Source organism: Pogona vitticeps, chromosome 3, assembly GCF_051106095.1.
Source record: "Pogona vitticeps strain Pit_001003342236 chromosome 3, PviZW2.1, whole genome shotgun sequence".
In the NCBI taxonomy this organism is placed as follows: domain Eukaryota; kingdom Metazoa; phylum Chordata; class Lepidosauria; order Squamata; family Agamidae; genus Pogona; species Pogona vitticeps.
Genome location: NC_135785.1, coordinates 203,447,117 through 203,735,474, shown reverse-complemented (window position 1 = coordinate 203,735,474; position 288,358 = coordinate 203,447,117). Strand labels below are relative to the sequence as shown.

General features: G+C 41.0%; 6 protein-coding genes and 3 long non-coding RNA genes across 16 annotated transcripts; 6 read left to right on the top strand and 3 right to left on the bottom strand.

The window, feature by feature from the left end:
* Positions 1–3,928: 3,928 nt before the first annotated feature.
* Positions 3,929–9,141, bottom strand: LOC144587739 (uncharacterized). Its single transcript, XR_013542873.1, has 2 exons — positions 5,223–9,141; positions 3,929–4,211 (listed from the first exon to the last, which is right to left on the bottom strand). It is a non-coding gene; the product is annotated as an uncharacterized LOC144587739 (long non-coding RNA).
* Positions 9,142–17,904: 8,763 nt separating this feature from the next.
* SLC5A3 (solute carrier family 5 member 3) lies at positions 17,905–36,322 on the top strand. Of its 3 annotated transcripts, XR_012085118.2 has the most exons (3): positions 17,905–18,047; positions 25,955–30,035; positions 30,377–36,322. XR_012085118.2 is itself a non-coding variant. In XM_020796279.3 (2 exons), exon 2 carries the CDS (start codon positions 26,253–26,255, stop codon positions 28,410–28,412), a length of 2,160 nt encoding a protein of 719 aa, XP_020651938.3. In that variant the 5' UTR covers positions 17,905–18,047; positions 25,955–26,252; the 3' UTR covers positions 28,413–36,322. The 3 variants fall into 3 exon arrangements, 2 of the variants coding, with proteins under 2 accessions (XP_020651938.3, XP_072850209.2); XM_020796279.3 differs by having other exon boundaries at positions 25,955–36,322; XM_072994108.2 differs by lacking the exon at positions 17,905–18,047 and adding an exon at positions 24,820–24,974 and having other exon boundaries at positions 25,955–36,322.
* MRPS6 (mitochondrial ribosomal protein S6) lies at positions 17,910–59,378 on the top strand. Of its 3 annotated transcripts, none has more exons than XM_020796280.3 (3): positions 17,910–18,047; positions 50,255–50,394; positions 59,186–59,378. In XM_020796280.3, the coding sequence occupies exons 1-3, from the start codon at positions 18,003–18,005 to the stop codon at positions 59,373–59,375; spliced, it is 375 nt and encodes a 124-aa protein (XP_020651939.3). In that variant the 5' UTR covers positions 17,910–18,002; the 3' UTR covers positions 59,376–59,378. The 3 variants fall into 3 exon arrangements, with proteins under 3 accessions (XP_020651939.3, XP_020651940.3, XP_078245026.1); XM_020796281.3 differs by lacking the exon at positions 17,910–18,047 and adding an exon at positions 38,922–38,945; XM_078388900.1 differs by lacking the exon at positions 17,910–18,047 and adding an exon at positions 38,962–47,370.
* Positions 59,379–104,639: 45,261 nt separating this feature from the next.
* Positions 104,640–179,169, top strand: LOC140705415 (uncharacterized). Of its 2 annotated transcripts, none has more exons than XR_012084797.2 (3): positions 104,640–110,869; positions 172,712–172,875; positions 175,583–179,169. It is a non-coding gene; the product is annotated as an uncharacterized LOC140705415 (long non-coding RNA). The 2 variants fall into 2 exon arrangements; XR_012084796.2 differs by lacking the exon at positions 104,640–110,869 and adding an exon at positions 156,852–162,128.
* Positions 179,170–195,135: 15,966 nt separating this feature from the next.
* Positions 195,136–200,090, top strand: KCNE2 (potassium voltage-gated channel subfamily E regulatory subunit 2). Its single transcript, XM_078388899.1, has one exon. The coding sequence runs from the start codon at positions 197,583–197,585 to the stop codon at positions 197,991–197,993; it is 411 nt and encodes a 136-aa protein (XP_078245025.1). The 5' UTR covers positions 195,136–197,582; the 3' UTR covers positions 197,994–200,090.
* Positions 200,091–202,652: 2,562 nt separating this feature from the next.
* SMIM11 (small integral membrane protein 11) lies at positions 202,653–223,891 on the top strand. 3 transcript variants are annotated; one of them, XM_072994109.2, is made up of 5 exons: positions 202,712–203,253; positions 211,585–211,639; positions 217,802–217,907; positions 221,246–221,423; positions 223,699–223,891. In XM_072994109.2, exons 3-4 carry the CDS (start codon positions 217,887–217,889, stop codon positions 221,408–221,410), a joined length of 186 nt encoding a protein of 61 aa, XP_072850210.1. In that variant the 5' UTR covers positions 202,712–203,253; positions 211,585–211,639; positions 217,802–217,886; the 3' UTR covers positions 221,411–221,423; positions 223,699–223,891. The 3 variants fall into 3 exon arrangements, with proteins under 3 accessions (XP_020651936.1, XP_072850210.1, XP_020651932.1); XM_020796277.3 differs by lacking the exons at positions 202,712–203,253; positions 211,585–211,639 and adding an exon at positions 202,653–202,700; XM_020796273.3 differs by lacking the exon at positions 211,585–211,639.
* A 6,025-nt stretch (positions 223,892–229,916) lies between these two features.
* On the bottom strand, positions 229,917–257,104 carry C3H21orf140 (chromosome 3 C21orf140 homolog). Its single transcript, XM_078388898.1, has 2 exons — positions 239,034–257,104; positions 229,917–236,338 (listed from the first exon to the last, which is right to left on the bottom strand). The coding sequence occupies exon 2, from the start codon at positions 230,818–230,820 to the stop codon at positions 230,065–230,067; it is 756 nt and encodes a 251-aa protein (XP_078245024.1). The 5' UTR covers positions 230,821–236,338; positions 239,034–257,104; the 3' UTR covers positions 229,917–230,064.
* Positions 257,105–265,097: 7,993 nt separating this feature from the next.
* On the bottom strand, positions 265,098–267,406 carry KCNE1 (potassium voltage-gated channel subfamily E regulatory subunit 1). Its single transcript, XM_020789370.3, has one exon. The coding sequence runs from the start codon at positions 267,359–267,361 to the stop codon at positions 266,987–266,989; it is 375 nt and encodes a 124-aa protein (XP_020645029.2). The 5' UTR covers positions 267,362–267,406; the 3' UTR covers positions 265,098–266,986.
* Positions 267,407–277,798: 10,392 nt separating this feature from the next.
* Positions 277,799–280,496, top strand: LOC110076852 (uncharacterized). The gene is made up of 2 exons (XR_002300177.3): positions 277,799–277,882; positions 280,357–280,496. It is a non-coding gene; the product is annotated as an uncharacterized LOC110076852 (long non-coding RNA).
* The last annotated feature ends 7,862 nt before the right edge of the window (positions 280,497–288,358 follow it).

The following is a 288,358-nucleotide window of genomic DNA, read 5'->3' as shown; positions in this document are numbered from 1 at the left end:
CGCCAACCTAGCGGTTCGAAAGCATGCAAACGCAAGTAGATAAATAGGGACCACCTCGGTGGGAAGGTAAACAGCGTTCCGTGTCTAAATCACACTGGCCACGTGACCACGGAAAGATTGTCTTCGGACAAACACTGGCTCTATGGCTTGAAGAGCGGGATGAGCGCCGCCCCCTAGAGTCGGACACGGCTGGACAAAAATTGTCAAGGGGAACCTTTACCTTTACCTTTACAACTGCATATCTTTGAGGTTCAAATAGGACAATTTTTTGCCATATGACTATTTTGTTTTCTACTGCACAGTAAAACAATCCTTGGTCTACAGGACTCTATAGAAGGGAAGTTTACCCTTCTCAGAGTTTTCTCCACCCCTTACTGTACTCCATATTGTTCCCTCCCACATAATCTAGGAATCAACCCAGTGTGGAGTAGTGAGTAGAGTTACAGATTAGGACTCTGGAGATCTAAGTTCAAAACCCTGCTTAGCTATGGAAACTCATGGGCTGTATGTGTGTGGCATTGGTAAAACTACTCTTTAAGGATCTCACCTGTTTTGAAAGCTCTTTTAGGGTCAGTTCTGACATCACAGCACATAGCCCACACATGCACAGTAGAGAGCCATTGCATTGGCTGGTGATAGTGTCAGCATCATCGGCAGCATCGGCAGCAGCCCCCATATTTCTGAACTGGCAGCAAAATGAGGCAGCTCCCCATTGGGCCCCATGACCAACAATGTGCCCAGCTGTGCCTTATATAAGTATTCCAGAATGAATACTAATAATCAGTGGCTGGCAACTCATCATATAGCAATCATCACTATCCTCTTGAAGACTGCAATCTACTCTTGAATAGGGAATGCACCTTTCACTTGTATCCAAAGTCACAATATATCTCTTGTGCATAGTACTACATTAGAAGTTAAGTTTTATTGATCCTTCAAGCAAGTGAGTTTTTCTTCTAAGTTGTCATTTATTTATTTATTTATTTATTTATTTATTTATTTATTTATTTATTTATTTATTTATTTATTTATTTATTTATTTATTTATTTATTTATTTCCCGCCTGTCTGGTCTTATGACCACTCTGATTCCCAATTAAAAAAAGAACACGGTATAACTTCTGGTAGTGTTGGGCAAAAATAACACTTATTTAAAAGCTAATAAAGTAATGTGTTTCTCCCAAAATAAGACAGGGTCTTATATTATTTTTTGCTCCAAAAAACACATTAGGCTTTATTTTCAGGGGATTTTTTTATGTACAACAATCTACATTCATTCAAATACAGTCATGTCATCTTCTTCTGGTTGCTGCATAATGGTGAAGGGCGGGGTTTCACTCAACTGGGGCTTATTTTGGGGTAGGGCTTATACAGTATTGTGAGCATCCTGAAAAATCATACTAGGGCTTATTTTCAGGTTAGGTCTTATTTTCGTGGAAACAGGATATATGCTGCACATTTGCTGCATAATTTACTGAATAACCCCTAGGCATATGGACAGGATTTTATCACAGAAACTCTGTGCAAACAGATGTATCTGTCCTCATAGACAAATATTTTAGCTGATATTGCAATATCAATAGTCACCATGTAATGTCAGCAATGTATTTTCTTGATATAGTAGAAATCCTAGGAGGGTTGTAGTTAAATATTTTAAAAATTTTCCCACAGGCAATCGAACTTGTTCTTGAGATCAGAATGGGCATCAGAATCAGGATGCAACCACACTGGGAAATACACCAGGATTTGCTCTAGAACCACAATGGTTGAACTTGAAATATTTTTCATTTATCACACAATGGGAAGGTCAATGCAAAGCAGCATGTCCTTTTCTGCTTTCAAGCTGGATTTTTCCCTCTGCAACTGGGGCTTCTACTTTTTCAACATGGAACAATTAAAATTGTGTTTTTCCTGTGAGATCATTTGTTTTGTTTTATGAAAGGATGGGAGGCATGATTCTGGGTGGTGTTCTGGTGATATTCTAAGCTGTGGGGGATGTTTTGGGACAATGGAAACACCCACCCCAGCAACCTGTCTCCCTAGTGCCTCCTCAATTTTGCATTGATATATTAGTTTAGCACTATACCACCTCCTCAGAGACAAAAAAAGGATACATTATGAAGGATACATTATGAAAAAAGGATTCATTATGAAGTATAAACAACTCTGGTGAACTCCAGACTACTAGGTTTCCACAGCATGTGTGTATGTGTGTGTATGTTATGGAGAATTTTGAGAAATGGTCCCTTTCCCCCTAATTCTGTGCAACCCTTTAAACAGTGTGACTGGCTTGAGAGCAAACCATAAAATAAGAGTAAGGGATATGCAGGAGGACATTATCAAAGGGGAACTGTGGGTGTGGATCGAAGCATATCAAATTGACTAAAACAATCTGAGAGCTCAATGGGATCACCTAAGATGAATACAAGCATGAAAGAGACTGTGAATCAAACAGCAGCAAAATTGAATCACTACAATTCAGCTAGCCAGTAAAGCTGCAGCCTGGAAGTCTCTGTGTTAGGTAAGAATTACATCCTCCTCCCTCAAGCCATTTCCCCAAAATAATTTATTTTATTTTATTTTATTTAACTTATATGCCGTCCACACTACCCAAAGGTCTCTGGGTGGCTTACAACAATTAAAATACAATAAAAAGATAAGACAATTAAAATACAATTAAAATATATGCTCTAAAAATTGCCATCAGGACCCACAGTTGATATTATTTCAATTAAAAACCTTCTGGAACAGGAAGGTTTTGACCTAGCGCCGAAATGTCATCCACGGCGCCGCCAGACGAATCTCAGTCAGGAGGGCGTTCCATAGTCTGGGGGCAGCTGCAGAAAAGGCCCTTTGTCTACAAGCCGTCCCTCTTACCTCCTTGAGGGACGGCTCTTTCAAAAGGGCCCCTGGCTAGATCTTAACTTCTGGGTAGGTTCATAGGGAAGGATGCCGTCCTTCAGGTATCCAGGGCCCAAGTCGTTTAGGGCTTTATATGTCAAAACAAGCACTTTGAATTGGGCCCGGGCAGCAACTGGTAGCCAATGTAATTTAAGCAGAATCGGCTTGATACGTCCCCTAGCAGCCCCACCACTCACCAGCTGCGCAACTTGATTCTGGACCAGTTGCAGTCACCAGGCCATCTTCAAAGGCAGCCCCACGTAGAGCACATTGCAATAATCTATGCAAGATGTTACCAGTGCATGTATAACTGTCATGAGACTCCGCTCGTCCAGGTAGGGCCGTAGCTGGCATACTTTCTGCAGCTGAAGTAAGGCAACCTTGGCCACCGAGTCCACCTGGGCTTCCAGAGTTAGACTGGGGTCAAGGAGCACCCCCAGGCTGCGGACCCTGTCCCTTAGGGGGAGTGTAACTCCGTTCAGGGCAGGGAAATGGCCCTCCAGCCTGTCCAGCGAAGCACCCACTAACAGCACTTCCGTCTTGTCTGGATTGAGTTTCAATTTATTAACCCTCATCCAATCCATTATCAGGTCTAGACATGAGTTCAGTACAGAAATCGCCTCACCTGGATTGGTGGAAAACGAGAGAAAGAGCTGAGTATCGTCAGCATATTGTTGACTCTTCAGCCCAAACCTCCTGATGACCTCTCCCAGCGGTTTTATGTAGATGTTAAACAGCATGGGGGACAGTATTGAGCCCTGAGGAACTCCATGACATAAACGCCATGGGACAGAGCAACTGTCCCCCAGCACCACCCTCTGGACACGGTCAGCCAGGAAGGAGCGGAACCACTGTAGAACAGTGCCCCCAACTCCCAACCCAGCCAGCCTATCCAAAAGGACACCATAGTCGATGGTGTTGAAAGCCGCTGAGAGGTCCTGTTTCAACAGGGTCACACTCTCCCTGTCTCTCTCTTGATAAAGGTAATCGTACAGGGCAACCAAGGCAGTCTCCATAATGGCTATGTGTTTGAAGTTTTAAAAACAAACAAAATAACAAAACATGTATTGTAGATCCTCATTACAGATTTTCTGCATCATGTCTCATATGATCTTAAGCAAAAGCTTCATTGTTAGAAAATCTTTGATTTTTATTTCAAAAACATTAAAAGGAATCTGTTGACATATTAATATTGTTTAAACAGTTTCCTTGCTGTAATACAATCCTCCAGGGCTAGTAATACTATTAGCATGCTGTATTTAGGATGTCATACAATGCAGGCGATATTAGGAAGTATGAAATGGTAAAGACCTGGAAAAGGGACAAAGTAAAAGCATTTACTCTATTATTTCATCTTTGTGAATAAATATATGCATCATATTCAGCAGCACAAGATCATTTCCAGCCTTATCACCCAGAGTTCTTAAGCTGATGACATTTTGTTGCTTGCCTTTCAATTCAATAATCTGCATGGTGTATTGGTGCTTCACACAAAACATACACATGCAGGAAAATTCCATTGACCATTTGAACTCTCTTTCCTGTTTTGATCACTATAATCAAAAGCTCAGCTCACATCTATCTTTACAGATTCCTTCCTTTTCTAATTCCATAGAATCCGTTGATAGAGTTCTAATAAGATTTAAATACAAAGAGCCAGATCTGCTGAAGAAAGGGCCATGAGCTGACAGCACATGTGACTTTTGAGAGAAAGAGATTAATAGGGATCAACATAATTGTATAACTAGTTCGGAGCTTGAAAAGTTATTATTGAGGAGTCATCTGTAACTGAGCAATGGTATGACGACGCTCTGGGACTCATAAACAGCAGAGTCACTAACTACTGTATAGCAACTGCTCATTCTGAAGATTCGTGTTTGGCTTTTCTGGAACGGGATAGAGGGCTGACAAGGCATCTGTGTGGTTGGAAATGTTACTTTTAAACTCCTCCACTCCCAACTGTAAGGGAGCTTATCTAGAGATCGAAATCTAACTTGAGGCGATTCCTTCCTTTCCCAGTAAACCTGCAAGCCCCCATTCCATATTACTCAGGAGAACAACCTGACCCATCAAGTGGCTGCAACAAGGAGGAGCAGAAAACTTTCCTTCATTTAACTTATTTTTAATTTAATTTTCATTTACTTTCTTTTTCTAGAAATCACATGTGCTTCCTCCTGTTACAGCATTATCCCTTCAGACATGTATTTCCCAGCTAAATTTGTAATGCCACCCAAAGTAGACCTTTGGTCTAGATGGGCGAGGTAGAAGTCCAAAAAACATAAAATAAATAAAAATAAATGTAAATCATTCAGAGCCACACACCTGAGACATCAGGGTCCAATGAGATATTAAATCAAATATGTATTCCCTCCTCTTACAAGGATATTTCTTAAGATACACAAATCTTTCAGAAAAAAAATGCCTGTTGCTCATTTATCCATATCATATAGGGAAAAACAGACTTATAAAGTCTTATAAGACACCCTGAAGTTTCATGTGTTATTTGGCATAAGCTTTTGTAGACTATAGCTCACTTGTTCAGAGATATCACACAGGTAAGACCAAATCATACAGTTGTAGAACTGGGAAAATTTATCTTCTTAGACTCTAGAGTACCACTCCCAGAAACTCCCAGTCAGTATTGCTGTTTAGTCGTTTAGTCGTGTCTGACTCTTTGTGACCCCATGGACCAGAGCACGCCAGGCCCTCCTGTCTTCCACTGCCTCCCGGAGTTGGGTCAAAGTCATGTTGGTAGCTTCAATGACACTGTCCAACCATCTCATCTTCTGTCGTCCCCTCCTCCTCCTGCCTTCACACTTTCTCAACATCAGGGTCTTTTATTTATTTATTAAATTTATATGCCGCCCACACTACTCAAAGGTCTCTGGGTGGCTTTTTTCCTCTTGCCTTCACACTTTCCCAGCCTCTAGCGTCTTTTCCAGGGAGTCTTCTCTTCTCATGAGATGGCCAAAGTATTGGAGCCTCAGCTTCAGGATCTGACCTTCCAGTGGAATACACAGTGGAAGTGAAGAACAGATTTAAGGAACTTGATTTGGTGGACAGAGTGCCTGAAGAATTATGGATGGTGGCTCGTAACACTGTACAGGAGACAGCAACAAAAACCATACCAAAGAAAGATCAGACTACATCCCAATACCAAAGAAGGGCAGTGCCAAAGAATGCTCCAACTACCATACAATTGCACTCATTTCACACAAGGTTATGCTCAAAATCCTCCAAGGTAGGCTTCAGCAGTATGTGGACCGAGAACTCCCAGAAGTACAAGCTGGATTTCGAAGGGGCAGAGGAACTAGAGACCAAATTGCTGACATGTGCTGGATTATGGAGAAAGCCAGAGAGTTCCAGAAAAACATCTACTTCTGCTTCATTGACTACGCAAAAGCCTTTGACTGTGTGGACCACAGCAAACTATGGCAAGTCCTAAAAGAAATGGGTGTGCCTGACCACCTTATCCATCTCCTGAGAAATCTATACGTGGGACAGGAAGCAACAGTTAGAACTGGATATGGAACAACTGATTGGTTTAAAATTGAGAAAGGAGAACACGGCTGCATATTTCCCCCTGCTTATTTGACCTATATGCATATATGGATAGTAGCATTTTCTAGATTAGCATATAGCACAAACAGAATGCAAAAATAAGTAAACCTAGATAGGCAGAAGTATAAAGCCTTTTCCATCTGTATTATTAAGGGACAAATGACTACAGCAATGAATAGAAGTCCTTTAAACTAAGTTATTACTGTATTAGCCATCGGCAGCATTACTTTGTTTGCACCTAGTTCTTTGTTTTTGTTTTCCTGGCAAAAAATCTCTTTCAAATAAGGTTCACTTATTTACTTTTAAAAATCATCACTGGTCAAAGGGAAGAAATTGCAACTGTTTTAAGAGCACATTGGATAGAACATGAACCAATTTAAGTACAGATCTGACCTAATGTCAAATTTGACAGAGTTAGATAAATGTTCTAATTTAGTCCCTAGCCTGAAGTTCATTTAATCTGTAGAGACTGTTTTAGGAAGTAGACTTGATCTATGAAAGCTCACATAAAAGTCTTTAAGGCGCCACAATGTTTTTGATTTTGATTTTTATGTCTTGTTTTTGGTATTGTCTGCTATTGCACGCAGAGACAAAATCTTAGGAATAAAGATAGCACAATGTCATTTCCCCCCTTTCCTCAGCAACATACTTACAGTAATTATTACCTCCCTCTCATCCTCCTGCATGCCTCCCATACAGAACTGTTCTCACACACCACTTACTCACATGTAGCCTGAGACAGTAGTCTGGAAAAGTGATTCCAAGACTAAGTGGAATTTTGCAATTATTTTCATGCTGTTTCTTTCACTGGTAAAATATTGAACAATAAAATAGAATAGAATATTATTACATTATTTATGTTTTAAATAATGTCCTGTCTATTTAAAAAAATTAAATAATTTAACTCACATATAATATCTCCTGACTGGGAGAAAGGTAGCATAGAAATAAAACAAACAAACAAACAAACATACATATAGCTAATCATTATTATATTTCATAAAATTATTATATAAAATATATTGTTTATTATATTGTTACAAATATATTATATTACAAAATACAGTGGTGCATCGCTTAACGGGTGCTCTGTTTGACGACGAAATCGCTAGACGTCTATGTTTTTGCGATCGCAAAAGCAATTGCAAAATGATGTTCCCTATGGGGGAATTTCGCTTTGCGCTGATCAGTTCCCTGCTTCGGGAACCGATTCTCGCAAAACGACGATTTTAAAACAGCTGATCGGCAGTTTCAAAATGGCCCCCCGCTGTTTTCTGGGATGGATTCCTTGCTGCACGGGCAGCGTAAATGGCCGCGCTATGGAGGATCTTCACTTGACTGTGAATTTCAAGCCCCTAGGAACGCATTAATTGGGTTTTAATGCATTTCTACGGGCTTTTTAAAATCGCATCACAACATTTTCGTTTTACAGCGATTTCGCTGGAACGAATTAATGTCGTATTGCGAGGCACCACTGTATATAAAATATTACAAAATATTACATTTTGTTGCAGTGTGAGCATGCTATCCATCATTACATTTTGCCCATTGGCTGTTTTCTCCTAGCCTGGCAAATGCAAGGGTATAGTGATGACTGCTTTGAGAGTTTGTGTAAAAAAAAGGAAAGGTTCCCCTTGAGAATTTTGTCCAGTCGTGTCCGACTCTAGGCAGCGGTGCTCATCTCTGTTTCCAACCCATAGAGCTAGCGTTTGTCCACAGACAATCCTCCATGGTCACATGGCCAGCGTGACTACACACGGAACACCATTTACCTTCCCACTGAGGTGGTACCTATTTATCTACTTGCATTTTTGCATGCTTTCAAACCGCTAGGTTGGTGGGAGCTGGGACAAGCAACAGGGGCTCACTCCGTCACGTGGATTCAATTTTACAACTGCAGGTCTTCTGACCTTGCAGCACAGAAGCTTCAGCAGTTTAACCCGCAGCGCCACCACATCTCTTGAGAGTTTGTGACATGCCTTTAAAATAAAGATTCTTCTGTCTTGCAGAATTCATACTATACGTTTTTTGTATTTGCTTTTTTGTTTCGTAACATATTCCCAGCTTGTCCTTGCTGCTGCCTGACCTGTGTTTGCCAGCCAGTTAATTGTAATTACAGTACATGACATGTAACAGAACCTTGCTGGATCAGACCGAAGGTTCCCACATTAGTTATCACATACCTATATGAATCTGACAAGCATTCCAGGATATAAACACCCTGGCTCATGTTGCCTTAAACACAGTCCTGGAACATGTTTCCTAGCATGCTACTTTTATATTTATAGGGCAGCATAAAACAACTTTGCATATTCTATAGCCAGAGCTATTGACTGAAACAAGGGAGCAACAACCCCCCCCCATATTTTTGGAATGAGCCGCCGGTCTTGAATAACCCCTTTAGGAAATATAGGAACAGCTAAAATGCAACTTCTATGGCAGTGTTCTAGAAGGTTCTGAAAATATCTGCACAGTACTAGACTACTCCTTTCCTCTGAGACAGAGGAATTGTTAATCTATTAATTTATTTGGATGCAATCCTCAAGCCAAGTGAGAGGAGGATTATGTCATAAACTTTGATTCTTCTCTTACTCAGTTTGAGGAGTGTAGCCAAAGAGGTGGCACATAGCAAGCAATCCTGTGTAGCATAAACACAATGCTACAGCCAGCATACATTTACTCCCCTTTGTTTCTAGTGATGCTACATACTGTAGACAAGAAAATCTAAAGAAATTACATGCCTTACTTTGGTGATGGTTGTTTTCAGCATATGTGGTCTATAAACTGTGAAGAGAAGACAGATAACTCAACATGAAACTCCTTGCAGTTTTCATTAAAATAACTAGAATTAATAACTCAGTTCCTTCAGACTGTACAACGTACTGTGCAATTGCTTGTTTTTCTTCCTTGAAAGAAAGACTTCCTCCACAAAGTCCTACTCTGTAACCTCATCTTGGTACAAAGGCCATCTTAGGATCTCAATGACCGTGCTGATAGGATGTTCACTCTTACCTGTTGAACCAGGCTGGTAAGACTTCTGGCACAGTTACAGAGGTGGACTATGTGTCTCTCATTCATGGGCTAGCATATCTTAGAGTTTCATCAGCAGAAGGATGTTCATGACAAACACAACAAACTGTCCATATATGGAATATTTACATATTTACAATCTTCACTAATTCAGGGACTATCCACACTGATGAAGTCACAGATGATTGAGATAAGAGAGTTAAATCTGCCTATTGAAAGCTACCATTACATTCCCCTCATCTCAATATCCCTTTACAGCCTGAACCTGTATTTGTTAAGTTGCACCACAGCCCTTTATACCAATCCTTGTAGGTCTCCTCAATCAAGAAACAACTGCAGGAGCATTTTATATATAAAATAAAAAATTCTATTGCATGTAATGGTGCCTATGCCCAAATATGGATGAGCAGGATTGTGGCTTAAGTGTTCTTGTATTCTTGTAAAATATCATTGTAGAATCGTAAGAATAATAGAGGTGGAAGGGGCCTATAAGGCCATCAAGTCCAACTCCCTACTCAATGCATACAAGTTATTAATAAAAATGCTGACGATTACTGCGTCCAGTAATGAGTCTTGTGCTACCCAATTTTTTACTTCCTCCCTATTTGAGGTGGAGCGATTGATAAACACTCTGAGTACGATTCTGGAACCAACTGTGTAACTAGCTCAGCAGTCCCCAACGTTTTTGGGACTGCAGACCAGTTGGGGGGTGCGAGCTCCGTGCGCAGGGAGGGTGGGACACTCCTGCGCTTGCGGGTGGGCGTGTCACACTCGTGGGCAGGGTGCTGTACTCATGGGTGGGCGTGTCGTACTTTGCTTCACAAACTATGACACGCCCACCTGCGAGCACGACAAATCCCTCCACGAGCGTGACGTACCCACTGTGCATGCGTGCGGGGGGGGGGGGTTGGACATCCGTGTCCAGGGCCCAGTTCAACGAAGTCCACGGACTGGCACCGGACCGCAGACCAGGGTTAGGGACTCCAGATTTAGCTGACAGTTGTTCTAGCCAGCCCATACCTAATTAATTTACTTATTAGAATTAGAGATGGCTACGAACCGCAGCTCAGGGGTTTGGCGTGGCACCTGCACAGGTATTCTGCTGGTGATGCACACTCCCCTGCATGTTCACCCATTCACTGGGCGAAGCACATTTCCCTCCCCCCCCTCCTCAGCATGACTGCCCACTCATCAATTGCAATGCACACTTCCCTTCTCCGCCTCTTCCAGCAACTGCTCACTCAAAGGCAGCGGTGTGGGCTTCCCTACCCTGTCTCCTCTTCTGAGTGGGCACCTGTTGGAGGAGGAGGAAGAATGTGCGAAAGCAGGACTGCAATTGAAGATTAAGAAGACAAAATCATGACTATAGAAAAACTACACAACTTTAATGCTGACAGTGAAGAACTTTAAATAGTTAGATATTTTATATACCTGTACCTTGATTCATTCATAAATCCGAATGGAGACTGTAGCCAAGAAATTAGAAGAAGACTGAGACTCAGAAGGACAGCAATGAAGAAAATAGAAAACATCACCAAGTGTAAGGATGTGTCACTGGAGATGAAGACCACAATCATCCATACTATTGTATTCCCCATCACCATGTATGGATGTGAAAGCTGGACAATAAAAAAAAAGCTGAAAGAGAAAAAAGTTTATTTGGTTGAAATGTGGTGCTGGAGGATTGCCTTGGAGATGGATACCCAGGGCTGCTAGAAAGACAAACAAGTTGGTCCTAGATCAAATCAAGTCTGAACTATCTCTGGAGGTAAAAATGTTGAAGCTGACGTTGCCGTACTTTGAGCACATCACAGGTTCAGGATTCTCTGGAAAAGACAATGATGCTGGGAAACACTGAAGGCAGTGGAAAAAGAGAAAAAAAACAAATACAAGATGGATTTACTCTAAAGGAAGTCACAGGCTTGGGTTTACAAGAACTGAGCATGGCTGTTGAGTACAGGACATTTTGGAAATTCATACAATTGTCATAAGTCAGAAGTGACTTGGCAGCAGATAACAACATCTATCTTTATAAGCACTTCTATGCATTTTTAAAACCAGCCCTTCAAAGCAAGGCAAAGGTTTTATTAATTTTTTTTATCAGTGATGCAGTGCATCTATGCTGCCCTAATAGAGTCTCATATAATTTTTTACTTCCTCTGTCCCTCCACCAGGGAGCAGAAGTTTTTAATTAGCCAATATCCTGAAGTGGCTCTTTTCTTAAACCACTTCATTATATCAGAAAATCCCAGGAAAGAGCCATGACAGCCAAAAGGCTTGCTTTCTGTTTATTTTCAGTGATCACATATGCTGGAAATGAACCAAAAGACAGCAATCTTCCCTGCATCAAAAAAGTAGAAGCCATGACAAAAGCCCAGAAAGTTATGAGTAGGAACACTTTAGGTGTATGTGTGTGAATTGGTTTGCTCCAGCATGTGATTGCTGGAAAAGGAGCAAAGTATCCTCTCCCTGCACCATCCAAAACAGTGGACTAAATGCTGTCTGACTGCACACTTTGTATATGCCAATGATGATTATCACATCTTCGACCAAGGTCCCCATCAGATTCTACATCTCCTGTACCTCTTTATTTAACATCTTTATTCTTGTTATCAACAGTCGTGCAAAAACAAAACAAAACAAACAAAACAAGTTCTATAAGGGTGCTTTTCAATAAGGGATTCCTACTGCTTGCAATTAAAAGGCTTTGTATAGCTGTTTCCTGAACTGGTGAGAAGGAAGAAAAAGAAAGAAAAAACACAGGAGGCCTGCAAACGGAAGATTACAAAGACTAGATCACCATGGAGTTCAATGAATAGAGCAGTCCAAGGCCACAGTAGAAGTGTACTTTAGAAGTGAACTAAAATTTAAATGGAACAAATTTTAGGCAAAACAAGGAAATGCATATAAAACCCTTTTTTTAATCAGCATGAATTACTTCAATTGTATTGTGTGGATTCTTCTAGCACTAAATATGAAAAATACTGCTATAGACTTTTTAGTCCTACCTGTTTCCATCTGTTAAACACTGGAAAGTGTTTTTATGCAGGGGGATTGAAGCATGGAGATTTCACGATGGGTGGGTTACCCAAGCTGAGAAGGGAGCTGTTAATCCCTAACCACCTGGGGATTGCTTAGCAACCAGAAAGTTTGATTACAATACAGTACTGTCCTTTGCCTGACTGGCGAAATGGCCAAGTGAGTATATAGCAGACTGGGATTCTCAGCAACTGGTTTTCTGACGGTTTCTGTAAGTCTGGGCAAATACCTAATCTGTCATATAGATAGACTACTCTTGCTAGAACAAAAGATTAGTGTTGTAACATATAGGTAAAACACAGGAAAGAAGGAATGTTTGTGAAAGTTGGTTTGATTCTTCCAAGAATATGGCTCTTTCTCTACCACCTTCCTCATTATTTTATTTTATTCTTTCTTTGATTTTATTTATATCCCACTTTTCTCTCAGACTGGAATGCAAGGCAGCTCACAAAAAGATTAAAACAGATACAGGTGAGGTTTTTTTAACAAAAAAAGGTGCAGATAAAACATACAAAAGCTATGTTAATTGATTTTGTAAAAGTGCATGCACTGGGGTGTTTTTTTAAAAAAACCTGCGTGGAAAATTGCATAATTGTGCAAAAGAACAATATCCCTTGTTCCCTTTTCCCTGGCAGGACTACGTTACCAGTAAGCAAGGTTCACCATGTGGACAAAAAAAAAAAAAAAAAAAAAAAAAAGGCATGAGAAAAGGTCTAAGGATAACAAACCTTTTGCCCTGTAGGCTTGCTCTTGTTATTTATACCATAAGGTCAAGACTTAAACCAATGTACAGTAAACCCAATGGTCAATTATGGAGTTAAACTTGGAATTTCAGTGTCCACACATGTTTATATATTTTTTTCTGTTTCCAAGGAGACATGACCTGATCTATGCCAACACAAGCCAGTGTTGTTCTGGGGACAACTCCAGAGAGAAAACCCAAGAGAGAACTTCCTTTACATTCTGGGAGTGGGAGTTACAGTACCATCTCGCAATGTCAAAGTTAATTATGTCTCTGAACATTCTGAGATGGCAAAATAGTTTTTTAATGTCAAAATTTTAAGAGTGCTGTGGAGGGTTTCAGGTTTATTATACAGGGAGTGGTTATGGGATGTAGGTAGGGCCTTTTCAGAATTCAGGAACCATTGAATACAATGTGGCCATTTGCTACATAAAAGTTATAGAACACCACAATCATGCTATGTTAGACTAATAAAACAAACATGTATTCAATTTGTGTACAGATATTCCTTATAAAAGCAATTTTTGTAGTTACTACGCTTGGTGTGTTGTGGACCTACAAACTATGTATATTGTAAGGGTTTCTATACTTGGTTGTGTGAGGGGATACTATATGTAAGAGAACAAGGAAAGTGCAAGTCTGAAAAACTGAGATCTCTTAAAATATTAGGCAGAGCCGTCCTAGAGGTCTGTAACTAATTATGCCAGGATCAGATGTATAGTGCTGCTCTGCTGGCAATGTAGCTGTTGTATCCCATTGTATGCTCAGGAAGAGAAAACCCCACACAAGCACAAAATACCAATGGGCAGGAAAATGACAGAACACCCCCAGAGTACCCAGTTGAGGAATTAAGCTGACAATGTACCACCCACCCACACTGAGTATCCCATGAACTATGAGCTATGTGCTACTGCTGTGATGACACAAATCCCTGCATATCACATCAGAGTCAAGATGTCAAAGCAGAGAACCCCACTCCATCACTGACAGTGGCATAGCTGTCAATAATGTTTCTGCTTTTTAAAGTTTCCTGAAGCCCCATATTAAACGTGGCATATGACTCCAGAAAAATTGTCAAAGATGTATACAGATGTATCAAATGTGTGTTGGAAATGTGAAGCGCATGTGGGAAGCTATTACCATATGTGGTGGCCATGTAGAGTAGCGAAACAGTATTGGAAAAGAGTACATGCTGTGCTGCAACAAATATTGCTTTGTAAGGTTCCACTAACCCCAGAACTGTTTTTATTGAGTATGATACCTGATAACATAGATAAGGAAAAGAAGTATATAGTTATATATATAGTCACTGCAGCTAGAATTCTTTATGCCAAAAATTGGAAAAGTCCAATGGTACCGAAACAAGAAGATCTCATAGAGAAGATACGGGAAACAGCGGAAATGGACATTTTATCAGAAGTGATGAAGGACTGTCCTCTACAAAAGGCAACTGAAAGATGGGACTTATTCTACAAATGGTTTGAGTCATTAGACATCGCTTGAAGAACATGCATTAGAATGAGAACTTAAATCTGGAAGGCAGTAAATAGCAAAAAGAGTAATTTGGAATGTTGATATGGCAATATGTGTAGAATGGATATTAGTATGCCATTGTTTCTCCTCTTCCCTTTAACCTCAATCCCTTTTTCCTTCCTGTTACCCTTTGTTAAAAATAAAATATTAAAAAAACAAACGTATAAGCAGGGGTTCGGATCTCCGTGTGTTTTATGAGCATATCACGTAAAAGAAGAAAGGGGGAAGATACACTTTCTCCATGGGTTCAGTATACATACTGGTGGCACTGTGATTGGTTGTTATCCTCACTTGGTTATGGCAACTTCAGCAGGCTGGCTATCAAACTGTCTCTTCCCCCTTACCTCGACTCTGGGTGGAAATTTTCTTGAGCACCATCAGTTGTATCATCAAAGCAATGTCAATACTGTATACTTCTATCCTGTGCTGCCTACTGATGTATCTTCATTGGTGGAACAGCCCCCTTAATAAATGTCCCACTGATACACTGAAGCAGATGGTGTATTTTGTGTTCTATCAGACATAAGAAACATATTACTAGACCAGAGAAATCCTGAAATTTACGGATGAGCCTCCCCTCAGTCCAAAAGCCATTTGTAGTGCCAGTGTAGCAAGACTTTTGTCATAGAGTATTTTAAAGCTTCTTGATAGCATACAGCAGGGGTGGGGAAAACTGTGGTCCTCCAGATGTTGTTCAACAGCAAGTCCTATGAGCTCCAGTCAGCAGTCAATAGTGCAGAATAATGGAAGCTGCAATCCAAAATAAGGCACATATTCTCCATTGCATAGGATGGTGGCAAGAGGGTTCATGAATTTCCCCCAGGAGAAAGCTAATCGCCGAAGAATTGATGCCTTTGAATTGTGGTGCTGGAGGAGACTCTTGAGAGTTTCCTGGACTGCAAGAACAAACCTATCCATTCTAAAGGAAATCCACCCTGATTGCTCACTGGGAGGACAGATGCCAAAGGCTCCAATACTTTGGCCATCTCATGAGAAGAGAAGACTCCTAGGAAAAGACCCTGACGTTGGGAAAGCGTGAAGGCAAGAGAAGGGGACAACAGAGGATGAGATGGTTGGACAGTGTCACCAAATCTACCAACATGAATTTGGCCAGACTCTGGGAGGCAGTGCAGGACAGGAGGGCCTGGCGTGCTATGGTCTATGGGGTCACAAAGAGTTGGACAAGAGTTAACAACTAAACAACAACAATGTAACTCTGTATACATTAAAATAATGTATAAATTTAGGATTCTGAAGTACTTCCTTGCCTCCCAGAAATACCCATGAAATTCTGTGTTAAACATGGTTTTATTTGTTTATTATTTATCTGGACGTGGTTGCGCTGTGGGCTAAACCGCAGAAGCCTGTGCTGCAGGGTCAGAAGACCAAGCAGTCGTAAGATCAAATCCACGCGACGGAGTGAGCGCCTGTCGCTTGTCCCAGCTCCCGCCAACCTAGGGGTTCGAAAGCATGCAAATGCGAGTAGATAAATAGGTACCATCTCGGTGGGAAGGTAAACAGCGTTCCGTGTCTAAATCACACTGGCCATGTGACCACGGAAAGATTGTCTTTGGACAAACGCTGGTTCTATGGATTGAAGAGCGGGATGAGCGCCGCCCCCTAGGGTCGGACACGACTGGACAAAAATTGTCAAGGGGAACCTTTACCTTTATTTAGCTGGAGTATTTTTGTCTTGCTTCTTAACTTTAAAAGCCCTCAGAGAGGCTTTAAAAAATCTGGAGCTCTCATTTTCTCTTTGCTTTTTTATAAATAAATATGGCTGTATTTCACTGGACCAACTTGACTTCTAGGTTTGTTTTTATTGTGTTAGAGCAACTGCAGTATAAAAAAAGATTGTATTACTATTTATCTATAAAACATAAAAAACTTTAAAATGTATTAATTCTGAGAGTACCACAATACATACTCTGGTTAGGTGATTACTGTAAGTTTGAAATGTTTCTGCAATATAGAAATTTAATATTTTTATCCCGTCTTTAAAGGCACCCAAGGCGGCTATATGTTCATTGGCAAATACTAGAGTCTCCTGTGCGTTGTAAACCTGATTTGTCGAGAACAAGGATGCAGAGGCTGGGTTATATTTCAGTAACATCCCTGATAAACTTCCATGTCCCCGGGGGTGTTTTTTCTGCGAAAAAGGCAACGGTTGAGACCGAGCAGCCTAATTCTGCCGCAGAGGCGGCTGGGGGGGGGGGACAGCTATCGGGAGACCCAAGGTCTATGTACAGTAGATGCTTCTAGAACACGGTATATGCGGTATATTGTAGATGTGTTACAACTTTTCGCGGGGATCTCCAGGGCGCTTCTAGTTTATGTAGATAGGGGTGTGGTTTTTTTGGAGAAGGATTCCGTCCAACCCAGCCACACGCCCCGAAAATTGTTTTTTAAAAGCTTCGCAAAGCCACAGGTGTTTCTAGAAGCTTCTGGAATGCCAGTGAGGCACGGAGAGTCCTCCGGCTGTAGGTGTCTTATCCTACAGCGACACAACCCCATTCGGATTCGTATAGCCATGTGTGGATTTTACTTTTTTTTTTGGGGGGGGAGAACGTGTTGGGTATTTCCAGATGTGGGTCATTCCGCTCCAAAGGTGCCTCCCACGTTTATTGCCGGCCGGCCGGCGTGATTTCCCACGTGTAACTGAAAGGCGTGGGGAGGGGGAGGAAGGCAGAGCGAGTGGAAATTTCCACTCTGCAGTCGTAGCTGCGGCCACGAAGAGAAAGAGGAGGGGGAGAAAAGGCGGGACCAGCATCATCTCCACCGACAAGGGGAGTGAGTGAGAGAGAAAGAGACGGCGTCCTTCAGCTTCGTTCTCAGGCGTACCCGCTTTCGCCGGCCAACGCAGAGTCTAAGACAGAAGCGTCCGGCGGCGTGATTTGGGGATTCATGCGTCCCCAAAAAGCCCACTTTGTCCAGCCCGGGAACGGTAAAGAAGAGCAAGCGAGGAGGACCGAGAAGCGGCGCCTGACGGAAGCAAAGGGGCGGCCCCACGGCGTGAACGCACCCGCCGCCGCCGAGCGCTCTTAAAAGGCATCCGCCGGCGGCCGCCCTCCTAGTCGCAACAGCCGGAGACCGGTGGTGGGTCGGGCTTGGCAGTCGCCGCCGCTACGCGCACACACACCTCTTCCAAGCCTCCGTTTCTTCTCAGGGGCACCCGAGCTGCACCTTCCCCACAAAAGATGCCCCGTTATGAGCTGGCGTTAATCCTAAAAGTCATGCAGAGGGTGAGTGTGCGTGTGGAGGGAGGTCCGCATGGCTAAATGGTTGGGGGGGGGGAGAGAAGAGAAGCCACCCTCGCTCCACGCCCTCCTCCTCCTCGTCTCCCCCGTTCTCTTCTCCTTCTCCTTCTGGACTTCCCGCGCCGGCCCCACTTCCAATTTCTAGCCATGCCTCCACGCCGCCCTTCCTGTTCCCGTCCGCCCGCCTTTCCTTCCCCTCGGCAGCAGCGTGCGAAGTTGGAGGGAACAAAACCAGTCCCGTGGCCTTGCCCTTCTCCTTTCTCCTTCCCCGCTTGCGCAGTAGCCTTGCCGGAAAATTTAGAGGAAGGGGCCCTTCTGAAGGAAAACAAGGGGTCGTGGTTCTGAGGCAGCCCTGCTTCCTCTCCCACCCACCCCGCGCCTCCCGTCTTGTCCCTTCCTAAGCGCCTCAAAAGCGCACGGCTTCGCTCCTCTTGTTAAAAACCGAAAGGACATACTTGGGGGGGGCACTTCTTCTCGGTTTACCCCTCCCAGTGGAAAACCTTTATTTTCATTTTTAAAAATGTAATTGCTGTGTCGCGGGGGGGGCATGTTCAGCAAGGCGCTACTTGCAAAGGGTTCCGCGGGCCACACGCAGAGATGTCCATTTTACGCACCGACATGCGCGCCTCGCCGCCCGGTTTTCAGGCGCTGGCCGTTTCTCCGCCCTGCCCGCTTGTCGCATCGCACCAGGTGATCATTTTCGCGCTTGTTTTAAGCGCGGTCACGGCTGAACGGTGGACACGGGTGGTTAGAATACCTTTCGAAAGAGAGACTCCTCCTCCTCCTCCTCGGGTTTTTGAGTCTCGTACTGCACATTACAGAAGCAGGAATGAATTCCGCCCCAGAGAAAAGAGGGAATTTGTTGAGAACGGCAGGACAGAGAGCTTAAAAGTAAAATAAAATTTAGAAATCCTGCCGTTGTTGTAACTTCTTGCACTTCTTCCGTGGTTAATAACATTGCAAAGTAGTATGGGAAGCCTGCTGGGTTTCTTCTTGGCTGTGAACACAACGAGTGGTGGGGAGGAGCCACAGCAGAGCACTTTGCATGTGGAAGGTCCCAAGATCAATCCCCCACAGCTTGTATTAGGGCTAAAAAAAATTGCTGAGCAAAATACTGGAAAATACTTAGCTAGGTGGACCAGTGGCCTTATGTTGGTATAAGATGGATTTTTATGTTGATTATAGTGAAAAACAAAGAGTATGACGTTTATATTTTTTTCTTCTGGACTAGCATAGTCTGAAAAAGCTCTTGACAGAGATAATCAGGGTTTAAAAATGCTTCATTTTCTTTTCAGTGAATCAATTTTATGAAATAAAACACTTGTTACACTTTAAATTTTGACAGAATTACATGACAGTGTCATCTTGTGCATATCTACTCAGAGTTAAACCCCATTGAGTTCAGTGAGACTTAACTCTTAAATGAGTTTGTTTAGGATTACTAAGCTGAATGTTCTGGTATAGTTTTGCATCTGTAGATTTTACTGACTAAAATCTGTATTATACAGCTCAGAAGTTGCAGTCTGTGTGTTTGATGTACATACCTGAACACTTTATATATGACTCCTCTACCTTAATTTAGTACTGTATTAAATTTACCAAATTCCCTGGTTTATTGCTAATAAACTCTAAGACACTCTTGGAGAGTGTAAGCCTGGTGCAGCAGTAAAGTGCTGAATAGGATTCAGGAGTCATGGATTCAAATACTGACTTAATCATGAAAATTGACTGGTGACCTTGGGTCAGGCAGTCTTTCAGCATCGTATCAGAATTTTCAAAGTGGTACTTCTTCTTTATCACTACCTTACAACAATTTCCAGAGGTATCCATGTTGTTTTTGTTTCTTCTGAAAGTGTCCAGAGTATTATACTGTAGTTACTCTTCAGTGTAGTCAGTGATGACTAAAAGGCAAGACTAGGTGATACCTTTATAGACCACTAAAAATATCATACAATCTGCAAAATTTTGTGGATCAGGACCACTTTGTCAAGCATGTACCAGTGCAAAGAACTTAAAAGTCCAAAAGTTCATGGCAAGATGGATTTTGCCAGGAAAGTTACTCATAGATGTTAAGTCCAAAAGTTTCTTGGCAAGATGGTATGTATTTCTTAGATATAAGTCAGGAAAGATGCAGGCTGCATTAGAGCTGTTGTTTTAAAGTTGCTGCTGAGACAGCTGTGGATTGGGTATCACACCCCAGTTCTTTAAACAAAGAGGTAAACACCATGCGTGCATACACTTTCCCATTGGGCCTTTTTTTAAAAAAACAGACATAATTCTGCTTGGTTAGGGAGGTGGGGGTGACACAAAAAATCCCAGAGTCCTGCATCTGGAAATTGGGGAGATAATTTAGTAAACTCAAGTTGAGTAAGATTAAAGTCAAAACAATAATATTATCTAGTGGTTGCTGTCCTGGAATAAAGTCAACTGTTTATAAACATTAAACATGTTTATAGTATTTGCCAGTTTCTTACCATATACCAGTAATCAGGAAATGTATTTAGATAGTAGGTTATCTTACCTTAATTTTTGCTTATAAATGTATTGTAAAGTTGAGAGTTCAGCTCTTTGATTTCACTGAAACCCACTTCTGGGTAAAACTCCAGTTTACTAGATTTGTGCTGCCAATTGTCACTGCTGTTCTGTATACTCACCGGAAGAGGGAGGTAGGAGTCAAAACTGGTCAGTGTAGAGGACAGACTGTGTTGTACAGCAAGGCCTTTTCCTTGGTTCTATTCATTGTAATCTAGTTTTCTGTTGTTCATTTTCTCAACTTGTATACTTGTTGAGCAGTTATTCTTACTGAGAAAAAAATCATATACTTTACTGACCTGGTTGATGTAACATAATAAAACAAATAAATGCAGTTTTTGATTGTGTGAGAGTTGTGGAGTTACTTAGCTATAGAAGCTGTTGCTTTAAGTCCTGCATTGTATGATTACTTTAAAAATGAGCATCTTTTATCTTGACTGTTCAGTTACCTTGCTGTTGAATCTGACATGCAGTAGACCATGTTTGCTTACTTGTATGAAAGATCAGCTGCGTCCAGGTAACTATGGGGATGACCAACCAAGTTATGCTGAATTATGTAGTAGCAGCTCTCTAAGGCAACAATAAGACTCAGATTTTATTTGAGTGTCTGAAAATACACGTTTTTATGTTTTGACTTTCTGTTTCTGTGTGGAATAGATAAAGGAAATCTGGAAAGGGCTACATGAAAATTGCCTAAATTTAGGTAATTCCGATCAATAAGGCCCTTTGTTTGAATGTTAACTGTACAAGTATGTACTGAGAAACAGGCCTGCTGTTGTAATGTTTACTTAGTGGCTGTGACTGCAGCTGGCATATGTCCTACTGATTTTCTTAAGTATGTCAACGGGGACCATTTGGGTTGCTGGTGCCAGTTTTAAACAGCTTGCTTCATAGTGGAGGACATCAGTTGGTGGCAGGGCCAATCCAAGGAAGGGCAATTGCCATGTTACTTAATGACTTCATGAGTTTCCCTAAAACAGATTTTGTTTCATAAGATCTCCTGTGATCAAGTGAAGGCTTTTGGGTGTTGTAAAAGTGTGAGAAGTAAGGGAAGAATAATACAAGAGAAATGCTGGTAGATCATGATAATGAGAGTGTAGAAAAAAACGGAGCATGCAGTTAGTCTGCTGAAATGTCATCCTAAAGATTTCATGTAAGCTGAAAAATGAGATATGTCTTTTCTTCTCATCATTGTTCATTGAAAAGGAAAATTTGCAGTGTAGTTGGATTTAATTGATAGGGTGGGATCTGGAGAATCCCTTCTGGGATTCTCTTGTGGGCAAAGGTTGGGTGTTTCTGATGTTTGTCAGTTCTCACCTAGCCTCAGTCACCTTGGAACTAAAGTAAGAAAGTGGATATGGGAAGGTCCAGTTTCATTTGTGTTCTTTGGATGTCACCCATAGTTTTTAAGAGGTAGAATTTATTTTCAAATACTGGGTTTACTTAGCAAGTAAATGTAAGAATGTGCAGTACTGATGTATTGTGCCTAAATTCTTTGAGGTGATAGCATATTAAAACAAACTAAAAGCTGAAGCTTTTTATATTTTGCTTTTAGCTTGTGCATTAATTTGTTTCAAAATTTGATAAAATATTTCAGATACAAGTACAGTGGACCCTTGACTTACAGACTTTTTGAGTTACAGACTTCTCTGGCCGCAAAATTTAGGTTTGACTTGCAGGCTGAAATTTGACTTACAGACCAGAAAAAAACCAAAATGGAACAAAAACGGCCTTTTACGGGATTAATCGGTTTTCAACGCACTGTAGGTCAATGGAGACTTGACTTACAGACTTTTTGACTTGAGAACTGCCTTCCAATACGGATTAAGTTCTCAAGTCAAGACCCCACTGTAGTAAAAACCAAGAGGTCTCAGGATCTGATGTTGCTGATCAGATATTTTGTGTGCTTAAATTTCATTTGAGTTAGTTTTATAAGAGTTACAGTGAAAAATGATCTAATTCTTTGTTGTAATAATTAGAGTTATATAGTAATAATGGAGTTATTGTAAAGTTACTGCTTCTGTAGGGAACAGAAGATTCCTGGTTATATTAAAAATGCAGAGAGAGTTTCTTAGAGCAGGTAAAGTTATTTATCTAGAAAATTTTGCTGAAGTAATTCTGTAGTTTACGTTATCCCTTGAAGTATTTAAACTTTGTACAGTAGTGCCTTGCAAGACGATGTTAATTTGTTCTGTGAAAATCGCTATCTTGTGAAAACACAGTCTTGCAAAATGCGGTTCCCCATTGGAATGCATTGAAATCTATTTAATGCGTTCCAATGGGGGGGAAACTGTCTTGCGAAGCATCGCTCTTTAAAAAAAAACCCTTGTGAAACATGGTTTCCCATTGGAATGTATTGAAACCTATTTAATGCGTGCCAATGGGGGGAAAATCATTGTCTTGCAAAAATCGTCCATAGAAAACATCATATTGCGAGACGCGGTTCCCCATTGGAATGCATTGAAATCTATTTAATGCGTTCCAATGGGGGGAAAACTGTCTTGCGAAGCATCGGTCTAAAACCCCCCCCTTCTTGTGAAACATGGTTTCCCATTGGAATGCATTGAAACCAATTTAATGCGTTCCAGTGGGGAAAAAACGGTCTTGCGGAACATTGGTCTAAAAAAAAAAACCACCCGTTTTGCGAAGCATAGACCCAAACATTGTCTTGCAGAAATCGTCCATAGGAAAAAACGTCTTGAGAAGCGCAACAACAATTGCAAAAACCCATTGCCTTGCGGATTAATTATCCCGTGTAGCAATCGTCTTGCGAGGCATCACTGTACTTGAATCACATATATGTTGTTGTAAAGGAGGAGTGGCAGGAGGTAGTTTGTATTGAACTATTACTGGGTTTCTGACTAGACCATCTAGTACAAGAATATGAAAAGCTCTTTCATCCTCAGGGTTGAATGCAATTTCAGTGTTTTGCGGTGTGTGTGTGTGTGTGTGTAGGAAAGGCAATCTGGTGATCATTGGGGCCCAAGGCAAAGGAGCTGGACCAAAAAGCCCTGCATATTTTAACTTAAATTTCATTCTGCCAGTAAGTCTTAGAAGAGGCATTTCAACCTTTCTAAATGAGGCAGCTATATAGTACAAAGGTTATGAAACTAGTTGAAGGATGGTACCATGGGGAGGAGGGCATCATATTTATGGGAATCTTTGTAGACCATACTGGGCCCCCGTCATAACTCTGAAAATAGCTCACCTTTCCTGATCCATTGTTGTCAATACCTGTCTGAAAATATAACACAGTATATTTGATGGTTGTGCTCTGAATTGATTTGTTTGCTAAAAGTGGTAAGTTATGTGAATTGCACATCAATGTAAATTGCAGATTTGTAGGCTTCCCTGCGAATTTTGTTTCATTGTATAGATGTGTGGCTCATGCATATCATTCATTTAATTTTGTGTGACTACTTTGAGGTTTCAAGTAATTGTCCTCTTTTCCCATGATATATAGGTTCAGCCTGACAATTTAACCTCAACTGAATGTTGTCATCTTGTAGATTTAGTTATATACTTTAACTCTACTGCTGTAATATGCTGTGTTCTCCACAGCAGAGAGTCTCTTAAAATATGTATACTTATAAATACTATAGTGGTCCTTGAGCACTGCCTACCATTTATAATGGATTGGACGAAGGGCATTACACTGAAATTGAATCCAGATAAGATGGAGACTCTACTGTTGGGAGGATCATTGGACTGAGTAGAGGAATACCTGGCCTTGATGGATTTACACTTTTCCTTGAAGGATTGGGTTCAGTTTGGGTATATTTTTGGACCCAGCACTCTTTTTGAAGGCAGAAATATCTGCTGTGGTCAGGAGTGCTTTTTATCAACTCCATTGCCCAGCTGCACTCCTACCTGGGTGAGAAATGTCTAACAACAGTGGTTCATGCAATGGTAATCTCTAGAATAGATTATTGCAATGCTCTCTTCGCAGGGCTGTCCTTGAAGTCAGTATGGAAATACAGTATCAGCAGGTTCAAAATGAAGCTGCCAGACTGGTTACAGGTACCAGCAGATAAAAAAAACATATCATCAGTCTTGGTGCTTCTCCACTGGTTCCCTGTTAGTTTTTGTGCCCGATTCAAGGTGCTGGTCATGACTAGAGATGGGGATATTTGAATGCGAATATTCCTGCACAGGTGGCAATAACAAGGGTCCAGCACGTGGGGCTGGATGGTCCACTCACTGATGTGTCTCTGCTGCAGACACCACAATCCTTCCAGTGGCTTCGTGGATCGTGATTGGCTAGCCACCCCTGGTGGGAGATGGGAGGACAAACCTCGCTGCAAGGTCGAAGAGTGGCTTGCAGATCGCGGTCTGCAGAGCCATTGGAAGAATCGCGGCGTCTGCAGCAGCAGCGGATTGGTGAGTGGACCATCTGGACCCTCATTATCACCACCTGTGTGGGGATATTCATATATGAATGCCCCCATCTCTAGTTGTGTCCTATAAAGCCCTTAACAATTTAGGACTGCAATACTTGTCAGAAGTCTCTCCCACAAAATAGGTAACCGTCCCACATGCTCCTCACAGTCCTTGATGTTATCAGTTATAACGCGTAAAGAGGACAAAAGAGTTAACGCCAGAGGTTGTTTTTTTTTTGAGTTTTCTAAGATACAGTCCTGTTCATATTTATGCAGATGTAAATCCTTTTAAGTTCAGTGGGATTTACTCCCTATTAAGTATGCTTAGGACTGCAATCTCAAGGCCTAATAATATTATGCTTGCTGAAAGGTAGTGGAACGTATTTCTTTTAGCTATTCACATTTCCTCCTTTGACACTACCTGTCTGAGTTGCCTCTCTCTCTCAAAACGTCTACTTATCCCACCCATACCTCATATACTTCGATGCGGCAGGTAATGACCATGACAGAATCCCAAAAATCTATTACTCGAAACTGGCCCTTCTCTGTGGTCACCACATTGCTTTGGAACTCGCTCCCACCTGAGGTACGATTATCCCAATCCCTCCTTGGATTTAGGAAACAGGTTAAAACCTGACTGTTCACACAAGTCTTTTATGGCCTTACTCCAGAGTAATCTCACTTGAATCCCCCCCCCCACTTATAAACTTCCCTGTTTTTGCTGCATCCTAATTCAGGAAAAAAAGACTCTGGTTTGTGAATTCAGAGAAAACAGTGCACATTCTGATTATTTATTGATGAACTCTGTTTAAAGGTTGGAAAGTTATTTCTTTCATGATGTAGAATTCTGTGTGACATTTACAAGGGAAGAAAAGCTGCTATTTTATACAGCTAATTTTTTTGAGAATTCAGTTTTTTTCTGGTGCTTAGTAAAAGCCTTCTCTAATTCAATCTTTGTCTTTTGTCTTTGCTGCCTTGCAGGGTTGGTACAGTAGGCCTCACTAACTTAGCTGCATCTAAGAATTTCTGCTACATCAACAAAGTTAATGGTGATGCTCTTGTGGATTGGCGAATTAAAGTGCGTGCTAAGTATTTAAGAAGCGGAAAAAACAAATTTTGTCTTCTCAAAGTTGTACTGCAACCACTACTATCAAGACAGCAAACCAATGGACAAAGAATTTGATCCACAGTGTTTGTAAAACTAAACTGATTTGTCTTACTAAAGCTTGGGGTCTTTGATCTTGGACTTCAACATTTGGAATTTACTTTGTTTACAAAAATGAGGGCAGCTTTGGAACCAGCAGACATTGCCGTTGTGGCAGTGTATTTTGTGCTTGTGATGTGCATAGGCTTTTTTGCCATGTGGAAATCCAATCGAAGCACTGTAAGTGGTTACTTCCTGGCAGGGCGATCTTTGACGTGGGTAGCAATTGGTGCTTCCTTGTTTGTGAGCAACATCGGGAGCGAACATTTCATTGGTCTTGCAGGATCCGGAGCAGCAAGTGGATTTGCCGTTGGGGCATGGGAGTTCAATGCCTTAATGCTTTTACAGCTCTTGGGATGGATCTTTGTTCCAGTCTACATACGATCAGGAATATACACCATGCCTGGATACTTATCCAAACGCTTTGGAGGGCACAGAATTCAAGTGTACTTTGCAGTGTTGTCTCTGGTTCTATATATCTTCACCAAACTTTCAGTAGACTTATATTCAGGTGCATTGTTTATTCAAGAATCACTGGGTTGGAATATTTATTTGTCAGTTATACTGTTGATTGGAATGACTGCATTACTGACAGTGACTGGGGGTCTCGTGGCAGTCATCTACACAGACACGGTTCAAGCTCTTCTCATGGTTGTTGGTGCCTTCACACTTATGATCATAAGTATATCAGAAGTTGGTGGGTTTGAAGAGTTGAAGAGAAGATACATGTTGGCAAAACCAAATATTACATCAATCTTGTTGACATACAACCTTTCCAATACTAATTCCTGCCATGTTGACCCAAAGCCTGATTCACTGAGAATGTTGCGTGAACCAACTGATGAAGATATTCCATGGCCTGGTTTCCTTTTGGGGCAGACTCCAGCTTCTGTATGGTACTGGTGTGCAGACCAAGTCATTGTTCAGAGAGTTTTAGCAGCAAAAAACATTGCTCATGCCAAAGGATCCACTCTGATGGCAGGCTTTCTAAAGCTTTTGCCCATGTTCCTTATAGTTGTTCCAGGGATGATTTCACGAATACTATTTCCAGAAGATATTGCATGTATCAATCCAGAACACTGTATGCAAGTATGTGGGAGCAGAGCTGGATGCTCTAACATTGCCTACCCACGTCTGGTAATGAAGCTTGTTCCTGTTGGCCTCCGAGGCCTTATGATGGCTGTAATGATTGCTGCATTAATGAGTGATCTTGATTCTATATTTAATAGTGCCAGTACTATATTTACACTTGATATCTACAAGCTCCTCATACGGAAAAATGCATCATCCAGAGAACTAATGATTGTTGGAAGAGTTTTTGTTGCTTTTATGGTGGTAATAAGCATTGCCTGGGTGCCAATAATAGTGGAGATGCAAGGAGGCCAAATGTATCTATATATACAAGAGGTAGCAGACTACTTGACTCCACCTGTGGCTGCTATATTTCTCTTGGGTGTGTTCTGGAAGCGTTGCAATGAGCAAGGGGCCTTTTTTGGTGGAATTGTTGGATTTGTTTTGGGAGCTGTACGACTGATACTGGCATTTATCTATCGTGTCCCTGAATGTAACCAACCAGACACAAGGCCGTTCTTTATTAAAAGTATCCATTACATGTATGTTGCAACTGCACTGTTCTGGATCACTGGAATTGTGGCTATAACAGTAAGTTTGCTTACACCGCCACCTTCAAAGGAACAGATTCGCATGACAACATTCTGGTCTAGGAGAAAGAGGACACTGAAAGAAAACACTTCAGTGGGCAGTTCATTCAAAGCACAAGAGAAGACCATCTTAAAATATAGTGAAACTCCCAATCTTATCTCTTCAAATGGGAAGTCTGAAGAAAATGATAAAAATGATCAGCCGGAAAATGTTAATCTTCTCCTTACTTGCACAGATGACAGCAATCCAGTGATTTCTCTGAGTAACTCAGAAGTTGAGACACCAGTTGATTGTTACTCTAATGGTCAGGCAGCTCTTATGGGTCAAAAGAAGACTAAGGAGGAAGATGAGGAGGAGACAGAGGGTAGTAAGAAAAACTGGAGATTCATAGATTGGTTCTGTGGCTTTAAAAGTAGAAGTATGAATGATAGAGTCATCCCAGAGAAGGAGGAAGATGAGACTATTTGTCTACAAATGCTGGAAGAAACCCCAAAAGTTAAATTACTACTAAATTGTGTATTATTCTGTGTGTGTTCACTTGGAATATTCATGTTTGTTTATTTCTCTTTGTGAACAAATGATTACTTTTAAGAGTATGGTCAAACTGAAGTAGAGACAAGGTTCTTTGGAAAATATTTATATAAAAATTATGTATGTGTTTGTGTCTTAACATCTCAGGCATTCTTTACACTATTATTATCAGCCAAACTATTTTTCAACCAATCTGAAAATCATTTTTAAAATACATCAGAACATTTCTGCTTTAATGCAGAATGTCTGGGGAACTGCAGTATGGAAAGCTGAGTTTTGGATACCAAAAGGAGACATTAATGTTTTAAAGGTGAAATCCTTCAGCATTCTGTCAAAAATAAAAATAGGGTTAAGATTAGAATATTAACACTTCCAATCTGGTTAAGTTGTATATTATAAAGAATGCAGTAGAAGATTTCTGAATGTGAGTAGATACTATATTCTGAATGATGTGAATAAAGCAGCTTTTTCTGGGATTTTTCCTACCCCTCAGATTTACAGATCTAGCTATGTGTTCACTCCCCAGCCCCATAAATTTTATCTGATCCCTGGTATTTCAGGTGGTTGGAATCCCACACTGTACAATTCTACAGCTGCCCTTTTTCTTTTTTTAGATAAAGCCAAATATTTTAAAACAGTCTGTGCTCTTGCTGTCTATTTTAAAAAAACTATTAAAAGTAGTGAATAGATACCTGTGCAAATCTGTGCAGAAAGAACGGTCCAGACCAGACAAGCTGACATCCTCTAGATATACTGATTTCCAACATCTTACCAACATTCCTCGTAGGATGATGGGCATTGTAGTCCAATACATTTAGATAGTGTCAGTTTAGCAAAGGCAGCTCCAGAAAGTCAGTAGAATATTAATCTGTCTGGTATATTTATAAATGTATGTTATTTTGCTTGTATATCTATTTTTTATCATACATTTTTTCCATTAAAATCTTTAGGATTACTACAGTATTTTCCACAGTGTATGTTGGCAAAGGAAAGAATCTAGCGTTCTTCCACCTGCCCCAGCCTTTGTACAGTCTATATACAGTGTAATGTTCTGTTTAAATCTGTTCTGGTGTCTGATGATGAATTAGAAAAAAAAAACTGATACAGACAGGTGCCCTTTTCTCTTAACATTCCTTTATTTGGGTTTCATTTTTTTGGTGGGAGGCGGTTAGGAGCAGAAAAAGGTTATGTAATGTCCTCCTTTTCCCTTTTCAAAGGAAATCTTAATGTTTCAAGGCATATTTACTCTTTCCTCTTGAGGTTATAGACTAAAGACATGTAATGTAAGTAAGATTGGTAACCAAAGCAGAAAATATTTAAATGGGACAACCCCAGTGTAGCTATGAATATGAATTTCAGCAACTGCATTGCTTAACTTCAGTGCAAACGGAAGCATTTTGGCCACTGTTTTTCCTCAGGATTGGATTTTTAAATGAATGTCACAGGAAGGACTTGTCTTAGCCTGGCAGCTGTTGTGGTTGTGGTTGTGGCAGCAAGGAGCACTGTTTTTCTGTTCCCTCAATCCTCAACGTTTTGAATGCTTATGCGGCACAATGGAGGACAGTAGCTGCACCTCCGTGCTGGAGAATTGGCAACAGGCAGGGCTCATGGAAATAGTTCCTGGAAGTCATGAGTGACTGTAGAACCTCTTCAGAAAGCTCTCCTGTAGCATTCTGCCGTGTTGTTCATAATTGCTCTTCCAATCCTAATTGAGCCTAGGGGAGTTTTAATTGGTTTTAAGATAAGAGGTGAATGCTGCAGTTGAACCCCATCAGGAACGGGGAGCTCCTGGCCTTCCAGATATTGGGCTTCAACTGACTATATCAGCTAGGGTCCAGTTCTTATTGAACTTCGATTGGAATTCAGTAAGTGGACGTGTGAGGGTTCCCCGCTCCTGCCGGAAGGGCTACAGTACTGAAGACTGACATTCTCTGTAGTAAGAAAGAATTGTCTTAACAATTGCCAATTTCCTCCAAAGCTGAGATTGCAAGGGTACTTTCCAACAGTTAGCAATATGGTTGGGGGCCCTTATCCATGGGATCAGTATCCAATGATTCACTTATCCATGGTATGAAAAATATTAAAAGAATGAATCTATAAAAAAAACTATGTTCACATGTATTACCGGAACTGGCTACTAGCAGCAGCCAGAGACTGTGCCATGGATACTTGTTAGTGAATAATACATAGTATGATCTCTGGATGGTCAGTTCTGGTAATGCATGTGAAAATATTTTTTTGTTTTTTTCCCCCTTCCTTATTTCGTTCTTTCTATCCGTTGGTTGGTCAAGTATGTCCACTATTCATGGTTTTCAGAATCCATTGGGAGAGGCTTGGAACCAATCCCCAGTGGATATGGAGGCCCTATTTTATCTAAAACAGCAATGGCGAACCTATGGCACGCGTGCCACAGCTGGCATGCAGAGGCTTTTCTGCAGGCACGCGAGCCATAAGTCACTGGATAGCTACTCCCCACACACACACACACCCGCAGCCAGACCTCTGGAGGCAGCTGCAGCCATGGTGCTGGTGCTTCGACAGGCAGCAGGCCAGCATCTGCAGCAGCTGACACTGGCAGCAGATCTGGAATGGGGTCTCGAGGCACCTCTGTGCCCAGGATTCCCCCTCCTTCTGCCACTTCCACTTCCGCCACCACCACTTCTGGTTTTGCCACCTGCTGCCTGCCAGGTTTTTTGTTTCCAGTTTGGACACTCAGGCTCAAAAGTGTTTGCCACAACTAAAATTCAGATTGGGAAATACTAATGATGATACTGTCTTTAATCATGTTACTCTGCAACTTGCTTTGTAAATTGCTGTTTAATGCTGAATGACTCCAGATTATGAGCAAATCAGGGCCTGTAGTCTATAGTCTGACTGTAATCTTGATTTGCTGGTGTGTGATTAAAAGCAGCTTGCCATGTAATGTGCTAGACAGCTTTTGAAATTTGAGAGCTCTCAATTCATATATTAGGCAGTACAGTGGTGCCCCACATTACAATGTTAATTTGTTCCAGCGAAATCGCTGTAGAACGAAAACATTGTAAAGCGAAATTAAAAAGCCCATAGAAACGCATTAAAACCTGCTTAATGTGTTCCTATGGGCTTGAAACTCACCGTCCAGCGAAGATCCTCCATAGTGTGGCCATTTTTGCTGCCCGTGCAGCGAGGACTCCATCGCAGAAAACAGCGGGGGGCCATTTTAAACTGCCAATCAGCTGTTTTAAAATCGTCGTTTTGTGAGAATCGGTTCCTGAAGCAGGGAACCGATCATCACAAACCGAAAAAACCCCATTCAGATCATCGTTCTGCGAATGCAGTTGCGATCGCAAAAAGATCGTCGTAATGCGGTTTCATCGTTAAACGGGGCGCCTGTCTTGCGAGGCACTGTATATGAAATTGAGAGCTCTCACTGGACCAAGAGCCTACTTAGTAGAATGGCCTTCCATGCCCAGAGAGAGCAATTGTTGCTAGTTTTGAGATGTTGATTAGTAGAATGGCTGCTGAATTGGAGAATGTGGTTCTTGTTGGCACTTGCAGTGATGGCTGTGTTTTCAGTGAGTTGGCAGCTGTTGCATGTAGGTGGGCTAGCTCAGGGATCAGTTTGGCTCCCATCCATCTCTCCTCCTAAGATGCCTTTTATAGACTAAGCCATGTTCCAGGCATTACTGCCACATTAAAATAGCAATGTCTATTATTTCTTTTGTCCTGATCCCAAGACACAATATTTATGCAGTATTATGAATGTATATGGCAGCATTTATTTTGGATCAATGTTAATTATTAATGCAATACAGCCATATTCCAAGGGATAATGCAGTGTGTAAAAACCTAAATATCAGACCACTTTGCAAGTTAGAACAATAATGGAAAGGTTTGCCAAAGTCTATAGAAAAAATTACCTGCAAGTTTATCCTATTTGGGCCCATATAACATTTTTATTTTCTCTTTTGTTTGTACATGATCTATGTAATCTTACAACATTGTCATATTTAGGCAGCTATTTCATAACTAAAAGGACGTGGTGGCGCTGCAGGTTAAACTGCAGAAGCCTCTGTGCTGCAAGGTCAGAAGACCAGCAGTTGTAAGATCGAATCCACGTGACGGAGTGAGCTCCCGTCGCTTGTCCCAGTTCCTGCCAAACTAGCAGTTCTAAAGCATGTAAATGTGAGTAGATAAATAGGCACCACCACGGTAGGAAGGTAACAGCGTTCTGCGTCTAGTCGCGCTGGCCACGTGACCATGGAAACTGTCTACGGACAAACGCTGGCTCTATGGCTTGGAGATGAGGACGAGCACCGTGTCCTAGAGTTGGACACGACTGGACCAAATGTCAAGGGGAACCGTTACCTTTACCTATTTCGTAACTATAAATGATTTTCTTGGCATATGCTTACCTCTCCTGGGCTCTCCTGCTTCAGACTGCCAGGTTCTAAGCCAAAATACTACCTGTCATTTTAAGACATCATAGGATGTGATGAAGCAGTCAGAACAATGTTTCCTGTTCTGTTGTGCTGTGGGGAACAAACTGTAATCCTGGTTACTAAATCACTTGCAAAGTAAGGTTCTGCAGTGGTAGGATTAAACATGCTATTAAAAACCTTTTATTTGCACTCTTATTGCAGGTCCAGATTATCACCTAAACTGCTTTAATAAACCAGGACATTAAACTATGATTTGTTACTTTAGTTTGCGAGCTAGTTTTGGTTCAAGCAAACCACAGTTCCTGAGTTTATATAGGATATGAAACTCATTTGTTCTAAAGTTGCTTGTTCCTACTTGCAAAAGAGAGTGGGAAGGGAGAAAGTCTGTTTTAGGCCCAGTGAAGATTGTACAGTCTTAGATTTTAGGTATGAAACTGTGATCTGTTTGCAGGTTTCTTGCTCTCAGTGGTATCATCTGGTCTGGTAAATGACAGTCTCTGGGTCAGAACCTGGCAGTCATGTTCCTTCCTGTTTTCTCTCTTTAGCAGAAGATATCCTAAGTGTGACTTATATAATATAACCTCCTAAACCAGTTCTTATGTGGTTGCAAGAATATTGGCGTTCCCATATTTCTTTATTCTTATTACTGAAAATTCCTTTTAGAATATCTTCTTATGGTTTTTTCTTCAAAGTAAACAAGTAAATGTGTAGTAGCTTGTTATAGTGCCTTTTAGTAGCAAAATATAACCTTGTTAGGTTAGTGTATCTCATCTGTGATGAAACTACTTATTTCTTGCTAATTCTTCGTATTTCTACTTACATCATGAGGGAGCATTTATATTTTTCTAAATCCTTCTGTTACTTTCTAGCCATAGTCTAGAAAGTATTTAAATAGCAGTTTAGAGTCTGTTTATGGTGTGATATTGGTTTGTTTTGTTTTAAAAGAAGACATAACACATAGAACAATTATTCTCTAAATAATAAAACTGTTTCATGTATTGCCAGATCTCTGCATCTTACATTACACTGGCTTTTACTGTTTCATTACATGTAATGACATTTAAGAAAACTAAAAGAAAAATGGCCCTAAAGAAGAATGTTACTGCACAATTTATTGCTGCTTAATAATAATGTAAATTGTTCACCCTGTTAGTCATTGTTCTAAGAGTAAATATATTTTCGTGCCATTTTATTAACACAGCATTCTGAAACTTGTAAACCACTGTAAATTTTTCCTCTTCTAAATCTTGCCACTGAGGAGAATTCCAACTTTGATCCTCTGGGCTGTGTGCTAGAAATAATATTTCCTGCATTCCATAGATATGCCTTCCATCTATCTTATGGCTTGCCATATAGACAGCATGGTTTCTTGTTAGCGATAGTATAATCTTAACTGGGTTGTATATTCTTGTAAGAGGCTAACAGACATTCAAAGGGACTTTCTCATAGACTGCCGTTCATTTGTAGAACGTAAGCTTTGGTATTCTCTCAGGGGCCAGAACATGTCGAAATATGGGAGCAAACAATCATTCCAGTACTGTATGGATTTGGCCAGCTGTATGAGAATTCCTTCTGTGTCTCTTGCAAATTATTACCTTGCATGTCAGCATAACACTTGATCAAGCCCTGCTTCAGACTTTCAGACCTGTTTTAAAATTAGGGTTTCTAAAGTTAATTTAAACTAACAGAAGCTGTACGAGGGCTTTAAATTTGCACTGTATTCAGGGGAAAAATAGTTTTGATTTTGGAAAGTTACCCTTTTTTGTTGCCAAAGTTCCTTGCTGCTTTATTATCCAGAAGAAACAAGAGTCTGACTGTGATAATCTGTATCTTCTTTTTCTCTTTTGCAATCATTTCAAAACTCTTAGCATGGCACTTGTGATGTGCCTCATAAAATCACTTCCCTAGTGCAAAACACCTTTTTTGGGGGCGGGGGAAAGAAAGAGATGGAGTCTGGATTGTTGGTTAATTGTATACATACAAATGTCATTTTGTTGAATATTACAGCTTTATTTTAAAAATTCCTTACTCTAAAGTAAATTATAATGTATTTAGCTATGTGTATTTCTATGTGCGTGAATCATCCCCAAAGTATTCTTATTAAATTTACAAATTAGTTTTTTAATGAAATTTTGAAAAATGCAATGTATTTAAATTGCATATATTGTTTTCAGTATACTGTATGTTTGTGCCCTTAAAACTTGATGTTTTAAAAATGCACCTAACCTGTTATGTGTGATATTCTTAGTCAGAAGTGTGTAAAATGCTTAAAGGTTCTTACCAGAGAAATTGTGCATAACTCAGTGGTTTTAAATGTGTTTTGGTTAGTTTTTAGGGTAAAAAGTAGTTCTAGAATGTATATATAAAAGTAGGATTTCTAATTTCCACTGTGAGCTCTTTAAACTCTTGTTGGCAAAATAGCTTTTCCTTCCTACGAAACAGTTGGGGGGCTGGTTTCAAAGCAGATGCTTTACTTTTGTTCTGATTGTATTGAATATAAAATGTTATGTAGTGACATCTGATGACACTACTTTTCCATAGCATTTATCAGCTTCACTGGGCAAAGTCAGACACTGAGCAAAAGCGGTGATGACATATGACAATATGAAATGTCTATGAACACATGCTTTTAAATGAGGTGGATATAAAAATAGTTGCTGTGCAAAAAATTTAGTAGTCTTCTTCAAGAAGAAAGCTAATTCTTTTCTAATATTGCTACAGAAATAATTTTATTCATCCTCTTACTTTTAAGTACAGTGTCAAAGATGCTGCTGCTTTTATGTTGCACCTTTTTGATACAAGTTTTTTTTAATGTATGTCCAGTGTTATTTTTCTTCTGTTTGCCACTCTTGTGGGTTTTTTTTTTTTTTTTTTTTGCAGCTTATATTAAAGTAAAGCCGATAAATTGCTTTGGTGTTTTTTTTTAAAAAAATAGACATTAAAATCAAGATTTTGCAGACCAAAAAACTAATGAGGTTCCACAAGTTAAGTCTTCAGACACCACTCAAGCTGTTGAGGGAAAATATTAATCAAATGAGCATACAGATATAATAAACCTACTTGATTCCAGGGCTCTTTGGTCAGGTTTCTTTTTAAGGTTCATCTGTCAAGTAAGGCCATTTTATTGAAAACATCTTATAGTAGTACCTCTTACAGTACAATAGAAGCTTTAAGGAAACAAGTATTTCTTTACTGTACATTGCTATTGTCCAGACAGATTTGCCATTGAAAGAATAATTTGATTGTATACACTATTATTAATATAAATAACATTGAAATAAATTATCATGCAAACCTTGGTTCCCATTGCTAGCCCTGTGTATATTGTTTGCTGTATATTGTATTCTATCAATTTTTTTGCCTCTGGAATTAGTCTTCAAAATAAAACTCTTATTAGAGTATTCATATTATTAAAACTGTATTTCTTGCAGTTTGCATTCCTTTTGAATATTGAATTTTGTCCTGTCACAGTTATTGTATGGAAATGTTTAAACTTCTGTACAAACCTTAAATAAAATTACCAAAAAAACCCACACATCTTACATCTATTTTTTAAAACCATTTTGGAAAAGAGATTATGAGGCAAATTTCAAATAGGATGACTCTTCAGATACTTATTTTCATGCCATTGATTATACAAGGATTATTTTCAGAGCTTCATACATAATTTTGCATGGAATATTTCATATAAGGCTGGTTTGGGGGATGGCTGTAATTTCAGTTTCTCTGAATTGTTATTTTGCCAGAAAAGAAATGTACAGTGGTGCCCCGTATAGCGAGGTTAATCCGTTCCGGATTAACCTTCGCTATGCGAAAACATCGCTGTATGGGGCAGGAAAAGCCTATTGGAACGCATTAAACTTAGTTTAATGCGTTCCAATAGGCGCCAAAACTTACCCCTCCAGCGATGTTTTCGCGGTCCGGCGGCCATTTTGGAGCCGCCGATCAGCTGATCGGCGGCTCCAAAATGGCCACCGGATGACCCGAAATGGCCCCCGTCAGTGTTTTTGCGCCCTCCCCTTGCTTACCGAGGTCGCGAAAATGCTGCGGGGGGCATTTCGGGTCGTCCGCAGCCATTTTAATGGCCGCGGATGACCCGAAATGGCCCCCCGCAGCGTTTTCGCGACCTCGGTAAGCAAGGGGAGGGTGCGAAAACACTGATGGGGGCCATTTCGGGTCGTCCGGCGGCCATTTTGGAGCCGCCGATCAGCTGATCGGCGGCTCCAAAATGGCCGCCGGACGCCCCAATTGTGCGGCGATTGGGGCAGCTCCGTATAGCGATCCCCAAAAAGGGATCGCTATACGGATTCTTCGTTGTGCGGTGCACTCGTTAAGCGAGGCACCACTGTACACTGTTGTGGTCCACAAGCAGCCAAGTTTTAAAAATGCTGGCTAGGTTTAACTTGTTTGCAGTACAGTGGTGCCCGGCATAGCGACGATAATCTGTGCAGCCAAAATCGTCGCTATACGGATACGTCGCTATGCGAAATAAAAAAGCCCATAGGAATGCATTAAAACTCATTTAATGCGTTCCTATGGGCAAAAAACTCAACTTAATGCGAAAATCCTCCATACGGCTGCCATTTTCGCCATTTGGGCGTGAAAACACAGTGGGCGGCCATTTTTTTACCCAGCGGCCATCTTGGAACCACTGATCAGCTGTTGGGAAAACATAGTTATATGAAAATCGGTAAGCAAAACAGCTTACCGATCATCGCAAAGTAATATTTTCCCATTAGAAACATCATTATGCGATTGCAAAACGATCACAAAAAATCCGTCGCTATGTGGATTCGTCGTTAAACGAGGCACCCATTAAGTGAGGCACCACTGTATCCCCTTGTTCTCCTTGTTTCAAAGGAGTGCCGTGCAGGCACTCTTGCTGCTAGAAGTGTTTTTGTTACACACATCCCACTCAAAATCATCAACGGCTCATTAATTCTAGTGGTAGCTTTATGTCCTCTTTCACAGCATGTGAACTGGTAGTAGATCTTTGCAAAGGAAAACAGCATTGCATAGAAGTGATGGTAATAGATAAAAGTGGCTTTACAGTTGTAGTGGTTGCTGTCTTCTAGAAGCCCATAGTGAGTGATGGGGAGATATGTAGCCTATGAAGGAACCGAAATGTGAACTAGTCCATAAAGCCACTGGAATTGCATGAGTCTTCTTAAGACCATAGAATTGTAAACATGGATAATTAATATGTTCAACTTGATAAACTATCATAAGTTTTCAATTGTACGTAGAAGGAAGGACAGATAACATTCTTCCTATGTAGTATGACTATGCTATTAAAATGAGTGGAATAGCTAAAACAGTTATTGATGGAGTAATTGAATCACCACCTGTAGGTGACAGCATTTGTGTAATCCTGACCATAAATATAGTAATTAATGTGTGCTGTCATCAGGTTGTTTATGAATTGTACCCCTTAACAGTTTAATATACTGAACCAACATTTTATACTTGGCATCTGCTCAGACAGATGCTTCAGTGTTTAGGAGTTGCTTTTTTGAGACTCTTACAATGTAGGTATGATGCATTGAACAAACTAATGCACTTACCAGTGCCATGATTTTGAAAGTAACACAGAAGAGCTTTTCAACAGCAGAGAAAAAAAGCCTTCCACTGCAGCAGAATACCTTATTGTGAAACTTCTTCTTAAGATGTGTTTCTGTTCCATCAGCTGAACTTGGAAGTTATCATGCATTTGGCTGGCCCTATATAATTGTAGTATCTGTAGCTTTGCGATGTCTCTTTAGGATTTCTGACACTAAATATGTAAAATAATTACATTTTTATAGAAATGTTTAGCTCAGGTTAGATATATGGAGAGATGCAGTCTTGTGATCAAATTCTTGATTCATCTGTATTTTTGTTTAAAAAAAACGGACAGGACTAGTTGTTTCCAGGCAGTTTTAATTACCGCATCAAAGCAGTTGAAAAGGAGCAGAAGCTAATGAAGCTGTTTGCATGCATGCATGCATGTAGAAGGACGTCTGCAGCCTTGCTCATCCTTCTGTCGCATGAAGAGAGTACCTTTGAGGAAACAGACGTGGCTTGCTAGTGGCATTTAATACATGAACCTAATATAGAAACATCTTGTCGGACACTGACTGCGTGTTGGTGTGAATACACAAACCATATGGTGCAGGTAAGCATCACAGAAGAAACATTCAGCCATGTACACTGCATGTAATATCTTCATAATATGTCCAAAATAAATAAACGTGCCTTCCCAAAGGATTTTGCTAGATGAGTTAAACTTAAACCAATCACTTGAGTATTTTTTCACATGTACTATCACATTCAGTGATTACAGTACAGTTGTAAGTCATAACTAGAGCAGCACTATTGAATTGGGATTTAGTGAATCAACACTGAAAATTCCATTGGTTTAATATATTCTTGAAGGCTTTCAGGAATCTGATGGTAGTTGCAGGTTTTTCGGGTTCTTTGGCCATGTTGTGAAGGTTCTTCCTAATGTTTCGCCAGTCTCTGTGGCTGGCATCTTTAGAGGACAGGAGTCAGAACTCTGTGCTCTGTCTGTCCATTGATTTAGTTGGTCTCATTTAGTTATGACTTACATCTGGAATTCAGCCAACATTGTAGAAATTCCCTTAAAATATAAACAGTCCCCAAAGAGAGCTCATGAAGAGCTGGGTTGAATGCAAAAAACAGTTCCAGCTGTTTCCCTAGAAGGTAACCATCCTATAGGGTGTGAGACAACAAGGCAAAATTCTTGTGTACATGTGTTTACTGATAAACACATGAAAACTATTTTGAGTAAAAACTTCATAATAAATTGTTCTCTATAGCTGTTTAAAAACAGAATATCACCTGCATCACTAACGTAGCATTTCTAACACAAGTGAAAAAAAATGGATCAGAAACAAATATTTATAGCAAATATTTTAACTATGGTAGATGTGTTTGCTTTCAGCTCTTGGTCTGTATGTACATGTAGTGCTTATGGATTATTGCATAAAATAGATCTTCCTTCTGGGGAGCCCTCCAGACAGGTTAGGAGGTTATCTACCCAGGATGGGTGGTGTGACCCTTCCTTTTGAAGATCAAGTATGTGACTTGGGCATATTCCTGGATTTGGCCCTTGTCATGGGAATCGCAGATTGCATCTGTCGCCATGTCAGCCTTTAAGCAGCTGAGGCTGACCACACGGTTGCACCCCTACCTAGATGGCCCTAAGATGTTTGTGAACTCAAGGACTGGCTACTAAAATGCTCTCTGCATGGGGCTTCCCTTGAGACTGACCCAGAAACATCAACAGGTGCATAATGTGGCAGTCAGGCTAAGTTCCATCATATTTCCCCAGTCCTGGTCTGCCTGTACTGGTTACTTGTGTTGTAGCAGGCCAGTTTCAAGGTCTTGGTCCTTACCTATAAAGCCTTCCATGGTTTGGGACTTGTTAAAGCATTTTTCCCTAAAAACAACCACCTATACTACCTTATCCTCTCAGGCCATGCTTCTCCCAGCTGCCACACTAAGGGAAGCTATGGAGTCATCTACTAGAAATAGGACTTTCTTGGTATTGGCCCCATCCCTTTGGAATGGGCTCTGGTGGAGCTGCTCCTGGCCTCCTCCCTTATAACCTTGTAAGAGGATGCTAAAAACAAGGGTGTTTACTTAAGCCTTTGAGAGCATCCTAGATTGATCTAGATTGATAATTTGATTATTCCTGTTTGCCATTATTTCAGTTCTTTTGTGATTTATTAGAATATTGTTGTATTTGTGTGTGTTCGTCTTTTATTTTTTAAAATATTTGTGATTTATTTTATGCTTATGTTACTTTGGATGTAAACTGCCTAGAGTGGTGACCTGCATTAATCAATGTGGTATATAAGTGAAAGAAAGAAAGAAAGAAAGAAAGAAAGAAAGAAAAAGAAAAAGCAGTGGTAGCTGTGCTGGCTGTAACAACAAACTGTCAGTCCTTCTTAGGTTTCTACTACTTCTTAAGCCAATCAAAAGAACCCAAAAGTATGTGTGAGATTCTGAGATCTTCAGATCTCTTCATCTTGCACAATGCTACAAAAGGTGGTGGGAGAAAGATCTGACTTCATGCTGAAGTTGTGTTATCTGCATGGTAATCTGAGACTGAAGGAGGAATAATTAGTGCACATTCATGTGATGGGATGCGATGGTTTTAGATATCGTCTGGACTAATCATTATGCATACTGGTGAGATCCTCATAGAAACTTGACAGGAGCATATTAAAATGTATGGTATTGGGAAAACATTTCAAATACATTGGATTTAGCTATTCGACAAGGTAGGAGAGTACATTGGTTATGTTAGTATATTAATATATTTGCTACAGTCTAACACATAAGGCTATATATTAAGAGTTACTGTAAGGAAGAATCTCCTCACTGGGGATGAGAAAAGTACTCAACTTTAATTTCTTCTTCATGGCCTCTGTGAATTCACACACATGGGTCTTTGCGCCTGCGCTGACGTTCTCGGGAGATTCTAGAGCTCAAAGTAACAATTTAGTGGTGTGATTCCCCCACAAGGCATATGCTCCTCCAACCCTCCATTCCCCTCAGTTCCTTTTTTCTACTGAGCTGTACGGTTCTCCTTTGGAAGACTGAGCTTTCTCTTTGGCCTTTTTAAAGCTAATTACAGTACTCAAACAGCCCTTTTCAGGGCTACTATTTTCTTTATCTTTACTCTTTCTTAATCAGTTTGAGCTATTGTTTCTCTTTTACTCCTTTTGTCGCTTTTTCCCGCCTTTTTGATTCCCCCCCCTTCCCTCTCTTAAGGCCTACCAGTTCCTTTCAAGTAGTGCACCTTGTTCCAATAAAATCTCTCTTTCTGACGCTCACAATTAGTTTCTTTTCTTTCTGGGTGACTCTCAACCCACTCACTCTTGCGCTGCCTGCAAAAATCTCACTGGGCCAGTACTCAAACAACACAGAGGCTTAGATCTCACCTTTGGCAAACCACGATGAATCCTTCTTCCCCCTCCAGGGTACCGGTAAGATCCCCTGTTTTATTGGGCGAGAGACTTCCCACAGCCCAAACTGCCCCTGAAGCCGTGGCCTGTGTCCCACCTAAGGATAAAGCATAGAAAAAGAAAATTTCTAAGCCAAAATTGTCTACTAAATCCTCCATTAAACTGATTGATCCCCCTTCAAAGAAGAAATCTGCAGCAAAAACTCCGAAAGCGGATAAGCCCTCCCGCCTTGAGCCCCCTCAACCATCTCTACCCTCTCTCATTTTGGAGGAATCTTTGAGGGACGCTTATGACTCTGCCTCTCATCAGGAGGAGTTCTAACAAATAGTAGTCTCTGCCATGACATCAAGCTTAACACCGAGTATTGGCCGTTTCCTGGCTGCGCACCTGTCCAGCCCGGCCTCAGCCCCTTCCAACCCTACATCAGGGTGGGCAGTTGAAATCTCGGTTTCCGATCCCGAAACTCTCCCTCCGTCTCCCAGAAAACGGAGAAAAGGGAGCATGTCTCCCCACAGAGACCTATGACACTGTATGGAGACTTTCCACCCTTCCCGATGATGCCATACCAGGTTTTCGACCCTTCTTTCTGGCAATCACATTTCGAGCGGTATCATACCGGGCAGAACAAACTCATCTTGTTTCTGAACCATCTCAACTTCCTTCCCCGCAAAATCGGGGTTAAACCAAGAAGCATATGCCGGTCCCTTCGGCATCATCCAAGCCCAAACTTATGATGTCATGGAGCAGGCATGATCACTCACTACATACTCCCATCGATGTCATGGAACGAGCGACCACTTGGGAGCAGCAACCCTACAATACTTGACATCATGAACTGTCACCAACGTCACCTTATTCATCATCTTCCTCTGAAGATGAACAATCTATTTCTTCGCCACTCACCTCCTGATCTCCCCGTTCCTCCTGATGAGACCAAGGATAACCAACCTCCTTCTCCTTCAGAAGATTTTTCCTCCTATTCTCAATTTATATTGAGAATGTCTAAGGCACTTTGTCTTAACATTGCGGAACCTTCATCGCCTGAAACAGATCCTGTTTTCAGCGACATCATTCAGGAAAGGTCTTCACCAGTCAGCCTTTCTTTCAACAAATCCGTCTTACAATTCATTAAAGACACATGGGATAAACCTCTTTCAATGATGCAGATTTCACGCAGAACTGAAAACCTCTATAAATCTCATGGTGATGACACTGAATTCTTAAATAAACATCCTTTACCAAATTCCATAATAGTGGAATCTAGTCAATCTAGGGGCTACAATAAATCTGAAGTCACCCCTATGAATAAAGAAGGGAGGAAGACAGATATCCTAGGTAGAAGGATTTATTCCCTACAGTCTTTCTTATTGGGGAACATCAATTACCAAGCCACTATGGGAGCGTATCAACGCTGTCTCTGGAACAAGGTACTTCCCCTTCTTGAATCAGCACCCGAAGCGATAAAGACTGACCTTATTAATGCCCATTCTGAAGCCATTACTCTTGCTAAACACCAAAGAATTGCTGCATGTCATGCAGCAGAAGCTGCTTCTAAAACATTGGTCTCCTCCATCTCAATATGATGTCATGCCTCACTCAGATTGTCCACAATATCAGACGACACCAAATCATGGGTTGAAGATCTACCCTTGGATGGAACTGGCTTATTCAACAATAAAATTGACAAAATCATGGAGAATGTTCATAAGATATGCAAAACGGCGAAATTTTACTCCAGTCAGCAATTTCCAACCTTCCAAAGGTCTCAGTACCATCCCAATCAACCATACTCCTGGTCCTATTCTCAATATCAATACCAGCAATATCATCCATACAAGCAGTTTCAACCTCAACAGTCAGAATGGTCTCTCCCAACCCCACAGCTGCTTCTGCCTTCCTTTTGCCCCTGCAATGCAACTCATCAGAAGCAACCCCTTCCCAAGAATCAAAGGAAGGGTAAGCAATTCTGAATACTCTTTTTGATATCTCCCTACCCTTAGAGACCTACAACCTTCTTTTCAGACCAGGTTGGCACCATACTTACCTTACTAGCAAAATATTACTAATGACCAATGGGTCCTTGCTATCATTGCCCATGGCTACAAAATCGAATTCTGTACCCTACCCCCTATGGGACTCATCCAACCCATGCCCTTCTCTCCCATCCTTCAAGGCGAAATCACCATTTTAATTTCCAAGCAGACTATTATCCCTGTACCACAATTCAATCGGCATAATGGATTCTATTCCAAATATTTTACTGTTTCCAAAAAAGATGGAGGACTCCGTCCCATTCTGGACTTGAAACACTTAAATAGTTTCATTCGACCCCGTAAATTTTGAATGCTTACCTTAGATACCATTATTCCTTTGCTTTCACAGAACGATTGGTTTGTCATAATCGACCTATAGGATCCCTATTTTCATGTCTCAATGTACCCTTCATACCAATAATACATCCATTTTTATTTTGACAATGCTGTCTACCAATTCTGTTCTCTCCCATTTGGACTCTCTATGGCACCAAGAACTTTTACAAAATGCATGGCACCAGTCGCAGCCTTTCTACGGCTCCAGGGTATAAACATCTACTCTTACATTGAGAACTGGTTGATTGTCACAACATCATACCACGAGGCCATAGCCGCAAGAGACACCACCCTACATACACTGAAGAAATTGGGATTCAGAATCAACCTGGAAAAGTCCCATCTCCAACCAAAAACAAACAGCCAACTTCATTGGGGCAGAGATAGATTTGACACAAGGAAAAATTTCCTCACGAGAGATTCACAAAAATAAAGAAGTCAATTGCCTCATTCCGACCTCTTCAAACAGTGTCTGCACATCATGCACAGCACCTTCTCAGCCTCATGGCCTCCACGACATCGCTGATACTTCATGCCAGACTCAAGATGAGACCACTTCAATCCTGGTTTCTAGCCCTGTTCGATCCCATGATAGACCCCCCCTCACCAAGATGCTATCAGTCATGGACAACCTAGCCACCTAGCTTACATGGTGGTGGACCTACCTTCCAAATTTGCGCATCGGTTGATCCTTTCATCCCTTCAGCCCACAATAGAGGTCACTACCGATGCCAGCCCATCTGGATGGGGGCCCCATTGCTTACATCACAAAATTCACAGCCTGTGGTCGAAGAAAGAACAGACTCTTCACATAAACCACCTGGAGTTACTTGCAACCATAAGAGCTTTCAATGATTTTCTCCCACTTATCAAGGGACAGGTCGTCCAATTAGCAACGGACAATATGACAGCACTTTTTTATGTCAACAAACAGGGAGGCACTCACTCCCTTTCCCTTCTATATCTTGTTGTCAACCTATGGGAGTGGTGCTATCAAAACCAAATATTTCCAATAGTAGTCCATATTACGACAGATGACAACTATCTCACGGACCACCTCAGCCGCCTACCATTGGGAACACACGAATGGTCCCTGAATGATACCGTATTCCGTCAGCTGTGCCGTCGGTGGGGCTCTCCATCAATCAGTCTTTTTGCAACAAGGCTCAATTACAAATGCACGATATTCTGCTCCAGAACCTGGTTGGACAACCACTCGATCGGGGATGCATTCATGGTGGACTGGTCTAAGGATTTCCTTTATCTGTTTCCATCAATACCGCTCATCCAGCGTACAATCATTCGGATTCGACAGTTCAAGGGTCATGTGATTCTCATAGCCCCGAGTTGGCCCCAACAGCCCTGGTTCACTCACCTAACATCGATGTCCACAGACCGGGTCTGTCTTCCTCTAATCCCAGATCTTCTGACTCTCAATCAAGGCATGATCCACCATCCAAACCTGACCTCTCTCAATCTTACAGCATGGAAGATATTCCAGAGGTGATGGAAGTCTTATAACGGGCAATTAAACCTTTGACTCTCTCCTTATATAAAAATAAATGGAAATTATCAAGTACGCCAATGATAAGAACTTACCTGCTGTACCTGTTTCACTTAGTACCTTACTTACCTTCCTCCTCCATCTCTTCGAACTTGGCCTGTCATTATCCACTGTGAGGCTATACATTTCTGCCATTGTTGCCCACCAACCCGACAACTCCCCTTCTGAGAAACTATTCTCACACCCTACTGTCAAGAAATTCCTCAAGGGACTCAACAACATTCGCCCACCACATCAGCGTATTATATCACAATGGTCTGTCCAGACAGTGCTAAATGCCTTAATGCGTCCACCATTTGAACCCATGTCATCTTCAAGCCTGCAGTTACTTACCTGTAAAACAGTGTTCCTTGTAGCTAACACGTCAGCAAAAAGGGCTAGTGAACTTGCCGCCCTTCGATGCGACCCACCCTTTACCCAGTTTCACCCTGACAAAATGACATTGTACTTTGATGTGTCCTTTCTACCAAAAGTGGTTTCTGATTTTTGTATCAACCAACCCATTATCTAGCCATCCTTCTTTAAATCTCCAACGTCTCCACTAGAGCATGTGCTCCATATTTTGGATATCAGGAGGGCCCTATCATTTTACTTAAACAGGACTAAGTCCTACAGGAGGTCCAATAGACTCTTCATTGGCTTCAATGGCCCCCACAAGGGAGCCCCTGCATTGTCTCAATCCATCTCTAGATGGATCATTTACACCATCTCTCTAGCCTATAAGCTTTCAGGAAAGTCACCTTCTGAACACCTTAAGGCTCATTCAACAACAGCCTATCCACTTCGGTTGCCTTCCATCATGGAACCGAGATCCCAGACATCTGCTGGGCTGCTACATGGTCCACACCGTCGACCTTCGTCGAGCACTGCTGGCTAGATGTTAGAGTAAGACAAGATCCTTCATTCGGCAGAGCTGTGTTGGCATCTTTCCTCCCATGATGTCCCACCTGTCGGTAAGTGAAGCTTGCTAGTTACCCATATGTGTGCATTCACAGAGGCCACGAAGAAGAAAGAGAGGTTGCCTACCTGTAACCATAGTTCTTTGAGTGGTCCTCTGTGAATTCACACTACCCACCCATCCTCCCCTCTCTCCGTCACGGTTTACTTAAATTTCTACTCTTATAACACCTGATGGGAAAAAAATCTAGGAACTGAGGGGAATGGAGGGTGGTAGTAAATTGTTACTTTCAGCTCTAGAATCTTTCGAGAACATCAGCACAGGCGCAGACAAGACCCATACATGTGAATTCACAGAGGATCATTCAAAGAACTATGGTTACAGGTAGGTAACCTCTCTATTCTAGTGTCGACAGCATGGTCTAGCTGTACATCCTTTCTATCCTTGGCCAAATACAGAAGCTCTTTGTTAACTAAACTAGGGTGTCTTTACAGAGAAAAAGAAGCTGTGGCTGTACTGCTTGGACTAAAAGCATGTGAGCAAGTAGTGTTTCTCAAATAGAAACCCAGAAATGGGAGTTTGTTACAAGGGCCCCCATTATGATGTCCCGTTTCCTAATCAGAGGAATAACTTGCAGCAGAGAGCAGCTGTTTTGCATTCTTGGTCACCCGCTGATGTTGCCTTGGATTAAAAGACCACAAAACACTTTGGATTCTGCAGCGATCAAGTGTCCCTTGTCACACTCCAAACAAACTATGGCCAAAATCCTGTTAGTAAGTCAAGTTTTCTGTAAGATCCATTGATTCAAATGGGCCTACTCTAACTGGAACGTACTATGCTAAAGTCTCTATGTCCCCACTCTCTTTAAACTTGTCACTTGATGTGTTAGATCTGGGCTCTCCCACAGCTCAAAGTAACAAACATATTTGAATATTCTTCTCTTCACCAATCATTGACACCAACCTGGAGTTGCTCTTATGTGTCTGTTATTGCCACTCTCACTCTGGCATTTCTTACTTTTACCACATAGCTAAGCCTCGAGTAATCAATACTCTACATCACTTGACAAGAACTAAATCAAATAACTTTTATTACAGAAATAGTTACAGTAAATTGTAGTTTTACCTTATCTAATTCTTACTCATATTCCTGTTCTTTTCAGTTCAGTTCTCTCAGACTCTACTCAGAGACTCATAGAGTAATGGAGCTGAAAGGGACCTATAAAGCCAGTCAGCTGAACCCCATGCTTGGTGCAGGAATCCAAGAGAGAAGCCTTTGCACAGGGAGGGTTCTGTGCTCAACTGGTGTGAAACCCAGACAGGCAGTCAGCAATCTCCCTTCTTATCCAGCTAATCCAAACCATTCTCACCAACATTCCATGTTCCATACTTGCCCCATCTCCCACATGTTTATTATCTTTATGTATTCTAAGCAAGTCATATAATTGTGTTTACATAAAACACATTTAACACAACTAAACATCACACTCCTCTCATCAAGGAATGATGGAAAGAAATGACAAAAATCCTGTGAAGCCTCAAGAGCATTGTGTGAAGTTCTAAATCATGCAGTTAGAAGTTGCCTCCACCATCAAGTGACATGTTGATGCTGGCTGAAGAGGGGCTTATAATGCACCATAGTGGCAGTACAACAATGAAGCTAAGCAATTCTTACAAAGAGAAAACGAATTAAACGTTTGAGGTTTTTTTTTTCAAGTTCAGAAATAAAAAATGTTTAAAAAAAGATGATGTGACTGGAATTTGCCAACTTACTCATTGTAGAAAAATGGATAGAAGTATCCTTTTTTCCTCTTACCACACAAGAATTCTGGGAGCCTCTCATGAAACTGATTGGCATATGATTCAGATCATAGTAAATAAACTAACTTTCACACATTGGCTGAAATCCTGTTCCACATGCACAATGGTGATTATGTCATTTTCATTGGCAAATCACATCTGAATAAGTCAAATCCCTGCTGATTGAAGACAGTTTTGAGATGTACATAACTCATGCACAGTGTGATACAGTTGTGTGCATCCTGAAATTGCAAAGGAAACCTTTAATCAGTGATTTCCTGCCATTGCTGATGTCATCCCTGTTGTGCCCACAGAACTGTGCAACAGGATTTCAGGTGATACGTAATTTGTGGCATTAGCTGATACTTGCTTTATGACTTTAGGAAAGAATTAATCAAAATTGAGAGGCTAGATTTGTTAGTTATAGGAATGGATGGTTTTACCCAGCCTGATGGTCTAGATAGTGGATTCTGGGAATGACAATCCATCACTTCATGAACTTTCCAAACTCAATTTGAGGCAACAGTACCACTGAATATCAACTGTTAGAGAACAGCATTGAGAAAGAGCTGTTGTCATTATTTCCTGATCATGGGCTTTGTATAAATGTCTGACTGGCCTCTGTGGAAAGCATGATCTTGGGTTAAATGACTGTTAGGCCTCATCAAGTTTTTTTTCTTTTGTTTTGTTGTGTGCCATTAAGTCTCTTCTGCCTTAAAAAAGGCCCTACTAGGGTGTCTTAGTTTGTGACATGTTGGAGTGGTCAACTATTGCCGTCCCGCAAGTGAATTTCCACAGTTGAGCAGTGATTTGAACACAGATCTTCTGAATCCTAGCCTTGACACTGTCTACTACACCATGTCAGTTTTCATCCAGTATGACTATTTTATGTGTATTTTATCCTAATACTAAATGGAAAAATAGCACAGGCTTACACATGTATAGAAACTGAATGTACATTGTGATTGGTTGTTAATCAGTGGTCATATTGGTAATCAAAATATATATCTATTTCCTCATGGAACCTGCTTTGAGTAGGCTTGCTACTCCCTGATCAGTAATTCTTTTTAGTTGTGTTTGCTTAATGACACATTTTAAGCCTGTATAAGTGGTTTTTATTGTTTTTAGCTGATTACAATATGTCTGCTGTTTTTTTAAAAACTTCATAAGTGACACCTCTAAAATGCCCTACATCTCATTTTTCTTTCTGATTCCTGCAAAGATACGCTATTGTACAGTTAAACTATACTAGTAGTTAATAATAGTTTAACTACAATAGCGTATCTTTGCAGGAATCAGAAAGAAAAATGAGATGTAGGGCATTTTAGAGGTGTCACTTATTGAAGTTTTGTTTTTGTTTTTTTAAAAATAGACGTATTGTAAGTATACTGGCAGCTAATAATTTGACCAAACTCCAGGAGGCAGTGGAAGACAGGAGGGCCTGTCGTGATTTGGTCCATGGGGTCACAAAGAGTCAGACAGGACTTAACGACTAAACAACAAGAACAACAAGCAGCTAATAAATAGTTACTTTGCACTATCAGCTTACAGTGTATTGAATTCTTTGCTCTAGGTTTTTTTTTTTAATGCAGGTAATATGCACCTTTACTCCCTTAGGTCCCAGTGAACTTGGAATAACTGAAGAGAAATTTGTTTAGTCTTGACACTGCACAATTAAAAATGAATGGTTTCACAAACCTTCACAATATCTGGTCACCTCTCATCAACTTGTGTTCTTGTTTCTTCTTTAGTAAGATAGATTCTTTTCTTAAAATGTAGATACTGTATAATGTATCAGAGTTAATTGCCATTAACTGTACAACATCAATGTGTGTATATGTTCTTTCTTTATTTAAAGCCTGAGACAGCTGCAACACTGAAACGCACAGTTGGAGCTCTGATGGAGAAGGGAGCAGTAGTAAGGAATTTGGAAAACCTGGGAGAAAGACAACTGCCATATCGGATCTTAAAGCATGATGCACATCACAACAGAGGAGGGTATGAGTTACATTAGCCTGACATCTAGTTATCTAGTTTGTGTAGACCTTTGTTAAACAATTGTGCAGGGCCGTGATTGAAAAAAGCAATAGGAACATACAGAAGCATGAGGTATGCAGCTGTGGCATGGGAGTTATCCCAGCAACTCTTTAAACTGCTTAACAGAGGATCTAGTCATCAGTTCTCTGTATATGTGTTATATGTGTTGGATTGCAGCTGAAATTCTGACATCATTGATAAGATCCTCTAACTTTACAATAAGAAATCAGTGTAATTTATATATCCATGTCTTTCCACATTTAAAATTTTATCTCTATCCTGATTTCTTCACAACACATACTTGTATAGCATGTGTTTTAACAGCTGCTAAAAAATACACAAGTATTTGGGCAAAGAATTGTTCAGACTGATTTGCCATTTAAATAGGCTTATGATTACTTTTTTCACAGCAGCACTGTAAATATACCACACATTCCTGTGCCTTTTTCTTCAGAAGTAAGCTTCATTGGTTTCAGAGAGACGTACTCCCAGCTGAGATGTGTGCATAAGACTATAGATTTAGCTGCTAATGTGTACTTCACAGTTCCTTGGTTCAGAGAGATGTCTTTTGCTTGCTTTTTTATTCTGTGCCAAATATGTTTTTTTCAAAGAATTAATGACTTGAAAGATACTATTTATTTTCTTTTGCTTGTGTATTGGTTCAGGCTTGATTCATTCCCTTTCATTCATCTGAACTGAAGTATAGTTTTGAGGCTATTCATGGTACAGTGCTGAATAAAGCTAACTATGCGTGATTGAAAGAACAAAAGCATTATTGTTATAGCATCTTAATAATAATTATGTACTGTGAAGTGAATTCTGCTTTTTTATTACTCTCTCCAGGGTTTTCTAGATATAGAGTACTCACAAATAGTTTACCATTCCCTTCTTCTGGGGGCATTCTGGAACATGCAGCTTGCCCAAGGCAAGGCTGGCCCTTCTCCCAAGGGGCACAGTCCCCTTAGGTATACATCAAGATACAGTACCTAACTCACCGAGCGATCCGGCTACTTAATTTGAGTCAGATGGCTTGGGAGGGAAGAAAACCAGTGCCAGTATTTGCTTTTTATTACCAACAAATACTTTATTGGTATATTGAGAACAGAATGCGGGATGTATAATCTAATTGCTTAATATTGGATTTATTTTATTTTTGGTTGTCACTGTTAAAATTCCCCGACACGTTTTGAAAGAAAACTGCTGCTCAAGAAGGTTGGAGAAATGTTGCTTGGCAACTGTGATTCCACTGCACCAGCATTCAGTAATCAAAATAAGAATTTGCAATCTTTTTTACTAGCAGTTTAAGATACAGATGTGCATAACTTGTTGGGCAGTCTGTGCAGCTTGTCCTTTTTCACTTACAGATATGTCAGATGGTAGTACTGAACAAATTGCTGTGATGCATCTCGAAAATAGAAGCTGCTCCAACATTAATTTGGGTTTTCAGAGCCTATTTTCTTTCAAAAAAACAAAACAAACAAGTGATATGCAGATTGCTAAACAAGCCACCAGGTGCGTCTTCCTTAAGAATAAGATAACTTTTGAAAAGAAAATGACAAGAAAAAACAGAAAAAGAAAAACTGCCCCTTCAAACCCTAAAGGGTTTTTTCCTTTTAAAAAGATACTTCACTATAGATGGCAGATATATGATTTATCATGAGTAGGAGATTGGTTATCATTGTTTGTCTGTAGAATTTGGTAGCGCATACAAAGGGAGCTAGTACTGTTTCCATGATGTTGCAGCCACCTGAATAGACTACTTTTTAAAGACTACAACTCCCAGAATTCTTGGTTAGAAGTTGTCAGTTAGCCATGGTGGCTGGAGGGTTTCTGGGGAGTTGTAACTAAAAGTATCTTTTTCAGACTTTGGTTTTTCCCACTCCATTCAAAAGTTACATAAAGAAAATGTGTCTCTTTAGTGAAAATTTGAAGGTGTGCAATCAGAGCCAAAGCAAACATTTTGCTGTGGTTGTTTCATCATTTTTCACATCCTGCAGTACCCTGCTTGGGGTACATCTTGTATTTCCAGATGTGGTCTTGTGCTTTGCCAAGCATGTAAATACATAAGCCACACTTGCTGCATAAAACACAACCAAGATTGGCATCAGTGAGTAGACACGAATAGGACTGTCCACTAACAGTTTTGTTAACATCTGCTTTACTATGTTAGTAGTAATTAGGCTTAAATAGTAACTGGTTATCTAAATAATAGGCGTAAGCATTTAAAGACATGTTTAGGACACAATTCTGTACCATGGGGAAAATGTGGTCCTCCAGTTATCGTTTCATCAGGCCTAGCCAGCAGAGCTGTACAAAGAGCGGTTTCCCCTGTGTCAGAGCCCCTCCACACTTGGGACGTGGTGGTGCTGCAGGCTAAACCGCAGAAGTCTGTGCTGCAGGGTCAAAAGACCAAGCAGTCATATGATCGAATCCACGCGATGGAGTGAGTTCCTGTCGCTTGTCCCAGCTCCCACCAACCTAGCGGTTCGAAAGCATGTAAATGCGAGTAGATCAATAGGGACCACTTTGGTGGGAAGGTAACAGCGTTCCGTGTCTGAGTCATTTGACCATGGAAGATTGTCTTCAGACAAACGCTGGCTCTATGGCTTGGAAACAGGGATGAGCACCGCCCCCTAGAGTCGAACACGACTGGACAAAAAATTGTCAAGGGGAACCTTTACCTTTACCTTTACCTAGAGCCCCTCCGTTGCAGCGCTGGAATCTGCTGCTGGTTTTATTCTAGACGTCTTCTTCTGGGCCAAGGAGTATTGACCTGGAAAACCCTCTCTTCACTTTATTTTGTAGAGAATACATTCAGTCCACAAGGCTCTCTCACATGCAGACCAGTTCTAACTGTGTTTTTAAAAGATCATTTTATTTTATTTTTCCCCATAGGTGTTTACTATAAGTGTCTGACACCTCTGGGATTCCTAGTTTGGTTCTTGCTATTTTTCCTCCCAGCCTCACAATCTGTGGTATTCATCTTAACTTCATAAGGCTTCTGTGTTAGAATCTAAAAATTACTCTGGCATAATAAGATGCTGAAGATCACTCTTTTTAAAAGCATGGAAATTTTTCTGGCCACTGCCTTAACCGGGTTCTCCCTTGGGTACTTTGTTGAACTAGATCTGCTGAGAACTGTTCTCCCTGTAGGATTCCAAAGCAAGCTTTAGCCCAGGTGCTTCACTGGTGCTGATTAAATTTTTTTTAAAAAACCCATTTGCCAGTACATTTGTTAGTAGGTTTAAAACTGAAAAAATAAATCTCAGTTTGGGTATAATTAGATGTCCAGCCCTCCTTTTTAAAATACCTATTTCTTTGATCTGAATTATGTGTTCAATGGATTTTTCAGTTAGTTCTTCACAGTGCTGATATTATAATAAAGGGAAAATATTATTCTATATTTTAATTGTCCTTTTATTGATCATGCTTCCAGGTAACCAAAATATGGCTTCTACAATGAAACAGTGGAAATTTCCTGATTTGTTCATTTCATGCTCCGGATATCTTCTGTTAGAAGCATTGTTTATTCAGTTTCCTTGGATCTCTAGATATTTCTTCAACTTGCTTTCTCCCCACACCCATCTCCAGACCATACCACTTGGCCATGTGAAAAGCTGCAATACTTGCACATCTATTCACAGGGCATTGTTTTAAATTAAGGCAAAGGTAATGCAGCTTTGCATGTTCATAGAATTGCCAGGGAGCACACACTGTGGTTGCTATTGGCTTCTGGTGATAGGCAGAGTTCCAGCACAGCTCCTAAGCTGCCAGTTGTTTTTTTCTTCTTTCTTTGTTTGAAGCATACCTAAGCTGTAATTATAAAATGGAAAAGGAAGGTCTTTGTGAAGCAGAAAGTCTTATTTGTAGATACAGATCAGATCCACATGTACTGGTTCTGGTGCTGAAAATAGGGCAGTCTGGTGGAGCTAACCCACTATCTTGTCCTTAGTGGCTGCTTTTTTCCATGAAAAAGCACAACAAAGGCAGTGTAGTGACAGCTCATCTGTCCCCTCCCCTTTTATTTTGATATCAGCACACACTGCAGTGGAAATTTCCACTGCCTGTCTAAGTGAGCAGGAGGAGAAAAAAACCTGAAGTTGTAAACCATCCTCTCTTTTTTTTGGTCCAAATCTGTTTTCATTTTAAAGGCACAACATGAAAGCAGCTTACTATTCTCAGGTGGTAAGGTAATAGAGCAGGAGATAAAAACATTAAAAGGGCTCTGCTGCGAGTGTATAGTGCTTGGGGATCATTATATATGGGATGCAGGCATTATATGAACAGAATGTTTTGCATCACTTTAATTGGGTAGGATTAGATGAATTATAAGATCCAGGGAAATCTTGTTGCGCCGCCACCCCCCGGCCCAATTCTTCCCTCACTCTGTTTGTAGTAAGATCTCATTCAAATTTGATTACTAAATTCCACATAAAAGACAGTGGGGTGGACCTCCTTGACCAGAGTCAGCCAAGACTAGATCTTTAAACTGGCACTCTATAAATTCTATATCTGTGCACATATATATTTGTATATACAGTGGGGTCTTGACTTGAGAACTTAATCCGTATTGGAAGGCGGTTCTCAAGTCAAAAAGTTCTTAAGTCAAATCTGCATTTCCCATAGGAATGCATTGAAAACCGTTTGATCTGTATCTGCTCTTTTCCGTCCATAGAAACTAATAGGAAGCTGCTATTCTGCCTTCGACCACTAGAGGGGGATATTTTGCTTCTTTTTTTTCCTTAGGTCAAGAAAGGTTCAGGGAAGGCAGGGAAAATACAGTCCAGGCAGTTCAGTACCAGGCAGTCTGAAGACTGTCTCCCAATCCACTCTCTAAACGCTGGGAGGAGTGAGGAAGCAGACAGGCACCCTTTTCACTGGCCAACAGTTAACTGAAAGTTCAAATTTTGCACTTTCCCTGCCTCCCACGTGGGTTTTTTCAGTTCTTAACTCAAATCTAAGTATGTAAGTCAAGTCAATATTTTCCTATGAGAGTGGTTCTTAAGTCAAAATGTTCTTAACTCAAGCCGTTCTTAAGTCAAGACCCCACTGTATATGTTTGTGTTTTCTGTACTGTCAAGTCAAAATCGACTTACAGCATCTCTAGCAGGGCTTTCAAGGTAAATTATATATTTAAGAAGTGTTTTACCAGTTCCACCCCCCCCCAGTGAGTTTCCATGGCCAAATGGGGATTTGAATCCTATTCTCCGGAATCCTAGTCTGTCAGTCTGTCCACTACACCACACAATGAATCCATACACATATATATGGATATATAATTTTCTGTATGCCAGTTTGAGGATCTAATCTTTAATGACTCTGATCAAGGAGGTCTGCGCCATGTATGTGTATGCTGGCAGGATAGCTTGGTGTGTTAGGTATTTGGCTGCAGGCCCAGAGACTGGGAGTTTGATTCCCCGTTGTGCATCCCAGAAGAGCCAGCTGTATGGCTTTGAACAAACTGCACAGTCCCAGGATAGCCCCAGAAGGTACGAATGGAATGGTAGGCCATTTCTGAACATTCTCTGTCTAGAAAACCCTGGGTTATATCAGTCAGAATTGACTTGATGACATTGTTGTCATTGTTGTACATGTGTCATTCTTCATATGCCTCTTAATTCATTATTAAATGATTCTGTGCTTGCCAGACTACAATGATCATGGTTCATACATAAATCGGTTGTATATATGTAGCGCATCTTGAGAAGAAAGGCAGGTTATAAATATTTCAAATAAACAAACAAAATGTATTTTGTGTATACTTTTATTTTATTCCTTTAAGAGAACTTTCTCATTGCAGATAGAATACAGTATTTATCTGGATAGTTCCAATCAGGACTTAAGTGACACAAAGGCATATCCGTTTCTATCTGTGCTGGGAATGCTTTATTTCCATTTTGTTTTAATTTGTATAATGTTTTCGGAACATCCCTATATGTGAAGCGCAAAAGAAATGTATGTTGAGTATGTTGGACTACAACTCCCATTGTCCTCAGTTATTATGACTACAGTGGACCCTTGACTTACAGACGGCTTGAGTTACAGACTTCTCTGGCCGCAAAATTTAGGTTTGACTTGCAGCCTGAGAATTGACTTACAGACCAGAAAAAACCCAAAATGGAACAAAAACGGCCTGTTACGGGATTAATTGGTTTTCAATGCACTGTAGGTCAATGGAGACTTGACCTACAGACCTTTTGACTTGAGAACCGCCTTCCAATACGGATTAAGTTCTCAAGTCAAGACCCCACTGTATTGAAGAGCCTCAAGTCAGGAAAGGGCATTTTAATCAAACAACAGCCTCCAATTATCCACTATTGTAAGATACTATTCTCCCTGGGAGCTAGTTGCTAAGATTGCTAGCAAAATCCCTAGTGACAATAACTTAGGGTTCAGAATGAGATGATGACATATAAAGCATTGCATCTAGTTAGCCCTTCCTATAAATAGAACAGTTTCTGTCACTTTAAAAGGAAGATGTATGTATTCCCTACTCCCCTGGAGGCTGGGTCTCCTCAAAATCTGGTTTGTAGAGGCCCAGAGGTGCCACCCCTGTAGAGGAACTACAGGGGTGGTAGGGGAAATTCTTGTTGTGTGAGTGGAAATCACCTGGAATTTTACTTCTCTTGGTATTGGCCCACACCTTTTAAAAAGTATTATAATTGTACTGCATTTTAGGACCCAGTACATCAATATTCTCTCTGATAATGAAATATTTTATGTATAAAGTTTTAAAGGAATCATATTATTTTAAAAGGAATGTTCGTGCTCTACCTATCAAAAATGTTTTAAATGACAAAACCTTCTTAAAATGGCTTTAAAGGTATGGGCCACTTTGAGTCATGTTCAAACAAAATAATTCCGAACTTCTGAGCATTTTCTGAAAATAATTCAAAACTCACATTATTTTCCCAGATAATTAGAACATTTTCAGCAGCTTAAAATTACATATTGTTTTGGAAGCATCCATACAGTGCCATCAGCACTAATTAATATTGTTGTATCATTGTTGTCTCTGTCTATGGCAACTATATGAAAGAGATATCCAAAAAAGGAAAAAAATAATAAGAAAGTCCTGTCCTGAACATTCCTGCTCAGCTCTTAGGAAGTCAATCTGTTTGTATTTGTTCTTCCTCTTTTCCTGCTGCCCTCAACTCTTCCCAGTATTATTGTCTTTTCCAGAGAATCCTGTTGTCTCCTTATGTGCCCAAAGTAGGACACTCTGTTTCGTCATTTTTGCTTCCAGAAATAGTTCAGACCTCATTTGCTCTAGGACCCACTTATTCATCTTTCTGGTAGTCCAGGGTATCTACAAAGCTTTCCTCCAGCATCGTATTGCAAGTAAATCAGTTTTTTTTCCTGGTGGCTTTCTTTACTGTCCAACTTTAACACCCCATACATAGTGATTAGGAATACAAGAGTGGATAGATAATTTTTGTTTCCACTGACACCAAAAGTCACTGGAGACCAAAAGATCATCAAGTTTCCTTATTCTTGATGCTCTTTTTAAATTCCTCCATTGCTAACCTTTTGAGTCTCAGTCTTCTGATTTCTCGGCTGCAGTCTCTATCTGGATTGATGATTGAAGCAAAGTACTGTATACAGAATCTTTACTTATTTTTCAGTTTCTTCATTGTCAACAGTAAAGTTGTATAGTTTTTCTTTAGCAGGCTGGACAGCTCAGTGCTTTAGGTATCTGGCTGTGGAGCCAGAGGTTGGGAGTTTTATTCCTCACTGTGTTTCTTGTGAGTAGAGCCAGTCTGTGTGGTCTTGGGCAAGCTACACAATCCCAAGCCGCCCTCAGACGAAGGGAATGGGAGATCACTTCTGAGTATTCTCTACACGGGGAACCCTGAAAAGGGTTGCCATAAATCAGAATTGATTTGATGACACATGATTATTATTATTTGTTCTTCTGTAATAATGATTTTGGTCTCCATATTCAACTGCAGTTCTTGGGCATTTTCTTTTTCCGTTTCCACAAAAGGTTGTTTCAAGTCATTGCTGCTTTCTGCCAAGTAAGATGGTGTCATCTGCATATCTTAAATTATTGCTGTTTCTCCCAGCAGTTTTCATTCCTCCTTTATCTGAATCTAGTTTGGCTTTCCATATGATGTATTCTGCATACAGATTGAATTAAGAGGATAAAATGCATCCTTGTCTGACATCTTTGCCTAGAGGAAACCATGCTATCTCTCCATAGTCTCTCCTAATAGTAGCTTCTTGTCCACAATACACATTATGCATCAGGACAGTTTTCTGCCTTACTAACTACCCAGTGCTAGCTCACAAGCCCCACTGGAGATTATGATATTCTTTACTATGTTGTTCCCCTTTGTTATCTATAGCCTGGGATTAATTAAGCCACCAATTGTTGTCATTGTTTACTGAACAATGTTTCCTGGAGGGGGAGCTGAATATCAACAGGGGTGCTAATGGTTGTTGCCCAATGTGAAATGCCAGATAATCAGTTACTTTTGTCCAGAAAACAATTAGTCTCTTTGATTTGTATAACTGTATAAATATTTGCCATGCTGTCCCACTGTCATGTCTGGAGAAGTGGACTTGTCCACAGAAGCACACATTAAAATATTGTTGTCTTTTTTAAAAAAATTCTTTTTGCCTGACATACTAGTATAGACTAATACCGCTATCTCTTATAAAACTAAGTTTGGTTAAGAGGTTAAATTGATATACAAAGTATTCACAAATTCTTACTTTGTTACTATTATTTTCTTTTCCACTCCTCCAGGTACTTCTTGGTAGACTTTGAATCTCCACCAACAGTTGTTTCAGCCACGCTGGAACACTTAGAACGTGACATTGATATAATCAGATCTACTATAGTAAAGCATAATGAAATAAAGAAAGAAGAATGTGCAGGCATCGATCCAGTCAGCCGTGCAGAAAGACTAATCGAGAAGAAAAAAATAAAGAAATAAAAACCACAGAGATATTGTAACCACTGATTTGTAACCAATTGTAAGCATGTATAATTGATGCATAGTAACTAATGATGGTATTGACATGGAATATGGAATGTTGTTTCAGCAGACTGTGGAGTCTGATGCTTTTGCTGCAAGTTGGAGTTCCTCTGTCTCTGTATATTTGATAATCAGGGTGTGTCTTTTCCTTTTAGAGCAGCGGTCCCCAAACTTTTTGGGGGCCACGGACTGGTTGGGGGGGAGTGAGGGGGGGAGTGAGCTCCATGCGTGCGGGGGCACCCCCGCACTTGTGTGGTGGGCGAGTCACGCTGACACGGTGGTGTGTTGCACTTGCAGGGGGTGTGCTGTGAGCGCGACACACCCCTGCAGGCGCAACACACTCCTGCAGGTGTGACACACTCCTGCACGTGTGACGCCCACTGTGAGCATGACACGCCCCCATGCAGGTGTGACACACATGCTGCACATGTGTGTGTGTGGGGGTGGAGATCCATACCCGTGGCCCAGTTCCGGCAAGCCCACAGACCAGCACCAGGCTGCGGACGGGGTTGACGACTCCTGTTTTGAAGTATTACAGTGTTCAACTTCAATCTGTTGTTGAAGTTATCCTTGCCCCCAAAGGCTATGGTTTCCATCTTGTGTGCCTTTAATTGTGAGTAAATCCCACCCTGAAGCAAAGGAAATTGCTTCCGAATAAATATGTGTATGATTTGGAACATACATTGATAGTACTTTTCTGCAATATCAATATTATATAATGTGAATATGGAAACTTTTAAAATTAATGTAATAAAATTCCCAAATCAAGCCATTTACAGTATACAGTCTGGTTTATAAAGCATAGTAAAAGGGAAGAAACTACAGTACAATGTAAATTCTGTTCACTACCACTCTGCTTCTTGATTTTAATGCAGGTAAACTCTGCTGAATGCTAGTTTAAGTGCTATATTTAAAAGCATTTAATGGGCTAAATTTTTTATTTTATTTTTCAGAATAGAGCTAGATAGCAATCTTGCTGGCCCCCCAATAATGTATGTTGTCCTAAACAAAAACTTATCTATTGTCTCATCCTTTTTCATATGCAATTGGTATATAGGCTTGATAGTTTTACAATACAAAGTATCTTCTGTGAATATTCAATCTATGATTCTGTGATGAACAATTCAATAAAACTTTAATTTCACTATTTTATTCTCAGGGTATTAATATGAATAACATCAAGGTAAGTTTAACTTTATGCAGAGGGAGGCAAAGAAAAAGATTCTAGGGGAGCAGTTCCTCCAGGCACCCCATGAGTCATGCACACTACCTTGCTGTATCAGTTGTTCCACTTGAAACAGCATTCACAAAGAGATTTAGCCTGCACTTAGCAGATTGGTGATTAGAGTGACTCTCCAACTCTGAAGGCTTGTGTTCCATATTAAGTCCTTGCTTTCATATACATACAGTGTTCTGTAGAGCCTGAGCCTGAAAACCTATGCTCATACCTGCTTGTTCTATTCTAACAAAAATCAGTAGTCATTGCCTGTTGACTGAAGCAAGAAAGGATGGTATGAAAAAACAACCATGTGTCCCTTAAGGTAAAAGCAGGTCATCATGCTAAAAAAAGCCAGAGAAAACTTAAAGGTATTACTGTCTGATGTGTCTCTTCCAGTGTCAGCTAGGGAGAGAGACTTGCTGGGGGAAAAAGGTTACAAAGAGCTAAGCAGGGCCCTAAATAGTTATTTCTCTAAATTGCAAACTTATATATGAACAGTCCACTGTTTTATTCACTAATTGACACCAGTTTATGCTGATACAGATCCACATCTTTCAGTCACCTCATCTGCATCGCTCCACATGTTCCTTTTTCATTCTAAATGTGAATGAATTTAATTTTCAGGTAAGTAATCAACTATTTTAACCTTTTGTTGTTATTATTATTATTAATTTTTTAAAAGCTCCCAATAGAACTGAAACTTTGTTATGAAGGTGTACACTGACTTCATTCCGAAGTACTGTATCCCTGCATATAGTACTTTTCAGTAAGTTTAAGCAAGAAGACAGCAAATCTTTCTAGGATCACCTAGAAAATAAGTAGTTCAACAGTAATTTTATTTTTATGACGGAAAATCATGCAGTGTCATTTGTCTTCAATTTGCTTGCATCTGTTACCTTTTTAAATATCACAAAGTGAAGGATATTTGAAGTGCTGAAATGACTGTCAATGATGTAATTATGGCCAAAGTCAAAAGAGTGTCTTTGGCCATAATTATGATTCCAGCCTCAGGGATGGCAAGAAGAACTAAAGCATTTGCAAAGTGTAGTGTCTTTCAAATAAGAGCTCACAGAAATGTCCCCAGTAAGTAGAAGTAAACAACACAGTTCTCTTAGCATGAACTAACATGACTGACACTGAGGCTATTTAGTATGTCTATGAGTTTTTGGAGACAAATGGGACTAAACAAACATCAGCAAAGCCAACTTTGCGATGGCTTGAATCTAACTGGTAAATTTCAAAACCCAGTTCTGTTCTGTTGAAAGTAATGGGTTCTGCACCCCATAGCATCAGTAGACATAGGATTACTTTATTTCCAATAAATTATCTCTCCTTTTGGAAAGGCAAAGACCAGTGTGATGTGTATAGACCTTTGTATTCAGGAGATCTGGGTTCAGATCTATACTCCCATATGGAAATTCACTGGGGTGCAGCAAACTATTCCTTGTACCACTAACATTTTGGGTCACAATAAGCTGGAAATGACTTGATAGCACATAGCAATGACAATGAGAAGAGTGCAGAAAAGAGAATCCAAATAAAATGAATGGTCTAGAGCAACTCCTCTGTAAGGGAAAGCTACATGGAGGGTTCTGAGCTTGGAAAGACAGCATTCGGACAGAACAGTTGAAGGGTTTTGCTTGCCTGTCATTTATTCACTGGGTTTTCTGTTTTTCAGCCAAGTCCAACAAAGATCCTGCTTCTATCCTGTGTGTGCAATTGGATTTGCGTTTTAAGCTGTGTTATGTAAAATTGACAGGCTCCATAAAAATACTTAAATTACTTTTTGTGGATGAAGATGATGGCAGCAATGGCAGTTGCTCTTCCACTTGGCTGAGTGCCCATCGTGACTTTTTTTAAAAGGCAGTGACAAATCTAGCATAAGAGAAAGTTTCCTTTGATACCAGCACTGGCCTGGGATAATAAAGACAGTTTAAAGTCTGTTGGATAAGGTAGGGCTTCAGGGTCTTCCTAACACAGTCATACATAGTATTCTGTGGTCCTGAATACTAAATATTGATTTTCCAGATCATGTGGTGGCAAGCTGTGGATTTCTTCCAGCTCATTGGTTTTCCTTTAGAACATTTACAACTATATTTATCCCTCCTTGGAACTATGTGCAATTATGATGTCTCAGAAATGAAAATATTTTAACTACTAACAGTCTAAACATAAAAGGTTAAATCATCCTTCAACTATTCCAATTAACTATCCCAGTTTCCTCAGGAATGTGCAGAAGAATTTTATAGAAATTCACTTCATAATGATAGTGGAATAAAGGTGAGCTAAATACATTTCAGGACATTTGGAGAGCAATTTCAGAGGGGTTCTGCACATTACCAACATCCGATTTTCAAGAATCAGTGGCTATTGGGTATCGAAAGCTTAATTATATTTAGTTTATTCTAATTATTCTGATCATTTCTGTCTTGCATCATAATTGATTATTCTCAGATAAGTCTTTTTAACTCGCTTGGTCTCTATACAACCACATTCGTGCAAGTACTACACTGGACAGTTTACACAAGATTATAACTTGCAATACGTCACAATTTTAAAAAAGTGAAAACAGATTTCAGCAGCTTGAGCTGATGTTTTGGGTGTGGCCCCTTCTGGACAAAGCATATTCACAAAACTCATGACCTCATGGCAATAAAAGAACACTCCAGATTCAGTCCCTAGCATTTCTGCTTATAACTCACATGAGCAACCTTTAGAATTTGAAGGTAGAACACACCCAACTGTTGAGGACCTGCTTCTATGGCCCCATGAAATGTCTGCTTTTTTCCTGTTTTCAGGAGCTTGTGCACCTGTGGCCCTACCTGGACAAATCCCTAACAACATTGGTTGATGCATTGGTAATCTCTAGGAGCGACTACTGCAATGCTCTCTATGTCTGCCTGCCTTTGAAGGTGATATGGAAGTTTCAACAGGTGCAAAATGTAGCAGGCAGATTTGTATTGGGAGTTTGAAGATATGATCACATCTCCCTGATTCTGGCACATCAGTATTGGCTCCTTGTATGCGCCCGTGCCAAATTCAAAGTGCTGGTATCTATAAAGCCCTTAATGATTCAGGACCTTGTTATCTGAGAGACCCTAAGATTTTCTACCCATGCCAATCTGAGCCAGTCAGGTTTCGCGTTTCCATATAGCCACTCCCAGAGAGGTCAAAAAAACAATGCTATGGAATGTGCTTTCTGCAAATTTATGCCAGGATCCTTCCCTTCTGGACTTCAGAAAACAGGTGAAAATTATATTGTTTGAAGAGGTCTTCAGACACATATTCCCCATCTGACATCTTCTTAATTCTGTTAAGTGGCTATTGTTTTGATTTGTCATCTAGGTTTCTTTTTCTTTAGATATTCAGGGTTTTAATCATAGAAGCATAGAATAGAAGCACAGCATAATGAAGTTGGAAGGGGCCTATAAGGCCACTGAGTCCAACCTCCTACTTGATTCAGGAATACAAATCAAAGGATAGCTGCCAGATGGTTGTTTAAATTTCTCTTGAATGCCTCCAGTATTGGAACAGTCACCACCTCTCGTAATTGCTTCCATTGCTGTACTGCAGTGCACACTAATAAGTTTAATCTGTGCTTGTGCAGAGGTCTCTGGAATGTTCTAAAGCTTCTTTGCTACGTTTGTGAAGGACCGCACCCCCAGCCCACGAGGTCCGCCCGCTCTCTCATGTACCTCAGTTCCTTTTTGCCGGCGCCGCATGAGATCTCTCTCTCTCATTGAGCTGCTGCGTTCATCTTCTTTTTTCTCTAAAAAGGAATATTAGGACCAATTTCAATCTTCAGTACTCTTAAAATCTCCACTAGATAAGTAAATACTGTAATTTGGACTCCATCCCCCCCTTCCCCCCGCTTCCTGCCATTTATGGCAACCCTGCCCAACTTCAAGAAGTGCACATTTGTGAATAAAATTCCCCTTACTGATGGCCATAATATCTGCCTGTTCTGCTTAGGGAAAACCACATCTTGTCAGTTTTGTAAAACCTTTACAAAGCAAGCTTTGAAACTGAGGCAACAGAGACTAAAATCCTTTCTCTGGGAAAAATCCCTTAAGCCTCAGACTATGGCCCCGCCTCATAGAGGAGAATCTACCATCCAGTTAATAATTTCTTCAACATTTTCTTCTGATGCTAAATCTAAAACTACTAGAAAATCAAAATTGAAAACATCACCGAGAGCACCCTCGGTTTCAAAAGCCTCCGAGTCAAAAAAGCGGAAAAAAGTAGACCAGACCCTTCCTCAAGAGTCATTTCTACAAAAACCAACTATGGTGACTATCATGTCCTTGGACTATGTTATGATACAACCATCTGGCTAATTAGAGTCACCCAGTCTGGCTGTTTCTTCACAATCCCCGATCAATACAGTGGAGGTTGCAGTGCTTTCTCGATCATGACACTCCAGTCCACTATCGACTGTGAGAGCAGTGTCACCGTCTGGATCTGACCACTCTGATCAGGCACCCCACGTTTCTCCTCCCACCAAAAGGTGGAGAAAACACCATAATATGTCACAGAGACGATCCCATGCTGCCAATAACGTGAGACCTGATACCCCATCTGGGTCTTTCATGTCTAGAGAGCCATACAGAATACATAGGCTAACAAAGAGGGTCAGGCTTTACAAGCCTCCGTACCATTGTGACCCCACCTATGCAAGCTCTCTTTACTGAGCACATCGGAGTTATTCTGCCAAGCTCGAAGTTTACCTGGGACGGAGGCATCATTACCGGTACCATAGAGACTCTGATTACACTGAGTTATCCGTATCACCGAGATACCGATCACGATATCATGATACGACCCGATACCACTCATCAACAGATGAGCGTTCGGTCTCATCAGCTTCGGTACTGAAACAGAAGTCAAAGAAACAAAGGACAGAGCGTCCTCAGCTGACACAGACAGTACCAAAGACCACCACGGTACCAGCCCAGCATCGGAAATCTCGGCAATCATCACAAGCCGCGGAAACCAATACAGTCCCGAGAGTATCAGACACTGGTATCAAAGCCCCACATAAAGGGCATGTCAGGATGATGTTCAGGGATCACACCTCCACGATACAGACTGAAATAGCCACAATCAAGCCACATCACACTAACCAATCTTATCCACCTATTTCGGCCTCGTCTTCACACTCCACATTGCCTCATTCTTCCCAATCAGACATAGATTTAGAACCATTGCCTAACCTGCCTACTCCAGGGGATGATACCATCACTAATGATCCACCTTCTTCTTCCGAAGATTTTTTCTCTTACTTGCAGTTGATTCTCAGAATAGCCAAAGCCATGGAGCTTTTTCAACAACCTTCACAAGTTCAGTCTGATAATGTGTTTGAGGACATTAATGAGGAGCAAACCTCCCAGCATGAGCTTTATTCAATCTTTATTTCCATCTTTGTTTGAGTTCATTAAGCACACATGGTCGAAACCATCCTCAGCATTGCAGATGTCCAAGAGGTAGACAACCTTTGTGTTATCCCTTAATCAAGGAAAAGTTGCACCAGTGAATATATAAATTGTGGGTGGGTGGAAAAAAATCAGTCGTGCCTACTGTTTTTGATCTTTGCTGGACCTGTCTTAGCTCTAATTAAGAAGGCAGGCTCACTGCCAAAGTTGCTTAAATTCAGGATGGGAAAAGCTTAGTTCGCTAGACACTTGAGAGCAAAGGTTAGAGCAGATGGGCTCACTTTGTTTGTAGGGAAGAGGATGGATGTGCACAGCAGGACTGAAGAATTACGGGCTCAGTCCCAAAGATTTTAATTTGAAGGGCTTAGTTCTGGCACTTTGGTAGGTGCTTCAAAGGACTTTTTCCTCACATGACATCATTAAATGTATACTTTAACTCTTATGTGTGAATATGATAAGCATGACCTTGGAAGATGAACTAATCATGGAATTCAACAAAAATAATTATTTTGTTGAATTTCGCAATTTCAGTGGCACCAAATCCAGGGTGAAACATTCAAGATTAAATTGTGCAGCAGACAAAAAGCAGATGTGCAAGAATGAAATTCCTGTAGAAAAAAACATGATAAAAATAGCTTTCTTGAATTTATTTCAGATTTATATCTTGCTTTTCAAGTCAGAAAATTCACAGAGCTGATCATAAAATAAAATTTAGAAATAAAATAAATTTGGAAATAAAATAAATATCAATGATATTTTAGCTATGTAAATAATGGCAGTAAGAGAACTGAAATCTTTATACCTAGACTTGTAACGAAGTTACTTTGACTTTCTATTTTAGAGAGCAAGATGTTTTAGAACTCCAGTTTTATCCATCGGTTTCTATCAAATAATTCACCTTCACAAATACATTCAATTCTAGTATGGCTTATTTGCCTGAGTCTTGCCACAGAAGGTCCTTCAGCACGGAAATATTTTTACTTCAAACTCTTCTCCAATTCCCTTTTCCCAGCTCTTAAACCCAGACTACATGTTACTTATGTTCAGATGATGATGATTAAAATAATATTTATTTATGTATTTATTTACCACCCACCTGGCAGCGAGGACCACTCTGGGTGGTTTACAATATGGGGTAACTACTTTGCATTTTTTTTTCTCATGGAGCAGTATCTACAACAGAAAGGATCATGTACTTATTTCTTCTTCATTTTTCTCTTCCCTGGCAAAAAAAATCTTTTCTTTCATATGCATGTGGAGGGCAAACAACTCACTTCTAGCTAGTAATTAAGTACTCACCACTGGGGTTTTCAAGTGTGTCTCAAGGCAGCAGGTTCATGTGCCCCGGAAGAATCTGAGCGGTGACTCATTCATTTCCAACTGGAAGCAATTGAATGTTATACCATTTGTCTTCCACATGAATAACAAAGGATTCCAGTCATTTTGTTCACTTTACATTACATCTGTACAGTGTAGGGCTGCACAGATGTAAAATGAACAAAGTAAATAACACAATTCCCTCCTCAGTTTATATACTGTAATTTACGCTGTCCTCTTTGTACTACATCTCTGGTAGGTAGAAGTAGTAGCTGGTATAGCTCAATTGTTAGCACATCTGACTGCAGAGGCCAGGATTTCCATTCCCCACTGTGCCTCCTCAAAGTATGGAGTAAAACAACACAAAATGAAGCAGAACAACACATGTGCAAGTGTGTTTCTGATGGACTTCAGAATGCAGTGCTTCATCCCAGTAAAGCTATTGTGTATGCCAAAGAAACGGCCTAATGTTTATTTATTTTTTAAAAAGTATGTTGAAGTAGCAGATAGTGATCAGCGTCAAAGTTACTTTCTTCTGTGAAGTTCCCACCCCCCACTTACTGACACCAAGTACTCTGTTTTGCATTTTTCCAAGGCAGCCTCTGCACAAGCCTTCATGCCATTCACTCATTAAATACCACAGAAATATGGTATTGTCAAGTCTGTTTTCTTCATTGTCAAAATCATTTTGAATTCATTAAAAAGATACTTTCATAGCTGTAAGCTGTTTCCCCCTTCCCATATTAAGAGAACAATATACAGTGGTGCCCCGCATAGCGAGGTTAATCCGTTCCGGATTAACCCTCGCTATGCGGAATCGTAGCTAAACGGGTAGGGAAAACGTATTGAAACGCATTAAACTTAGTTTAATGCGTTCCAATACCTTGCTTACTTACCCATTCAGCGAGGATTCCCCTTGCCGGCAGCCATTTTCACGCCCTCGCTAAGTGAGGGCAGGGTGTGAAAACGGCTGCCGGCAGCCATTTCCGGGCTTCCGGCGGCCATTTTGGAGCCGCCGAACAACTGTTCGGCGGCTCCAAAATGGCCGCCGCAATACCCGATCTTCGCAATGCGGGTTTTCCCCATTGCGAAGATCGGGTATGTTTCCGTATAGCGATCCCAAAAAAGGGATCGCTATACAGAAACATCACTATACGGTGCACTCGCTAAGCGAGGCACCACTGTACAGGCACACTATAACTATGAATCTGGAAGTTGAGTCATGGCAACTGGACTTATTTCATATTAGGTTGAAATGCTTTGCCACTCATCCAGGTGGCTTCTTCAGTCTGAGGAGAGTTGGTAGGAGACTCCTGATATATCCTCCATGTTGGTTTCACTTTCTCCTGGTCTGAATAGGCTCGTTAGATGGACAAAGTGGTGTGTGTGACAGTGAAAACCCCACTTCTGCAGTTCTTCTCCACCCATTGTTATAGATCATTAAAAGTGGTTTTTCTGGTGTGTATGATCCTGATCTTTCTGGGGATGTAAGGACATGATAAATAGGAGACAGATGGCCTCTGCAGTCAGGTGCTCTAAACAATTGAGCTATAATGCTGAGGACCACAATCAGCAGTATTCCTTCATTTGAAGGACAAAGGACACTCATTTGATGACCAAGATGTACTCATTTTGGAGAGAAGACAGGCGGTTTGAGAGAGGGTTCAGGGAGGCCATACATTTGCATATAGAAAAATCCCTCACTCAGCAGGGGTGGAGGCCTTAGATACAATCTGTCTCCGATTTATCTATCCCCTTTGTCCATCTAACAAGCCTATTCAGAGGGGGGGGAGTGAAACCAACATGGAGGATATATCAGGGATCTCCTAGCAACTCTCCCTAGACTGAAAAAGCTACTTGGATGAGTAGCGAAACATTTCAACCTAATAAAAAAGAAGTCCAGTTGCCATAACTCAACTTCCAGATAACCTCCCCTGGATGACTGAGAATCTTCACAGACATAACTATGAACTTGCTCACACTCTACGCCGTTGGTTAGTCTTGCATCTCTTCTTAATTGTCTGTGATTATTTATTATTTTTATTTAAGAAATGTCAACTCTTTGACAAAAGAGCAAACGGTAGACACTAAGTTGAATTTTTGAAATTATAAGTTTCTTAAAAGAACATCTGTGATACCTCTGTGAGAGCTGCATATGATCACAAATGTAATCTGGTTAGCATAAGGGAAGATGTAAACCTAGAATCAACCAGATCTTTAGGTTAGGGAACGGCAACTGTGGCCCTCTAGATACTTTTGGATTGCAACTTCCATAATCCCCTTCCTTTGATTGTACTGATTAGAGCTGATGATAATTGTAGGCAGTAACAAAAAACAAAAAAAATCTGAAAGGCCACAGCTGCCCACTCCTGCCTATGTGACCTTTAGGTATTTCATTTATTATAGTATAAAATTTGAGATGATTAAGGGCCATGACTGCTAGCTTTATGTACAAAATCAAATTTATTTATTTATTTAAACTAATAAATTAATTAATCCCAACCAGAGTATTTAATATTTATTTATTTATTTAAAATATTTCTATTTCTCCTTTATCCCCCAAAAGACCATGGCATTGATAAGTCAACACTTGTGTAAGCGTTGTTCTCACATTGCATAGCCCAACATATAAGTATTGAGTCTATTGGAACTTACATGAATCAAGGTCTAATTAATTCTGTGTACTCTTTTTAGGAGAAGGATTAATGGTAGAACAATTGGATTTAGCCCAAACTTTCAAAATAAAGAACTGCGTATTTTAAAATGACAGATTTCTCTTTCTTGGTGATGTTGGCATGACTAAGGCAAGCTCTGTTATTGGCTGGAGTGACTCAGTCTCCTCAGACAACAGATATCCAAGATGGCAGTAAGGAATGGGAGAAGAGAAACTGTACACCACCAGGCTTATCCGGTGCCTCCAGACAAGCCTGCTGCTTCCAGGTGTGAAGGTGGGTGCTCTCCAATGCCACTGTTGATGGAAGATTCCACTGTATGTCATCTGGCCTTTGTACAGTTAATGGGGGAGTGCCCTTCTTTTTCCCTTCAGATTGCAAACTATCTTGAGCTGGTGTAGTTCTCAAGCCAACATTTGTTGTTGCATTCAATTTCTTCTATTGTGCGACTGAAAATACGAAGATGTGATAGTGTTGCTGTGTTCAATCATGCCTTCTACTGTCACAACTCTTTGGGACAAAATTTTTGCCTGCTGTATCGGAGTGCCACCTGAAGCTTGAATCCCTTGAACATATCTGTAATTAGCAGAGAGGAGAGATAAGCTCCACATTTCTAAAGGAAAATACCATTTTCATAAGAAATTCTTCAGGGCAGAGAAAAATGTCGAAGTAGCAAAAAGGTGTGATTAAGACAAAGAACAAAGAGAACAGAAGGAGTGGACAGCAAAGGAAAGAGTGATGAAATGACTAGGTCTCTGAAGGTGATGAATGGTGTGGAAAAGATGAAAGAGAAATGGGCTGAAGGTAAAAGTTACATGACCGGTTGTGGACTTTGAGAGACAAAGAGTATTAGCAGTAAGCTGTACGGGCATGAAAAAAGCAAATATGGACAAATGAGAGAAAAGCAAGTGCTCTCACTATTAATAATGCGTCTGGAGTTTGTTTGCCGATGGCCTCAAAAGAAGTGGGGACTAAAGGAAGGCAAAACTTCTAGAAGAAGAAACAGAGAGCACTGAGGCCTCTAAATGGTAACAACAGCACACTGATCCTAAAAACATTGCACAGAGACATACAGTATCTGTGGGGAATGTTTTCTGGATTTATGATCAGTATGTAAGTCAGAGAGTCTGAGTGGGAGCATGGTCTTGAAGTCTTGTCAGCCTTAAGAGATGAATGGGAAGAGGGCCTTACTTGCAGATGTTCGGATGTTTTGTCATCTTTCTTTTCTAAATAAGAGCATCCCATCTATCAAATTCCTCCTTCACGAATCTGTCTGTTCTTGTCCCCAACCCCCATTCTAGTCTGGATCTCACAGCTATAAATTCCAGTTTTATCTTAAATGCTTTAAATAGATTTGCTGTGGGACTTTTTCTTGAGCGGACTGTTTCAAACCACATGCTTAAAACAGTTCACTTTTACTTTGTTTAAAAACAAGAGGAGCAAAACATTTTCTGCCCCTGAAAAAGACAACATGTCCAGACTTTGGGGCTTACTGTGTTTTTTCCAAACATTTCTCAGTTGGGGTATTATGAGCTTTGCCTTCTTTCTTTATAACTGCAAGAGCTGACAGTATACTGAATTAATTTACTGTTGTGAAAAACGAAAGTGGTATAAAAGTAAATTTTATTACACAACAGTTTGCATGAATTAAACACTAAAAACAAGTTTTGCAGCTCCATAGCAGGCGTGCTTATTTTTGTTTATATAATTCCAGTCCTGGACAGTGATGCTGACTAATGTAATACTACTCTAGTGTAATCACTTGTGGTACTGAGAGTTGGTACAGCACAGATTACACTTCAACCTTATACTGACACAGTGACTATTTGAACAGATTTGATACTGTAATGGCTCAGAGCAATGGTGCATCCCCCATATGTTCTTGAAGTGCAACTCCTAACATTTCAACCAAAGCCACCAATGTGGAGAAGTCATGGGACCTTCAGTCCAACAACCTCTGGAAGGCCACATGTTCTTCTGTGCTGCTTTAGAGAATGAGAGAGCTGTTGTGGTGGCAACAGTCCTCACTTATACGTACCTTAGTGAAAATTACTTCAGATAGTAGGTTGGACTCCGGTGCAATAATTTACATATGGAATATTGCACTGGACACAATAGAAGAATATAGCAACAGAGTTGTCTGTGGTGGCCATATATTCAGGGAGGGCAACTTTCCATTTGAGGTACTGCCAGAGAGCAATCTACTTTTATGGAGGTGTCCTTCATTTGATGGGCTCGTTCAGTCAAAATCTGATTTTAAAATGAAGAAGCACAAAGAAGGAGGTCCAGAGCACTGAAGTTGGCCATTCACAGTGGGCACCTGGATGCAGATTCAGGAAGCAAACAAATCACCTTAAATATTAATTATCTAAATAATTAATTATATAATTATTTCTGGAAGTGGGTAACACAGCTGTAAAAGGGCGGCAAGATCTGAGCAGAACTTAATGGAAAAAAAACAATATTGCTGGGGGGGCAGTAGGAGGAGAGAACAACCTAATATGTGATGTTGTTGGTTTACAAGATCTGAGCAGAACTGTTAATGATAGGACATTTTGCAAGTCACTAACTTATATATTCACCACACATCTGAAGTGAATTAATGACACCTAGCGTCTTTGGAGTTTTTTCCCCTCTTAATTATCAAACAACGGTATAGTGACAAGATGGGTATAATAGGCACCAAAGCTCTGTAAGACCATACCCAGTCACAAAGCAAAAAACAGTAATTTCACAGCTTAAATGAGTGAACTTCTAAATATTTATGCTGTTATTTTAAAAAATATTTATAAATTTTTTTACACCAGAAATGGTGTAAAATCAGTGTGCACAGAAGGATTGCTCAAGTGAGAGATAAAATAGTCACCTGAATGATAAGTGCATTTTAATTGCAAACCAGACTGCTCTAACTTCCCCCTAAGACGACAGAGAATCTCCACTCAATACAATTTTGTGAGGTGATCACAAAAGGAAACCTGATGGGTGCTGCATCTTCTTTCTGGTCCCCCCTTTTGTCTTTCTGATTCTTTGCTTCAAAAGTCAAGGTGGTTTCAATGCTCATCTATAGACACAAAAAGTATGTCTAGTTCCGATCCAGGGGACCACAGATCTTGCCTGGTGTGCTCTGGTCCATGGGGTCACTAAGAGTTGGACAAGACTTAACAACTAAACAACAACAAAAAATTAACCAGAGGAACAGTGGTTTTGAGGATCAAAGCAAAAAAAGCAAAGTGTGCTTCTTATATACCGCCCCATAATGCTTCAGGCACTTTCTGGGCGGTTTACAAGTTAATTATGCAGGTTACACATTGCCCCCCCCCAGTGAGCTGGGTACTCATTTTACCGACCTCGGGAGGATAGAAGGCTGAGTCAACCTTGAGCCGGGTACCTGGGATTGAACCCCAGGTTGTGAGCACAGTTTTAGTTGCAGTACAGCAGTTTAACCACTGCGCCACGAGGCTCATTACGAGGATCAGTTGGAAGTGCCTTAAATTTTCTTTCATTGCTTCTTCCACACCTCCCACTTCACTTGTTTACCCTCTTGTATGGCAAAACTAGCTTGGTAGCCATTTTGGGAAAACTAGCTTGCTGGGAGAAAAATGTTAAGTCATCTTTCCTCCTAACTCCTTCTCTATGCAACTTCATAATCTCCCAAGGCTATATCTGAAAAATTTCAAGGAAAGTTTAGGCACTCCTGTTGTAGTTTTTACAATGTCACACGCAGCTTGTGTTTTGAATGGGTGGATGGATGGGGGTCTTTTCTTGGCTGGGGTGACTGTCAGTTTATTCCACACTAACCAATCATTCCTTTCCATCTCTGAATTCAAAGAGAGTTCCACCTCTCTGCTGAATGTTCTCTTTCCCTCTCTTTAGTCTGTTGGAAACAGTTTGTTCTTTGCTGTTGATCTGTACACAATTGTAAGTTATTAAATGTTTTTATTCTTTCTCCTACAAATGTTTTATAGTGATTCACTGAGACTTCAAGCACTAGTTAATGAGAGAGGGGTGGGCTCTCTGGGAAACTTGTAGCTATTCTGCTGTGTGAATTTTTGTACTTCTACTGGGTAGCAAAGGAATTTTACCAGAAATGCAAAACTCTGCAACAACTCCTACAGGTAATGGTAGCTCCCCCTTCTGCCACATTGCCAAAATTTTTCAGAATTGCCAATTCTTCAGAAACAGCACATGTAATTGTCAAAAGTCTGTTAACTGTGTAGCTAGCTGAAACTTAAAACACAGTTAACAGACTTTTGACAAATACATGTGCTGTTTCTGAAGAATTCCAGAGTTTTTAATCATCCATGAAATGTTATTCCTTGTACTTTAGCCTGGAGGATTTAATTGCCCCTTTTAATGTTGAAAGTATAGGATTAAATGGAACCTCTCCATATCTCTCCAGGTATTTAGCAACTATTACACATTCAGGAATGTATTTATCAAAATGACATAATGAGAAGATTTCATAATTGGACAATGCACATATTTCATCTATTTTATTACTGTCTTGCACAAAAGAGCTATAAGCAAACATAGTCATGAGAGCAGTGCACCTATGGGTGAGAACTATGGGCGAGGCTTGTTTCCACTTGCTCCTTATGAAACAGGACAGATAGAGAAGCTTTTAGAGTTTTTGGCAATGTGGCAGAAGGGGGAGCTACCATGTATCCCAATTGCTTTTCTCAATCCATTTTGTTTCTTGTTCTCTCTGTTTGTTAAATGGTATCCATCCACATTCCTCAGGAACAGAAGTAATTCCCTCAAGGTGAAAAAATAGATGGGGACAAGTAAAGAGTGGATGCAAGAAGCGTTATGTGTTTTTCCGCAGAAAAAGACCAAAGGCTGTTCACACAGCAGCCAGATGGTTGCCTAGACGAGGGAGGGAGTTAGCAGGACTTGAGTGTATTTGCAGTTGCATGCACTTTCTCCTGTTCTCAAGGAAGACATCTGTATCCTGCCTCTGCTACTGGAGGTGATAAATAACCATCCTGCCTTGTCACTGTTGATGTCCTTACCTGGCATATTTATTTATTATTTATTTATTTATTTATCTAGTTTGCCTTCAGTTTGCAGCCACCACAATACCTTGTGGCAGTGAGTTCCAGAGTTTAATGATGCACTGTGTCTTGTAGTACTTTCTATCCAGATCTGCCACTGTGTTTAAAATCTCCCCCAGCCTCAAATTTACAGGAAACCACACACTGCAGATGTGATTGTGCTTAGATTCTGTTTAGTTTCATTTTTTTTCTCTCATTGACAAATAATAGAAGTAATTTAAGTTCTCTTGCACAACTCTCTATCTGAAATTAGATTAGATTTATGATACAAAGCTAATCAGCAAAGCCAAATTGGCATTTTGAGTAATATTATAGATTGGTCTATAGCTGTTTGTTGGTGAAAAATGGAGATTTAATACTGTCCTTCATCACCCTGATACCCTCCAGCTCGTCTTGGACTACACTCCCATCACTGGTCAACCCCATGGAGATTGGGGTTAATTGGAGTTGCGTTGCAAGGCATTCTAGAGCACATCATATTGGAAAAAACTGCTTCAAGATACAGAAATACACTCTATGAATAGTTTTCAATTGCTTTTATAGTTTTCAAATATTTATTTCTATAATTCCACTACTGTATGTTCTTCACTCAATTTTGCACTGAGACATTTTTCAAAGGTTAACCTAACGTAAAGTAGTAAAGTACATAATATTTCTACCTGACAGATAATGACAGAAAATGGAAGGAAATTTAATCTGGAGGTTATATACTTTTGCTGTGCCTCCTCTTATGTCTGGGGAAGTGGACTTGCTCATGAAAGTTCACATTAAAATATAGCAGGTAGTCTTTAAGGTGACACACCGTTTGATCTTTATTTTTTTTAATCCCCCTCCTCCGGTTTGGTTTTGCATGATCTTTAAGAGATAGCAGAGTTTTTTTTTAAGTGTTCGTTTTCTTCTCCATGGCAGAAAGATCATTGCCTTCCCTTTCATGCTTAAGGGTGAGGACGATCACTGAGGATTACAGTTATGTGGTACAAGGAGCCCAATTAACTCTGCTGTCTGAAATCATTCCTGACAAAGAGTAGCATGAAGTTTCCTAACCAAAAGGAAGAGCATGATGTACAAGTGTGGCTTTGAATCTCATTCTGGAAAGTGCTAGGCAAGATTATTGATTTGCTAATGTGTCTGATCTGCCTAACTACTAATCAAGGTGCAGTGTGCTAAAAGTTGAGGCAGAGATTGTTGGAGTTTTGCAACCTCGCATGTTGCCTCTATTGGGTGTGGCTGGGAGGGATCTTCCCGAACTGGGGTGACTGTCAGTCTATTCAGCTGTAACCAATTATTCCTTCCCTGTCTCAGAATCCAAAGAGAGCCCAATCTCTTGGCTTCAGAGTTTGGATTTTTCCCTCTTTCTCCTGAGCCTCTTGGAAGCAATTAGTTTGTTGAGGTCTGTTGCTGAAAGCCAGCCAGCCATATTTTTCAGTTTGCTGTTATCTATTCATTGTAAGTAATTAAAATGTTTTTTTTATTTTTGCTCCAACTAATGTCTCAGAGTAAATTATTGAGATTGTAAGTGCTGGTTAATGAGAAAAAAATGTGGTCTGCTCTGAAGAACTTGAAGCTATTTTTGCTCTCTGAATCCCTGCACTTATGCTTTGCAGCTAGAGAAAATTCACCAGAATTCAAAACTGTGCAAAAGAGAAGGTGCCTCCTCTTTACTTCCTGGATCTAAACAAAATGCCAGCATATGAAAAGTTCCCACATGAATCATGCTGGTGGGGCTTGATGGATGGATTTACTTACTGAATTTATTCATATTGTTGTCTTTCAATCATAACTCCTAGGGTGATTTACAAAAAGAATAAAACAATGAATGCAAATACAGACTAAAATGAAAAGAGATACATCCAATATAAAGCAGGTTGTTTGGTGTTGTCCTTTTCTTACCATCTGCTTGTGGCTGCTACTTTTAACCCCCATGATCCAAAATAATCGAGGAAGTTTTTCATTCAGAGGCTCCAAGACAGGCTGGGGCTGATGATGGTGGTAGTGATGCTGTGGGGTTGTGGGCACAGGTCCAAATCCGGCTCTCTAGCCTGTGGACCATACTATCTGTTTCTAGTTATCTGCATGAGAACTTGACACATTCAATTTTTTAAAAACTGAAAGCCAATCACTTAGCAAAAGCATGATTTAGGCTAGCTATTTTGTAGGAAGGGGGACTTGCAACTCGCTGCAGAGTCTGATTTAAGTTATACCAGTGAATTAGCTCAGACTCAACTCGGTTAAAAAAAAAATACCCAGACTCAGCTGGGTGCAACAAGTCAAGGACAAGGCTAATGAGGACCAGCAAGAGGCCTGCCAGCAAAGCTCCTCCGATCCCGGGCACTTCTTCTGCTATTGTTGTGGTTCCTGCCCAGCCAGGGCGGGGAGCAGAAACCAGGCTAGCAGGGAGGTGGACTTGGCCAGTAAGGTGCGGCAGAGGGTATCATTGATGCTGGGATGGCCGGGGGGAGGGGGAGAGTGGGGAAAAGGAGGTGGAGGGGGTCCTTACAGGTGGCTCTGCATTTTTTAAAAAATTATTTGTGGGGGGATTACAACTCCCAGAATTTACCAGGCAGGGACTTGAGACTTGAGCTCGAGGCCTGGGACTCGGGACTTCGACCCAAAGACTCGGACTTTAGATTTGGACCTAAAGACTTGGACCTGGACTTTGGATTTGGACCAAAAGACTTACCAACATCTCTGCTGTTTTAGAACTATACCATTTGGAAAGAGAAGTGTCAGAGATCACCTAACTGGATGCTTCTCTCCAGAACAAAAACATTCAAATGCAGGAAATTTTGATTACTTGTGATTGGCATTTGGAGGAAAGTCAGGGCTAGAAGGGTTCTAACTTGTGATTGTCCTAAAGGAGTATCTTGGCTTATTTCTCCTGCTGACTTGGTTTCTTCACCGTGTTGAAACTGGAGATAAAAGGTAAAGATAAAGGTTCCCCTTGACATTTTTACTCCAGTCGTGTCTGACTCTAGGAGGCGGTGCTCATCCTGTTTTTCAAGCCGTAGAGCCAGCGCTTGTCCGAAGACAGTTTCCAGTGTCACGTGGTGAGCGTGACTAGGGAACGCCATTTTACCTTCCCACCGAGGTGGTACCTATTGATCTACTCGCATTTGCATGCTTTCGAACTGCTAGGTTGGTGAGGAGCTGGGACAAAGCGACGGGAGCTCACTCCGTCGGGTGGATTCGATCTTACGACTGCTGGTCTTCTGACCCTGCAGCACAGGCTTCTGCGGTTTAGCCCACAGCACCACCATGTCCCTGGGGATGCAGAATCACAAACTGGAGATACAGAATCACAAAACACTCAAGATCAGTGGTTCCCAGTCTTGGGTAACCCAGCTTTTTTTTTTACTGCAATTCCCAGACGTTTCTGAGAGATTTGCTGTCTAAGAACACCTGGGTTACCTAAGGCTGGGAAACATTGGTCTAGATCACTGGTTCTTAACCTTGGGTTACTTAGAAGTTTTGGACTGCAAATCCCAGAAGCCTTCACCACCAACTGTGCTGGCTGGAGTTTCTGGGAGTTGCAGTTCAAAAACATCAGAGTAACAAAGGTTAAGAACCACTGGTCTAGATAACTTCTCATGTTTTGGGATTAACATCCAAGAAGACAGTCTATATAACCAATGATCACAGTGTCTCCGGCAGCTGAAGTTCAGAACTTTTGGACAATAAAAACCAGTGGTCTAGAAGAAAATGGAGGAGGCCTATTTTAGGTCCTTGCTTTCCAGCCCTGTGATCACAATCAGAATCTAACATCCACTGAGGTGAATGGAAGTATACCAATGTATGTGACTAGTATCTTGTCTTGGTTCCTTCTCACAAAATAGAGATAATGATTAAAAAAAAAATCAGAAGAAAAGCTCCTAAGCAAATTATTTGCTATTGTTCTATGAGGAATATACATAAGAAATTCCTGACACATCATTTTAGTATTTTTGTTCAGGTCTGGGCATCTGAAGATGAGAACATGGCTCTTCCCACATGATGTTGTGTTTCTTTTCCAGTGTGAAAAATCCTGCAGGGCAATTCCCAGTGTCAAAAGAAAAAATATATGTATTTTATATATCTTTGGAATGGTATATTGGAGGAAAGCAAACAACTTGGACTGACTGCCAGGTATGGTGGCAGATTTCCAGAAATGCTACCTTCTGGCATGAAATTATAGGATGTTTGCCTGATGAATCTGTTGCCCTCTGGGAACATTGTGGTGTAATGTGTGATTCAGCCTTGCTTTGTCTGCACAAAACTTAAATTCCCAAGGTAAATCTTCAACTCTTCTAGAACACTGGTTCTTAACCTTGGGTTACTCAGGAGTTTCGGACTGCAACTCCCAGAAGCCTTCACCACCAACTGTGCTGGCTGGGGTTTCTGGGAGTTGCAGTTCAAAAACATCCGAGTAACAAAGGTTAAGAACCACTGTTCTAGAAGATAGTGAAAACATAGTGCAAGAGAATCTAGTGTACTATATACAGAACACTTAGAAATACTCAGCTCTTTCCTCAGTACTTTTCAATATCTATATGAAGCCCCTGTTAGAAGTCATACAGAAATTTGAAGTGTATTGTCATCAGTATACGGATGTCACTCCACTCTATCTCTTCCAATGAAATAAAGGTGGCGTGCATGACTCTGCCTCCTACTTACTTGATCCTCACAATGCCCCATAAGGTTGAGAGGGCAGGATTGGTCTGGCTCACAGTCACTCAATGCATTTTGTGACTCTTAGGGACTCGTAATCTGGATTTCCCACAAATGAGTCCAATACTTTGGACAGTATACCACACAGAGGCAAAAGAACGAAGGATGGCATCGTTTAAAACACATATTTTGAAGAAACAGCTGTGCTATAAAAACTGGTACAACTCTCAGCATGCAAGCTGTGTGCCACTCCCATGCTGTAATCCTCCTGTTTACCAGCTGTAAAATTCCACAATAACTCCTTCATGGGCTTCTTAGTGGTAACAGCCTGATGCAAGAGATGGAACTGGTGCCTTCAGACAACACAAGAGCTATTCTTTTCTCAGCTGGAACTGTGTCTCCCTTTATCTCTCATTATGATAATCAACTGAAAAGCATCTGGGGCCGCATCATATATGCAAACGTAGTATTCTCATTTTCCTCTTGGACCAAATAAGTGAATAAATTGCAGTCTATTGTATAGGCTCTAGAAAATGCAGAAATGAGCACAGAGTCTCCCTTCTTTTCCAGCCACAGCTTTGTCTCCTTACACGGTCTTCATTGGAGACCCTGTTCCTGACTGCCCCACTGAACAAGTCAGAGCATGCAAATGTTAGCCGGTTCTGGAGTTCTGAGAACAGAAGAAAAAGTATATTTTCTGATCTGTTAGGCTTGAAGATAATAGGTAGTACTGAGAGAACTCCATCCTGGGTACTAGTTTCTTTGCATCCATAAATATAAACATCAAAATGGAAACCACGATAGCCCACAACTTTCAATCCTCAAAGGGACTCACTCAACCAGTTGTCTGATGGTTTCATAGCTTCCTCTACAGTCACATGTGACCTGAAGGAATGTACAATAAACTACTACTATTATTTCTGAAAATAATAATTGTTATAATAACTTGATCCATATTCCACATAATAGCCTGTATCTAAATTATAAAGTATTATAAACTACCTCAGAATTGTAACCATTGCTGTATTATTCCAGGAGTTCATTCTGTCTGTGCTGATATTTCCTAGTGAAGTTGGAATTTTTTCAGAGAATTTTTTGGACTAACACAGTGATTTGCAAAGTTTTTCTAGTAATAATATTCATTACAGAATTGCATTTAAGATAATAAAAACAATTCTTATGAAGATTTGCCCCATGTTTCTCTGTGGAATTTCTTCACACTCTTCAGTTTGGGAACCAATGCTGTAGTATCCAAAATGCACACAATTAAATTATGAAGGATATTGGAATTCCAACAACATGCCTTATCACAGATAGCAAAAGTTAGTTTTTGGGGGGAAGGAAAAGTTACTTTTGGGGAGTACAACATCCCAAATATTCAGTGTTGCTAGGTATTCTGGGACCTACAGTCCCCTAAAGTAACTTTTCCCATCCGTGTGCCCCATCCTGCTATACACATATTAAGCTGCATATTTTCAATATGCTGGTGTGTGTACAAACAGCATGTGTAGGCAGGGATCCTGAATGTAGATGGAAGAATGGGTTTACCACCATGATTCCACTTCCCCAGCATGCTTCTATTGTACAGAGGCACTTGTAAAGCTAGGAGAAGCTTCTTTTTGCACTTCAATTTGCAGAAGCCTTCAACCAATATGACCACTGCAGGCATTCTGAAGCTTAAAGTTTTCCAGCCTCTGCATTCTTCATGGACCCCATGGAAGTGCAGAGGCGGAGATGAATAGGAGGAAGTGGAATCACAATGGCAAACCTTATCCTTCTTGTACTGACTATGCTTGCTGGGAGTGAGAGACTTCTAAGAGACATGGTCCAAAACAGGAGGTTTGTCTGGCTCTGTGTGCAGGATTGTGGGGGGTACTGTTTCTGAATTAGCATCTTTCTGATGTGGTGGTGTCAGTAATTATTTCCTGCTCCTTGTCAGCCCAACTAACTAAACATTTTCTTCTATTTTCCACTGTTTGTTTAACATTCTTTTCTATCTTGATTTCAACTGTTTAGTTTTTCCTGCGATGGATTTTTGCAATGTGTTCACCACCTTATAAAAATATGTAATATCATAGGTTTAAAGTAAATGTTATGGCAGGTACGCAGATAGGCTCTGTTCTGAGAATGACCGGATTTGTCAGCCATTAATGATACTTTCTGGGCTAACACACTTGAAGTACTTTAGAGGAGTGTAAACAGTACCCGGATATTAACAAAAAGTATTTTCTATAAAAGGCTAACCGAAGCTATGTCTATGACATGACTGAATTTCTCTCTGGAATGAGAGTGTGTGTTGGTAAGCTGGTGCAGAGTCTGCTTAGCACTTATTCATAGAGTGACATAATTCTCAGTACTGATAGTTGTATTTATTGCCATTTATTTCTGAATCATTTATAGTAGATTTTGTGCATGACGGAGAAATGGCAGAGGAAAGAAAGGGACTTTGTGTCAAATTGGCAAACATATATAATTCGCTTATATCCAGCTTCAAGTCCCAAATTAAGTAAACTCACTAAATCAATTGCTAAATAGGAGAGGAAAACAGTTGAAACAAATTTAGAACAGAGACTGGGAAAGGTGGTTACAAAAAATGTTATGCTTCTGCAAAATGAAGTGCCTTTCTAGAGATCCATTTCTTGCTCTTGGAAGGAGCTTATTCATATTAAAATTATCAATATGAAGTTCTGAAATTAATAACAGAAAATTGCTCTGTTGTTGTGGAGATGAGGACAGATAGTAAAAAAGAAAATTTCCGGATAACTCTACTTGTTGACATCTTTTGAAATATAGCAAGAATGTGAACCAAAAATCTTAAGTTAACATTAGCAACGCCTTATAGGAAAATCTATACAAAAATGTTTTATAGATAGCATCTCCCTTCATCCAGACTTGCAAAAATTTCTGCCAACAACTCGAATAAGTGCTGAAAATGCAAAAACCAAGAAGGAACTTATTACCATACATGGTGGACATGTGATATCGCAAAGAAATATTGGGTCAAAATTCATACATGGATTAAACAAACGACTAAGCATGAAATACAATTTAAACCAGAAATTTTCTTATTGGGATTAATACCAAATGATATAAATAAGCAAAGTTATTATATAATATCACATGTCCTGACAGGCTGCTAAATTAGCATGGGCACAGGTATGGAAAGAGGGAGACCCGCCAAAAGATGAATTGATTATTTAAAAAATATTATTTATTTATTTATTTATTTATTTATTTATTTATTTATTTATTTATTTATTTATTTATTTATTTATTTATTTATTTATACCCCGCCTATCTGTTCAAATTGACCATTCTAGGCGGCTTCCAGACATATAAAAACACAGTAAAATGTACATATAACAAAAAACCAATATACTAAACAATAACAATTGGCAGCCAACAATAAACAATAGACATATTTTTCAAGATGGCAATATAACAAAAAATAGATTAAAGAAGAGATTAAATGTTATCTGGAGGGAAAGCCTGCTTAAACATCCGAGTTTTAGGATGGGTCTTAAAAATACCCAGCGACGGGGCCTCACGAATTTCTGGAGGAAGGTTGTTCCAGAGGTGAGGAGCCACCGCTGAGAAGGCCTGATTTCTTGTTTTTTCCTTTCGGGACTCCCTCGGCGTTAGGCTCCTCAGCCTCACCTCCTGACTCGAATGAGTGATCCGGGTAGTTCTTGGTGGGAGAAGGCGTTCTGCCAAATATAATTAAAAAAAATTGTAAACAGCCCGGACAGTGCTTGTAGCGCTATGGGGCGGTATATAAGTCCAATAAATAAATAAATAAATAAAATAAATATCGAGGTCCTAAACCGTTTAGGGCTTTGTATGTAAGCATCAACACTTTGAAGTCGATGTGGAACCGAATGGGCAGCCAATGCAGTGCGGCCAGAGTGGGTGAGATGTGTTGGTATTTTTTCACTCCACTAAGTAGTGTGGCCGCTGCATTCTGCACCACCTGGAGTTTCCCCAATAGCCTCAAAGGCAGCCCCACGTAGAGCGCAATACAGTGGTTTAATCTTGAGATTATGAGCACATGCACCAAGGTAGTGAGCGCCCCAACATTGAGATAGGACCGCAGCTGGGCTATCCGCCTAAGATGAAAAAAGGCGGTATGGACCACCGACACCACCTGAGTTTCCATAGTGAGCGTCGGGTCCAGATGGATCCCCAAGCTGCGGACCCCATCCTTGGCAGGAAGAGTCACCCCCCCAAAAGAGAGGGAGTTTCCCAAGCCCCCAACTGTGGGGGCACCCACCCTCAGTACCTCCGTCTTGTCCAGGTTCAGCTTCAGCCTGTTCTACTGCATCCATCGCAGTACAGTCCCCAGGCAGCGCTGAAGGGACAGAACAGCATCTCCTGTGGTTGGTGAAAAGGAGATGTAGAGCTGAGTGTCATCAGCGTACTGATGAGACGATGCTCCACACCCCCTGATGACCCCACCCAGCGGCCTCATATAGATGTTAAACAGCACTGGGGAGATAATCGACCCCTGTGGGACCCCACAATTGAGACTCCATGGGGCCGAAACACTCTCCCCAAGCTGTACTCTCTGGGGGCAGTCCTCCAAGAAGGAACAGAGCCAGGCCAATTCCAGGCCATCAATTCCCAGCTCAGAGAGCCTCCCCAGGAGGATACCGTGGTCAATGGTATCAAAGGCCGCTGAGATGTCGAGGAGGACCAGCAAGACACTTTGCCCCATCAGCCTCTCTCAACAGGTCATCACACAGGGTGACCAATGCCGTTTCTGTACCGTGGCGTGGCCTGAAGCCCGACTGAAATGGATCCAGGGCATCTGTTTCATCCAAGTGCACCTGGAGCTGGTCGGCCACAGAATCAAGCGCCTTGGTCACAGAATCAGGCGTGACAGGCTGAAAGGAGTCAAAGGTTACCGGGCAAGACGAAGCGCTGGACATCTCTGCTCGACTCACTGTGTTCAAAAAAGGAGAGAGGTCCCGGCAGATGGCCTCCACTTTAGATTTAAAAAATGTTGCAAATTGGTCTGGTGAAAAACTAGGGGGAGGCCCATCACTCAGACCAATTCCGGATAGGTTGCACACTATACGGAATAGTTCCGCCTGCTGGTTGGATGCTTCGCTTATCCGGTTAGTGAAGTATAGATGACTAGCAGCCTTTACCTTAGCCAGGTAAAGGTTAGCTGCGACCATGACAGCTATCCAATTATAATCCATCGGGTCCTTTCTCCACTTGCGCTCTAGCCGTCTCCTAAACTGCTTCAACACTCGGAGATCCTGGTTAAACCTGGTGGGCTCTGCGTTGGAAGGGGCGTTTAGGTGCGATCGTGTCTACAGCCCTAGCCGCAGCGGCAAACCAGTCGTCAACCAGAGCCTCGACAGGAGCACCAGCCAGGTCGGCCGTAACACCTCTCATGGCCTCCTGGAATCCAACAGGATCCAGTAGCCTTTGAGGGCGGACCATAGAAATAGGTCCCTGCTCCCTGCGAGGGGGGAGAGCCACGGAGATGTTACATTTTATTAGGTGGTGGTCTGACCATGACAAGGGGACCGACACAAGGTCAGTCACCATCAGACCACGCTCACTCCAATTGGTGAAAAAAACCAGGTCCAGTGTGTGACCACCCATGTGCGTGGGGCCGTTGACATGTTGGGACATGTTCAAGGAAGCCATAGTTTCCAAGAACTCAAGAGTCGGCCCGGAAGTCTCTGCCTCCGGGTGAATATTGAAATCACCCAGAACCAGTAGCTCTGGGGATCTCAACATCGCCATGGAGACAAAGTCTGCCAGCTCCGGTAGGGAAATGGCTGGGTCGCGGAGAGCACGGTAACCCAGCAAGATCCCAATACCTTCCCTGGCCCCTATCGACACATGGAGGGCTTCCAGACCCAGCTTCACCACCGAGGAGTGCCTAGTAACATCTAAGGTGTTTTTGTATATACTGTAATGGCTACTCCCCCCCATCCCTCCAGTCTACCCTGATGCTGGACAGCATAACCGGGCGGACAGGCGAGTGCTAGGGGAGGCCCCCCTCTCTGCCTATCCATGTTTCGGTTATGCATGCCAGGTCTGCAGCCTCCTCCAGGATAAGATCATAAATCAACTGGAATTTATTGAATACAGACCTGACATTCAACAGCATCAGTTTTAGAGTGGAGGGCTGGCTGGTCTGGCTACCTTGATATTGGCGGTTGACCACAGCCTTATACCCCGTCTATCTGGTCTACTCTACTATTACAGTGTGCAGAAATGGACAGAATAACAAAGAGACTAAAAGGGCAAAAATCAACTTACTATGAAAGCTGGAACCTATTCTATGAATGGTGGAAAACAAAAACTTTGTAATAAATAGAAAGTAAATGACCAAAATGAATAATATGGATAAGATATCGCTGAAAGAAATGTATTATTATACAAAAGACTTGTAGGCTAAGCTTTACAGTATGCATTCTTTGTAGATAGAGATATATGCATATATATACACACACACATATATAAGATGCTGTTTTTTTTTACACATTTGTAAATTTTATGTTGGGAAAATAAAATTTAAAAAAAAGACTAGTTGCCTTGAAATGCTGACAGTTCTTCTTTGGAAACATAACACCCATTGAATGAATATATAAGGCATAAATGGTGTGTGTGTGCCAACCTAATCACCTTCTGACAATTTTCTAATGCTTCTTAAAAGTCATTTGGCAATGCCATCATCACATCTTGCACATATGAAGGCTATACGTTAATGACTATTTATTTATACTTACCTACTTACTTACTTACTTACTTACTTACTTACTTACTTACTTACTTACTTACTTACTTACTTACTTACTTACTTACTTACTTACTTACTTACTTACTTACTTACTTACTTACTTACTTACTTACTTACTTACTTACTTACTTATTTGGTGAAGCAGTACTTTTTCTTCTCCTATAGCCAGTAAGTTTCACTGGGTAAAATTAATTTTAGTTTGTGTGTGTGTGTGTGTGTGTGTGTGTGTGTGTGTGTGTGTGTGTGTGTGTGTGTGTGTGTGTGTGTGTGTGTGTGTGTGTGTGTGTGTGTGTGTGTGTGTGAGAGAGAGAGAGAGAAGGTCTCTTCCTGCTTTTCACAAAATGTGACACCCTTCTACTGTGTTTCCACGCAGTTGTTTTTTCCAAGCTTGAAAAAATCGCTTTAGCTTTTCCCCATAGGAAAAGTGCTGCCAATCTCTTAATCATTTTGACTGCCCTTTCCTGCCCCTTTTCCAGCTCTGTATTCGTCATGATAGTTATCATAGATCTGGAGGGGAAACAGAACAAGGTATCCCAAGTGAGAATACATTAACTCGAATACATTGTTAATAATGCAAGTCTCATCTGGTGTAAGGCAGAACGTGGATAAATTTGAAGGCTAAATTATAAGATTTTTAAAGGTTTTGTAGCTTTGAAGTTTTTGTAAATAACAGCTGTGGGATGTTGTCATGATATGTGTGTGTGTGCATTAGAAACAGAGAGAGAAAGAGATGGATTGGGACCACAAGGCGAGAAAAGAGAGAAAATTCTTTCTTGCTATGCTGTTCTCCCAATTTTTTTTAAAAAAAATCCCAACTACTGTTTGATACAAATTTCAGTATGCATGTTTTTCTTTTTCATGGCTATGACTATTTGCATAAACTTTTTATACAAAATTAAAAATGTCCACAGGATTTCCCCTCAGGTTTACAATTTGTAAAGAGAAGATGTGTACAGTGGTGCCTCACTTGATGACATTAATTCGTTCCAGCAAAATCGCTGTAGAGCGAAAATGTCGTCAAACGAAATAAAAAAGCCCATTGAAATGCATTTAAAACCGATCAGTACGTTCCAATGGGCTGAATACCTGCTCGTCCAGTGAAGATCCTCCATAGGGGCGGCCATTTTCGGTGCCTGTAGTGTGAAAAATGCCTCCTAAAAACAGCGGGGAGCCATTTTGAGCAGCCGTTGGCCATTTTGGAAACCCGACAATCAGCTGTTTTGATTGTTGTAATGCAAAGAATTGGTTCCCGAAGCAGGGAACCGATCGTCGCAAAGCAAAAAAACCCCCATTAAAACATCGTTTTGTGATCGCAAAAACATTGTCGTGAAGTGTTTTCGTCGTTGTATGGGGTAATCATTAAGCGGGGCACGACTGTAGTTTGAAAGGGACAATTAGCTAATTCATGTATCACATTTTCCCAGTTGATCAGGCAGAAAGGCTAGTTCTAGGAAATGAGTGGCCAAATGGCAGTTGATCTAAAATTGCCGAGGGGGTGAACTGTGAGACGCTAGCCATCCCTCTGTAGCAGTCAACTGCATGGCAGGTGATGAGAGTTTCAAGAAAGGAAGATACATTTATATCCAGAGATGAGAAAAGTTATTCCCAGAATCCTACCACCAGCATGACCAGCACTATAGTAGTAGTTTGCTTTGTGGGATTCTGAAAGCTATACTCCAGTAAGTGACTTTGGAGGCTGCTTTCCATCTTCAATGAGATTCCACTTTTTCCACTTCAAGTTTTAAAAAGAAAGAGATAAACTGATGATAGATCTAATCAAATGTGTGTTTTCACATTGGTAGCCAGTGGTACAAATCTGGGGGTGCCTCCTCTCATGGTGATGGGATGAGCAACCCCCAATGCTCAGATGGTGAGACTTTGTTGTCTCTTTGAACAAGGACAACCTTTATTGTTGTATATTCTCCCCTGTCAAGAAATGTATTTTGCTCATAGTTAGCATGATAAGCAGAAATATTCCGCCCTGGACCTCCCCTCAATGTGTCTGTTTTCTGTGTGCAGGGAAAGTTTAATGCAGAGGTGGACTGCAGGTGTGATTCTCATCCCATAATGACATTCTGAAAGTGTATGTTCTCAAAATACCAAATCTCTCCCCCCTCACCCCCAAATTATTACAGGTTGGTCCTAAGTAGAGATGGGGATGACTCGCCATGTTGGCGAGTCGTCCCACTTCGTGAGTTGTCACTCTGATGGCAGAAAGTGAGGGAGGAATTAAAGAACCCTTTAATGAGGGTGAAAGAGGAGAGCGCAAAAAATGGTCTGAAGCTCAACATAAAAAAAACACACCTAAGATCATGGCCACTGGTCCCATCATCTCCTGGCAAATTGAAGGGGAAGATATAGAGGCAGTGACAGATTTTACCTTCTTAGGCTCCATGATCACTGCAGATGGTGACAGCAGCCACAAAATTAAAAGACGCCTGCTTCTTGGGAGGAAAGCGATGACAAGCCTCGACAGCATCTTAAAAAGCAGAGACTTCACGTTGCCAAGAAAGGTCTGCATAGTCAAAGCTATGGTTTTTCCAGTAGCGATGTATGGAAGTGAGAGCTGGACCGTAAAGAAGGCTGACTGGTGAAGAATTGGTGCTTTTGAATTGTGGTGCTGGAGGAGACTCTTGAGAGTCCCCTGGACTACAATGAGATCAAACATATCCATTCTGAAGGACCCCATCACCACTGCAGGAGTATAGCAGATACCTTGCAGTTGTAGCCAGGTATATATTGGAACCACAAAACAAAGCATCCACACCAGAATCAAAGAACATGAGAGATACTGCAGACTAAAACAACCAGAAAAATAGGCAGTAGCTGAACATGCCCTAAAACAAGCTGGACATGAAATTCTATTTCAAAATACTGAAACACTGAAAATACTGGACAACACCAGCAGTCATTATGTTAGACTGCACAAGGAAGACACTGAAATCCACAAACATCAGCAGAACTTCAACAAGAAAAAAGAAAATTTGAAACTCAACAAAACTTGGCTCCCACCACTGAAAAATACAGCGTGCAAAAGGTCAACTAACTCTACCCAGCCACAAGGACCGGTGATCACTCACAAAAAAAACCAGCTAATGACACCCATCAACCACAGTGATAGATAATCTCTCCTCCTTATCACAACAATACACCCACAACAAAAACACACTCATCTACCATAATCACCCATCTCCTGAAAAGGACAATAGCTGATCTCACAGCCATAAATACTCAACTCCCAAACAAACAGCACCAGAGCACAGAGTGCTGTCCTCTGAAGATGCCGGCCACAGAGACTGGTGAAACGTTAGGAAGAACAACCTTCAGAACACAGCCAAAGAGCCCGAAAAACCCACAATAACACAGATCACTGTCTTGCACTCTTGAGTTAGAGGCATTGCAATTCTGTTTCATTTTTTACAAATCATTTTTGATTTTACAGTTGTGGCTGGATAGCTCAGTGGTTTAGGCATCTGACTGTGGAGCCAAAGGTTGAAAGTTCCCCCCCACACACACACACACTGTGCCTCCTGCAAGAATCAACAACCTCTGTGGCCTTCAGCAAGCTGCACAGTCCCAGGAAGCCCCCACTAGAAGAGAATGTTAAACCATGTCTGAGTATTCTCTATCTGGAAAACCCTGAAAAGGGCTGCCGTAAGTCAGAACTGACTTGACAGCACATTATTATACGTAATTTATGCAAATGGTGTTCTTTTTCTTCTTCTCATTTTTCGATGATGGAGGTCATACTTTTTGGTGTTGTGTACATGGCTGTCCCAGTTCAGTGGCTGGGGAAGCAGATAAACTAAGTATTATCAATGCTATCCACTTTCTTAAAACAATAACGTATCAATTGGTCTATTTTCCCATTCAAATATCTAATTATTAATTAGGCTTTAAGACTGTGATTCAGCTTACTCTGTTATTTGCTTGTTAGGGCTTAATTAAATATATGGAACATCTCTAAAAAGAGAAATGTTTTTACCGTGACAAGTTAATTGCCAGCATTGGTTTTGAAGTTGAAACAGTGTCATTTTTCTCTCTTTTGTAATTAGGTACCTGAGAAAAACAGATCTAAGCTTTGAAAGCAAATAGAAAGAACTGTTTAGCAAAACGAAATACATAAGGAAGGTAAGGATGCCACCAATCAGAGCTAGGAAATGCTATGAACAGTGGATTTGGGGGCTTGTGGGAGAAAAGGGAATACTCTCTGAGTTTTAGAATTGATTGCTGACTATTCAAAATAGAAAAGCAAGATATTTTTCAGAGTCTTCAGAACAGAGTGTAGAGCTGGCCTTAGTGGGCTGTTAGTCTCCTGATTACAAGGAAGCACTTCTCAGCATCTGACTATGTATTTCCCCTGGATTCCACTATTTCTGCCAGAATTGGCAACCCCTGTCCATCCTACTCATCATAACAATCGTCCCCAGACAAAAAATTCCCTAGAGCAGTCTTTTGATGCCACAAAAAGCTGCTATAGGAGTGGGAAGGAAAGTCCTAATTCCACTGGAGTTGGACACAGCAGTACGCAACTCGATGTTGGTTTTAGTATCTCCTTAGTCTTCCCCTATTGTTGGAAGCTGTAGCTGTCTTACACTGGATAGAACAAACTGTGGTATGTTGCTGGAAAGCAACCTAGATTTGTTATAGTCCAACAGATCTGGAGGGCATTAAATTGGAGGAGGCTGATTTTGAGGCATAATGATTTCTCCAGCATCATTACAACTCAGCATGGTTGAAAGCCTTCAACAGAAGTATATGGCTTTTATTCCTCTTGTGTCATTTCACTTCAATTGTGCCCTATTTCCTTACAAAAAAGGAAAATGAGAAAACTTCAGACAGGATTGTGAAGAAATCGGATTTAGCTTTTCCCAATATTAGCCAAAGAAATTTAGCAAGTGCTTCAGACAAATAGTTACCTAGGAGCTGGATTGTCATTTTTCAGGACAGAGGAGCTGCAATTGGCAGATAAGTCTAGCCTTGCAATGAAGGTTTTAATTGAATGCTAAGGGATTAGTAAGGAATAACAGGAAATAAAATAACACCTACAGAAGTTACTCTAAGCTCAGTCGTAGGATTCTTACAGTATTAGCAGGCTAGCAATTGTATACCCTGGTGTTATAATAGTTTAAAACAATATCAAGGAGTACTAAAATGATGGAGAAATGAAGATTCAAGAGGAGTTTTTGGGGACTTTCTGCTCTATAATCCATCCATTTCCAGATAAAATGAATTTATGTGACTATTCATTTTTTCACTGTTGTTGTTTGTCCAGAAGCAGTTTTATGCAAGATTGCACTGACAGAAGGGTTAGGAGCACATGTGTTTCATTTGTCATCATATCTGTTTAGTGCAATCGCTCAAGAGTAAGTGCCCACAGCATTCCTTATTGTATTAGCAGAACACACACTGTAAGCTAATTTCTTTGTTGAAGGCCTAGATCCAGATATTACATAAGAAGCATCAGTATCTTGGTTTTATTATATATATATTTTAAATTCTCTACATTAGATCTAATGTCTCCAGCTTCCATGGAAAGTTTTAAAGCGTGACATCATGAATGGAGGGGAAGCCAGTCAGTAATAGTTATAAAAAGAAAGTCCTTATCTGCAGTTCTGAAGACTGAACGTGGTTCCAAAGTTTTCCCCGAAGAAATACGTGGCTACAAAAGAGGCTGCAGATTTGCATTTAAAAAATACACATACTCATTTAAGTATAAAATTTTAGAACCAGATTACAATTATTCAAATAGAAATAAAATACATCACATTATAGCAGAGATAAATGTACGCAATGGTCTATGTGCCGATCAAGTCTGTTGTTGCTGTGCTAACAGTGGATGGACAACATCAAAGTCCCTGTGTTATCTCATTTTGAGCCCTTGATTTTTAAACCAGCTTTGAGACTAGACAACCCTTCAAATGGAGGTTTGTTCTCTTGACAGACACACGGTCGCTCTGTACACACAAGTGTTAAAGGATTTGCTCCATAGATCTGTGTGGCCTGGGGCAAGCTGCAGTCCCAGGACACCCCTAGAAGAAGGGAATGGCCCTGAAAAGGGTCACCATAACTCAGAATTGACTTGATGGCACATTATTAATAAAAATGGAGTAAATAATGCTGAGTAAATATGTCTAAGATTGCACACTGAACAAAAGATACAGAGTTGATGAAATCCACATTCAGTGATAGATGTTGTTCACCATCTGAGAGAGCACCACTTCTAAAATCTTCCTAGGCGTATGGTCTAGTTTGACAAGTTTATTTGGAATGTCGAACTTTTCTAGGCAAGAAAGCTAAAAACACTCACAGTGATCTCACACTTTGCTTTTCGTTCAGCTAGTATGAGACTATTCTGTAGAAGTGTTCAAGTTATAAGTGAAACAGAGCTTTCTCTGGGCCCTAGAAAATTGGTAATATGGCAAATAATTCAATTTTCTGGCTTTTAGAAACTGTCTCCATATAGTGAGTGAGATATTAATACTAGCTTCTAATTTAGCAGCAATGGGTCCAATACATGAGTTGTTGATCACTTCCTAATAACTATTTTTTTCTTAAAGGAGGCACATAAAAATACAGCACTAATTCTGATCTTTTGGGGTATGACAGGAATTTGCTTTATGTCACAAAAAGATCTAAGGTTCTTCCCTCTTCAGTTTTTAAGATTCACAACCATTGTTTTTCTCTTACTTAAAATTTAAGTGCTGGATTTTATTTACACTGTCAAAGAAAAATGGGCCTCTCTATCTGTTTAATTTCATAAATATGACTGCTGTATTTCAGCTGATTAGATTTAGAGAATCATGTCCTTCTGTTCTAATATTTTAAAATCATCTTAAAAGAGCTGAAGATGACAAACAGAGGGAAAATTAATCTTTGATCTTTGATGGCCAATGCACAGCTGGCCCATTAGATTTCCAATCACACTAAGAAATGATATTGGTAAATCAAAAAGGTTTATGTTTAGTACATACAAGATGCTTGGAGGGAATTTTTCTGGCCTGGGGGTTAAATTCCAGACTGGGAAAGATCCAGCAGTAGGTAGGACCATGAGCAAAGGCTGGACCAAATCAAAGTTTTCTCTCTCTCTCTCTGTTGTGTGTATAGGTTTGCATGTAGATGTAATACTTACAAATATGGATATTTCTCACCAAGCATGCAAAAGCATACCTCAATTCGATGTCTATCTTCATACAAGTAAGCCCAAGAACTCAATTCTTCTTAAACTGGAACTTAATGCTCCCTTCAATGCAAGTTTCCTTGGCTTTAAATAGCTTTTTATCTGCTGTTTTTATCTGCTGTTTCTTATCACTAATTCAAGATAACTGTAGGAGAAATTTGTGGGCTAGATGTAAGCCCCCCATGGGCTGAATCCAATCTACAGGCCAGTGTTTCTCCATCTCTGTAGAAGATTATATCAACCCACATTTACTTAGTTTCTGCGAAAGAATTTTTAAAAAAAAATTATTTGAAGGAAATGTTTTGATAGTAACTGATACATATAACTGAGCACCTCTGATAAGAGGCACATCATACTAATGGGAATGTTGCAAAATGATGTGATCCATTCCGAAGGCTGGCTTTCATGCTGTGGTCACATTGCATGTGGCACAGAGCACAGACAGAGTTCTGACTCCTGTCCTCTGAAGATGCCGGCCACAGAGACTGGCAAAGAAAAACCTTAAGAACACGGCCAAACTACTCAGAAAGCCCACAACAACCATCGGATCCTGGCCATAAAAGCCTTCGAGAATGCACTAGCAAGCATTTGACTTTCTGGGCAGAATTGAAAGCACAGGCTGCTACTTACAAAGCACTAAATGTTTTGAAGCCATCGGCCAAACCCTGTTGGGTTATGCAATCCTGGAAGGACAATCCTGTAAGCTCTCTCCATCCCAGACTGTCCCTCACAGGTTTCAAAACTGGGCACACAACCATTTGCATGACTGATCACACAAAACACAGCCCACCAGAGGGGGGAAACTGCTTTGTGATAGTCCTTGTGTGTTAACTTTTTGTAAACAAGTGTTTGGCCCTTATATCTCAAAACAAGGCCTAAATACTGGGGGAATGGAAGTTACTTTTCTGCACCAGTCGATTCATTGCTGTGATCTTGTGAGATTTGCTGAAACCAAGCAAAGAAGCAATGGAAGAGTGGAACAAGGCACATTTTGAACTAGAGTGGCCACATGTCCACTTTTAGGGAGAACAGCTCTCCATTTGAACATTGGTCCAGTCTAAGTCTGATTTCAAGATAAAGTAAGTACCAGGAGGAAGAGCAGTGACTTGGAAGTTGCTCATTCATAGTTACCACCTGGACACTAACCTGAGCAGAAGTATATGTCACCTATCCACTATCTTTTGGTGAAGAAAATCTGAAAGGCCATAGGTATACCAAAGGGTGGATTATAGCATTTTGCCTGGAAAACTACACTGGGTATCAATAGATTGGGGGGAGATTAAGGTTCATAGAATCATAGAATAGTGAAGTTGGAAGGGGTTTATAAGGCCATCAAGTCCAACCCTGTGTTCGATGCAGAAATACAAATCAAAGGATATCTGCCAGGTGGTTGTGTAAGTTTCTCTTGAATGCATCCAGTGCTGGAGCACTCATCACCTCTTGAGGAATTGGTTCCACTGTCATACTGCTCTAACAGGAAGTTTTCCCTGATATTTCTGATACTCTGACTTCCTGTAGATTGATCTTATTGTTGTCTGGGATGATTGAGAAGAGATTCTGTCCCTCCTCTGTATGACAGCCTTTCAAGTATTTGAAAAGTGTTATCATACTACCCCTTTGTCTTCATTTCCTCGTGGCTAAACATGCACAGTTCTTTCAATCTTTCCTCATAGGGCTTGATCATCCTTTTTGATAGATTATCATCCATCTAGACTTTGGGAGAAATAAAAAAGATGCCAAAGGTTGGTTGTAAGCTAAGTTGTAACCTGGCCCATAGGTAAAGGTAAAGGTTCCGCTTGACATTTAGTGTGTCTGACTCTAGGGGGCAGTGCTCATCACCATCTCCAAGCCGTAGAGCCAGCGTTTGTCCGTAGACAGTTTCCGTGGCCACGTGGCCAGGGCGATTAGACACAGAATGCTATTTATCTACTTGCATTTTTACATGCTTTCGAACTGCTGGGCTGGCAGGAGCTGGGACAAGCAATGGGAGCTCATTCTGTCATGTGGATTCGATCTTGAGACTGCTGATTTTCTGACCTTGCTGCACAGAGGCTTCTGCGGTTTAACCCGCAGTGCTACTACGTCCCTTAACCTGGCCCACAGCTGTACCCTAATGGGATGCCCTTGCATATGTGTGAGAACTGTCTTCTAGAAAGTTTTGAGAAGAGCTCATTTTGATTGACTTAGAGTGGTCATTCAAAAGGATGATGGAAAAGGGTGAAACGTGGTCAGTAAGCAAGAGGGCACCTCATACCTTGAGATTCAGCACATTATGCTTTTGGTAAGAATTGGCACTCTGCATCAGGTTAGAAACTTCACTGTTTCTTCAGTAGATACTCCAGATTTAGACTAAGCTAGATATCATGGGTGAGCTTCTTGTACCTATTGTCATTTTTTACTTTATGATTCTAATTGGCTTATTGATTTAAAGCATGTTTCTTTTGTTTGTCATTTACCATGTCTTTTTCTTATTCTTTAACAAAGCTATGTCCTGCATGTAGATGTTTCCTGGTCAGTGGTTGGGGAAATGGTTGGTTTTGAATTCAGTGCTTAAGGGCTTGGATTGGCTGTGTTAATGTTTCCTGGAATCAGCACATTTTGCAATCTGATTTTGGCTTCCCTTGCAGGGTTGGTGTTAGGCTAAATGAGAGAGAGTTACTGGGCTGGTGCTCCCATGGGGAAGGGAATACAACTGCAAGTTATCTTTGGTTTATGGGACATAGCTGGATTTGGCTAAGTTTCCGAGTGGCATTGGTGTGGAATGAGTGGCATGTGCTTGCACTAAGGCTTTCCTCATACTCTTTGGTTCCAAAGTGCTCCAAGGACTAATAAAAGTCCTTGACATTTCCCCACTAGGGTGAGATGCATTATAATGCTGCTTAAATTATATAAACCATGTCCAGTTTAGCATCTGAAATATAAATAAACATATGGTCTTTTGTGCAAATCCATGTCCTCCTTTGCCCTCCTTTTGGTGATGCTTGTCTTTTTTTTTTCCTTTTTTTTTTTTTTTTTTTTGAGTGGATGGTCCAGGCCTTTCTCTGGAGCAGAGCTTATAAAGTAAAAGGAGGGACTCTAGTTTGACTGTGGCTCCCTAAAGAAAACATTCTCTTAAGAACTACCATTCCCAGAGTTGTTGTGACAAGGAAAAATGGAGCAATAGCTGGTGAGAGGGACCAAACACTAGAATCAATTGGACAGTGGCAGACAGGATTGCTGATAAGATCTATAACTCAAAAGGTATATGAACAAATACTCAGTTCACACTTGCCTATTCAGATGACATTTAATCAACCTGCAAGCAAGGAATCATTTGCCCTTCCTCGCTACTTCCTACATGGGGAAAGTGAGGCATCTCCAGAGGACAGGTTTCTGTCTGTGCAGAGGCTTCCCACACAATTAACAAAATAGAAGCTCAGTGTTCTTGCTTGCGTGGAGAATCTCCATGTAAACAGGAACCTGTCCTGTGCATATGTGTTTTTTCCCCACATGTACACAGTGGTGAGGGAGGGCTGCCCCACTTTTAACTTGACAAAGCTTGAACATCTACTGACTCTTTCTCATGCATGTTCACCATCCTGCCATGTCTTGTTATGAATACAAATCAGACATCCAGAACTATATGGACATTAAGTGAAAGGAATAAAAAGAAGCTAAAGAACCCCAATCAGTCCTCAGGTTTTTCAAAACACACTAGAGCTTTCGCTATTATGCCTTGGGCAATACACTAAAAAAAAACAACCAAATGGATGAACAATACAGGATACTTTTAATATAGAGACTCATGAACTTATGATGAAGGCAAACTGCCAGATACATTTTGCTCAATATTCATTTTTCTTTTAGTGTGATCTTTTAATGTTATCTTTCAATTACTATTATAATTATTTGCAATAGTGGAACACTATCCTAATCATTTTATATGGTTATGATGTTTGATGTATTAAAAGTTCAGTGCACTGCCTTATGAAGTAAGTACCTTAAAAGGTCAGTTAAAAATATTACCAACCATTTTCTTAATTTTGTTCTTCAAGTCTCGCCACAATTAATTAATAATTGAATTAAAATTGGTGTCAGTAATGATTGCATTATCCATGTAATCTTCTTAAAATAGCTTTATAAAAATGTGGATGGGATCAGGAAATCTAATTTCTCATCAAGATCAGATATATCCCTAAGGTGTCTGTCGGAGAGAGCTCAGATTTCTGTTTGTTTCTACACTAATTACAGTCACCAAATTGTTGCTGAAAGCCTAGTCTGTTTGTTTCTAATTTACTGTTTTAAAATGTAAGCATTACTTAAATATACAACAAGTGGAGATAGCTTGTGATCCAGACAGTGGGAGAAGCTTTACCCTAATATGGGAAGATAAGATGGGAATGGGAAGAATCCAGGATTACATGGCCAAAAGGAGTGAGTGAGGTCAATATAGGTAGCAGAAGGAGAGAATCTGTGCTGGAAATGGGCCGGAAAGGAAAGCAGAGAGCCAGCTTAGCCCTGTGCAGAAAATCTTATGCCATTATGGGTTCCTTTCAAAATCTGATGGGGGGACAGGAGTGTTAATGCTGTGAACCTCCATCTTCTGCTCACCCTGTAGAGATGTGCCAATAAACCTCACATCACAGAAAAGTCATCTGTCTCCACGTTACTCCTTTTAAAGAAACTAAACCTTGGGACAACGCTGGAACCTATCACTGTTCAGAAGGGGGTATGCACACATATCAGTTAATCTGTATCTCCCTCTCTATATCTATCTGTCTAAGAAAGAGAGGAGGGAGAATCACAGTGTACTATAAAACACATTCATTCCTCTCCATTCTTCCTTCTTTCCCCTTCATTGCCTCCAGAAGAACATCACTGTATAAATAAAGTAAGGCTGTGTATCAGTTTTGCTACTGGAGCCCTGAAAGCCTCTGCATAGGGACTGCAGACAGCAAAGTGTGTTGCTTATATACTGCTACATAGCACTTAAAGCAATCTCTGGGTGGTTTACAATTTAATTATGCAGGCTACACATTGCTATACCCCCACAAGCAGGGTACTCAATTTATTGGCCTCAGAAGGATGGAAGGCTGAGCTAGCCTTGAGCCAGCTACCTGAGACCATCAGGATTGAATTCAGGTTATGATCAGAGTCTTGGCTGCAGTACTGCAGTTTAACCGCTGTGCGATTAGGCTCCTGCAGAAAACAGATCACATAAAATGGCACAGGAATATAAGCTGTTTGGCGACATACATGCAAATCTGGTGAATAAAAGCAAATTCCATTTACCAAATGTTTAATTGAACGAAATATTTTCATACTTGAAAAGTTTATAAAACACAACAAATAGGGCTGGATTAGTTATGTTGAGAGTACGGCCACATGAAATCAATGGGACATAAATTGATCATGTTCAGTCCCATTGATTTCTATTGTGGATCTAGCAAACCTATCTCTAGTTTGTCACAATTAGCTTAAGTTCCATTGATTTTTACAGTCAAGTCTTAGCAAGTTAGTATCATTAAGTCCGGATCCAACCCATAATCAGTACAACATCTCTTCCAGCCCTCCAGCCATCAATATTTAGCTATGCCACCTTTAAATTTTTATTAGTGTCTTTTGAGCTTAATGAAAAGCTATTTTATCCTTTGGTGTTTAATTTTTCTTCCTTCTGGTTAAATAAATTATTGGAGAGCTGACTTTTTAACTGAAGTGTTTACTAAGTACCATTTCCCAGTGATCATTAGACAGCTAATACCAGCCGAGGAGACAAAAACCGGCAAAGCTACACAATAATTCTACAAAATTTGGTTTCTTTGCTATTAGGAGAAGGAGGAAAAGTCAAGGGTAATACATCTGGCACAGGTATTTTGTACAATATCCCATTAAAATAAAATGAGCAGCCTGAGTTCCTCAAATGATTTTCAGGTATTAGCCAAAAACCTTCTACTTGGCAAAGCTGAACTAATTTGAGGCTAATTCGCTATGTGAAGATTTTTGTTCTTTTACTGCATAGAAAGAAGCCAATCATGACTGATGCCTCTGACCCTGAGATGGGAAATGTTTGTTTTTTGGACTACAAATCCCAGAATCCCATATCCATTCACCATGTGAGATTCTGGGAGTTGTTGTCCACCCCCCCCAATATATTTCCTTCCCTTGAAATGGGAAGAAGAAACATCATTTTGCAACCTAATATGAAACAAGGATGGGACGTGGTGGCGCTGTGGATTAAACCACAGAAGCCTCTGTGATGCAAGGTCAGAAGACCAGCAGTTGTAAGATCGAATCCACGCAACAGAGTGAGCTCCCGTCGCTTGTCCCAGCTCCTGCCAACCTAGCAGTTCGAAAGCATATAAATACGAGTTTATAAATAGCTACCACCACAGTGGGAAGGTAACAGCATTCCATGTCTAGTCGCACTGGCCATGTGGCCATGGAAACTGTCTACGGACAAACGCTGGCTCTATGGCTTGGAGATGGGGATGAGCACCATGCCCTAGAGTCAGACACACTAAATGTCAAGGGGAACCTTTACCTTTATCTTTATGAAACAAGGATAGGAGGAAATGTGGGTGGGCTTTGCAGGAATGGAAGGCATTGGAAAGCAAGATTAGCAAATATCTAGTTGGAGTGCAAATTTTAACCAAGATGTGTGAATAATTTCAATTTTGAACCTCTGCTCTACAGTAAATGTGGTGCTGCCCCTTGGCAGAGGACATGTTGGTTTTGCTGGCTATTTCTTGGAAGCCATTTATCCCCCCACCCCAAAAAGGTCATCTCAACCATATATTTCAGAATAATGTATTGTATGATGTTCTTTATTTTACATATACAAGAGAGCTGACATTTACAGTTTCTAAAAGAGTATGTGCTTTCTCAATACGACCCTTACAATACAGTGTCTTGTGTCTATCCAGCTTGCTTTCACTGACATCAGAAGTTCTTAGAAGTCATGGGAAGAGTTCCCCCATCATACTGCTTTTACAAAACAGCCCTTAGTTCAAAAACAAGAGGTTAGTTGTAGCTAAGCACTTGATTTTATACGTATTTGTCTGATGCCCTGGAGGTCCTTTTATTAGTATTACATGTTGTCTCATGAACAACCCTAGCTTTGGGCTGTAAGACTTCAAAGTTAATCTCTGATAATATGAGATTTCTTCAAAAACACCAAAAAACCTTGAGCTGTGGAGGAGACACCCTAAATATAGAAATGCCCTTAGGGTGCCATGCACAGATTCATTTCCAAAATAAAATTACAGGATTTGGAATAACAAAATACTGTACAATTTAGTTGTTCATTTTGATTTTCTTTTTTGCACCTTACTTTAAAATGATGGACTTGATTATCAGAACAACACACTGAAAGAGCAATTATATTCCTAATAGCTTCCAAGGACTGGGCATGTTTTAGCAGTCATATCGTGTGCTGCTAAGATTTGTTGAGAAGGAAAATGTGTTGCAGAAAACCTGATGGACTAGATTCAAGGCCAAAAAAATGGTGGGTCAAATTTTGTTATCTCTGACTGAACCCGATGACTGTAGCAAATTTCTTTGTCAGTTAATTATCTTAGCTGAAAGATATAAATGTATATAGCAATCTTCCCCAGCCTGTGCCTCGATATCTGGAGGATGGCACCAGGCCCAGAGATAACAACCATGATTAGAAGGACTACAACCTTCTTCATTCTCATCTAACCAAAGCTGTAATTCTCTCTTTCTCTCTCTCTCTCTCTCTCTTAAAAGAAAGCTGGTTCTAATTACATAGAAGGTATTTTGTAATAATAGGCTAGGGTGGCCACATGTACCCTTTCAGAAAGGATAGTCCACCACTCCAAAAATCTACCAGAAGTCAATCTTCATTTTGAGGGCATCCTGCAGATGATGGAGAACAGTCCACCATTTGAACATCTACCAGAGGAAGTTATCTTGAAGGAGCCTTAGATAAAAGTGTCATGAAGATGTCTACCGGCTGGTGATCAGCTCAGGCCTGAATGAACGGAAAATACTGTATGTAATTTTGCTCCTATGCATATACGTTGTCATGCACAGTTTAATGCAAATCAGCGTCCTCTCTTGTTGGTGTAAGGGTGTGATCAGATAGGGAAATAGCTCACATTTTGAACCACTTCAGGTGGGGTCCAATGTGAGTTATTGCCCAGTGATCACACAGCGGATGAGCAAGAGTGTCCCAGCCTCTTAGGTCCAGCAACAGGGCTGCTCTTTTTATTTGAGCTGAGCTGGAACAATTCCCTGATGGACAGAAGGGTCACTTTGAGGGTGATCGCTCCTGGTATAGTGATTGCTCCCTTTAACTTTGACAATGGGCGAGCATCTGGCACCAGACCCAGGAGTACTGGGTCAGTTTAGGAGTGTGAGAGACACACAGTTCATTCTATGACAGAGGGAATGCTGAGGGGCTGAGGAGGAACTGTGGGAGAGTCGCCACTTCTGCCCCTAACATCTTCTGCCTGAAGCAGCTGCCTCACTTTGTCTTCTGCTCGGGCCAGCCAGGTAGGTAGGAAATTTAAAAAGGGCTATTGCATGGTTCAGTAAGATGAAGTTGGACTTGGCAATGATTACATGATAAAGTGACATGATGACATATCTACCCTGTTCGTTTCCAGGGAGAAACAGAGAGGTGGAATAAGGCAGTTTGTACGGCATGGTTTCATTTGGGAAAACATTGTTCCTCTGTGGAATGCACAGAGGAGATCAGTTTCCATTCTGGCTGATTTCAACAAGGGAATAAAAGCACATCTTTCTAGACTGATACATGATGTCCAATCTGCCCTGCTGTGTTGTTTTTAATTGTACCTTTTGTTGTGATCCAAGGAGTTCTTCCCTGCACAGACTCATGAAACGAGCCCTGCTTTTCTTCTCAGGCTGGCCTCCCACAACTGCAGAGCTTGATGAAGGAGTGATTGAGACACCATCATTGGGAGAATAGGGGTCGGGATGGGGTATCTTGCCTAGTGTGCTCAGCACAGCAACTTCTGGGAAAGAGGTTGTGGGTTGCAGAAGAGGGATGCAGAACAGTGTGAGTCTTTTCTTCTCACACCCCTATACCTGCACATCAGCATAGGGTCCAAACTTCAGCAAATGCATGTGAAAGAGGACGCAGGCCAGAGCAGGCAGCATCTGAGGATCTAGAAGGTATTTGTACCTTCATTTTGACATTTTTGTGGGACGTCGTGGCGCTGCGGGCTAAACCGCAGAAGCCTTTGTGTGCTGCAGGGTCAGAAGACGAGCAGTTGTAAGATCGAATCCACGCAACGGAGTGAGCGCCCGTCGCTTGTCCCAGCTCCCGCCAACCTAGCGGTTTGAAAGCATGCAAATGCAAGTAGATAAATAGGGACCACCTCAGTGGGAAGGTAACAGCGTTCCGTGTCTAAGTCGCACTGGCCATGTGACCACGGAAGACAAATGCTGGCTCAATGGCTTGGAAACGGGGATGAGCACCGCCCCTAGAGTCGAACACGACTGGACAAAAATTGTCAAGGGGAACCTTTACCTTTACCTTTGACCTTTTCAGGCCACACATCTACTCCAACACCCCCCACCCTTACTAAAGCCCAGGAGATTTTATAAAGCATAACCCTACGGAAGCACAGGGGATGCAATTTACCATCTAACTGCTATTTTGCCATGGACCTCTTTTTAAAAAAAGAAATATAAGGATGGAGAGGGTGCCCTAGAAGCCTCATCAAGGACTTGAGGAGAGCTGTCAGTGAGCTCTAGGCTGCATTTTGGCCACCCCTGCTGTAAGACTGAAGATGAGGGCAAGGTGCCTCTCACTGGAGTGCCATCCCTCCCTCCTTCAGTTGATAAGGAGAGTCAGACCCCACCTATTCCCCTGCCTAGGAAGATGAAACAACTTGAACCAGACCCTGCGAGGACAGAGGAGGGTTTAAAGGAGTTAACAGTCGAACAGCCCAGGACCGGTGTGGCAGGAAGGGAACGGAAAGCGCAGGAAGTGGTGGAGGCGGGGTTGGTGGATATAAAAGGGGGAAGAGAAGGACTCCCGCCAGACTGGGAGTGGATATGGGTTGAAGACCCTCGGACTGGAAAGGTGGAAAAGCTGAGAGTCCCCAAGGAGGAAGTGGATGCGCAAAGGAGAAGAGAACTGACCCCCAGACCCTCTTATTGGGGGGAGAGAGAGACCAGACAGTGGCATAAGAAACTGAGGGATGAAAAGGAGAAAGTTGAGAGAGAGCAAGAATAGAGAGGATAGGATGGAGGATGCAGGAGATGGAACCCGGGGAAGACCCTAGCAGATGGGGGATCCCGCCCGGGATGGTGATTGGGTGGACTTTCGAGACGAGGACGCCATCCCCCTACTGGAGTGGGAGAAAGAACTATTATTGAACCCTGATACCCCACCTGAGTGGCCAGAACCTTGGAATGTTCATGAAGGAAACCCCTTCAAGTTTGAAGAATGGAAGCCCCCGATAGACCTGTTGTCTGACCGGGAGAGGAGTTGGAACATGTTTGTTGATACTGGACTATTGTTAAACAACCCAATAAATGTTACCCCTATTTCAAAACCTAGGAAGTCCACTGATTTTTTGGGAGTTACCGCAGAGCCTAACATCGAACCCCCACACCTGCAAGAACAGGTTGCCCAAAGTCAGGCAATCACTTGGCAAAAACAAGGCATCAGAGGTTGGTCTTCCAGTCAAAAAGCTAGCTCTCTATTACATTGCATTGTTCTTAGACCTGTATTGAATTAGTTTTCACTTTCCTCCTATAGCCACCTATGGAAGCAGCCAAAGACGTTTTAAGGACCTGTACAGAGAACACAGCACATACAGAAGGAGCCAGGTGGAGTCCCTGCCCCTTCCTGTTCAGAGGACCAGCCCTTCCACAGTAGGAAAGACCTCTCTCCGAGGCTTTGAACAGCCCCTGCTAAAGGAGACCATACTGGTGCAGGTGACAAATGCTATACCACTGCAACTGTAATTTTTATAGCTGCAGAGGTGCGGCCTCACTACCTATAAATTCAGTATTTTTCTCCAAGTCTCTGCTCTGTATCCGGAAAAGGGCATTAAATATAATCTCATTAATCCTGAACCAGTTAATCGGTAATGTGAACATATGTGGAGATTTACTTTATTTTCTAAAAGTACTAAAACATTCTTAATATATATATTACAAAAACCCTGTAACAAAAGATTTCAATAGCCCCCTTTGGGACACAATTGAAATATGCTATGAGCACTGCTCGTAGGGTTTGAAAAAAATGAAGTGGTGAAGTCATCTTTTTTTTAAAAACCAAATTTTACTTTTAAATTCTTATCTGACAGACAAGGGTATTATTATATGAAATACGTAATTGGCAAACACATTTTTTCCTGTAATGTGCTTGTGGCATGGAACAGGGTGAAACATGTTTTCAGTCACAAATAGTGTATATTCAACATTATTTGGAACTTTGTGGCTACATGTTTGTAGGAGTTGATTTTGTAAATCTGGTTCATTGTTTAGTGTATGTGACCTCAGAATATTAATGCTGCCCATCACAACTGGAAAATGTCCATCCATTCAAGTCTGTCTACTCATCTGCAGTTGACTACAATGAGAATATACTATCGCTGTTCATCCTGCATTCAATCTCAAAGTTGATTACCTGTTCCTATACATATATAATTTTGTGCAGGATACACTACGGTAGATTGTTGGTCCTAGAAAGTGTTTTTTAAATGAGTGTATGTGTATTTTCTCAACTTAATCACGATGGAAGTAAGTATTATTAATGTGCACATATCATGCCTGGCTGGGCATCCTTCTCAGATTCCAGATGTCTTTCGCTATAGATCTGCCCCTGATGTTCTCCATTCACTTCTCTTTCCATAATTGAGCCACACTTTGAAAACATCTTCCCTATTATGTTAATTGCCCAACTTTGTTAGCTATAATAAAAAATGGGAGTCTTGGATTTTTCACCAACTGAGGTTGTCATCTGGCATGAGTTTGCCTGAGTGAGTGATTTTTCAGCACAAACATGTTCTACTGGCAATGTGATTTTGCTCTGTAGTGTTTTTGCTGAAAGTCTTTTTGCAGCAAATTAAGTATCATTACATTTGCAATTATATAACTCTTTTTTAAAAATTAGAATCAATCATAGAATCGTGAAGTTGGAAGAAGACTATGAGGCCATGACGTCCAACCCCCTGCTTGATGCAGGAATACAAATCAAAGGATATCTGCCAGGTGGTTGTCTAAGTATCTCCTGAATGCCTCCAGTGTTGGAGCACTCACCCTTTCTCAAGGTAATTGGTTCCACCATAGTAAATATAACAGTAAATATAACAAAGCTGACTGGATAGCTCTGTGATTTAGGAATCTGTCTGTGGAGCTAGAGGTTGGGAGTTTGATTCCCCAATGTCTCCTACAAGTAGAGCTACCCTGTGTAGCTTTGGGAAAGCTGCACAGTCCCAAGGCACTCAAAGAAGAAGGGAATGGTAAACCACTTCTGAGTATTCTCTACCTGGAAAAACCCTGAAAAAGAGTGTCAATAAGTCAGAATTGACTTGACAAGACATTCTTCTTCTTCTAAGAAAAGTGAGGTAAAAACAGTAAGATAAGTATTGTGGCACTTTAAAAACTAACAAATGGATCTTTTCCTCAGACTTGAGGCAGTGAACTGTAATCTATATTAGGGCAGCTCTGGAACAGGGGAAGGTGAACTGTCTCCCCTGATATTTTTGGGCAAGGTACACCCCTGTCTTAGTCCGTGTCAACTGTGGCAATATTCTGTGCATTTGATAAAGTAGGATGCAGTCCATGAAAACATATGCCCCCCAAAAAACCTGTTGGTCACTACGGAGCCACTGTTCTAACCCTGGAATCTTCTGTCTCGGACCAAATAGGGATGATTTTGGTTAGGAATATACTGTAGATGAAAAGGGTTAAGCATTTCTTCCTCAACAGCTACCGTTCATTGTCCTTTTAACGATAGCTGTAAATGATACAATGAAAACTGGTATTGTTTGGCTTGGGAGATTTGCATTTTATTTGTTTGCATTAGTAAAATGCAAAATTGTCCCATTGTCAATTCATATTTATGGTGACCTTTTCCAGGGGTTTCTAGTTATAAAGCACTCAGAAGTGTTGGTTTTCCTTTCCCTTTTTCTGAGGGCATCCTGGGACTGTGCAGTTTGCTCAAGACTACACATTCTGGTGTTTCTCCTGGCAGGCACAGGTGGAAATCAAACTCCCAGTCTCTGGTTCCACTACTAGATACCCAGCTTGCTAAGCTACCTAGTCAGCTCTTAGATAATCATGCATTTGTATACATAATGAGGGGGAGGGACCTCAAAGACTATTTAAACCTTTTGTGTGAACATGCCATCAAAGAACTATAAAAGGCTTTCATGTTCTGTGAAAACAGCAGTCAAATACCTCACCTTTTGAATCTACTTCACTTTCTACCAGGGTAAGATCATATAATAAACATATTAAGATATCCCTGTAGGCCAATGGCATTTTCTATTCATATCTGACTTGCTTGTTGTTGTTGTTGACGTCAGCAGCATCATTATCCTTTCAGCTAATGAGAAGATACCTAGTCATATTTTCCCTGTTCCAAGAGCTAATTAAGCATGAAAATCACGGGTTAGATAAAGAGCCTGTAAAGTCAACACAGAAGGCTGTGAGGTGTTTGGTTGCTGTTCTCTGAAATGGAGCCAGGTCAGACAAGCCCTTCTCCTCTGATATAAAGTATTGCTCTCTCAGAGAGCTCATCCTTTCATGGAAAAATACTGAGCCCGCTCAACACTTTGCTTTTAATGCTAAGAACAGCGAACAACAGCAGGTCAGTGGAAAATTGGAGAAAGTCATCAGCAGCACATAGAGCATTAAGGGCATTATTTTTAGACTTCTCTTTTCTTTCTGGCTTCATACAATTTGCTGGGAAGGAAAAAAGAAAAGAAACAGCAATGGAATCAGAAACACAACCCTGTTACCCATCCTCGTGGCTTTAATGGCAACTGATACATTATGCATATTGTAACCACGGAAGGTTAGGAAAGAAAATAAAGGGAAAGTAAACAGATCTATAAATACATCCCATCTTCTAGAGGCAAAAGGGATTAGCAAATGAGACCCTCTGGAATGACGCGAGTTGATACATGCCCGCTTCATGGAATAAATGTCCTTGAAAGGACCACTGACACTTGTTTGTCCCAGAGGGAAACCTTGGTGCTTTCTAAGTACTTTGCCTGTTGTGACATGGAGGAAAAGTTAGTGTTCTTTGGGTTTATTTGAAGGACCAACGTGGCACCACACTGAGCTGATAATTTGAAAAACTGTCCTTCCAAGTTGAAACAGATGATTAACCAAGTGGCACCAGACAGAAGGATATGAACTATCTTCAGAAGCAGCCAGGGAATTTTATTTCCTCTCAGTTTTTAGCAGCAAGGTAGTGGTTTGGGGAAAGTTCCCTGGGGGAAAAAAAAGAAAGTTAATGCATGCTATTGGCTCCACACATACTGTACATGATCTTTAGAATGGATGGTAGTATAACTTATGCTCGTGTTTTTTTTCCTTTTGCCTCACCAGATGTTTTGCATTTCAGTTCTCAGAAACCCCAGTTACAATGGCCAATGATAGGGGAATTTGGGAATTGAAGTTCAACATTTCTGAAGGGCCAAATGTTGAGCGCCACTGGCCCATGCTATACCCTCAAAGCTCCCAGAAGCCAGGTCAATGAAAACAGGTTGTGGGAGTTGTAGCCTAAAACATCTGGCATGGTAAAGGTTACTCAGTTAAACCCTATAAGCAGCCACCTTTAACTGAGTCAGGGCACTGTTCGATCCACCTATCTGCTGTCTTCTCTGAGTCCTGAGTCACATGTATGACAACAAAGGGGCTGGTCGCTCTACAGTGGCCATTTATGCATTGCCAAAGCAGAAGAAATCCATCAGAAGATGCATGTATTTGCATGAAAGTTGCATGCATTAATTTAAGTCTGTAGATTCATGTCTGCAAATAATTAACATAAATATATAAACTACAATTCATTTCACCTCAGGGGGTGAAGACTGTCACCAAATGAATAGTCTGCCTGGCTGGTCTGCGGTCTAGGTGAGCAACATTGAACTCCATGGTTTTCTTGCTCACAGTTCTCTATCTTTACATTGGACTTGGATCAATGACTAGACAATAGCCTTTTGACAGGAGGACTGTCTTCCATAAAGCAGGATGCATGGTCATCCCCAGTTCTTGATTCCTGGGATGCATAACTGTATGATCTATTTGTCTGCTGTGAAAGTACATTAAAGTATATTAATATTAATTATATTAAAGAATAACATACTGTTATTTATTTAATTAATATATTATTATTATTGCTATTGTTGCATTTTAACTGTGCAGGAAGGGGGAGAGATGTTGCTTATGGGATTTTCTGCCTCAGGTACCAAATCAACTTGCTTAGTGTTGGGTCCTCTACGTCCTGATTTAGAACATGAGGTGAAGGTACTATTTGTTGTTTTGCCTCAGGCATTAAAATGTCTTGGGAGACACCCAAGCCAACATAAAACATGCTCTGAGTTACAGCTGTTCTCAAAAGCTGACTTTAGCCTGTTATTAAGGCTGGCAATGAACTCGCGTGGGCTCTTCTTAGAGTATTAATGCAAACGAACATGTTGAATCAGTATCTTCAGACAAACACACTCTTCATGCATTTGGCATGAGGTCAAGGCCAAACTAGAGCTTACTTTAAAGTCATAACTCACAGCTGTAACCTTTTCCCCTTTCCCATTCTTATTCCAAAATAAGCACAGAGAATCTGATACCCAAGCTTTCACCACCTATCCCTTGCCCTGCTGTGGTTCCAAGAAGAATCAGGGGCTCAAATAGATTTGACTCCCCTTCTGTTTCTATGGAACTACCTCACTACTGATTCTACAGTAAGAGGGGAAAGGGGATGTTGCTACTTGCAGCAATCCTGAAATGTTACCTGTTTGACTGTCACTCACAAAAACTATACTCAGAGGTCAGAGATCTTTTAGCACAGATGACAGTTAAACCTCTTCAGGTGTTTTCAGGAGAACTGGGAGATCTCCCAAGCAGCATAGTTTGAGGTAAGAGAATGCTGGGAGTTGCAGGCCAAAAGCATCTGGAGGGCTGCACTTTGTCTACCCCACTTGAGAATGATGGTAACTGTCCCTTCACCACTCCTTCCCTTGGTTTGCTTCTCCCTCAAGCTTCCTGGACTAAAGAAAGCAAGCCATCACTGCTACTGTTACATTGCAGTGTGTAACCTAAGAGGTGGGAAGGCAAATCGCCCTCCCACTTCAAATACCCAGAACAACATATTTCTTTCAGATCTTGGAGAAGTTGCATTTTTGGTTTACAGATTTCAATTAGCACATTGGCTGAAGGGTTTTGTGACTCATAACCAAGATCAATCAATCAATCAATCAATCAATCAATCAATCAATCAATCAATCAATCAATCAATCAAGCAAGCAAGCAAGCAAGCAAGCAAGCAAGCAAGCAACCTATCTGACATGGATCCGGTATGATTTCTGGTCCAATACCCTATTCAGTGCAAACAAGAACATCTCAAAGAAGCTTCACTGTGAAGCTATCTCTAACTGAGCTCCTCAGATAATGCAATTGTTAAATGTGCAGAGATTTAAATTCAACAGAACTAGCTTGCTTTCCCTGAGATCAAGGTGTACTTCACTTGTGACACCGTTTGTCAGGAAGCAACAGCTCTTCTGCCTCCTCTGGTGGGAAACTGGACGTGTGTGTGTGTGGGGGGGGGGAGGAAATGAAGGTTGAAAATGCTGTTTGGATTGCAGTTGCCAATGCAGAAGATAAAAAGGGAGGCTGCTTGACCTTCCTTTGAAAGAAGTGTGCCACAGCAGTGCCCTTACATCTCCCTCGGAATGCAGTTCGTTCCTTTCCCCTAGCAATGATGTGACTGAAAGAGAAACATTTGTTGTTTTTGCACTTATGATGAGAGAAAATGAAAAGAATCACAAATTTTGTCTTAAATATTCCATCTAGTTTTGTGGACCAGTTTTTCCCCCCACCCTTCTTCTGAAGATTGACTCAGACTGGACACACCCGGGTTCCAATCCTTAAATTTCCTTTGTGACAGAAATGCAGAGGCATCTGCAGCAGAGAATTCACATTTAGAGTGGGTTGCTTCACCCTTTCCCTGCCTGCTCAAGGTACGTACCCTAACCTCGCATCCCCCACTGTTGTGGCACATGTCAGGCTGGGAAAAATATAGATGCTGAAATAACATATAGTTAGGCAATGTGCTCTCTATGGTATCAAACGGAGCGATGGCAGCTGGCTACTGGCTACTCTCAGCTGCTGGGAGCAGTACGTTATGGACTTATGAACTGTGTGACCCAGCCTGCTTCATAAATCAGAGATCTAAATGTGAGGATTCAAAAGATATGTAACTGAAATTGAAGATAATGTCAGGACCAACTGTGATTATAGGAGAGTGGTATGGTAACTATGGTTCCCTCTCAGCTCAGTATACATGAAGTTCTGAATCATGTCGGGATCTACTACTACTATATCATGCTGATTATGTCACTTTTCCCAGTTGTGTATAGAAAAAAAAATGACTATTCCTCTGGATTAAACAACTGCAAACTCCCCAGGCTTTTTTTCTTTTCTTTTCCATTTTAAAACAATCCTGTTAGGACAGCTGTACCGAGCATTGTCATGTCAATATGCTTCATTAATCAAAAATTAAAAGAAACACTAGGGTTTAAAAAATGCCTGCACATTTTCTTTGTTTCAGATTCTCGCATTTCAAATGCAGATGGTCCATGCTTCGGGACTAGGGGAAACATCTCCATTCAAACAAAAGAATCAGCATAACAGTAAATTTAGATGCTTTGCTTCCCATATTAGTATTCATATTCTGGGCCAGCTGGCTTCTTGATCCACTCTTCAGAGGAGATTCTTGGTTGTTACAAACAGAAGAAGATGGCTGACTTTTGTCATAATGCCTTGAGACAGGCCCCCGGCTTATCTTTGTGAAAGATGGTGGTAACTCTTCTGTTGTGCTGCTTTGAAGCGTGCCAAGTGAACTGAGGCGAACACAGGCTCTGAGAAAGAACAGGGAGGTTTGCACTCCTCAAGGTTGTTTTGATTTGTTGAATTCCACTTGGTTTAATACACAGTGGGAACTGATTTTGTTTCCCCTCTCCTTGACATTGTTCCTTGTTCCCTCTTCCCACAGCAGTAAGCTGCCTTCATTATTTTGAGCCAAGGGTGATCTCCTTGCTGCAAAACCTGATTATTGTGCCTTTGCTATTTTGCACATACTCAAATCTACTAAATGTGACTTGGCAAGTCACTTTGAAGTTAAAACTTATGTAAACTAACCCATTACCTCAATTAGTTGTTTTTGAATGATCCATAGATGATTATAAAATGATTCTTATCTTAGAAACTCTAGACATTTTATAGTTAAAAGGAAGTAAGGTCTTCCCAATATATTTTTGCTGCCTGAGGCAGAGTCACAAATCATCTGGTAGCCCACTCACTACAGTGGTTAAGGTACACAGAATGCAAGGACAATCAAGCTATTTGTGGTAGGAAATTTCACAGGTGCTTCCTGAGAGGAAAATGCAACAATGCATAGGTAAGAATTTGCCTTATTGTGATATTCAAAATCTGGTGCCTGATGAGGCTAGTTCACTCTGTCTGATGCAGAGCTTGGAAGTAACATGGTAGAACATTGATTCATTTGTGAAGAGTAAGAGGGACTGCACTGGATTGGAAGTTTCTTTCATAGGACACATCTATACACAGTTTCTTCAATGGCATGTTGCTGGCTTAGCAGGACCCATGAGCTCAGGAAGAAACTGCATGTCACACGCTGTATGTCTAACCTACTGATCTAAGAGCAGCTTATCTTATTAAGATGATATTGTGCTGACTTGCTGAAAGGAGGACTTTGTGTCATGTAAACAGCATGTAACAGTTTCTACCCCATGGAGAAGATGGCTACTGTCTTCCATTCCTCACTGCCAGTTTCATGATAGGGAGGTCAGGTTATAATGACCATCTGGGCTGCTCAGGTCATTGATGCCCTTCTCTGGTGGGAAGGAAGACTGGTAATTCATGATGCTAGACCTCAAGAACCATGCCCAGCTGGATCCAGCAGTTCCCCAGGATGTCTTCATTTTTCCTTTTGCTATATTGTATCACGCTGCATCCCTGTCAACCATCTATACACTGAACTTTGTAAGACACTACTGGTTTTCTGTCTTCATGAGTACTCCAAGAATTGGAGATCTGTCTGATCCAGAACCACCAATTACTTTGGGTGCTAATGTTATAACAGAACAAGGCTGTATATCATTAGTTGATACTGGCAAAACCCAGCTCTGTGCTGGATCAAGCTATTCCCAGTTGAGAGTAGGTGTTGTCAGTACAGATGCAGGTGGTGGAGTGGCTGCAATGAGTCTTTGCTAGCCATATCAAAGGGTATAACGGATACAAATTTTTAAACTGTGTAATGTGTAATGTAAGGTTCAGTGAGAGGAACTATGGATGGCCTATATGCTACTGAGGAAGAGTGGAGGAAAAGTACAAGTAGCTCCAGAGCTAATGAAGTGGTTGGGCCAAAGGATGTTTAGCTGCGAATGCACCTGGAAGTGAAAGGAAAGTCCAATGCTGCAAAGAAAAATACTGCATAGGAACGTGGAATGTAAGATCTATGAACCTTGGGAAGCTGGAGGTGGTCAAACAGGAGATGGCAAGAATAAACATTGACATCCTGGGCGTCAGTGAACTAAAATGGACGGGAATGGGTGAATTCAATTCAGATGATTACCATATCTACTATTATGGGCAAGAATCCTGTAGAAGAAATGCAGTAGCCCCCATAGTGAACAAAAGAGTGGGAAAAGCTGTACTGCGATATAATCTCAAAAATGATAGAATGATTTCAATATGAATCCAAAACAGACCTTTCAACATCACAGTAATCCAAGTTTATGCACCAACCAGCATTGCTGAAGAGGCTGAAATTGACCAATTCTATGAAGACTTATAACACCTTCTAGAACTGACACCAAAAAAAGATGTTCTCATTATAAGGGATTGGAATGCTAAAGTAGGGAGTCAAGAGATAAAAGGAACAACAAAAAAGTTTGGCTTTGGAGTTCAAAACGAAGCGGGGCAAAGGCTAATAGAGTTTTGTCAAGTGAACAAGTTGGTCATCTCAAACACTCTTTTCCAACAACACAAGAGGCGACTCTACACATGGAAATCACCAGATGGGCAATACCATAATCAGATTGATTATATTCTCTGCAGCCAAAGATGGAGAAGCTCTATACAGTCAGCAAAAACAAGACCTGGTGCTGATTGTGGTTCTGATTATCAGCTTCCGATAGCAAAATTCAAGTTTAAACTGAAGAGAGTAGGAAAAACTATTATACCTGAGCTAGTCAGGTATAATCTAAACCAAATCCCTCATGAATACACAGTGGAAGTGAAGAACAGATTTAAAGAACTAGATTTGGTGGACAGAGTGCCTGAAGAACTATGGACGGAGGCCCGTAACATTGTACAGGAGGCAGCAACAAAAACCATCCCAAAGAAAAGGAAGTGCAAGAAAGCAAAGTGGCTGTCCAACTAGGCCTTATATATAGCAGAAAAGAGGAGGAAAACAAAATGCAAGGGAGATAACAAGGAGAGACTAGAGACCAAATTGCTAACATGCACTGGATTATAGAGAAAGCTAGAAAGTTCCAGAAAAACATCTACTTCTGCTTCATTGACTATGCAAAAGCCTTTGACTGTGTGGACCACAGTAAACTATGGCAAGTTCTTAAAGAAATGGGAATGCCTGACCACCTTATCTACCTCCTGAGAAACCTATATGTGGGACAGGAAGCAACAATTAGAACTGGATATGGGACAAATGATTGGTTGAAAATTGGGAAAGGAGTACGACAAGGCTGTATATTTTCTCCCTCCTTATTTAACTTTTATGCAGAATACATCATGTGAAAGGCTGGACTGGATGAATCCCAAACCGGAATTAAGATTGCCGGAAGAAATATCAACAACCTCAGATATGCAGATAATACCACTCTGATGGCAGAAAGTGAGAAGAAATTAAAGAGCCTCTTAATGAGGGTGAAAGAGGACAGCTCAAACAATGGTCTGAAGCTCAACATCAAAAAAACTAAGATCATGGCCACTGGTCCCATCCCCTCCTGGCAAAGAGAAGGAGAAGACATGGAGGCAGTGACAGATTTTATCTTCTTGGGCTCCATGATCACTGCAGATGGTGATAGCAGCTATGAAATTAAAAGACACCTGCTTCTTGGGAGGAAAGTGATGAGAAACCTAGATAGCATTTTAAAAAGCAGAGACATCACCTTGCTGACAAAGGTCTGCATAGTCAAAGCTATGGTTTTTCCAGTAGCGATGTATGGAAGTGAGAGCTGGATCATAAACAAACCTGACCGCTGAAGGATTGATGCATTTGAATTGTGGTGCTGGAGGATGCTCTTGAGAGTCCCCTGGACTGCAAGGAGATCAAACCTATCCATTCTGAATAAAATCAACACTGAGTGCTCATTGGAAGGACAGATCCTGAAGCTGAGGCTCCAATACTTTGGCCATCTTATGAGGTCTCGAAAAGACCCTGATGTTGGGAAAGTGTGAAGGCAAGACTAAAGTGTGAACGGCTAAACAACAACAACTCCGGATCAACCCTGTAAGTGCAAATTAAAACCTGGAAGGGATTTACAGCATAGAGTCACTTTCACAGCGACAACAATAGTGAGGTAATTTAGGCTGAGAGAAATACTAATGGTTGAGAACACTGGGTGTTTTGTTTTGTTTTTGTTTCATTTTTACAACTACATTAAATTTAAATGCCTCTGAGGCTATGCTACACAGAAGTAGTCACTCCTCATGTACTGTAGAGAATATTGGGCTTCCTAGTACTGCAAATAGTTTAGAGATTTGCATGATGCAAAAGGAACACTGTGGACTATACCAGGAACCCCTAGAGGTTTTCTGGTCTTCCAATGGGTGCCTTTTGGCTTTGCCTTCTGTTTTCTCCCATTGATAGTGACCATCATTTAATAGATGGAAGAAGCAGAAGAGTGCAGATCAAAACCTGGATTCACTGCCTCTGGAAAGTTGGAGTCCCCAGTCTCCACTGAGCATAATAATGTCTGTGCCCATTTTCATGTGATGGGTACATTTGGCAAACACCTCCAAAGCTACTCTGATGAGAAAGTCTTTTGATAGTGTAATATATGCACACATCTGCCTCAACACAAGCCAAAATGGAAGAAGGCAAAAATCTTTCAATCTTCTGCCAGGACACCTGCAGAATCCCACTTTCTTGGCTGGGAGCAAGAGCCAAGGATGTGAATAGAACTTCCTTCCCCAATGTCTATAATGGCCACAGGTTATGGTATCTCTCAGGGGAGTTTTTGAATACAGATCCCACTATTTGTCACCAATGGCTATGCTGATTAGGGCTGGCGGGACCTGTACGTAAAAAGCTCTCAGCACCCCCCATGGCCTAACCTTGGTGAACTGGATTGTGCTTTACTAAAGCTTGTTTGCTCATTTCTCCAGTTCAAAATCTGATTCCCACTGGCTGAGCTGGGAGCCGAACTCCAATCTAGATTAAACACTGTTTCTTTGATCAATTAATTTATTTGATTGTCATATTGGCCTGAGGTGATTTCAGCTTGTACATGATTAAAATTCATGCTATATGGCACCGATTTTGCAAACAAATATATTTTACAGTCATTCATTGTACGTCATCTTTTTGTTCCAGTACAGAGACATGCGTACTGTGGGTCTCCTTGACAAAACAGTATAATTCTCCCTGTTCATTTCTGCATTTCATTATTACAGAGCTATTGTTATTCTCTTTCTCATTTTGCCTCTCTAAATTAATTATCTGATGTTTGCCTTGACTAAAATTTACAGTATATCACAGAAGTGAGTACACTCCCTCACATTTCATAAATATTTTAGTATATCTTTTCATGTAACAACACTGAAGAAATGACACTTGGCTACAATGTAAAGCAGTGAGTATACAGCTTGTGTAACAGTGTAAATGTGCTGTGTCTCCTCAAAATAATGCAACACACAGCCATTAATGTCTAAACCGCTGGCAACAAAAGCTGCCTAGAGTGGTCCCTGGACCAGATGGGTGGGGTATAAACAAACAAACAAACAAACAAACAAACAAACAAACAAATAAATAAATAAATAAATAAATAAATAAATAAATAAATGTGAGTACAGCCCTAAGTGAAAATGTCCAAATTGGGCACAAAGTGTCAATATTTTATGTGGACACCATTATTTTCCAGCACTGCCTTAACCCCCTTGGGCATGGAGTTCACCAGAGCTTCACAGGTTTCTACTGGAGGCCTCTTCCACTCCTCCATGACGACACAGAGCTGGTGGATGTTAGAGGCCTTGCGCACCTCCATCTTTCATTTCAGGATGCCCCACAGATGCTCAATAGGTCTGGAGACATGCTTGGTCTTACCCTCAGCTTCTTTAGCAAGGCAGTGGTCATTTTAGAGGTGCGTTTGGGGTCATTATTATGTTGGAATACTGCCCTGCGGCCCAGTCTCTGAAGGGAGGGGATCATGTTCTGCTTCAGTATCCCACAGTACATGTTGGCATTCATAGGTTCCCTCAATGAACTGTAGCTCCCCAGTGCCGGCAGCACTCATGTAACCCCAGACCATGACACTCCCACCACCATGCTTGACTGACTGTAGGCATGACACACTTGTCTTTGTACTCCTCACCTGGTTGCCACCACACACGCTTGGCGCCACCTGAACCAAATAAGTTTATCTTGGTCTCACCGGACCACAGGACATGGTTCCAGAAATCCATGTCCTTAGTCTGCTTGTTTGCAGCAAACCGTATGTGGGCTTTGTTGTGCATCATCTTTAGAAGAGGCTTCCTTCTGGGATGACAGCCCTGGAGACCAATTTGATACAGTGTGTGGCATATGGTCTGAGCACTGACAGGCTGACCCCACCCCCACCCCCTCAACCTCTGCAGCAATGCTGGCAGCATTCATACATCTTTTCCCCAAAGCCAACCTCTGGATATGATGCTGAGCACAGGCACTCAACATCTTTGGTTGACCATGAGAAGGCCTGTTCTGAGTGGAACCTGTTCTGTTAAACTACTGTATAGTCTTGGCCACTGTGCTGCAGCTCAGTTTCAGGCTTTTGGCACTCTCCTTATAGTCTAGGCCAGGGGTGTTCGACCTTTCACCTTCCCTGGGCCGCATTAGAAGATGAAAATTTGGTTTGGGCCGCACATAAATTTGGTTTGGGCCGCATGGGGGGGCAGCCCTAGCCATCTTCCACAGCCCCACTCCAAGCGCACTTACCGGCAGCTGCGATCTCAGACAGCAGAGGCTGCCAGCTTCGTCTCCGGTGGCTTTATGTGGCTGGGAGGGGGTCCACCTGTTGACGGGGATGGCACAATGCAGTCATGCAGCCCCCCTCTCCCCTCCCCTCCTGTTCCTTCCTTCCTTCCCTCTCTCCCCCCTACCATTGTGACGCGCCCCAGCCGCATTCTGTCTGCAAGTGCCAGCAGTGTAACTTGAAACTTTGGAATTTCTTTAAAAATAAAAAATTGCACTGGGCCGCATTATGAGCCGCCCTCGGGCCGCAGGTTGGACAAGGGTGGCGAAATCTTTATGTAGAGCAACAATTCATTTTTTCAGATCATCAGAGATTTCATCACCATGAGGTGCCATGTGGAACTTCCAGTGACCAGTCTGAGAGAGTGAGAGTGATAACACCAGCTCTCCCTTCACACCGGAGACTTGTGACACTAACGGGGTCTCATAACACCAGGGAGCAAAACCAGCTACTTGGGCCCAATTTGAACATTGTCACTTAGGAGTGTACTCACTTTTGTTGCCAGTGGTTTAGACATTAATGGCTGTGTGTTGTGTTATTTTGAGGGGACAACACATTTACACTGTTATACAAGCTGTATACCCACTGCTTTACACTGTAGCCAAGTGTCATTTCTTCAGTGTTGTTACGTGAAAAGATATACTAAAATATTTATGAAATGTGAGCGGGTGTACTCACTTCTGTGATATACTGTAAGCATCGCTGTACATACACAAAGCAAAAACTCACACATTAAATAAAATACCATTTCTGTTTCCCTAGTTAGATTCCAGCTAGTTTCTATTTGTTGATTTAAGGGTTTTTAATAATAATAATAATAATAATAATAATAATAATAATAATAATAATAATAATAATAATAATAATAATAATAATAATAATAATAATAATAATAATAATAATAATAAAACACCTCTTCTGTGTGCAGGGCTTAGCAACTCAGCAACATTTAACACAGCACTATAGCATTTAATAGACTAATTATTGTCAGTTGAATGTTTGCATTGCATTATGAATGAGGTAAAAAATAAACATATCTTTCCTAGGGTGGCGAGATCTGAAGGCTCCAGCTGATGTCTTGGGGAATTGTTGTGCCTATCCAGTCCTCCAGGTGGGGAAAGAAATCTCAGGGCAAGCAGTGTAAGAGAAAGATCAAGTCTAGATTTTTCTATGTGATTTAATTTTGAAGCCTAGGCACTCATTTCCCCCAATTCCTTATTGGCACCAAGGCTCACTGGCACTACATGATTGTGCTTGTATGTGTGTTGTACTTGTGAAACATCAACACATTGAAAAGGTAATACGTATGTGAAAGGGACTGGGACTGAGGAGAGAGGTGGTGGGTGAATACACTTGGGCCCGTTTGGACAAAAGTACAGACTTTCCCCTCCCATTGGTCTGCTCCTGTGACATCATTACAATCCACTTCCTATTTTCTAGTTTGGGCACTGAAATCTTAAGGAGTGGCATGCTGCTGACCAAACTTTTAGGAAATTAACATCTTTCTGATTTGTTTTTAGATCTTGCTCTGCTCCAGAGGAATGTTCTTGAGGATTCAGTGTCATACGATCCGTCAGGTAGAAAGAGGGAACATCTTGTACTTGCATGGAGGGATTTGCCACCAAGCCACCCTCAATTTTCTAAAGTGTTTATGGGGAACCACAGAGAAAGGAATAGTCTGTAAAGTACGGAGTGCTAAAACCTTTTGGGACACAATGGTTTAGGGCCAGCATATTTCTTTGGCCAGCAACATGTCAGTAATCCTCCACAACTACTCAAGTGCTGCTTGACAATAACCTAGTCCTCCCAACCAATGGCAGGCTGTACTGCAAGGTGCCTTCTGCTTATATCTCAGGCCATGTAAAGCATGAGCTTCCCACATTTTGGAAAAACACATGAGGGAAGTGGTGGGGCTGCTTTGGGTGGCCCTTCCTTCTGCCACCCTTCACCTGGCCTCTGTTCTTTGCTACCTTTCCCTTTGGCAGGTAAAGTTCTCCATGATCTCCAATTTCTGGTGATATCAAAAGGGTCTCTCTGTGTGTCCTGATATATGTACAGAAATATTCTGAATCTTTGCGGAAATGCAAAGGCAGATCCTGATTTTTCAATAGTCCCTCCTCTGGTGATACACGTCTACAAATGGCCCATGAAGAACCCTTTTACTGAGTTTTGAACTGTCTGAACATGGGGACAGTGAAGGAGTGTTTCTGCTCCAGGCAATACTGACTAGTTGTATGGTGGTAGCATGGAAGAATACCCAAGTTCCATGGGCCCTCCTATCCATTTTTTTTTCAGCATACAAGTGGGCAATGTAAGTTTCCCTGTAATCTCTGTCTGAGAATGGACAATCTGTGGCCCTCTACTGTGTTTCCCAGAAAATAAGACAGGGTCTTATATTAATTTTTGCTCTAAAAACACACTAGGGCTTATTTTCAGGAGATGTTTTATTTTGCAGTCATGTCATCTTCTTCTGGTTGCTGCACAATGGTGGAAGGCAGGGTTTCGCTTAACTAGGGCTTATTTTTGAGGTAGGACATATTACGAGCATCCTGAAAAATCCTACTAGGGCTTATTTTCAGCTTAGGTCTTATTTTCGGGGAAACAAGGTAGATGCCATTAAACTACAACTCCATCCTCTCGGACTGCAGGCTAAATGGGATATGGCTGATGGGACAAGTCCAATGACATTTGCCTTTCCCTGCTCTGGTCAAACTGGCTTCTTGACGCGTCATCTCAGGGAGTTGTTTTTTCTGGGTTCCAAGCCACTGCTGCCAGAGCTTGTGCCAGGAGGTAGCTCACACATTGTGACTCTACTACTGTACTCCCCGGTTTTGCTATAAATGGCCCAGTTCATGCACTCATCCGATTTCTCCTCAGTCCTAGGTTTCTCATTTCATCTTGTGCACAGAAACACCTTCAAATTGAACTAGTGAGCCCTAGTATCAGTGGGGAAAGAGGAGAGGTGGGTGCCCAGGCTTCAGAACCGGGATAGGAAACCTTCAGATGTCCATGGGCTGGACAAGTACATCCTTGGAACTGGGAGGGCCACCACCTTCACCATAAACCTAACCCCATTCTTTTGCTTATAGGGGGGAAAACCTTTCTGCCAAAGGTATTTTATTTAATTTTATTTTAATTTTGAGGTGAGGATGCTAGAGAGTCCTCAAATGATGGAAAAACGCTCTCATGTTACTTAGAAATCACAAGGAGACATTTTGAGCATTTTTATTTTAAGATTTAAAAATGGGGTGGGGTAGGAAGCTTCAGGTTCCTGAGGGGACCATTTTGTCCACCTGTGCTTCAAAACCACCTCAGATGCAAAAATCAGTCTCTCGTTTCCTCCAGACCTGAGAATTGTCTCGTTGCCTGGAGATCAAGAGAAGCATAGCAATTCCACTGACGTGCTATGAGTAGTATCCCGAACATTGAGTCTAGTTACGAAGAATGCTGTGAATTAATGAGGAAAAGGGCAGCTTTGAAAATATAACATTGTCTATATACAGCAGCATTTGTGTTTGGTTGTGGACCATGGTGTATGGATGTGGAAGGATGTGAATAGGTTAATGAAAGTGTTTCCCCCCCCTTCTTTTCTAGATTTTGCAAATGTTTGAAGAATACTTGGGGCAATTCATGCTGCCTGTTACAACACAGTTCATTGACTTCCTAATGGCTTTTTTTTTAGCACCATGTCTAGATGGGGCCTCAGGATATATGTAACCATGTGGCATCAATTCCAGCCTACTCATGTGAGGATATGTCTATCAATGGCTATTGATAGGCACACTGTATATACAGTAGAGGCAAAATACCTCTGGGTGTAGTGTTGGGGGAGAAACATGTTTAATTTGCACTTCAATGCAAATTTATTGCATTTAACTTCCCAGCCTAATATATGAACTAAAACACAATTATACGTTGCTGAAATTGAGACTCAGTTATCCAGCTGAAAAAGATGGAGGTGAGATATATATATACACAACTTAACGACTAAACAACAACAACAATATATTAAGGAAATTGTTTGTGAAAATGTGTAGGTCCAGTGAAATTATATAAAAGCATATATCAGGAGAAATTAGTATTAAAATGCACATAAAATTTTGGAGACTTAGGAAAATATTATAAACACATGTAGGAATTGAATAAAACGAATTTCAGATTGGAACAATGAGAATTGGAAAGCAAATTTTTGGCAGATTTGTCTAGTTGTGGACCATCCTAAATCATTTTGCTGCCTACATTAAAGAGCACTATAAAGTACATAGACAGCTCCCAGCATCCTCACCCTTTGCTGTGCTAGCAGGGTTGATGAGAGCTGTAATTCAGAAAAAGATGGGGGCATAAGATGTTCACCCACCTCCTAGAAGAATTATATCCATTCTTGGTAACAACTTGCACTAGGAGTTAAGCTTTTTGGTTTAATACCAATATTATATCTGTTCTCTAAAAATAGCTAAGCATGATGGGCTTTAGATTGGGGGTGGGAAAAGTTTGGCCCTCCTGCTGTTGTTGAGCAGCAACTCCCAATATTCCCCAGAAAAAAGGGAGGGAGGGGTATGTGGGTTCCAAGTCGCAAGCCTAGCCAGAGTCATTGAAAAAAACGAACAAACCGAACCATGTCCGAGTTGAGTCTCTAGTGTTGAGTCACTTGACAGCGAGTCTCCTGACTCAAGTCCCCATCCCTGCCTCTCCTGCTCGGACTGCAAGTTCCACCTCTCCTTGCTAGCATAACCAATGGTGAAGGATCCTGGACATTGCAGTGAAAGACCATAGATTGCTCACCCCTGGTGCAGATTCCATCGTTTATTAACCAGAGTTTGACTGGTGTTCTCGTCAATGTAATAGTGCTGGCAGAGAAGCCTTTCGTACCAAAACCAGAAACCACATAACAATCAGTCTGGTTTATAAAAGAAACACAGAAGTAGAAGGAATGTATGGTTTTAATCAAATGTCTGGGTTTTAGAATTTGGACACAAACATTTAAAAAACATCTTGTAGAAAATGTCTAGATCTTTAGCAGATGAACAATGTCTTTGGTAACTTGTCCATTGTTAGTATGTTGTTTAGAAATTTGAACATCAGTTCAGAATTGACTTATTAGTTATCCAAGTGTGCTATCTGTGACTGTCCTTTATAACAGAAGTAACAAAGATGTTATATATACAACTTTGCTCTTATTTCTAGTGTGCTATAATGTACAAAGGGCCAGAAAAGGAGAAAATGAAGAGTTTTGCATTTTCAAAGTCTGCCATTGTTGCTGCTTACAATTTTAAAATTTCTGTTTATGAGCTGCAGAGGAAACAGGCACCCTCCTTGAAGAGGACTTAAAATTTCATATTAGAATAAGCATTTGTTGTCAGGATAGCCATCTGTAGGCTTACAAGGATGTCCAGCACAGAATGAAAACCAACATATTCTGGGTTGCATATCCTTGTAAGCCTACAAGACCTGTTGGCTGGAATGCAGTCGTTAATCACAACTAGAGTAGGCCCATTGAATCAGTGGGAATGTCATGAGTCAACTCCTCTATAAGTTCTAGTCATTCAAGGGACCTGCTCTAATTGTGACTTACTACAGTGGGGTCTCGACTTACAAACTTAATCCGTATTGGAAGCCAGTTTGTAAGTCGAAAAGTTTGTAAGTCAAATCAGCATTTCCCATAGGAATGCACTGAAAACCAATTAATCTGTTCCGGCTGTTTTTGGTTCTTAGGTTGAGGGGCATTTCCCATAGGAACTAAGGCAAAGCCGGTTAATCCGTTCCTACCACTAGGGGCAGAATTTCTTTCTTTTTTTCCTTTTAACCTAAGATGACTTAGGTTAAACAAAAGGAAAGAAATGAGGGAGAGAAGGAGGGAACAGACACCTTTTCAACAGAACACCCTGAAAAGCACATTTTCAGCCAAGAAAAGTACCTTCTGGAAAAAACCGAGCACCTTTCAGACAACAGATCACCTTGAAAAGCACCTTTTAAATCAATACAAGCCAATACAAGCACCTTTTGGGGAAAGGGGGGGCAGCAAAGGAGGGAGGGAACACCTTTTAAAAATCCAAAAATCAAAAATTAAAAAAGCGCCAAAAAATAAAAATACAGTCCGTACCGCACTGTACCAGGCAATACCAGCAGTACCACGCAGTACCAGGCAGTCTGAAGACTGTCTCCCAATCCACTCTCTAAACGCTGGGAGGAGCGAGGAAGCAGATAAGCACCCTCTTCACTGGCCAACGGTTAACTGAAAGTTCAAACTTCATGCTTTCCCCACCTCAAACACTTTTTTTTGGTTTGTAACTCGAATCTACTGTAAGTGTGCAAGTCGAGTCAATATTTTTCTATCAGAGTGGTTTGTAAGTCGAAATGTTTGTAACTCGAGCCGTTTGTAAGTCGATGGTTGACTGTACTGGATTTCAGCCATTGTCCTGAATCTTAAAACTTTCTTGACTAGACGTGCATAGGATTGCACATGTTCATGTTTCAGGAACATTGTGATAAGATGCATCACTGCTGTTCTGGCATAATGAATGAGGCAGGCAAAAGAAATAGATGATTGTGATGTCATATTGATTAAAAACAATTTTAAATTCAATATATCTGTATTAATACTTGACCATATTAATTTATCATAAAATGAAATAAGTCATACTGATCTATCAGAAAAATGCCATATATGGATAATACTTTTATGGGGACCTTTTAATTGGCTATAAACTGTGGGCAACCATTTCAGATGTCTGGACATGTTCAACAGGCAAAATGTTATTAAATGTGTGAAGATGCAGGGAGGGTGGGAGAGGTGATGGTGAAGTGATGATGATGAAGCCACAAAATCAAGGTGGTCTTAGTTTTAAGAGTAGAGGAAATAAGGACTCAAACAAACAAAGAACATCGGCTTCAAAAATGCACTATCTGAGCACCTCTGTTACTGAAATTTTTGTTTCTTCTCCCCATGTGTGAACACCACAGTTCTGTCATCTGAACCTAAGTGTCTTTGTTAATTGCACATGTTTAACATCCAGATGTAAACTTGAGTGCTGCAAAAGCTATGTGTGCAGCAAACAGTATCGAAAAAACCCAAAGGAAACAGAAAGATCAGAACAGTATAGTTTAACCTGCAGTCTGGAAAACTAATATGGTCCAGCATAAAACTGCAAGGGCAGCAAATGGGATGTAGCAAAACTTTTCACTTTTGTCTTCTGGAACATTTCACCTTGACTTCATCGCTAGACTGTAGGTAAATGCACTCTTGCACATACTGTATCACCAGAAGGCCCTGTATAATTTTTGGTTCTGTACTTATCCCCCATAAAGCCTGGGATGTAGCAACCATACTTGGCTCCTCAAATTTCCCCTTTTGTTTTCACATGTATGGCTCTCAGAACTGACAGATGTGGGAAGAAGATACTATTGCCCTCTTGTGGTGGAAGGACAGAACTGAAACGGCCAAGACAAAATCATGACTACAGAGGAAATACACAATGTTGGTGTTCACAATGAAGAAAGTGAAGAGGTTTGAGATTTTGAGATTTTTTTGTTCCATCATCAATCCAAATGAAGACTGCAACCAAGAAATCAGAAGACAGACTCAGAAGGGCAGTAATGAAGGAACTAGAAAAGATGGCTAGCTCAGTGGTTTAGACATCTGAGTCAGAGGCTGGGAGTTCAATTTCCCACTGGGTCTCTTTGACAGGGGCTCGGCTTGATGATCCATAGGGTCCCTTCCAGATCTGCAGTTCTAAGACGATGACGGTCACCATCAAGTGTAAGGATGTGTCACTGGGGACGAAGGCCAAGTTCATCCATATTCCCTGTTTCCATGTATGCGTGTGAAAGCTGGACAGTTAAGAAAACTGACAAGAAGAAAATTGATTCATTTGAAATGTGGTATATGAGGAGAGCTTTGTGGATATCCTAGCCTGCCAGAAAGATAAACAAGTGAGTTTTAGATCAAACCAAGCCTGAATTATCTCTGGAGGCAAAATGTTGAAACTGAAGTTTTCCTACTTGGGGCAGATCATGAGAGGAGAGGATTGTCTGGAAAAGGCAATAATGCTGGGAAAGGTTGAAGGCAGGAGGAAATAAGGAAAAAAAGCAAAAGCAAAGTGTGCTGCTTATATACTGTCCCATAACACTAAAGTACTCTCTGGGTAGTTTACAAGTTCATTATGCAGGGTACGCATTGCTGCTGGCCCCACAAGCTGGGTACTCATTTTACTGACCACAGAAAGATGGAAGGCTGAGTGAACCTTGAAAGACCAAATACAAGATGGATTGACTCAGTAAAGGAAGCAACATTTCTATGCTCATAATTATTTAGTAAAACAGTCAATCTGTTGCTCCAGAAATCTTTGCTCTGACATTCAAAAAGGAATCAGACATTGCTGCAGCCTGTTTTAGTCATGCCCTTGTGTGTCAACCTGAGTAGGAATATTAATAAAATAACTTTTTGGAAGTCACCAATTCAGTGTTGCCATAAATCCAAGGCAACTTGCCACTCTATAAGAACAACATTGTCTACTACTCTGGTATTTGTGAGGATGAAGAGTGGTTTAAAAATATTTTTCAAAATTACATAATTGTGGCAAGAATTTCACCATGCAGCTGCTGCACCAATGTGGAAGCTGTTGAATAGCATCTAGCACAGCTTTCCTCAACCTGCCATCCTCTAGGTGTGTTGGACTACAGGTCCCATCATCCAGGCTAGCATGCTGATGACAGATATTGAAATATGATACCTCAAGAGGACACTAGATTGGTGAAGCTAGTCTGGATATCCAAAACAAAATGGAGTACATGGTACATGTACATGCAGGCACAAACAGGGTCATTGTAGATTTTAAATCAATATAGAAGAAAAGAGTTGGTTATGTGTTTATCCTGAGTAACAGAGCTGCTCATGCATGTATGCTTCCTCCTTAGCTAGCAGAAAGAGAGTGTCTTTCCCCAAGATCATCTACCCACACCACCAAATCCTCTCAAAACCATGCTTCTCCAGGTTGCCACGCCAACAGAGGCCAGGAAAACATCCACTAGAAGTCAGGCCTTCTCAGCTTTGGCACCAGCTGTTTGTAATTGGCTCCTGCACCTGGTTCCCTTCCCTGCTCAAGAGGCAGCTCTTCATAGAGGCCTTTGGTAGCACCCTCACATGAATTTGCCATGCCTTGGCCACCCTACTATGGGTAACATTTGCGCTGTCTCAGTTCTGTGATGTTTTAGCTGATGCGATTCGGTCTTCACTTTGTTGTTCTCCTTGTCTGATTTACTGTTCCTTCTGATTGCTTTCATCATTTGTTAACTCTCCATATAGTTCCCTGTACTAATGGGGCAGTATAAAAAGCTATTAAATCTCCTCTGGGCTTCTGAATCTCTCTTCAGAGCTATTCAGACACTGCATGTACTAGGTCAATCCTTTCTAGCGCAGTATCAGACCTCATCTCTCATTACCTGCAGTCAGCACTGCTTTCTGGGTTGAAGGAAATGGTAATGCAACCCACAAACAGGACAATGATTTGGGGGAAAGCTGGTCAAATGAATGACCAAGCAGCGAGGAGGATCTATCCACATCTATAATACCCTTTGCACATGTGGTTGGATAACATAATAAGGTCAACTTCACCAAGTAGCTAATTGTCATGCATGCTGGGGGAAGCCCACAGGGATGCAGAGGTGGGAAACTCTTGAGAACACCCAGAATTGTATAGCAAACACAGGTAAAAAAAGAAGAAGCATTTTCCATCTTTTGCCATATTGTGGGACTATAAGGCAGGATTGTCCCCCACCACAAGCCTCCAACTCTCTTCCTCTAACCAAAACATCTGAAAATATTTCCTGGCTACGTGACTATTTTTGTGCCAGTGATGTCCAAGAAATAAAAATATGCTGCCACTGAAAATGTTGAACAAACTTATCATCACAAAACAAAATGAGAAGTTCCGCTGATTCATTACTGTTTTAAATAGAACAGTGTAATGATTAGATTTGTCAAGCTAGGCTTGCAGAATCTGAGGTTCAAATCCCAGCATGGCTCTTACAATGGGGCATTTCCCTCAGGAAAGAGCTTGGGAAAAGCCCAGGTGCCAAATTTCTTCTTCAAAAATCCCTCTTTCTTGCCTTAGAAAGCGCCAGCAGCTGTAGGCATGTACCTGCTCCTTCACCACTCTCTCTCCCAATATGAAAGGGACAAGATGCCCGACTCCAACCTCCATATGTTCTGCCTCTTTTATTTCTACTTTTTGGTGAAAAACAAACCAAACACTTAGATAATTCCACACATCAGTACCAATTTTAACTGTTATTAATTTTTCAAGAGATTTCCCAGTCCTTATTCTTGTGTCAAATCGTGTATGGCTGGGAAATGCCAGGGATGTAACACTTGCCTGCAGTAATATATCTGTGAAGATTCTCAGTCATCCGGGGAGGTTATCTGGAAGTTGAGTCATGGCAACTGGACTTCTTTCTTGTTAGGTTGAAACATTTTGCTACTCATTCAAGTAGGATGAGTAGCAAAACCTTTCAACCTAGCCCACTTGGATGAGTAGCAAAACCTTTCAACCTAACAAGAAAGAAGTCCAGTTGCCATGACTCAACTTCCAGATGACTTAGCTGTGGTGTTTTGCAAAGCCTGTAGCCTGTCATTGTTCTGTGGCCCTTTTCTAAGGAGACCAACACATTTTTCGGACTAAAGTCAAGGTCCAAAAGGTTCTTGCTCTCCAGAAGGGGAAGATATGAGAAAATCTCAGACACAACTGCTCCCTGGGTGAGGGAGCAATTGCAAGAGGCAATTTACCTGGCTACATAGCAGGACAACTACTGCCCCAAACTAACCTTTTCGTAACTAAGAAGAATCTACAGAACAAATGTCTATAACCATGATTCTCTGGCAAAGTGATTTCCCACATGCTATCTATGTGTTTATCATTTTGGGTGTTACATTGCTTCCTTAAAAAAGAACAAGTATACTATGGCATATGTTTAAGTGGTAACTAGATTTATATATGTAAATTTAAGTATATGTATGCAAAAGAGTCATCCTCAGAAGTACAGATTGAGAGTGATCTTTCTAAATTTTCCATTATTATTAATAGGATTTTATTGTAATGAATTATAACCATATTTTATTTCAGCTGTATCTTTCAGTAAACCAATTGCTATGGAGGCTTTCTTCACTGTAGACATAACAAAGAATTATATTGCCATTAGAGTTACCCATATACTTGAACCCTATATCTTTCAAAGCACTTTGCTTTCTTTCCCTAAGACTTTTATTTGACTTGTTACATGATTTTTTCATGGGATGCAGCAATAAGCCGTGTTAGTTCATTTCAACAAAAGCAACATTATTTATTTATTTATTTATTTATTTATTTATTTATTTATTTATTTATTTATTTATTTATTTATTTATTTATTTATTTATTTATTTATTTATTTATTTATTTATTTATTTATTTATTTATTTATTTATTTATTTATTTATTTATTTATACCTTGCCTTTCTCCTCAAGAGGACCCATGGCAGCTAAAAAGAGCCCCATGTCTCCTTTAATGTGTTTAACGTGGCCTACGTTTTTGTGGCCAGTAGCCCATTTCTTCAGATGCATATGAAACTTCACAGTTGAAATGCTGTTAAACCCCTTGCCAGAATTTTTCCCTGTGTGTATGTGTATATGTTCCTAGCAGAGCTCTTGCAGGGAATCTATACATCTCTCTCTCATCAGCATGCTGGTTGCTAGGGTAACTGTAATTTCCCAATATTCACAGCACTGTTTCCTGTCGCTAAGACAGCCTGGTGTTCTCAGTAGTTAATGTCTCATCTTCCAGCCTGTCAACTCACCTTCCAGATCAGCTGTAGAAAATACATGTGAGGAAAAACCAAACTCACAGTTAACAATGTGAGCTCTTGCGTGGACTGAAACTACTGTGTGCAAATAGAGGAGGTTTAGATCTTTTCTTGAGCCTTAAATATGAGCCATAGCTAAAAAACGTTTTTGGTGGCATGGAGTGCTTCTGATTTGCATAATAATGGAGGCTCTAGAATTCAACAGAGCTTCCTTTGCAGGAAGGAGAGATTCATATTCTTAGACTATATTCTTGATGCGGAAATATGATCCACTATGCAAATTATTGGTGAATAAACATAGATAGGGTCATGCTGAAAACAGCTGTATTAAACAAAGGAATATAGTCTCTCTTCATAAGAATTCAGGATTTTTCATAAATGTTACAGAAGATATAGTTTCAGGGGAATTCAACATGGGACTTATTGGGTCGCTAAGAAATTAGTAGTTGTATAAGTCGGAGAATTAGGTATCTGGCTGTGGAGCCTGAGACTGAGAGTTCAGTTCCTGGGCAAAGAACCAGCCTGTGTGGCCTTGGGCAAGCTGCACGGTCCCAGGATGCCCCCAGAAGAAGGAAAAGGTCAACCACCTCTCAGTACTCTGTTCCTAAAAAATCCTGAAACGGGTAGCCATACGTCAGAACTGGTTTGACGGTACATAATTATTATTATTATTATTAAGAAACTAAAATAATCATATTCTGAGAAGCTTCTTTTATAAAGCAAAACCACTCCAGAATCAGTCAGTCAATCAATCAATCAATCAATCAATCAATCAATCAATCAATCAATCAATCAATCAATCAATCAATCAATCAATCAATCTATCTATCTATCTATCTATCTATCTATCTATCTATCTATCTATCTAATTTACACATATACATCATTATTTTAATATTCAAAGATTTGTCTTGCTTGTTTTTCAGAATTCCATATTTTTTCTCTAATAATTGATCCACCTCTCCTATCCCAGGTTTGTATCTATTTTGTGAGCAGCGTGTTTATTTATGAACAGGGCTTGGGCCCTGTGTTCATTTCTAAAATCTGGTTGATATGAGTAGTAATTTACATATTTACAGATAATGAAATGATATTGTGTAAATAAATTATATACGTTTGTACATGGAAAAGATTTCAAAGGTGCATTGTGGAGAGAGTCCCTCAATAAGAGCTGATTGTTCATAGCTGCAGGTGTGGATTCTCTAAACGCAATTGCTTTTGAGGTGTTATGAAAATTTTGCACATGCTCTGTGATGGTTGTTTCATCCCTTAACCATATCACTTAATTTTATGGTGATCCATTGAGAAATATGTAGTCTTTAGTTAACAGCCATGTACTTACAGTTTTGTTTTAAAGTACTTTTTTTTTAAAAAAAGTATGAAACCATAGTTCCAGTAAAATATAAAAGAAGTTTGAAACCAGAATCCTAATAATAATTTATAAGATCAGGAATCAAATGACCAGTTAATGGCTATCTTCTTACACAAGAGCCACAAACAATATCCCTTAACTGGTGTTAATGGGCCAGGATTCCTCCCCCCCCTTCTCTTTTCTTTTTTGCTGAAAGTAATCTGAACTGGCTGGGACATGCAATACATCTGTTTTTCAGTTTAAGAGAGAGGCATACAAAGGAGTCTATTGTATTCTCACTTCTTTTATGACACAGAGCAGCATCTAAAAGCAGAAGCAATCCCAAAGTGGTAAAAACCAAAAGGAGTTGGCAGTTTACTCTGGTAAACCTTGTAATTATAAACTTCTTGAAGACTTTATCAGAGCACTGGATGAGCTTCACCCAAGGAGAGGAGGCCAAAAAAGCTGAAACAACAACAACACATACCCTTGGTGCTCAAAGAAAATTCATATGCAATGGAAACGTGTTGTATTGTTACAAAATGCAGCATTCAACAGCATTAATATTTCATTGCTGTGTAATTCTCTTAACAAAGCACTCATTCAGAAACAATAAGGGGAGGGGAAAAATAGTCTTGCAATTCGGGCAGCCAAGGAAAGTAGCACAAGCTGTGCTTTCAAATCAACTAGAATATAATACATAGTTTAGTACATCATATATGTTATGTTAAAATGACCTATTTTACTGGGCCTCTGGTAGACATCCAAAAGGGGAGGCCTGATCTACCAACAATCAAGGAAGACCATCCTTGGCTTTGAATGCTGCTGCATCCTGCCAGAGGCAGTTCTTAAAAGGAAGGCCAGGTCTGGTGAGTAAGTAGAACTGCCACCTATCATCTCAAGGCATGGTATACAAATATAATAAACAAATTTAAAAACAAAATATACAAGTCAAGGCCAATATGTACATTGTAAATAGAAACAGCTACGTGCAGATGCCTTTGATCATTGTCTTATGACTTCATTTGTTATGTGATTTCTGGTTTAACCAGAAAATTTTAAAATTAAAATATCTGGAATTTTGTCAAGTGCCCAGTAACCGATGATATAGTAAGGGGTATAGAACAGTGATGTAATAAAAAATATCTTCCATGTCTGTTCTATGCTTAAACGTAAAATAAAAAGCCATTACTGACACACATGATCTTAAAATGCAGCAATATATAATTTATGAGGAATTCAATTACAGAGCAAAACTCATTATGTAACCGATAGCCCAATGAGAGCAATGATGCTGGAAACAGAAAGGCTGAACTTGAGTGCTCTCCTCTATCTGTGTTGAGTGTAAATAAACAGATTATGCTTCATTAGGACATTGGTTCTTTCTAAATGGCACCCTTTGCTGTGTTCTTCTCTCTCCTTTAAGAGGGCGCGGTTTTGATGTGTGTAGTGATTTTTGGCTGATGAAACTTTCCCAGCTCAGCACACCATAGACATGGGGGAAATATTAATAGAATATGGCTCTCCAGAGAGATCGGAAAGCCCAGCAATGGAAGAAAGCCTGGGAAGAGGTCAACAGTCCCAGAAGGAGAAGGTGGAATTATGGGAAAGATAAAAGATAAAAGCAGGCTTGAAGTGAAGGAAAGGGAAGAGAAATTGTTAGGGAATCAGTAGAGAGGGAGAAAAGGTTAAATTGAAGCAGAAGAGACTTGGGAGAATGCCATAGAATACCCACTGGAAGAATCTTGCCTGGGAGAAATATAGAAGGTAGAGAACCCAGCCCCTCAGGGAGATTGGGAATACATGACCAAGGAAGACCCTTGGACCAGGCAGCTGGTCCAGCTGAGGATACCCCAGGAGGCAGCTCAAAGACAGAGGAGATACAAAGCCCCCTCAAACCCTCCTCTTGGGATGAACAAGAAAGACAAGAGAGACATTACCAGGCACAAGGATGGTTCTTCATGGAATGTCTACCTCCTACTGAAAGACCCTGGTGAAACTTCCAGGAAAGAACTTGCCAGATCCTTCCCTCAGAGAGTACAAGGAGAGGAATAAGAGAGGATACGTTGATTGGCTCAAATGGTAGGCTTACAAGCTATCATTGTTGTGCCACCCTGTGCTTGGTAAGGCCTGGAAAACACTCAGGAGGAACCAGGGGCACATGGCCCATTGATAGCTCAAGAGGTAGAAAAGAGAGAATGTAGTAGGAAAGAAGATGGGACAGTTAAGCAGAAGGAGCTGAATAACTGTGACCAGCTGAAAGTTGTTGATCTCTCCTAAATTAATACATTCTGTTGGTTTGGACTCAATATTACATATGCTACAACAGTAGTTAACTTAAGCAGTATTGTGTTATTTCAAAACTTTCTGGAAAATATATAAAGCAGAAAAGTGCTTTAGTGCTACCTGAAAGGAAGGAAGGAAGGAAGTGCCCACTGTAATGCTTGTACTGAATGCATGTTGAGCAGTGATAGGTTTTCCTACCTAATAGGTCGCAGCTCACATTAAAATCATGTTCCTTAAATGCACTGCAGTTATCTAGCTTCCTAAAGCAAGCTGGGCAACATATAGAACTAATCAGAAGATGGTAGTTTACAGTTGTCTCTTTTTGACATTGGTACCCGGTGGTGCTACCGTTCAATCTGGAAATAGAAAATAAAACCCAGTAGTTACTACTCTGGAACTGAATTTATGCAATTTATATCAAGGTGTATGAATTTAAACTAGATGTCCCTGCTGGGGAACAAACATGCATGAAAGAGGATCTTGGCAGATCTTCCTGTGAATCATAGAAGAACTATACTTGTCCTTCATTTTTGTTAGAACTGAGAATATGTTTAAATTGCATCCCTGGCATTAAGGTTTACATCCAGATCACATACTATTTCTGTTAGATCAGAAGAAGCAAAGAGTTTTTTTGTGAGAGTGGTTGTATCTTGGCCATTTTATCATAATCGATTATGATCCTGAGATTTTCATGATACAGAATTGATACTATGGTGAATGTAATGATTTGCTCTGTACTCAGCCCATTACATATTTAATGCTTCTCATGCTTGTTTTCTATGAATGCCATAGAATAGCTGACAACTATAACAAAGAATAATGTGACTGAAGAGGAATTCATGGCGAAACATTATCACTTTATCTTGCGCTATTTGCAATTTAAGCCATTTAATAGACAGCATACAATTGCTGTTAAGTGAAATGCCTTGTTTATTACCCAAAGTCATATGAAATTCATCTTCTTGCACAATTGTTAAAGAAACACTTTGAAAGGTCCGCATGAATGGGAAAGCCAAAGGGCATTAGGCAGTCATATGTTATATTGCTTCCGCTATTTTTAGAAACCAGCGAATAAGGAAGCACATTTAACATTATGTCAATACTGAGACCAGCATGCCAAGTTTGGCCTCTAAGGATTAAAGAAACATGATTTTTTTTCAGCCATCTTCCCACCCTCCTAGAATTACAGATATTAAATATAGCCCAGAAACAGTCGCTCGGGCCTCATCCAGAGGGAACACTTTCCCCTTCCTCGCTTTGTGCCAGTGAGTGTCACTTGGTACCTGGTGACTGTGGATCTTACAAAAATTTCTGCTCACACATATTCTTACCGTTGCTTTTCTTCTGTCTTTGAGAAATTAATCACTCATCAATAAATTGTCCAAATATTTCTTCAAAAACTCTCTTAGACTTGTCCATGAAAACTCACATTAAAATATAGTAATTAGACTTTAAGGTGCCACAATGTTTTTGTCTTCTTTATATTTTATTTTTATTTTGGTCTTGCTTGATGTGCTAGCACATGGCTGCCTGTTCTAAAACTACTACTATGGAAGTAGCAGATATATGCATTATAATGTAATGTTCAGATTGTAAGTTTATATATGGAGGAGAACCTGAATAAATGTAGTGATAATCACTTATTTACTTGTAGTTGTGTTCTTGCATTATGCAGTTATGGTTTTGTGGACATTTGCATGTGTAATAATTGCATATCAGTATAAAACACTATATTTTAAACCATAGAAATACTAATGTAAAGCAATGTGATTTGTCTGTCCATCATTCCTATTATGAATTTTTTTGCAGGTTTATTTGCCTTTGCAAACGTATTTTGTGCTTTGTTTATGCTGCAATACCAGTGGGGGTCTTGGAACTTACTTAGAAGGTGATTACATGGGTATCTAGCCCACTGTTTGGGCTGCTGTGGGGACAGGCTGGTTCCTTCCATTTCCTAATGATCAGATGATGTAATTGCTAGAATCAAACAGTCTCTCCCTAGAGCATTTCCTACTTGCACCTTTGGGTCCCTGCCAGGGGCTACTCTTTTTATGGTGTGGGTAGAGTAGCTCCTTTTTGGTTCATTCCCTGCATGTGTGATCACTGGGACTGAACCAAAGCAGACTTTCCTGCTTTAAAATTTCTGAGTTGTCTTCAATTTTCCAATATCATTAGTGGCTTAAACAGACAGCTTAGCCTCTTAATGATATTGGGAATTTATTTATTTAAACTTCTAAACTGCCGATCTGACCAGTGGTTGCTCTCTCTTGTAGTGCTTATACTTTCATTCCTGCTACAGTGGTGCATCACATTACGACGTTAATTCGTCCCAGCGAAATCGCTGTAGAACGAAAACGTCGTAATGCGAAAATAAAAAGCCCATTGAAACACATTGAAACCCCTTCAATGCGTTCCAGTGGGCTGGAAACTCACCGTCCAGCAAAGATCCTCCATAGGGCGGCCATTTTCGGTGCCTGTGCAGGGAAGAATCTGTCCCAGAAAACAGTGGGGAGCCATTTTATTTACCCGGTGGCCATTTTGAAACCGCTGATCAGCTGTTCTAAAATCATCGTTTTGCGAAGAATCGGTTCCCGAAGCAGGGAATCGATCATCGCAAAGCAAAAAACCCCTATTCGGACCATCCAACCGAAATGCAAAGAAAACAAAGAGCACGTTACAGTGGTCTAATCTTGAGATTACGAGCGCATGCACCAAGGTAGTGAGCGCCCCCTTGTCAAGATAGGGCCACAGCCGGGCAATCCGCCATAGGTGGAAAAAGGCGGTGCGGACTACCGACGCCACCTGTGTCTCCATGAATCACTTACCATATATGAAAGTGCACAAAGATGTGTGTACTGTGCACAAGATAAGTGGGTATTTGACATACATAACACTTTCTAATCCTGCAGATCATTTGCTGGCCCGGGCCAGCTGCAGAGGCCAGTGCAAAAGCTGATAGTCCAATCCATAAATTGAACATTTTCTAAGAAGAAAGGACAGATGTCTGTTCTGACGACATGTGTCCCTTCAGTAAGAATTTGGGGGACCAGTAACAGCGAAAACCATAAGATGCTACTCTTAGTACTGCCAAAGATGTGCTGGACACAAGCTGCAGCTAATTTGTGGTTTGTGGCAAGGAGTTTCAAGTATACTACAGATGCATTTTCACTTATTTCACTGTTAAACCAAATGGGCCCTTTCAGAGGACACTGGGATTCATCACCATCTTAGAACTGCAGAGCTGGAAGGGATCCTGTAGATCATCAAGTCCAGCCTCTGTGAAAGGGGCACAGTGGGGAATTGAACTCCCAACCTCTGGCTCTGCAGCCAGAGACCTAAACCACTGAGCTATACATGGCAGGTTTTTGGTGAAACAGAATACTAAAATAGTGAATCAGGAGAAAACCACAACCTCCTCTTGTCTCATAGATGCAATAGCCTTGGAATGTCTATTCCCTGATGCTTCTTTCAGCTTCAACTCTCTTCCTTTTGACTACCCTTTAAAACTCTCACAACTCTTTCGGCTGCACCTACTCAGCTTTTCCAGACAATAAGAACACCCACACTTGTCATTTTTATTGTGTTCATTTTTCTGCTACTGCTTCCTAGAGTTACATGTCAGAATCTGAAACCAGTGGTTATTGTGCTCAATCATTCAAAGGATGAGTGTTATACCGCAAATTTGAATGTCAGACTTCCTGCATATTAATTATGAACTGTATCACAGAGGACTGTTACATGTGAACCACTATATCTGTCCTCCAAGCTGAAGTAGGAAGGGTACATGTGAATATCTCTGGAAAGGGAAAAAGAAAGCTCAGAATCTAGACAATGCGTGTGCATGAGCTCATGTAAAAAGTGTATGCGTTAAAAAAAAGCACCCTTTCTAAAAGCAAAGTGGGCCTAAAAGGATGCTCAGCTCTCACCCCAATTCAGTTCCGGGAAATTAGAAGGTCCCAGGGCACCAGCTGATGTCTCAGGGGATTGCTAGACTTCCCCAGATCTCTAGGTTAGGCTATAGATCTGAGAGCAAGCAGCACTGGAGAAACAGAGGTTGAATGAGATGTGGTTTCAGAGTTGAGTGGGTAACCATTTCCCCTCATTCCCAGCTGGGGGTTCACATGAAAGTACATGTGTGTCTTCTGTGCTTGTACCAAAAGCCCAGGAGCGAGGTGGAAAATGGGAGAGATAGATGGAGGGTGCAAGCATTTGGGCCCATTTTGCCATCTGGAACAAGGTTGTGAGTGGAGCATGCGTTTTAGTGTAGCCATTGGCCTGGATTTTGGCTGGACTGTCCTCTTTTTAAACTTGTCCTCCTATTGGTACAGAAGCTTCAGGGACTGGACTGGACTAGACTGGAGAGATTCTGAGAATAAATCCATAGAACCAAGACCTGATGGGATGGGTAGTTTCCAAGGTTAGTTATGTTCTCAGGCAAACTCAGAGACTGTCCTTCTCATTATGCCTTGCATAATGAGGGAACCAGGGGCTGGCCAGAGCGAATGCATACTGGTGAGTGGCAAAGAGAAGTTGATCAGAGAAATGGACAAGACAGCAACTTCTAGGTTTGCAAAGGAAGGAGTGCTTTGTCCTACTCAACCTTTCTTGTATTTTTTTTAAAAAACCAAAGCTACATATACTCCATGCTTCCTTGTGGCACAGGCCAATCCCGTCCTTCTGATTCCCTCTGTTGCGAGCAGGAAGAATGAAGGGCAGGGAGAGACCAGAGAGGCTCTGACACAAGCGAGCACACACCCCAAAATGATTCAAAATAAATCTCATTCACAACTGAGTTAAAATAAACAACCCCCTCCTGCCTGGCTTTCCAAACAAAAAACATGCTTCGCAGCCAAAACACATACACACATAATTATATGTCATGTAAACAGATATTTTAAAATCAATTTCTAGTGTGCTGGACCCAACATAAACTTAGAAATATTTCAACGTGTAATCAAGATCTCAGATACATAATCCCAGAAATGAGAGAAATTTGAGCTGTGATAATCAGTCACTTTCATTAATTAAGAATGCCTCTCTTCCAGTCATCTCTAATGTCTACTTCTTGGCTAAGTTGATATATTACTGTACTTGTTCAGCTGGATTTCTGAGGCCATTTACCCAGTCTCAGAGAAAGGGACACTGCTGACCTGGCAAATCTAGCCCTGATGTATGTAATGTATACAAAGGCTCTGAGACATTCTGGGACAATAAAGGCGGCAGGACACACTGCAGTCATTTTACCTAGTTTCCCCATGCGGTCTGTGACCCCTTTGGTGTATGGCAGAAATACTTTATTTGTGGGTGGCTCTTTTTCTTCTTCAGTTTGGTGTTGTTTTCTTGGTTTGATGGCTCTTGTGATTTCATTTTTGGAATAGCCATTTGCCTGTAGGGCCTCAACTCCCAAACAAACTGCACCAGAGCACAGAGTGCTACTCCTGTCATCTGAAGATGCCAGCCACAGAGACTGGCGAAACATTAGGAAGAACAACCTTTAGAACACGGCCAAAGAGCGCGAAAAACCTACAACAACCATTAGATCCCGGCCATGAAAACCTTCGCGAATACATCTGTGGTTTCACTTATCCGTGGTTTGCTACAGCCCTATATACAACATACAAGGGTGCCCACTTGTGGCCTTTGTCCCACCCCCTTATATGTTGTTTATAGAGTTCCCTTGTATCTGCAGTTTCAGGCATCCACAGTAGATCATGGAACCAATCGCCCACAGATACATGGGCCCTCTTGTACTAATGAGCTGCCCAGCTCACAAGACACCTGTAACAATCTGAACAAGGGAAAGTGATGCAGGACAAAGCAAACTGGGAGGTCTACCTAATATAGCCATAGGCTGCTAATGTATGTTGTTATTATGTTCTGTCATGTCGGAACTGACTTAAAGCCACTGGTAAAAAATACGGCTAAACAATACTGTAAAAAATACTGTAAATAAAGCTATCCTGATAGGGTTTTCAAGGTAAGTGAGTTATTTAAGGACCACCACCACCCTGTGAGTTTCCATGACAGAGGCGGAATTCAAACCCAGGTTTCCTGACTTCTAGTCTGTCACTCTATCCGCTACACTACAAGGTATCCAATTCTGTGTTATAGTCATACCTATATTGTTTTCAGCTTTCAGCTAGATATTAAAGCACTAAACTGGGTACAAGAGGAAACCTGCTAATACATCCTCATCCTTTTCCAACAAGAAAGTGTATACTTCATAATGCTTAGTCATACAATTTTAAGGTTTCATTAGGCAAGGCCTCCCAAAAACTGGATTTTCAACAATCATACTATTGTTATAGATTTGTCATAATGTCCAGTTTCATTCGGCTTTTTATTTAAATAGCTTTCCAGCAGCATTTCCAGCGATATATACGTCAGTACTGAATAGAAAGTAACCCAGTAGTACTGTGTTTCTCTGAAAATAAGACAGGGTCTTATATTAATTTTTGCTCCAAAAATGCATTAGGGCTTATTTTCAGGGGATGTTTTATTTTATTTTAATGTACAACAATCTACATTTATTCAAATACAGTCCTGTCATCTTCTTCTGGTTGCTGCACAATGGTGGAGGGCGGGGTTTCACTTAACTGGGGATTACTTTTGGGGTAGGGCTTATATTATGAGCATCCTGAAAATCATACTAGGGCTTATTTTCAGGTTAGGTCTTATTTTCGGGGAAATGGGGGTCTCAATTTTTCATGCCAAAATTATTGGCCCAACTTCCAAATCCCACATGCGAATGTCTAACAGAAGGTTTCTGCAGTTTAATCATTCATGAACAGTTCTCTCTCCTTTTTTAAATGGGCAAATAAACTGTTCATTTTACTGTTTATACTGTACCTGGAGACAATCAATATGATTCTCGTCTTTCTTCAAGAAGTGTAACAGGGAGTGTTTCAGAGAGGGTGAAAGTAGCCCCAGAGGTCCCCTCTGTGACTCACAGGCTGAATTTCAGAAAAAAAGGGGTTTATTCAAAACCTGGACCAAGGGTGAGAACAAACAAGTCAAAACCAAAGAAAACAACAAAGGGTATGCCCTGAACTAACTCTCCAGGCACAAGGATGAAGCCTTTTTTCTCAAGGAGGTTTAGGATGCCTTGTAGATATGCCAGGTAGAGCGTGTTGCAGCACAGGTGGAATACGGCCACCATGATCTGCCCTGAAATGGTCAACTTGACCACTTTGACTTCCTCCAGGTCCTCCACTTCTGGTGGGATGGGCAGTGCAGCAGGAGAGGGAGCCGTGGGGGTTGAGCTCTTTGGGTGCATGGTCTGCTGGACCGGCATGGGTAGTACTTGGAAGAAAGTAGGTGCTGGGATGGGGGAAGTCCTCCGCTGTCTTGTGGCTTCCTGGGAGGGTCTCACCAGTCCCTTGGCATCCCTTCACCTGTCTGCAACATTTTCATTAGCTTGGCTCCTGCTCTCCCCTATAGGGTTGCCGCTGTCTCTGTTAGGCTTGATGGACTCTCTCCGCTTCTTCGGGTGGCATGACCAGCTGAACCCACTCATCTGTCCATGGGTCCCAACAGCACACCATACCACCTCCCAGTCAGCACATACTGTACAACTACTGCTGCCTCCCCAGGTGCCTCACCTTGCAAGCCTTCCATTCGGCAGTTTCTGAGGTCACATCTCCTCTGCTTCCTTCTCCTCCCTTTTATCCCTCACCTCGAGGGCTCCCTTTCCTCTTCCACTGGCCCCTCCCCCTCTGGAGATAGGACAACCTTTTGTGGCTTGGCTGCTGCCTTGGCGTAGCCCCAATCCACCACATAGCCCCAATCCTCCCTGGAGGTAGGAAATTCCTCAGGAGGTGACTGTGGCCTCTAAGGCCCACTCTGGGTTGGCCCAGCCTTGTGACTGGGGTCATGGCTGGTCCACCAGAGGGACATTGTGTGTGTCTGACAATTGTAGAACCCCAGTGACTGACTTCATGTGCTCCGCTTTTGCTCTGGTGATACATAAGTATTTTATCAGCTCGTTTTTACTTGCTGTGAAACTGAAAAGTGAAAAGGAAAGGAAATTTGCTCACTTTGGGGTAGCATTGTACAAAAAGAAGCATGAAAGCAAACCCCCAGGTAGATGGTACAATCATCACATCATTAAGAACAGTGCTTCCTGAATTTATAAAAAAATCTGATTGTCCAAGCCAAGCATGCCTCACTCTGCCTTTTTTATAAGTCAGCTTGATTTTGCTTTTCTGGGAGGATTCATTTGCATGCTTGGGGGGAACATATTTTAAGACTAGCAAATATGCATACAACTGTATCATTGATTGCTTAGTTTGTTCTTGAGATGTCCTACAAGCAGTTCACTTGCTATGGTGGAAGTATCATGAAAATAATATGAATGAATGAATGAATGAATGAGTGAATGAATGAAAAATATATAGCCTATTATGATCATAACGTGATAGTAGATTTTCAGTGCTGTCTCTTTTGAAGGGTAGCCTTTCCATTATGTCAGGCAAGGGTCCTTTTCAGTTCTGCATACTACCTACTACCTTGAATGTTCTTGCACTTGTCTCATTTGGGAAGCCAAGCAGAAACCTGGAGGGTATTTAGATAGGACACATAATTTGATTTGGTTTAAGCCAGCTTCCTATGTTTTTATGTTCCTATGAGATCCAATTCACTTCAAAGACATTGCAGTTAAGCTGCCCTTCCATTTAAATTTACTATATTGCTATATAGAGAGGTATATTTGATGGCCAGCTGCTAGGATGGCTGCTCCAGAAATAAATGACACATACAACAGAATTGGAGAAAATGAGGCCACAGCTTTATTGATCACAGCAGCAGTTGTCCTGGCCAAGCACTGGGTTGGATCCACCTGATCGGGAGACCTGAATGCCCTCCGATGCCATCTGCCACCTCCTTGAGATACCTCTGGGGTGGCAGCTCCCTTGGGAGACCACATGGATGTAAACCACTCCGTGTCTCCCATGCCTCCTAGGGTGGGGACAAATCTCCCCCTCCCTGAGCTGGGGCAAATCCAGGTTCCCTGCCCAGGTTCCCATGTGGGTATTTCTCACCCATGCAGATATGCAGGTCGCTGTCTGCTGTCCAACAACTGGCTTGATGCCTTCCAAGTTGTGACAATTGAACATATAAAGCTAGCAAACCCAACGAAGTGATAACCACATCAACCTGTGAGCATGGTAAAATAATGTAACCAACTAGGGCAGGTGGGCACTTACAATCTAGCGAACAGAGGCTCCAAGCCTTGGCTTGCCCTTCTTTTTTTAACTATGCTGGCGGACCAGACTGGAAACCCTGTTCCCCAAGTCCACTGACAGAGAAGACCAGGGGACTATGAAATGGGCGGTTCAATGATGGAGTAAGATGAGACCTCTTCAGTTCTCTGACTCCTATGTCACTCTCCCAAGGTCTTCTTGATGCCCTCCCAACACTCTTGGAGGTCGTGGGGACTTGACAGAGAGACATAACAGAACCTATCATTTTTGAGAAATCATATTTATAAAGGAATCTAGTGCATAAGGAAGCCCGAATAACAATCACAAAACAAAGCAAGCTAATTTGCAAACTCTAGGAAGCTCCTGCTGTGACACTCACATCAAAATCAGTCCTTAAGGATTTCTTTTTCTTATTCTGGGCTAGCTGTAATAACCTATTTCTGTACTGAGTGAGAAAGTGTTTATGGATCCTCTGCCAGCTTAATTCTTCGGCTGTATAGTGCATATTGCACACACGTCTGACCTGCAAGCTCTAGATTAGCTCATTTTCTTGAATTATCAGCTCTATATGTGTTCTTATTGCCTTGCTGTGGATGCAATAATTAGCCTCTGCATTAAGATGTTTCCAGGCAGAGGGCTTCTTATATTAGCAATTAGAGAACAGTATACAACAATTGTTCCTTTTATTCCTTAAAAGACTTCCCAAAGGAAGAAAAAAGATGGGGGAAACAGTGGGGGGAAAAGGGGGGTGGGGTTGTGATCTGTAACTCCTATAAAATACAGTTAATGAGGCTGGACAGTGGAGTAATAAAAGCCTTGTCTGATGCTAGAAATGGGAATCCTTGCATGTCCTCTTCTTGCAAAGGTGTGGAACTACAAAAATGCATCTCCTCACATGCAAGGTGGTTCACTGATAGATGAACATTAGGGGTGTGCACAAATCGGGCAGAAAAAGTGATTTGTAACAATTCATAATTCGTCAAAGTCAATGAATCATGAATCATAAATTTATGCATTTTCCCCCAACTAATCGATGAATCAATTTGTCGATTTGTCTTGACTTTGAAACACTATAAAATGCCCCCTCTAGGCACCTAGAGACAGCAAAATCACAGAGAAGCTTCCCCCAACTCTCCTCTACAAGCCCTGCAAGTTTGAGGAAGATGAGTTATAAAACCCACAAAATGGTCCCCCCCCCACGGGAAAGTGCCCTTTAGCAGCTGGCTTGCAGCAGTGTTGGAATTTTCCCCCAGCCAGCTGCTAAAGAGTACTTTCCTGGGGGGTGATTCAGTTTGTGGGCGTATAACTCAGATATCCAAAACTTAATCTTCACTAAACTTGGAGGGCTTGCAGAGGATAGTGAGAGGAAGCTTCTTTGTGAATTTGGTGGCTCTAGATGATTGGGGCACATTTTATAGCCCAACAAATCAAAAATCATAAAAAATCCATTGATTCCTATTAATCGGGACATTGCTTCTGACGAATACAAATCAACAAATAAGCAATTTTTGACAAATTTTGCAATTCATTTTTAAATCCATGTCCATTTCTAATGGACATCAATGAGAATTTTCAAATTTGTGGGGATAGAAACTCAATTGCATAGAGCAAGGGCAGGTTAAAACTGCTTTGCTGTCTGCATTTTTAAAAATCTACCAGCTGGTCCTTCAGTATTTCCTCTGCATGTGTGTTCTCTGCTGTATGCAGGAAAAAGATATTCATTTTTCTACAGAAGCATTTCCCACAAATTGGGGAAATATGAATTTAAAAAATGACTCATTGTCTCATTCTTGTGCTAGATACCAAAGATCTCATAAGGACTAGCAAATCCCTGATAAACTAAACTCTTTCTTCACAAGAAAGAGAAATATAATTAAATCAGGTAGATCACCTAGAAAGTAATATTTCCTCTCCCCCCCCCTTTTTAAATTACCTGACTGGGTTATCTGCCCCAGCTCTCTGCACTTAATTTCCGTACAGTTTCTTCATTCAGAATCTTGAGTCTGACTGTCTTCTCCTAGCAACACACTCGTCCTTCTTGTCTATGACTGGATGCATTCTGAGGCAACATGTTTAAACTCAGGAGAAAGTTTAAGCTGAACTCTGTCGAAACTGTGGAGTTAGGTGCTAGTCGCTGGAAATTATCTTGCCACATTTAGGGTCTCATTTCAGCAGCCTCTGGGAATAACGGCACTTTTTGTAAACAGCTGTGACCCACTCCCTGATCTCCATGTACCTTTTAAGGCTCCCCAGGGCTTTTTCAAAACAGGGAGTGGACCCAACTTCATTTTCAAGGACTAGTGCAGCTCATGACAGATGCAGGCAGCTGAACATGGCTTCTGGACTCCAGGAGCTTTCTTTCCCACTCCTGTCCTAGAGTCTTACGTGCCACCATTTAAGAAATGGTGGCATGTAAACACTGAGATGCCACAGATGTGCCTTGGCTTTGAAGCAACAGGGCCAACACCACACATTCTGTTTTATGACATGACTCAAATCAACACCTCCATCATGGTCTGAGAAGCACACATTCTTCTTTCACATGTTGGAACAAACTGAATTAGACATTTAAATACAAATAATTTATTTCATTTCTCTTTTTAGCTTATTAAGACATGAAACAGCTAGACTTGTTTGTTGAACAAAATGAAACTACATGCAGTTTAAGAAATATTGCTAGCTCTGGATTAGTTTTTAAAAGCTCTTGATAGCTGAGCCTGTTGAAGAACATCTTGTATTATTTATAAACAAAATAAAGACATATTAAACTGTGGCATGTGTTGCAGTTATTGTCTTCAATTCTGTTTAATTTTTCATTCTGCTCACCAGAAAAATAAGACAACAATAAAACATACATTCCAGATTAAGAACGTTTTTATATGTTGGCTGGCATCAATGCCAACGTTCCTTTTGTTTGGTTTAAATTATCTTAGTGACAATAAGAAACAGTGTCACAACTTCTCTTTTGAAAAAAAAATTGTATTGTACAGCAGGCTGGCAGTGAAAGGAATATTTAGAATGAGGAAAACCTACTATACAGATTGCCCCAGCTTTCAGAACAGGAGCTCAACATGGGCTTATATTACTTCAGGTCACCCTTGAGAATTCATTTTCATACAGTCATTATCACATTTATTATTACCACCACGTTACCCCCAGTGTATAGAAAGCTAGCATGTCAGGAAAAGACTAAGCCAGGGCTCTTTTCCCCTTTTTCCAGGCATCTTCTCTTCCGGTTCCCCCTGCCCTTCAGTACAGCAGCATTCAGTATGTGGACGTATTCCACATTTGATTTCTCATCTGATGTTTGTGAAATTAGGGAGTTGTCTATAGGTCACTGTCTAGCACAAGGATACCTCTTGAATACTCTTGTGCACACTGGCCAGTAGAGCATTTTGTGCATGTGCTTTACAAAGCCCGAGAAGACATATATAGAGTAGCTTTTCTCATTGTTAATGGACAGCCATGTGGAAATTTTTAACAAAAAAAAAGATCCCACTGTCCTTTCTAGATGCTAGTGTCATCCACTTGTGTCCTCTACCAGTTAATATACAGCTGCTTCCTTGATCCAAACAAGTCCCTTCCCCGTTGTGAAGTTAACAATTCAAACTTTCTGGCTGCAAACATCCACACACGGGCAGGAAGGCAGCAAACAATATTTATTCCCTGTGAAGGTGTGGAGCACCATGGAGAAATATAATAAGTCACTGGTGACAGTAAAGAACAGACAAGCCAATTACTCATCACCTACAGAGACAGAACCTGTAATCTCCTAGTTTCTGACAAAATGAAAGTTAAAGATTGCCTTGTTGTTGTATCCTTAGTACTGCGACTGTTGTGTAAAACTACTGATAAGGAGAAGGGACAATGGAGGGAGCTTCTTTTGACTGAAATTCCTAAATGGCAGAAAATTAAACATTCTTAGTTGAAGCCAATGTTTTTGTTTCTCCTTTCCACTACAAAAGGACATTGGGGATACCAACAAGATAGATAAAATTTGGCCACTTATCTGGCAGCCAGTAGCATCTTAATTATGGTTGTACAGAGAGATAAGAGACGAATTATGTGATTATGTGGAAGAGTTGAATTGGAGGAATGGTGTGCATGATCATATATGCACATCTGCTGTGTACTGGGGCTGAATTACCTTGTGACCCCTTCAGTTTGTCCAAGAGTGACAAATCCCAAGAAGTATAATTCACTCAGGCTTCATACAGCCCTCCACAGTGTGTTCACTCACAAGATGGCCATTGATGCGATTGTTTGGGGCATGAAGTTGGAGAGACTGCTTGTGGATGAAATTTCAGCTCTTCCACTTTTGTTATGAAACTTTTCTGGTCCCAAAGAATAATGCTTCTAAGAAACCTTGCCCATAAATAGTTCATAACAGATCTCTAGTTTATGTGAGCTTGTAAATATTATTTACAATTTGAAGACAAAAAAGAATCGAGAAAGAAATTCAAGAAATGGCAGCTGTAGCCTTATGCAGATGCCTGTAAAGCATATGCAGATGTTTCTTTTGCTCTGCCTCACCCTCACCCTTGCTCTTTCTCTGTGTGTGCAAGCATCACACTCCACCTCATCTGACCCCATGTACCGGAGGCCCTGTCTGCATGGCAGCTGATGACTGTGCACCTCAAGAAGCACAGGCTTTGCACATGCAGCCCATATCCTTGAAAGACAGAGGACACAAGTACTGCATTTAGACTGGAGCCATGTCTAGGTTTCTATGCAGACAAGACCTACAACACGTGAAGATAGTGTTGAACAGGTTGGGGGAAGTTGTTGCAAGCTAAACTCTCTCCACATGTAGGGCTATTGTATCCATGGAACTGAGCTTGGTGATTAATTCTCACATCAACAGAAGAGGATTCCAATTGGTTGCATAGGCTCAAAGAGCCAATTCCTCTGCCCCCAAACAATTGTCATTTTTATTCAAGTTGACATTTTAATTCAAGGGCACATCCTTTAGGCCTGTCACTTCTATTTAGCTTCTCAGAATGCAGGCCAAGGTCAAAGAAGGAGCAGTCAGGCTGTGATAAATAATCATGGGTGGCAACTCACCCACCACCACCATAATAATTTAACTATCTTTGAGGCTTTTCAAACAGCTACTGTTCACGTCAATTGTCTGAAGGGCTTAGCTGGAGGTTACATGCATCCGTTGGTATTTAAATCCCACTTGTTCCTTTTACGAATGGAAGGCACCTTCAATAGAATAAAGGAGACCCACAATGGACTGGGTTAGGCTCTGCTGCTTAGTGACCACAAAAATGAGGTGGTACTTAATACTTTTACCCCCCCCCCCATACATTCTGGTACAAATAAGCCCATCCTTTGCAAAGTTGCAAGAAAAAATTAGACTTAAATTACAAATGACAATATAGTTGTTGGTGTTTAGTCATGAAGTTATGTCCGACTCTATGTGACCCCATGGACCAGAGCACGCCAGGCCCTTCTGTCTTCCACTGCCTCCGGGAGTTGGGACAAATTCATGTTGGTGGCTTCGATGACACTGTCCAGCCATCTCGTCCTCTGTCATCCCCTTCTCCTCTTGCCCTCACACTTTCCCAACATCAGGGTCTTTTCCAGGGAGTCTTCTCTTCTCATGAGATGGCCAAAGTATTGGAGCCTCAGCTTCAGGATCTGTCCTTCCACTGAGCACTCAGGGTTGATTTCTTTCAAAATGGATAGGTTTGTTCTCTTTACAGTCCAGGGGACTCTCAAGAGTCCCCTCCAGCACTACAATTCAAAAGCATCAATTCTTTGGCAGTCAGCCTTCTTTATGGTCCAGCTCTCACTTCCATAAATTGCTACTGGAAAAACCATAGCTTTGACTATGTGGACCTTTGTCGGCAAGGTGATGTCTCTGCTTTTTAAGATGCTGTTTAGGTTTGTCATCGCTATAATATAGTAGCACCCTCAATTAGACTTTCAAGTTGAATGACATCATCCTCTCCAATGTTAGTCCAATCATGCTTCCTCCTCTAGCTAGGGCTGCTGTATTACCACTTCATCTGGGTTTCCCCTAGATTTTAGAGCTGGCCCCCAGTGCCTAGATTCCAAGCGTTTTTTTTTTATTTTAAAAGTAAATATCTCACCCTCATAGAACTGGAGATAGGAGGAAAGTGTCATTTGTGAAAAACAAACCTATCCATGTTAGTAATGAATAACATAGTTTCATGGGGTTTTATAAACATGCAACATTTCCAACACTGAGAACATGTTGTCCTTCTGCAAACAACTGAAATATGCTTGGAGACGGTTATGCCACAGATGTGCCTATGGAGATGTGCCTGTGTGTCTGTGTAGTTAGCCAACTGCAATCAAGGCTGCCTGGGGAACGATGGGATCCGTATTTTTCAAAACACCACTTTTCAAAGCTTTGACATTATGCATCTTACTGCATTTCCTGCTTTGGCAAGTAGCTAGAGTCAATCTTCACAGTCTGTTTCAGCTCTATAGTTCTGTACATTTATGATTCTACATGAGTCTATGGCCTTCTAGAGACATTAAATTCCAATTTATTTCCCTCAGGTTTCTGAGAGAATAGCTGGGTGATGCCCATTGGAAAAAAAGGAAGGGAAGAAGAGGAAGAGTGCAATTTATCAGAATATTCTGCTTGTGACTTCTTGTTGTTGTTGATCTTATGGTTGTTGTGAATCTTAAATTTCTGGAAATAGGTTTCAGACAATAAGAAGTGACCCATTCTGCATGTATTTGTTTTGATGTGGCTCTTTCAACTGCTCACTCAGATATATGTCATACTAAATTAAGCGAATATAGCACTTCAATAAATGTGCATAGAAAACTGATATTTCTGTACTCATTTTGAAGCAAAGATTGCTTTCCTGGATTCCTGTTCCCTGAATCCCCCTCCAACAGAGTCAGTAACTGTTCTGGCCAAAGCATTCTGGAAGGTGTAGTTTCTTTACTACAAATGTATTCAAGCTCTGCTGTGACGCTCATTCCCAATGTAACAAAACCACAGCTAATAAGGATGTAGGGCAGGTGGCATGTGTTACATACAGCACTGATGTTACCTGTCTGTCATGGGTTTGGAGGGAAAGTTCCATCCTATGGGGAGTGGAAGGCGGGACATCAGGAGGAGGGGCTGTACTGTATATATATGTGAAGCCTGTGTGGTGAAGGGAGACGCTGGGATGTGACGAAGCAGCAGCTGGGAAGAAGAAGCTGTTGTGGAAGTCTGTGTGCCAGACAGGGTACTTCTGTGTGTCAGAGTACCAACCTGATAGGTTCAGGTGTCTGTTGGTTAGCCAGAACTGATAGGTTCAGGGTCTGTGCTTTAAGTTAAGGGTTCTGTGTGAACCATACTGTATGCATGTATGAATGAGAATAAGCCACGTTACTTTATTTTATTCACCTGATTGTTTATTTTTCCCTGTGTGTATTTAAATAAACCTTATTCTTTTTATTGTTTAAAAATCCATCCCTGGTCTGTGTGACTTCTTAAAGGGAATGGTTGGTGGCAGCTTAGTGTAACTGTGTGACATATCCCAGTAGGTCTGGGTTTGTCACATTGATTGGTGTCCAGCGTGTGGGATACGACTGGTCCAGTTGTCCAGCGGTCCAGCAAAGCCTTGGCAGGTGTGCCCAGAGCAAGGGGGGTCTAGTCAGGGACAGTCTGAGGCGCGTAGGTAATCTTCTAGGTGTACCTCACGGGGAGGTGCGCTAGTAGAAGAACGTGCCAACTGGGGAGACTTAGATTAAGGTGCTCTGAGGCAGCCTAGTTTTGGCGGGAAAAAGCTGAGGCAAAACTGCGTAGTAACAGTGAGCTAGCTTGCCAGCTGAGAGGCCCAGCAGAGGGGGGTAGGCTCTGACTCGATACTGTTACAAGTTTAGTGCTGAAGAACAGCAGCAGTCTCTAGGGAGAGCTGGTTCTGAGGCAAGAAGGAAAAAAGTGGTCGTTTTATTTTGAGGCTTGACTTTTTAAAGCAGCCTGTTCTGAGGGGGGATTATGCCCTTGACTCGAAGCCAGATGGCCGAAATGAGTGAAGTGAAAGACCCCCAGATTGACCAAGGTTCTGAGGATGAATTTGGCTCAGTGCAAGGTGACAGCACAGGAGAGCAGGACCCAGAACTCAGAAAAATACTCCTAGCCCAACAGCATGAACTGAGGGTGAGGGAAATGGAGGAAAGATTAGAGAGAGAAAGAAGGGAGGAAAGGGAAAGGCAATTTGAAATGGAGCAAAGGGAAAGGGAGAAACAAAGGCAATTTGAGATAGAGAGATTGGAAAGAGAAGAAAGATTGGAGAGAGAGAAAATGGCGTTTGAATTAAGAAAACTGGAACTGATGAACCAGAACAATAATAACAATAGGGATTCTGAGGGAGGCCAACTGTCTAAAGCTGACCTGAAGAAATTCCCGGTGTACCACAAGGGAGATTGTCCTGAGGTGTTCTTTTCCTTAGTGGAAAGAGCGTTTGTGGACTTCTCAGTGAGGGAAACTGAGAAGATGACCATCATGCGATCTTTAATCAGTGGTAGCCTGGCTGAGGTTTATGCCGAGATGCCTGAGGAACTGATGAAAGATTTTGCAGAGTTTAAAAAACTGGTGTTTGCCAGACATGGGATAAATGCGGAGCAGCTGAGACAAAGATTCAGGTCCCTCACCAAAAAGCCAGAACAGACTTTTACCCAAGTGGGGGCCCAATTGGTGAGGCTGCTCGAGAAATGGCTATCGCAGGAAGGGACAGAGACCTATGAGCAGCTTAAAGATTTGATAGCGCTGGAACAGTTCTATTCAGTCCTGCATGGGGAATTGAAATTCCAGGTGAGGGAAAGGAAACCTAAATCTGTGGCAGCAGCCGCAGAGATCGCAGATTTTATTTCCCAAATAAGAAAGCCCTTGGGTGAGGGGAAATCTGTGGGTAAACCCAAAGAAACCTACAGCAAGTACTCTCAGGGACCAGGGAAAAGCCAGCAAGGGGGAGGGGCCCATGGTGAAGGGAAGCCCTCAGACATGAAACCAAGACCTCAGATTTTGGAGGGAAAACCAAAACAAGATGAGAGAGAATCAAAATACACCAGAAAATGTTATTTCTGTCAGGGAAAGGGTCATCTAATCTCAGAATGTGAGAAATTAAAGCAGCTAAAAGGAATGGTGCCTCAGAATGCTAGTGGGACCAAGCCAAAAGCTGTGTTCTGTGTCCAGAAAGAGCAAGGCTCATTGTCACTGAGGGAGCCTGTTGCCATGGCTACTCAGTCTGGAACAGCTACCTCTGCTGATCAGGCTGAGGAAAATGGTCCTCTTGTGGAGGTAAAACGCTGCTTGCTGGTGAAAACAGATTCTCAGTTGTTTGAGACAGCCGGGGTGGACGTAGGAATACTTGACCGTCAGTATAGGGGGCTGCGGGACACTTGTTCCCAGGTAACCCTGTGCCATCCAGATATTATTCCTAGGGAGTTTATAATCCCAAATGAGATCATGAAGGTGGCAGGGATTGAGGGGCAGGTAATCTCTCTGCCAGTAGCAGAGGTACCTGTCAACTTTCAAGGCTGGAGGGGAGTTTGGAGGCTAGCGATTTCATCGACTCTGCCAGCAGCCGTGCTCGTGGGAAATGACCTGGCTGAACATGTGAAACGGGTGCTAGTGATTACACGCTCACAGGCCACCACGGGGACAGTTCAGGGGGGTAATGATGAGCCAGAGACGGAAGCAGAGGGGAGTTCAGAAGCTGTGGTGGAAACCTTAACCACAGACAGCAGATTTGGACAGGAGCAAAAGGCAGACGCCACTCTCCAAAAGTGTTTTGAACAGGTGACTGACGCCCAGCTAACACCTGAAACCCCAGTGAGATTTCTGGAGGAAAAGGGGATTTTATATAGAGAAACCCTGAGGAATATCTCCAAAGGGGGAGATGGGATCAGAAGTCAGCTGGTGGTACCTGAAAAGTATCGCCCCATGATCTTACAAAGGGGGCACTCTGACATGTTTGCTGCACACTTAGGGGTGAACAAAACACAGCAGAGAATCACACAGAATTTTTACTGGCCTGACATAGGGAAGCAGATCAGGGAGTTCTGTAAACAATGTGATGTGTGTCAAAGGCAGGGGAATAACCGCGACAGGACCAAAGCAAAGTTGTGCCCTTTGCCTGTGATTGACACTCCATTCAAATGCATAGGGGTGGATATTGTGGGACCTTTGCCCAAGGCCACAAAGAGGGGGAACAGGTTCATTCTAACAATTGTGGACCATGCCACAAGGTATCCTGAAGCCATACCCTTGACTAACATTGAAACTAACACAGTGGCCGATGCTTTGGTGGGGTATATGTCCAGGATGGGATTTGCCTCAGAGATAATCACAGATTTGGGCGCATCGTTCACATCAAAGCTCATGAAACGCTTATGGCAAATCTGTGGAATTAAGCACAAGGAAACCACTGCCTATCATCCGGAAAGTAATGGGTTAACTGAGAAGTTCAATGGGACTCTAATGCGCATGATTAGGGCTTACTTGGCAGAGAATCCAAACAATTGGGACCAGAAGCTGCAATCCCTTTTGTTTGCTTATCGATCAGTGCCACAAGCCAGTACCGGGTTCAGTCCATTTGAACTTTTATTTGGGAGAAGGGTGAAAGGGCCCCTTGATTTGATCAAACAAAATTGGGAGCAGATCACCCAGGATGACCCACAAGACGTTGTGACATACATAGACACCTTGATGAATGACCTAAAGAGAAATCTAGAGCTGGCAGCAGAAAACCTGCAAGCTCAGAAGGTCAGACAGAAAACATGGTATGACCACAAAGCTAGAGAGAGGCGCTTTGACCCGGGGGAGGAAGTGCTTTGGCTTAGGCCCTGCAGAGAGAATAAACTGCAGCTCAAATGGGCAGGACCATATAGGGTCATTTCCAAGATGTCAGACCTGAACTACCTTATAGAGCAGGAGGAGAACCAAGCAAGGAGGGTGGTTCATGTGAATGCCCTAAAACCCTACTACAGAGGGGAACAGAGGGTTCTATTTGCTATAAAAGCAGCTGAGAGTGAGGAAGCTGAATTACCCTTCTGGGAGGGTAGAGGGGAAGTAAAATACAACCCAGAGGAGGTAAAGATCAGTCCTGCACTCACCCAAGACCAGCAGCAAGAACTAAAAATGCTGCTTAGTAAATATCAACAGGTGTTTTCCAACAAGCCGGGGATAGTGAAGGGAGTGATGCATCGGATCCACACAGGGGATGCACCCCCGCAGGCAGTATCCCCATACCGAGTAACGGGACCCTATAGGGACAAGGTGCGGAAGGAGCTGGACGAGATGCTTAGGGAGAACATAATTGTCCCCTCTTCTAGTCCTTGGTCCTCTCCGATAGTCCTTGTGGACAAGCCTGATGGGAGCATTAGGTTTTGTGTTGATTACAGGAAATTAAACCGTGTAACCACTCCTGATGCCTACCCAATGCCCAGGCTAGACAACCTGATTGAAACCATAGGGGGTTGTCGGTTCATCTCATCATTGGACCTGGTAAAGGGATATTGGCAATTAAGAATTGATCCCAGGGATCAAGAAAAGACGGCCTTTTGCAGCCCTTTTGGTCTCTATGAGTTTCGAGTCCTGAGCTTTGGTCTCAGAAATGCACCAGCCACATTCCAAAGGCTGATGGACCAGACCTTGGCAGGGCTCAGTGACTTTACAGTGGCCTATATTGACGACATAGGGATCTTCAGTAATACCTGGGAAGATCACCTGATACACCTGGAATTAGTGCTGCAGAGGTTAAGTGCAGCAGGGCTAACAGTAAAGGCCAGCAAGTGTCAGCTGGGTAGCTCAGAAATAAAATACTTGGGTCACATGGTAGGGGGAGGAGTGATAAAACCCCTGGAGGCCAAAATAGAAGCTGTTCGTGATTGGCCTAGACCCAACACCAAGAAAAAAGTCAAATCATTTCTTGGGTTGGTGGGCTACTACAGAAAGTTCATCCCGAGGTTTAGCGAGATTGCGGCTCCGCTGACCGATCTGACGAGGAAGACGGCTGATGACCGCATCCCGTGGACCAGCGACTGTGAGGAGGCGTTCCAGAGGTTGAAGCAGGCGCTCATCAACTACCCAGTCCTGCGTGCTCCAGACTTCGACAGGGAGTTCATCATCTACACCGATGCGTCTAACAGCGGGGTAGGAGCAGTTCTGTGCCAGGAGGATGAGAATGGTGACCAGCATCCAGTGTCCTACCTGAGCAGGAAACTTCAAAAAGGTGAGAGACATTTGGCAACCGTGGAGAAGGAGTGTTTGGCCATAGTCTACGCGATCCAGAAGGCCAAGCCTTACATCTGGGGAAGACATTTTGTTCTGTGCACTGACCATTCACCACTGCAATGGTTAAAGACAATGAAAACCCACAATAGCAAACTTATGAGGTGGGCTTTAAACCTACAGGACTATGACTTTGAAGTGAAGGTGGTCAAAGGGTCAGTGAACTGTGTTGCTGACGCCTTGTCAAGAAGACCTGAAGAATGAAGACGGCGAAAGAAACATGGACTATGTATATATATTGATGACAAAAAGTTAAATGTACCTGTTTTTTGAACTTGGTTTGTATGAATAAAGGTAAATTGATGTAATGTATATGGTAAATGGTTAAATGCCTAATTGCTATGGTTAACTTAGAATGTAAGTATAAGTAAGTATGATATGGTATGTATAAATGTTTTTGTATGTTTTGGATTCAGGTTGTTTTTTGGGAAAAAGCACCTTAGCTTTCCCCCTACAAAACAACTTATAAAGAGGGGAGGTGTTACATACAGCACTGATGTTACCTGTCTGTCATGGGTTTGGAGGGAAAGTTCCATCCTATGGGGAGTGGAAGGCGGGACATCAGGAGGAGGGGCTGTACTGTATATATATGTGAAGCCTGTGTGGTGAAGGGAGACGCTGGGATGTGACGAAGCAGCAGCTGGGAAGAAGAAGCTGTTGTGGAAGTCTGTGTGCCAGACAGGGTACTTCTGTGTGTCAGAGTACCAACCTGATAGGTTCAGGTGTCTGTTGGTTAGCCAGAACTGATAGGTTCAGGGTCTGTGCTTTAAGTTAAGGGTTCTGTGTGAACCATACTGTATGCATGTATGAATGAGAATAAGCCACGTTACTTTATTTTATTCACCTGATTGTTTATTTTTCCCTGTGTGTATTTAAATAAACCTTATTCTTTTTATTGTTTAAAAATCCATCCCTGGTCTGTGTGACTTCTTAAAGGGAATGGTTGGTGGCAGCTTAGTGTAACTGTGTGACATATCCCAGTAGGTCTGGGTTTGTCACAGCATGCTGCACTGAGGTGTGTGTGTGTGTGTGTGTGTGTGTGTGTGTGAGTGAGTGAGTGAGTGAGTGAGTGAGTGAGAGAGAGAGAGAGAGAGAGAGAGATTATTTATGCCATTATTTCTTTATATGCACCAGCAATGTACATAGCTGTATTAAGTGATTCCCTTTGCCCATTTTACTTTGAAAATGTCTTGGTAAACTAGATTTGGCTAAAAGGTACTAACTGATTGTAAAAGGTAAAGGTAAAGGTTCCCCTTGACAATTTGTTCAGTCGTGTCCAACTCTAGGGGGTGGTGCTCATCTCCGTTCCAACCCACAGAGCTAGTGTTTGTCTGAAGACAATCTTCTGTAGTCACGTGGCCAGCATGACTAGACACGGAATGCCGTTACCTTCCCACTGTGGTGGTACCTATTTATCTACTCACATTTTGCATGCTTTTGAATCATTAGGTTGGCAGGAGCTGGGACAAGTGACGGGGGCTCACTCTGATGCGTGGTCTTCTGACTTTGCAGCACAGAGGCTTCTGCAGTTTAAACCGCAGTGCCACCACGTCCCCACTTATTGAAGGGTATCAAATAAACTTCACAATTAACCAGGGATTTGACTTTGCATCTTTCTATTCTTAACCCAGTACTGTAACTCTGAAACAATACTGGCTCCCTCAGGTTACTGTAGAAATTATTCCAAGGTACAATTGGTAGAAAAACAGTGTGGCAATTAGTTTGCTTAATTTGTATAATATGAAGAAAACTGCATTAATTAACATACAGTTCAGATCTGTGCACTGCAGAAATTGGACTGTCTAATTTGCATCATACGCAAAATGTGGCCACGCTGGCTAAGGCATCCTAAGAATTGTCCAAAAAGTAAGTGTTCCAAATTCTTGTTATAAATTGTCTTTGAAAATTGTTCAATCCATTGTTTGAAATATTTATTTTTTTAGCTGGTTGTGGCATAGGCTGATCTCTTGCTGGCTTAGCAGTGTTTTGCTTGTGAAATTTTTTGAAAGATTTCACTAGCCTACAATTAAGCAGATCAAGTAACAGGAAAAGCGGCCAACCTTCAATGAATTATGCTGTTGCTGGTACAATTGTTTTAAAGCATTTTCAAACTGTTCTGTTGCTCTATAGTTATTGTGGCCGAATTCCTTTTGCTTAGCAAAGCAAGTCATAGCTAGAGTAGGCCCACTGAATTAGTGGCACAAATGGGGGAGCTAACTCACCAAATCCCCACTGATACAATGAGCCTACTTTAGTTAAAACTTGCTATGCAAAGGAACAGGATTTCAGCCATTTTGTGATATAATTAATGCTGGAGAGCTTTAATCTGCCCGAGAATATGAACTGCACATAGATATTGATAAAGTTATCCTATCCAAAGTTCTGTGTCCTCCAAAGTGCTGTGTGACTTGAACATGCAATATTTTTAATAAGGGTGCTTATACTTTGAATGCAGCTGTTGAAGAGTTTGCAGCTGGTGCGAGCTAGTTGTTGCCAGATTCACAGTAACATTTAAGGGTCGAAACCTGGAACTAGGAGGCAGGGCCTTTGTCAGAATTAGGGTTGACAAAGGTTGTAAAGAGATGGATGTACTTATGGGCCAGTTATTATGGAAGCAGACACAAAAGAATTCTAGGTAAATTGACCCACAATCCAGGTAAAACTTGGCTAACCAGGTGACATAGGAATTCAAGGCTAGTGAAATGAACCTATTTTTTGTGATCCGATGGGTGGCACAATATGGCCAGCATGTATAACAGTTGCTACGATTCCTGCTAGGGCTTACACCGTGTCTCTCACACATGAGACAGAAAAAGCTTTCTAGGGTCTGTATTGCTTCTAAGGCTTGTGGATGTTTCACTGCTAAGTTACAAGGAGGCTTACTCCAGATTCTGTGCCACTCGTGCTGGGGTTTGGGCAACAAGAGGTCTCTTGAATCATGGTGCTGGTGCTCCACTCCTTGCCGTTCTACAAATGGCATGACAGGCCCAATTGCACATAGCCATCAGCATTCTTAGCAGTAATCATCCCCTCTCCTGCTATTGTTTTTTGGGGGGTTTTTTGTGTGTGAACCTACATTACATAAGCCTGAGGCTACTGTCACATGAGCCAAAAGTTGCCTTCCTCTCCCCCATTGAGTTTTTATCATAAATTAGTGGTCACATGATGCATTGCCATTTGTGAATCATTTACCCGATGAGCGTGCTAACTGCAGATCATTTCTCACTCAGCCAGAGGCTTCTATTATTTTTGTTGAGAATCTTTTTTTTAAAAAAAGTTGTATTGCTACGCATGTGAATGATCTTATTGCAGCTTTTTTGAACCATTGTCACCATGCATGTCCTTTTAAACTATGTAATTTTTTAAAAAAACAAACTAATTATGTTTTAATCATGATTTCATTATGAAGAGGCATATGGAAGTGCCACTTGCAGTCCTTTGAAATGGAGATCTCTTTTCATATCCACAGATATCCCAGCAGGAGAAATGCAAAAGGGCTCTTGTGACCAAGCACGTGAAAGCCAATAATGAGGGTGACTGGATGCTCAGCTGCTGGCGTATAGGTTGCAAACCTGTCCTAAGGCAAAAATCTAATCTAAGAGCCGTGTGATATAACTGAGTTGTTCTATAAATACATTTCATGGTGTCTTGGTTTCTTAATTTGTAATGTTTCTGTCTTATGTTTCACAGCTGGGTTACGTCAGCTTGCTTGCTTTCAATCCCATTTACATCATCTCCCAAAGATCATCTTTCTCCATGATACCCATGCTGCCTGGGAATGATAGTGGTTCCAGCCTTGGGTCCCAAGATGTTTTTGGACTAAAACTCCTGGAAGCCTTCATCACTAGCTGTGCCGGCCAGGATTTCTGGGAGTTGTAGTCTAAGAACATCTGGGAACCCAAGGTTGAGAAGCACTGATCTATAGGATGCCATGTTGGAGAGGATGCTTTAGATACAGTGCTGGTGTGAGTGGCTTATAATGTTGCCTGACCAAGCCTTTCTTATGTTACAGAGACTGCTAGTTGATTCCTTTGAATAGCTGTGGTGGGGAAAAACAACTGGAAAGCCCTTAGCCCTATTGAGGCATTCTGAAGAACGAGTTTATCCCATGAGTTTGCATGGCAGTAGGGTCATGACAAACAAATGGAAGGTATTCTTCATGGATAATTAATTTACTTGTCATGTGCTGAGAATCTCTGGTGTAGATGGCTTTAGAGAGGATTAAGCAAATTAATGGAGAGTGGGTTGCAGGACCAATTCTATTATTAGGTGAAATGAGATAACTGCCTTGCATAGTAGATGTTTGGTGTAGCAGCACGATCCCCTTGATAATTTCTACCAAGCCTTCAGTCCATTCCCTTTTGTTGGTAGATAGAAAGCTGTATGCCACTGTGTCATACGGCTTATCTTCGCTTATCTTCTTCCTCCTAAATTAGCTTGTTGCCCTTCGAATCATAGAATTGTAGAGGTGGAAGGGACTACAGGAGTCCTTGAGACCAGCTCCCTGCAGAAGCATGAAATTCACTGCAAAAACAACTGCTGAAGCTACTTGACAGGGCTTGTTATTCAACCACCACCTAAAAAACTCAAATGGGGGAGAATCTACTACCTCCTCAGGAAATCTGTTGCATTGTTTAACAACAGTCATTATCAGAAAGTTCTTCCTTTTGCTTATGTTTAATGTAGACACATTATTTCAAATACTACCTTGTGGAGCTGGAGAAAACAAGCTTTCATTTGCCACATGACAGCCTTTCACATATTTGAAGATGGCTATCGTGTCACCTGTCAGTCTTCTCTTCTCTAGGCGAAACATTCCCAATTCCCTGGGCTATTTTTCATAGGGCTTGTTACCCTCTTTTATATTATATTTCAATTAGGATTTTGCTTTTAAAGTGTATTTTATTTCTGTTAGTTCTCCTGAGCACCTTTTTGGGAGCAAAGGTAGTGAATCACAGACTTCTGCTGATTGTAAAAGATGCTGCCATTTTATCTTAAACATGTGTTACATGACATGTTCTAGTACAGTTTTATTTTTAAAAATATACTGTAGCTTGCATACGTACTTTTATAGTGTTGTTATTTAATAGGTAGTTAAATGCCAGTGTTATTACAGAATGGATGTGGATGGAAGCAGAGATGTCTAGCAATACACCACTCTGTGTCCTGTGAAAGAATTTTTTTTTACTATATCCTCATCTTGCTGAAGAAGAAATTGAAAGCTTCTTACTTACTTTCATTCATTCATTGGCCTCCTTTCTCCTGATAAGAGGCCTTAGGTTTCTGACTGTGGAGCCAGAGGTTGAGAGTTCAGTTCCCCACTGTGCCTCCTTGACAGGGGTTGGACTTGATGATCCATAGGATCCCTTCTAGCTCTGCAGCTGTAAGATGTTGTTGTTGATGATGATGACGACAACAACATCATCATCATACAACAACAATAACAATAACAACAACAACAACAATAATAAATGTAACTTTAAAAATGGCATCCAGGGACTAAATTATGATTGTTAAAAGCCTGCCTAAAGATGTGGATCTTCAGCTCTTAGCAGAAGGATAAAAGGAATGGGGCCAACCTAACCTCCTGAGGGAGAGTATTCCACAACCTGGGAGCAGCCACAGAGAAGCTGCTCTCTCATGACCTCATCAACCGTGACTGACAATGGGACTGAGAGATGGCTTCCTATGATTTTATTAAGAGCCAAGAAGGCTCATGTGAGGAGATACAGTCCTTCAAGTAGCCTGGGTTCAAGCCACATATTGATTTATAGATAATGATCAGCACTTTGAACTGGGCCCAGAAATGGACTGGTAGCTAATGCTGTTGTTATATGCTCCCTATAACTGGCCCCAGTCAGCAGTTTGGCTGTTGCATTTTGAACCATTTGAAGTTTCCAAACTGCCTTCAAAGGCAGTCCCATGTAGAGTGCATTACCATAATCCAAGCACAGTGTAACTGATATGTGCATTGTTATAGCCAATCAAACATCTCAAGGAATGGGTACAACTGGCCAGTAGAAATATAGCCAAACTGGGAACGTGAGCTTTTAGGAGGAGTGTAATCCCACCCAGCACAGATTGTATTCTTACTCCTTGATCTTCCTTTCCAGGGCCAGATTAAGACCCTTAGAAGCCCTAAGCACTTAAAAGATTTTGGTGCCCTCATATATATGTAATTCAAAATATAAAAAATAATAAACCATAAAAAAATTTATTTATCGAAATTAAACAAAACTTACAGTAAGATGGAAAATAATGTTTATTTTTGTATACTTCCACTTTATGTTTGAAAAGTTTTCTCCTACTTTCTTTAATTGCAAAGTCTTTGACCAGATCCTCAAAACTAATCTTATGTAACACATCTGCTTCTATACTTAATAGAGATAAGTCATTCAGACTGCCTTGTTGCATAGTTGTACTGATGGGATTTTTAATATACTTCAACTGAGAAAATGAACACTCATCTGAGCAATTTGTGACCATTAATGTTAAAAATATACAAAAGCCAATGTCTATACTTGGAAAGACACAGTCAATACAGTGGTACCTTGACTTATGAACTTAATCAGTATTGTTGAAAAGTTCATAAGTCGAGGCAAACTTTTCCATAGGAAAACCATTTAATCCATACCTGCTGATTTTCGTTCTTATGTCAAGGCACCGTTCTTAAGTCGAAGCATTAGTTCCCATAGGAACTAATGCAAAGCCGATTAATCTGTACTCTACCCCTGGGGGGAGAATTTTTTCTTCTTCTTTTGACCTAAGATGAACTTAGGTAAAAAAAAAAAGAGCAGGAAAGTTGTTTTGTTCACAAGTCGAGGCTCCGTTCGCAAGTCAAAGCAACATTTTGCGAACAGAGCCGTTTGTAACTCGAAACGTTCTCAAGTGCAGACATTCTTAAGTCAAGGTACCACTGTATTGTCTTCTACAATTATTTTATAAAGTTCAGCAGAACTGAATCTTGTTTTTCCTTTTTTTGTTGTTGCACTGAACTTATGGCGAACTTATGAATGAAACTGCTGAAGCTCAGCTGAGAAATTACTGTTGAACTCCTTTGGGTAAGCATTAATCAGCTTTTGACAGTACTGAAAATATCTTTCAATGTTAGTAGATGATGAAGTGACATCATGTGGCACATCACTTATATAAAGAAACAGCAGATTTTCTTTTCTATCTCTCCTTTTCATCTCAGTTTCAAGTTTGTCAACAATTGTGTAAAATGTGGTGATACGGAATTTATCTCTGGCATTCAGATATACTTCTGGTGCATCTCCATCATTGGACACCTTCTTTCTGATACGTTTGTAGCTGCCCTGTAATCAACATCTGGTAGCATTTCCTTTTCAGCTGCTTCATATCTTTCAAATTCATCTCATGAAGTGCACAGTTGGTCAGCTAATGATACATACACATCTGCACGTTTCCAAGTTCACATCCTCATTTTGTAGAACTTGGCTTACTCTGTGAAAATTCTGCAAAATCTCATTTCAAAAAGTCAACATAAAAACAAATTCTAGCTCTTGCAACTTATCTGCAATTTTATTTGCTTCTCTTTTATTGTCTCCCTTTTGTGACTGGTCTCCAGCTATATATTCTAATGCTTCTAAAATTTTAAGGAAAAGTTTCAAAATTGCTGCTGTTGCCATAGCATGTGCCTCCCATCTGGTATCAGAGAGGAATTGTAAGACGTTTTCATTTCCAATACAACCTTTAAGAATTTTCCACCGGCTGCTTGACGCTGAAAAAAGGTGTAGAGTAACTTCACTGTAGAGAAGAAATTAACTGCCTCTTGACAACAGTCAACAGCACTTCGGCCTACCAGATTTAGTGACTGAGCTGCACAGGGCACATATATAGCAAACTTTTTATTTTCAGCTTTTTTTCCTGCATCCCTTTATAATGCCCAGACATGTTAGCCTTTGCGAATACATGTTAGCTGCATTGGCATAAGACTGAGCCCTACATTTTGAAAAGTTTACCCTACAAACTTCACATAAGTACTGCAACACCTGATTTGCCATTTCTTCATCAGTATGGCCTTTCATTTCCAGAAAGGTTAAAAAGCATTCAATAGGCTGTCCATCTTTTAAGTACCCAAGTACAACATTTAACTGATCAACATGTGATAGATCTGATGTTGAACCAACTGACAAACTAAAATAACAAGAAGATTTTACTTCATCAACAATGAGCGCATGGACCTTTTGTGCCATTAGTTGAATGAGCTCCTCATAGGTGGTTTTGGACAAGTAAGAAGGATTTCCTTTGCCTGAATTTCCATATTTCGAAATGTGGCCTGCTAAAAATGGATCAAACTGGCTTATGAGTTCAAGCAGCCCTAAAAAATTCCCATTTTGCAATGATCCAAACCTTTTTTCTGTTCCTCAAAAAGCCAAGCCAGGTTCAGCTAACCTATGACACCTCAAGACATGTTTCCAGTAACCACACTCTTCCTGAATTTGTTTCTCCAACTGTTGCCCGAACCCTGAACCTTGTCAGCAAGTTACATACGTTAACATAGAGTCTCGGTGACTAGTGTTTTTTTCATGATTTTTGTCACTTGAACCCTTCTCTTATAAGAAAATTCAAGAAATATTTAGGAGGAAACAGTTTGCAAATGAAACAAAAAACCGATCCTGTTGATGGTGAGTACAGTAACCACTCTCTTTTGTATTTCTCACCATTGGCTTTTGTCCCAACAAAAAGTTTCTGTGAACATTGGCTTACTGATTTGCCACTACTGAAATGGCAGTAAGACTTGTCAAATGACCCATTGTGGTGTTGACAGTCACTGGGGCCACAAGCAATCCAATAAGCCACGACATCAGCAGAGAAATCAAGCCACAACCCTGGATCCTTTGCTACATTGTCATTTACTTCATCTTTTGCAGACAGAGTAATTTCACTGCCATCACCATGGTCCACTAAACTTTCATTTTCAGCAATTATTTCAGCCCCAGAATGTATTGTAAAGTAACTTGATTCAACATTTGCAGTAGAGGTATCAAGATAATTTACAGGCAAAGTGACTGTGACAGACAAGCCAGAAACCACACCTGTCCATCACAATGGAATACTGGTTCAGTAGCCAATGGTTGTGCAGGAGGGCGGAACCAGGAAATAGAAGAAGAGAGTGGAGGACAGTTAGAGTTAGGATTTCAGTTAGCCAGGAGTTAGGGGCGTCAGTTAGTGATGAGATAGCGCAGTTAGTCAGGAGTTAGGAAGTTTGAAGAATTGGTTTAGAAAGAAACACTTGAAAAGAAACTTATAAGAGAACTGAATGCAACTGTTATAAAGTGATTGAAACTAAATACAAAGCAACCAGCGTATTTCAAAGTTAAATGAAGTTTAATGAATACCAAATAAAATTCCACCAATATTTTCCTTGATTCTTAAATATGTTAATCTAGTAATAAACAATATTATATTTGACACAATTGATTCTGTGGTCCTAATCGGTAATTGAGGAACGATTTCCTCTGGTGGCAGCAGAAGAGGAGACAAGAGAAACTGTCATGCCCGAAGGAAAATCCGTTTGTTAGGGAGAACATACAGAGGAGCTGGGTGTGTGTGACAGTGACATCAGTAATGAGGCACGTGCTAGGTGAATGTGCTTGTGACACCTTGTAGCGTTCATCCTTTGTTAGGTATGTCATGTATTATTCATGTTGTATGCTAATGTTGTTGAGAGGCGGTTGCCAAGAGAGAGGTTAAAGGGCAGCGCCTGAGAGGAGGAGTCAGACAGGAGAGAGAGTCAGTGAGTTAGAGGCAAAGGCAGAAGAGATATTGAGTTGGAGACTGGTTAAGATAAATGGATAGAGAAGGTGGAAATTATATGGGAAGAGAATAGTATGTACATCTGAAGAACTTCTATGATTATTAAATTAACTTCACTTTAATAAATAAGTTTTGTTTGCATTCACCATACAAGTGTCCGATCAAACATTTATTTTGTGGATTGAGGTAATCCACTGGTGGCAGTGAAAAGAAAATGACTGGAACCTTTGTGAGGGCACAAAATGTAGGTGCCTCAAGGAGGTGAACATCACACACCTCACTGATTCTATCATCAACATACAGTGGTGCCTCGCTTAACGAGCGCCCCGCTGAGCAATTAAATCGCTTAACGAGGGGCTCTGGGCCATCGCTGGAGCATTCGCTCAGTGATGGCCCCTATGGCGTTTTTTTGCTTTGCGATATTCGCTAAGCGATTCGCTTAGCGAATATCGCATAACGAAGCGGGAGAGACCAGCTGATCGGCGGTTCCAAAATGGCCACCGGAAGGTCCGTGCTGCATTTTCGCGCCCTGCCCTTGCTTACCGAGGGCGCGAAAATGGTGGCGCTATGGAGGAAGATTGCTTAACGGTGAGTTTTAAAGCCATAGGAATTAGGTGGCCTTTTTCTATGGCTTTTAAAATTCCATTTAGCGATGTTTCGCTATAGCGAAGGTTAATCCGGAACGGATTAACCTCGCTATGCGAGGCACCACTGTATTTCGATTCTGAAGTGGTATTTACTGTATTTGTGTCCACTTCTGATTATGGTTTTGACCCAGAATAGGTATACTGTATCATGTTGTAGAACCTATGTAAAGAAATCAGACAGCTTTGCAGTCTTGGACTCTAATCTAAATCCATACTCTTGTTTCTTTTTTCATGGTTTTTGCTTTTGTGCAGCACTTAACTGAACACATTTCATCTTGGTTCTTGGGATCTGTCACATCATTGACAATGATATACACGTTCAGTTATCACCACCATGCAATAAATAAAAAACAGAAAATACATGCATAGTCAAAAGGAAAACCATTTGGCCATTTTCATGAGTTTCACAACATTTCATAAGCACTTGCACAAAATTATGAAACATTAATTACATTAATTGTTGTCAGTGTTATATATAAAAAAGGAATCAGCTTACTTATGAAGTGTCAGAGTCTGGAAGCTATTAGGTGGCCTTTTGCCACCTGGCAAGGGCATCAGGGCCCAATCCACCACACAGGGTAACAGAGCTGGAACAACAAGGCTGGCTGGCAGGCAAGGCAGGAACAACAGGGCAGGAACCAGGCTGCAGACACAGGCCAAAGCGCAAGAGCAGAAAACACTTGTGATGCTAAGGCAAAGGGAGGGAGAACCACTCCTTAAATAGGCTTTCCCTCCAGGCTTCCAGGTGGGCCCCTCATGAGTGGCCTCATAGCTGCTGCTCAGGCCAGGGCCTGAGCCTGCAAACCCCAGGCAATTCCTGGGTCAGTCTGGCCTGATCCTGCAGATACCTTACCAGGGCCAGGTAGGCCAGATCCTGACACAAAGTTACAATGTTAGCACATGTGTTGTTGCCTGTTGGCATGCTGGATGCTGAGTGTGCTACTAGTGCCCTTGCACAGTCTCATTCTCAGTGGACAACTGAATGGGACAGATGACATGAACAAGACTTAGAGAAGTTAGACAAGAACGATCATGTGAGCCTCTGTGGACTGTGGGGCAGTTAAATTTACCAGATTATAATGTTGTATTCCCAAGATTAATGTATATCATTAACCTCTATCATTACTATTTTTACTTCCACAGAGGAGGTTATGCTTTTTGTCGGAGTATGTTTTTTTCTTCTTCTACTACTGACGTTGTACAGATTGTATACAAATTTCACAGACTGCATACAAAGTTTCCCTTGTTTTCATTTATGGGGGTGGAATTCCCCCCCCCCTTTGATTTCATGACCCTTGGTGGAGGTCTACACTCTCCGAGTGCTCTTGTTATTATTGTATACATATATATGTATGTAATTTTTTCATGGCTGCATCATTTGCAGTATTGCACCATATGGCACATGGTAAATTTGGCTATGGAAAATTTCTGTGGTGCCCCCTCTTCCCTTGATGCTCCTAAACTCATGCTTATTGTGCTTCATGGTTAACCCACCCATCCCTTTTGACTGACCAAGAGCACTCTGTTTTGTCTGGATTAAGTTTCAATTTGCTTGTCCTCATCCAGCCCATTACTGATATCAGGCACTGGTTTAGAACTATGACAGTTTCCTTGGAATTAGATGGGAAGAAGAGATAGAGTTGGGTGTCATCAACATACTGGTGGTACCAAATCCCAGAACTCTGGAGCATCTCTCCCATTGGTTTCAAGTATAAGTTAAAAAGCATGAGGGACAAAAAAGAGCCCTGGGGGATGGCATGGACCAATGGCCAGAGTATCAAACAAGAGTCCCCAAGCACCACACTCTCCCTTTCCAGGAAGGACTCAGGGCACAGTTTTATAGTGGCTTCAAGTCCCATTCCTGAGATGGTCTAGAAGGATGTCATCGCCGATAGTAATGAAAGCCACTGAGAGGTCCAGCAGAACCAACAGGGACATACTGCTCCTGTCCAATTCTCAGTGTAGGTCATCCACCAAAGAGACCAAGACTATCTCCATCCCATATCCAGGCCTGAAACCAGATTGAAATAGGTCTACATAATCTGCTTCCTCCAGGAATTATTTTTGAATTTATTTTCAAAAGAAGAAATTGAAAGCTTTCATGCAGGTGTTCAGGAGGAAATTGGTCACATCCCAAAACAGGTTGTGCTGATAATAACCATTGGTGAATGGAACGCAAAAGTAGGAAACGAAACAAAGAGGAGAAGCTCTAAGTAAGAAAGTAAATTGGCACAAAATGCACATCAGAAATAAAAATACCCAGAAACCAATGGGTGAACATGTCATCCTTGTGGTGCAATTAATAATCACTTGTTATTTGTTAAACATATTCGCTTAGGACCAACAGACCCTGACACATCCTCCCTACCTACAGTTTTAAACCCTCCAGCACCAGAGAACAGCCACTCCATCTGAAGAAGTGTGTCTGGACAAACATAAGCTTATGGAAAATAAAACCTAGTTAGTCTTAACGTTTCTGCAAGATGTCTGGTCTCTCTTGCATTATTTCAGTGGGTCACTGTAAGTTAAAACTCACTTGATGGCACATAGCAACAACATCCTTAATGCAGTTTGTGGGGCTTCTGTCAGCAAGGGACCAGCCTTATCTTAGCAGACAATGCCGCCATGTTCCCCCACAACTGTGGCTTGTTTAGATTTTGCTATGAAATTAGTGGTTCAGGTCCAGTGGGAGAAGGAATGACCTCCAACTGAGAAGGAATTTGACTACAAACCTCATGACCCCCAAGCAGTCTGTGTAATTTGCAGCCAAGGAAAGGAAGAGAGGAGGAGCCTTCATTTGCTTATTATTATGCTTGTTATCTTTTCCCAAGATAACAAGTGTACTTTCTTGGGAAAGGCCAGGGGCAGCCACTGAAGCCTCTCTTGTCTACAAGAGGTTGAACTGGACAAAACATCTAAAACAACATAAGAAGCTGATTTTTCTTCATAGGAAAAAGCCGTCTGTTTATTTTTACATAAAATTGCCTCAATCCACATTTGGCAAATCAGCCTGCTTTAGTTTTGTGACTGGTCCCTGGAAATAACCACAGTTTCATTTGCGTATCTGATTTTCAGGCATGTACTCTGAACGATTGGCATGGCTGGAGGGGTGTGATCTGACCCTGAATTTGGTTGTTTTTTTTTGGAATGCCTGTACTGAGTGTTCAGAAAATCTTCCCATACAGTACTCTGAGCATCCATTTAAGAGGCTTATTCTAAGCTTCTTAAAACTCTTTACACATGCCATTCCGGTCAAGAATTACCACAATAAAAACAATACCGTGTCTTATGGCACCAGAACATTATGTTTGTGCATGTGCGTTTCTCCTCTCTCTTCTCTCTCTCTCTCAATCTCTCTCTCTCTCTCTCTCTCTCTCTCTCTCTCTCTCTCTCTCTCACACACACACACACACACACACACACACACACACACACACACACACACAGAAGAAAGAAGTGCTGGTCATTATTATGCTGCTTCTCACTATGTGCTACTTTCTTTCCCTTAAGTTTGGTACTGCAACTTATCCCATGCCCTTTCTACACTGGCCTTACACTTCTCTCTCTCCCTCTCCTGCCCTTCTTTGGTCTCACCACTTGCTGCACTTTGTGGCCATGTCTCCCCCTCTCATGTGGTTATGTTAAGGGACTCCGCAAATGATTCTGTGCCGTGATTGCCTTTCCCATGATACATTCACTTCTTTTATGCCTACACTGGCTGGGGATGAGAGAGTTATAATAATTCATAATTCCATGCTCTCTTACCATCATGGCATCATAGCAGCAGATAATGCAGGCAGCAAGTTCAATCATACCAAATGTATACTGCAATTTCATGTTCTCTGCTTATAGAAATGTTGACAAGTCTTTGGATCCAAGTTCCAAGTCCAAATCTGAGTCTTTGATACCAAGTCCTGAGTCCCAAGTCTGAGTCCCCCCCCCCCGAAAGGGGAGAGGTGGGTGCGTTCTGAGCAATGAGTCAAGTTTGAGTCATTGGGGGGAAAAAACTTGAGTCAAGTTTCCAGTGCGACTTAAGTCCAACTTGACAGTAAGTCCCTTGACTTGAGTTTCCACCCCTGCTTAGCCAGTCATTGGTTTCACATTGTTTTCCCAAAATATTGTGATGACAACATGCACACTCACTGCCATGGAGAGAGAATAAGATTACACTTGTACTGGAGATGTACTTGGATTAAGTATGAAATAGTAGGATTTAGCTGTGGTGTGATGAAAGCAAGGCTCTGATGATGGTCTGGGGAAAACAGCTAGGTAGACCTAAAGTATGAAGGAAGAGGATCTTCACACAGATAGTAACACCCACTAGAAATACATATGAAGCATGTCATTGCAGCCAAAAGAAGAATACCTATTTATTTATTTATTTATTTATTTATTTATACCCCACCCATCTGGCCTAAAAAACCACAACCAATACGTTGTGTGATAGAAAACCAAGCACCAAAAGCAACATCAAGGTAGTTTATCACACTGTTTCTTTTGTTCATCTTTCCCTGATACCAGTACTACATCCCAGTGTCTATACAAGCAAGACTGAAATGAGGGTCAACAGAGTCAAATCAGGACAATATATATATATAATTTACTTTTGGAGTGCTTTTACACCAGTACAGTTTTGTTCTGCTTTGTGCTGCTTTTCTCCAGTGCAGGATCTACTCATGAAGACTCCCAATATAATACTGGTGTGTGCTGATCTGGGGTCTCTCTCTCTCTCTCTCTCTCTCTCTCTCTCTCTCTGTGTGTGTGTGTGTGTGTGTGTGTGAGAGAGAGAGAGAGAGAGAGAGAGAGAGAGAGAGAGAGATTTGATGACATTTCCTTATGGGAGTTTTTCTACTGGTCAGTCTCTCCACCCCTTCAGGCCTGATTGCTGCTCCTGATCAGTCTTCTTGGAATATCAGCCATTCCTGCATTCTGCTTTTTAATTTTTTAAAAAATGTTATCACTTTTGTATCATAGTAAAAGTGGAAATCAAAACCCTAAAACAATAAAAACGAGAAGTTTATCCCGCTCTGTTCCTGAATCAACAGGGATTGCTCTAAGAACACTAACTACATGACATTCTTGTTAGTGTTTTCCAACCCATCCCATATTGGTCTAGGGTGGTGCCTACTATTTATTTGGAACAATTATGATAGATTCATTTTTCTTGCTGTGTAATAATAGCCTAACACAGATCACTCCAGTGTGTGGTTGGAGGTGTGTTCTTCCTACATGTCAGTGGTGATGTGTAGAGGTGGATGTGATCTGGCCATGACTGTGGATAGCACCCTCCATCCTATTTTGTAGTGAAAAGGGGAATTTTTGTTTTTTAAATACAAAATACTATTTTACTGCATCACTTAAGTACTATAAATATATCCTGGCTGTACAACTTCAACTTCACAAACATTTATTGCCTGCCAGTTTTGCAAAGTTGATGTTTTTATCATCTGTCAATAAAAACAGATATAGCACAATGGTATAGTAGGCAGTCATGGTTTGTTTTGTTTTTAAGAAATAAATGTCTTTCAGAAATGAAGGGAGCCAAAGGGTCACTTAGGGCTCTGCAGCAATGAACAAATTCGGTGCAATGCCACTTACCAGAAATAAATTTTTTAAAAAAGGAAAAGGGGTAACATGGAGCTACAATATGGCATGTGGGGGACATGGTGATCCTCTGGGTTGAACTGCAGAAGCCTCTGTGCTGCAAGGGCAGAAGACCAGCAGTCATAAGATCGAATCCATGCAATGGAGCAAGCTCCCATCACTTGTCCCAGCTCCTGCCAAACTAGCAGTTCAAAAGCATGTAAAAATACGAGTAGATAAGTAGGTACCACTATGGTGGGAAGGTAATGGCGTTCAGTGTCTAGTTGCGCTGGCCACATGACCATGGAAGATTGTCTTTGGACAGACACTCGCTCTATGGCTTGGAAACAGGAATGAGCACCGCGCCCTAGAGTCCGACACGACTGGACTAAATGTCAAGGGGAACCTAATATGGCACTTGTTATCCCCTCACTTTGTGTGTATAAAAACCCAGCATTAATCACACCCAAAAGCAAATAGAAGCAGGCTGTTTCCTAACCAGCTGACAGCTATTGCAAAAGAGAAGGCAGGTGGGGAAAGAGAAGGGGAAAGAGACCAAGGGGACCAAAATACCAATATGTGTTTGGCTCGACTGCAGGTACAGGGTATGCAGAAGTAGTTTCTAGAGGATCAGAAGGGATGATCACATTTTGCCCCACCGTTCCATATCATTCCAAAGCAACTCAGACTAGATCACTTAGCATTTTGCTTTTAAAAAAAAATAAAATCAGATTACATGAAAGATGTTTTGCCTTATACATAATTTGTTTGAAAATAATTAATATATTGTATAATTCCTCTTCACTCTTAGTGCCAGTATAAAGATGCATTTAAAAAAAAAACAACTAAGTAGTTTCTTTTTAAATATCTCCAGTTGTGAATCCAAAAACATCTAGCAGCTAGTCTTCTCACAGGACATTTGAAGAGCGAATGAAACATCTGGGCAAATAAATGAAAATGCATTAACTGATAGTTGATGGAACAAATAAACAAATTTTAGATGGACAAACAATTTCCAGAAACAACAATTTTAAAAATCTGGAATGTATTGCCATTTCAGATGTTTCTGGTTAAAGGGAATGAGAAAATATGTGGGCACCATATTTTGAAATTAATACTACAATGAAAGTAAACATTCTTCATAGACAGGTCCCTAAGTACAATGAAATGTAGCAGCCATTTCATGTGTAATGACCAACCCTCTGTATAAAAAACAGGGCAAGGGGATTTGTGGCTATATCTATTCCTAGATTCTACTGCCAGTCACTGGCCCAGTAGTGGGAGCCACTACTGAGAATGCAGGCAACATCTGGAGAACATATTTTTCCTCTGTCTTCTCTCTGCCCATATTACGTGATCCAGCCTTAACCAATAGTGCAGATAAGACACTAAAAGTGTTAGTTACAGCTCCGTCTAGGTTCAAGACCTCTGACAGGCTACTTGTTCATCGTTCATGAGGTGCATTTCTGGTCAAGAATAATTTCTCATTTTGAAAGGAAAACTCTGAGGACAAGTAATGTCTGGTCTTATAAATCACTTCCCTGGCTTTCCTTAGTTTCCCTTCATTGCAGTGGACTTAAAAATGGGATCATATCAAAAGTAAGAGAATCTGTAACTCTTATTTTTCATTTCAGATGCAAAAATATTGAAAGTGTGACTGCCCTGAAAATTCAGCCTGAGGGTTAGCTGCAGCAACTGGTCATCCATCTTGGCTCCACCAACCACTGGCTGTTAATGGCTGCCATCATATCAACCACAATGAGCACCAGTGACCTGCTTTCCTTCTTTTTAAACTGAGGTGTACAATTTTCATTTCCCAACATCCCCAGTCTAACTGCTCATGAAGCCATGAGAACACTAGAAAGTAAGGGTGGATATGCAGAAGAAAACCACTCATTCTAAAGCAAAATAATAACAAAAGCAAAAGAATGTATCTAATGCTGTTGGTTTATAGCTTTTTGATACTGTTGAACTGTCACAGTTTCCTCCTAAAGAATCCTGAAATTTGCAGTTTGGTGAGATAATAAAAATTCCCTGCATACTTCAGGGAAGAGCACTAGAGCTTTCCATCAGAGAATACTAAGTACCTAATCAAACTACAAATTCCAGAATTCCTTAGGAGTGAGCAAGGGAATTAAAGGTGTATCACAGTATTATACATAATTATGTTGCATAGGTGTGCTCAAAGTTTTCTTGCTATTGGGCTCATCAGCATTTGTCATAGAATCATAGAACAATAAAGGGTCTTATAAGGGCATTGAATCCTTCCCCCTGTTCAATGTAGGAATCCAAATCAAAGTCTATCTGACAGATGGATGTCTACTTTTCTCCAGTGTTAGAGTATTTACCACTTCCCAAGGTAATTGGTTCCATTGTTACACTGCTCTAACAGTTAGGAAGTTTTTCCTTATTTAAAATCAGATCTGGCCTCCTGTAACTTGAGTCCATTATAATGTGTCCTGCACTCTGGAATGTGCCAATATCTTCCTCTTGCTCATGGATGAGCTGTGTTGGCTACATCAGGATAGGTACTTGGAAACGACTTTGTTACTAGTACATAGCACATCCAAAGAAAAAAAGGAAAGTATGCTGCTTATATATTGTCCCGTAGTGTTAAAGCACTCTCTGGGCAATTTACAATTTAATTATGTAGGCTACACGTTGTGCCCCACCCCCATTAGCTGGGTACTCAATTTACTGATCTTGGAAGGATGGAAGGCTGAGTCAACCTTGAGCTGGCTACCTGAATACACTGGGATCTAACTCAAGTTGTGAGCAGAGTTTTTGACTGCAGTACTGCAGTTTAACCACTCCACCACTGGCATTGTGCTGAATTATGTGACATTAGAATAAGGCATTTTTGCAATCTTCACAGTTCTCTTCTCCCATTGGCTTAAATAAAGAGGCAAATGCTATGTCCCCCCCCCGAGCAGTAATGAAAAATCTGTGAATGCACATGTGTGAACTTCATTGCCAGTGAAGATCAGTAAAAATTTAATTCCAGACTCTGCTGGACTTTTCTCAGTTTCAGTTGATGAACTGTTACTTTTTGGAAGGAAGCCTGCTATTGTTAGCAGAGAAGAATAAGATTTCTTGGAATTTGTTTTTAACAAGAATTAGCAACTGCCTGATGCAATGTGTTGGACTGGTAGCTTGGGCGAATGAATTCCTTCATCTAGCTTTGAAATAGATGCACACACTTGATAGGAAGCCAAGCCTCTCTGGATTAATATGCCAATGTAGTTATCTCAGGAGGTGAAGCAGTATCATTGTTGAGAGCAGACATATATTTCTGGTTAGCCACTGTGGGGAATGAATATTGGACAAGATAAGGCAGCCTCCCCTCATTTTGATACCCACCAAACCATGCTGAGAAAGGCTGTCAAAGCTAGGTGGTACAATTATAACATCTTCAGAAATGGAACACCCCTTATGAGATAAACAAAATCTATTTATCACAGTACACCTTTGCTTTTGTTTTGTGATTGATCATTTGAAAATACATATGGGGTCCCTTTGCAAGACTGATTGCTCAGGCATGGAATTTTAAAGGAACTGCGTGTACAGAGTGGGAACATTTTAATAACAGGAGATGTTTCACGCATAATGTGTTCCTGAAATGGGCCTTTAGTTTGAATGACCATCAAGGCACTTCTTACAATGCTTCTGTTTAAAGTAAAATGGACCATGTCCCTTCTGGTTGGCTTCTGGATGTGACACTTCACATGGAAAACATTTTAGTGGATACAGTATCTGAAAACATCCAGAATCTCTCATTCGCATGGCAAATATCCATACAAGTAAATATCCATGCAAATATCCATGCATCATTCACATGCTGACGCAGCCTCCAATTATGAATAGTTCTGAAAGATTTGACATGGTGTCTCAAAGGTAATAATAATACAAAGACTTTTGTTGTTTTTGAAAAAAAAACAGTAACGTCAGTCTGTTCTGCTCCCACATGAAGAGTTGGTTTGAAGTCATTTTTTCCCACAGCGATGATGCAGAATGACTGTTCTCTTTAAGAACACATTTTTAACATTTTTGAAAGGATGTAAAGGATTTAGATTTCACATGGGCCCCTGCTGTTTGGGACATGTTCTGACCTACATACTTTGACTGATGGGATGCATATATAAAATTATTCATTTCTCAGTCCTAATATATCATTTTAGGTAACATAACAGAGAGGTAGGTCTAAATTCATCTAACAGTGAATGCTCTCAATTGGAATAACACAAAGAAGAAGAAGAAATCCTCAGAATGACCAGAAATCCAGCGATAATGGAAGGGAAGAGATGGATTTTGGATGAAAATCCAAATTGTGAAATATCATTAGGAAAAGTACGTTATTCAAAGAGTTATTCATTAGGAATTAAGTAAAAGGTGGTGCAAAGAAGCTAGAAATAAAATGTTTGCCTGGATCTTCTCTAAAGCTGTTGTACAGCTTATCTTTGATAATTAGAGGTTGATTTCTCTTCTCTTGCTTTTCTTCTCTCTAGGGTCCAGATATACAGCAGAGATATACTACCTTCCAGAGGAGGGGGACCGAAATTTGCCACCCACCAGGAACTGCTGACATGGTTTCTGCTGCTGACAGTGTTTTCCTGTCAACAATTAGCACTTGAACAACAGACTGAGCAGGCATACAGTCACCTTGTTGCAATTTTCCCATTGCAGTGAGTTATGTTGTGTTGCTGTTTAAACTATAGCAGATGTTTCATTGATTTGCACCTAGACCTTATTCTCTGCACATGTTATGATAATCTGCCTTTATTTTGGTAAAGAAATGTATCACAAAGTATTATTTGAAAAGCCCTTAAAGCTACATTGATATATTGGCAGATACCTTTGGGTATTGCTTGTGTTAAAGCCCAAGATTTTCAGGAGCAGCAGTTTCCTCTGACTGTTGAGTAGGGAGGTGTGGGACACAGTCTGCTGGTTCTGGCATTCCATGCACTGAGGCACTTTTTTCTGCCTAATCAATGGTTGTATCCCCAAATGCAATAAATGAATAAAAATGTATTCGCGAATGAATAAAAACTTCACAGGTCTATCAATAAAAGAGTTTGGAAGCATGTTGAAGACCAATAAATTCATTATAGCACTCACCAGATGCCCAGGTATACAATACTGTGTGCAATACAGTACAGGGCTTCAGATACAGGACACCACTGTGAGTAGAGCTTTAGGACATGAACCTGGAGGAAAAGTAAATGCAGGGAGTACTGACACTGACAATTAGAAATGGCATAGGTGCATACAATATTAAACTCATTTAATTATATTGCACAAAATTTTGCAGGGATGATACGGGAAGGTAGCAGAATAGTATCTGAACAATATATATATTGTTCTGTAAAATGGAATGTATTTAATGTCGAGTTGAGCTCTTGATTTCCAGGCCTTTTCCTGCAAGTTCACCTTATGAATTATTTTCTTTCTTCTCTCTCAATTTTTGTGTCTCTTATTGTCCTCCCCACTTTCTTTGTAAATGCTGAGCTAGAACATATTTATGTTGCTCTAACAGAAGAAAGCCATAATGAAGACAATGGGAAAAAAATGCTAAGTCCTTTTTTTATGAGGTGTTGGCCAGATCTGCTGATCAATGAAATCTGATAGTTCTAACTGATGCTAGGTTTAAAATTTTACAAGCTCTGCAAATGTTACTTTCACTGCCCCTATAATCCTGAATGCTGAGATCCATTAATGCAGAACTATGCTAAGGATACATAATTACTTGGAAACTCTTTTGTACTATTTAAAATTGATGAAACTGCAAATGCAGGCAGTTCCCAACCACCACTGTTTTAAAATAAGGACCCCAGCAACTGTTTCTAAAATAGCAGCCATGAGAAAAGATTGTAGCAGCTCAATGACAAATCATATTTTTGGATGCAAAAAGTGCAGGCTCAATCCTGTGTATGGTCAGATAAGACTGGGAAAGACCCTAGAGAGTTGATGCCAGTTAATGTGAACAATATTGAGTTTAGCAGACCAATAACCGGAACTGGTAGATTGGCTTGATTCCTATACAGTGGGGTCTCTACTTAAGAACTTAATCCGTATTGGAAGGTGGTTCTCAAGTTGAAAAGTTCTTATGTTGAATCTGCATTTCCCATAGGAATGGACTGAAAACCAATTAATCCGTTCTGGCTGTTTTTTTGTTATGTAGAGGTGCGTTCGTACATTGAGGCATTAGTTCCCATAGGAACTAATGCAAAGCTGGTTAATACGTACTCTACCACTAGGGGGAGAATTTTTTTTAACCTAAGATGACCTAAGGTTAAAAAAAGAGCAGGAAAGTTTTTTTTTCCTGTTCTTATCTTGGATTTCTGTTCTCAAGTAGAAGCAAAATTTAGCAAATGGAGCTGTTCTTAAGTTGGATTGTTCTTAAGTAGGGACGTTCTTAAGTAGAGACCCCACTGTATTCCTATATTGATTTTTTTTTTAAAAATCCACCTAAAAAGTTCAAATTATTTTTTTCAAGCTGATGCATTTTATATATATTTATATACATAACATTTTATTCTTATCACCATATCATCTTATCACTGTGTCATCATTATTACTATTCCCATTTACACCTCCCATCAATTACCCAGACAAGGACTGGCAGAGGTGGGATCTAAGGAAGGAAGGATTGGCAGAGGCAGGACTAGAGGAAAGAAATAAGGGGGGGGGCTTTAGGCTGGAATGCAAATTACATCACATCCAGTATGAATAGCAAACAACCAAATCAATCTGCAGCCCTTGTGTGTGCACTGACTGCAATTTCAGACATAATACAGGCTGTGACTCAAATCACAGCAAAGCCAAATCACTATGATTTGGTTTTGCAGTGTAGTCTTGAATAGGACTGGCACTGAGGAAACATGTGGGACCATTAGGTATAGGGCATAGTTCACTCAAAGGGCTGGGAACAGATTCTGTCTGGCATCCCCAGGAGTATAGATACCACTAATATTACGCCCCAATATGCTTGCATATTGAGGCGTAATGTTAATGGACTTGTATTTCTGGGAGAAAGCAGATACAAGGTTTATTATACTTCACCCTTACAAAGTGTTTTGGAGCTTTTTTGGAAAATGTATGCCTATATTTTGCAGTGAAATGCTGTGAACTGCAGTTTTTTCCTCTCAGTTTAACGGACAAGAAGCAGTATAATGATTATGAACTATTCTGGTGTGTTTGGGGGCATTTGGTTTCCCATCATACTCTATCTTGGTATTGTGGAGGATAGATTCAGTTTTGGACCACAATGTTTTGACTTACATATGTCCCTAGTGGGAGTCTCCATCTGTGCAAGCGCACACCCAGCTGTTTCTTTGACTCCACCATCAGAGCCTTGCCTTCATAGCGCTGCAGCTAAATCCTACTATTTCCTGCTTAATCTGAGTACTGTACACATGTACATCTGTAGTATAAATACAGTATACTCTCATTCTTTTTAACATTGTTTGTGTGTTTTGTCATGACACTTAAGTAAAACAGGATGAAAACCACAAACAATCCTGAGCACATGGTCTGAGGAACCAGTGCCAGCTTCTGGCCACGTGATATGTTTGACTCATTGTATGCCTTCTTTAAAGTAATGATGACATGACAACACGACAGAAAGAGAACAAGATATTATTAAGAATCATTATAACTCTCCTCATCTCCTCTCAGAAAGCAATGGAATGAAAGAAGTGAGTGCATCATGTTTCATGAAACACGGAGAGATTGGAAGTTTTTGGTGGCTGTAAACATGACTTCACGACTGGAGTCCTTTAATACAGCTACACCAGTGTGGCAGACCTCAGAACCATGTGTAGCTAATCATAAGACCAAAAAAGGAGGGAGGGAGGAAATTGGGGAAAGGTGAAGACTAGAGTGGAAAAGTGCATGAGATAGATTTTGGTAGGACCTGTAGGGAAATAAATTGGTAATAGCAGGAAGCAGTGGCGGTAACGACCAGTGTGATCGGGTCTGTTAGAATCCTTTGGCAGTTCCTCATTTTTGGCGGGAAATAAAGCAGGAGACGTATTAACTGAACTCATAATTTGGTTTTTATTTGTTTCCGACTTTTCTGTAATTATTTCAGTTGGATCAAAACAAGACAACTCCGGCAACAGACCATAACTAGGTGATATAAATTCAGGTCCAAAGTCTTGGTAACTTATTGGGGTGCTGGGCCAAACCATTCTTTGTCGGTGGGTCTCTGAAGCGGTGCGCTCCTCACCGCACAGATCATCCCACAACATGGGTGTCTAGCCCAGTCAATCTCTTTTGTTGGTTGATTGTACGTGGAATCTGGACAGATCACCCTCTTTCCTCTCCCTTGCCCACACGGGAACATGATGATGGTCAACTCCAGAGTTTCCACCACCATCTCTCTCTCTCTCTCTCTCTTTCTCCAGCTCTGGATCTGGTAACAGTTCTCCAACTTTCAAGTTCGGGAACTCTTTCAGTAAATCACACACCTTTTCATAACCACTACATATCTTTCTTTCTTACTTTCTTCCTTCTGTCTCATTCTCTCTCCCTCCAGCTTACTCCCGAACTATTGCTCTCCTCTCACATTTATACCCTCCTCTCCCAACATGCTGCTTTTCCCTTCAGGTATTTTCAAGTCATCAGCCTCTTTTTCCTCAACTACTTTCTTGGACTACAATTGCTGGTGGGATTCTGTCAGTATTCTGCAAAGATCACAACCAGTTGCTTCCTGTTTCAAAAGTTTTTTAAAGGCCCTTTAAAGCCCAAAACAGGCCCTACAGGCGCAACACTGGGAATATGATGCAGACTACACCCCTTAAAGCAACTGGTAGTGTTTTCTTTCTTTCTTTCTTTCTTTCTTTCTTTCTTTCTTTCTTTCTTTCTTTCTTTCTTTCTTTCTTTCTTTCTTTCTTTCTTTCTTTCTTTCTTTCTTTCTTTTTCTTTCTTTTTGCAGTTTTCACTTAGGGGCTAAAATGGAGGTCTGGGAGGTTGGTGTTAAAAGAGGCCAGCCTTCCAAGGCTCAGATTTTTAACTGTGAAAAAACGGGCCCGGATCCATTAGAAGTTGTCCACATCCTGGAAAATTCTCTAATCTACCCCATACCCCCAATTTCTAAAATGAAAATTGAGATACACCTCTGAATTTGGTTGAATAAGCTGGCTGGATAACTCAGTGGCTGTGGAACTTAAGGTTGGGAGTTCAATACCTTCCTGCGGCTGCTGTGAGAAGAACCAGCTGTGTAGCCATGGGCAAGTTGCACAGTCGCAGGGCACCTCCAGAAGAAGGAAAGGTAAACTACTTTTGAGTAGTCTCCACCTAAAAAACCCTGAATTGACTTGATGGTGCATGATTGTTATTATGGTCAAGTAACAGGAAGATATGGCCAGGCAGCATGAACTCATGACTGGCTGTGTGGTGAGACAAGCATGTCATTCAGTGCAGTAGTTATTAATGAGGAAGGACAAAACTGCAATATTTTGAGCACAGAAACCTCCAGCTGTGTGTGTTGCATTTAGGGAATCCTGAGAAAGGAAGGAAAAACACTTAGCATTTGCACAATGTTTTCTGAGTCTGCAAAATTCTCCTGTGCCCCCTTGGGAAACTGTAATTTGTCCCATTTGACAAAACGGCTAGCATCCATTCTAGTAATTATGTATGCAGAACTCCACCCACAGAAATCACTGTGGCAATCTGACACGGCACTGGACTGTAAATACAAACACCTTCTAATACAGCCACAGCAGCTTCGGAGGTGAAGCTCCATGCAGGCATAACTATTGGACAGTATACTGGCCAAGAACATCATTGTGCTTTATGAAAAATAACATACCACTGAGTAGTGATGCCAGTATGAAAGCCAGTGTGTCTTGGGCCAATCGGTACCTTCACTATCATTTCTTTATCATTGTTTGAATCTTCTTTCTAGAGATTTAAGATTCACAGCAAGTGAATTATCTGTCTCAATAAACTTCTATTCTATCCAAGCAGTTCCCAAAAGCCTGGGGAATATGAAATAATAGCTTATTTTTTCTGGACGTTCAGTACAACGCATAATATTTATTTCCATATCAATTCTCTTGCAACAAAAACAGAGAAGTCTAACAGAGTCTCCAATACTTTTAAAAAGTATTACTGACGGCTTTTGTTCGGTTTCCCTTCCACTTCATTCCTATGGCTCCGTTCCTGTGTATGCTCTGGCTGCAGGCGGCTCTGTGAAACAGGTCTCAGCTTTCTGCAGCAACATTTACTCAGGGACGAAGGGAGAACAGGATTAGGGTTTTGCCTTATAAATCTGTGGTCCTGCCAATGGCTTCACTTGATGGCTTCACTCAGAAAGAATCAGAAAAGCAACCATGTTTACCCTCATATCTTGACTCCTACACGGAGCAGGAATTTGCTTGTTTGTTTTTAAAAGAAACCCTAGGAAGTTGGGAATTTTACAGATAAGAAGCAAAAAGGTCCTCTATACCACAGGAAAAGTGAGACAGTGTGATGGTATGCTTTTGCAGGCCTTGACCAAAAGAGACTCTAAGGTACAGCTACATTAGTGACAGGGAATGATCTAGTCTGGGTCACTCTGAAATGGTTTGGATTGATGAGGTTTGATTAGATCACTTTTTCCATTTATATGGAAATTGCCACTGCAGCTCCTTAGTAGTTGCAATCTTGTCACCCAGATGTTGGCGTTATTGCACTCTGTTTTGATCCATTCCATTGCAATGTGCCCCATTCCTTCTCTTTTGCAATAGCTGTCAGCCAGTTGGAAAACAGCCTGCTTCCATTTGCTTGCAGGTTGGCATTAATGCTGGGGTTTTATGCATACAAAAGGGTGACAGGTAATGGAGTGCCATGTTTAACGGCTGAAGTACTGCAGCCAAAACTGTGCTCACAACCTGGGGTTCAATTCCAGGTAGTGGCTCAAGGTTGACTCCGCCTTCTATCCTTCCGAGGTCGGTAAAATGAGTACCCAGCTAGCGGGGGGGGCAATGTGTAGCCTGCATAATTAACTTGTAAACCGCCCAGAGAGTGCTTGAAGCGCTATGGGGCAGTATATAAGCAGCACGCTTTGCTTTTTCTCCCTCCTTTTTAAAATTAACTTTTGGTAAGTGGATAGCATTGAAGTGTTTCATTGCTGTGGAACCCTAAGTAACCCTTTGGTTCTCTTCATTTCTGAAATACATTTCTTCTTAACAACAACCACCACTACATACTGTACTATTGTGCTGTCTTCACTGACAGATGTTGAGAAATGTAAGATTTGCAAAACTGGTAGGAAATAAATGTGTGTGAAGGCAAAGCTGCAGACCCAGGATAGCATCTTTGGCCCTATACATTATAACACTTTCGTGATGGAGCGCAATAGTGGGAAAGTTTTTTAAAAAAAAAAATAATAAAATTTAAACAAAAAAAATCATTTTTTCACTTCAAAATAGGATGGAGGGTGTCATCTTCATGACCAGACCACACCCACCTCTGCACATCACCACTGACACGTAGGAGGAACACACACACCCCAAACACACACTTAAGCAATATAAGTGATCACATAGCAAGAAAACTGTGTTTATTTGATCTAATCCTAATAATTTCAAACAAAGAAAAGGCTCAAAACCTACACCAATCTGGGACAGAATGGTCCCTATTAGGGGTGGGTTGGGATGCTCTAACACAATGGTCCCCAACCTTGGGTCTCCAGATGTTCTTGGACTACAACTCACAGAAGCCTTCACCACCACCTCTGCTGGCCAGGATTTCTGGGAGGCTGGGGACCACTGCTCTGACAGGAACGTTGTGTAATCAACTTTTAAAAGATCAATCTCAAGCATTCCAGCAGGGGGCTACAAAGTGGGACAGCCTTCTGTATGGCCAGCCGCTTGCAGGTTCCCTTAAGGCCATACACATAAATGGATGACAAAGAGTAGTGATCATTATCTTGTTGCATTTTTAAATAGCTGTAATGCTCTTCAGCAGATTGTTTCATGGCAGCAGGATGGAGTTCAAGCAGCATTAAAGCTGTCCTGCAGAGCTGTGATTCAGTAATATATGCACCCCTTTCAGGAAGCAGCTATTTGCTGCTTTCATCTCAAGGACACCAGAAGAGCTAAACTCCAAAGACCAAGAGAGATTAGAGGTTTGCTTTTGTATTTTAACCACTTTAGGTTTTGCCCTACATTTCCCAGATAGTTTGTCATAGCAAAGAATTCCTTTTAGTTAAGCTGTGGAGTGTGTCATGTCGTTCTGCTGTTCCCACAGTATAATGGATAATTTTGGCAAAGCCACAGGCTTGCCATTGTCTAGCCATGACAATTCAACCAAAGTAGATCACACTTATAAAGTTATGGCTGCTGCAGTTTCCCTGGATCAACAGCTATTTGAATATACTGTACATGAATATTTATTTTGTATAAAATAGGGAAATGTTTTATTGGATTGCAAGTCCCATGACCTCCCAGCTACCATAGTGAATCGCCATATAGATCAACTATTCTTGGAGTTAATATTTCCAAAAAAGTTTTCCAAGTTCTGACCAAGATGTGGCTAAAGGATTCTGATGTTGTCATTTTAAAAAATTAATTTTATAGGCTCGGCTTCAGGCTTATTGTGCTGTTGTCTGGCTTCATTCACGTAATTTTAGGGAAGTATTAAGAGTGTCATATTCCATTTATGGCTCTCCTATTTCCCACTACTTTCTCCCTTGCAAAAACAAAAAGACAAAAACAAATGGAACCACTGCTATGACAGGAAGACAGAACAGCCATACAATGATTTTTCATGGGTAGCATGAAGACCTTCTGTCTCAAAACACTCTTGGACACTTTCTAGCTTCTTGCTGACCTCTTCAGGTCAACATCTACAAAACCTAAACCACACTTAAAGATATGTTCTGGTGATGAATTAAACACAGTAACTGATAAAGCAATTCATAATTTGAATTAATAGACACAATTACTTCATGCAAAGCATACATAACAAGGGCTGCCCCTTTTATCACCCACTAGGGTTACCATAATACCTGCTTGGGCAAGTTTTGCCAACAGTTTTGTTTTGGACCTGCTGCCTCTTCAGCTCGTCAGTTGGCCTGGATTTTAAGCTTTCCTTTAAAAAGGAAAGAAAATGTAAGTATCTAACCCTAATAAAACTGGAAGTATGAGGTAAAACACACCATCGCTATTTTAGCCAGGTAAGAAATAGGCCTTTCCCTGTGATTAGCCAATGACTGATGTTATCCACAATTAAATAGGAGCTTATCGCTATGCTAACCAAAGATTCTGGGTAACGCTTGGTCCTTGCTGAGATGCCTACAAGATGAGGGTTGAAGGTGGGTTATATCACTGGTTCTTAAACTTTGTTACTCAGATGTTTTTGGACTGCAACTCCCAGAAGCCTTCACCATCAGCTTTGCTGGCTGGGGTTTCTGGGAGTTGCAGTTCAAAAACATCTGAGTAACAAAGGTTAAGAACCACTGGGTTATATGACCTGTTGACAGCTATGGTGTCATTGTGGATAGAGTGTCAGGCAGGAATACAGGAGGCCTTCAGCGAGGATCCTAGAGGAGTGGGCAGGAGCTTTAAAAATAACTTTATCCTAAAAGGCTTCAAGCCTCCTTGAACTAATAGTCAACTACCCATTTTCTTTAAATATGCTCCTGAAATTATTAATTCCTTATTTTTAATTAAACTATTGATAGGGAAAATATGTCCTGTGACTGAGGATGTCACACTTCAGGTAACGAGTGATCCCCAGGATTTGGAATCTGTGTCTTTGCTTTTCTACTGGAAGTAGGCTTTCGGGTCACGCTAAAGGTTTCTTTGGGTATTGTTATGAAGGCTGGTTGTGGAGCAAGAGGCTGGGAGTTGGATTTCCCACTGTGCCTTCAGGGAGGAAGAGCTGGCCTGTGTCACCTTGGGCAAGCTCATCACATGCCAAGCAGAGCTTAATAAAGTTGCTTTCTATGACTGCAGCTCCCACAATTTTCCTAACCAGCCTAGCCATAGGTCAGAATCCTCCAATGTCAGAATGAGGTCACAATCTGGTCTGTATATCTGCAAACTGAGAGGCAGTAAACAGTCAGGCTGAGCCTTCATCTGGTCAGGATGGATCTTCCTGTTAGGTCAAGTTGAGGGTTGAAAGTGGGTTATATGACCCTTTGACAGCTATGGTGTCATAGTGGATAGAGTGTCAGACAGGAATACAGGAGGCCTTCAGCGAGGATCCTAGAGGAGTGGGCAGGAGCTTTAAAAATAACTTTATTCTGAAAACCTGTAAGGCCCCCTTGTACTAATAGTTACCTAACCATTTTCTTTAAAGATGCTCCTAAAATTATTCATTCCTGAGTGTCAATTAAGCTATTGATAGGGAAAATATGTCATGTGACTGAGGATGTCACACTTCAGGTAACGAGTGATCCCCAGGGTTTGAGATCTGTGTCTTTGCTTTTCTACTGGAAGCTGGCTTTTGGGTCACGTTAAAGGTTTCTTTGGGTATTGTTATGAAGGTTAGTTGTGGAGCCAGAGTTTGAGAGTTGGGTTTCCCACTGTGCCTTCAGAGAGGAAGATCTGGCCTGTGTCGCCTTGGGCAAGCTCATCACATGACAAGCAGAGCTTGATAAAGTTACTTTCTTTGACTGCAGCTCCCACAATTCTCCTAACCAGCCTAGCCATAGGTCAGAATACTCCGATGTCAGAATGAGGTCACATTCTGGTCTGTATCTTTGCAAACTGAGAGGCAGTTAACAGTCAGGCTGAGCCTTCAGCTGGTCCAGATTAGGGTTGCCAGATACATTGGTACCAAAAGGAGGACATAGAAAGACAAAAAGGAGGACAAAGGAGGACATATTGAATGTTTCATTTGAAGCGTTCCAGATTAAACCCGCAATCAATACAATTTTATTACAATTGCTGCCAATAAATGTCTCTTAGTGAACTGACCAAGAAACAGTCATGTTAAAAAATAAAAATAAATTCAATGGAGGCTTTTTCCAAAATACCAAAGAACATTATTTAAACAGCTAATTGTACAATTATTACCTTTTAATTTTTATTAATTACACATATTTCTCATAGGAGCCAACTTTTCACAGAAGATCTTCATTAGCAATCACATATGCATAAAAGTAATATTCTTCAAATTGTTCACAAGCAATATTCTTCAAATTGTACTTTGTGAAAATGATTCCTTTTACAGAGTCAACTAAGAGTCTGTTCCTTTCCTTTGTTCATTGAGCATTAATCAAGGTGAACACTCTTTCCACATTGCCATTGTGTCCAGGAATACAGAAGAATAATTCACAAATTTTAAGTAACTCTGAAAAGCAACTTGCATTTGGGCAACTTTGGATAAATAAACTCCACTGTTCATGCAAGAGTCTTTCAAAAACTGTTCGTTCTTGTCTTGTACAAATGATTTAAAATTGCAGAAGAGTGGAAGAGTGAAGTCTCTGTGTGTGTCTCTCTCCCTCCCCCCATCACACACACACACACACACACACACACACACACACACACTTAATGTTCAACAATCAGTTGCTTCAGTTCAGTATGTCCATTTCCTCTCATTCAGTATGCCCATTTCCTCTTCAGTTCACTATGTCCATTTCCACCCATCCCTCCCTCGCACCTTTGAGTCTTCTCTCCCTTGCAGTCACGATCTTTTTCATGGTTTTATAAAAGTAAGTATCTCTCACACATACACCCTCCCTCCCCCCTAAATTTTCTACAGTCTTACTTTTAAACAAGCTCTGTGAAGCCACCAGTCGCTCTCTCGCACCTTTCTTTTCTCCTTAATTGAAGTTTTCCCTCGTGCTCTCAGTCACCTCCGGGGGAAGCAGTCATTGATTGCCCCAGGCTTTGTTGTACAGCTGTAACCAATCAAGCTGGCTTATCTCCGATCTCTAAAAGAAAGGAGGATTTACAAGTGTGGAGGATTTACAAGTGCCTTACAACCAAGGAAGGAGGGAGAGGTGGTTTACATTTTGAGGTTTGGCTGCAGGGGAAGGGGGTGAAGATAGAAAAGCCAGACATTTTAAAGCTTTTTAGCTTTGCCTGCCGGACAGAGGACTTTAGTTTCAAAACGAGGACCTGTCTTCGTTTTGCCGGACGTCTGGCAACCCTAGTCAGGATGGATCTTCCTGTTAGGCAGGGGTGGGCAATTAATTTCTATAGGGGGGCCACATGAAAAATCTGAACTGTTTTTGGGGGCTGAACTAACTTAAAAATTAAATGAAACAGTGATGTTATTAATTGTTGGATCCAACAAACAGCAACACAGCATGGACAGAGTTTCTACTCCAGTCCTCTGAAGATGCTGGCCACAGAGACTGGCGAAACGTCAGGAACAACCTTCAGAACAAAGAGCCCGAAAAACCCGCAACAACCATCAGATGTCAGCCATGAAAGCCTTTGAGAATACATTGAACTTTGCCAAGCTCTAATATCATGCATACTGCTGCACCTCCTGCTTTGGCAGGCTGGACTTTCAGAGCTCTACAATATATGTGGCTGAATACATAGTAAGTCAGACTAAAGTAAGCCTACTGACTCTGTAAATATAAAAATAATCACAACTAAAAAGAACTGTGGTGATCCCCCAGAAAACACTTTGTGACTCCCAGGTTGGGAATTTGTGCTCTGTAGTCTAGTGGCCAGCAACACTATTATTCCCCTCACCCTCCACTTATAGGACTCTCAGGAAAACATATGACTCCCAGGTAGCACCCCTGTCACTTCCTCTCTTTTTGAAAGTAGAAGCAGGATGCAGAAGGAAGTGACAGATTAATAAACAGAAAGCTGGCCTGTAGATCTGTGTTTCTGGGCTTTACTTCCCAGAAATCTGCATGGGGAAATGCTGGAGATTTCTGGAAGTTGTAGTCCAAAAATACAAAAGAGCAGACTGCTATGATTTACGTTATTCTGCTAAGACAACCCTGTAGTGAAGTTTCAGCTGAGAGGCAGAACAAAGAACACCAAGCAAATTTAGTGACTAAGCTTGGAACTGAACTTGTGTCTCCTTCTTCTGAGGCCAGCACTAACTATTACACTACAGTGGGGCCTTGCTTAACGGCAATAATCAGTTCCAGGAAAATCGCTGTTAAGCGAAAACGTAGTAAAGTGAAAATAAAAAGCCCATTGAAACGCATTGAAAACTGTTCAATGCGCTCCAATGGGCTAAAAACTCACCGCCCAGCGAAGATCCTCCATACGACAGCCATTTTTGCTGCCTGTATAGAGAGAAATCCGTCCCTAAACACAGCGGGAGCCAATTTTAATTACCCGGTGGCCATTTTGAAACTGCCGATCAGCTGTTAAAAAAATCGTTTTGCGAAGAATCGGTTCCTGAAGCAGGGAACCGATCATCGCAAAGCAAAAAAATCCTATTTAGACCATGGTTTTGCGATCGCAAAAGTGATCGCAAAAACGTCATTGTGAAGCGGATTCATCGTAATGCAGGGTAATCGTAAAGCAGGGCATGACTGTATCTTGATTGTCTGAAACCAATGGTTACTATATCTAAGATGACAAGGCTGAAACTATTGGCAGAAAAACAATGCAACCATTAATATGTTTAATTTTCACAAAATGGAAAATAATATTAATTAATAACTTAATATGTGAGCTTCCACACATATTACAAGATTAAATCCCCATATTATGCAAATAAAGTTGTCTAATAATAATTTGCATAAAATGGAAATTAGGCTGCCTGTATTTGAAGAACTGGAATATGGCAACCCCAGAGACTGGCTAGAAACCATTTCATTTATGTTGAAAGTGCAGAATAGCACTATGGGGACACCATGTGGTTGTTTGGAAAATGGCAATCATCTTGAATTGGCCTGCCTCCTTGATTGTTGCAAGATGGCAGCAAGAGAAGTCAGGGATGCTTCAGAAGAATAAGAATATAATGAAGCTAGTGTTAGGATGCATTATGTATTCCATTTGTTTCCAAAGCTTTTCATTTGGTCATGCATTTAAAGACATTTTACTGTGACAAAAACAAACAATCAAAAACAACAAAAGCTGACTTCATTTTTTTAGTTTGTAGGGGGTTGGGGGACTCCCACTCTGACCTAAAGGAACAACTATCACTCCTAGAAGCAGGGAAATCAATTTCTTGTCCGAACGTCTACACTTTACAGTCGTGCCCCGCTTTACAATTGCCCCGCATTGCGACAAAACCGCATTACGATGATGTTTTTGTGATCGCTTTTAAGATCGCAAAACGATAGTCTGAATAGGGGTTTTTCGCTTTGCGATGATTGGTTCCCTGCTTCGGGAACCGATTCTTCTCAAAACGACGATTTTAGAACAGCTGATCGGCGGTTTCAAAATGGCCACTGGGTAAATAAAATGGCTCCCTGCTGTTTTCTGGGACAGATTCCTCGCTGCACAGGCACCGAAAATGGCTGCCCTATGGAGGATCTTTGCTGGACGGTGAGTTTCCAGCCCATTGGAACGCATTGAAGGGGTTTCAATGTGTTTCAATGGGCTTTTTATTTTTGCATTACGATGTTTTTGTTCTACAGCAATTTTGCTGGAACGAATTAACGTCGTAATGCGAGGCACCACTGTATTTCACTGAGAGCTCTGAGAGTCTCACAGGGGTGCCAAAATGACCTTGCAGCACAGAGACTTCTGCGGTTTAACCCGCAGCACCACCACTTCCCTTCAATGGTAATGGTAGGGAATACATATTCCCCTTAACATCTACTTTGACCTTGACAGAAAGATTGAAACCTACCTTTCTACCAGATTGTTAATGTTCTACATTGGGAGGGTGAGTATAAAAATATTTTTTCCTGATGTGAAAGACATTCAGTCATGCAAACTTTCACCTGCTGCTGGACATTTATAACCTTGACCTTGGTTTACCAACTCAGTGAGAAGTTGGCTTCCTTGTAAATATTTTTAAGACTGGGATGGCAGCTTTAAAACCACAATGGAATGCTTCAGTGTCCTTCAAATCAGAGCAGTTGTTCTCCTCCATAAAACTTGGTATCATCTCTTGAAATGTTAGTACAGGCAGGACATGCTATCCTAGCTTGCTAGATAAAATCCCGGTTGTGGAAAAATCCCATGTGAAAAGATACTTGTTTGGACTACTCCGAACAGAGAAGTATGTGTCCAATGACGGGATCTTTATTTCTTAAAAAAATCCTTCTTAAGTGGCCTTTGCTTTTGTATGGTGAAAAGACCGAAAGTTTGAGGTTCAGGTTTTTGCTTTCTACAAAATGTACATGTATTAATTTGCTCTTTACAAACTTAGAAATAAAATTGGTGTCCCTACAAATATGAAAATAAAATAAAATACAGGCCATTTTGAAAATGTGGCCATAACCCTTGGGTATGACTTCACACCCACATTTGAACTCAAAGGGCAGTTGTTACAGCCTCATGTAAAGCTGATGCCATGCAAACTTTTAAGGTATCAATCCTTCTAACAGCCAACACAGAATGTGAGTGCTGACAGGGCTACAGATCCAAACCAGGCCACCAGAGGTATCCATATGCTCTGTAGCAGTGGTTTCCAACCTTTTCTCAACCACGGACCGGTTGGGGGGGGCATGGCACACTCACGGGTGTGTGGCACACCCTCAGGGGGATGTGGTGTGCTTGCATGCATGTGCGTGGTGTGCTCACAGGGGGCGGAGTGCGCTCATGCGCATGCACTCGGCACATGGCGGGCACTCATGGGGGGGGCATGAGATCTGTGTCTGTGCCCCGGTCCTGCCTAGGCCGTGGACTGCTGCCGGGTTGCAGACCAGGAGTTGGGGACCCCTGCTCTGCAGAACCTGAAAACACCCCCTCCCTGAAAACAGTCCAATGAGGACTGAGGATGCTGAGGCCAGAAACCCATTGGTAGTTTTGTTTAGTGACCTTCAAGATTTAAATATGGGATTCTTCAGGAGTATGATTTCACAAAATAAAAAAAGACTGCCTCAGCCAGCTCTCTGCAACATTATCAGCTCCAATTATGGGCTACCTATAATGGCTGCTTCTGGCATCAGTGATCAAGGAACGTAGATGGAAGGTAGGGTGACATCTGGAAAATGAGAAGAGCAGGAAGCGAGAAGGGGTGGAATGCTCAGATTTGAAGGGAAGGGTTAGCTGAAGCTCTGAACAGAAAAATAGATTTTGAGAAAGAGAGTGTATTACATTCCTCCGAAGAAACAAGGTTATTTGTTGTGGCTCATTAGTGCTGATCAGATAGGCTTTGTTTGCTGTACAGTATAATAATTGGTAATATGCCACCAGCAGGTGGCTCTTTTATTTAGTGATTTGGGTTCTCAATTATTTTTGAACCTGTGCTCTGAGAAAAATTTTGTTACAAAAGTTATACTTGCATCTAAGACTATTCATTTGAACTCTCCTTCACCACACGCTGTCCCTCTGCAAGATGATGTTTTAAAAGGAAATACATTTTACTGTTTAGTACTTCGCCCTCCTTTACGGCAATGCTCTCTTCGCGAGGTGACGGCACACTCTCAGACAGTACTCCTTCACAGGGAGACATGATAGCACTTTTCAAATACTTGGAATATTGTAATACAGAAGAGGAGCAAGATCTGTTCTCAATCATCCCAAACTGAAGGACACAAGATAATGGGCTTAATTTACAGGAAGCCAGATTTCAGTTGAATATCAGGAAAAATCTCCTAAATGTTAGAGAAGTACAATGACGGAACCAATTACCTCAGCAGGATAATTGAACGCTGGAGGCATTCAAGATAAAATTAGACAACCATCTGTCAGATGTGCTTTGATTTGGATTCCTGTATTAAGCAGGGGATTGGAGTTGATGGCTTTATAGGCCCTTTACAATGTAATTATTCTGAGAAGAAGAAAGTGCCCTGACTTAGTTTTTCAATATATAAGACTGTTGCTCAAGGACCAGCCACACAATGTATGCAATTATTTGTAATAAATCATTTTAATTTTAAATTAATGAAAGGTAATATTTAGATGTTGTGATTCTAGGTAGAGACACTGGTGAGAATGTTTATAATTTGTGGCTTACGTGAGCTGTGGTAGTATAAAGACTGTCCCACGCAATCAAGTTTTGATCAAGAAAAAAAAATCCTATGAAAAACTTCTTTAAAATGCATGGTACATTTAATTTTGTTGTTGTTCTTGAGGCTTAATTCTCTCCATGATGCTTATTTTTCTGCTGAATTTCACATGCAGAAACACCCACAAAACATTCCACACATGACCACCAATTCCCATAGGGAAAAAACTGTTGGTTACAATGTGGAGGTGAAAACAGCTGGCAGGAAGGTGAAGCAAGTCACTCCCTGTGTAAAACCACAGCCTCATAAGGCACTTTTCAATTTAAAAAACAAAGGAAAACTTAGCAGAGGGTTTTTACATGCATTTCTGTGAAATGTGTAACTTGTCCCTAATAAGTCTTTTGCCTGAGCTGGGAACTAATAAAAAGGATGAATCATATATATACCATATAGATGTATATAGCATTTTCAACAGGAGGTCTTGCTGTTTATTTGAAATGCAAATTAACATCTTTTAACATGGTATGAAGTTTCACAAGCTTGTTGTTAATCTCTGGAAGCGAAGAAGCACTCCCCCGATGTGGGGCAGGTCGAGCACCAGAGCTTGTAAAAGTTAATTTTTTTTAAATGTAGTTCCCAGAATCCTCCAGCCAAGAGGTCCACAATGCTATGGGCTAAAACACTTAGAATTTTTTGGCAGCAGGCCCATTGGCATGCTAGTCAGACTGTTCTGGGAGTTGTAGTTCAAACAGGTAACTTACCTAAATTCAGTGATCAAAGGTAAGAGAGAGCATGGAGGGAGAATGCAGGTCATCCTTTTTGAGACCTTGTGCCGGTTAATAATGCACAGGTTGACTTTAATTCACCTTTTTAAAATTTGGTACATCACTTAAATTTAATCTCTACTTTTACCTATAGGAAGACTGTGTTGTTTCTCTTTAATTTTGTCTTTGGCTAACAACCTGTGCATTTTGCCCATGCTTTAAAAAGGGACTCAGAAAAGGAAGTAAGGAAAAGTTCCTTTCTTGTAACAATCTTCAAACCAAGGAACACCCATCTTATTAATTTAGCAAGTGGCCTTCACACAGCCTTTTTTACAGGCCTGGGAAAGTGAGAATTATTGGATGTGCTCCTGATAACTTATTTGAATAGATCATCTGTTTGTACAGGAAAACCATCTTCCCCCAGACATCGAAATGAATCTCTACACTGAAGCAACGTTTGGATAATAGCCAGCAGATGACAGCTACAGTAGCAAAATGGTATAAAAGCTGTAATTAGCACCAGAGAGCTTTTGGTAGCTTGCTTTTTGGAGACTGTGGGATTTCTCCCTCAATTATTTGTATGAGGGACCAGCCATCATGGAAAGAGAGCTTCTGATCCATGGATGTTGCTTGCCTAGCCAGTACCTAAAGGTACATCATTTGCTTTGTCAATAGTATTAAGTCAGTAGTTTTCTTTGGATATTAAACAGGCTGGTGCACAGCTATGGTCCACAAGGCATGCACCATTTCACAGTTCTTCTGGACTTGGTAGCAACTGCAGAAGCTTATCTAGCAAGGATGCTCAGGGTTATTATTTGCAAGTTCACACTTCTATACCAGTTGGGTTCCTACCTAGAGAAGACTGATCTTGTCTCTTTTATTCATGCTTTGATGACACTCATGTGCTCTGTGTGGGGTTGCTTTTGAAGGTGGTTCAGAAACTCCAGCTCATGCAGAATATGGTTGCCCGGATAACAGCAGGGGCTGGACAATCATTTCACATGACACAGATACTACGCTAGTTACATTAATCACCAATGTGTTTCCAAACCAATTTAAAGTGTTCACCTTTTAAAAAAAAAACTTGGAGGCCTTTGCTCCTCTAGATGTTTTGGGCTACCCTGTTGTCTAATACATGCCATGAAGTCACATCTGATTTACAGTGACCTGAACAGGGTTTTCAAGGTAAGTGAGATAAATAAGAAGCGATTTTACTGATGCCAACCCTTCAGTGAGTTTTCATGGCTGAGTGGGGATTCAAACTCAGATCTCCTGAATCCTAGTCTGTCATTTTATCCACTACAACACACTGGGTTACCACTAACCCCAATTTAAATCCTGAACACCTTGGGGACCACACTACTTGAACTCACCTTCCTTTGTATCAGTTTGCTTGTCTGTTAAGGGAAATGTGTATTTCTTTCTCTTACAACACTTTCCCTTCTACTGCCAGGAGTGATTAGATTGTCAGGTACCTCATTCTGCAACATGAATAAGGTTAAAGACTCTGCACTCACACAATGCAGACACGGGTTGAGTATAGTTCAGTAGGAAACAGTTGTGTGACTCATTAACCACATGGTCAGCTGAACCACCAAATCACATCTATTATGCCACCCATAAAAATTGCCTCGCTGGAGTAAACACGTGAAAGATTGTGACCTGGATATGAGACTAAATAACGATGCACCTGCTTCATTACCAGCCAAAACTCAGCCAGGATCCATTCAGTTCACAGAATCAAACTGATGTACCAGTTTTGCCGTTATGTATTAGAAGCAGGAAATAAACCAGAGTTAAGGATAAGATCTGAAACCAAGCAATCCGTATTCTAAAACAAGAATTGTATTGCACATTCTAGGTGAATTACACACATTTCACAATTTGTATTGCTTTGTAACAACTATTCTGCTGTTGCTAACAACGATATGGTCTCTTTCTAGACTTCTTGCAAAAGTCTTTCTTAGCCATCCTGGTGTCCGAGATTTCAGAAGGCATTACTTGGTCTGTAGCCAATACAGAGTCACCTTGAAGCAAGAACAGGCCATATTTTATACAGTTGGGACTTACATCCAAGAAAAAATATATAAATGTATACTCTGAAACACTTTCAGTCTTTCCCTCAGAACCCACAGGCTAGGAACTTTTTCTAAATCAACTGAAAGGGAATAATTTCCAAAAAAACAAACAAACAAAAAAACAACCCCAACAACTTACATTTAATGTATTTTCTGTACTGTATTTGCGAAGGCTTTCACGGCCGGGATCTAATGCTTGTTGTGGGTTTTTCGGGCTCTTTGGTCATGTTCTGAAGGTTGTTCTTCCTGATGTTTCGCCAGTCTCTGTGGCCGGCATCTTCAGAGGACTGGAGTAGGAACTCTGTACTCCCCACCTCAGGAAAAATGAAATCTAAATGGTTCTAGGTTTCTGGCGGCTAACACTATATCCTATTTAACCTTGCATTTGAATTTAATATTTTAACTTTGTTTCATTCCTATGAAAGCAAAAGTAGGTCACACTTTAAATGCTAAAATCATACCATGATAATTGTCTTATGAAGATAATTCAGTATAGAACATAGTGAGTGTGAAAAATAAACAAATAAACATTACTGTACCTTTTAAGTTTTATATCACAAGGATTTACAGGTCCAAAAAGTATTTCATGTTCCCTGCCAAGTATCAAGGTTACCTGTTGGGTGTCAACCAATATTTAACTACTCAGCAAGATAAAGTGTAAGAATACATTTACTTCAAAGAAAAATCCCTACCAGGCAGCACAAGGTAGAATTTTCTTCTAGCAGATGGTTTCCTTGTTCTGGTCCACTGTTCATGTACCTTCTTTGTTGCTGTGAATTTCTTTATACCAGAACGCAGAGGTGGGTAGATCTTTGGTAAGTTAGACAATACCTATCTTCCATAAATTGTTGCTAACTTTATTTAAAACTAAAAAACAGGAAAAGCAGTAGGTGAGATGTGAAAATGGAATGCATAAGATAATCAGAGAATTGAGCAATAGGTTTAATGTAGCGTTAAGACAAATTTAGAGCAGAGTCACCAAAATCAATGGGACTTCATTAACAATGTCCTCCTGAAGTCCAACTAATTTCATTGGCTCTTCTGGGACTAAATGTGAATCAATTCTGTCCATGTAAATCAAGATGTTATTTGTAATTTGAAGCCAAGCAAAATGGCACTGAAGCCCCAGTAAGATCCAATAGCTGGAAAAGAATTTGTAAGGTAAAGTGAAGTAGACTGGGAGATAAGTAACAGGCTTAATTCTATCATTATTGGAAATAGTTTAATCAAAAATAGTATAAGTGACATTTTAAGTGACACTGTACATATTACAAAATGTTTTTGCATTACAGTATTCATTTGTTTATTTATAAAGCCACCTGGGTAGAATAACTAATCCACTGCAAGAATTGTTAGATATTCTATGGCCCTATTAGCCTGCTGCAGCAAAAACAAGAGAGTCTTGTGACACCCATAAAGACCAGCATGCTTTGTTTGACATAAGCTTCCATGGGCTGAATCTCATTTGCCTCTGATGAAGTGGGCTACTGTCCACAAAAGCTTATGCCAAACAAAACTTGTTCATCTTTAATGTACCACAAGACTCTTTATCACTTTTCTTGTTAACAGTATTTCAATTGCATAGCACAATTAAAAACACGTGTGTCTAGGGCAGAAATTCATTTCTATCTTTCCTCAACAGACTTTCTTTCCTCATAGGGCAATGACAGACATCAGATTCCTTCACATAATATGGGTGCTACTTGCCAATAAATTAGCACAGGCTCCAAAATAAATTCCTAAGGCAGTTTTATATAAAGAGGTAGGATTACTTTCTACATTGTGCATGCATGTAGGAGATCTGTGCCAGGTGGGATAAGTGAGAAACCTGGAAGATACCTGGGCTGGAAATAAAACTTTCCCTGAGTGAAGAGAATGGGTATTTGATTAATGTGGACAGTGCTACACAACAATGGCCAATATTACTATCACCACATTCCACATCAGGGCTAAGGCTAATAGACCATGATTTTCATTTCAGGTTGTTCAGACACTGAGTTGAAAGTTGAAGTAAAACACTACTGTACAGGATGTACATATCCTTAATTATTACACTGCACCAATGAAAGGTGCAATCTTTTAATTGCAATGCTACAAAAGAATATTGTTGATCAGGTCTATATCGTTACCTGTGTTAGTCTCATGCCTCCTTCCCTGCTTCTATAGCTTTTAGTTTTTTTGTTTGATCTTCAGTGTTGTGACTTATTGATCAAATGGAATTTGTCATGAATCATTTATCCTACTTCTTATTTTATATTAATCTGTTAGGTTTGCAAGAAGATTATGCAAATACTTCTACCTCTGACTCTCATAGTATGTTTTGCTTTTAAGAGTTTATAATGAGACCAGCTTTTGTGAGGATAAAATTCTGTCCATGTCAGCATAGCTACCGTTAAAGAAGTTATCATTTCTCTGCTCTCCTATATTGTAGACCTGTGGTTCCCAACCTCAGATAACCCAGGAGTTCTTGGACTGCAGTGCCCAGAAACCTTCACCACCAGCTGTTCTGGCCGGTGTTTCTGAAAGTTGCTGCCCAAGAACACCTGGGTTACCCAAGGTCGGGAACCACTGTTGTAGACAAATTTCACATGCCCTCTCTTAAGACACTTGTCTGTTCATTATTCCACAATCTATAGCTGATAGATATCTCTCTTTTTAATAACAGTTCACAGAAAATATGGCCAGTGTCACTTTACAGAATTTCACCCAGGCTCTGGAAGAGGCTTTCAAGAACACATTCATCAACTATATGAACAGCTGGCGCACTAACACAACAATAGAAGACGAAAAGTTGCAAGATAGTCTTGATGCTGAAAATCTGAATTATGTTATCTTGTATCTCATGGTAATGATTGGCATCTTCTCTTTCATCATTGTGGCAATCTTAGTGAGCACCGTGAAATCCAAGAGACGAGAGCACTCCAAAGATCCTTATCACCAGTACATAGTCGATGACTGGGGTGAAAAGATCAAAAGTCAGGTTCTGCTCCAAGATGATCTTAAAGCCACCATCCACGAAAATGCAGGAGCAAAGAGCAAAGGAAGTCCCTCATTATCTTCATCCGTGGGAGAAATGGCTACAGCCTGAATTAAGAAGAACTGAGGTGGGGAATGTTGTTCTTGGTTATCATGCCTTTCAAAATTAAATATTTAAATATGCACAAAATTTGGAGCAAACTCAACATTTTCAGATTTTTCTTCAGTTAGGCAAGAAATCAGGTGGCGGGGTAGGAAAAACACTTACAATGTTGAAGTTATGAAGTCTCCACAGCCAAAGATTTAAGGTGGAAATGGAGGAAAAGGCACAGACTGAAATGGATAAGACTTAATGAGATACCACCATAAATACTTCCAAGTCACTATTTTGAAGTCTACGTGAGTACATTAGGTAGGTTTCTGTGCAATTCTGGTGCTGCAGCCCTTCTGAGAATCCTAATAAGGCTGTGTGACTGAACCCGAAGTGGACAATACAGTTAGCAGCATATGATTAGAAATGAAGTTTCCTGAAGAGATACAAGATGTCTTAATGTTCTAGCCTAAGCATGTCTCATATAGCATTTGAAAATCAGGTTGCTTTTGATTTCTGATTGCTCCTTGGGGAAGTAAACATGGCCTTCATTTGCAAATCTTATTGATTAGGTATGGGACTTTGTAAGATCTGCATGCCTAGAGGGGAACAAAAGTGATATTATCAGGAAATACACATTTCTCTTCATGGGCCGTTTGGCCATGATTGAAGATCTTCAGAGATAACTTTAAAAATTCTTTCACTGCTTTCCTAGAGAAAATGAGGGATAGCATTTACCTGCCACAAAAACTTTTCAGTCGGGTTCCTCTTCATCCTGATGAGCAAGTGAGGAAGAAGAAGCCAGTCTTCTTTCCCAAGCTAGAATTGATCTTCTCTTTGAAAGTCATGGAAGCAGAAGGGAAGGAAAAGTGAACTTCCAGCATTGCTATCTTTTTAGAAGACATTGCATCATTTTTAGTGACTTTTTGTAAGTTACTCCAGGAAATTTTTGTCAGTTGAGAGGAAAATAAAAATTCATAAATAAAGGTATAAACCTATTCAATCTTTATGCAATATTCAGTCCTTTTTTCTTCTTCTGCTACACAAACCTGCAGAAGCAGTTAGGCACCTATTTTAGCTTTGCATGTTAAATGAACACGAAAAGCTCTCTCAAGATCGGCTACAAAGCTAGGGCTGTATGCAAGGATTCAAAGATCCAGACTATAAATAAGGAACAAAGTAGAATATTGTACCTACATCTTCTTCATTCCTCTTACTCAGGGAGGAAGAAGCTGAAATCCTATTTGCTCAGCTATACTGCGTAAGGGTGATGCCATCAGTCATGGTGATTTTTTTCTGAATATTTTTTTAATCACTGCCCTCTCCAGGCTCCCAGGGAATCCTTTTTGTTTCTGTAGAAAGCCGTGGGGGTGTAGGACAGGGTGTGTGTTCCTTTAATTTCTGAAAGTCACTGTTGCTTTGTCAGCAGTTGCAATGTTTGGAAATGAAAGGCTCTGCTTGTCCTATGGCCCTATAGTGGCTTCTCTGTGATAAAGGGGATTCCATAGGAAACCAGAGAAACCTTGGGAAACGGCATCTGACATGTTTTTATTTCCAAATAATTGGTGTGGCTGTTGACATAATCAGCCTTAGGTGGTGTAATTTAGGTGTCACCATTTTTAAGGTCATGGACTGTGAGAAGCAGGTGTGACAGGTAGCTGTTTTGTGAGTGAGATATTCCAACAAGTCCATCTGCTATGCAAAGGTCAAGTTAACAGAAAACTTAATATGAACACCAGGATTAGCATTATTTCTTGTTGTTTCACAGGGAAAAGGTACTCTGTAATGATAACTGAGGAATGGGATACCAAAATGTGCAAAACATCAGATTTTGTTATAACAAAAAGGTTAAAAACGAGTGTGGAACTTGTTTTTCAGAAAAAGAATTATATCAAATTCCATTACATAGATATTGTTATATTCTCATATGTTCAAAAATCAAAATAAAGGTTACCTGCCATTTCATTTTCAAAACCAAATGCTCTAAATGCTTGTCAGTCATTGAAAGTAGACAAACATTTTTATTCTTGGCTGGGTACAGGACACAACTGAAAAGCAGAGGAATTGAATGCCCAAGGAATGAAATCTAACTCTAGCCCATAATACAAAGCTCTAAAATTTAAGTCATCAATTATTTATTTATTTATTTAACTTATATGCCGCCCACTCTACCCAAAGGTCTCTGGGCAGCTTACATGCCAGCTATGTTCCCCAGGATCTCTTAAGCAATTAGAGTGATTGCGATCATTCATCTTAAGTCAGCTAAAGTTTTTGGTGAGCAGACTTTAAAGGACTTTTTCAGATGAGACTTTTTTGTGTACTTACCCTTATTCACTCAATTTTTCAGTGAGTCCCATTTTTAAACTATGCCTGTTCTTAGAAGAAATGTCATTCTTTCAATGGAGCTTGTCATTATCTATTGTATCACAAATTAATTACTTTCTCAACTGTAGGTTGCTCTGATGAAAAGTGCAGAAGAATCCTCTCACTTTCCCTTTTCTTAGACTTTCCTTCATTTCCATTACTGACAGACTCTACAGCTGGAAGGGATTCCCCCCCTCCCTTCAGGGCTGATGCCAACCTTTGCTGTAGCAGGAAATCCACAGTTAAAACATCACTAACAGTTGCTTACCTAAGCTTTGTTTAAAAGTCTACACTACAGAAGAGTTTGTCATCTTATGATACATTATTACACTGTTGCTCTTATTGTCAGGAAAGTCTTCCTAATATTAAGTCAAAATCTCTTTTCTTGCAAGACAAATCTTATTACCAAGATCTGCCGAAATCAAATTTGCACCATATTCAATGACAGGGCATAGAATCCTTGTGTGAATTGTTTGAGACGTTTATTAAGTTTATCATCATCAGACTTCTACATCTCTGTGGAAGAAGTATTTCCATCTGTTTCCATTGTTGCCCAGCAGAAGAGGGTGATATTTGCAGTTCAGAGTAAGAAACCCAAGTCACCTACATCAAACCCCTCTCCAACAGAATCCTATTCATTTCACATTTTACTACAAATGTCAGAAGCCAAATTCACAAGCTTTTTTAATGGATCCGAGCATGTTCTTTTTAGCGTTTTGATTATTTCATTGTTTTGCTTCTGCTGTTTTTAAAAACTCATGTGGAAAACTTCACTGAGCAACAAGAAGTTGTAGCCAGATCCCAGTCAGGGAACAATGTACACACCCCAGGTTCCAGCGATCTCCATTTAAAAATGCCCAAACCTCTGTACACCAAATGAGTGATAATTATTCTTTCTTCCTCCATGCTGCACCGGTAAGTTGCCCATTCAGGATCTCATCCTCAGTTCTTTAGACACACTGTCATAATAAAAATTTCCACAGGAGTACCTTTGTGAGTCTGCTGCAGCAAAACCCAAAAGTATTCTGACACTTAAAAGGCTAACAAGCTTTATTTGGCATAATTTTTGTGGACTGCAGCCCATATCCTCAGATAGGAGACTTCTTTCATTTGAAGAAGTAGATTGAACAGCAGTTCACAGCAGCTTAGCCAGAATAATTTTTTTTAATCTTCAAGATGTCGGATGGCCTGTTGTTGGCTTTGTATCATTTGTACTGTCAGGGAATACATCACTGCCAGCGGAATTATGAGCAAACTAGTCAAAGCTCAAGATATTTTGCTCTTCAAACAATCCTTTTTTGCAGGTCAAAATTTGGAAAACATTCCCCAAACTCACTTATTCATAATCTGCAAAAAATATTCACAGTGAGAGATTAAACCACAACACACCATTCAAACAATATTTTTACTGTCAACATTTGGAAATATCCTTTTCAGTGGGCATTGGTACCAATATATTGTGTTCACAAAACCATCAATTTCATTTTACCCGTCTTCTCTTCTTGATCTTCTTGGTGCTGTGCAATTTACTATTTTAATGCAATATTGTGTGCTTGATTAATATTATTTGGTATTTGGACTTGGGCTTATTATACTAGAACACTGAAGCATACATGTTTTAGTAAAACATATCCATGTGTGTGCATGTATGCGCCTGTAATATATATATAAAGTTAAAGGCTCCCCTTGACAATTTTTGTCCAGTCGTGTTCGACTCTAGGGGGTGGTGCTCATGTCTGTTTCCAACCCACAGAGCCAGCGTTTGTCCAAAGACAATCTTCCGTGGTCACGTGGCCAGCGCGAATAGACATGGAACGCTGTTACCTTCCCACCGAGGTGGTCCCTATTTACCTACTCATATTTGCATGCTTTCGAACCGCTAAGTTGGCGGGAGCTGGGACAAGCGATGGGCGCTCACTCCCTCATGTGGATTAGATCTTACAGCTGAAGATCTACAGACCTTACAGCACAGAGGCTTCTGCAGTTTAACCTGCAGTGCCACCACGTAACTCATCCAGTATAACGTGTATGCGCACGCACACATCTATATGTTGTTCTAGTACAACATATAGATGTGTGTGCGCGCACATGTACTGTATGCCGTTGCATGGTACATAACCTTTTTAAATTTTCTTCCATCTAACAATCTACCCAGTGTGGAGTAGTGGATAGGGTGACAAGACTAGCACTCTGGAGACCGGGATTCGAATCCCTGCTCTGCCATGGAAATTCACTGGAGATGTGAAACTGGCAAAACCACTCTTTAAATATCTCACTTACCTCGAAAGCCCTCTTAGGGTCGCTGTAAGTCAGTTCCGACTTGACAGCGCACAACCACCACCATGTGGCACGTTAACAACCCAGGTAAAAGAAAAGCTTAAAACGAGTGTCTTTCCCCTCCCTCCAATAACGGGAGCCTTCCCGCGGGGGATGTGCATAGCTGCTGCTTTTGGGGGAGCATTTGAGAGTTTCTCGAGTTGCATTACACTGCATTCTCCTCTGAGTTGGGGATGAAACGGTTACCAGCTGTCTTTTGGAGGTATGAGGAAGTGTCGTGAGTTCAACCAGAAAGGCTTCTGGGAGTTGTAGTTGTGTAGTCGTTTCCTCTTTAATGGCTGTATGTTGTTCAGGTTCTGTCGTTATTAAATCACAAAACGCTTAACGTTGTTGCAGTTACTACCGAGAAGGAATGACAAAACTGAGCATTTTAAAGTCTTATGCAGAACAATAATAATACTGTGCAATATTGTTTTTTTTTAATAGCTGGTCTTGGGTAAAGAATGATAATTTTTGACGTCCTATTTCGGCCATAGTGCTTTCTTTCTTTCTTTTTTGCACCATCAAGCCCCTGTGACTGGCATTTTCTGCGTTGGACCTTTGGGACTAAGCACGCTGAATTCTGTGGCACCATACTTGGGTAAGCGTGCATAGGATCACACCGCACAATCTAGATAATAAAGCGAAATGAGGACGTTTTCTGTTCTTATTTGCGTAGTTTTCGTCGTTCTCAGAGCCTTAGTTTTTAAAAGTCGGATCCGATTGTCTCTTTAAAAGTCTATTCAACTGCATTTGCTGCCAAGTAGGCTGTGATCCTGGACACATTTGCAAGGCAGTGAGTCCTCGCGTTAGTCTCATCATCCGTAGGATGCGTATCGGAAAGAATACAGTATATATACGGTTGCCCAGAAAAGTGTGCAGAGTTTGCAGCTGTTTTCCAATGCATGTCGAATAACTCCTACAGATTATGTTTATATCAATTAAATGAGAATTTGAACATTGCAGTATAATTTTACACTTTTTACTTTGAAAGCCAACGAATTTTATACTGATTCTGTTTACATACATGTAGCCTAAAGCTGCAGTCCTGTGCCAGTAGGCCCTACCTCAGTAAAAATGTGGAGGATTATGCTATTGCAGTCAACAGAATTTTAGGCACATGTTACACATCACAGTATGGAAAAACGTTTTTAAAAACAGCTCCACAGTCTCATTGAATTGCATTTAATCACTACTAATACAAATTATGCTTGCAGCCTAGCTAAACTAATAAATCAGATATTCCAGTGCAAATGTGCAATTTTATTTTTGTTCATTTAAAGTTTCCATGGAAATAAGTAGGCTGTGTCATCGAACTGCAATTCAAAACACATTACCTATTTTTTTAAAAAGTTGATGGAGGATTGCATGGCAGAAAAAATACAACCTTAATGCTTTTAAGGACTGCCTCTCCTTTCCCTTAGATAATTTTTGTTAATTACAAAATCCCAGGTTAATTAACTGTTGTTATCAATCAGCAAAATTTAATTTGAAACTATTGCAGTCAGTTATTCCATTATAGAAAATTATCCAGGTGCAAGTGCTTCTCAATAATAATGACACTGAATCGATCCCTTTTTGGTTTTGTTTTAGTATACCAAGGAAATTTCAAGTTAAATTACATTAGTCTTGTTCAGAACCACAAAGTATGAAAACAAAATACTATTTTAAACCATGGTTCTGATTCTGTTACAACTCAAAAAGTGCCTTCTAAGTACTGTATGTGTTTTTCTACGTAGGATTCTGCAAGGCTAGTAAGATGCTTTCCCTCCTGCCTTTGAAATCAGATGCGGTGCTGAGACCACTAAGAAAAGTTACTGTCTACCCAAGGGCTTTCTTGGCTTCTTGTTAAACAATAGGTGGCCAGTTCTCTTGTCAAGCTGATTATACTTGACCAGTTAGTTGAGTGGCAGATTAAGAATGGCAATAATGGCATTAACAGATGATGAAGAAACAGTGCAGATGGGCTAATCAGTGGCTGGCTGCATTGCTTTAGTAAATAGGCAAATGTAAAATTGCAGGGCTAATTTAGGAACTGATAATAATTAACTCCTTTTGGGAATATTATGAACAGGCAGCATAGTGGTTGCTAGCAGTAATTACAGCCAGTGGTAAGTGGTGGAATATACAGTGGGGTCTTGACTTGAGAACCTAATCCGTATTGGAAGGCGGTTCTCAAGTCAAAAAGTTCTCAGGTCAAATCTGCATTTCCCATAGGAATGCATTGAAAACCATTTGATCCGTATCTGCCCTTTTCCGTCCATAGAAACTAATGGGAAGCTTCTATTCTGCCTTCGACCACTAGAGGGGGATATTTTGTTTCTTTTTTTCTTAGGTCAAGAAAGGTTCAGGGAAGGCAGGGAAAATACAGTCCAGGCAGTACAGTACCAGGCAGTCCGAAGACTGTCTCCCAATCCACTCTCTAAACGCTGGGAGGAGTGAGGAAGCAGACAGGCACCCTTTTCACTGGCCAACAGTTAACTGAAAGTTCAAATTTTGCACTTTCTCTGCCTCCCACGTGGTTTTTTTTCAGTTCTTAACTCAAATCTAAGTATGTAAGTCAAGTCAATATTTTCCTATGAGAGTGGTTCTTAAGTCAAAATGTTCTTAACTCAAGCCGTTCTTAAGTCAAGACCCCACTGTACAGTATACCCATGAGGACTGTTGCTAGCAAGGGGCTCATATCCTATGTACAATTGTTCTATGCTGTGTTTACCTATAAAAGTTTTCCTGATCAGTGTCTCTGATATCTGTTTGTATCCTCACAGTTTAACTAAATACAAAAGAGTACAGCTGACCCTGGTTGGCTCTCTGCCAGGCCTAAATACAGCACTGATTTTGATATTTAAGACCCTTCACCGCTTTGGATATCAGTATATCAGAAGGATTCTTGCTTTTTCCTCATGTGTGCCCCAGGTTTTTGAGTGTCTTGGTTAAGTGAGGTGTGGCAGGTGAAGGAACCTTTTTAGTGTTCGCTTTGTGATTGTGGAAGATCTTACTAGAGAGATCCGCCTGGCACCTCCTTTATTTATTTATTTATTTATTTATTTATTTATTTATTTGATTTATACCCCGCCTATCTGGACCAATGGACCACTCTAGGCGGCTTAATGTTTGCTTGTTTTTGGTCCTGGCAACAACACTTTCATTTTCTTAGTCATGGAGATGTTACTATTGTAACCATATTTTTTTTACATTCCCAGCTTTGATTTCTTTGTGTTTTGGTCTTACTTTGTGTTTTAATCTAGGGGTTTTTTTCTTTATTATGGTGTTTTTCAATTAGTTATTGTTATTTTGTGATGAGCCTAGAAAACTTTTTGTTAGTGTGGAAAACAAAGAGAACAACTTTAAAAGATTTGCAGCAAAGCATGGACGGTGTATGGAAAACAATCTCCTTTCCCCCTTGTCTGTCAGGTTCTAAACTTCTGATCATTTTTTAAAGAACTAGCAACAGCACAGCTGCTTTTCAAGGACAAGCGGGGTCTGAAGGCCTTAGGAATGGACCTCAACAGATGGGAAACCTTGACATCTGAGCGTTCAGCCTGGAGGCAGGCAGTGCATCATGGCCTCTCCCAATTTGAAGAGACACTTGTTCAGCAGGCCGAGGCAAAGAGGCAGTCCTGAAACCAGCAAAATCAGGCAGTTGGGCAGGGGCCAGATTGTATTTGTCTTCAATGTGGAAGAGATTGTCACTCTCGAATTGGCCTTCTCAGCCACACAAGACACTGTTCCAAGACCTCCATATAGAGCACGCTACCATAGTCTCTCGAGACTGAAGGATGCCTACACACACAAAAAAAGCAACAGCAGTTTGCAAGGATCAGTCTGGAGAAGAGTTGAGCTAGGGGATGGAAAAGAGTAAGTTCTCTTTTCTAAATTGTCCCTTCTGAAACCTGTTCTTTTAAAGTGGAAGCTTATTAGTAACATGCTTCTAATTGGTAAAAACGCAGGTGGGCCCCTGAGAATACAAGAAGAGCTCCAGCAGTCCTATGTCAGTAGCCCTTACCCCAGTTGCTCTAGGGAAGCCCATTAGAAAGATCTGAGTGGCGCTGAGTCCTCCCTCTCACATTCCTCAGTCATGATATACAGCAGTACACAGTGTCTGATATTGAGGATTATATGCAGACATCCTGACTGGCAACCATGGATTGCTCTAGGCTCTGTGAATTTATGCAGTCCCTATTTTAATCCATCCAAATTGGCAGCCTTCACTACATCTTGGATTCCACTGAATAATTGTGCACCAATACTTTTTGTTGTCTGTCTTCCTGAATCTCCCACCATTCAGCTGTTTTTGATTTTGTGTTAATGATGCAAGCCATATTAGGTCCTCCTTAAGGGGAAAGGCGGGATGCAGGTATTTTTTAATGATGATGATAATGTTGATGATAATAATGGGAGAAAATTTTGTGGAATCCTTGTTCTTTTTCAGCAGAGATTCTATAACTTTAATAACAGTTTCTATCAGTTTATCTAGAAAAGATTTAAAAGTAATTGGCTAGTAATTCTGGGGATCCCTTTGTAAAGAAATGATGTTATATTAGCACAAAGTAAGCTGATCATAGGAATATTATATATTTTTGTTGGAAGGTTAGCAATCTGGCATAGTGAGATTTTTCAGAGTTCTTGAATGGATATCATATGAACCTGGCAATGGGCTTGTAATTCATCAATTATGTTCAGAACAGGTGTGGGCAATGTGTACCTCTCAGGGTCCCAAATCTGGCTGCCAGCCAACCTGTGTGTGTAATTTTGTAATTATTTCAGTAGTTACCAACAGTTGCCTTAGGAAATGAGCAAGACTAAAAAAGTACAGTGGTGCCTTGCTAGACAGTTACCCTGCATGAGAGTTTTTTCGCTAGACATTGGCTTTTTGCAATCGCTATAGCGATTCGCAAAACAGTGATTCCTATGCGGGAATTTTGCTGGACAATGTTTGGTCCCTGCTTCGCAAACTGATTTTCGCTAGACGATGATTTTGACAGCTCTCTCCGTGCTCGCAAATGGGTGTTTTCGGGACCTAAGCTTTGCAAGACAGCGATTTAAACAGCTGATTGGCGGTTTGCAAAGCGGCTTTCCTATGGCCGATATTCGCTAGACAACAACGATTCTTCCCCATTGGAATGCATTAAACAGGTTTCAATGCATTCCAATGGGGAAATGCTTTTCGCTAGACAATGATTTTGCTAAACAACGATTTCAGTGGAACAGATTATCATTGTCTATAGGCACCACTGTATCTGATATGCCCAAAGGTCACTGTTCAGATGACCAGCCTTCTCCTTATCAATGGAGAGGACATCCTCCTGTTCCTGAGAGTTTTACAGAAACATTCAACCCTTCAACGAACCCATTAGCACATTCTTACCAGGCACCAGAGAGGGTCTCATCTTGATAACAATTGCACGGAGGCCTACACATAGGCATACATCTCTAGCTGAATTCATTCAATGTTACAACATGGCTCTCTTGGCCAAAGTGGTGGTCCAGAAACCTAGGGGCTCCTTTTTGCATAGCTAACATACTTGTATATGGTGTCCCTCTTCAGATATCTCTGTTGCATGCCTGGAGCCTTTCTGCTTAGGTCCACCCTTGAATTTCTTTCATTAGCAATAGTGTTTTGCAGAAAGAACATGATTTAATTCCCTCTTGTTTCCATTTGGGCAACTGTGAACATGTTCATATTCATCCCTTGGGGATGATTTACCCAAATCAGGTGCTTGTTTCTGTGGGGTTTAGCTTAAAATGTTTTAAAAAACATTTCATGGAAGACTATCTTGGACATTCTAGATTTCATCCTCCTTCCTGTCAAGCGAGATTTGGCTTCCAGGATCTCATGACTAAATTTCTCAATATCATTGATGCCAACGTGCACCATAGTTCTGATACTGGGCAAAAATCACAGGGAGGCCCGGCTTCATTTCCTGGCCAATGCACCAGATGTTATTGGCCAATTTTGGGTTTTTGGTTTTCTGGCAAGGAATTAGGCAAGAGAGCAACAGCTGAATCAAAGGCCCAGTTTTATTTTGAATAGCAAAGAGCAGAAAGGTCAGCTGAGATTTCCCTTAAAGCAGAGAAGACTCCGAGCATATAGAGTACATACATTTTATAATGATAGAGACAAAGAGCAATAAAATGCTACAATTCTATTGGTCATTTGTACCCCAACTTTGGATCCAGTCCCTCATTGGGCAAATGGTGCCAACTACGCTAATCTATTGGTTATATGTAAATATGCATATCGTGCCCCCATCTTTCCTTGGCCTGTGCCCAAGATGCATCTGAAAGTCTGGGGACAAGAGTATCCATTTCCCCTTATCTATTGGTATGTTCATGTGTTTTCTTCCTGGGGCCTTCAATACTGTGAATCCCCTGTGAATGTTATAACAATCATTGCTAGCTTCCTCCTACAGGCATTCCAATTGTGGGCACCTACATCAAAAGGTGGTTGGGCAAAAGAGAAGAGTTACATTGTTATTTTATATTGGCCATAAATACTTTTGAGCTAGGTGTGAATGTTTCATGGTTAGGCCTTTTTGGGGCCTGTGTCCCAGGCCTGTGTCTTCTCTTTGCCCTGTCAATTCTAAAATGTAGTTTCATTTTTTACCTGGTATCAGTTCTGCACAGTGTTCCACTCCAGGGCTGCTTGGATGGCATGTGATGCCCACAACCTTAGCACCTAGTTTGCCATTCACCACACAGTCTTCAAGGTCAGTCACAAACCCAGCTGCCTACATTTCTGATGACCAGATTATTCACTGCAACCGACATCCAACCTTCTGAGGTGTATACTATCAATACCTGTCAGTCTACCAAGGTGTGTTTTTCTTCTAAGTAATCATTATCGTTTTCCTCAATCTCTGTGATTGCAGAGAAGCTGAGAAACTGCACAGAGAAGATTGTAGAGGAGCTGTCACTTTGGGACTGGGATGCTTCCACTGCAGCTCTGAAAGCCTTATCTGATGACCTCTTTGCTTCTTTCCACTCCTTTGGGTCAGCTACCTAGACCTGAAGGGCACAAACTTAACTCCTTGAGGCTGAGGGGTTCTTGGCACTGAGCACACACCCCTAACGTTTGCCTAGCTGGAAGAATGCTGCAAACTGGATCACCTCCACAGCCCTGTTGGTTATCTGCCTTCATAGCTGGTGTTATTATTCAAAAATACCAGACACAGTCAATCAAAATTATAAAACCATTGACTAGTATTATATTACAGACACACGTTTTACCTAAAAAATGCCCTACGTATATGTTAAATATTGGCACAATATTTATGCTGTTCCTAATATTGTCATTTTTGTAGCTCTGGTGGTGTTATTTCTGAGACTTGCAACTGCTTATAGTACTGTGTGAAATTCCTTGATATTGTTCCCAAACCACTGAACTATGTTTCATCCACAAGTGAGATGTTTCAATTGCCAGATCTCTATATTTTGGTCATTTTTCAAATTCTTTATTTTCATCTGGCATCCCTGGAATTGCAATGTCAATAACCCAGACGTCATTATCATATATTATTAAAAATGTGTTTTGCCTGAAACACTCAGTTAATTCTCACCTTCTCACCAGGAGAAGGTGAGAAAGGGCTGAGTCAGTTAATTTGAAGTCATTGATTCAAAAAGATTAGGGGTGGCATGGGGGCAGCCCTGGAGTTTGTGCTGGACTCTGATCAGCACAAACGAGGTCTGTTGAGCTCCCTGGAAATGGAGGTTTTATCAGAGGAGGGAGACAAAGAGCAATAGACAGGGAATTGGCACACTGGGAAGATTAGGTAGATGGTTTTCCTATGACAATGCAAGAGGCTGCATTATTCTAAATCTCACTTAAGAGTTGATACAGATTTTTCAAATGCACAACAAGCTTTTGCCTTGGACAATCATTCATCTCTCAACTTCGGATTGGCATTTTAAGGTTCACTGTAGCCTTTTGCCAGTGTAGATATATTTCTCTTTGTAGCCCTTTCTAAACTTGAATTTAGACTTAAGTTTCTGCTTAACCTTTTTGGCAACGGTTTTGAATGATTTCTTAGAACAGGATGCAAGAACCTACAGGATTGCTCTCCCCTTCCCCTGTCCTAGAGTCAGCTGGTGAAGTTAGTAAGGGATTCATTCTCTTCTTGATTATTGGCTGCCTTAACTGTGTCTTTGTTATAGCTTCAGCTGATGATTTGTATATTTATCAGTATGAATGATGTAGCAAGATATATGCCTGCCTTTAACTTCTTCTATGTCTAAATGCTGGACTCTCCTTTTTATATGATACTTTCTCACTGAGCAGAGGTGTTTTTCCATTGGGGCTGTGCTCATGCTCTGGAGCTAAGTTCTGGAACAAAACTGTCTTAAGTTGAAAGTTCTGGTGAGTTTCCCTCATCCACTGCTACAGCCAATTAGAGAAGGATGGCCTTCTACCCAGAGAGGGTAGCAGTCAACTCCTAACTAACACTGTCTTCTGTTCAGTGTTGTATGACACATGAAGTTTTCACTCTTCTGATTTATACTTGTCTGGAATGTATATGTAACTGGTTTAGATCACTGATTATATCCAATGTTTGTTTATTCAGGGCATTAGTAAATAAGTCCTGGCAATGAGCCAGACCTCATTTTGCTTAATCATTCTGCTTACTGTGAGAAATGTTACAGTCGGAGTACACCACAAAACAACACAAGAGTATTGCTGCTAGCTTCAACTTGCACTTTTATCTGTCTTTTGTGAGAGACGGGGAAGGTTCTTGAAAAAAAAAATACAAAATCTGGACTGCCTCTGTGATTCCAGCACTTTCACAAGACGCCTTAACCTTCAAAACACAGAACATGAGGTTTGTTTTAAGTCATCCGTATCAACATGAATACCAGTAAATCATATTTGTATTAACAAATCAAGGGAGAGAATAATGCTTATCAAACACACCTCTTTTATCAAATTGTTTTCCAGACACAGCTTTCCCTGAGATTTACAAACCAAGGTGAAAACAAAGAGAAGGTGCAAGGTTAGAGAAAAAACTGCTGGAGCTTGCAAATGATCTCGCAGAATGGCTGTTGGCCACTTAAAAGGGCCATAGATGAGTGTTTTCAGAATAGGGTTGTAGGTGGCAGCTGTAGTCCTGTATCCATTTACTTAAAGCAGAGTCCTTTGCCATTTCTAGGCTACCTCCAAGAGTAAATGGTTACCATCCATTTGTAATGTAAAAATCTGGAGATGTAAATACATACAGCAGTGCTTCCTAACCTTGAGTCCGCAGGTATTCTTGGACTAAGAGTTTCTGGGAGCTGTAGTCCAGGAACATCTTGGGATCCAAGGTTGGGATGCACTGATGGATTGCATGGATTGGCAGCTTGGATGACTCTCTTGATGCTGTTGGGCTGCTCTTGGCCCATGACAGCAGAGTCAGTGCCGAGGAAAAATTGGAGATCTTGCTGAACATATGGAAGGTCACACATTCCTCAGCCATGGTCCACGGATTTCTTTATGTCTCCTCTGTTCCGATTACTTTTTTCTCCTTATATGTCCTTCACACTCTTTTAATCTATGTCTCTCTGCCCTCATACTCCTATTTGCACCAGTTGCGTTGACTCCATCCCTACACGTGTCAGAAGAACTATGAACAGATGTCTAAAGGCTGTTCCTTGTTCTGAAACGGAGATCAACCCCCAGTATCGAGGTAGCCAGCCCAGCCAGCCCTCTACTCTACGCCTGGTGTTGTTGAACGCCAGGTCTGTATCTAATAAAACCCAACTGATTTACGACCTTATTTTGGAGGAAGATGCAGACCTGGCCTGTATAACCGAAACATGGATTGGCGGAGAGGGGGGTCCCCCCCTAGCTCTCATCTGTCCGTCCGGTTATGCTGTTCAACACCAGGGTAGACTGGAGGGACGGGGGGGGGGAGTTGCCATTGTTTATAAGTCCACCTTAGAGGTAATTAGGCGCTCCTCGGTGGTAAGACCGGGTCTTGAGGCTCTCCACATATGGATTGGGGCTAGGGACGGTATTGGGATCTTGCTGGGTTACCGTGCTCCCCGCGACCCAGCCACCTCCCTACCGGAGCTGGTGGACTTTGTCTCCGCGGCACTGTTGGGCTCCCCGAGGCTATTGGTACTGGGGGATTTCAATGTGCGTGCGGGGGCAGAGTCTTCCGGTCCAGCTCTTGAGTTCTTGGAGACCATGGCCTTCTTGAACATGTCCCAACATGTTAACGGCCCTACACACGTGGGCGGCCATACATTAGACCTGGTCTTTTCTACCAATGGGAGCGAGAGTGGTCCGATGGTGACTGACCTTGAGTCGGTACCCTTGTCATGGTCGGATCACCACCTAATAAGATGTACCACCAAGATGGCTCTCCCCCCTCGCAGGGAGCCCGGACCTATTGTTATGGTCCTCCCTCGAAGGCTACTGGATCCGATTGGATTCCAGGATGCCATGAGAGGGATTACGGCTGACCTGGCTGGCGCTCCTGTCGAGGCTCTGGTCGAGGCTTGGTTCACTGCCGCGACTAGTGCCGTAGACACGATCGCACCTAAACGCCCTCTCCGCCGCAGAGATCGCCCGGCGCCCTGGTTTACCCAGGACCTCCGGACGTCGAAGCGGGTCAGGAGACGGCTAGAGCGCAAATGGAGAAAGGACCCGACGGTTTTTAATCGTATAGCTGTTAAGGTCGCTACTAACCTTTACCGGGCCAAGGTAAAGGCTGCCAATCGAACATACCTCGCTAACCGGATAAGCGAGGCGTCCAATCAGCAGGCGGAACTATTCCGTATAGTACGTGACCTATCCGGAGTTGGCCCGGGAGATAGGCCTCCCCCTAGTTTTACACCGGGCCAATTTGCAGCATTTTTAAAATCTAAAGTGGAGGCCATCCGCCGGGACCTCTCCCCTTTCTTGAACACAGTGAGTCGAGCTGAGATGTCCAGCACTCCGTCTTGTCTTGTCCGGTGACTTTTGACTCCTTTCAGCCCGTTTCGCCTGACACTGTGGCCAGGACGCTTGACCGCTGTCGTGACACCACCTCCTCTTTAGACCCTTGCCCGGCCTGGCTAATCAAGGCAGCCAGGTCTTCAACAATGGAATGGGCCACTGTAATAATTAATGGGTCTTTCCTTGAGGGCAGATTTCCCTCTGCCCTCAAGGACACACTCATTAGGCCCATAAGAAAGAAACCGAGCTTGGCGGCGGACGAAATTGGCAATTATAGGCCCGTCGCCAATGTTTCTTTCTTAAGCAAGGTAGTTGAGAGGGTGGTCGCTGATCAGCTTCAAGCGTTCCTGGATGAAACAGATGCCCTGGATCCATTCCAGTCGGGATTCAGGCCGCGCCATGGAACAGAAACGGCATTGGTCGCCCTGTGCGATGACCTACTGAGGGGGGCCGACAGGGGCAAAATGTCTCTGCTGGTCCTCCTCGACATCTCAGCGGCCTTCGATACCATTGACCACGGTATCCTCCTGGGGAGGCTCACCGAGTTAGGAATAGGTGGCCAGGCATTTGCTTGGCTCCGTTCCTTCTTGGAGGACCGTCCCCAGAGAGTCCAGCTTGGGGAGAGTGTCTCGGCCCCGTGGAGCCTCAATTGTGGGGTCCCACAGGGGTCGATCATCTCCCCAATGCTGTTTAACATCTATATGAGGCCGCTGGGGAGGGTCATCAGGGGGTGTGGAGCTCGGTGCCACCAGTATGCTGATGACACGCAGCTCTACATCTCCTTTTTTCCAACTGCAGGAGATGCCGTTCTGTCCCTTCAGCGTTGCCTGGAGACCGTACGGGAATGGATGCAGGAGAACGGGCTGAGGCTGAACCCGGACAAGACGGAGGTACTGAAGGTGGGCGCTCCCACAGCTGGGGATCTGGGAAATTCCCTCATTTTTGGGGGCGTGACCCTGCCTGTCAGCGATGGGGTCCGCAGCTTGGGTATCCATCTGGACCCGGCGCTCACTATGGAAAACCAGGTGGTGTCTGTGGTCCGTACCGCATTTTTCCATCTTAGGCGGATGGCCCAGCTGCGACCCTACCTTGACGTGGGGGCCCTCACCACTTTGGTACATGCGCTTGTAATCTCAAGATTAGACCACTGTAATGCGCTCTACGTGGGGCTACCTTTGAGGTTGCTGCGGAAACTTCAGGTGGTGCAGAATGCTGCGGCCAGACTACTCAGTGGAGTGAGAAGATACCAACATATCTCCCCCACTCTGGCCGCATTGCATTGGCTGCCCATCCGATTCCGCATCGACTTCAAAGTACTGATGCTTACTTATAAAGCCCTAAACGGTTTAGGACCTCAATATCTGGCGGAACGCCTTCTCCCACCAAGATCTACCCGTGTCACTCGCGCAAGCCAGGAGGTAAGGCTGAGGAGCCTAACCCCGAGAGAGGCCCGGAAGGAAAAGACCAGAAATCGGGCCTTCTCGGCGGTGGTTCCTCGCCTATGGAACAACTTGCCTCCTGAGATTCGTGCGGCCCCCTCGCTGGGCACTTTTAAAAAACAACTAAAAACATTTATGTATAAGCAGGCCTTCCCAACAGCTAATTCCAACAGTTAATTCCTGACGATTTTTTCTTTTATACTCCTATGATCTTTATCTTTATCTTTGTGTATTTGTAATGTTTTTAATATCTATTACTGCTGACTGTAAGCCGCCTAGAGTGGTCGAATCTGTCCAGATAGGCGGGATAGAAATGAAATAAATAAATAAATAAATAAATTCGCCGAGTTTAGCACCCCCAGTTTTTCACTTCCCCAGCAGTCTGTGTGCTGGTTAATTCAAGTGGAGTGTGCCCACAATCTCTAGAGGGCTTTCATTTCATTTCAATAAACTTACCTCAGGGTTGTGCTTTTATTTATTTATTTTCTGAGGGTTTGTTCTGGAATGAAATAATCATCCCTGTTGAGGCAAGTGGGGGCGGCAGCGGCTGGAATATATGTCCAGAAGGTTAGCCAAGTGAGGATTTGGTTTCCAGCCTTGGGCCCCAGCTTTTCTGCTTCTCCCTTTCTCCTTTTAATTGCCACCACCACCCACATTTAGCCGAGCAACGCATGCAGATAGCGATTGGCTGAGATGTGGGTGGGTAAGCAGACGCCCAACACTTGGCTTACAGACATCTTGTGAGCAGTTTGACCGTTTATAGACCAAATTTAAAAGCCAGACAGCTCATCATCTGGCCAAGTTAGTGGCTGGGGTAAATATAAAAATATATGCAGTGTTGATTTTTTAAAACTCTTTTATAACAAGCTGAATCCACAGCTCATGTAAGGGCAGGTTCACATATTCAGAGAAATAAAAGATCTGTGGCTTCAATATGCTGCTGAAGGATCACATTGTTAACAGCCAGAAGTCCTGTATCCAGGCTGTGTACAAATAAGGAGAATGATCTCCTAAAAACAAAGGCAATCGTTTTAATACATGCAAATAGACGTTCTTATTTGAGTGAACATTCAAATGTGGAGCTCCTCACCTGCATTTCAACCGGACCATTACTTCTTGTCCAGAGTCTATAAATGTTCGTTTACATATTACAGCTTCCAGAATCTTCTACCCTGTGTAGCCAACGCTACAGGATTCTTGTTGTGCAAGCAAGCAAGCCCTTTCAGGGTTCCGCTTCTGCTAAATGTACAGACTGGTTTTCTGCACTTAGTGCTAGTAAATAACATATAAAAGATTCAGTAAGTTTCTGTATGCAGTCTTTCGCAACGGACTTGGCTTTTGTCTGCTTTATGAAGGAGGTGGTGCAGGTTTCTGCGGAATCACTACTTTTATTAACCTAGTGTTTAAAAATCCAGTCTGGTCTTGAATGTTTGCAGTCAGAGTTGTTTATGTTAGATCCTCCAGTGCCAGCTAAGTCTCAGGAACTTGATTTCAGCCACTTGATTCTCTGATGCCTGTTGCATTTATGAGACCGGAGTGAGCAACCCACATTCATAATGCAGCCCTCAGCCAACTTTTGGAAGCCCTCTGAAAGTGAAACATTCAGACCCTCAGAAGAGCCAGGTGTTCCCCCTTCAGTGTCTTATTTGGTATGAAGGAACTGGAGAGGTGGAGAGATGGAATGGTGGAAACCCCATTACCCCTGGCATGCAGCCCTTGGCAAATTACCCTTAAAGGAATGTGTCATGCAACTGAAAAAATAGGCTTACCACCAGAGTGTGGAGAATTGCCATTTTGAAGGCAACTACTGTATAACTAAGCATGAATTTGACCAAACTCTGGGAGGCAGTGGAAGACAGGAGGGCCTGGCGTGCTCTGGTCCATGGGGTCACGAAGAGTCAGACATGACTTAACGACTAAACAACAAAAATAACTAAGCACTGGTAGGATGATGGTCTGGAAGCCAGAGCAGCATCCTACCACTGCTTGGTTAGAGAGGGCTGTGGCATGGCATCATATTCATTCATCTTAAAAGTAAGTTTTTAAGGTTCTGCCTCTACCCCTGGATTGAGATTTAGCTTCCCCTTCCACTTAGTGCCCCCTCTCATGCTTTCAGCCATCAGGCCTTGAATCCGTGCTATTAGAGCTCCATTATTACAGTCAGTGTCTGCACTGTCAAAATAAATGAACGTATCCACTCTGCAGAAGGTATACTATGCCATGGCACAAGTCGGCTGCATTCTGACATGATTGCTTCTCGTTGATACCAATAGAAGAAGTTAGTTCGAAGTAAAAGCCCTGTTGCGTTCAATGGGAACTAGTCATAATTAAGCTCAGCTGAACTAGAGTTGTGTATTTATTTGCAACACCACCATTGCTGCTGCTGCTGGAGTGGCTGAGGGTGTGTTTAATGCTGATTAGCTGCTGGAATGTTTAGCGAGTGTATGGGGATAGCCATTTCCCTATAAAGCAGTGGCACCTGTCCCCTACCCGTCAGTCTGCTGCTGTGTGTTGAACTCCAACTGGTTGTTGTTCCTGTCACTCAATAGGAGAGAAAAAAAAGTCCTTTCAGTCATCAAGAGAGCTTTCGTGAATGTTCTGTATTTCTCTTAGAGCAGTGCAGGTTGAATGTCTTACGCACGTTATATGCTCACAGATATTTAAAACTTGTTGATAGAGCTATATAATATTGAACCAGATTGGCTGGATATTTTTGTCAAGAAGATCCTGCCCTTTCTGCTTTCCTATATATCTGAGCCACAGATCAGCTGTCTCAATAAACGTTTGTTTTTCAGGTACCCTACTAGTTCCTTATCAATCTCACCAACATCATTTAGCTCAGCCTGAGGTGTAGGCCTTGATGCTCATTGCAGAATCAAAATGTGGATGTTGAACTGGAAGGTAAGGACTCTTTTAATTGGTAAAACCTTGCACGTGAATTTTCAGGCCAAAGGTTTTGGAATTAATTGTTCTCTGGCTTCTCAGTGGACGGATGCTTCTGTGAAGAGAGCAGCATTCCAGAACATTTGCTTCTCTCTACCTCCATAGCACAAGCACACTGTTTTGTGAGTTGTTGCTATAGTTTTGTTTTGAAATTTCTTTTACAGTATTGTCGATTTCAGACTGTTCTCTTAGTTCTCAGCTGTCGGTCAACTAGAACATGCTGAAATGGCTGAACACCTGTTCCAAGGTCTTTTGTCTTATGCTCTTTGTCTGTGCCTTTTCAGTAATGTTTTTCTAGCTCAGTGGGTTGCAACACCTGACCTTGGAGCCAGGAGCTTGAAATATCCCTGTGTCTCTGGGGAGACGGGCCAGTCAAGTTCTCCAGGAGTGTGAGTGTCCAATGGAGTTGAGTGCCCTAGCATCTGTGTGATCATGAGGAAGCTTGTGATCCGAGAGCATCACGAAAAGGAGGGACCTTTGAGTTCTTTACTCCTAGAAATTGCTAGGAAGGTTGCCATAAATTGGATTCAGTTTAATGGCACGTAATAATTATTCTTCCTAATTCTGCCTTTAGTTTGATGATGTCCACATGCCCACTGGGGCATTGATGCATATAAAAATATACTTGTCACTGCACATTTTTTGCATTACAACATTTGGCTGTTTAAAACAAAGAATTGCATAATCATATGTATGTTTCATTAACAACGTTTCAGCTGATCCAATAAAGGTGTAGAGAATTGGCCTTACAGAATATTGGCTGCTAGAAAAGTTTTAAAAATGCCACCTAAACCAGTGGTGGGGGATCTGCGTGCCTCCAAATATGGTTGTACTCCCACATCAGCAAAAGGTAGCTAAACATTCTGTGGGCCATGGGGATGGGGATTTGAAACTACTTTTAACTACTGCTTATGTTATTTACATTTTAAATAGAGCCCAAGACCTCATGCTAAGTTTTGAGGATTTTGGATTGAGGATGCTAAGTCTAGTGTTTTTAATACAAGGAAGCTCAGAAGACAATATTTTTGGTATGCTAACTATTAACCATGCATTACATGCTGTCAGGTCAGATATGATGCTAGTAAGGATTTTTAAGGCATTTAAGGAGTGCCATTACCATCCCTTCCCATATGAGTTTCCATGGCTGAGCAGGGACTTGAACCCAGATCTTCTGAGTCCTAATCTATCACTTTCTCCACTTCATGACGCTGACACAGTAGTTATCTAGGTTTCATTTTTCATTTTAGTTATTTGGTTCCTTGCAATTGGTTTTCACTACAGATATGCTTATTGTATTTTTTTTTCTGATCGTAAAAATGATGTATAAATAGCATATATAATAATTGTAATTGTTGGTTGTGTACAGCTAATGAGGTTCCCATGTGGGAAATCAGTGTTGGTTCCCCAAATCCTATACTTTACCACTAGGTGGTGAAATAAGAGCAGGGGAACCAAGGCTGGAGTGCTTTTAAGCCAGATCTTGAACCTTCCTAGAGTTTAGGCTATAGCTCCTGTATTCCCTACCGTTTAGTCATGCTGGGTGGGACGTCTGGGAGTTGTAGGAGGCCAAAGCTTCCCCATCTGGTTAGGTGAATGGAGTGAGTTTAATTGTACTTAGCTGTACTTATCTTCTATTGGGACAGGACAGCCAGCAAGCATATGCAGATGTTCCCATAAATTGTATCCTTGAAGGCTTTCACCGCCGAGATCTGATGGTTGTTGTAGGTTTTTCAGGTTGTTTGGCCATTGGCCAAACACCCCAAATAACCTACAACAACCTTCCCATACATTGTTTATACTTAAAGGGTGAAGGGTGAAAACTTGAACCTTGATTGTATTCTTACTTCAAGTCTAGCTTTTAGTTATTTAAAATGATAATGTGCTTTGTCTCTCTACTTTTACTGTACACTGATGTCTAATGCTAATGCTGATGCTAATGTTAATGTTCTGATGCCAAATAATGGACTTCGCAGAATGCTGTTGTCCAGATTTTCCAGGGAATAGGTATAAAACACACTGTTAAATTTTAGGCAAATTATGCATTATTTCAGAACTAGAGACTCTGAACTAGATGTGTGTACATTTGTGTTTTCCAATGTATTCTAGGAGTTATATTGCAAAAATACACACCTGCACATCTCTTTTTACAACCTCTGACTGTGAGGACTCAGAAACAACCAACACTGGCTTTCTGTTCAGAAAGAAAGCTTCCAGATAGAACTGGGCAAAAAACAGGAAGCTTAGGTGGAGCTGGGCCTAACTAAATCCCAAAGTTTCCCAGTTTAGGCTTTTTCTCCCAAGTAATCTGATTTAGCTGTCAGGTAGAACTCCCAGAATAGGTAGTCCAAAGAATCTTGAAGTCCCATCTCTAGCCAATACTTAAGAGAGTATGGCTCTTGCTCTTAAAACACTAGTAAGACTTTCTGCCAACATGTAATCTTTTTTCTTTTTCTACTCAACTTTTTAAAAAATGTACTAAAATGGACTGTATATCCCTCCCTTGTGCAACATTTCTTCAGATATGTCCCCCCCCACACACACACACATTGGTGTATCATTTGTCAGATCAGTGATGTTTGAAGAGCTATAGTTTGAGGAAAGGAAGAAAAGTAGCACACCCATAACAGAAGGAAATGGCATTAAAAAATATGAATGCAAATTCCTGGAAATGTCTTGCTCAGCATTTACCTAGGGTTTCCAAGAGACAATGTGCTGCAGAAGTTTTCTTGGCAGTTTGACCATCAAGATTGTGAGCCCCTAAAATGAATCCTGTTGATGTGCTGGCATTAGCATGAAAACGCCATTCAAACACATGTACAAAAATGGAGGTTCTTCTCTTTTACAGTTTTGGTGCCTGAAATCTGTTGTGTATGATAGACCCTGTTATTTTGTTTCCTGTGGTGAATATACATATAAAAAAAAACAGTATGTGTTTTCAGGATATAAAGGATTCTACATTTTCTTAAAATGCATAAGGTTCTACAATTTTTAATGTCACTCTTGCCATATGATACAGAGACATGTTGCAGGCAACATTTTAAAAGCCTGTAATTAGAAAGCAATGCAGATTCTGATTTGTTCAAGAGCTTCCTCTTTTAATATAGTTAGCATGATTTAAAAAATCCTTGATTACTTCACAGTTTTGAAGGCATTCTGAAACACTGCAGTAGCTGTAAGCAGGTACTTGTGCACTTTATATACACTTGTTCATAATGCCCAGTTTATAGTTAGTTCTACTGCTGTTATTATTGCAGATAAAAGTATGTATTTGCATATATTTGTTTCTTCTCTTATAGGCTCTGGAAAATTTTCCACTGTTGTTGTATATTCTGGCTGCCAAAACATTAATTCTTTGCTTAGCTTTTGCTGGAGCAAAAGCCTATCAGAGGAAAAGGCTTGAAGAAAAAATGAAAAGAGAACAAGAAGAAAGACTGAAAAGAGAAGGCAAAAAAGAAAACTGAGGATTTTTGAGAGGTATGCTTGGGCTAGAAGGAATGATGCCTGATATTATGGAACTGTCTTTCAAAGAGGGGGACAAATAACCTCACTCCTATGTGTTAAAGAATATATGAAGGACATTTTACATATTATTAAGTAACAATGGGATTTTCAGAGTTCTTGGACTATAAATTTTATAGTTCCACATTCTGTGAGTTCTGTGTGACTTATAGACACCTAAATATCATTCACCTGGGAGAAAAGGACTAATCTGGAAGGCTTTGAGACTTAACTAGGCTTAGCTCTGCCCAAGCTTCCTATTCCTGCCTCAGTGCTAACTGGGCGCTTTCTTTGTGAACAGGATGCTAGTCAGAGTTTGGCTTAGCTAGGCCTCCAATGTAGGCTTTTTCTCTCAGGTGAACCCTGGTACATTGGTAATGCACGCATGCACACATTATACAAATACAAGGATGATACCAAAAAACAAATATTCATGGCTGAACGTGGATAACGCCTTGGGCTGTATGATTGAAATTTATCACAAACCTGCAAATTATGATGTGATGGACATATCTTAGTAAGAATTATTTTGTAATAATTCATAACAATCCATATCAGCCATGTGGTGAGAAGAAAAGGAAGGCTCACAGGCTGTGTCCAGCAGACCAGGCGAAATACCTTACGCCCTCCCCCCACCCCAATGAAAAGCTCTCATTCATTCCCTGCTGTGTCCTTAACCATGAGCTTTGAAGTTTGGGGAGATCAGATAAAGGACTGTAGGAAAGGAGGAGCTTTGTGGTGTCATGCCTATACTAAGGGAGAAGAGGGAGCTCCTTAGGTCACAGTAGGAAAAATTGGCACTAGAGATGGGGACGAACTGCCACAATAGTGGTTTGTGGGTCATCGAAGTTGACAACTCACAATCCACAAATTTCCCCAGGGATTTCTGATGAACTGCCTGTGGCTGTCTTTTAAAATAAAAAAAGGGGGAAGCTGAGCCACCTTTCCTTCCCACTGCCCCTCACATTATCTCACCATTCTAACTCAGTGGCTGAAATCCTATTGCATAATGTTAGCAAAGTCGCATGTTGCAGTCTGTTCCTCACCATTAAATGAAGAGTCTCCACTCCCAAGTTTGAGGGCATGTGCACACTGGCTTGGTAGGTGCACACACATATCCCTGAAAAATCGCTGTAGAGGCACTATTTACTGTTGAGGAACAGACTGAAACTTACAACTTTGTTTTTGTTAAAATATAAAACCAAAAGTACCATAAAATCCAATAATGACTGAAACTTTGTAAATCTGTAATGAAAATTGTTCATTACATTTCAGATATTCTTTCCTTTTTAAAAAAAGATAATGTTAAAACACATTTGTGCATCTCATTCAAAGGGTCTTGTAAAGGATCATATTTTAAGGGAGAAAAAAAAGGCTGATTGGATCTTTCTGGGGAAAGAATGTAATTATCTAGGGGCCATTAGAGAAAAGTTAATGTTCCTTAAAATCACTCACCTTATCTCAGGTTGGAATGGCACATGGAACATGTCCTCCAGTGAGGATCTAACCCAGTGTGACTTTGGGGCTATTCCTGCATTCATTGGACCCCTCATAAAAAAAAAAAACCAAAAACAAAACAAAAAACCACCGATCATGTTGGTGAAAAAACATGAATTGCTGATCTCAGAAGCCAATAGAAGTGGTTTGTTCACCTTTTTAAACAAATCTAATCCACTACCTGATAACTTCTTGAAAAGCATCTTTTCCAAACCAGAAGTGGACCTCTGGCTGCTTTCCAGTTTTATTTCTTTTATGATTTTATTTTTGTCCTTTTTTGGCTCAGTGCAGCCACTGGTAGATCCTGGGAGCAGAAAGTGGGCCTCCAGCTCCCTAGAGTTTGCCTACCCCCATCTAAAATGTAGAGAGATCCGGGTGGTTCCCAAAGAACAGCTTTGGAGTTTCCTGTGCAAACTGGAGAAGATATGTCTTGGAGGAAGATGCAAGTGGAAAATCAATGTCAGGGAAGAGTTAAGTGCCAAGGTGCCCCCTCACTGCTTCCTCCTGCCCGTTGCTTCCACCTGAGACTGTTGTGCAGAGGACAGGCAGTAATCTGGGTTGCATGATATCAGCTGACAGCAGAATCTGTAGCTCCATCTTGAGGCGCAATAAGAGTGAGGAATTATAGAATCCTACAGAGGTCCAGTGTTAGCATTGGAGCTACTTTTCCTGCTGGCACCATACATGGCTTTCCATGTGGGAAGACTGATCTTTTTTATCAGCTACTGAAAATCTAACTGTTCTTTTTGTGCAGATTGTTCAGCATTTCCCAGTTCACATGGATTCCTTTCCTGGGAGAGTTGAAGACTTCACTGAAACGGAATGCTATGCCAGAGAATGAGTTTCCCAAGAGGGGACATTTATTTAAACCAACAATGTATCATTTTAAAAAACATATAAGAATATTTTGTCAGCTATTTATACAATAAAAAATTCCTTTTATAAAACTGGTTTTTAATCTCTCACTGGAGGTTCTGGAGGTATAGTTGTCATTATAAAAGAAAACATTTCCTAATGATGTTAGCACCTTATAACTAAATACTTGAAGTATTTTTCTCCAAACCAGATTTATTTGTAAATTTATTTGCTTTTTTTAAAAAGCAAAGGTTCTGCTTATATACTGCCCCATAGCACTTAAAGCACTCTCTAGGTGGTTTACAAGTTAATGATGCAGGCTGCACATTGCTCCCAGCCCAAGCTGGGTACTCGTTTTGCCGATTTCAGAAGGCTGGAAGACTGAGTGAACCCTGAGCCAGGGTTTGAACCCTGGGTCATGAGCACAGTTTTGGCTGCAGTACAGCAGTTTAACCACTGCACCACGAGACTCTTCATTTTCTTTTAATTAGAAGAAGAGGAGAATGTGCCCTTTCAAAACAAACAAATGTAGAAATTGCAAAGAACATCTTACTCTACAGGAATGCCACATTTAGTACAGAGGAGGGGGAAATTGATGTAGTATATACTGCCATCTTCTGGAAAGAGGGGCAAGCTGCTCTAGCAGCCAGTGTTGCCAAGGATGAAGGTTGGGAAATACAGGAACCTGCCTTGGTTTGCCTAGCCCAGTGTTGTCAACAGTGGTGGTAGTTTTCTGGGGTTTCACCCCCAGTTCTTTCCTAGCTTTACTTGAAGATGCCCTGGGAGCTTCTCCATGCAGAGCAAATCTACCACTGAGCTATAGTGGTCAGTCTAAATATAGAAACAAACACATGGGAGCAGGGGGAGAACTGGAGCTGGAATATTGAACCTTAAGGTGGCCACCTTCCAGACGTTGCTAGGCCACAAATATCTAGGGGCCCTGTCCATCATAGCTAATGGTGAGGGACATCTGGAAGGCTACATTGGCTGACCATGTGTGGTGTTCACCCTTATTATGTTTAGTAGTTATGAATATTCATGTTGTAGGCTAATGTTGCTCGGAGGCGGAGCCGAGAGAAATGTAATAAAGAAGCAGAGTCAGGGAGTCGGTAAGAGTCAGAGTGAGAGAGTGGAGAAGGAGGTAGAGTGTGATATTTTGGGAGATCTGAGGTGATTAGAGTGAAACGTGAAAAAGAACTGTAATGACAAATAGAAGGTTGAGACTGGTGATAATAGAAGTTGCCTGTGATTAATAATAACATCTGTAATCAATAAACAAGTTTTAGTTTAAAGACAGTGAAGTTTGGACCTGCATCTTCATGCTTCCATAATTAAAGTTGATTTAGTGATCAACTGGTGGCAGCGGGGTAAAAAGGAGTAGTAGTTTGCCTTCCTGTGCTCTGTGTTTGGAAGGTCAGGAAAGGGGCACGAGGGCGAACGCCACACCATGACCTTGACAGTGAGGCCCGTAGAACACCTTGTCCACAGACTAATACTCTCCCCCTCCCACCCCTATCCAAACTGGAAAGGCTGAATACCTGTAACACACATTTGTGTTGCTTTCTTCACAGAGGTCAGCAGGTCATGAGAGAGCCTGCACTGGTCTTTTCACATTGTTCAAGCATTGCATGCTCCTCTGCCATTGTGTGAATTGTCAGGAGGGTGAAAAGCTGATGAGCATTTGTTGGCCAGATGAGGGAGGAAGATAAACATAAGGGCGGAGAGAGATGGAGAAAAGGGAGTGCCAAGAGTGTGGGGAGAGGAGGCAGGGAGGGGGTCAGGAAAACAGAAGTGCAAGAAGTCCGATGGTACAGGATTGGGGAATGGGAAGGCCTCCAGTTGTTGGATCCCAGCTCCCATCATAATCAACCATTTACTTCAGCAAATAAAGGAATATGGCCATGTAGCTGGACTAGAAATAAACCAAGAAAAAACAACATTCATAACCAAAAATCTAACTCAGGAACAAAAGACTCAACTTACATCCAAGACAGGAATTCAAATAGCCAAGAAAGTAAAATATTTAGGAATAAATTTGACTGCTAGAGGGTCCTCATTAAAGGAAGACAATTATGGGAAACTCCTGGAACATAAAACAAGAGCTGACAAAATGGGAGAAATTACAATTATCCTTTCTAGGTAAAATTGCAACGATCAAAATGAACATCCTCCCAAAAGTAATTTTCCTCTTTCAAAATCTACCGATTAAATTAGAGCAGAAATTTTTTCAAGAGCTAAATACTTTAGTTACAAAATTTATATGGCAAAGGAAGAAGCCCAGAATTAAACTTAAACTGTTACAAGATGCAAAAGAAAGAGGGGGATTTGGCCTACCAAATTGGAATTTATATTACCAAGCGAGTGCTCTGAATTGGATTAAGGAGTGGATAAAATTAAAAAACAAAAGAATACTATATTAAGAAGGACATGAACTTCAGGCGGGTTGGCATGCCTTCCTATGGTATGGGAAAGCAAAAACTCATAAATACTTCAAGAGAAATATAATAAGAAATTCTCTACTAAAAGTCTGGGAAAAAATTAAATGTAAAATATATATGAAAACTCCTAGGTGGATCTCATCGATGGAAGCATTCACGCACCCAAACCTATTGAAATTTGAGAAAATAACGACATATAATGAGCTCCTAAATAAGGAAGGACTGTTAAAGACAAAAGATCAACTAGAGAGTCAAGGACTGACTTTTTCATGGTGGCCCAAACTACAACTGCAATCGATCTATAATCAGGATAAAAAAACAGGAGGATTTTATAGCGAATACACAGCACTTGATAAAATATTACTCACTACAGAAAAACAACAAACTCAAAAAGCATATAAGTTTTTATTGCAATGGGACACTCAAGATGAGGAGGTTAAGGAAACAATGGTAAAATGGTCAAAAAATTTTGGATATATTATTGAACTTGAGAAATGGCAACAAATGTGGACTAAAAATCTTAACATTAGCAAAGTCATATAAGGAAAATTTGTATAAAATGTTTTATAGATGGCATCTCCCTCCATCCAGACTTGCAAAAATTTCTGCCAATATTTTGAATAAGTGCTGGAAATGTAAAAACCAAGAAGGAACCTATTACCACACATGGTGGACATGTGATACTGCAAAGAAATATTGGGTCAAAATGTATACATGGATTAAACAAATGACTAAGCAAGAAATACAATTTAAACCAGAAACTTTTTTATTGGGACTAATACCAAATAATATAAATAGGCAAAGTTATTACTTAATATCACATGTCCTTACAGCTGCTAGATTAGCATGGGCACAAGTATGGAAGGAGGGAGACCCACCAAAAGACGAAGTGATTATCAAAAAAATATTAGAGTGCGCTGAAATGGATAGACTTACAAAGAGACTAAAAGGGCAGGAAAAGTCAACTTACTATGAAAGCTGGAACATGTTCTATGAATGGTGGAAAGCAAAAAAATTGTAATAAATAGAAAATGACCAAAAGGAATAATGAGGAGAAGACACTGCTGAAAGAAATGTGTTATTATACAAAAGGCTTGTAGGCTAAGCTCTACAGTATGTATCGTTTGTAGATAGAGATTTAGGCATATGTGTGTATATATATGTCTATGTACGGATATGCGTATATAAAGTAAAAAATAAAAAAATGGGAAAAAAATAATCAACTATGTGGACTAGGGCTGATGGAAGTTACAGTCTAACAGCAGCATGGCATATGCTCAATACTATTGTCTGCCAGCAGTACTCTTTTCTATCCAAGATAGAACAACTATGTCAGTCTCCACTCTAGGAATAGGGAACCTGAAGCCTCCAAATGTTGGGGGAACTATACCTCCAGCCATCCATAGCTGTTGCCCATATTGATTGAAGTGAATGGTTAACAGTAGTCCAACAAAATCTGGAGGACCAGGTGTTCCCTACTCTTCCTCTGCAGGAAAAATTAAATGGACAGAAATCTGACATCAGGAAGAGCAATAGAAACCAGGGCATTGTATTACCGATCATAGAGCAGCCATTCCTGAATGCTGATGCTGCAAAGACAGAGCGGATTGCTGTGTCACCATTCATCAAGAGGACAATCATTTCCATGACCTCTTTCCTGAAAATAGTTTTTTAAAAAAATCCCTCAACTGTTAAGTAATTTCCAGTGGGAATTTGTTTTGTGTCATTGTCAGCAGTATTTTGTATATGGTATTTGCACTAATTTTAGATATGGAGGTCCACATCCTCTTAATCATAATAATTACCTGCCATCAAGATTTGTGGTGGCCTTTTACAGGCTTTTCTATGTGTAGAGCACTTTGAAGTATTTCACCATTCCTTCCTTCTGGGAATACTTTGGAATAGTTTAGCTTGCCCAAGACCACACAGGCTGGTTATTCCACTACAGTAGTTTCTAATTTTGGGACTGCAACTGCCAGTAACCCTGGCCAGCACAGCTGGTGGTGAAAGCTTCCGGGAATTGCAGTCCAAGAATACCTAGGTTACTCAAGTTTGGGAGCCACTGTTTTAATACAAGGCACAATGAGGAATCAAACATATATTCTAAGAAAGAAGCATCTACATCATTAACGTGGTTTCTGATTTAGACATGCACCTAACATGATGAGAACCTTCCCTCCTTGCTAACACACAACACCACGTGATTATCTGAGATGTGTGACATGGCTTCGTAGTTCAGTGGTTTAGGTATCTGGCTTCGGAGCAAAACGTTGAAAGTTCAGTTCCCCAGCATGCCTCCTATGAGCAGAACCAGCCTGTATGGCCTTGGGCAAGCTGCATAGTCTCCGGGGTGCCCCAGAAGAAGGGAATGGTAAACTACTTTTGAATATTCCTTACCTGGAAAACCCTAAAAAGGGTCTCTATAAGTCAGAATTGACTTGGTGGCACATGATGTTGATTACCTGTGATGAAAACCTTGATAGCTATGATGGTTCTTTCTAACCATTATATATTCATTCCAATGATTTCATTTCTGTCCTGAGCAAGATTTTTTTTTTAAAAAAAAAGACTTTGCTGCAGAGGTTAAGCCCTTGAATTATGTATCATCAGATGAAATGCGTATTAAAAATGCAATATAGCAGAACTGTTCATGACTAAAATACTTTGGACAGCTCCTCACAATTCTTTCATTCTTGTAATTCACATCAATCTCATCCAGATTTCCACTTTTTAATGCAAAATTATTTGAACTCTTTAGGCATTTCCATTTTAGAAGGAAAACTGAGAAACGACTATGTGATACTCTTTTGTGCTGGAGGAGACTGTGACAACTGCAGATGTTTTTCAGGTAATATGACAATTTAATTCAAGAAGTATTACTCGATTGAACTGCTTCTTCATACTACTTGGCATTAGTCTGCTATTAGAAATACAATACCAAATGCAATGGGAATTGAATGTCATAATGAAATCTAGTCTTTACTACATCCATTGCAAGGGAAAATGCTTTTGCTAAATTTGTAATTAGGAGCTGAATCCAATTAGCAACTTACTAAGTCATCACTTAGGTCAGTGATTCTTAACCTTTTTGAAAGAAACGCCCCCTTGAGCCATTGAGGAAGTCATCATTGACCCCCTCCTTGGGGTGGCAGCGGCTGCCCCAGGAAGGGGGCAATCATAACTTCCTCAATGGCCTGGGTCTCACTTCTTTCCACCTTTGCCCCTCCCCCCCGGCCACACACTCAGAAACTAAGCAGCAGCTTCCGCTTGGCTTTTGGGCTGGCCCTGGAGCCACTGGCGCCTGAGGGGGAAAATGGCCAGCGCTTAGGCTGTGGCAGTGGAGAGAAGGGTGGTGGTGGGAAGGACGAAGAACCATTGTGAGGATGGGAATGCAGCATGGAGCCTTTGGGGTGGAGGACACTTCTCTCATGGGAAGAGAAGACTCCCTGGAAAAGACCCTGATGTTGGGGAAAGTGTGAAGGCAAGAGGAGAAGGGGAGAAGAGAGGACGAGTGTCATCGCAGCTACCAACATGAATTTCACCAAACTCTGGGAGGCAGTGGAAGACAGGAGGGCCTGGTGTGCTCTGGTCCATGGGGTCACGAAGAGTCGGACATGACTTAATGACTAAACAACAACAACACTTACACAATTGCTTTTCTGCTCTGCAGTAATACAACTGGATACTGGTCATGGTGTTTAAAATCCCCTCAAAATTATTCTTTTTATTAATTATTAGCACAGTTGATTTGGACTTTGGAAGATGAATATATTGGTAGATTTCATATAATAGTTAGTCAGCTTTTAATCAAAGATGGCCAGGGAAGTTTAGGAAAACTTATCCAAGTAGTAGTTTTCCCACCTCCGTGTTTTACTAACAGCCGCCTTCCACTTGTTTGGCGTCATTCTTTCTATTCCTTTTACAATCAAGTCACTGAAGAGGATGCACTGGTAGGAGGAGGATCTTTCGAAGGAGGCCAGAGAAAACTCCTTTCGGTTATTGATGATGAACCATTTCAGTGATGACCAAGCAGCATCTATAGGGTGCAGATAGTTGTAGGAGAAAGGCACAGTGAGAAGTTTGTGACCTGTGGCCTCAGCTGTCTCAGGGCAGCAGTTCATGCACAGTAAAGAAGGGGCAGATGTGGCCTGGGGTTCAGTTATCTCCACCTCCTGGCTGGACTCTTCAGTCTTTACTCTTGATGGTCTTCTTGCTCGGACCACAATGGCACACTTTCCATAAGTGATGGAGAGAAAGTCACAGAATTCCTGAAAGACTTCTTGCTGGCCTAAGGGCAACTCATTCCTTAGAAACACTCTATATCTCCAGGGTACCCATCCTTGGCTATTGCCAGCATGTACAATAGTCCATTTGGGCCAGTTGAGAGTATCTTCATGAGAAACCTTTTCTCCTGTTATTAGGCTTTCTGAAAGATCAGTTTCTCCTAAAAAGATAGTGTTGTAGCCCTTAAACTGCAGAGTTCTTAGGGCTTTTAAATATTGCAGACATTGTTGCCTTGAAGTAGCATCATGGGAATACCGGTAAATGATGTGCTTTAACAGTGGATTTACAACCCGATACATCTTGGGTTTTCAGAGGAAAACTGAAGTGCATAGAAAGTTCTGATGATGCCCAAGACAGTGATGATCTCATAATGGACCTCCCTTGCATATGTTATTCAGTCACAGCTCCACAAAAGCTGAGCAATGCATTCACTTGTTTTAGTGGATAAATTGTGGAGAAAAATAAATCGCAATGGTGGAAAATGAGGCATTACTGTTTTATTGTTTGCTCCTGGACTCTGGAACTCCCTCCCGTGGGAGGCCAGGCTGTCCTTCAACAATGCAAAGACCTTTCTTTTCAGGCAGGCTTTCCCTTAGGAACTGGCTATCTAAGAAGGTTTTTTTTTTCCAAAGGGTTGTGTGTATTTTTTTGTTGTTTTTCAATCTATTTTAGTAATGTTGTATCTACTATTTTTAATATATTTGTTTAATGCTTTTAAAATATTCAGATAACTTTTAACATTGTTAAATAGCTTTTAAGATTGTTTATTTTTAACAAAGTAGGCCATCTTGGGTTCTTTTTATGAGAAAGAATGGGTAAAAATATTTTAAATAAAGAAATAATTGTGTGCCCGTCAAGTCAGTTCTGACTTACAGTGGCCCTTTCCAGGGTTTTCTAGGAAGAGAACACCCAGAAGGGGTTTACTATTTTCTTCTTCTGGGGGCATCCTGGGACTGTGCAGCTTGCCCAAGGCTACACAGGCTGGCTGTTGTCCCAGGAAGTATAATGGGGAATTCAACTTCCAGCGTCTGGCTCCAGGTATCTAAAGTAGTGAGCTATCCAGCCAGGTCCTCCATCTTTCGATGACAGAAATAAGGCAGAGTAAGTTACAGATATGCATGGCTATTTAAAAGCTAGGAACATTTTCTCCTGGTTAAGAGAGAGAGAGAGAGAGAGAGAGAAGAGGCAGAGTATAGAATATTATCTGTTGAACACTGTTACAAGGCCTTCAAAGGGAAGCAGGTACTGGCTGGGAGTGAAAGTCAATGGGATATCTAATCTGTCTCTGAATTCTTGGATCATCTTCTGTTTATTTTATGTATGGATCAGTGAGGTTCAAATAATGAATAATTTTCCCCTTCATATTTGTTTCTCTGTATTTAAATATGTGCAGATCTTAAAATGAAAATAAATGTTCCCATGATTTGTAAATACCTCTCATCCAGCTGAATGTGCTTGGCTAGCAGGAAGCCCGGGCAACAAATTCAGTTGCATAAATCTCTGGCACTTCTAGAATAATGCAGTCCCACTAGGTACATCATCACGTCCATACCTTGGTAATTCTCCATTCATAAATATTCATGCATGTTGTCGGTATTTGACTGTCATGGAGCAGCAAGCAGGAATTATTCAAGTTCAAAATTTCTAAGGAAGTTGAATTCTCTCAAATAAATACTGAGGCAACCTGAGGAAGTTTGCTCCTGTACACAAATCCAGAGTTAAGCTGGGCTGAAGATGAGTGTTATGTGCCAAATAAATGTCTTTGCCTGCTGGCAGAATTGCGAGAGAGGCAGAGAAATAATCTAGCCTCCCTTGGCAGCGTCTAGGAGCAACAATAGAAAAGATATTCTCTTGTGTCCCCTCCACCTGCACCTGCAGTGGGGAAACTGAGATAAAGGTCTCCTCTGAGTATCTTAAAACTAGGGTAGTATTTCAGGCAGCCTAACTGCAAGTCACAGGAGGTTCTGTAGGTCATGGCCATCACTCTGACTTGTGTTCAGATTGGTAGCCTGGAAAGCCATCATAACAAGGAAGTCATAGGGTCCTTGTCACTTGTTCCAGTCAGCTGTCTGTGTGCAGCATTCCAGATTACCGGAAGTTTGTGGACACTTTCCAAAGGCAGCCCCATGAAAACACTACAAGGCCAAACCTGCATTACCCAAGAACAGGGACATTTGGTGCATTAGCCTGAGTTTTACAAATGTATTCTTGGCCACCTCTGAAACTGGCGCATTCAGGTTCAGGGCTGAGTCCAGGAGTACATGAATAGTATGAATAACATTAATAATATGAACTTCAAGTACAGTGGTGCCTCGCTTAACGAGCGCACCGTTTAACGACGAATCTGCATAGCAATGCATTTTTTGCGATCGCTAATGCGATCGCATTGCGATGTTTTAACAGGCAAAACATCGCATTGCAATGATTGGTAAGCGTTTTGCTTACCGATCTTCACATTGCGATGTTTTGGGAACAGCTGATCGGCGGCTCCAAAATGGCCGCTGGGTGCAGAAAATGGCCGCCTGCAGCATTTTCGCGCCCTGCCCTCGCTTACCGGGCAGCGAAAATGACGGCCGGATGGAGGATTCCCCGCATAGCGGTGAGTTTTTCCCCAATAGGAAAGCATTAAACGGAGTTTAATGCGTTCCTATGGGGTTTCCCCCCGCATAGCGACGAAGCTGGATAGCGACGTTAATCCTGGAACGGATTAACGTCGCTATGCGGGGCACCACTGTATACAGCCACCAAGCACAGGCTGAATCCTTGCTCCCTGGTCTGCCTTTCAACTGACCAGTAGCACTTGTTTCTTCTCTGGTCTGACTTTCAATTTGCTGTAATGAACCAGTTTATTGCTGGCAGCAGACACTGATTTAGGACAGGAGTGGGCAGGTTATGGCCCTCTAGATGTTATGAGACTGCAGGTCTCAGCATTCCGCCTCATTGGCTCTGCTAGTTAAGGGTTAAGACAGGGCCTGCAGTTTGATTTAGAACTAGAATAGTGTCCTGGATTAGGTGGACAAGAGAGATGAATGAATGTGATGTGATCGTACTATTCAGATAGCAGTACTTTTGAAATTGCCTTTGGTTCACTGAGATCAGCACATTTTGAGGCACTGGTTAGATGTCTAAATTGTCACTTGCCCATATTCTAAATGAGCTTGGATTGTATGTATGTAGATTCTCTTTTAGGTCAGATTTGTTAATCTTTATTCTGCTTAATTTATCATTTTTGTAATTAATGGAAAAGACGATATTGCTAGGAAGGGAGAACAACCTAATATGAGATGTTGTTGGTTTGCATGATTTGAGCAGAGCTGTTAATGATTAACACATATAGTCACCTCATATCAGAAGTGACTTGATGGCACATCTTCGGAGTTTTTTTTTTTTTAAACTAATCAAATAATGTTATACTGATAAGCTGAGTAGAATGGCTGAGACTATGACAGGATATAGGCACCAAAGCTTTGCTGATATTGAGTAAGACTATCCCCAACCGTAAAGCAAAAAACAGTAATTTCACATCTTAAATAAGTGAGCTTTTGAATATTCATTCTGTATTCTTTTTAAAAATATCTTTTTAAATACTTTTACAACCAGACATATAATCCCTTTGCCAGCATTAATCCCTGTTTGGCCAGGAATGAATTAGAAATTCAACTGGGGCATGATTGATAAGGTCAAAAGTTCAGAATACCCCAGACCTGGAGCTGATTTTTCTCTTTGAAATCTGGTATCAGGAGCCTGGTCTCAGAAATCATGAGATTATGTTTACTGAAAGCGTCAGTGCTGGGACAAACAACTGGTCCTCACTTTTTAATGCAGAAATACTTTGAATATTCCTCACAAAATTGTATGCTAATGCCCTGAAGATGCATGGCAAAATTTCCCCTTTTTGGAGGATTGTCTCTCCATTGCTTTCTTTAAAGCAAGCCTTTTCTCTCTCTCTCTCTCTCTTTAATTTAAAACCTATCTTTTGACTCTGTTTCTGTGAACTTTAATTGTCCTACAGCTCTCCAAATAGTTTGCTTCCCCATCCATGAAGCTAGAACAATCTATCTGCTTTGATTCACACATACAAAAGTGTTTGCATAATTATGTTGTGAACTGGCCAGAGAATGCTTTAGCAGCACCATGGGGCAGCATGTAAGCCAAAACAACAACAACAACATGCTCAGTGTGATAACAATGTCATTGTTTCTCACATTTGAACAGCTGCTTTTGAGGACTAATATTACATCCCATACAGCCTGGATTCTTTCCAAATTTAAAAAAAAAAGCAGGTGGGGCCAACCATTCTCTTTCAAGATTGGTCTTTTTGATGTATATGAGCTATTTTAAATCTGGGGATGTTTGGGGTCACCTATTTCAGAAGGGGGTGAAACAGTTTTACATTTAAATAATCATAAATTGAAAACCTTTTCTGCAAACGTCCCCAAATTTCACACAGAGCAACAGCAGATTGTCGGCTACAACTATACCAATTTGGTGCTGGCTTGAAGCCTGATTTAAAAGTTTTTTGTTTGGATTGCATCATTTTTAGAAATGCTGTGTAGAATGTTGAATTGTTCTGCTAGCACAAAATCACTACTGCACTCTCCTGTAGCAATAATTGATCCACATCTTTATTTCACTGTACTGTATTCTGTTATCCATATCTTGACTTCACTCTATTCTGTAGCCCTGCCGGCAGCTCCCAATAATATGAAATTGTCAGAGGTGGGGGGAAAGTACTTTTTTTTTTTAAAAAAAAAAACATAACTCATAGAAGTCCTCAGTCTGCCATTGACATTAGTCTAATTTGACTCTCGAGTATTTTGGCAGTTTTGTTTACCTCCATGTCTTGTCTCAACCTGTGAAGGCTTCTGCTAGAGCATGTTCCCTGTCTTTGTTTTCACACACTGAGGACAATCATCCCTGTGAAGCATGAAATACAAAGTACTCCATAAATTTGAGTGCCAAAAAGATGAAAATGAAGACCACCCACAGAACACAGTTAGGAGGGGAAAATACTTATGCAAAAAGTACAGTTAACAAGGAGGGAAATTTATTTTCTTCTTTCATAACAAAACCACACAAGAAAATAAAAGTCATCCATGTTTGGGCATGGTTTTTAGGCTCTCATCAGAGAATCCTGTCCTGGGATGTAGAAGCCATTGTACTGGTTGCTCAGGATTTGATACTTTTACCAATATACAGTGTGTGGAAAGCTTGTGGGCAGAGGCTTTCTAGCAACTGGTCCAAGTTACTGGAACTTGAGGCCCACGCTTCATTCAGCAACAAGTATAGCTTAGAGTTAAAAAAAACAGGCAAGCATATCACATATCCAAAAAAACCCCCAAAACCCAACAACAGGCAAACATATCACATATTCAAAGGTCACTTTCATACATTTCTCAGCACTGATTCTAGGCTTGGAGCCTCAGCTTCTGCTGTAGGACACTTGTTAGTCTTTTGATAGTGGCTGGTAGCACTAAGCACTGATATGGCGCTCTTGTCAATAGTAGGCAAGGTGATTTTGCAGGAAGTTCTTGTTCTATTTCCAGAAAACTTTTCTGAATAAAGATAATCCATGTAATTCTCCCGCTGCCTGGAAACAATATTGGTCATCATCAGAGAGAAAAGGAGAAAGCCGAAAAACCCAACGACAATCAGGATGTACAAGGAAGCGGCAATCTCCTCCTGCTCCACAAGATAGGGGTTTGTGAAATTCCGGTATCCTTGTTTTTCTCTTTCTTGTACGTAGACGTATAGCAGACTCTTCAAAACAGATTTTACTTCAGTGGGACTGACATTCATTTTACAATGCCACTTGGGCTGCAAAAATGGGAAAAGGGAAGATAACATTCAATCTTATGTTCGGCACTTACTTATTTGAAATATATGAAAGTTATGCACCACTCAGGGCTGCTAACAACATGTAAAACCAACAACGAAAGAGGACACATTTGCAAAAGAATAGCAACAACCATAGTTATAATTGATGGCATCATCATGCCAAGGTACGACATAAAACTAAGTCATTGGATTAAGTAAATAATGGTGACACCCCCCCCCCCAAGAATTCCCTCAGTTCCAGCAGGTTCTCCTTTGCATGCTTGGTCTGACACTGTTGAAAGGTTGGTTTTGCAGCCTGTTGTGTGCTTAAGTGCACAACATGAGGCCTGCCGGAGGTGGGAAATATCTACACAATTGCCCTTATGCTGCAAATAAGATACTGCCTTAGTTTTTAAAAGTGTAATCATAACAGGAACTAACTATTTGGGTGGGTGGGACATTGGAACTATAATGGCAAATAATTACTTTAAAAAGGTAATTTTCCATGCTCAGGGTAAAACAAATGCCCACTTTACTGACAAAGGCTTTGCCATACATTAACATGCTCTTAAAAAGGGGTACTGATTGAGTCTGCCATGGCAGAGAATTCAGGAGTTTTGTTGTTGCTGCTGCTGTCAAGTCACTGCTGACTCTTGGTTGGTGACCCTATGAATGAGTGCTCTCCAAAATATCCTGTCCTCAACAGCCCTGCTCTTCAGGTGCAGACAAGTCTCTTTCTCTTCCCTCCATCAACCATAGTTCTGTTATAGGGAAGTTTCTCTCTCCACCAGGGTGTAGGCAAAGGCAACATGAATTACTTCATCTTTCTTACAGTGACAAGGAAACCCACAAAGCACGCATAAAATATTTTTGTTTTATGTTTATTTTTCCATGCAGATGACTGTCCTTAGAGACCTGGATATAAAGGCACTGCGTAACTGCTGTGTCAACTCCAATGAACATTATGTGGACCCATTCATTTGACAAACTAGTGCTGCCAGTTGAAAGCTATGAGATTTATTTTAGATTCCCTGTCTCTACACACAAAGGATATAAGGATGATTTGGCTTCCATTGACATCACACACACACAAAAGCAAAAGAAGTAATACAACGCAATTTCTTTGGTTTTTAAGTACAGTTGTTATTGATTTCTACAACTGCAGTATTCTAGGCAGAAATGTGGATGAAGGAGCTGGGCTCCCCCCCCCCCCGTTCTTAATTACTCACAGAGTACTTGCTTTTGCTGTTGTTAAAATTGAAAAAGCTGAAGTTCCTCCTACCTGATAACTCCCTTCCTATCTATTTCTTGTCTCCTTTGTTTTCTACATGCAGTGCTATCATCCTGACAATCCCTTTGCCCCAGTATTTCCCTTTATTCTTTATATCTAACACCCCAAAAATGAGCTGCCCTGTCCATTTAATTTAATATGGATGCAGAAAGCCAGGCCAAGTACCGAAATTGCAATATGCATCTTTTCCAAATGACAGAAGCTTAACTTTTCAAGATAATAAAAGAGGCACTTGTGAATCATCAAAACAACAGCAACAACAACAACAATAATAATAGGAAACTATGTAAAGATCCTGTAAAAGAGATAAATTATTTCCAGACTTACAGCAGTATTAAATTGGAATTGCCTTGGATAGAGATCATAGTGAGGCACCAGATCTAAAAGCCAAATGGCAGGCCCAGCTGGAATTGGTCCTCTTCTGTTCAGTCGTCCTGCTCTGTCTTAAGTCCAATGTCTTCCCACTGGTGTCCACCAGCTGTCTTATATCATCTGTGCTCCTAAATCCTTGTTGAATCTTACTTTTAATTGTGGACACCAAAGTGTTTCCTCCCATGTACCACTTTTAATGCTTTTTCAGTGAAGTCCTGGTGTGAGCGATTACTGGCCATGTGAAGGTGTGGGAACATCCTGGATGATTCAGGTCTGCGACTCCGAGCTAGTCACCTTCCTCCTCCTTCTCCTCTTCAATATTATTGTTATTATACTTTAATGGCCATGTTTACTCTGCCATGAGGTTTGTGACTGGCCCATCTGGAATCCCAGCACTCATTATCATTCAAATAACCTCTGTGATCCATGAGCTGAAGGAGTGAGATTGCTACTTCATACACATGCTCATTTAATACCAACAGTTGTTAAACAGCTAACATGGACAATTTGCCTTTACCTTGTACGTGTAATGAGCCAAGGCAGTGAGAAATCCAACCGCCTTTATGGGAGATTGTACGGACACTGGTGAGGAAGGATAGGGGAAGAAAATTTGGACTGGATTACGGCTACGGAGGAGTGAGAATTTCATTTCATTGGTTTTTGACAAGAACTGACCAAAATTTACAGATTCCTTCACAGCTGGAAGTGAAATAACTTCTTTTAAAAATAGAAGATAAAAGGAAACAAAATTGACATATTTCTTCATTTCTAGTCAGGACTGTGGAGGAACATGGGATCTGGAGTCAGACATGAAACGAGTGAGACTAAGGGGGGGGGGACAAGTGTGTGTGTGTGTGTGTGTGTGTGTGTGTGTGTGTGAGAGAGAGAGAGAGAGAGAGAGATGCAGAGTCAGTGTATGAGGAAAGAGATTCTCCCAAAGCTTATTGGTTTCTGTATATTGATACGTGTTGATATTTACATGATTATTTTTCATTTACAAAATAAAAGGTTGAAAAGATGGCATCTCCTTACCTCAATTACATGTGATTTCAGTGATGGATGCCTCAACTGAACTGTTTTGAAGATCCAGGTAATGCCTTGTGACGTATCAGAGATCAGTCTTGCATTGTGGAGTAAATCGTTTGAAGGATTTCTTTCTCTGAAAAGCAGAATACAATCTGTGAACATCAGGAAGATTTTTCACCTGTGACATGGAAAATGACACAGAGGTTTAGCTTTCCTCTGCAGCAGCAAATGAATCATGTGGTATCTAGCCTCATCCAAACTGAGGAATCGCAGTTCCTTCTCAGAGCTGTCTGTTACCTCGGGGGATCTTAAACATTACATAATGTTACAGTCCTCTCTGCCTCCCTCAGAATTTCCTCATGTGAGCAGTTGAGAAGGCTTGCTAGAACATATCTGGCTCTATGCCAAGTGAAGCCACCCACTCTTAAGGCAAGGTGTTGCGCACTGAATATTTATTGCACAATTGTCCTGCTTCAGTTATGGAATTTTACGGGATTCTCCAGCTGATGATACCTTCCCATTGTAACCTCTTGTGTTTTCGCACTGTTTCCTGCATCCATTCTTATCACAAATGTGATCAAGAGGAAAAGATGAGCCATCCACTTGCTAGCAATTAAATTCCACAATAACAGCCACATCAAAAATTCAGTGAGGGCACAAAGTTAGTAATACGTGCTTTATCTGAAGCTTATTACAGAAAGTTTGAGTTGCCCCTGTGTCTGCAAACAACTCAAATATGGCCACTGGTGTTATAGTTCAGCCAGATGTCTTTTAAGATATTCTTTTTAATTTCCTCACCCTATCCTAATCTGATAATAGTATTTTAAAGATGCCATATGAAATAGCAAAAACATATTTATTTATTTATTTATTTATTTATTTATTTATTTATTTATTTATTTATTTATTTATTTATTTATTTATTTATACTACCTGATTAATGCAAAACCCTACTCTGGATGGTTAACAGTTGAATCAAAGCAAATAAAACAATATAGCAATAAACAAATAAATGTAATAAAATGAATCAGGTAAATAAACAACATAAGACCAACAAATTGATCGGCATAAACAATTGATTAAGAATTTTCTCTGTCTGAATGGTTCTGTCTGGAAAGAAATTTGGGATCAAACTAGACAGCATTGACAGCACGTTAGAAACTTGTATTTTTAAAGTGCAGAAATACATCTGTCATGGCATGAGCTTTTCTCACCTCCCAGAGATTGCAGATTACCTTGCTTTGTTCTGTGATAGGTCATCAGGAGGTAAAAAAAGCTTCATTTGTAAGTTGGATTGCTCAGGAATGAAGCTCTGTGGGAATGGCATACCATCAGTACCATTCAAGGCTCCAACTAGGTGGCAAAATTATCCCAGGCTGGATCAGGTTAGATCATTAAACTAAACAAAGTTGCTTTCAGTCTGATATGTCATTTGTGGCAATTTTTGCATCATCATACAAGGTTTCAGGGCAGGAAACAACACCACACCTCACCCTATTTGTCCCTCTCTTTAAATTAAAAGGGGAAAGGGTGGTGGTGGGAAATGAACAAAAATATTTTTCTCATTGTCCTCCTGTCTTCTCCTCCATGGGAGAGCAGGAGGAAGCTTTCAATAAAAAAAAATCTAAGCGAAATAGTGTATCAACAGTGACATACAAGGGCTATTTTAAATAAATGAAACACTTTTGCTTCCTCTCTCTCCCCCTCCACAGGGGAGCAGGAGGAAGCTTCAATTTTCCAAGATCAAGCTGGAAGCAAACCAAAACAGAATGATCCTATTCCCCCCCACAAAAAAAAACACAAAACAGTAGGGACTTGTATACGTCGTGACTCAGCAAATTCCCGGTGATTTAATCAGCTTATGTTGAGACTTACAACTGGATTTCAGTCATAGTTTTATACCTATTTACCTGTGTGATTTTACTCAAAGAATATTGCCAATTATACTTAAGTAAGATGTGGCAAAGAACCTGTTAGAAAGCTCTAGCCCCCTCCCCACAAAACTGTAGCTTTCAGATCTCCTGGAAAGAGCAATGGAATGATTACTGAGGGTGTGATCTAGGCAGTGAAGCAGGATCACGCTGGATGCATTGAAGAGGATCATTTCATTGGGTAAGATCCCATTTTAGACTGATCTTTCCATGCACTTATGATGGCCCTAACCCCATAGCTAGGAAGGAAGGAAGGAAGGAAGGAAGGAAGGAAGGAAGGAAGGAAGGAAGGAAGGAAGGAAGGAAGGAAGGAAGGAAGGAAGGAAGGAAGGAAGGAAGGAAGGAAGGAAGGAAGGAAGGAAGGAGTGGGCATGAGAAGGAGCTGGGCTGGTTTGCATTGAAGTTTATCTTTTGTAGCCAGTGTAAACTGGAGGGATAACAAAGAAGATAAATTGCAGTCTGAAAGCACCCTGAGTCATTTAATATAGTGTAGGTATATTGTCCCTTAACATTTTTCATATAGTTTGGTATGTTGAAGAAATGCGGCCTTTGTGGGGAGTTATGCTAAATTTCCTGGGGTGCTACTAAACTGCCATAAAAGAAGTGTGGGTAGGAAAGGAGGCATTTGACTGAGGAGTTGTCAGTTTCCTTTTTCCCCTGCATGGCATTGTGTGGGGTGTGACAATGCCCTCTGACTATCTGTACAGCTTGACTCCCTAGAGGTGCTGGAATGCTCATGACAGACTTAACAGAGCTCCACTTTTCTGCTCTGTGCCTGGGAATAAGACAGATCCAGTGGCTTAATATCTTGGTTTTCTTTGGGCAGAGCCAAACTTGATGGGGTAGTGGTGGAAACAATAATTTTCCTTCCAAATCTACAGAAACAAACACGAGTAGAGAACAGAGCATAGGTTATGGATTTTAGTATTGTAGCACAGTCATGGAGCCATGACTATACTATATACTGTATTATTGTAACCACTTCCCTGTGTTTTCCTTTGGTTCCCCTCTATCTATATTCCTTCGACTGTTGTTTGTTATATGATAAAAAACAAAAAAACAATCTACAGTAGCATCTTGAATGGGAGCTCTAGGTAGTCTCGATTGATCCCATCTCCATGAAACCCTCAGTTTTGACTGAGCAGGCAACTTTCAAGTGAACCTAAGGAGGCCACCAGCAGCTCCGCTTATTTCTATACATGTTGATTCTGAACAGGTACTCTGGCCAGGGGCACTTTGCCAGAGCAGGTGGGCCAAAAGGTGTTTGACAGCATAGTGGCCCAGTCCTTAGTCTAGCATTGGCTCCTTTTTTATTGATATTTGATGGCTGGAGCCTAATTTTGTGTTTTTTTGACTGTGCGTAATACCTGTATTTGGACCACATATTGTACCCGTAGAAACAAGGAGATAACTGCAATCCTTCATTCATAAATCTAATGACTTAATGTCATTCAAATGCTACTGAGTCTGTACTGAATATAGTATAGAACAGAAAAGGAAACCCTCAGGACTCTGAGGGCCATTTTTCTAGCCCGAGGAATTGCCAGGGAGGGAATATTAGTGAAAGTGACAAAAAGTCACTCCCTCTTTTCTAAAAACTGATTTTGTAACATATTTTGATTTAAAATAAGGTATGAGGGGATCAGACCTTGGTGTGAAGAATTGTGCTCCCTAAAGGAAGAATCCCTCCTTAATAATAATAATAATAATAATAATAATAAATCCCCAGGTTTTTGTTTTATTTTGTTTGTTGGTGGGAAAAAAGATTCCTTCTCTGGGGCCCTTGGAAGTAGAGCAAAAGTGGTCTCGAAGGGTTGCATGCCACCCTTGATGTATAGTATAGTAATATAGCATAGTATAGACAATATTGTATGTTGTCTGTTTATAGACAGCATCAGAGGCTTCATATTTTGGAAAATGTGTAATAATACTGACTCCTGTTAGATTCATGGGAAGAATCAATTAAATGACATTGTAGATGTATTAGGACTGCAGTCCTAAACACCATTAAATAAGCTTCACTAAAGACAAATGATCTCTTAATAACCTTGTGTGTATGTTGCTCTATTAGAATAAAATGCTGTTTTAATGAGTAAATAATTCTTGGTAAGGCAAGCCTGCTTTTAGTTCAGAAATAAGAAAACTCTTGAGATTTTCATACACAACAACACTCAGTGAGGAAGTAAACACTTAAGCAATGCAAAATTTATAATGCCGTGATTTCCTTCATGATAAGTTATTTCACAAGATATTGCCCATGCTTGTTAAAGTAGCTGACTAACCATATACATGAGGCAGGGCTGTCTGTAGCGTGGGGTGGGGGCAGTCATTGTCAGCGAAAAAGTATGCCTGTAAAGAATTTCTGGGTTTCTTGACTGAAATACAGTATTGCTCAAGGAGTCCCCAGAGCTGTCACTACACTTTCAGGAAGGACTGAAGTCACTTCACAGAGACTTCAGTAATTTCATGTGATGCAAGCTGTGATGCAGTTTTAAAATATGTCCATTGGTGCCATTTTTAAATCACAACAGAGCTTATGTCCTGGGCAGCCAGTGCTAGGAGGCTTCCCAGCTACTGACAGTAGAATTTGCATAAAAGCAGGACAAATGAAATAGGTGGTTTCACATCTGTTTGCAGGTAACTCACAGTAAAAAAAAAAAGCTTACAGTGGGTTTTCTGAAATGTGTAGTTCCTGTCCTGGATGCTTGGAGAATATTAGCTGTGTACTTGATTCTTCCCAGGTTGTCCCATCCTGCATAGGGCAGGCAGCATACCATCACCCAGATCTAGAGCCCTCCCCCCAGTCAAAGGATATTAATTTTGCCTGGATTCAGGTACAGCTTTTTGCCCTCATACACACCAAGACTGACTCCAGACACCAATTCAGAGTTTTCACCACCACCTCCTCAGGATTAGAAGGTGGCAGTGAGAGGCAAGGGCCCTTAGGTCATCACCACACTGATGATATTTCAGCCCAAATATCACAAGTACTCTCTTCATATCAGTTCTATCATTCCAGACACTTTCCCCACACCATGGTAGCGGTTCAAAAGTTCCATTGCAAAACATTAAGGAAGACCCATATGTCCAACTTTTTGAGCATTTTCTCAAACCAAACTAAGAATAGCCTTCATTTTTGCTGATACTTTGATTCTTGACAAAGGTACTAATCACACTATTTCATCTGGTGTGAGAATATGTGTCATGTGTGTTCTTTACTCAAGTTCTTCTCACATAAATTTTGCAAGGCTTGTTGGCCAAAGAACAATTTTATCTTCTCCCAGTTGGTATTTTCTATGACAAAGAAAAGCTCTACAAAGAGGCAATGCCTGTCGAAAACTGAGTTGTTATACATAAACCAGAAATAGGAAAAGTAGGCAAAATGTATGTAAAACATGAATAACTACTTCCTTGCAATTTTAGTAAAAAAGCAAGAGGAGGTGATAGAAAATCAAGTTACATTAATTATGTATACCATCTATTGAAAGTATATAGTTTTGAACTATCATCCATGTATTTATCTGTACAAAGGACAGATTTGTATAATGTCTAAAGTTGTATTTAAAAACAACAAAAAGCAAAATTACTTTTCATATGGATACAAATTTTTATTATCTTCAAGTTTTTTTTTAAAAAAGCAGTATTTGGGAAAAAATGGATCAATAACATTATCTCTGAAATGAGTGGAAAGAAAACAAAGCAAAAGATGGACAAAGGAAGGAGAAAAATCTTTCTCTCTTCCCCATGCATAGTCATTACTGAAAACTGAAACACATAAGTGGTGACAAAAAGTATAGAACTGTATTACAGATTGTATCAATATACTTACACTTCATGCTCATCTCTGTCAGGTGTGAACAGCTGCGCTTTCTGAGGTAAACTTAAGGCATGCCTTAAACTGACTTTTTGTAACACACAAGAGAAGAGAGGAGTGGCTTCTTTTTCCTTATAGGTGACAAATATTCAAGGAAGTGGCACATGTGACAGAAGTCAAAATCCCAAGCAGGCTTACTCATAAATAAGTCTAGCTAGCCTCTGTGAGGTGCACTTACTGATAAATGTTCTGAGGATTTTCCCCAGATTATCATACAGACAACGGTAACAAAATACTTTCTGAATTTGGGGTTTTATGGGGAAAGGGTGTTACTGACTCTTGATTTGCAGAGAGCAGGTATATATATTCATTATTCTTATTATCTGCAAGTTGATGGCCTTCATACCAGCAATGATCAAGCCCATGCAGAACTGTGGGCAGATTAATGCTGGTTGCTTAATATGGGAACAGCTCACATGGGGGAAATTGTACATGTCTGAGCCATAGCTTTCTGTGGTAGGTTGATGATATCTCACCCAGTGTAAATAAGTACTTCTATGATTCTTACTTTTACCTTAAGGCAAGCAAGTCATGGAAAAGGAAGAAAGGAACATTGTTACAAGACTCGGAGATGAAGTAACCTCATGATGCTCCTTCCTGTTATGAGCTTTTCATGTATGCCATACTTCCCATAATAGTCTGGGAGTGGATTTACTTTGCACATCCCTCAAATATCATATCAGTGCATATTCTACCACTTAAGCTTGTACATTCATTTCATGACTAACACACAACAATACAATCTGCAACCTTTGCTGAAGCAAATCCTGATAGCTTCCACAGACATACCCGCAAGCTGAACAGATTTTTTTTTCCTGAGCTATATTGCTCCCCAATTGAACTGAGGGCTATCAAGCTGCAGGTTACATCAAAAGCACTTTTAATTACTGTGCTTGGCATAAGTAGCCAGGAAGGGCAGAGTACATCTTTGGCTAAGGCACTGGGGCATGGAGAAGAGGTTCTGAACCACTTCCTCTTGCATTAGGTTCCCACTAAAATTACGTATAACTTAAAATTCCTGGTGGTCTCTTTTATTGAAAAGAAAAATGCTGGCAGTTCTAATTGTATTAGAGAAAATCACTTTTAATGCCATTCGTTACTAGGGACAGAGCAAAGGTTCTATTACAAGCTCCTCCTATTCCTGAGTTGTCATCACTACCCATTCTAGCCAACTGCAAAAGATGGGGAAGTGGGACAATGGGGCTCAATCCACAAGCTCCTCTGAGACAGGACTAATTGCTATTCATCTCCTCTTTCTGAAATATCATCTAGCACAGCAGTTCTTAACCTTTTCTTTACCACGGACCTCTTTAAATATCTTTTGTTGCTGCAGACCACCAAGACTTAACTCAATATTTAAAACCCTAAAGTGTATCAAATATTTATTAAAAGTTTCTCATGAAGGGTCTCATTGACAGATATTCCTTACTATAATAGTGACACTTTTTAAGATGACACTAAGAAGCTGGTGGCGGCGCTGCGGGTTAAACCGCAGAAGCCTCTGTGCTGCAAAGTCAAAAGACCAGATCGAATCCATGTGACGGAGTGAGCTCCCATCGCTTGTCCCAGCTCCCGCCAACGTAGCAGTTCGAAAGCATGTAAATGCAAGTAGATAAATAGGTACCACCTTGGTTGGAAGGTAATCCTGTTCTGTGTCTAGTCACACTGGCCACGTGACCACGTAAACTCTCTTCGGACAAAACGCTAGCTCTATGGCTTGGAAACGGGGATGAGCACCACGCCCTAGAGTCGGACACGACTGGACTAAATGTAAAGGGGAACCTTTAGCTTTACCTAAGAAGGTTCATTTTGCTTTGAACAGGATACACCCTCATCGATACAATCAGATCTTTTATATTTCACATTCAACTAGTGATCCATTCTGAAGTTCAGCCCAAATGTAATGTTATGACATTCACTGCGCTAATATAAAAAAAGTCACTTTACTGAAGAATAACCAAATAGTTTTATTAGCAGAAATCAAAGAAGGAACATGAACACAAAGTCTGTCTGAACATTCACTCGCACTGACTGACTCTGACTCTCTTCGCACAGCACCTGACTTGTCTGTGCAGTAGCAAGACATGTCATGTGCTATCTCTCTCAGCATCATTAATTTGCATGACCTTGCTGTGTGCAGAAATATCAAACAGTTATTTTCATAACTGATTTTTACTTCTGTTTGTTTTTAATGGTGGCAGTATGTTAGAAAAGCCACATTTTGCACAAACAAGCAAGAGAAGCAAGGGAAATTAATATTTTGTTTTGTGTTTCCTTTTCTTTCTTGCTGTCATTCATTCATTCTGTTTTAACTGCAAAATATCATAACATTTCTTCAAGCATTCACAGACTCCCTGTGAGGACATTGTGGCCTCCTGCAGATCTGTGGACAACAGGTTTATTTTATTTTATTTTATTTTTATTTTATTTTATTGGATTTCTACCCCGCCCATCTAGACCAAAGGTTAAGAATCTGTGATCTAGCACAAAGGTTCCTAACCTTGAGTCGCCAGATGTTATTCAACTAAAACTCCCAGGAGCCTGCATTGCAAGCTGTGTTGGCCAAAATTTCTGGGAGTTGTAGACCAAGAACATCTGGGGGACCAAGGATGGGAACAACTGATCTAGTGGTAACTGTCGATCTAGGCTTAGTTGAGGAATTAATGGACACTCCATGACTCAGCAGAATGACCAGCTGCTTTTTGAGTCCTCCTTTTCTCAAACCCTCCCATTCAGTTATAAACTGATCAGGCCTCACAGCTGCCTGCAAGGATGCTAGTGGATGAGTCACCACCTCATTTTGCCTGATTAGGAGATGGGCAGATTTTGGGTATAGGAAAGGACACAAGGTGTTATTTATTTCAGTTTTTCAATTGCATGTTTACTGGTAGAGATAGGAAGAAATGTTAGTGGATTTCCTGCCTCAGACACCAAAATAATTTGCCTGGCTTTTTGTATTATTGCATTTTGCCTTACTGCACAATTTGTTGCTTTGCCATAGACAGTAAAACGCCTTGGGTGTGGATGTCCCAAGATGTCCTATCACTTCACAGACTGGAAGCAATGTGTTTCCCAACCAGCCATGTGCCTGTAGGACAGGGAGGCTCCTCCTTGCTTGCTGCTACAAAAGGTGGAGGCAGCAGCAAGAAGGCAAAGTTCCCCTCATGTTGTGGAGAGGGAAGGAAAATAGCTGTCACCCCACCTCTGGACAAAGATGGAGGAAGGAAGCAGATCACATCAGCATTCCTGCTGCTGGAGGAGAAGGAAGTGGTTGTGTGGATGAGCTGACGGTTTCATCAGGTAGAAGATTTTCTAGGCCACCTCACACACCTTAGTCATTGGGTTTTGGAGAAGACTCTTCAGAAGCCATCACCGAAGAAACAACTGGTGGGCGACATGCAGCAATCTCCTGCTCTTTCAGTGTCCTTGGTTAGCAATGTATCATTGTTGTGGCTGCTGCCAAGGTGTGTCACGTTCTCTAGTGCCCTTCTTTATCTTAGTCTGAGGGTAAGGTGGGGACAGCCTCCCATCACCCATCACCGGTGCCTCATCTGATGATCTTTCCCTCCAAATCTGCTGTTTTCCTTTTCAGTTCTTCAGCTTTGTAGTAGGATGGAGTGGGGGTGTCTAAGCTGCATTTGCACCCTCAAGGCTCCACTTTGTGAGATCACTTCACCTTGCCTAATACTTGGGTAACCCCTGATGCTAAGTTCTGTTACGTATGTACTTCTACCAGGAAAGGGGATGGATGCGTTCTTATATCAGTGGTATCAGCATGAAACACCTCAATTTATAACAGGTGCTTATGGAGAACATAATATAACTGGAGAACATAATCCAGGAGGTTTATCCTGTTTTTGGAAATGTCTGATTTGACTACAGTAATATATGCCTGAGTTACATCGCACTTGGATTACTGTATGTGGGGCTGCCTTCTAAGAAACTTCCACTATTTCAAGCCAGACCGCTGAATGAGGAAGCATATAATACGAAACATATAATGTCCCAGCTACAACCACCGCACTGGCTACTAGTCTGTTCCTGGGCCCAGTTTAAAGGTCCAGGCTCAGCTCTTAAGTTCATCAGAGAAGGCCTGCCAGTGCAGGTTGATGGGATGAACAAAAGAGGGCCTTCTCTGTGGCTGCTCCCAGGTTATGGAATGTTCTCCCCCTTGCGAGATCAGGATGGCCGCCTCCCTTTTATCCTTCTGCTGACCTTTTTAGGCAGGCTTATAACAACCATGACTGAGCCCCTGAATGCCATTTTTGATTTAAGATGTTTTATAAATGTTTTATCTGTTTTAATTATTCAATGTACTTTAATCAGTTAGTTTAGCGGTTCTTTTAATGTATATCTCACTATGTTGTAAATTCTGTTCTTTTTAATACTGTGAGCTGCCTTGAGTCCTCTTATCAGGAGAATGGCACCATACAAACAAACAAACAAACAAACAAACAAACAAACAGTTTAAAAACATGGAAAATCAGCTGTGTTTGGCTTGAAGAATTACAGACTGGTTACACATGAGGCAGATCCTTTATTTTCTTGGTCTTCTAATCTATCGAAACAGATTATGGCTAGATGTAAAACCACACATGTCATCAGAAAGCTTCAGTTGTGCCAGGTAGAATTGCTCCCATAGGCTGCCTTTGCACATGTAAATGAAATAAGACATTTCACCACAGTGAGAAGGGGAAGAATTTATAGGGAAGAATTTGTGCCTCCTCACTCTGCTCTCTAGGTGCTAACTGTTAAGGAGCAAACTCATCTTCTGTCCCTTCACAGTTCTTTATCTTCAGATCAGAGGTGGGTCTGAGCTACTTTTCAAACAGAGGAACAGCTATACAAATTAGAGGGCTGTCCTTTGATTTGTTTGCTATGTGCTGTCAAATTGGAAATGACTTATAGTGACCCTAATAGGCTTTCAAGGTAACTGAGATATTTAAGGAGTGGCTTTACCAGTTGCACCCTCCAGTGAGCTTCCATAGCTAAGTGGGTATTTGGGCACAGAATCCTAATCTGTCACTCTATCCACTACACCACACTGGACTATTATTTGTCCTATGATAGGCCTTCCCCATCCCCATATAAAGACAGTATTCTGCAAAGTAAGACTCATTGCCAAACAATTACCATCAACTAACTCATCACACCATCGACAAGTCTTTCCTAGGACAAATGAATCATTGGCAGAACATTTCTCCTTTTTCAATAGCTCAAGGTAACAGAATTCTGAATCCAAATATCCTGGTAACCATCTCATTATGTTGTTAAACTACTTTGCCTTTAGGTTGTCCCATTCATCTGTATGGAGGAAGATGGTGTGTAAAGAGAAGACTGATACAAAAGTTTTGTGTAATGCATTTTGAGACCCCAAAGAGTTCACAGAGGACTAAAAATCCTTTAAAATTTATAATGCCTCAATGTTAATTTTTCAGATAAGATGGCCTAGTTTTTATGCATATCTCCAATGGCATGTGTAATATTAAAATGCTCTACATTTGAAAACACTGAATCAGTTACAAAAGGTCCTGTGATACATAATTGTGAGAGCATGGGCGTTGACCTGGAGCTTGGGTTGAACTTGATGTCTTCCACAGAGAAGGGATGATAGATCTATAGCCGAAAGAGGGGTATGGGTAGCATACTTTGCTGGGGCTCTACCCTTGAGCTGGAAGTAACACAAAAAGCTGGGCAATCTTGAGAATCTTTGGTGGCAGGGGACTAGGGAGAGTATAGAGGGGGAAAAGCTAAAGACCTATGAGAAGAAGGCTAGCGGTGAGGAGGAGAAGGCAGGAGAGGAGTGAAATGATGCACTGGACTGGCCCAAGGTATCATCGTAATTTGGGTATACTGACATGGTGTGTCCTCCTCCAGGACCCAGTGCTCAGTGTTTTCACAAGAGCTGGGCACATGGATACCTAGACATCTCCAAAGGCAAGACTACAGTGGAGTAGCCTGGATCTGCTCCATGGCATCTTCTACAACTTCACCATATAGTCTGACACCTAATCCAACCCAGCTGTGCCACTGGCAGTGACAGGGCAGTCCAAGAGCCTCTGCCAACTATAGCTGGACCTGGGCGCAAAAGAAGAACAGCTGAAGACACCAGGGTACTGAAAGACTGGCAGGGACATGAACCACCCAAAAGGACAGTGCAGCCAAGAGGCAGAGGGTAAAGTTGAACCACCCTGACCAGATATACAAGAAAGTGGGAGGTCAAAGGTTTGATCTCTTGAAGGTTGATGAGCTGTTTGTATGTAGTTAAAGAATCAACTTCTTGTTGTGCTGTCTCTACTGCTCTCCGGCATGATGACCAACCTCATGGGGTCCTTCAATGTCCCCTTGCCCCTGGAGGGCTTGTGGATATACACATAGTATTAACTTAATTACTAGACTCATAGTTGATATAAAATTATTACAGTGAAGTCTGATGTAGATTTAATTTTGTAGGGAGAAAAAGGCATGCTAATATTTTTCTCTTTGTCTTTATACTAGTGACAGCAGAATATGTTAAACAACCCGAACACACTGTTTGGCAGATTGCGACATCTGCCTCAGGTAGCAGATGCTAAAGGATGCAGAATAGTGGTAAGAAATTGCAGGATAGGCAGGGTGTGGTCCAAGCAGGGAATAAACTCTTCCCAAATTATGGGGACAGGTAACATTCATGATGATATTGCTTCAGCTGTGAGCCTCTCCTGGTGGAGGATACAGAGGTGTCTGCTGTGTAGTCATATACCTTCTAAACTGCCCTGCTGTCATCAGGCGTGATGGAATATGTTCTATGCTATGTGCTATGCATATGTGCTATGCTGCCTTGATGATTGTCCACAAAAATATGAGTTGAATGCATGCAAATGTATTTATTCCTAAAGCATGTGGGGAACTATCGCACACATTACACCAGAACACAGACAGAGTTCTGACTCCTGTCCTCTGTAGATCCCGGCCACAAAGACTGGTGAAACATTAGGAAGAAAAACCTCCAGAACACAGCCAAACAGCCCAAAAAACCTACAATAAGCATTGGATCCCAGCAGTGAAAGCCTTTGAGTTTAAGGGGTAGCCTGGGTACCTTCAGAAAAACATTCAAATTTCCCTCGAGAAGCTGACTGGGAAGTGAAGGGAAAAACCCACACTTCAGATATTTCCTTTCCTACTGCTGCATATGAAGCTGGGTTTTCACAGAGAATAACCTGCTATGTAAGAAAGTGTTGCTTTGCTAAGCAATTTTTGCAATCACACTTTAAACAGGTCTTAGTTGAGATTACTGGTTACTGTGTAATTATTGGGTTCTTGTGTACATGATAATGAGACCTGATTGACAGATAACAGTAATTGATGAGGTTCTCATCTGCTGCACTTATCTTGAGATCTCATATTCTGACATGGGACCTTTTTTTAAAAAAAGTTAAAATACCCAGGGGCGTTTCATGTGGAGGAAATTAAGGAAAGCCTGCTAATTCAAATGGCTTATCTTCTTTGTTAGAAAGAACTTATTGATATAGATTGAAATACAAATAGGCCCTAATAAAGGTTTGTCTGACAGGGCTACACACGTGATGAGAGCAAGGGGATGGATGTTATCATCCCTCCTTGACTTCTACATGTGGGAGGGCATTGGATATGAGGCCTGTGTCCCTACCGCCCATTTATCCCTTTTCATACTTTCAAGTGCAATGTCTGAATAAAACTATAATGAAGACTGTATTTCAGAGTGTGTATGTTCTGTGCCATCAAGTTGAAACTGACTTATAGCAACCCTAATAGGGTTTCCAAGATAAGTGAGATATTTAAGGAGTGGCTTTACCAGTTCCGCACCCCAGGTGAGTTTCCATGGCTTGGTAGGGATTTGAACGGTGGTCTCCAGAATCCTAGTCTGTCACTCTATCCACTATACCACACCGGGAATTTGTATTTCAGAGTACAAAGATCTTTCGGGTCTTTATTAGGATAATCGGTTACTGATTTTAAAATTAGGGGTTATAATGAATATGAACAGAAGTCTCTTGTAATCAAACCAGTTGTTGAAAATGGTATTAGCAATATAGTAATATGGCAAACATTTAGAAACTGTAAAGAACTGGCTACAAATTACTTCTGTTTATTTTACACAGAGGTGGGCAGCTGTGGCTCTTCAGATTTTTTCTTACCTTTAAAAAAAATTTTTTTTTGCCTACAGTTCTATCAGAATTCCCAAGGATTAAGATTATAGAAGTTGGCAGTCTAAAAGTATTACACTCTTAGCTGAACAGAGCTCTGGACTAAGACAGTAAAAAGTGGATTATTCCTAAAGAAAAGGACAAATCAGTACATGGGAGAGAATTTGCTCGATATACAGCTTCTGCTGAAATGCACAGCTAAAGAATACTTCTAAAGAAAAGCTATCACTCAACGTTCCTCTTTATGCTGTTGCCAATATACTGTCTTTCAAAACACCTCAGCTGCCAATCTTTTGCAGAGGAACATGGTTAAGGATAACTGGAAGCCAAGTCATCATGGCAACTGGAATTCTTTCTTGCTAAGTTTAAATGTTTCACTACTCATCCAAGAAGCTTCTTCAGTCTTGGATGAGTAGCAAAACATTTCAACCTAATAAGAAAGGTAGGGCTGGCTGCTGTGTTGCACTTGAGGACAGTCTGCAAGAAAGAAGTCCAGTCGTCATGACTCAGCTTTCAGATAACTTCACCTGGATGACTGAGAATCTTCACAGATATACGGTTAGGATAAAAACACACTCATGTTGCCATGTGCGTGTGTGACTTTTCGAACAGGATGTTAGAGCAATGCAGTGGTCATAGCAACATATGAGGAACTGTATTGATTCACAACCTATGTAACAAGAAATGCAATGCATTATTCCTGCTTTCTAATCTCATTTGGCACTTCTAGGTCTCCTCCCAATATTCACAAGGAAATATTAGTTAATAAATGGGAAGCAGTTTAAGACTTAGGTCACCTCATATCTGGTTGTTTTTTAAGCTCTCAAGATGGCTAGTTGGTATTTCCACCTTGGTAGCCTAACTGAAGCTTGTACAAGTCTGTACCTAAATCAAAGGCAATCCATGCCAGCCCTTTATGGTGGATCACCAGGGATACATTCATTTGATACTCTATTTTTGTTCCCTGCTTAGAAGTTCAACAATAGAAAGTCGGCAGTAATTGCAGGTCATCATATTTAAGGAATCTCTGATTAACAAAGAGCAGACAAGAAAAATAGGGTGTCAAATGAATGGTGGTATGAAAGGTCAGAAGGAAATAAATAAATAATAAAGCTGATTTATTAATAAATTCAGTTTTGTTTCAACATAATTGTCTGTCATGCATGGATATGAGGATACAAGAGAGACCAGCTATTTCACAGGGAGGGTTAAACAGGACTCACATATGGTGACAAGATGAAACCCTAGAGGCCACAAAGAAGAAGATGAATAGTAATCTTCATACCTTCTGGGTCCTACCTCCCGAGATTGAGTGGAAGGGATGACAAAGAAGTGAGAATTGCAGTGATACGTCTTTCTGCTATTGAGCGATATTATTAAGGGCAGGGCTTAACTTTTTGATTTCATCAAAACCATGACAATATAATTTCCTGTCCAATAGAATAATTAATCCTGAGGTTTGAGACAATGGATATTAATGGGGACATATATTGTATGGTTGGCCTGTTCTATAGTATTGTGGAACACCACAGACAAGTTAATACATGCTGCTTTAAGGAACTGCTGGATAGCTCAGTGGCTTAGGTCTGGTTGAGAGTTCAGTTCCTCACTGTGCCTCCTTGAGAGTAGCTGGACTCCATAGGATCCCTTCCAGCTCTGCAGTTCAAAGGTTGTTGTTGTTAAAGCAAAAGCGTGCTGCTTATATACCTCCCCACATCACTTAAATCACTCTCTGGGTGGTTTACAATTGAATGATGTAGGGTAAACACTGCCACCCCCCTGCAAACTGGGAACTCATTTTACCAACCTCAGAAGGATAGAAGGCTGAGTCAACCTGGAGCTGGCTACCTGGGATTGAACCCCAGGTTGTGAGCACAGTTTTGGCTGCAGTACAGCAGTTTAACCATTGTGCCACGAAGTTGCTAACCTAAGCAGTGCCAACTGATATAGAGGAGGCTAGTGAACGAATTGTACTGCCAATCAGTAATAGCAAAACTATGGTGAGCCATGGACAGTGGACAGAAAGGCGCTAGCTTTTCTAGAATTAGTATACAGTACGTGGATTACAGTGCATTGCTGAAAGAAAAATAAGCAAATAGTGCAAGAAATAGCATTTCAAGGCACTGAAACAAAAAATGTGACTGAAAAGAAAATAGCTTCTGTTTTAGCATTGTAGTCACTGCTGGATATAAAAGGAAAACTATATAACGTTGAAGAATCCTGGAAACACCACAGGAAAGAAGCACACTGGAGAAAGCAAAGGGAAAGTCACCACTAATGGCTGGCCCTATCATTATGCCGGATGCAGTAGCCACCCCAGGGTGGAGCAGATTTTGGATGCCATAAAAGTAGAGCAAATGGCTAATTACTGAAAGAATTATTGTTGTGACATAGAGGGGAACTCGTGTGATATTCTGACCCTGGTGCCAAAGTGCTTTGATTGGCCTTGACACGGGGATTGTCACTTGCTGCTCCACTTGAACCAGCAAAATGTCTGAGGCTGACCCTGTAACAAGGGGTTGGGAAGCAAAACAAAGAAGGGGCAGAATCAAACACATGGAAGAGGAAACCTGTCAGTGAACTGAGTATATAAAATAGTGTGTGGAAATATCTGAAGATGAAATCGGCCACCACTGAAGGAAGGATGGTTAAATTTGGTTCTTGCCAAATCAAGACTTCAAAAGATTTAAATCCCTGATTTGTTGTTGTACAAATCTTCCTTGACTATTCAAATTTGTATATTAAAATATCCTTAATTGCTAAACTACCTTCCCACACAAGCTCTACGTTGGTTACCTGAGTATAAGCTTCCTCTTAATATTCTTAATATAAACTTTTGTTGCAATAAGCTCATCATATATGACATCGGTAGCAGATTTAGGATATGATTTAAATGGCCCAATAAGATATTAAATGGGCTAAGATGCAATCGTGTGATATTCTGGATTGTGTGCTGTTGGACCAATTCCACATATATCACCTAGGAATGAACCAGAACTTGGTGAAGTTAGTTCCTGGAGTACAACCTCCAAAATTCCCCAGGTTATGGGTAATTATGGGAGTGATATGCAAAAACAGTAACTCTTCCAGGCTCTTCAGGCTGGTATGTTTTTTTCCCAAAGAGAACTTTGCAGTTCAGGTCAAGTAACTCTGCCCTGAATTGCAAAGTTCTCTTTGGGAAGAAATACCAGCCTGAAAACAACAACCTGATTTTGGCTGGTTACCCAGGCATGGGTGGATAGGAGGGCTTAAGCTATTTGCTCTCTGGTACAAAACCTGCCTGAAATGGTCTTTTTTGGGGGGGGATCCTATTTAAATTAATGGGACTTTTTACCACAACACAGATTGCAACTTTGGATTCATACTGGGCCCACAGCAAGGGGCAAAGGACTGAAGCCACACAGCTCTCAACACTACCATCCCGATGCAGATTAGGACTCATGTTCTTAAGAGGACAGCCATCTGAACTTTAGGGCAATGCTACATGGTTACTTATTACTTCACATATAGTTTGGGCCCAACAGTGTTTCAACCATACTCTCTCTGTCTGTGTGCCACATGGAAGAGAAACATGCATTTTAAGAATGCAAAAAATGATTTTCTGAAATTGATTTTTGGCCACAAAGAAAGGTAAATTTAGATTTCTTGGGGAGGGGGATTATCTGTTTCACTGCCAGCGCTGCTGTAGAACTGGTCTTCAATTTGACAAGAAACCACACCTAGTTAGTAGGGCTCAGAACAGGGCAGGGCGACAGGAGCTTTGCCCCAGGGCACCTAGACCGAGAGATGCATGTTTTTGGTGAATGTTAGGAAAATAAACAACAACACTTCCCACCCCATTTTCCTTTTGTGGGGGTTATGTGGGGAGGTACCATATTCTCTCCTCCATTTTCTTGGGAGGAGGTTTGTGTATGCCTCAGGGTAAAATGAGTGGGAGACAGTGTTGCTTGTCTTCTGCGTCAGAATGCTTAATTATGAGAATGATTGTGACTGACTTACTGACTGACTTACTTACGTACCTTTATTTCTTCTTGGACTAACGCTGGCTTACAACATGAATTAAAAAAAACCAGATCCAGATGAGAAACACAGTAAATTACAATGTTAAAGAAGCTCTAAATAGATTATAAGATTAAAACATACTCTAATACAATTTAAAGCTGTTTAGGGATGTGGTGGCGCTGCAGGCTAAACCGCAGAAGCCTGTGCTGCAGGGTCAGAAGACAAAGCAGTCGTAGGATCGAATCCACGTGATGGAGTGAGCGCCCATCGCCTGTCCCAGCTCCCGCCAACCTAGTGGTTCGAAAGCATGTAAATGAAAGTAGATAAATAGGGACCACCTCAGTGGGAAGGTAATAGTGTTCCGTGTCTAAGTCGCACTGGCCATGTGACCACGGAAGATTATCTTTGGACAAAACGCTGGCTCTATGGCTTGGAAACGGGGATGAGCACTGGCCCCTAGAGTCGAACACGACTGGACAAAAAATTGTCAAGGGGAACCTTTATCTTTACCTTTAAAGCTGTTTACAAACAAGAATGACAATAGTTAACAGCAAAAATGTAACATTTACCAATGGACACAGGCTTGTTTAAATAAAAATATCTTTGCCTGCTGGCAGAAGCACAACAAAGGGGGTGGGGAATCAGCCTAGCTTCCCTTGCAAGGGAGTGGTATCACCTGTTAAATTTATTGGGCCCATAGATATAATGGTGGCCATGAATTTCTGACTTGCAACAAATGTGGGGGCCTCATGATGATTCATGGTGTATCCTCAGGACCAGTAGTTTTGCAGTCCTCAACATCATGCTTGAGCTCACCCCTCACTAGTTCACTTAGGGCATGTGTTAGACAGTAGAGTTGGACAGTGCACAAATGGCAGCATTACTACAGCAACAGCAGCCATGGACAGCTACAGCATGAGAAGAGAATATTGTGGTGAAGGTTAGAGAGACACAGAAGGGAGGTAACCCCCCTCCTTTGCTTGCCTTTCTCCTCAGCTAGAGCAATGCTGGGGATGTACTGCCTTGTATGGGCAGAACCCATGGAGTCAATATAGCCCCCTTCCCTTCCTTTTCTCTCACACCTTATTCTGGGGGCTGGGATGACTATATGTGAGGGTGCGCAGGCTCTATATGAGTTACTGACTTCCAAAATGTCCTTTGGAAAACATGCACACAACATGTCCATAGATTTTTTTGTCCAATATAGCTTTACTTCCTCAGGTTGCCTAACTCAGAGCAAGAGTTTGGAAACTGGAACATAGTTTTCTAGTCTGCATTTGGTGGACCAGGCATTAGTTTAACTGAGATGTTAAAGGGGTTGTACGTTTCTCCATTGTATGTATTGTATCTAATCACACCTTTGCTTCACCATTTCATTAAGTCCAAAATAGCCCTTCACACTTGTTGAAAAACAGCCCTGACAATTGTTTTATGTTTGGGTAAGATATAGTTAATTGATGAAAAAAGGAGTCAGCTTCTGTGATTTTCCTTGCATGGTGTCACTTTGTGAATGGTAGTGAGCAGAAACTGGTAGACCAAGGGGCTCCAAATTTTTGACCATGAGGGTCAGACCAGATATTTTCAAGATCTTTGAGGGCCAAAGGAACAGGAATGTGCATGTGTGCATGCACACATGTGCATATGGGTGGCCACACGCATTCACACAAGCAAGCTTGTGCACATGCATGCCCCCTCCACGCTCCCATCTGCCCACACGGACTCCTACTCACACATGTGCACACCTCCACATGCGCTCCTGCCCACCCGCCCCTGCCCGCTTGCCCACACACAGGCCTGCACTCCCTTCTCGGACACCTGCATGCATCATGCAGGCTGAAGGGAACAGGCCAGACAAAGTGGCAAGGCATGCTAGATGTAGCCTGCAGACCATAGTTTGGGGACCTCTGCTATAGACCATCTTGCCTGCTGCCATTGATGTTGTCAACATTCAGGCTGACATTCGGTATGTAAAGCTTGGCATCCTTCTTCATGCTGGCAACACAGGCACAATATTGTGCAGCAATATTGGACCATTTCCTAACTTTCTGAATCCTGAATCGAGGATTTTTTGAAGAATTGAATCATCACCTGCTGAGTTGTCAGCAGCATCTGCTGCTCCTGTTTCTACTACCTGAAACCAGATAAGAAAGCATTAGAACCATATACTAACAAGAATATACCATCCCAACATAAAAGGCATGATTTGTTTTAATATGAACCGATTAATCTGAACAATCTCCAGAGACGAGACTTCAGCAGCAGAAAAGAAAGGAACTGAGGTAATCATTAGGGCTGTGGGGGCAGGGCCGATCCTAGCAAACTTTTAGTTCCAGAATATTCCAAGGCCTCTGTGCAAGCTCAGACTTAACCCATTAGTGTGCATTCACAGAGACCATGAAGAAAAACCATATGTACTAACAAGAATATACCATCCCAAAATAAAAGGCATGATTTATTCTACCAGTAAACATGGCAAGTGAACCTATTCCAGATTTTTTTCCCTTTTAAATGTAAATATTTAGATAAAAAAGAATGTTCTGCTCTGGCAACTAAAAAAAATATAAATGGTTGGCATGAATCCTGTTTGCCTGGGAGAGAATTCAAAAGTTAGACTACAAGGGTGGGGAAGGTCCTCTCTTTCCTAAGGGCAGAATGTGTTTCTCTGAAGGTACGCAGAAAAGGCCCAGCTTCAAAGATCATATTGTGTGGGTGATGTTCCAATCTTTTTCTCACTAGGCAATCCTCTTTTATTTGTCAAGGCATTTCAATCTTGTGTAAGTTCATTTTTTGGTGGATTTTCTTCGGAGTGTGTCTGTGCTATGATTACCGGTAGTTATTGGAAACAAACCTGAAATCCCAACATGATGGAGAGGATTGTAAAGTGTTTTAAGTACGCAAAGTATGTTGAAAGTAAAGTAAGAATGTAAGTTAATACATAAGTAAATAAATAGATACAATTAGATGAGTATCAAGTTATTCCAGCTGTATTCCATACTAAAATACATAACAATACTTGTCCCAGTAAATAGACAGATCCTGCTGCTCTTTAGCAGAGCAGGTTCTATTGAGATAAAGAACATTGGGGCTGTGATCAAACTAGAATTTTTCACTAAACCGACTGTTGGAAAGGGTTGGAATTTGGAACCTTTTTCCTCAGCAATTTGGCCAAGATGGTAATGTGGGATGAGGTAAAATTAGTGAGAGAAATCACCACAGCTAGAAATGCTCAGGTCAAATTTATTAAAACATTGTGTTTACTAACAAGCATAATAACATAGACTTGCAATCCATTAGATATTAATAGTCAGAGGTATTCTAGCCTCATATACTTACCCAACTTCATTTTAATGTTCAGGTGAGTTATATCAGACCTGGTTCTAGAAGGTCCATATCAAACGGCAGTCCTTTTGAGCTGAAAATGAAAATAATGCTCTTTCGCCTCTTGGCATAAGATAATTGTTTGGAATCTGTGATGCACAACTTGCAGTAACTCCTGCTAACTGAAGACCCTTAAGAAAAATACAGCTATATAGTTACAGGAAACATGGCTGGGGAATCAAAAGGCATAACTTAATCAACAAATTATTTCCTTGTTTGGGATAAAGCTAAAGGTACATATGTCTCGGCTTGTGATGGCAAATCTATGAGTCACTTATTCAGTGTCTAGGATGAAACAAAGATCAACAATGCCTTCTAATTTTTATTGATAACTTAGTGACACTGCCCTATAGCTGGAGCTATCCAGGCAATTCATGAAGTAGAGGTGAAACTCAAAATAAACAATAACAAAACATAATATAATATAATATCAAAGGCCAATTAAAACTGTCATTGGGAGGTGATCATGTTGACCTGGCCTCATTATAGAGAATTGGTTGGAAGAAGCTAGAAAAGTTAGTCTCTCCTAACTCTGCTCACCTGAGTTCTCTGTGCAGCAGCAGGCCAGACCTGGAGGTGGAGGTGGGGTCAAGTTGCTGTAGTCTATCATGGTTCTCTCCCCCTCACCAGATGCCCTATCTCACAGTCTGTTGAGTTTAAGTGTGTATACCTAAAAGTGGGTGTACCACCCATCCCACTGCTCAATAATCTTCCTTCCTGAGTTGGCTGGGTTGGTCTTGGGAGTGATGCTGGAGTCCTCTAGACTTATTGTACTAGGATATTTCATCATCTTTTCTGAAGCCACCTTGTTAGGATGGGTTCAGGACTTAATGTCCTCCGTGATGACCATGGATCTGTTGAGCCCCTCTCACATTGGACCTTATGCAAACAGCTCTCCTACTGTATCCTGACAGTATGCTATAAATTAGTAACAGGTGTGTTTGTGTGAATGGAAGCTGTGAATTAATGTCTTCGATCCAAGAGCTGCAGATGTCCAAGCCAGGCTTTCGTTTGCGGAGACAGTAAATTGATACATTTGAAATCCACTGTCATATGGAATCTGCATAACTCCATCTGACCTTTTTGGTAGTTGGGTTTCCAGCGGTAGTTGGGGTTACCTCTGGACCGATTTTTGAACAATTGCATCACAGCATACTAGCCTTCTCAGCTTTTAAGATCTTCTGGGGAAGCCCTTCTCTTGGTTCCACCACCTTCCCAAGTTCATTGGGGAGGACATGAAGGAAGGCCTTCTCAGTGGTTGCTCCCAGGCTTTGGAATGTGCTGCTCCGAGAAGCCAGGTAGGTTGACCCCTTCGTTCTGGCCCTTCCGTTGTCAGACAAAGTACTTCTTCAGAAAGATTTTTGCGGTAAGCAGAAATACTTGTTGATTAACTTAAACAGTTTTTTAATATTTTAAAACTGTTTTTAATCTAGTTGTTAAATCTTAATCTATGTTTAATTGTGTTAAATATGATATTTATATAGCATGTCAACAGTGTTGTTTGTTTTATAGTTTTATCTGTTTTGAGCTGCCTTGGGTCTCCTGTATAAATAATAAAGTATCAACAAATCACCGCCCTGCTCTGGCCTTTTGTGTTGCTTGTGAAATTGGTGAAATGCAACAGATGACATGATGAGAAGCCTTCTGGAGTGGGGGGAATGTACTGTATGTATGTAACCTCCAGTTCCAGTTTTAAGCCATTGTGCAGTATATGCTTTTAATCTTTTTTTCTGACCACTAGGTGGTGCTCATGCAGAGCTGAACTCCAAAATTAGTGTGCATGTGTGTACAGTACTTTTATGTGTGTGCACAGTATTTCATAGTTTTAGAAAGGAAAGTAATTTTATTTCTGTTTTGAATATGTCAACAATGCGATAAATATATTAAAATATCAGCCAACACTTGGAACTTGTACTTAAGTTAGTTTGCTGCCATTATTTGAACTAAATGAACTGACAGAGGAACAGATCCTGTTATAGAATTGTTATGAGGGGAAAGAAAACAAAATTTCATTTTAGCTGGCCACAGAAGAGCCAACAGAGAGAGGGAGAGAGAGGAGGAAATTTGCAAGAGGCTAATCTGGATGGTTATAGTAGTTACCTTAAGAAGTGCAGACAAGGGCTGGCTGCCAGTTTCCTCCATTCTGACTTCTGTCTGGTCAACTAAAGCAAATAGAGATTCAGCAGCTGGTCTTGTAAACAAAGGCTGATTGCCAATTTCCTTCCCCCTTCTCTGTCTTTCTCTCTCCCCCCCCCTCTCTTTATCAGGTGCCGTATCACACCTGCACAGGCAACAAGGTTTCAAATAAAATAAAATAAATGATTCTGAGAAAGAGGGGTGCTCGGCTGAGAGGAATCAACACCCCTGTGAGTGCTTCTTTGCTTCCTCCCCTCCCACACAGACTTTGAACTAAGAAGCTGAGAGAGCCAGCTTTGGGTCACCCATTCAGCCATGAAGCTACATTGACTCAAGCAATAACACCATCTGAACCGATGTGAGATCATGTTATTAGGGGGAAAGCAGAAGTCCCAGCGGTCAAGGAAAAGAGTATAGAGTAAGGGGGAAAACTCTAGGCTGATTTGCATTGACTTGTATGTCATGTAGCCAATGGAAAAAAATATATGAATCTGACCATCCCAATTCTGGAGCATTTCCCATATTATTTGTCGTTGTTGTCTGAGAAAGTAATTATTCTAAGATTTATTTATTTATTTAACCAATTTTATTTTAAATATTTTTATTTATTTCTGCCTTTCACCTTAAAAAGACCCAAGGTGGATCTTTCAAGATGGCTGGTCACATCAATCCATTGTAACAAAGCCAACCAAGAGTTTTGTGACACTGTAAGAACCAAGGGTAAAAACAAAAATGGAGGATAATGCGTATTTCCTGCTCTTACAACATTTCTCCTGCAGAGCACCTCTGCAATAAAACATGCAAAGGAAGCTGGCATTCACATTCCAATCATCAATCAAGCTTCTGCTTTTAGTATGTTTTTAGCAGACATTTCTTGCCACTTGAGGGAGGAAGCACTGCTTCTAGACATGGGATGAGAAACTCTCCTTGCTTGTCCCCAATTAGCTCTATTTGGTGTATATTTTCATGGATTAGATTTCTTCTGAAGTAATGGGCTTCAGCATACAAATATGAGAAAGTTAGCTGCAATACATGACAATTAAAACTTGTTAGTCTTTCAAGTGTCATAGGATTCTGTTGTTCTTCAAGATCTGGTGGCGTAGTTTTGAAGGTGAAAGTAGTTCAGTATAGCTTTATATACACTGATGTGTACAGGTTTATATATAGGTCCTTGGCTCCATAAAAATATGAAATATCTGACTTTTTTTTGAAAGAAGAAAGTTGGAGTGATTCATTGATTATTCAGTATTTATTTTGATATACAGTATATATGTGGTAAATCCATATGAAATAAAACTGGGCAGTATATGTTCATGTTCATTTGTGTTAAACCACATTGAGGTCTCATGTTATCCCCACATCAGTGAGGTAAAACTTGGCTGAGAAATTTAAGGTTACCCAGGAATTAAGTGAGAATTTAATTCTCTCAAACCTATTGAGAGTCAGTTCTGATAAAACAAGATGGCTGCTTCTGTTAACATATGTTGGAGTTCCCAGAAAGCAAGAATGCATGTGATGTGCATTTTGCCCTCTCACTGCATTCAGACTCCTTTCCCATCATGTCTTCACAGCATGGGCCAAAATAGATCCCTGTACAGAATTTGGAAAAATTCGCATTTGAACTACGTTTCCTGGAATCCTCAAGTAACATGGAGTTGCCATGTTTGCTGAAGGATTATGAGAGGTGTAGTCCAAAAATAACCTTCTTAGCCTCTGACACATATAATGATAATAATCTTAGAACTGCAGAGCTAGAAGAAGACACAGTGGGAATTGAACTCCCAACCTCTGCCAGATACCTAAATCTGTAATGAATTGTAGCTCCTTTCAAAAGTACAAAAGAGCTTGGATTGTAGGGTTATCAAAGAGTAATACAGTATCTGTCTATCTTTAAATACTGTATTTAAATCAGGATACTATTCGTGGTAGAGTCAGTCTATTTTTTTCCAGTTATCCAGCGGTTCATATTGGGTGTTTATGCTTCCAATGATGAGATAACAGTGAGATGAGGCTGGGACAGAAACAATTGGTTTCTTTTGATTCCAAACTAACTAACTAACTAACTAACTAACTAACTAACTAACTAACTAACTAACTAACTAACTAACTAACTAACTTACTAACTAACTTTCTTTCTTTCTTTCTTTCTTTCTTTCTTTCTTTCTTTCTTTCTTTCTTTCTTTCTTTCTTTCTTTCTTTCTTTCTTTCTTTCTTTCTTTCTTTCTTTCTTTCTTTCTTGCTAGTACAGTTGGGTGGTTCTTTTCCCAGGAAAGCAAGTAAGCAGAAGTCATCACTATCAATCACACTAAAAGCACAGCGTTGAATTAATCTTTCCACCAGGAACCTTGAACTGAGGTCCACCTAGGTAACTGCAGAGCACTTGTATGTCCTTTTTCCTTTCTACATGCACAAAATGGTTCTTTCTGGTGTCAAACTGGATGCCATATCAATGAAATACAGGGTGTGTGTGTGTGTCTGAAGAAATGTTAGATGGAGTTTGCAATCCTTTCCTAGAATCCATAAAGATGATAATTTTGTTATTACAAGGAATATTATACACCGAACAAATATGCCACACACAAGATGATGAATACCTTTTATTGAATGTTATAAAGAAGAATTACATTCCTGGGACAAGAGCCTAAATGTATGGTACACAGAGCAGTGGTGGCTTTGTGATGAGGCCAGGGTGCCCCTCCTCCATTCTCGTCAAAGACCCACCTATGATGCAGAGGTATCAGTCTTTGTCTAGACTCTTACTTAAGAGCAATCTGATCACAAATCATTAGAAGGAATTATTTTCTACATATATTATGAAAACCTGATTTCTGCTGTTAAGGGCACAACAATAGTCTAAGCGATTTTTCTGCAACTCTCGTGATATACTCCATACAAATATATTTTTAAAAGGCAAAGTAATTTTCCTCAATAGAGGATATTGTATAACTAAATTATTCTCTTAAAAAAATAAATACAGCATTGTTTTAAAGACAGAAGTTATATAATAACCAGAAATTGCAGACATCTTTAAAAAATGATTTATACTGATGAAAAACCCACTACTTTTGAGGAACAGCTATGCAAATTAGTAATTAAAAATCCGTGCATAATGTCTGCAAAAACAAACAAACACAGATCAATAACTACCATAACAGATTTTTAAAAAGTGTATTCTAATGTAGTTTGTATTCTATTGATTTCATAACAATTTTCTGATTGATTGTAATAGACATGTACCACATAATCTGTATAGCTGATTTAACATAGCCGTGTCTAGTTTTCAAATGCAGTGACCAAAATCCTGTTGCATGCTTGGCCAGTGCAACAGGAAATTGTGTTATTTAAGGTTATGAATTGCCACTAATTAATTATTTCCCTCCTGGATTCCTGGTCACACATCAAGCCACCTGAGTTGTTTGCAACTGGGAATCCAGGCAGAACTTTTAAATTAGTGGTAATTTGTCACTGTGAGACATGTCGTTTTCCACTTCAATTTTGAGTTCCTTTCCTGGAACTGAAAAGTAAATTTAGACAAGACACACAATCTTAAGTAACAAGCTTTCAGAAACAATAGCAGCAAAATAGCAGAACATAAAGAATAGAAAAGGAATATTCCATGTATGATGTAGTTATATTCACATTTCCTTTCCTTTGCTACAGGTGTATTCTATTAGAAACCTTCACAGTATTGACAAAGTACATACAGTTATGTCTGTATTTTTCTGCCTTCTAAGTTCACATTTTACAGAATCTGCTTTAATGTTGCACAACTGCTCATGGCAGTTTAAAAAAACAACAATGCACAGACACACACACAACAGAAATTTGAAGTGGCTAAAAGCCTACCGATTTGGAAGACTTAAATTGTACAAGGAAATTATATCACTAGCATGACACTAAGTTGACTTCATCCTCCTTCGTCCCTCGTGAATCAGGAACATGTTCACAGTTGGTTACGTGGAGGTATTTCAGCTATGTGTGTGAACAGGACACACATCTCTAGCCTGTAGTTATATGCACCTAAGCAACTAGTGGCTAAAACTCTGCTTCCTCACTAGTGTGAAGGACAGGTCTTATGGAACAAGACCCAGTTCAGAGTTTTGTTCAATTTTTTTTTTCTGTGAATAGATTAAAATCTGAAGATACTTCCTTCAGCAGATACTGTTTGATACTTGAAATAGAAAGAGCATTACTACTGTGGTTCAAAATGCATTGGAGGCACTCCATTATATTAGAAAACATATTTCCTTCATTGAAGGAGGGCAGTCTTCTTTGGTGCCTCCCAGATGTGTTGAACTTCAGCCTTCATCATCCTCAGCCAGCGTGGCCATTAGCATACTATGTGGTTATGTAGAAGGAGTACTATTTGCTTATCATTCTGGTTTTGATCAATATAGTCCAAGTGCTTCCTTTGTTTTGCTTTTCACTCTTGAAACATCCTGCACGATGCCTGTGGGATTAACTGCCCATTTGCTATGAAGAGGTCACTTCTGGGATATGATGGGTTGGTTGTTCTACTGCATGTTTGTTTTTCAAGACATGACACAATTTATAGTTTCCCACCACTTTGGTTTGCACATTAGCCTTGTCCTGCTTGTACCAGATGTCTGAGGCAATGTACACATTGTACGGGTCATTTGAATGTTCAAGCTTTTTGGAGCGGATATAGCTAATCATGACTCCCAAGGTGAAGAAGCCAAAGAAGCTAAACAGTAAGAGTATAAACACTACTTCCAGGTGGTCGCTTGTAGCAACGACTGGTTCTGGTGTAGGATGATTCGTCTCAGCAGCATAGTCTTCTAGCAGTTTTGAAAGGAGCAAATGCAAGGCTGTGCTATTGGACAGCATTGTGGCCACTGCCTCCGATTCTGATTTCTAGACAGGTTTGAAAAAGAGAGCATTTACAACACCAAACATGGAAATAATTACATGTAAATAATAATAAACTGATTGAAAACAGGTTATGCTTATTATTAGCTATGCATTCCATTTCTTTCCCACCCTTCTCCCATTATGGGGAACCGAGAGGTCTTATGGTGCAATCAGACAACACCTGATTGCACCAGAAAGGATCACTTTAATGGGAGTAATCTCCTTTAAAATGAATCTTCCATCTGTTGGGGAATCTCTACAACCCAGCCTCCAAAAGTATAAGTCCTGTGACCGGACAAAAAGATCTAGCTTGGGCATGGGTTGGAGTCAGGCTGAAACTATTTCCTCAAGTGTTGTGTGATCACCGGGAAAACAGATTGTACCAAATCACTCCACAAACAGTTCAAATGACAGTTCTGTTTCCCTGTGTGATTGCACCTTTTAAACAATGATTAATAAAAACCCACAAGTAAAACTAAAATCACAATAACTTAAAATTTTGCAATGAATTCAAAGCTGTAGACCAGAATCCTGTTGATGTTCCCACACACAGTTCTTATAATGTAAGGAAGCCCATAGATTCTCATGTTGTTCTTATTACTGAAAAAAATAGATTTTGACTCTACCAGGGATGGTATCTGATTTAAATATTTAAAGATAGACAGAGAACACTTTTTCCCCATAATGGGAGAAGGGTGGGAAAGAAATGGAATGCATAGCTAATAATAAGCAATCTCTTTTGTTCTTTAGAAAAGACCTACAGTTCATTACAGGTTGCTTAAGCATGACACCTACAGTGTTATTACACTAAAGCCCATGGGCTCACCTGTTCAATGCACTTTTGCACCATTAATTAATAAACTAGCAGTGACTTTTTTTTTTTAAATGTAGTTTATGGCCTTTATGTCATGACAACCAAGGACCTAGGGACATTTGTATTAAGCTTTTCAGAAATCTTCTTCCCAGTTGTTTAAAGTTAGGGAGGAGGGGAGCAATACCAGTGAGCCTGAGATATCGTTCACACATGTCATACTGAATCCTGACTTCATTCTATGAATGAACACAGTCAACATATGAAATCAGGTTAGAGAATCCTGTGATCCAGGAGCTGTATATGGACCCTGGGATTTTATTATCCCACTCTGTAAGCGCCAAGCCCCTCCCTTTAACAATATTCAGTAAAAACAACACATAAATCTATTATTACTCCTGGAAACTGCTCCAAGTGGCAATTTAAACTAGAACAAGGCACAGCCTCCCATTTGTAGATTCTGTGCAACTGAAAACTATGCAAGATTCTACTTTCTGTATAGACTGAAACTAAGGCTGTGGCCACACCAGGCAAATGTTGCTTTCCTATCCCCCACTGAGTTCATAACATAAATTTGCATTCACATGAAGCACAGCTATTAGCGAATCATTTGCCTCCCCCAGCATGCTAACTGTGGATTGCTTCTTGCTCAGCCAGGGGCTTCTACAGTACTTTTTTGTTGCTTTTCGTGTTTCAATGCGTCAAAACTCGTCAAATGCTCTTTTGAAAGACAATCCCAGCCATGCGCCCTGAGAATCCTGGCAACCTCCACCAGCCTTTCACCTCATCTCCGAGCTCCCCATTCACATTGCAGCCTCAGGATCAGACCCTCCCTGCTGCGCCTTTCCTCTGTGCGATTCCCCCACCCTCCATAAACTCCAGCCGCCCTTCCCCTCCCTTTTCCACCACAGCTCCAGGCTCCACAGTCAAGAGCTGAGGTACTGAGGGGGGATGAGCTGGGGTAGGACTGGGGCAAACACTCGCGCTGGCTTCGCAGGCAAAGAGGCGCGCATGGCTGTGTGTGTGGAGCCCGGCAGTCAGCAACAGGAGCAGGAGCAGCTCTCGAAGGTTTCCTGACTCCTGCCTGGAGTGGGGGAGGTGCTGCTTTGGGCTGAGTTTTGTACAGCATACGTTTGTGGGGAGAAAGTCCCCGTATTGGGTAATCGCCAGGCAATTGTGCCACCTTCTCACCTTGTAGCACAGCTGGCTTTCTGTGCATCTGTGTGTGCGCGTCTGTGCGTGCGTGCGTGTGTGTGTGTGTGTGTGTGTGAGAGAGCGAGAGAGAGCGAGCAATTGAGTGAGCATGAGAGGTACTCAAGGAATGAGTATGGCATGACACCCCCCACTCCTCAAAGCCCATCAAGTCCTGATTGCTCCCCTGGATTGTGGCCCTTTGCTGTAGGTGGTAACAAGAGGAGCGGAGTGAAAAAGGCTGTGGGGAAAGGGGCTTTCTCCCCCTCAGAGCAGGCATCGCGGACTGGAAAGCACCCAGCCTTGCCCATTTTCTTTCCCTCTCTGTCCTTTTCAGATCCCACCCCTGGTGCTTTTGTGGGTGCCCACCTTCCCGTCTTCCTGTGACTCACCCCCCAAAAAAGGGGGGGATGTGTTTCGTAATCGAGGTGGAGCCTCACATAGCGCACCTAATGTTAACTGTCACAGTATTTTAAAAACACACTAGAATGCACATCCTGGGATGTATGTCCTGCAACCCCAATACACTACTACTCAGCAATTAAAAGACATGAGAAAATGGGGGGGGGGGGGACATTTGGCTGGTGTGCACATGGCCTAAGGCTCCAGAAGTGCCATGTTATTGAAGGAGCCAAATGACATCTTTGAATACGGGTCAATGACAGTAGTTCCACCAGGCAAAACTGACGTTTTTAATGGCATTGACCAAATCCTGAGGAATCCTGCAGTAAGGGTAGTCAACAGCCGGGAACTTCTCTCTCTCTGTCTGTCTCTCTCTGTGTGGGTGCTGGGTCCATCACTGTTTTCCTGATCACTTTTGCCTCCACTTTAATAGTAGCAGTGACAAACTTACCACTTCTTCACGTATAAGCAAATAGCATGGAGGGCATATGCACCTAATTTTTAAGGAGAAACATATCCCTGGAAAGATCCATGAAGTTTATTATTCCCTTGATAATACAGGCATATAGGAGCTTGTAGTAATATCATTAGCCTTAAAAAAATAAACAGTGGCTACTTTAAATGTTTTAAAAGGGCAATTTTGCTGCTGCCGCCACCACTGCTGCAGCAAATTGGGCACCCCCACTAAAATGGCCAAGAGAATGCATGTGAATCAAAACCACATGTTGCCAACCCTATAAATTATCAGATGATTAAGAATCTCTGGATGATCCTGCATGACTTGTCATTCTTCAAGCCAAACAATTTTCAATCCTATTTATGAGCCAAATGGGCACATCTAAAATCTTCTGGGATTTACTGGGGTAAACTGCCTCATACTTCAAATATCTAGGAGGGTAAGGCCCACACACCTGAAGGGCTGCAATACTTGGCTGGCAAGCTTTACTCATTTTGGCAAGTGTTCCAGTGGCGCAGCTCTGGCATCATTTTTCCAAGAACGAGGGAGGGGAAATTTTCATTTATGGAATTATTTGGTTCCTCCCAGTGATGTCAGCAACCTCTCTGTGTGTGTTGTGTGCTGTCAAATCAGAACCAAATTATACAACCGTAATAGGGCTTTCCAGATATGTGAGATATTTAAGGAGTGGTGTTATCAATTCCACATCTCTCTCTCTCTCCATGATTGTCTATGGATGAATGAGGTTTTGAACCCAGGCTTCCTGAGTCCTAGTCCATAATAGTATTCACTACACCATGCTGCGTGTCCACAAAAACTGGTACTATGTAACTATGTCATATTTCCCTACATATATCTTTCTTAGTCCCTGCTCCAAATAATCTGAATCCTGTAGACATTTTTGATTCCCTTTTCCTGGAATAGTTTGAGACAATTAACTGAACATCCATGAATATTACAGAATTCTTACTGTGAGAATTGTGATTGTTGGGGCAACCCATTTGAACAGTGCTTACAGTCAACCAAGTTGGACCTTCCAGTATGAAAATAGATAAGTATATATTGAAGGTGGAGTTCCAAAGCTGTCTACAGAGTTCTGGAAAGTGTGGCATTGGCAGCTTTTTGTTATTATTTTATTAGTATATTCAACAAGGTGAATCTACTGGCTTTACTTCTGATGCCTGTACAAAGAGTATGATGTGTGAAAACTGTAATCAGCTGAAGAGTGACAATTCTAGTGCACTGTATTTTGGGAAAAGTAAGATGGTGGCTACAATAGTGACCATTGAAGCCTATTCAAGAGAACTCCTCCAAGATCTTCCTCAGTCCTAGGGTCAGTCTTACATTTGACATATATTGTCAAATGTGTGTGTGTTCTAAACATGTGGATACTCCCATTCCTCTACACTTTTAATATATGATTCTGAATTATATATATATATATATTGCCCATCTATTACTGACACAGTACACGTTTCATGTGTAGATTTAAAGTTCTATAATTCAATCTCTTGTTACTGGGAAGTGTCCTTTTCTTTTAGTCATCTTTTATTTGAACAGTTTCCTTTCTTTCATAACATCTGAGCCTCATATCACACAATGAATGTCAATCTTTGTCCTTGTTAGACTATAATGTCTGTCAAAATCCAGATGATGGAAAGCAATGTTTGTCTGCTGGCAGAGACAACAGAACTTGGGGGGGGGGTACAGAACCCCTTTCAGGGGCCAAAGTTCATTTCATCGGGTGCATTAAGTCTCATCCTCAGTTGACAGATGTGTATATAATGATTCAGAGAACAGAGAGGAAAAGGGGAGGATGTGTCAAAGTGAGAGTAAATAACTTCATGGTATAGGCATGGAGAAATGTGTGGCCCACCAGAGCTTGTTAGGCTGCAGCTTCTGCCAGATCCAGTCAGCATAGCCCATGAGTTAATGGGAATTCCTTTCCAATAGCATCCAGAGAGCCGTCTGTTCCTCTTATAATCTGTCAGGAGCAGACTGTACACAATTCTATTGTACTAGATAATATGGACCTTAAAATGATAGGGATGAGTTTGGGGGCTAGTATGTTTGTACATGTGAGCACTGGCCTGATCTTTGGCTTGGGATGTGTTGTTTGTAATATGTGGGGAATGAGCTTTAGTGTGTGGTTTTCTGGATCAAGATACCGCAGTTCAATAATTGGGGTGTGTTCCACAACATTATCATATATAGGATGTTCCATATATGTATCCAAGTGTTTTTGTGTTCATGCCCCATTGTATATATTTGGTATTGGTGTGTGTGTGTTTTAAATAATTAATTATAAGAAGGAGAAATATTGCTTGTCATTTGAGGACACTTTCTGTTTAAGCTGCATCCTTAAACAGGCAGACGTCCGTAGCATGGGGAGCAGAAAGCGAACTTTAGTATGTTCCAGGGGAAGAGATACCCACAGAAACATACTGTTCACTGACTGGCCTCAATTTATAATGTACTGCATTTTCACCAGTACCTCACTAAATATCAATTCTGTTTCCACATCTAACTGTATTCACTGTATGCTGCCTACATAATCACCCCTGAGTGGGTGGTAATTGTAACGTACTGTACTGTTACTCTTCTCTAGAGTTATACTGTATTGAAGTACTGTAATATACTCTTGTGAAGGTGGTCAGCGTTTATATTAATGACAATGAACATCCAGTGATGAAAAGGCATGAGTGTGAAATCTTGTGAAATCCCCATTCCCTATTCTCTACCATACATCTTCAGTTTTTGGGCACTTTTGTACTAAGTTTAATAACATACAAGTTAGAGGCACCTTTGCCAACCTCTCTATACACAAGACATTCACTTTTACAAATGTCATTTTATTCTGAATGAGTGTATATGCATTTTGAAAGGAATTACTATACTGATTTGAGCTGCTCTTTTAAAAGTATGCCCATGTCATTCTAATTCCTTTATAAAGCTTTCTAGCTGCAAAATTCATCCTTGCAATCATCCATCCATATTGAAATATACTCAAATGATGCTCAGTGTCTGAATTGTCAACTGTCGAATAGCACGTGGAAATTATATTCATATTATAAAACATTTTATCCCTCTCCAGATACTGAGCTCCTTTCCTTCGAGGAACATTTGTTTAACAGCAGAAAGGAAAGAATAAAATAAATATAATGTAGCAGAACAGATGCCAGTCAAGGATCAGACACAGATGGGAAAGGTCTACTTTTCTGATCAATAAGAAGTTTCTAAGTAATGGCAGAAGCTCCTCTTGTAGAACAAAAAAAAAAGCCAGAGAAGCAAACAGGAAACATGCAAACTCACCAAGCTGTGTGAAGGAGGGAGTCTGGTGCACTCTGGATGCTGTGAGTCAGACTCACGTTCTGAGCTTGGCTGAGAAGAAGCCTGAGGTCTAGGTGGTGGCAGGAGGCAACCTCCTCCTGTGCTTACTGGGAGGGACCTGCTGCTATCAACCTTATGCTGTGACTGTACAGGGGAGGGAATTTAGAAGTAATTGGGAAAGCAGGTTTTCCCATAAGAAGGTGACATGGACTTCCAGGCAGGGAAGGGGTGCTCATCAACATATGCCACTTACCCAAGGGGAACATCCTTCCTTACCTACAGTTCTAGCCACTGATTTCCCTTCATCCCATTCAGTAGTACAAGGGGTGAAATGCTGCTTGCTTCTCTAAAATAACACACACACACAGAATAACCAGGTATAGCATGCTACTTTTCCTGTCACTAGGAGTTACTATTCCTATGACGATTCCCACCAGCATAGTTTCAAGTTTAAAATGAAGCTTTATTTCTTCTGTTCAGAAAGCCATAAGATCTTTTTGGAGCTTGGAAAAGTTCCTTGGGGGGGGGGGGGCTATAAATCAGAATCTCTAGCTTGGAAAACTTACACTTTGAATGGTAACTCCCCAAATCTCGTTTCTAATACAGTGGTGCCTCGGATAGCGAGGTTAATCTGTTCCGGATTAACCTTCGCTATGCTGAAGCATCGTTGAACGGGGCAGGGATTTCCATTGGAACGCATTAAACATGGTTTAATGCGTTCCAAATGGGCCAAATACTCACCATTCAACGAAGCTTCGTAATGGCCGGCAGCCATTTTCGCGCCCTCGCCTCGCTTAACGAGGGCGCGAAAACGCTGCGCGCGGCCATTTTGAGCCATTTCCGGGCTTCCGGCGCCCATTTTGGCTGCCGAACAGCTGATCGTCGGGCTTCGTTTTGCGAAGATCGGTAAGCGAAACGCTTACCGGTCTTCTCAAAGCAAATTGTGCCCTATAGGAAAAACGTTAAGTGATCGCATTAGCGATCCGAAAAAACGGATCGCTATGCGATTTCGTCGTTATGCGGTGCGCTCGTTAAGCGAGGCACCACTGTAGTTACTTTGTAGATCACAACTCCCAGAGTTCTTTTGCTAGCATGATCAATTATCAGCAAAATATTTTTTTCCAAGTTCTGTGGACCAATGAGAAATTGTTTAAAGCTCCAGACGCCACTATTAGCCCATAAGTATCAATGAGCATGTTACATCCTTGCAGATTTGAGGTACCTGTTGTGGCCCTTCGGAACGTTCCTTTCCCCGAAGCATACACTTCTTGGGGGTACATTCTCCCACTGAGCATGGATATACCCTTTCCTTTTACCCTTGTTAAAAAATTGCCCCTCTTTCTCCCTGATTATTTGGGACATCATTGATTTCTCGTAACATTTGTATTATTCTTCTAAAAGACAAATCACAATGGTTATTGTAGGTTTTTTGGGCTGTTTGACCGTGTTCTGGAGGTTTTTCTTCTTAATATTTTGCCAGACCCTGTGGCTGGCATCTTCAGAGGACAGGAGTTAGTGATCCACAAAGTAACTATTGGAAACTGGAGACATCGGGAGTTGCCATTCAAAGTGTAAGTTTTTGGGGCCAAACAGGCCAAAAAACCTACAACAGCCATCAGATCCCAGCCATGAAAGCCTTCGAGAATACACAAATCACAATATCTGCTCTTTTTTTCAAAATAAATTCTTAGTTTTGAGCAGAGGGATGCAATAACAAAGATAAAACAAATATCTGGGCACCTCTTCACCTGCTGGGAAATGGAAAAGTGACTTTGGAAGAATTCAGAGTAGGAAAATAGGTGTCATGAAAAGAGTACAGTAATGCATTCTCTCCTCAGTGGAGCTTCTTAGTTAAAAATTATTCCCTCCCACTATGGCTTCTAATTTAAACAACAACAACCAATCAGCCAACAGGGTATGAGGGCTATACCATAGAGATTCATGTATGATATATGCTTTGCTTCTTAATTCTGTCATCCTTGATGTCTCTTGTTTGTTTTGCTCTCGAAGTTTTGGAGGTAAACAAGAAGGGAAGAGATGGCGTTTATTCAGGCTAAAATCACCTCCAGAATTCTAGAAGGTGGAAAAGTGATGGAGAGGGATTTGAAAACGGTAGATGGAGCAAAGGCTAAAAATCCCCTTCCCCACCTTCTGTTTCATCACTGACAACTGCCCTCTCTTGGAATTGCTTTCAAGAAAACCACAGTTGCCTGTGGCATGGTTTGGAATAGATTCAGAAGTACGTATTGTGCCCCACATATTTTGAACTGTGCCCTAGAGCCTGGGTGCTGCCCTGCTGACATCATTTTCCTGAACACAAGCTTGTCTCTTCCTTCCAAGCATGTCAGCCCTGCCTTGAATAGATTGGTAAAGCTTGCCTCTTTAACAGACTAGTGGATGTGTGTGACATGAGGACAGAAGGCTTTCAACGACAGCAAACTTTTGTGCTTATTTTGTGCCATAATTCAAACCCCAAAGATATAGATTAAGGCAGAAATTAGCTTGAAGAGGATTTTTGAGATATAAAACATAAATACGTAGAAGAACTGATAGTTCTAAGATAGAGATGCAGAGAAAGGGTGACTAATGACCACATTAAAACATTGCAAGAAATACCAAGGGTTTGGGGGTGAGCTGATTCACATTTTTTCCCATTGATCACCTGATGCAGAGGGAAATGTGAGTCAGACCAGAGTCCTTCCCATCCAAATCCATATTTTTTTCCCCTCTGCCATCGGGGCTTCTATTTTTTTTTTTTTAAATTGCATTGGTGGAGACACGTGATTGCTTTAACTGGTGTAGAAAAGCCCACAACACCAGCACACACTCAGGGAAAAGTGAGCAAGGCCTCAATGGGCATGACTTTTTCTTTTTTACAGCTTCTCCACTCTCCAGTGGCAAGACTCATTTTTCTTCTTCTTTCTTCTTTCTTTTTTACTTCTTTCTTCTCTGTGGGCAAATGAGTGCTTTTCCTAGATATAAAGTATGCAAAAGTAGTTTTATCATTAACTTATTCTTCAGGTGCTCCAGGACTTTAGAGTTTGTCCAAGACACTGGCTCTTCTCTTACTATATATAAAAGTTTGGACAATCACAGGGAGAGTTATGAGCTCTTCACAAAACAGAATTTGGGAAAGCTGAGGTTTTTGGACTACAAGACCCAGAAAGCCCATCAAACATGGACAATGGTCATTTGCCCTCTGCTTCTTAAGGGCAAACTGTTGGGAGCTTGTTTATAATGAAGGCATGAAGAAGGAGAGGAATGCAGAGGAGCTGTTGATGAAATATCGCTATTTCATACTGTGTTTGATTTTAGTAACCCAGATTGCAATGTTTGGGCTTCAGTGGAAGCTCATTGGCACGATGACGGTTTAACTTCTTCAAAATCTTTGTCACAGATTTGGGGAAGGCTGGGGACTTTAGACTATGCAAAGTCATGTTCCAGGAGGCGTTGCATGAGAGGTTGGTTGTGACTGACAGCAGAGGAGTGACTCTTTAAAAAAACACAGTCCAGTTGAAGAACAAGAAAAGGCCCTTAGTCACCTCACCTCATAAAGTTAATGAAGGTATGTGTGTAACCTCTTTCTTTCCACCTGCACGAAAATGCAGCTGAGATTCTTTCCACTTGAAAGCTGATACCTGTTTGCCTCATTTTCCATTTCGAAAACACACTCTTCTTTTACCCTGACCTTTCTGTCTTGTTTATTCCATCCAGAGGCAGGAGCAAAGTTGTGGATCCTTTTGAAGTCTGGAGAAACCAGGAAAACAGAGCAGAGTACTGTATGCCCTTTCCTCCTCTGAGCTCTTTAGGAAAACAGGGTTCAGATGCTTGCAGAGGAGAAAAAACTGGGCCCTGCTGTCTTCATCAGCCAGTTATTCAGCAAATAAATGACAGACTTTAATTAAAATGTTTTAATAGATGAGATGTATTGCCAGGTTTTGTGGTTCCTAGATTAAGCTGATTTTAATGTTCTCATAGTTGTATCTGGTTTTATACGCTGTTTTTATTCTGCCTTGTGATGTGTGAAAATCACCATGAGCACTGCTTTGTCATGAGAAGGCAGGAGAGGAATAATAACCAACAGGCAAAAGGACATCTGAGGGCAGAGGAGTTTAGATGCTGCTGCTCACGTATGCAATCCTGTTCACTCCTCCTTATAGGAATGGAAGAGCAATCTTTCTGGATCAGTGCAACATCTACTCTGTCCAGCATTCTGGTTCCTCAGGGGCCATCCTGATGCCTTTGGAAAGCCCACAGTCAGAAGATGAATGCAATAGCATCGTCCCGCTTTGCTCCCCAGCAATCGGTAACAAAAAGCATATTTTCTGTGATAGTGGATATAATACATAATAGATCCATTGTGTAATGTTGATACCCTTATCTGCTATGAAGTTTTCCAGTTCTCTTTCAAAACCCGTCCTGATCAACAACCATCCTCACATCATATATCAGCAAATGCCGCTATTTGACTGTGCAGTGTGTGAAGAGGTGTTTCCTTTTTTTGTGTCCTGAATCTCCCACCACTCAGCTTCACAGAATGTCACTGGAGTCTCCTCTTATTCCATGGTATCTTTGCTCCCAAGGCAGTCTATATAGCATGGCAGTCTAAAGACCATCCCACACAAGTCACTGTTTTCTGTACCTAAAGGTGGTGCTCCTTAAAGAGGAGAAGCTTCTTTCTCCTCATACAACCTTGCTTTAATAGTGAGCTGGCAAATTGCCTTGCTTTTCATTTTCAGTTGGTTGGCTGCACCTCCATGGGCCCTGACAGATTTACATCTCTAGAGGGATATGTGTTTGAGTGTTAGATGGCATTTGTTCCTCTACAATGCATGTCTACTCAGAAGAGATTACCTTTGACAGACTCTTAGGTGAGTATGTGTGGTGGATGAATATAGGACTGGGACTTGGAAAATCTTGGTTCAAGTTCCTGTTGAGCCATGAAGTCATCTTGGGCCAGTTACTCTTTCTGAGTGTGGTCTGCTTTGCAGGATTGTTGTGACATCAGAGTCACAAGTGTTGCTATAAAGGAACTGAGCTCATGTAGCAAATAAAACAGGAACAGAAAGCTGTCATCTTTTTTTCCGCTCTCTGTAAGTAATCCCTGGTAGTACTTTGAGATATTTTCTTAAAAATGGACAGGATATGTCTTTCCATAACTTGCTTCTACATTTAAGCAGATGTATGTAGGGAGAAATACTTGCTCCCTTTTAGTCATTATCTGATAAAATGCCTTCCATTCATAACTCAATTTCATGAGGAAAAGGATTATTTTGACTGGGAAGTGGACTGGTGCAGATTCCATGGGAGATGAAATCACATGTAGTACAAAAGTATCTACATTACTACGTATGTGAGTGACTAAACCCCAGCATAGCTTCAGGCATATAGGGGAAAACACACAGAGAGCGAACCAGTTTTTCCAAACTGGGCATGCAAAGGCAAATGTACTTGTTCTACAAACATGTGTGTTAAGTACTGGCATTTATTTGTGCATGTGATCCTACAGCTAATTACTGGCATGGCCACATATATTTGGTCCGTTAGTGTAATAGAGAACTGGATGCAAAGTGATTACTGTAGATGTTTCAAACTAACAAATATTTTTGCACAAATCCAAAGAGTGACTGAAATCTTGTTAATGAAACCATGCCTATGAAAAGGGGATGATGTTTTCAGTGATGAAAAGCTTTGCCCTTCTCTTCCATGGTTTTTCCAATTTTCAAACAATCTGTCTCACAGCATGACAGCCATGGACTCTGTGGGATGGAAGATGCAGGTCTTCCATTTACTGATTCAGTAAAATCACCACCATCTGGGGGAAATTGGAACCTTTTATTTCATATGTATAGCAAACCATTTTGTTAATCCTTCTCCCTTCTGTCATCATCTGTGACATCCACCCTGAGGCTCCCACTTCTTCCACATGATTAAATAGTATCCATTATATAAAATAATTAGAGATGGGCCACAAACTGCTGGTTCATCGATTTGTGCCAGTTTGTCCTTCAGATGTTTGGCAATTCTCAGTCCCTCCTCCTCTGTTGGACACCCACTCAGAGGCTGTGCCCAAAGGAGGCAGAGCAGAGAAGCTGGTGTATCTGAAGGACAAACCAGCATGAACTGGCAATGTGTGCCCATTTCTAAATATACTGTAATCTTAAAACTGCAGAACTGGATAGGACCCTGTGGATCATCAAGTCCAACCCCTATCAAGGAGGCACAGTGGGGACAGATTATTTGCAAAATAGGAGAAGACATGAGAGAGAACAGGGAAGTTATCTGCCAGCCAGGATAAAAAAAATAAAACCAGCCAGAGAGTGGATGACAACGGTAAGCACTGGTAAATTATAGCTGAAGCAGTACCACTAAGAAATAATAAAAAAAATTCACTAGCTTTTGCTTGCCACTTTTTCTGTGTTTCATAGTCCTAAATGTCAAGATATAGAAGACTGGGATTTGAGGATAAATCCTGAGTAGAGAGAGAGCAGGATTACATAGATGTAAAACTAATTGTTGGTTCCAATTAGAGTAGACTCATTTGTTTACTTAACAATTCCATTCATTTAATAGATCCATTCTTACCAGACCTGACAGCTGGATTTTGAAAAGTTACTTTTCAGGGCTTTGAGTCTCACATTGGACCATAATCCAATGATGATGATGATTTGACTGGTATTATATAACAGATAAAAGTTTAAGCCAACCCCCCCCCCCCAAAGTATCGGTTAAATATTGGTGTGGTATGTATGCTGTTCCTAATATTGCTATTTTTTGCAGATCAGATGGTGTTATTTCAGAAATCTGTAGCTGAGAACCTCCAAACCATGCACCAATATTCATGGGAATATTAATAAGCATAAATAAATTGAATGTAACAGTCCCAAATTTGGATTATTAAAAACACTGTGTGTGCCTCAGGAAGAGCTGTGGATACTCTGGTATATGAACTGAAACGAAAAGATTATCCCTCCTCCCATGGGATTATCATCAAGCAAACAAAGTCAGGATATACTTGATACATTTACCAGCAAAGTCTACTGGGAAGGCACTCCCTGTATATAGTTTACTTAACTCAATATTAAAAAAGATTTCACATAGTCTCACAATTATAAGAGATTGTGGTGTGAATGGACAAGAGTTCGTAATGGATCAAAGCTTTCAGTATGTGTTGATTTGCAGAACACACCCTAATATAATTTAACAAGAACTGAACATCCAAATACATGATCAGCAGAATGCATGGAATCAACAGGGCTTGTGGACTGTTTGCATGAGTACCTAAGAAGAAGTCTGCTGGATCAGACCAAAGACCTACAGTGGGGTCTTGACTTGAGAACTTAATCCGTATTGGAAGGCGGTTCTCAAGTCAAAAAGTTCTCAAGTCAAATCTGCATTTCCCATAGGAATGCATTGAAAACCATTTGATCCGTATCTGCTCTTTTCTGTCCATAGAAACTAATGGGAAGCTGCTATTCCGCCTTCGACCACTAGAGGGGGATATTTTGTTTCTTTTTTTCTTAGGTCAAGAAAGGTTCAGGGAAGGCAGGGAAAATACAGTCCAGGCAGTACCAGGCAGTCTGAAGACTGTCTCCCAATCCACTCTCTAAACGCTGGGAGGAGTGAGGAAGCAGACAGGCACCCTTTTCACTGGCCAACAGTTAACTGAAAGTTCAAATTTTGCACTTTCCCTGCCTCCCACGTGTTTTTTTTTCAGTTCTTAACTCAAATCTAAGTACTTACGTCAAGTCAATATTTTCCTATGAGAGTGGTTCTTAAGTCAAAATGTTCTTAACTCAAGCCGTTCTTAAGTCAAGACCCCACTGTATCTAGCTCAGTGTTCTGTTTCTCTGGTGGTCAACAAGATGCCTATGAGCTCAATCTAATTAGTAATGCAGGCACAGATAGACCCACTGAATAATTTACATAAGGATTAATTTAGCAAAATGCACTCCATTAACACAGAGGTGGGCAACATCCAAGGTTTTTTGAGGTAATTTTAGTTCATACTTTGGAGATCCACATGGCAACTCTTGACACACCTGCCTCTTCCAAAATAGTCTGAACTTTTTTTTTTTTTGCCCTTTTTTCCCTAGGGCCTGTTTTTGGCCTTGAAAGACCTTTTGTAGAAAAAAAGAAGTGACTACTTGATCACTTCTTATTTTAAAGAGCATCAAGTTGGTTGTGAAAATGGGTATACAGTCCAAATCATACACTCTGGAGGCCTTTAGGATGTGTAATTTGGGCTTTAAGGGGGATCATAACATCATGGATTATAGAATCATAGGATAATATAGTTGGAAAGGGCCTATAAGGCCATCAAATCCAATCTCCTACTAAATACAAGAATCTAAGTTGAAGTACAGTATATCCAACAGATGGACATCTAGCTTTCTCCTAAATGCCTCTAGCACTGCAGTGCTTACCACCTCCCAAGATAATTGTTTTCATTGTTATACTGCTCTAACAGTTAAGAAATTTTTCCTGATATTTATCCAAAATCTGGCTTCTTGTAACTTGAGCTCATTATTATGTGTCCTGCATTTTGGGATGATTAAGAACAGATCCTGAGTGTCCTCTGTACCCTTTCACACATTTGCAGAGTGCTATCATACCTCGCTTCAGTCTTCTGTTCTAAAGGCTAAACATGCCCAGATCTTTCCTCACACGGCTTGGTTTCAGTTCCCTGAACATCCAGGAAGGTTTGCATAATTAATGAATGTCTACTCTATCTTTCTTCCAGCAGAGGAATCCAAACAGCTTACCAATTTTTTAAAAATTATTAAAATAATTAAAACTACAATTAATTACAATATCAAAAAGTTAAAAATAATTTAAAATTTTTTAAATAATTTAAAAACACTTTAAAAAACAGAGAAGACAAATTCCCACCAAACCCCCTCCCTTAGGAGTAATTTGGTTGTTGAAACCTGGCCTGAAAAGAAAGGACTTTGCCCACGCCCAAAGGATAATGGAGCTCCATCTTCCATGGAAAGGAGTCCACTGTCTGGGGGCAGACACTAAAAAGGCCCTCTCTCATATAAGCACCAAGCACACTGGTACCAAGAGAAAAGCTTGCCTGAAAGAGGGAGGCTTTTATGGAAGAGATCATCTGTCAGATAGCATTAGGGACTGCAGTGGACCACAGTTTGCCAAACCCCTGATTTAATTAATGGGTTTATTCTAGTGCAGTGGTTTGTTTTATTTATTTATTTATTTATTTATTTATTTATTTATTTATTTATTTATTTATTTATTTATTTATTTATTTAATTTATATGCCGCCCACTCTACCCAAAGGTCTCTGGGGGGCTTACAATAATTAAAATTCAATACAATAAAATGATTATTGTACTGTTCTTAACCTTTGTTACTTGGATGCTTTTGAACTGCAACTCCCAGAAACCCCAGTCAGGACAGCTGGTGGTGAAGGCTTCTGGGAGTTGCAGTCCAAAACTCCTGAGTAACCCAAATTTAAGAACCAGTGTTCTAGTGGAGGCTAGCAATTGGATTTAAACACTTATGTTTTCACAGCCATCTCCGTGGTTAAAAAGCCTTCAAGAATGCCTAGTCTGACTGCAGTACAGGCAAAAATCTTAGAGAATCTAATGTCATAGATCATTCAACAACAAAGTAATGAGAATGGAAACTACAATCTCCCCAACTAAATATGTAATTGTGCCTGTAGTTCAAACGTGTTATCTCACCTTGGGAGCAGGAATCAGATCTAGCCTCTGCAGTTGACAATGCATGATCAGATATCATACAAAACAGTGAACAAAAGCAGTGACTGCCATTATAGTTCTTTGCATAATGTGAGATGGAATAAGCCAGTCCTTTGTGTAATGTGCAGATCATTCATACAGATGAACATATTTTTAAATTACAGTACGTCAGCAGGTCTCCTCCAGCATGGCTGGACTACTCAAAGTAGTTATAAATAAGCTTATATAAATAGGACAAGTCTAGGAGAAGGTAAACTAGCCCTCCTTGGTGTGGTCCTCTCTACATCTGTTTAACTGCACTTCTCCTATTGTCTGGGGTGTTCTGGGACCAGTAGACCAACAGATCAGGCAGACATTAGGTTGGGTTGCTCTATGGAAAAACATTTCTCAATGATAGGGAATCTTTGCCCCATTCTTCGTATCTCCCTGATTCCTTACTGTTGATGATGTTGCATTGACACTTCAGGGAGTTGGAATTCAATACATTGGGAGGACTAGCATCTTTCTATTCCTGCCATCACTTAGAATTCAGAGACATAGAGCCATAATTTCTGACCTTGAATAAAACCCACATGACCTTAACCAGCCAAGTGTGAGTTACCATAGAATCATTTCATGTCATTCTCATTGACACGGGCAATTGCTACTGCAAGTTTCATTGACCTTGCTTTTCATATTACAAAGCGCAGAGTAGGTTGCAGTGTTCTTTTGGTTGTCCTCTCATACAACGGTATAATCACACCTTTCTTTAGTAGCAACCATGCATACTGCATTATTCTATTTGAAATACTTCTTGGGCCCTGAACAAACATCTGCAAACAATATGAATGGCTTTCAGAGGCTTGTTCACACCATTGCACATTCAAAACAATACAACAAAAGCTGCCACCCCCACCCTCACCCCTACCCCAGTCTCACATTTCCTCATATTATTTCTACAAAGTCACTGAGCCAGAATAGAATTTTCAGATTCTAAAAGCCTATCTCACAGCCATAAATATTGCACTCCCAGGCCAACTACACCAGAGCACAGAGTGCTGTCCTCTGAAGATGCCGGCCACAGAGACTGGCAAAATGTTAGGAAGAACAATCTTCAGAACACGGCCAAAGAGCCCGAAAAACCCACAACAATTTTCAGATTATTTCAAAATATTTGGCTTGGCTTAGTTCGTTGGGATTCTTTTTACAAGTTAATGTATTTGAGGACCTTTTGACTCTAGAACTTACTTCCTAGGCCTGCCTGTCACTGAATCTGATGTAGAAATGGGAAAAGTTATTATTTTCAGACTACAATTCCTGGAATCCACTAGCCAATATGACCACTGACTATGCCAGGCTGGAGACTCTAGGGATTAAAGTAGCTGTGGGCCACATTCAAGGCTGCAGCTAGGACACAACAACCAGAACTTTGACTCAGGGCACCGAATTTAGAAACTGTTCCCCTTCCCCAAACCTAGAGTGGACTATCAGCCTGATCTCCTGTTATAGGACAAGGTGGTCATAGAGGCATCTGAGGTGATGTGGCCAGTAGACCAGGTTGTTGGGAAAAGCAGAGGAAATCTAGTCAGGAGGGTGAGGATGTGTATGACATGTCATCTTTTTGCTGCAACCTTTATTTGAATTTTTAAATAAGTTAAAATATGTTTGTTAGTAATCTGGTGAGAATTAAGTGGTTTTTATTTTGCCTGAAAAGTCATATTTTGACCTTTTTAAATGGTTACATCATATTTCTGCTTAATTTTGTAATAAACATCATATTTTGGTCATAGTCAACCCTTCCGACGAGCCAGCAAAGGACGCAAGAGAAATAGTAGACTGACCCAATTGACTGTAGTGGCTGAGAGAAAGGAACACAATAGAGAGAATGGCAGTGGAAGGAGCTGTTTCTTGAGACCAAGCCATGCCATGTGTGAACCTATGCTGCAGGCCTTGAAGTGCAGAGCCTTCTCTCCGATCTATAAAAGTCTTTGGAATAACATCAGCAAGAACAACTTTAAAAAAAATAAATGACTTAGCAGGCAAAGGCTACTCGTCTGACCAGGCCTGGGGGGGGGGGGAAATAAGAATTTGGTTGTTTTTTCCTATTTATCATTTTCTCCCTAACTCAGGTAGGTATGTTTGAGGGGGTGAAGTTACAAGAGAGCCCCAATCTGATTTCAACATGGCTAAAAGAAGATGTTTGTTGAGTGTAAAATTAGTGTTTTGTTCAAATGTTTGGAGACCGGATTTTCAGTAGTGATGGTGATAGTTTGTTTTGTAAATTTTGTGAAGTTAAGGTACTCTTTGATGACTCTATGTCAAGATTTCGGATGTAGAGATGGCTCCGAGACAAGTCAATCTTCCAGGTCAACAGCAAAGAGACTCACAGAGACAGTAGGTTCCTTCACCAGCAGTGTATTTATAGACTATGTACAATAGAAATATGTACATTAGTCAACAGACTCAATAATACACATCAGCAAATGAACAGACAGCACTTTGTGCAGCAACTCTCCAACACAACACTCCACACATTACCATAGTGTGCAGCACCTATATTGTTTGAACAATCAATCACTGGACACATTACCTGATGTCTTCTCCCAGAAATTACCTCATGTCCAATACACATTTCATGTGTTACCCCATGAATTGCATCAACTTCATGTGTGGCTCTGTGGCTGCACACCTGTTTTGAGATGGATGTCTGTTAACAAACTTTGGTTCATGTACTACATAGTAAATTCCACATATTATGGGTCATAATAACCTGACACTCTATGAAACTACTCTGGCCAGATGGTGCAAAAAGGGGAAACATCTTCCTCTTTGTAACAGATTTTGCTCTGTACATGATTAAGGTAGCCAAGGAACTTACACTTCTTTATCCAAAAATGATCCACATCAAGAGCAATCACCCACTTTGTAACTGTAGAAATGGAATTTAGTGATACACTGAAAACTGTGAACCAAACAGAGGGTAATTTAAAGGATGCAAAAGAGAAAGTGGTTGAATTTTTTGTGTGTGATGAACTGCAAAGATTGCTGCAATCTGATCTGCGTCAGATCTCTAAGATTTTTCAACACTTTATAAAACAAGTAACATTCTAAATGGACTTGAAGCAAAATTTGATGACTTCAAGACAGAATTTTCTCCAGATAAGTTGTCTTTTTTCAATTTTATTCCTTGTGATGTTGAATGAAGTTTCACCAAATACAAGAACATATTAATAGACAATAGAAGGAATTTTGAGTTTGATAACCTCAAAATGCATGTGATCATTCAATGCAATTCTACTGTTGATGAAAACTAATAAAGTATGACTATTTTACTCTCAAAATGATCATTTGATTCATTTAGTATTGGCACTTCGGCACTGTAAGGGAAGAAGAATAAAACTTTTATTTTTAATGTGTGTGTATAAGCACAGATTTTTTAAAAATGCATGCTAATTTCAGGGAAGGTCATATTTTTGTTTAATTGGTCACATTTAAGCAATTTTAAGGTCATAAATGTTTGCATATTTCTGACATTTTTAGGTCATAGAAATCCTCGCCTTAATAGTCAGTATACCAGACCTCCTGTGGCAGCAGAAAGCAGGTTTATCGATGGGTTGGTAAACCAGACCTCTGGCCTGAATGTGGAAGAAAAGGTGGTGTCCACACATAGGGATGGTCCAACCAGTTCACAGGCAGATCAAACCTCCACTGTTGCCAGGAAAGTTCACCCTATCTCAGTAGGCTAGATCGCCAGGCTTTTCATTTGTTCTTGTATCTGTGACTGAGCTGTTGATTCCTCGTGGAGAAAGGGAGATGCTGGCAAGGTGTTCGGTGCTGTAACTACTTCTTGCATTGTTTTCACCTCCAACATTAAGATCTGAGGCTGCATTTCTTTGCCTTGGGTCCCAAAATCACTAGTTATAGCTGGAACATATTTGACTGAATGCTGAAATGTCAACCAAATAAAAATAAAATGAAAAAATTGAAAAAAAATTGCCTTCCAAGGAGGATGTTGATCTGGTGGAAAGGAAAGAAATGGACAACTTCATGCCCACCATTTCTGGATAAGGTTACTGGGCTGGAACAGCCAGTATCCACATTGTTTTAAAAACTTTGGTGGAAAGTGTCGGACTTCCATCAGTGTAGCATATTGTCTGGGCTTTGCCTTTTACCACTTTCTTTTTTTAAAATTTATTTTTATTCCGGCTGAGTATACACATGGGTATGCAGAGAAACACCTGCATTTTTGTAGTTAAGCCTGATAGTTTCTTTAGGACTTTTAATATCTGTCCTTCCCCCTAAACCATTGGTTTTTCTTTTTTTTTTACTAGTATGGAGATGTCATCATCCTCCTCTTCTCTTTTTTTCTTCTGCTCTCTGAGGCTGCAGATTAGCAAATGAGTCTGCCAGAAATTAGTCAGATGGCTCTGTGTATCCCACACATTATACCCTTTTGCATTTCTCTGTTCACAAGAATGTACTCTTTTCCCATGGAGATGCAAAAACATACAGAAATGTCTCCAGAAGGGCAACGAGTGGGTCGGACACCAATCTGGTTGCTCTTATGTGGGCATGAACTGGTGGGGCAGTTCACATCTCTGATTGGAATTAACACATTTAACATGCTAACATGTTCCTTCGTAGGGTGATAAGAACATGATACTCTTCCTTTCGTAATATCATGACTGTTTGTTATGATACATTTTAATGTAAATCAAATCACATATATGCATTTTCACACCCTGCTTGGGGATGCTCTGTACAATTTCCCTTACAACCCAACTTACAATAAAAGTAGACCTACAGGGCAAATCATGGAAACCAATACTTTTGTAGATGACAAAAGTTTTCTAGGTTCATCATAGCTGACATTATCCCAGTAAAGAGTTAAACCCAGAATGAAACTGTTACCCCAAACTGGGTTCTTGTTCTTTATATCCTGGGGAGAGGGACCATGAGAGGAGAGAGAGAACCTAGCCAGACTACTGACAAGAAGACCACACACCAACAATTTTGGGTTAAGCATTATTCATGTAACATTTATTGATGAGACATAATACATAGGATATAAGACAAAA

Coding starts and splice junctions, on each gene's coding strand:
- SMIM11 (XM_020796277.3), top strand. CDS start 217,887: ATGTGGATGTTGAACTGGAAG. Junction 217,908..221,245: donor TGTGGATGTTGAACTGGAAG/GTAAGGACTCTT, acceptor CTTCTCTTATAG/GCTCTGGAAAATTTTCCACT.
- C3H21orf140 (XM_078388898.1), bottom strand. CDS start 230,820: ATGTATCGGGTTGTAAATCCACTGTTAAAGCACATCATTTACCGGTAT.
- MRPS6 (XM_078388900.1), top strand. CDS start 47,197: ATGATGTCCCGTTTCCTAATCAGAGGAATAACTTGCAGCAGAGAGCAG. Junction 47,371..50,254: donor CTATGGCCAAAATCCTGTTA/GTAAGTCAAGTT, acceptor CTTTATTTAAAG/CCTGAGACAGCTGCAACACT. Junction 50,395..59,185: donor GCACATCACAACAGAGGAGG/GTATGAGTTACA, acceptor CCACTCCTCCAG/GTACTTCTTGGTAGACTTTG.
- SLC5A3 (XM_020796279.3), top strand. CDS start 26,253: ATGAGGGCAGCTTTGGAACCAGCAGACATTGCCGTTGTGGCAGTGTAT.
- KCNE2 (XM_078388899.1), top strand. CDS start 197,583: ATGGCCAGTGTCACTTTACAGAATTTCACCCAGGCTCTGGAAGAGGCT.
- KCNE1 (XM_020789370.3), bottom strand. CDS start 267,361: ATGCTGTCCAATAGCACAGCCTTGCATTTGCTCCTTTCAAAACTGCTA.